Source organism: Ovis canadensis, chromosome 2 (genome assembly GCF_042477335.2).
Source record: "Ovis canadensis isolate MfBH-ARS-UI-01 breed Bighorn chromosome 2, ARS-UI_OviCan_v2, whole genome shotgun sequence".
Taxonomy (NCBI): domain Eukaryota; kingdom Metazoa; phylum Chordata; class Mammalia; order Artiodactyla; family Bovidae; genus Ovis; species Ovis canadensis.
Genome location: NC_091246.1, coordinates 52,528,287 through 52,771,029, shown reverse-complemented (window position 1 = coordinate 52,771,029; position 242,743 = coordinate 52,528,287). Strand labels below are relative to the sequence as shown.

At 40.8% G+C, this 242,743-nt stretch overlaps 1 protein-coding gene and 2 non-coding genes across 18 annotated transcripts; 1 reads left to right on the top strand and 2 right to left on the bottom strand.

The window, feature by feature from the left end:
• The first annotated feature begins 9,906 nt into the window (after positions 1 to 9,906).
• Positions 9,907 to 10,041, top strand: LOC138434871 (small nucleolar RNA SNORA70). The gene has a single exon (XR_011254934.1). It is a non-coding gene; the product is annotated as a small nucleolar RNA SNORA70 (small nucleolar RNA).
• A 41,894-nt stretch (positions 10,042 to 51,935) lies between these two features.
• On the bottom strand, positions 51,936 to 181,195 carry RNF38 (ring finger protein 38). 16 transcript variants are annotated; one of them, XM_069576167.1, is made up of 14 exons: positions 169,379 to 169,744; positions 132,796 to 134,136; positions 131,715 to 131,748; positions 128,667 to 128,737; positions 94,764 to 94,957; positions 83,451 to 83,664; positions 77,379 to 77,546; positions 75,970 to 76,140; positions 73,590 to 73,751; positions 73,168 to 73,274; positions 71,583 to 71,667; positions 67,801 to 67,922; positions 56,629 to 56,728; positions 51,936 to 55,372 (listed from the first exon to the last, which is right to left on the bottom strand). In XM_069576167.1, the coding sequence occupies exons 2-14, from the start codon at positions 132,817 to 132,819 to the stop codon at positions 55,310 to 55,312; spliced, it is 1,515 nt and encodes a 504-aa protein (XP_069432268.1). In that variant the 5' UTR covers positions 132,820 to 134,136; positions 169,379 to 169,744; the 3' UTR covers positions 51,936 to 55,309. The 16 variants fall into 16 exon arrangements, with proteins under 16 accessions (XP_069432268.1, XP_069432269.1, XP_069432262.1 ...); XM_069576168.1 differs by lacking the exon at positions 169,379 to 169,744 and having other exon boundaries at positions 132,796 to 132,884; positions 133,448 to 133,538; XM_069576161.1 differs by lacking the exons at positions 131,715 to 131,748; positions 132,796 to 134,136; positions 169,379 to 169,744 and adding exons at positions 106,702 to 106,851; positions 180,631 to 180,986.
• On the bottom strand, positions 133,286 to 133,358 carry TRNAK-CUU (transfer RNA lysine (anticodon CUU)). Its single transcript has one exon. It is a non-coding gene; the product is annotated as a tRNA-Lys (tRNA).
• Positions 181,196 to 242,743: the final 61,548 nt, after the last annotated feature.

The following is a 242,743-nucleotide window of genomic DNA, read 5'->3' as shown; positions in this document are numbered from 1 at the left end:
CTAGATCCCATGCTCCACAAGAGAAACCACCACAATAAGAAGCCCCTACTCACTGCAACTGGAGAAAAGCCTGCATAGCAACAAAGACCTAGTGCAGCCAAAAATAAATAAAATTATGCATACAAAAGATATATGAATCTGAACACACAGATTCACTGGACTCTAGATGGACTCTACTGCTGCTATAACAAGTTACACAAAACTTAGTAGCTTAAAAATATATTAACTTCCAATCTGGAGGTTAGAAGTCTGAAACGGGTTTTTGAGGGGCTAAAATAAAAGAAACAGTATAGATATCATCACAAGAAAAAAATTTATAACTATGTGTAGTGATCAGTGTTAACTAGATTTATCATGGTGATCATTTCACAAGATCCTTGTGTTTTACACCTGAACCTAATGTAAAGTTATATGTCAAATATAGCTCAATTAAAAACAAAAAAAAAAGATATCAGTAGTTTTGTCTTCCTTAGGCTGCAGGGGAGAATCTGTATCTTTGCCTTTTCCAATTTCCAAAGGCTACCTTCAGACTTCCCTGATGGGGCTCAGTGGTAAAGAATCCGCCTGCCAATGCACAAGACGTGGGTTCAATACCTGGGTTGGGAAGATCCCCTGGAGAAGGAAAAGGCAACCCTCTCCATTATTCTTGCCTGGGAAATTCCATGGACAGAGGAGCCTGGCAGGCTACAATCCATGGCGGTCGCAAAAGAGTTGAACAGAACTTAGCGACTAAACAACAACAACCTAACAGAAGGCAAAGACCTAACAGAAGCAGAAGAGATTAAGAAGAGGTGGCAAAAGTACACAGAAGAGCTGTACGAAAAGGTCTTAATGACCGGGATAACCATGATAGTGTGATCATTCATCTAGAGCCAGATATCCTGGAGTGTGAAATCAAGTAGGCCCTAGGAGGCATTAATATGAACAAAGCATTAATACGAACTGGAGGGGATGAAATTCCAGCTGAGCTATTTCAGATCCTAAAAGATGATGTTATTAAAGTGCTGCAGTCAATATGCCAGCAAATTTGGAAAACTCAGCAGTGGGCACAGGATTGGAAAAGGTCAGTTTTTATTCCAGTCCGAAATAAGGGCAATGCCAAAGAATGTTCAAACCGCTGCACAACTGCGCTTATTTCACATGCTAGCAAGGTAATGCTTAAATCCTTCAAGCTAGGCTTTGATAGTACATGAACTGAGAACTACCAGTTGTACAAGCTGGATTTAGAAAAGGCAGAGATCAAATTGCCAACATTTGTTGGATCATAGAAGAAACAAAGGAATTCCAGAAAAACATCTACTTCTGCTTCATTGACTATGCTAAAGCCCTCGACTGTGTGGATCACAACAAACTGTGGAAAATTCTTCAAGAGATGGGAATACCAGACCACCTTATCTGTCTCCTGAGAAACCTGTATGCAGATCAAGAAGCAAGTTAGAACCAGACATGGAAAAACGGACTGGTTCAAAGTTGGGAAAGGAGTACATCAGGGCTGTATATCGTCATCCTGTTTATTTAACATATGCAGAGTACATCATGAGAAATGCTGGGCTGGATGAAGCTCAAGCTGGAATTAAGATTGCTGGGAGAAATATCAATAACCTCAGATATGCAGATAGTAGTAGATAATATGCAAGCAGTACCATCCTAATGACAGAAAGCGGAAGAGGAACTGAAGGGCCTCTTGATGCTTAAAACTCAGCATTCAAAAACTAAGATCATTGTTGCATCCAGTCCTATCACGTCATGGCAAATAGATGGGGGAAAAATGGAAACAGTGACAGACCTGACTTTCTTGGGCTCCAAAATCACTGTGGATGGTGACTGCAGCCTTGAAAGTAAAAGATGCTTGCTCCTTGGCAAGAAAGATATGACAAACCTAGACAGCATATTAAAAAGCAGAGATATCACTTTGCCAAGAAAGGTCTGCATAGTCAAAGCAATTTTTTTTTTCCAGTAGTCATGTATGGATGTGAGAGTTGGACTATAAAGAAGGCTGAGCTCTGAAGAATTGATGCTTTCAAATTGGCTGGAGAAGACCCTATCCAGAACATAACAAGAGTTTTCTTTTCTTGAATAAAAATTAATATCAAAACAGTGTTAATGTTCAGTTTTTATCTGGTGGCTTATTACATGGATGTGTTTAGTTTGTAAAATTTCATATTGAAAACTTAAGGTATGTGCACTTTTTGTGTTTATATTGTAAGTACAATATGTTTCTAAAATACTTAATGCTTAAGATGATAGCTGGGGAAAATGTAACTAGAAATATAAATACTTGTAGTAATAGGAAATACAATTTTGAGAATTTGTACACTTATTAAGCCACTCGTAGATTTTGTGGTTTTTTGACCAATATTGAGAATTTTATAGTTTCATATATAGTTGAATAGTTCTGTGTTCATAGAATCATTTAACCCTAAATTATCCCTTTTTAGGATTTTCTCCTATGTTCTCTTGAGATGAAGTTGCAGCAAGAAGCTGTAGGAAGCATTTTCTCTTGGCTTTTTAAGATCACTTTTCTATGGGTAAAGATTACCGTTCTGGATTTCTGGGTCTCTGCTATAGGGGAGCATTATCTTTTCTGATAACAGTGTTTTCATTTTCTGTGGATAAATACCCAGAAGTGGAATTTCTGGATGGTATGGTAGTTCAATTTTTAATTTTTTGAGAAACCTCCTTACTGTTTTCTATAGTGGCTATGCCAGTTTATATTCTCACCAACAATACACAAAGTTTCTTTTTTCTCCAAGTCCTCACCAACAGCTGTTGTTATCTTTTTGACAAGACATGCTAACCATTTTGACAGATGTGAGGTGCTATTTTATTGTGGTTTTGATTTGAATTTCCTTGATGTTTGGTGACATTCAGCATCTTTTCACATGCCTGTTGGCCATCTGTATGTCTTCTTTGGGAAAATGTCCATTTAGGATCTCTTGCCATTTAAAAATTGTCTTTTGATGTTGAATTGTATGAGTTCATTATGTGTTTGGGGCATTAATTGCTTCTTGCATGTATCACTTGAAAATATGTTCTCCCTTTCAGTAGGCGGCCTTTTTATTTTGTTGATAGTTTCCTTCACTGTGCAAAACTTTATAGTTTGATGTAGTCGCACTTGTTTATTTTGGCTTTTGTTGCCCTTGCCTGAGGAGATACACCCAAGAAAAAAAAATTGCTAAAGCCAGTGTCGAAGAGTATAGTGCCTAGTTTCTTTCCAGAATTTATGGCTTCAGGTCTTACGTTTAAGTCTTTAATCTACCCTGAAGTGGCACTGGCCTGCTAACAGATGGGCCTGGTCTTGACACGGCTGGCAGTGGTCCGTGTGACCCCAGGGTGGGTCAGCCCATCAGTGTGTGGGGTTTGGGCCCAGGGCTCCCAGGGCTGGTGCCCACCCACTAGTGGATGAGGCCAGGTCCTGCTGCTCCTGAAGCTGGTGTTAGTCTAATGGTTAGTGAACCAGGTCCTGACACAGTTGGCTGCAGAGTCTTGGTGTTCACGGAGCTGGTGTCTACAGAGGTGGGTGAGGTCTCTTTCTAAGACTAGTGTCAACCCACAGGTGGAGCTGAGTCCTGGGATATCTGACTGAGGGGCTGAAGGCTCTTTAGTTGATGTAGACCCACTAGGTGGGTGGGGCTGGGTCCTGGGCCATCTGGTAGGTGAGGGTGTGTCCTGGCACAAGGCTGGAGCCTCAAGGAGTCCTTTCTGCTAGGGGGTAAGATCAAGACCCTGCTCATCTGGGGCACCTGGCCTGGGGCATCCCTGGACTGGTGCTGACTGGCTGGTGGGCAAATAGTTTCCAGCACTAATAAGCTACAGGGAAGACTCTAAAGTGGTGCTTGCCAGTGCCAGTGCCCTCCTGGTGGGTTGACCTCCCCGAAATGGCTGCATCTACGTCTTCAGGGTGAGTTTCAGTTGCCTCCTGCCTCTACGAGAGGCTCTCCAAGGTCAGCAAGTGGGTTTGACCCAGGCTCCTTTCCAGTGGCTGCTTCTGCCATGCATCTTGGAGCGTGTGAGATTTTGTGTGTGGCCCTTTAAGAGTGGAGTCTCAATTTCCCGTAACTCTCCGGATCTCCCTAAAGAAAGTGTCACTGGCCTTCAAAGTTAGATGTGCTAGGGCTGGTCTCCCCAGTACAGGATCCCTGGGATGGGAAGCCCAATGCAGGGCTTGGACCCCCTGATTTTGGGGGAGAACCTCCGCAACTGTAATTATCCTGCCAGCTGTGCATCACTTACCTGGGGGACAGGAGTCTTGACCAGCCGCATCTCTGGCCCCCTCCCCTTCTCACTGTGGTTCCTTCTTTGTAACTTTAGCTTTTAGAAGACCTTTTTCATTAGTCCTCAGGGTGCTCTTATGCACACTTTGTCTGTAAATAACTGCAATTTTGGTGTGCCTCTGGGAGGAGGTGAACACCAGGTCTTCCTGCTCCATCTTCTTGGCCACTCCTCAAGTCACATGTTTTGTTTGGTTTGATTTCCTTTGGCTTTAATCTGAGGGCTCTACAAACTGCAAAAAAAGTACTGATGGCTTTGTAGTGTAATAAAATCAGAGTTTTAAAAATTTAGGAAATATTTCTTGCAAACAAAGCAAGGCAGTTACCTTGATACTCTTGGCAAATCACCAAAGGTGTATGTTTGTTCCTTTTGAACCTAAGTACATTCCAGATGATGGCTAAAGCCAGGTGGTCATTTTAAAGAAAAAAATGAAGCAGACAGACCTCTCTGTTTCTTTCTTGATTCTTCAGTTTTACAGGAAGGTGTTTTTCACAAGCTTGTGGCTATTGAACTTTCTCATGTTTTCACCTAACGTTAGAAAGATGAGCTACTGGTTCTCCGGGTTCTCAGATGTTTCCAAAGCACACCCATTTTGTTATGGGTGACTCCAGCCCTTCTTAGTGAGTAACCCTATAGAATTACTCCGTAAACAGAATTTAGGATTCAGGGCACAATTAGATCGTCAAAGAATCCTTGAGAGATCATCTAATTCAGCCTTCTCATTAACAGAAGAGATCTCTCTCCAGCATCCCTGACAGACGCTCATCTGGCCACTCTGGGCACATTTATTCTAACTGGGACTTGTCTTGCTCTTTAACTTGGTGACTTAATGATAAAGTACTCTACCAACCTCTACCTCTACTCTGCCTTAATGATAAAGCCTCTCTGCATACATGTTAGTAGCCTGCTGTTCTGAACACTTTATGTTCACTCAGTACTCCTAACCATCTTAAGATGTAGACTCTATCAACTCTATTTCATAGATAGAAAGACTGAAGCATAGAAGGAAAAATTCCTTAAGGTCAAAGAGCTATTAAGTAGAAAACCCCAGCCCTTGATCCCACATACTCGACCTACATTTCCTCTCTGTACTGCAGAACCCACATACATCATGACAGAAACCTGTCTTCAGGGTGATCTTAATTGTCAATTTTTGGGTAAGTTGTTAAGAATTCACATAACTGCTATACAGCCCATATCTCTCTGAATTGCACATAATGGTCTTAGAAAATTTTAAAAGATATCTTTAAAATCAACATATATGCCTATGACATTCTCCTGATGTGCTTCAAAAAAGAAAATGAGGTCAGTTTGGCATAATTAAAAAATAAACTTATTAAAATATAACAAAGAAAGTTGCACATAACAAGCATGTGTTGAATTTTGGGTTTTCATGAAGTGAACACACTTGATAACTACCACTAAGATAAAGACAAGAAGTACCAGTATCCATGGGCTGCCTAACCAAGAGCTGCCTATCCATGACCCATGACAAAACCTGGAACCAAAGCTATGCTTAGTAATAGATACAATGGTAATTAAGGAAGCATGTTAAACTGACTCTCTGAAGCATTTAGACTGTGGAGTACAAAGAAGATTGGTCAGTCAAGGAATGAGAGCACAGATATGTTACAAGAGGTTGAACAGGGGGGCCATAGGGCAAGAATCCAGTCTCTGACTTGCCTTGGATCCTGAACAACTCTCTGACTTCAAACTGTGTATCCTTAAAATAAATCCTCTTTTTCTTAAGGTTCCCTATTCCTTGCAGTCAGAAGATACTAACACCAAACTCTGAGACTTAGTCCAGTGGAAAAGAAAATTGCTGTGTCTGCCACGTGGATTTTTGGGGGAGAGGGTAGGGGTGGGTGGGGGCTGTGTGGAAGAGAGGCAGGAATGGTGACATGAACTTGCCATTCCTGCTCTTGGCCCATATTATGAAGAAATCAACCTCAGATGGGAAAAGCTGAGTAATTAATCACCACATTATCTGGATGTTTCTGTTTAATAAATATCCTTGCCTTAGCTGTTCCCTCTACCCAACTCTGTATTTCAGCCATGACCTTTTAACTGTCAGAGTCTCTTGAGTATATAAAGAGATAAAGCACAGCTTACAAAGCAAGTATCACTGCATAAGTCAGATTGCTTACAGCCTAACCAAGTCATGTGGGTACCTCCTCACAAGAGAGAATTACTTCTGTGACACTGATGAGGCTTCCCTATATAGAGGAGAAAGCACTTCTTTTCCACTTGGGAAAGTCATGTGAGGGTTAAGTTTATACTGGCTGAAAATAATTTGGTAACAATGTGAGCGAACTGTATGGGTCAACTTCAGGTTTGTAAGAGACTATAAGACTATAGTCTATAAGACTATAAGACATGCTTACACACATCCTGATTAAAATATTTGTGACAAGAAGAGAAGCCTTTTTTGGGTTCATATTTTGGGATAATATCATCACTGTTCATATCCCCAGTTACTAATCATGTCAGCCAGTTAGCATTTTAGAGTGCCTGCCACGGTGAGCCATGCCTGTGCTAGTTTTCCCAATGATAGAAGAAAAGTACAAATAAATACAATAACCATGCGTGTGTTTTTGTGAAATATTGCCCTTCATTGGACAATTTCTTAATGTATTTTTGTGGGCTGTGAAAGTATCATATTTTGCACTGATAAATACTTTTATTTCTTATCTGTCTTGCTAGGGCAATGAGCTAACCCAGAGAGAGCTCAGTCATCCCTGACCAGCAGGATCCAGAAAGCTGAACTGGCACAGTTATTCCAGCTGAACTGGAAAAGTGTTCAAAACTAGTTCGTTTTTAACTTTGACCCTGTTATAAAAAGTTGGATTAACAAAATTACATTCTTAAATAACTGCTCATCAAAGAGTAATGTGGGAAGTATGTTCTTTTGGACTTTAAAGGATCTGCTAAGCAATAAACGTTAGGAAAAATCTCATGATTTCTCCACAACAGCTGAGGAACCAGCCCAGGTATATGTCCAGCACCTCTGGAGCTGAGGAGCAGCCCACAGTTAGTACTTGGCATCCAGCTAAGTTCCTTTGGAATGCCACTGTGGGCTTCTTCATACCTGTGTGCATGCTCAGTCATGTCCAACTGTTTGTGACCCTCATAGACTGTAGGCCGCCATGCTCCTCTGTCCATGGAATTCTCCAAGCAGGAATACTGGAGTGGGTTGCCATTTCCTCCTCCAGGGGATCTTCCTGACCCAGGGATCAGACCAATGTCTCCTGCATCTCCTACACTGGCAGGCAGATTCTTTACCACTGCGTCACCGGGAAGCCCAGACTGTGAATATTTAAGACCCACTCAAATATACATGGTGAATGACAATAAATTCTAAGCATGAAAAGAAGACCTCAACCTCTCCTCATGTTTTCCATGCTCCTACTCTGGATCTAAGTGAAACTTTCAAATAATTTTTTCCCCCTACCCTCCTTTCTGTCCTGAAATGTGGGCACTCCCTTGCAATGACACCTTTTCCCACTGGTCTTCTACACACTTGGTCTTTCAGAATGTCATTCACTCTGACTTTCCATTCTGACTATGACTTGTGTATAGGTAGTTCCTTGGATAATACTCTGGCCTGATCTTTCTTCCTAGTCCTAAGTCGATATCTTCAACTGTCTGCTAGATATTTCCTCACCTCCGACTCTACATAAAATTTAGTTTGGTTTTTTACTTCTTGACCGTCCTGCTTATTTACAGGTAACAATTGGTCACTTTCATTGAGACTCAAAACAATGGAGTCTTATTTTAACCTCCTCTGACTTTTAATATCCAAATTCTTCAAGATTTTTTCTTTTTTGCATCTACTCTTCTCATTCCTTTCATTATCATCTTAGTTCAGATCTTTATCTTATGTTCTTAATTCTGAGATGCCAGCATTTTAATAATTTTATTTACCTAAAATTGTATAATCAGTGTAGACATTTAATGTAGAGCTTTTTATTACAAAAACCTATCATTCAATAGTGTCTTAGAATAAAAAGCTATGACATCTCAGACCTAGATTACTGTGCTACCGCTCTTTCAGCCTGAATTCCCTTTCTTTTCTAATCTGTCCTGCACACTACTGTCTGATTAAAAAAGATTGCATTCACTATGTCCAGTGGTTAAGACTCTGTGCTTCCACTGCAGGGCACAGGTTCATCCATTGCCAGGGAACAAGGTGTGACCCCCCTCAAAAAAAAAAAAAACAACTTCAGTGGTACCCATTCTCTGCTAGGTAAAGTATGTAGGTATGCCTAGGGGATCAAAGTACACATTGAAGGGACCCCACAATCACACCCTGACCTCTTCCTGTCCTTATCAGTATAATTGCCCTACCCAGATTCTTCTGCCCTGAACACATTCTCTTCTGCTTCTGTTGGTGTCATTTCCCATAATTAGAAGGTTATTCCTCCTGCTACGCATGCCCTACTCGGACTGCAAGTTTTCTCTCTGTTGTAAACGTAACCCGAACACTCTATCCCCAAATACTCGTCTTCCTCCAAATTCCTGTAGGACTTGTCTTGATCCCACAGCCATCCAGGATGATCCATTTTTCTGCCACCATGTTTCACATATATTATTATTATACTAATACTAATATTATATTATTATTATACTAATTACTAATACTAATATTATATTATTATACTAATTATAATTAGTTGTACTAATTAATTAGTATATTGATCAATTAATTATACTATTATTATACTAATATATTATTAGTTATCTAGTATCTTTGAATGTCTGTATATATGTATGTTGTTGTTGTTCAGTTGCTAAGTCATGTCCAACTCTTTGCAACCCCGTGGACTGCAGCATGCCAGGCTTACTTGTCCTTCACTGTCTCCTGGAGTTTGTTCAAATTCATGTCCATTGAGTCAGTGATATATTTATGAGTGTAAAGCAAGTAATCTGATGTTTTATAATGAACCCAGGAAAAATCAGTCACATTAGTTGTCTCATTCTATGTCTTATTTCTCTCATCAAATTACAAAGTCTTTGAAGTTATCTCTATTAGATATACTTGTTTCCCTTGAATTGTGATTTATTTAAGAAATACAGTCTAATAAGTGCTGAGTTCAATATGGGATCACATCTCTTAACAAAGGTCATGGCCACCTCTATTCTTTTCTCTATGGCCGGTCCTAATCACTTATATTCAGCTCCTCCCATTCTGCCCTCCTCCAGCACCCAAGATAATGATCTTAGCAGAACAATACTATTGCTCAGGTTTAGCGTAAATCAAATATAAAGGAACATGATGAGTTAAGGTGGATGTGAGGAGGCAGAAAGTCTTGAGATGCAGCTAAGATATAGGGCAAGGCTGGGTCAGCAGGTTAGGCTGGGTCACGTAAGATGTAGGGCAGGGCTGGTTAGCATGATGTCATGCTAAGGAGGTCAGACCTTCTTTCTCATCACTGGAACTGGGAGGTTTTATTAATCAGCCAGCTATGTCACGGAGGGACCTGATCAGATTTACTTCATTAGAGTTTTGGGAGATGGATAGGGAAGAGGAGGAAGAACTAGGAGAATGTAGGCCAGTTAAGAACACTATTTCAGTACGGTAGTGGGGTGGTGGGACTGAAACGCGAGAGAATGAAGTCAAAAGAATGTGGCTATTTGCAGCCCATTGAGCCAACTGTTCTCTTTTCCCCATGGGGGCCTAGTGTGCAAGGGCTGCAAACAGCAGCCTCCTTAGTAGTGTTGGAAGCCTGTAGCCTGTACAGGTTGCCCTAAGGTACCTCGGAGACATCCCTTTCCAGTAGACATTTATGATTGGCATGCTGTCCCCAATCTAGGTTCCAGACAGGTGTGTGTAGTGCCTTTGGAAAGCCCCAGGGCAGAGTGGCCAGGGTCCACATTGGCCAAATCATAATGTCCAAGTTGCAGAACAAGGTGTACGTGATTGAGGCCCTGTGCTGTGCTTAGTCGCTCAGTCATGTCCAACTGGGAGAAGGCAATGGCAACCCACTCCAGTACTCTTGCCTGGAAAATCCCACGGACAGAAGGGCCTGGTAGGCTACAGTCCATGGGGTCGCGAAGAGCCTGACATGACTGAGTAACTTTGCTTTAACTTTTCACTTTCATGAATTGAAGAAGGAAATGGCAACCCACTCCAGTGTTCTTGCCTGGAGAATCCCAGGGACAGAGGAGCCTAGTGGGCTGCCGTCTATGGGATCACACAGAGTCGGACACGACTGACACGACTTAGCAGCAGCATGTTCAACTCTGTGACCCCATGGACTGTAGCCGTCCAGGCTCCTCTGTCCATAGGGATTCTTCAGGCAAGAATACTGGAGGGGGTTGCCATGCCCTCCTCCAGGGGATCTTCCCAATCCAGGGATCAAACCTAGGTCTTCCACCTTGTAGGTAGATTCTTTACTGTCTGATCCTCCAGGGAAGCCCAACTGAGGCCCTACACAGGGCCAAATTCAAGTTCCTGGGCTGCCAGGAGACCTGCATCTCCAAGAAGTGGGGATTTACTCAGTTTAATGCGGACAGATTTGAAAACATGCTGGCAGAAAAGCGGCTCATCTTGGATGACTGTGGGGTCAAACACATTCCTAATCGTGGCCCTCTGGACAAACAGCGGGCCTGCACTCATGAGAGCCTTGACACTGTTCCCTCCTGACTCATGCCCACCAATAAATCCTACTTTCCTGTCCAGAAAAAAGAATGTGAAGAGAAAATGGACATAACTGGATGGCAGAGATGAGACGGAGAAGACAGTGGGAAGGAGTGAATGGCACAGGTTCCCACCGTGAGCAGTGGGGTAGCTGGCAGTGCTCTTCCCCAAAGTAGAGAAGCAGGTTGGGGATGGGCTGGAGTAGGTGAGAAGACAGTGAGATCTGATTTGGATATGTTGAATTTGTGACTGAGGGTCTGAAGCAAGAGATGGGCTGGAGAGACAGACCTGTGATAGGCACAACTCACCCAATAAAATGTGTATCTGTCTTGAAATACACTGTTCACTCTTAGCCCAATGCAGCCAACTACATTTCTTGTCCTACCTGTTTCACCAGATTTTTATTATGTTCCTGGCTCCCAGTTTGTTATACTTTTACTCTTGGCCAGTTCAGAACTCTTTCTGTACTATATTATATAGAGTAGTTATATAAGTCTTAAATAGACTCTTTGACATTGTTTAATTTCATGAGGAGTAAAGTTCCGTGGAAACCGAGTTTATTGCACCTTATGTTACAATAAACCGTGGTGTTTCCTGGCCAGGTTCCCTCTTTTCCAGCTCACTTCATCCAACTGCCTAGGCACAGAATCTTCTCTGCCCTCCTTCTATTCCCTTAACCCCTTCTTGACACTACGGTCACAGCTTTATCTTTTTTTGTTGTGGTTGTTAGTTTATTTGACTGTGCCGAGTATTAGCTGCGGCACACAGGCTTTTCAGGCCTTGTTGCAGCATGCGGGATCTATATTTGTGGGATGTGGGATCTACTTCCCTGACCAGAGATTGAACCCATGCCCCCCTGCATTGGGAGCTCAGAGTTTTAGCCATTGGAACACGAGGAAAGTCCCCACTGCTTTATTCTCAAAGCTTTCTTCTTCCTGGGTTCATGATATCTCCTGATGTTCCACCTACCTCCAATTTCTCTGGCTGCTATATGTCACCAAACCCCTTCTTAAAGTTTCCTAGGCTTCCCTATTTAGCCTTCCTTTCATCTCATTTTAGTGCAAATGTGATCTCATCCACTTACGGGGCTTAAAAAACAACCATTAACATTATTTCTAAATCTGAATTTGTGGCCCAGTCTTCTCAGTCCAAATCCAAATATCCAACTCCTCTTCATTTCAGTTCAGTTGCTCAGTCGTGTCCGACTTTGCGACCCCATGAATCGCAGCACGCCAGGCCTCCCTGTCCATCACCATCTCCCGGAGTTCACTCAGACATGTCCATCGAGTCAGTGATGCCATCCAGCTATCTCATCCTCTGTCGTCCCCTTCTCTTCCTGCCCCAATCCCTCCCAGCATCAGAGTCTTTTCCAATGAGTCAATTCTTCACATGAGGTGGCCAAAGTACTGGAGTTTCAGCTTTAGCATCATTCCTTCCAAAGAAATCCCATGGTTGATCTCCTTCAGAATGGACTGGTTGGATCTCCTTGCAGTCCAAGGGACTCTCAAGAGTCTTCTCCAACACCACACTTCAAAAGCATCAATTCTTTGGCGCTCAGCCTTCTTCACAGTCCATCTCTCACATCCATACATGACCACAGGACAAACCATAGCCGTGACTAGACAGAATTTGTGGCCCAGTCTTCTCAGTCCAAATCCAAGTATCCATCTCCTTTTAGGATACCTTTTTCCGCATGTGTTCCATGGGCATTTCAATTCAGTTTGCCGCAGTGGAGTTTTCCTCTTTCCCCCACACGTGGCCTTTCTCCATTCTAATTTTCAGTGATAGTAGTCACCCTCCCAGTAACCTGGGAGCCGCTCCTGACTTCTTTTTTCTTTCTCAAACTCAGTCTGCCATGAAATCCTACCCATTTTCCAGTTTAAATGAGCATTTTCCTAGATGAGAATTCGGTGTGGTTGAAGATAATAAGGAGGGATTGAGACTAGCCCTGACAGAAGTTTTGTTGAGAAATATTGGAAAACGTGGTTGGACTATCAAGTGGGAGAGTGACTTGAAAGAGGCCACACTCCACGTGAAAGACATGGAGTATTTCACAACTGACGTGGTTGTAGAGCGACCAAACATTAAGCAGATGGATGAAATGGTCATTTCAAAGTGCATTTTAAAATAGCAGTCACTTGAAAAATAGGAGTAACTTTATAACCAGAGGCAACCATTTCTCACATTTCATTGATGACGTGAGGAAAAAAAAACCCTACAAATTTCCAACTAGAAGGTCAGAAAATCTGACCCTGAATTTAAAGGGAAGTGCTACTAAAAAATAAAAAATTCTCAGAAGATAAATTGAAATTAGGCATTAGTGATGTAACTAGTAGACTGTGTTGAAAATAATTGCAAGAATGACATAATTTGATTAAAAGGTGCTTATGAATCAATTCCTTAACTATAAATGATCTTTAAATTGAATATATATAAACATATTTTTTAATAAATCACCAAATTGAATTGTGATGATGATTTTCTGAAACATCTGCATTTCCGTATTTCTCAGTAAAAATTTGAGGTTAAATAAGCTATGTTATAATATAGCATATGATATGATATATAATATATTGATAAACATAAGTAATTTCCATTTAATTTGGCTCAGATACTAATTAAATTAAAAATAAATGTACTTCCCTCACCAGTATAGTCAGTCAATAGGTATATAGCTGGGAGAAAAAGAACTACAAATCAGGCAGCTCTATATACCATGTTTTAAAAGCTAAGGAAAAAATTAAAGTAACTGCAGTAAACACTGCACTTATAGAAAAAAAAACTACATTTATGAAGCACATGTTTCAAAAAGTAAAAGCTAACCCTCTTTATGTGATGAAAGCATCAAGAATCTTATGGAAAGATTTCATTTTCGGTTTTGTGTTTAGAATTGTTAAGAGGCTGTGAGTTTCAACACAGGAGCTTATAGACAACTAGCAACCAGAGAATTACTGCTACCAGGAGTCAGCAGTTTAAAAAAAAAAAGACATTAGAAAAAACTGCTAGGTGTGATAGATTTAAAACCAAAGCTTTTCCTCTTCCTCCTGGCCATTTTCTCCTTTTTTTCCTGATTGCATTTTCAATGATAAAAGTCTGTCAAATCGCTAAGTTACTTACATGGGGGCCTGGAAACCCCAAGGCATGGTGAGGATACACGTTAATTTCCATCCTGGAGCTCTGTACCTGGTGTTTGAATCAGTGAGCAGAGCAGCCGTTTGTTTTCTTGGTTTAACTACCACAGAGCAGTCTTAAATAGATGTCTGAATTCCAAACTAAATCTCGAGCTCCGCCTCTCTGAAAAGGAAGAAAAAAAAAATGTGACTCTCAGCTCTTCCTGTCTGCCTGGACAGTAGCTTAAAAGTAGGACAGTCAGTGTCTGAGTGTTAGTTTCCTGTTTTGGATGCACTATTCTACCTGATGATTTTATTTTCCACTAGAAAAATTATTTTCTCCTGAGTTTCTTAAAGGTAGAAACAAAAATCTACAATCAAAATCTCAGTAGTGTTCTTCATATTGGTTTCATACACAGGCAAAACATTTACTGATGTATTGTTTAGAGCAAAGAAGGAAAATAAAGAGATTAAACAAGAGGATTTAAGGTTCCTTCACAGTCACAGGCCTCAAGATACTTAAAACCCTTAATTTCCTGAGACTGAAGGAAAATCAATACTGTTGCACTTTATCTAAGCTGCATTAGGACTGAAAACTGTTGATACATTTTATAAGGGGGGAATCTTATATTTGAGGGGCTCAGGGACCCCCCCATAGCCAGATGGGTGGCAAGGGATATAGGCTGATGATTTGCTTATTTTAATTTCACTGGTATATGTTCATTTGAAATATCACCGTCCTAGCCTTATCTACCACATAACTGTACATTCTGCTTAAGGAAAGCTAAGATTAGAAGTAATCTGTTTGAGGGAATTTCCTGGTGGTCTGGGGCTTTCACTGTGGGGGCTTGGGGTTCTATCCCTGTTTGAGAAGATAAGATCCTGCAAGCTGCACAGCCAAAAAAAATAATCAGTTTTTAAGAAGAGAACACTCTATACTGCTGTTTTTAAAAACGAATGAATGGAATGGGGAGCATATAGCTGAGCATAGGCTAGCACATTTACCGAACTATCACAGGCAGGCACAAACTGAGAAGTGAAATTGACTTAAAGAATAGTAAATAAAATCTAACGATGTATGAAAAGAATAATACCAAATGACCAAATGTTTGTCTCTGGACTGTGAGGATGATCCAGCTTTAGAGGTCTTTTGATATGATCTGTTACATTAACAAAAGAGAAAAATTGCAAAAATTAGATTTTGAAAAAGTGTTTGCTACACCTGTTTCCAATTTTAAAAAACTGAAACCAAGAGAAAAGCTCTTTTTGTCATGTAGGATATCTGGAAACTTCCTTAACTCATTAAAGTACAACAACCAAAATCCAGAGCAAGCATCACATGTGACAGTGAAACCAAAAACCTCTTATGCTACTGCCACTTCCCAGTGAAGGTCCCACTTCCCAAGACATCATGTTTGGGGGGAGTTTAACGTATGAGTTTAGGGGGTACAAACGTTTAGTTCATAACAACGCCTCTCAGGATGGGGCCCCTTTACTCAGCCCATCAAGATGACTGCAGGAGTGACATAAACCTTACGACAGGGTTAGGCTGAGGGAGGCTGGAGCTGAAATTCCCCGGTATTCTCCGTCTACTGCTGGGTGGCAATCATTCTCAAGGGAGGCAGTTCCATACCCCAAAGGGATATATTACAAAATGTGTACTGGGAGACAATGAGCAACAGATGCTTTTAGTTTTACTGGACAAGAACTTTTTTGCAATGTCAGAAATTGTTCTGCATGATAAAAATTTCTTCTGCCCCAAATGATGGCTCAGCAGTTACAAATCTGCCTTCAATGCAGGAGACACAAGAGTTGCAGGTTCGACTCCTGGGTCAGGAAGAACCCCTAGAGGAGGAAATGGCAACCCACTCCAGTATTCTTGCCTGGAAAACCCACGGACAGAGGAGCCCGGTGGACTACAGTCCAAAGGGTTGCAAAGAGTCAGACATGACTGAGCACAATATCAAATGATGGGAATATTCCTACTAAGAAATTCCACTGAAATATTTACATGTAGAAAGCTTATGGAATTTATAATTACATAAAAAATAATAGAATTGTCTCCTGCAATTTCGTTGGGAAGTTCAGGAGTGTTAGGCATCATGGATTCCCCCCCCAGGCACAGAAATTCCTAGTTAATCATTACATATTAGTATTTATGGACTCTGAAGCAAACCATGGTCTGGTCTTGAAGCAGTGCTGCAACCAGAGAAACCAGCTGGACCACCAAAGAGTAATTCTAAAATAACTCAAAAATTTTCTTATATTTCCCAAATATGATGAAGGGTATACATAACCCTCAGCAGCATTTTCTGATTAATGTCCACTCTTCATTCCCATTCATCTCTTCACATCCAGTTTGCTTTTTCTCACATAAAAATTTTGTTTTAAAAAGTCCTCTCCCTTCTTTTCTAGTCTCTATCAGTAAAGCACAGCACTGAGAGCTGACCTGGGAAATAGTCTCATGGCTGGTTTTCAGGCTGCGGCTCTGGGGGCCCCATGGCTCAGCTGTGAGCAGTGTCCCTGGGAGGCCACTCAGGTGACAGCTGCCCTTCGGTTGCTCATATTTGTTAAACACACATCAGGCCAAAGATGGGCCTGGCTGGTTGAAGAGTAAATATACAACAAGTTACTTTTAGGGTGCCAACTTCCTTTGTCCCTGTACAGACACCAAAAATGACAACACAGAGACGAAAAGGGCCCATTGACTGCAATGTGGAATGTGGGACATCTTACTGCTGAAGCCTGCTCTAGGCTGCAGCAAGGAGTTTCACATTCTGAAGCCCTATTTTAAGGGGACTGGGGCAGAAGCCCCTTCCTCCTCAGAACCTGGAAGGCCTGAGAAATCATACCATGATATCCTCCCAGGGAATGTAGGGAAGTAGATGGGAGATGCCCTAGAAGTTTCCCATTCTCTCGCAGTAAGTTGTCTTTTAAACAGAAACACACACCAAACAAGGTTATATATCAATCAGTTGACAAGAATGTTGTGACCAGAGGTTTGCAGGAACCTAATCTTTTGCTTCTCTTAGATGCAATAAACAGTTTGGTATTCACTACCTTGGCGTTCACAGCAACTGTATAGACCCTGAGTACTACCAAAGAAGAGAATAATCTGTATTATGATGAACACAGAAATATATTGGGGCTTCACACACAGCTGGTCTCAGGGACCCCTCCTCCCTTACCAAGGGTCCTGAGACCACTTTGAGAACTGCTGCTCCAGTACCCAGCAGTTCAACAGGATGATGCTGGGAATAGGCCCCTTAGGATCACCACAGCTATTTTGTTCATCTTTGCATTTCTAGAATCTCGCATAGTGCCAAGCACATGAAAGTGAAAGTGAAAATGAAGCTGCTCAGTCATGTCCGACTCTTTGCGACCCCATGGACTATACAGTCCATGGCATTCTCCAGGCCAGAATACTGGAGTGGGTAACCTTTCCCTTCTCTAGGGGATCTTTCCAGCCCAGGGATCAAACCCAGGTCTCTTGCATCACAGGCGGATTCTTTATCAGCTGAGCCACAAGGGGAGCCCCAAGTACATAGAAGCACTCAATGAATATAGTAGCATTCAATGAATTGTGAATTAAATTAAAATGGGCTAGGATAAAGTATTTATGAGATGGCAAAAGAAAGCTGAGACAGACAGAATGGCCTTTTTGGAGCTGAAGTTCAGTTCAGTCTTTTTATTTGTTTGTTTTTGTGTTTTTGGCTGCACTGGGTGGCTTAGCTCTCTTAGATCAGGAATCTTAATTTAGTTCCCTGATCAGGGGTTGGACCTAGGCACTTCGCAGTGAAAGCACCATGTCCTAACTACTGGGCCGCCAGGGAATTTCCCAGTTCAGTTTTAATCTTCATGATTTATGTCTAGGGTAGATTATTTGAACTATTAAAAGTGATTCAACATGTTTTAGATTACTGAAAGTGAGAATGACTATACCAAAGATATGAAAGAGGATTTTTTTTGTTTAAGAAATTCAGATGTAGAGAAAGCATACTTGTACTCAAAGAATATGATACATTGATAAATAAATACAAATCTATACTGATGAAATATCTTGATTATTACAGTGGCTTTTGCAATGTAATTTTTTTTTAAGATATAAGATTTAAAATCAGGCCTCACCTCCTGTTTTTCTGGTGACCCTGTTAACACTTATGTAAATTTTAACTACTCTAGGTTGGGAAACATTACATCATTGTTTCTTATCTTTTCTTATACAAACATAGGTAAGCATTGTGTTGATGAAATAACACACAGCTTTGATGAAATAACAATCTGTAACTCTCTGTGTTAAATTTAGCCCCTGCCTTACTTCCGTTTGGCCTATGGCTTCTTCCATGGCAAAGATCAACAAATGACACTTCAAAGAGGGCCCACGATTAGATCCTGGTCCTGATATCCTGCACAGTGGAATCCTTGCCCCTAGAAAGTCAGAGGAGCAGGTACAAAGCAGACTGCTAGAAACGGGTGGCCACAGGCTATGTGTTCCAGGAAAGAAGGAGATGGGAAGTTACTGAGCAGACGGTAAATTTACAGAAGGCAGGGACTTTTAGGTACCTCTAGAAGTATGAAGGAGGTCTGATTCCTAGATTACACAGGACAAATGCTGCTGACCTGAGTGACGGTAATAGCAGGTGGGTCCAAGGCTGAGTAGAAGGTCCTCCTGGGTCCAATGAGATAATCAGAACCATGTCCTTGGGGTCAGGCAGTCTAGGAGGAAGCAGGCACAGGGGATTGGGGTGCTGAGCAGGCAAGAGATGCCAGCTAGCAGTGGGGAAGCAGAACTGAGCTGTTTTGGCAGAGTGGGGCCTGGGCAGGAGATGGAGAAGAGAGGCTAAGGGTCCTGTTAGGGGACCGGGGGCCTGGAGTTGAAGTACCCATAAAGAACAAGGAGTGGAGAAAGACTGCCTCTCGCCTTCCTTCTGTGTGTGCAAGTTTGAGGTTGAGGAACCACAGCACGCAAGCAAGGGAGGGGGGCACTCACCATTGCCCTGCTGAATTTGTTTTCCGAGGCGGTTGTAAGGAATCACTGCAGACTGGGTGGTTTCAAACTACATAAGTATATCCCTCAGTCTAGAGGCTGTAAGTCCAAAATCTGGGGGCTGGCAGGGTTGCACCCCCTCTGCAGGCTCCAGGGGAGTAAACTTTCTTAGTCTTGTCTTACTTCTAGGGACTGACTGGACTGTGGTTTTGTCACTCCGTCTCCTGTCTCCATGTGGCCTTTTTCCCTCCTGTGCATTTCTCCTCTGTGTGTCTCCTGTAAGGATCCTTGTCACTGGATTCAAGGCTTGCCTGATGGTCCAGGATGATCTCCTTATCTCCAAATACCTAATTCCCAAAACTCTTTTTTCAGATAGGATAATACCCACTGGTTCCAAGGATTTGACGTGGACATATCTTTTGGGGGATACGATGGGGGTAAATTTTATGTGTCAGTTTCTCTGGTCCATGGTGCCTAGATATGTGTTCAAACATTATTCAGGGATTGTCCTCCATGCTCCATGATTGGGCCTCACTCAATCAGTTGAACACCTGAATAAAACAAAGGCTGACCTCCCCAGAGTAGGAGGGACACTTCTGCCAGCAGACAGCCTTTGGACTTCATCTGCAGTATTTGCTCTTCCTGAGTCTCCAGCCTAACTGCCTTTGGACTCAACTGCAATTCTTCCCCGAGTCTCTGCCTGGCACTTCCCCCATCAGATTCTGGACTTGCCAAGCCCCAACAATCACATTTTCCAATTCCTTAAAATAAACCTCTTTCTCTCTTTATAAATCAATACATCCTATTGGCTCTGTTTCTCTGGAGAACCCTGACCAACACAGGGGACCACCGTTCAACCTGCCACATGAGTACCTACTCTAGGAAAGGAGGGGACTTGTGAAAACTTGAGACTTCCCCCTGAATGCGGGGATAAGTGTAAAGGTATCTTGCAGAGAACAAATCCACAGTATTAGTTCCTGACATGGGGCGCCATGGGTGTTCTACCCTCTCTAAGGGTCTTCCTTTCCCAGTCCTTTTATTTCTTTTCATTTTCTATCAGTTAGGGTGTTTTCTTTTCAAATCCCCCACCGTGGCTCAGCAGATGGACTCATCACTGACTTCATGGAGAGAGAGAACCTTCCAAGGAAACTCCCTCCTCCTTCCTACCCTAGGCTGAACATTTGCTGTAGACTGACTCACTCTTCTTCGTGCCTGGAAGACAGTGACAGGAGTGGGGCTGTGAAGCCAGCGGGAGCCAAGCTTGAATTCTGGCTCTGTCATTTACAGTTGACTGATCTTGGACAAGTTATTTAACTTTTCTAAGGCTGATAGTACTTCTGAAGAGGTGATATTCAGAAGGCTGGTACCAGGTGGAAGGAGATACCAGCGCAAAATGTACACGCAGCCCCTGACACTCAGTGAGTTTCCTTGCTCTCCCCAGACCCAGACAGAATGATGGCAAGGCCCTCGTGAGTGATACAGGCAGTGGTGGAGACAGTGTATGTCGTCTGATGACTGCCCGTCCGATCTGCTTGTAATTATGCTGTTTTGCTTCTCCTGAAATCAACTTTAAATCAATCCTTTTTCTAAACGTAGCCTTGTCCTAGATAATATTTGTGAAACCATAGGTTTAACTTGCTAATTATCTATAGTTTCCAGTGCACAGTAAATATACTTTGTTACTCATTCAGTGGTGCCTTTTATGATCTTAATAGGATTAACATGCTAATTATAGATCTTTTTTCTAATATGCATCAAAATGAATACATTCAAGCAGTCATTCATTCAGCAGGTATTAGAGTGTCTTTTTATTGGGTTGACCCAAAAATTCATTCAGGTTTTTCCATAACATCTAATGGAAAAACCTGAACAAACTTTTGGGTCGATCCAATGTGTATAAACAGCCTGGCAGAACTCTAAGCTCTGAGCAGCAGGCAAGGCAGTTGACCCCAGACCCCACTCGTTCCCAGGGCTGAGAGGGTCAGTGGATGACCTGCTGCACTGGTTAGGAAGCTCTGTCGTGTGTTTACCAAGGCACCTAGTCAGGGTGCACTGAAGTCCCGACTGGAGGCTTTCTTCTGCTCTGCATTTGCCCCTGTGCAATGGGAGGGGGTTAGAAAGGACAGGGGTCTATTTTAACCCTGGGTGTTTTCTAATTTCCCATCTAATTCTTCCTTATAGGTGACTGAAAGGAAAATTCATGACTCATGTCTGCTCTGTGGGTTTGGCCGTCATACGTGTGTGTGTGTGTGTGTGTGTGTGTGTGTGACTCACCCTCTTCCTTCCCCTGAGGGGCCCATATTCTTCTCACAAGGCTGCCCTGGGCTTCAGGCAAGGCCCTGTTAGACTCAACTTTGGGGGAGACTTAGCTTTGGGGAGAGCATAGAAGGTACCACCTTTAGACTCTAAGCCAAGGGCCTTAGTGGGCCTTACCTGAGCCCATCAGTCACACCTGTGGTTCCACAGGCTGCCTCCCTCCCACCTGCAGTGTGATCTGGGGACTGGGCTTTGTCAATATGTCCTTTGTAACACCTTTTCAGCCTGTCCCTTTCTCCAAGGGCTTCCTCTCTGAGTATCTGCATGTGTCTCTAGGGCAAATGGAGAAGGCAATGGCACCCCACTCCAGTACTCTTGCCTGGAAAACCCCATGGATTGAGGAGCCTGGTAGGCTGCAGTCCATGGGGTCACTAGAGTCAGACACAACTGAGCGACTTCACTTTCACTTTTCACTTTCATGCATTGGAGAAGGAAATGGCAACCCACTCCAGTGTTCTTGCCTAGAGAATCCCAGGGATGGGGGAGCCTGGCGGGCTGCCGTCTATGGGGTCGCACAGAGTCAGACATGACTGAAGCGACTTAGCAGCTAGGGCAAAAACAAACACAACCAATGCAAACCAGTTCTCCCTGTTAATGTCCCCTACATGTCAGCGGCCCTGCCTCTCCCTCCTCGTGAAAGCATATTGGGAGAATGAGGTACACATAGGGTCTCCGCCTGCCAACTGCCCACTCGTTGCTGACTTTCCCCATCTGTCTTCAGGCCCTGCCACACTCCTGAAATGGCTCTCTTAAGAGCCAGCAGTGACCTTCCCAGGAGCCTCGCTGACTCCGGTAGCCTGGGATGTGTGGACCCTCCCCAGCCACCAGCACCAGATGGCCACAAGCTGCCCCATCTCAAGGCTTCCCAACCCATCTCCTCCTGCCCGCAGGCCCAGGGCACACAGAGACCCGGGCCGTCTGGCCCTCCCGTTGCCCACACTCATATTCTCCTGCCCCTCTGTGTCCCCCTTTCTGCCCAGCATCGGCCCTCGGCCTCAGCAAGAGAGAAAGTCTGCCTTCCCCTCCCCTCTCAGAGCCCAGAACTAAAAACAGAATTGCCCAGAGCCTCATGACCAGGCCTCTGGGAAGGCTGGCGGGAACAGCTCAGAGTTTCAGAAAAGAAGTGTGAGCCTTGGGAGCAGGTGGCCCGAGGAATGAGGAGATTCACAAAGAACAGGGTGGCAGACCGGCCGCGCTGCCTCTGTTGACCGGGAGCCAACTGGGGAGCTGCCGGGGCCAAGCACAGACTTGGGTGCCTAGGTCAGGGCTGAGGAGGTGACAGTCACAGCTTATCATCATAAACTATGGAAGGGAAGGCAACCTGGGCGCCAGGTGAGAGTGAAGTCAAGCCTTCAGCTTAAGCACCCATGGAGGGAACACAGGGAGGAAGCAGGGCTCCTGAGGCACCAGACTGTGTCAGACGACCTGGGTGAGGCTCGCCCAGCAACAGTCACAGGGAGACAGAGGCCCCGGAACGTGTTCCAGGAACAGCCCGTGCGCAGGGCCTTCTCCCCGCCGCTGCTTCTGGCTCCCCCAGCCATCCACACTGCACCAGCTTGGAGGCCTTTACACACACGCTCCTTTTATCAAACAGTGGCAATACCTGCTTGAAATAGCAGCGGGTTCTGAATGCAACCAGTAGAAGGTTCTCCACTCTTCAGAAAACAGGCGTCCTGGGGAGGAACAAAGGGTGCTTTCCCAGAGCTGTGTCCCAGTGCCACTGGAACAGGAGGCCCAAATTCCTTCAAACACCTGAGCAGACGCCCTAGAATGTAATGCGGGAGTAGGAACAGGTGGCTCCCATCTACCTGATTACAGTGGCAGCTTCCAGAGGCAGAGGAGCTGTGTTAGCGTCAGGCAAAATTCCCGCCCCAGGCTTTGGTTTCTGTTAACAAATATATGCAAATAAGTTGCAGAACCCCTAACACACTAGTCTGGGCTGTATGTATGTGTATGTGTCTTTGATGGGGGACACATTCATGAGAATATAAAATAAAGCACGCAGGACGCAGGCAGAGAGAGGAGGGATAGAAAAGCTGGACGGTAGGGTGGGTGACACCTGGGGGCAGGACTCGAGAGTCAGAGGAGGACTGAAGAGACTCTTGGGGCCTGAAGTCCCAGATCTTATGCTTGAAAGTTCTCCCAAAAAGTTGTCCTGCATTTTGAGGAGATGGTGTCCAAAAACAGGAGTGTTGATAAAGTAGAAGTAAAAAGCACTGTTGATCAGGAGGCCACACGGATGAGAAGAGCCTGAGGTCTGGCAGCAGCAGGGCAGTGATATGGCTCAGCTGATTAGGTTTGTTAGGCACACCTGGACCCGTCCGTGCTTTCCTTCTGCCTGTCTCTGCTCTTAAGGGATGGCTCCAGATCAAAACTGGACTTTCCTGGTGGCTCAGCTGGTAAAGAATCCGCCTGCAATGCAGGAGACCTGGGTTCGATCCCTTGGTTGGGAAGATCTCCTGGAGAAGGGAAAGGCTACCGACTCTAGTATTCTGGCCTGGAGAATTCCATGGAGAAGTCCATGGGGTCAAAAAGAGTCAGACACAACTGAGCAACTTTCACTTCAAAACCAAAACTAATAAATTAAACCTTTTTCCCTCCAGATTTTCCTTTTTTACTTAATGATAAACTTATTTTGTATGAGATATAAGAGGCAAGTATAGAAGAATGCACCAACCCAGGTTTACAATTTTAGCATTATGCCATTTTGCATCAGATCTTGCAGTTGAGAGAGGAAATATCGCTGATGCAGTGGATCTGTGGATCCAGTCTTTCTAAGAAGCTGCTTCATCTCCATCAGCCACGTGGTCAGTGGGGTTGCCTTGCGGGAGTGGACCACACAATCCCTTTGAAAGTGATGTAGGAAGGCAGGCATTGACGTGGTCCTAAGTTCCCTCTCTCTTGCTCAGGAAGGCCAGCAGACAGCAGAGGGCGGATGTGTGGGCAGGTCTGTCGTGAGGTGAGGTCTAAAGAAACAGGATATCTAAAGAAGCTTTCAAGCCCTACTCAGGTATTTAAGAGCTCCCGCCCAAGCACCGCCACCAGTTTTTCTTGTTTAGGACGTTAGTCTTGCTGGTTGTCCTTTCACTCACCTTTATTGAATTTTATACCCTTATTTACCATGTACCCTTTTAACTGCTGTGGTTTATGAACCATCACTATAGTTTTCCACTTATGTGATTTGATCTGCAGATAGGCGCTACAATACTTAATCAAATATCTCCTGTTTATTCACCTACAAAATTAGGACAATAATACATATTTCAAAGATTTCCCAAGGGTTACGATAATATAGATAAATCACCTAATGCAGTAATTGGCAATATAATAGTAAATGTTTTTTCCTTTTTCTTTCTAAATTCTCATAAAGCATTTGTTTTAAAACTCCATTTAAAATTCTCAAAGAATTGCCAACAAGCCTCTCAGTTAGAATTTCTGGAAACAACTTTTGGCTCACTAATGGAAACTGTGGCATTTCCTTTCTTCTGATTATCCTAGATGCTGGAAAACCTGCATGAATTAACAGTGTTAAAGCATGATTTTTAATCATTTTTTTTAATGGAAAAATACAATGGTCCCATAGTAAAGATTAATTACGGGGTTAAGGTTAGGGTTATGAATGAAGGCACCAGAAAGATGTTAAGACTGTTTCAAAGGAGAATTTGAGGAAGAGGCAATGAGGAAAGATAAAATGGTTCTGCTAATACATGTAAAACTGGTTAATATCTTCATGCAATAAAATGTAATGTTTGGGGTTACCTTTTCTACAGAGGAGAAATCAGTTGTATCTTCACCAAATAAAATTCACTTGCATTGCTATAAACAAGAAACTTTTGCATTATTATAATTTTTTCTACAAATTTACTTCAACTCCTCCAGAGATAAAAAAAATAGCCTGGCCAATAAGAAATCAAATTGCATAAACCTGTAGAATCAGAAAATCACAGCGATTACAGTAGGCAGTAATAAGCATTCCACTGAAAGGAAACCTAGTAATCTCCCCTGTCCATTTCCAAATCTTGGACAGTTTTCCCCAGTGATATGTAGATCATTAGACTGCAGTCTTGGAGAAGGCAATGGTACCCCACTCCACTACTCTTGCCTGGGAAATCCCATGGACGGAGGAGCCTCGTAGGCTATAGTCCATGGGGTCGCTAAGAGTCGGACACGACTGAGCGACTTCACTTTCACTCTTCACTTCCATGCATTGGAGAAGGAAATGGCAACCCACTCCAGTGTTCTTGCCTGGAGAATCCCAGGGACAGAGGAGCCTGGTGGGCTTCCGTCTATGGGGTCGCACAGAGTTGGACACGACTGACGCGACTTAGCAGCAGCAGCAGCAGCAGACTGCAGTTTAGAAGAGAGGCTTTGGAATTTTCTCACTCTGCATCAAGGAAATCAATAGGCTCCTATTTCTAGCCAGTGCCTTCCTCCTAGCCTCTGATTACAGGGAACTCTCCTCTCCCTAGCCATGATGTGGATTAGGAAAAAGGTGCTAGGGAGCCGGATCCAACATTAACCATTTTGTTCCCATGTTTGGTATCTCAAGGGCTAGCCGTGTATGTGGCACCACGAACTTCTCCAGCTCCCCAGACTGCTCCCCTACTTTGCCCTTGCAAACCCTAAGCCCAAGCCAGAGAGAAAACTAACAGACCCTGAAATTTGCCAAATTTCACAAAATGGTTTGTTGAACAATTCCTTATGTACTGCCTTGGAACACCTGTTGTTATATTTTTTAATGTGGTACAGTTTTCTGAAGTGTTATTTCCTGTGCCTTCAATTAAGTTGTACTTCTTTGATAGCAGGAACAATTCCCCTCTACCAGCACTCAATATTAGGTGTTAAATTAACTGTTCAAACAAGTGTTTAATTAGATGTTAAGTAAGAATTAATTGAAAGGATACATAGAAAGTGTTAGAACGGAGCCCTTCCCTGCTCAGAAAAACTCTGACTTCCTAACACCTTCAGAATAATATGAAACTTATCAGAGATCTCACCCTCCCCATCCACTCTGTCCACCTACTCCTGCCAGCAACTGCTTACCCCCAATACAATTTTTTCTTTTTGCATCTCTATATTTCCCCTCTCAACCTGGAATGCTCTTTCCCTTCACCTTCAGGGCTTAACCCAAATACCACCTCTTCCACGAAGCCTTCCCCACTCCCTCTGGTTAGAAGCAGCCTCAACACTTGCCTTGTCTTCCCAACAGCTGGAGTGAGATGATGAAAGATACAGGCTATGGAGCCAGACGGTCTAAACCCATTTATTTGTTCTGTGATCTTCAGTGAGTGATGAAACCATTCTGTGCATGAATTTTCTTAGGTAAACGTAGGGAGAAGGCTACTGCTGTCCTCAAAGGTTTTGTGAAGATTAAATAAACAAATACGTGTAAAGCACTTAGAAAACGCCTGGAACATGATGAGTGCCCAGGAAGATTATTTATTATTATTCATTTTGGATCCTCTCCTAATTCTTTACTGGGGCCTCTTCCAGTTCAGTCCATCTCACAAAGCTTTTATTTACTGGTTACTCCCCTGTCTCCATGGCTGAAGTAAGCTCCTTAAGGGATGTCTGCGGAACTCTGCTGAATGAATGAACAAATTAAAGAATAAATGAATGGGTAAAGGCTGTCCTGACTTTCAGTAAATAACTCTTTCTCAAAAAGCAGACGTTTTGGTTATGGTATGTGGAACTTTTTTTTAAACCAACAGAGCTTTTGAACTTCTTTTGTAATTTCAGGCCTCTGTTTGCTCAAGTACAATGTTTGAATGGCCCTGACACATTCTGGGGCACCAGGATCTTTCCGGCATAAACTATCTTGGGCATATTTGTTTTCTGGGTGTAATTGAGAGTAGTAACTTGAAAGTCAATTTGTCTTGCCTTCTGAAATTCACATATACAGTTAATTTTTTCCTAATGCAACTCAGGTTGGAAGGAAGGAATATTACTGCTGGCAAGTTATGTGACCTTGAGCGATTCGCTTCCACAAGCTGATGTTCTAGTTCTTCAGTTTTAAAAGGGGGGTGATTTCACTGTTTTTGAGGAGTGAATAATTTGGACCACACATCTAGCCCCTTCCCCACAACTTTTTTTTTTTAACATGGAAATTGTATTTTCACCTTATTTCAAAAATTGAAGAATCTGACAATTCTGTCCCTCTATTCCCTCTAAGAAATGCTGGCTAGGGCTGAACAGAAGCTGTGAGCCAAGTGGGCCCTCTCCAGACTGCCATCATGCCCCCTCCAAACTGTTTCCATAACACCCCTTCACTTTTCTGTATCATTCTCCAATTGCTGCTGCAACGAATTACCACAAACTTAGTGGCTTAAAATAACACAAACTTTCATCTCAGGGTTCTGGAGGCTAGAAGTCCAACTGGGTCCCACTGGGTTAGAAACAAGGTATCCAGTCCCATAAATTTTAAGACTCCCACCTGAGGGACAGGTCTCCAGAACACCTAGATCTGAAAGCCAATGGGGCCAGTGTCCACAAGATTCCCAAGACTATGGCAAATGAAAACCGTATGGGTCCCGTGGCACTCAGTTTATTTAGGCACTTGATGCTAACTAAATGGTTATACTCAGGGAGGAAGAGACAAGGTGTGAGCTAACTGAAAACCAGGTTCAGATGTAAGAAATGTTACAAAGAAGCACCTTCAGAACTTGGAGAGAAGACTTAGGCATGGCTGAATTAAATAACTTAGCAAAATGAAATGCATGCAAGGCAAGAATGCAAAAATATCATAAAACTCATGTGACCATCTTCAGATAAAATGCATAGGGGGTTGGTGAGCCATCCAGCAAAAGGTCTAATGAACAGGTTTTTAAATTCTAGGCAAAGAGAACAGAAGCAGACGTGTGCCTTTGTGGTTCTGCCTTTGTTCAGCCTCAGAGCTCTGCTTGTGGGAGACAGTGCGACCTTTATTTCCCCTGTGTCCAGCCAAAGAGGCTTTCTGATTAATGCTTGCAGGACACAGAGACAATAAACACAAGCAAGTCTGGCCTTGGGAGTGGGAGGTTTGGGGTTGAATCCTTTTTTTCAGTTTTGGTAGTGACCTTGAAGGGGAAGGCACTTTTAAATCTTTGCAAAGTGACATTTGGAAGCCCCCCCCCCACAACTTGTTGGGGTGTGCCAGGCCAGAGCCCTTGAAAATATAGGCAAGGCCAAGGGAGCGTCCTGCTGCCCGAAGTACACTGGCAGCCTTGAAAATCCCACAATCGTAGGCCCAGCTCTTTGTTTAGATGAACACTTTCTAGAGCCAGAGGGAGGCAGGGACATCATTGCTTTCCTGGGGAAAAGAGCCCCAGGCCTAGTGGGAAGAACTTGATTTTGGACACTGACAAAATAATGTCTGACACTCACTACCTGTCCATGTTACAGGGGTCATCAGGTGAGTTATTATATATACAACTCCTGCCCCTTGCCAAGTAAATCTTAATCTGAAAATGTTAACCCTCAGCCCTGCATGAATAGCACCCAAGAGAGGCCAAACGAGAGGGGAGAGAGAGAGAGTGGGAGGTAAGAACACATTGGGAGCCAGGCTGTGAGACCCAGGCCAGCATAGCCAGGCAAGAAACCGCTACAGGCAAAAGCCTTGACCTGGCTACTCACAGTCAGAGACCCACAGAGAGAACTGAGAGGGTCTGTTTTTCCTTGTTGTTCAGTCCCTAAGTCATGTCTGACTCTTTGTGACCCCATGGACTGTGGCACACCAGGCCTCCCTGTCCCTCACTATCTCCCAGAGTTTGTCCAAGTTCTTGTTCATTGAGTGATGCTATCCAACCATCTCATCCTCTGCTGCTCTCTTCTCCTTCTGCCTTCAATCTTTCCCAGCATCAGGGTCTTTTCCATTGAGCTGGCTCTTCGCATCAGGTGGCCCAAGTATTGGAGTTTCAGCTTCAGCATCAGTTCTTCCAATGAATATTGATTTTCTTTTAGGATTGACTGGTTTAATCTCCTTGCTGTCCAAGGGACTCTCAAGAGTCTTCTCCAACACCACAGTTCAAAATCATCAATTCTTCTGCACTCAACCTTCTTTATGGTCTCACTCTCACATCTATACATGACTGCTAGAAAGACCATCAGTTCAGTTCAGTTCAGTCACTTTTTCGACCCCATGGACTGCAGCACGTCAGGATTCCCTATCCATCACCAACTCCCAGAGCTTTCTCAAACTCATGTCTATTGAGTCAGTGATGCCATCCAACCGTCTCATCCTCTGTCATCCCCTTCTCCTCCTGCCCTCAATCTTTCCCAGCATCAGGGTCTTTTCTAATGAGTCAGTTCTTCGCATCAGATGGCCAAAGTAATGGAGTTTCAGCTTAACTATCAGTCCTTCCAATGAATATTCAGGACTGATTTCCTTTAGGATGAAATCAGTCCATTTCCTTTAGGATGGACTCTTTGGATCTCCTTGCAGTCCAAGAGACTCTCAAGAGTCTTCTCCAACACCACAGTTCAAAAGCATCAATTCTTGGGTGCTCAGCTTTCTTTATAGTCCAACTCTCACATCTATACATGACTACTGGAAAAACCATAGCTTTAGCTAGACAGACCTTTGTCAGCAGAGTGATGTCTTTGCCTTTTAACATGCTGTAACATGCTGTCTAGGTTTGTCATTCATAGCCTTCCTTCCAAGAAGCAAACATCTTCTAATTTCATGGCTGCAGTCACCATCTGCAGCGATTCTGAAGCCCAAGAAGAGAAAATCTGTCACTGTTTCCACTTTTCCCTCTTCTATTTGCCATGAAATGATGGGACCAGATGCCATGATCTTAGTTTTTTGAATGTTAAGTTTCAAGCTAGATTTTTCCTTCTTCTCTTTCACCCTTATCAAGAGGCTCTTTAGTCTTTAGTTCCTCACTTTCTGCCATTAGAGTGGTATCATGTGCATATCTGAAGTTGTTGATATTTCTCCTGGCAATCTTGATATCAGCTTGTAACTCATTCAGCCTGGCATTTCGTATGATGTACTCTGCATATAAGTTAAATAAGCAGGGTGACAATATATAGCCTTATGGTACTCCTTTCCCTATTTGGAACCAGTCTGTAGTTCCATGTCTGGTTCCAACTGTTGCTACTTGACTCGCGTATGGGTTTCTTAGGAGACAGGTAAGATGGTCTGGTATTCCCATCTCTTTAAGAATTTTCCACACTTTGTTGTGGTCCACATAGTCAAAGGCTTTGGCTTAGTCAATTAAGCAGAAGTAGACATTTTTCTAGAATTCCCCTGCTTTCTCTATGATCCAACAAATATTGGCAATTAGATTTCTGGCTCCTCTGCGTTTTCTAAACTCAGCTTCTACATCTGGAAATTTTCAATTCAAGTACAGCTAAAAGTCTATCTCAAAGGATTTTGAGCATAACCTTACTAGGATGGGAAATGAATGCAATTGTCAAGTCCAGTCCGATTGTCCGGTCTGAACATTCTTTAGCATTGCCCTTCTTTGGGATTGGGATGAAAGCTGACCTTTTCCAGTCCTGTGGCCACTTCTGAGTTTTCCAAATTTGCTGGCATATTGAGTGCAGCACTTTAATAGCATCATCTTTTAGGGTTTGAATTGGCTAACTGGAATTCCATCACCTCCACTAGCTTTGTTTGCAGTGATGCTTCCTAAGGTCCACTTGACTTCATACTCCAGAACATCTGGCTCTAGGTGAGTGATCACATCTTTGTGGTTATCCACATCATTAAGACCTTTTTTGTACAGTTCTGTGTATTCTTGCCACCTCTTCTTAATATCTTCTGCTTCTGTTAGGTCCATACTGTTTCTGTCCTTTAGCATGCCCATCCTTTCATGAAATATTCTTTTGATATCTCCAATTTTCTTGAAGAAATCTCTACTGTTTCCTAGTCTATTGTTTTCCTCTATTTCTTTGCACTGTTTATTAAGAACCTTCTTATCTCTCCTTGCTATTCTCTGGAACTCTGCATTCAGTTGGGCATATCTTTCCCTTTCTCCCTTGTTTTTTGCTTCTCTTCTTTTCTCAGCTATTTGTAAAGCCTCCCCAGACAACTGGTTTGCCTTCTTGCATTTCTTTGCTTTGGGATGGTTTTGGTCTCTGCCTCCTGTACCATTTTATGAACCTCTGTCCATTATTCTTCAGGTACTCTGCCTACCAGATCTAATCTCTTGAATCTATTCGTTACCTCCACTGTATAATCAGTCATAAAGGACTTGATTTAGGTCATACTTGAATAGCCTAGTGGTTTTCCCTACTTTCTTCAATTTAAGCCTGAATTTTGCAATAAGGAGCTAATGATGTGAGCCACAGTCAGCTCCAGGTCTTATTTTGCTCACTGTTTAGAGCTTCTCCATCTTTGGCTGGGAAGAATATAATCAATCTGGTTTCGGTATTGACCATTAAGGAAAAAAATTACACTCTGATTTTCATTAACCTCTAACTGCAGTTTACATTTCCCTTCAGGTGAGCATGTAGGCAACAAACCACACGCTTCAGAGAACCTAGGACTTTGTCACAACTGAACACTTTCACCATCACACTCTGGTCATCACAGAGACCCTCAAATATCACTAACATCCATCACTTCTTCAAAATCTCAGCCATAATTAGACCTATTGCTAGATCTTGTCATTTAATGCATTAGTAAACTAGCATTTTTTCCATATCACAAATTTGTTTATATTTTAATAACTACATTTCTAATATGCTTGGTTCCCTGTATTGTGCTTATTCTACACTAGAATCAGCATTGTGAGACTCAGTCCATAGACTCACTGCTGCCAGAGGGGGTGAGTCAGGGCACACAGAAGGATTTAGAGCCAAGAACAGCTGCCAGAAAAGGAGAGGTTCTGAAAACACAAGATATTTGATTTGTTGAGTTCCGTATCAACATCCTTTTCAGAAAACACAAAGCCCTTTGTTGCTCATGTCTTTTGCCTCCAAAGTTGATCAAGGCCCAAATGAGAACAGGATGGAGATGTTGGGAGCAGAGTGGGTGGTAAGCCCAGGAGACACACAGAAAGGGAAGGTCACAGCTGACACTCCCCACTGCCACCCCCCAGCACGCCGCACGGCCAAATCCAAGCTTGTGAGTCAGGGCTGAGCCAGCAGAGGCTCTGAGCCTGCAGCCTTGGGCACCTCTCACCGCGCAGCAGCTCCTAACACCTGCCCTGCCTCCTGAAAACCCCCAGATCCCACCCATCTTTTCCTCAAGAAGGCTGGGATGAACTTTACAGTCTTTGTTTGATGAGACTCCTGCTGTTTGATCACTGGCTGTATGAGCCAGAGCTCAGTAGTAAACACCCACTTGAACTTTACAGTTTCCTCATTTCCTTAAGAGGCTATTCTGGCCATGTGTCAGGGACGCGACTCTGGGACCACCCTATTTTCCTGAGTCGCTCCTCAAATGGGGGCTGGAAGAGTGTGGCCACGAGGCAGCAGGGAGGGATGTGGAGCAGAGGGGAGAGGCTCTGCTGGCAGTTACTAGTCCTAGGGCTGGTGCGTACAGCTCTAGGGGTGGGGGGCGACTCTTGGGGATGCCAAGCTCTGGGCTGCAGAGCTCTTTCCTTGGGTTTATTGCACCAGGAATATTTCCCCAGTCACCCCAGCTAATGTGTGGATAAAGGAGGAGCAGGGGTGTAGGAAAATAATTGCTGTGTGACAGAGCTCTGGGCTTCTCATCTGATGAAGCTGAGGTTTACACAGGGCAGACTAAGTAAAGAGTGTTCTCTTCAGTTCCCCTAGGAATCCAGTGTTTAAAATAAAACCAAAACCCCCAAACCCTGCCGAACCCATTTACTTGTTGAAGAAAAAATAAGTGTACTTCTGGTTGAAGGAGAGGGAAGGAAGAAAAAGTTCCCTTGCTCCCACCACATACAAGACAGCCACTCATGGAATGAACATGCTGGCAGCCACAAGGAGACCTGGATCCTAGCCCCACCCTGCCTATCACCCCTTGCTTGACTCTGGGTGACTCCCTTGTCTCAGGGTTCCTTAGTTTCCCTGTCAGAAAGTTAGCCAAGGTTGAAGATAAGTGGACGAGAAAGAGGGAAGAAGGGCAAGTGGGCAGGTGGGGGGGGGTCTGGGGGGCCAGGCTCACACAGGCAGAACCGAGGGAGCCTTGAGGTCTGGGCAGGTGGCAGAGTCCCAGCCAGAGGCAGACAGGACTCTCAAAGTACTTGTGTCCTTATGGTGACTGGTCCTGAACACCTGTTCCCAGTGCTGGCTGGAAGTCCCCTCCTCGGTGTGGGCAGCCAGAGAAAAGAGTTCTCTGGGGCTAGCAGCTCTCCCGAGGCAGAGACTGGACTGACCAGCGGTCGTCCTACCAACTAGTCAGAGTCCTGCATTCAACGAGAGAGAAGAGGGATGCCAAGCTGTTCTTTCTGGTCCAAGCTTTCATTCATCCAATCATTCAATGCTGTCTCTGGATATTTTTTCTGCTTCTAAAAATAAAATGCACTTATTATAAAATAACTCAATATAATGAAAATCTGAAATCACTAGAAATAATGTTTCCTAGTACTACCCCCAAGAGCAAGCAATTTATTATTATGTGTTCATTACATGCCCTTTTTTTAATTTCAATTTCTCCTTTTAAAAAAATTTATTTTATTTTTATATTTTATTTTAGCAGCACCTCTTGGCACGCAGGATCTTAGTTCCTTGTCCGGGGATCAAACTCATGCCCTTCTGCAGTGGAAGTGTGGAGCACTAACCACTGGACTGCCAAGTAAGCCCTGATCTCCTTTTTTGGTAATATACAAACATGTTTATTTGGAACATTATAGAAGAATTTGAATTGAAACATCAGTTTCTTTCCATTCCTTGATCCTTAATTCCAGTCTCGACTACAGAGAGAGTCACTGCTGAAGTTCTGGTGTCTGTCCTTCTAGACCTCCAAACGTAGGGAGTCTGCTCCCAGGCTTGCTGTTCAGCACCATCAGTGGGAAGGCAGGTTTTCAGGTCTGCAGCCCTGCCCAGCCTCTTCAGTTCAGTTCAGTTCAGTTGCTCAGTCGTATCGACTCTGCGAACGCGTGAACCACAGCACGCCAGGCCTCCACCAACTGCCAGAGTCCGCTCAAACCCATATCCATTGTGTCACTGATGCCATCCAAACATCTCACCCTCTGTGGTCCCCTTCTCCTCCTGCCCTCAGTCTTTCCCAGCATCAAGGTCTTTTCAAATGAGTCAGCTCTCAGCCTCTTCACGCAACCCCTACACTTCCTCACACAGCTTTAGGTGAGAAGGAAGCAGGAGGTGTGAGGGGGGGGTGCGGGCAGGAGAGCCTCAGCACACCAGTAACTCTCCAGCCCTTTGTCCCTTTGTGGGGTGGCTGGGGAGAGCATTAATGCCAGCAAGGGTGGTTTTATACTACCTTGGCATATCCTGTATGTGTGGTCTGGCTCCTCTCTTGGTAAACAAGGAAATTAAGCCTCTATCATGTATTCTCAGCCTTTGGGGTCTCAGCTGAAACAAAGAAAGAATCTCATGTTAATGTCCAGCCATATATACCATCATTTATTTCACCAGTTTTCACTGGTGGGCATTGGGTTGTTGCCAGGGTATGTGTGTGTATGTGTATATATGCTTACGAGCTACTGCAGTCAGGCTTTTAATTTAGCTGCTGACTCATCTAAATGATTGTCATTTTAGCCTCCCCAGGCCATCTTGCCAGTCCTGAGACAGATCTCCCTGCCCTGTTTCTCACACTGGGAGAAGCTTAGCACTGGACATTCCCCATGTATGCCGTGGGGTTTTTGAGAGCACTTCATATATGTAAAAGTTTTGGTGGAAGAGGTGATATAACATAATTATTCAGGATTTAATACAAGAGGGATAAATCAGGAGACATCAAAAACATTCCTCCTTTGCAGTGAGCCACTTAGGACTTTGATGCCAGACCTCAGGGGATGCAGTTATCCTCCTGTGCCCCTAGAGGTGCCTCAAGGGACATCTTGAAATGTGCTGCCTCCAAGCAGGCCCCCTCTAATCCCTGCCTCCCAGTGTGCACACCTTTAAGAAGCCCTTTCCCACACCATGCCAGGGCTGCTCTGTGTAACCAATAGCATATGGCAAAAGAGATGGCATGTTACTTCTAAGATGAGGTTATGAGGTTACCAGGTCATGAACGGTTTGAACTCTTTCTTGCATCACTTGCTTTAGGGGAAGCAAGCTACCATGTTAAGCAGCCCTATGGAAAGGCCCTAAGTGAGGAACTGAGGGCTTCCATCAACCACAAAAATGAGCTTGGAGGCAGACCCTCCAGTCTCAGTCAAGTCTCCAGAGACTGCAGACCTAGCTAACAGCTCGATCATGTCTTCATTAGAGACCGGGTTCTGGTCGGAGCAGAACCAGGGAAGCCGCTCCAGGATTCCTGATCCTCAGAAACTGTGTGATATAATATTGGGTTCGCCCAAAAATTCGTTAGGTTTTCCCATAAGGAGGAGGTTTCCATATGGAAAGACCTGAACAAACTTTTTGGTCAACCCAACATATGTACACTATTTTACGCTTCTAAGTTTTGGAATAATCTGTTATGCAGGGGGGAAATAATGCCCTGCCTTATAACACAGTTTTTCTTTTTTTTTTTTTTTTATAAAACAGCTTGACTATAGGTTGTCTCTCTTGATCTCTCCTACTTTATACTTAAGTAAACATGGCAGGTGTGGGCCTCCATATCATCCAATATTTCTATGTGGTCTTAACATAAGGTCAGAAATTCAGGAGTCCTGTTGCTGACAACTGCAACCTGAAACGGTTAACTTCTGGAAGGATGACCTGATCAATAGCCCAGGCCTTTCAACTGTATCAACTCTCCAGCCTATTAATACGTGAGCACCTCTCTTCTTTCTCAGAGTTGCCTGAGGGATATCCAGTCTGAGATTTAGGAGCATGCAGATCTATTCATTATTGACATATGTTGTTGTTTTTCAGTTGCTAAGTCCTGTTTGACTCTTTTGTGACTCAATGGACTGTAGCCTTCCAGATTCCTCTGTCTATAGGATTTCCCAGGCAAGAATACTGGAGTGGGTTGCAATTTACTTCTCCAGGGGGCCTTCCTGACCCAGGGATCAAACCTGGGTCTCCTGCATTGCAGGCAGATTCTTTTACTGCTGAGCCACCAGAGATATTTGACACATGAGCAATAGCCAAATCTGTGTGATTAGAGGAATTGTCTGGGTGGAGAATTCCAGTGTTTGGGGAGAAATTTGAATAAATAATCTTTCATCTCAAATACCATTGCTGCTTCAGTTTAAACACTGACTCTGTTCATGGCATCTTTTTGAAATCACGAACCCTAGATGTCTGCGTGGTTCTTTCAGTTAGGATCCTATTTTGCCAGTTACGGAAAAGCCAAATTGAACAGGCGCTTTGCTGGCTCATATGGCCAGAAGTCAGACCAAGGTGAACTTTGGGCCCATTTCTTTCCGAATCTCCTTTGCATTCATGGGGTCAGCTTCATTCTGCGGCTAATTCCTATAGGATGACTCTGGGTAGCTAGGAGGGACACATACATCCATGTTTACATCCAGGGGACAGAGGGCATTTCTGAACCAACATTCCAAATAAGCTGGAAGTTCATCATAACTTGCGCCTCAAAGCCCTAACTGCCCAGGGAAATATATGTTCTCATTGGCTTTAACAACCCAGGGGTCACCCAGAGCCAGGACTCAAGTCCATTTCCCCCTGAGAATGTGTGGTGAGTGGGGAGGGTGGTGGGGACTTTGGGGAAGAAGAGGGAATGGTAGGAAATGACAAATATCTGCTAGACAAGCATCTAGGTCTGCCACTGTAGGAACACAGCCAGAGAAGACGCTCAGTGCTCTGGTCCTACTTTAGGGGGAGAAAGGATTGACCTTTTTATCCAATTCTGGGTTCCAACCAACCATCACCAGTATGTGTATGATCTGGAATCTTTGCTCCAGAACTTTTCGGGGCCTGTGGTGTCTTAGAGAAGGAGTCAATGGGAAATCGTCAGTCACGAGCCTGCCATGTGGGTGGTACCATCGTGAGCACTTACCCTTGAGCTACATTTTTAAATTAAGTTCCTTTCATTCTGTGAAGAATCTTATTATCCTCAGTTGAAAGATGAGGAAATGATGCCCGAAGAGGTTAAGCTAATTACCCATGGGCACAGAGCTCATTTGGCACATTCCCAGGACCATTTAGGATTCTCAGTGAGTTGGAGTGGACTTAGCAGAGTCAAACCCCTGGAAGTTTGTTGTAAAGATCCACGGGCATCTCATGGAGAGGGCTGAGACACAGGTGGGACAAGAACCAGGGGCTGAAGAGCCATCAAGAATCTTTTCTCCCATCTCTGCTCATTCTGTGTTTCTGCTTCATTCTCCTCTGCTCTGCTCTGGAAGACGCGTCCTCTGCTTCTCCAGGCCTTGAGGGAGGAGAGGCGGCCATTAAGGTACTGTCCGTTCCTTCCTCTGTGAATCCTGGAGAAGGCACACCCCCTGACACAGGGAGTGAGTGACATTATAAGAAAGGGCCGCTCCCCTGGCCTCCTTCTGGATGGATGTCCACTAAGCAAGGCCGTGGTGAGGCCAGTGGATAACCTGGAATCAGAACTTTCTCTGCAGACCAGTTCCTAGGAGCATAACTTTCGGCTAGTGAGTTGCTGAGAAAGGGGCTTGGAGCTCGCAGCTTCTGCTGGTTGCCTCTCTCTCTCTGTGGGCATTTGGTCCAAGCCGCCCCTGTGGCTGTTCATTGTGCAATTCACAAAGTGGACTGAGAGACTGTGAACAAACAGTTACTTGGGACCTCAGAGTTTCCTGCCACATTGCCTTGTGAAGAAATTCTGAGGCCTTTCCTCCAGCATGGCCTCTGGTTCCAGGTTGTATGTAGGCGGGCTCATAACACTCCAGCCCCCAGGGCACGAGCAAGGCCCTCTCTGGAGAGTCAGCCTTGCTGGACCCTGCATGGTCAAAGAGCTGATGGCCTCTGTGTTTAGTGCCCAGGACAGGGCGCACTCCTGATCACAGTCTTCAAGCGAGTGAGGCAAGTATGAAGGTGTGGCTCCCCCTGCCAAGTTAATGGTGACCTGAGCCACTTCACCCCACACACAGATCCAGGAAGGGTAGCTCATTCTGAACTAGGAGAGTCTTGGGCAGCTGGAGCAGCCTTTTCCTGACACATTTCAGTAAAGGAGTGTCAGTGTGGGGGCCCCCCAGCCAGCCCCAAACAGACTCCCTCCTGAAGTCAGCCCCGTCTTCTTAGGGGACACAATTAAATACTTCCAACTCCCAATGTCCCAGGCTTCTCCTGGGAGCTCCAGACCTGGTCATTGCGTTGCCCACTGGACATCTGCCCCCTGTGTGTGCTCCTCACCAGGAATCTACAGGACCGCATCCTTCACACACACACTCTGCTCTCCATCCTCACTTGGCCAAAATCTGCTTCTCCTGCAGGTTCTTCCCTTGGGTGACTGTTGGTTCCCACCAGCCACCCAACTGTTCAAGCCAGGAGCCAGTCTCCGTTCTTTCACCCAGGAAACATTCCTTGAACCTCTACTCTGTGCCATGTTCTGAGCTAGGTCCCAGAGGTAAAGACATGCCTCAGTGCAGGCTCCAGATACTGACAGGCCAGTGGAAACCCCACAAGAACAAGTGCTGACCACACCCTGGGGGAGGGAAATGGTTCATCAAAGGCTATTACAGAAGCAATTAGAGCATCTGATCTGACTCACAGGATAAGGAAAGATCTCCTGATGATACCTGATCTGAGTCACGAGAGGAGAGAGCAGGGGAGGAAGTACCTTCCAGGCAGAGGAGTCTGCCTGAAAAAATGTAGAGAGAAAGAACACAGTGTGTCTGGGAAACCTTTGGCAGACTGGTGCTGTTAGAGGGTAAAATACAAGGGAAAGAGATCTGGAGCTTTGAGGCTGAAATCGCAGTTAGCAGCAGACCAAATGGGGCTTTTGTTGGAGAAGGACTCATGCTGTAAGCTTGGACTTTGACCTGTAGGCAGTGATAGCTGTTTAAGGGTCTGAGACCATGGGTGGGGATGGGGGTGAAGGGAGTTAGATTGATATTTTGAATGACTCATTTTGGAGGCTGCGGAGGGGTCTGAATATGAGTGGCGTGGGGTGCAAAGCTAGAAGAGATCTTAAACAGGCTGGTGATGGAACCTGAACTAGGGGTTATTTATGGAGGAAGGGGAGGAGACAAAGGGAAATTGATGAGATGTCATGGAGGCGGAAGACAGATGGGTAAAGATGACTTCCCTGTTTCTGGCGGTGCCGTTTGGGTGGGTGGTGAGGTCAGCAGTAGAAATAAAGAGGATGCAGAAGGAGACACAAGTTTGAAGGAAACTGGATGGGATCATATTTGGATGTACTGAACTGGAGTACCTATAGGCTGTTTGGGGCAGGGGAGTTCAGGAGGAAGTGTCCAGCAGGCAGCTGGAAAAATGGTGTGTCTGGAAAACCGTAAGCAATTTTATTGCTGTTAGAGGGTAAACTACAAGGCAAGGGGGTCAAGCACTGAGGCCAGAACCAAGCCCAGGGGGCAGAAGCTCTGGGGCGAAGCTGGGATCTGAGATGTGAGCCTCTGGATCAGGAGGACTGAGCAAACAGTTGGATCAGTAGGAGGATATGGTCACTCCAGAGAAAGGGTGCAGAACGAGAAAACCAGAGGGTGAGGAACGCGTTCTAGGGAGCCCTACTAATAGAGCGGCAGGCCAAAAAAACAGAGAGCCAGGGGAGAGAGGACACTCAGAGAGAAACAGGAGGGTGGAGCCAGAAGAGGACAGTAATAGACAAGGGCACTTTAAGAACCGAGGATCCACAGTGGCGTCAGGAACCATAGCGAAGCCCAGTGAGACTGGAAACTACTCATTCGACTGGAGGTTTAGGAACCACTGCTAAGCTTGGGACTGGTAAGGGCAGCTTTGGCAGATGGTATAGCCCCGATCTCACTGACCTGTGTGGTTGTGGAAGCAGCGCAGGAGTCAAGTTCACAGAAATCACACACAGAAATCAGTCTTGATCAACATCAAGAGCACTTAACTTGAGAGCTAAACAAAGCTACATTTTAGAATACAGCTTAAAAAAGAGAAAGAAAAACTAAAACGGCTGTAAGTTAAATATTAAAAAACCGTTTAAACTTTCAGCTCTGTTTTTGCATGGAATAAACACAACACTGCTTAGGAAGAGAGGAGTCTCTGGGCTGTAGTGATCCTGTATTATTCTGGGAAACAGGTTTTTTAATATTATGCTCTCTGTTAATAGAAGCAACATTAAAGTACATTTGGATGCTTGTATGCACAGGAATGTTGACATGGCTTTTGTTTGGAACCTGCTTTTGTACAACAGTGCCCCCTGGTGTGAATATTATGCTTCAACACTTTCTCATTATTAGCATGGAGGCAATATTCTGGAAATGTTGTTGCTGCTGTCAACTTTAACTTGAAAACAAGTTTAAAGTACAGATGTTTTACCTGGGGGAAGTGCTCAACCTGGAGAGCTTAAGTTTTATGTGGTGCAACATTGGGAGTATTGATGTGGCTAGTATGGCTCATTTAAGATGATAAAAATTGGGAGTTCCCTGGCAGTCCAGGTGTTAGCTAGGCCCAGATTCAACAGCTAGGCCCAGATTCAATCTCTGGATGGGGAACTAAGATCTTGCAAGCTGCGTGGCCTAAAACACAAAAACAAAACCCAATGATAAAAATTCATAGTGGGAAGCTGCTGTATAGCACAGGGAGCTCAGCTCTCTGCTCTGTGAAGACAAAGAGCGGGGGATGGGGGGTAGGAGCAGTGGGAGGGAGGCTCCAGAGGGAGGGAATTTCTGTATATACGTATGTATATGTATATATAGCTGATTCACTTTCTTGTACAGCAGAAGCACAACATTGTAAAGCAATTATACTCCCAATAAAGAAGAATTTATTTGCCCATGTGCACTGTATAGCTGTGCTTCTCTCAAAGGGTCAGAATGAGACTTACCATTTATTTAAAAAATAAAGTTCATAAAATTATATACACAGAAAATTGAGTTAAATGTGGAAAATCAAAAATATGTTGATTTTTGGCAGAAACCAACACTATACTGTAAAGCAATTGTCCTTCAAATAAAAATAAAACTATTTGAAAAGGCAAAAGTCTAGAACAAAACATAAAAAGAAAATATCCTAAGTATAGATTACAATGAATTTATCAGATTGAACCACTGTGTAATGAAGCACATGGATTAACAAAGAGAAAATTCCTCACAGCCCAGGTGTCCCTCACACTCTGCTCCTTCTGGTTACCACCACTGCTGCCAAGAATAACGGTGAGAATGACTGCTCACATTTTATTTTAAACTTTCAATCATTGGAATAATCAGAAATATTCTTTTCTGTCTTATTCACTATATTTGTTGGGATTCAGCCATGTTGCTCTGTGTATTGGTAGTTTATTCTCTCTGCTGTCTAAAATACCATTGTAAAAATCAACCATAATTTATCAGTTCAGTAGCTGGTAAAAATTTGGGTTGTTTAGGTTTTGAGCTATTAGGAGTCTGCTATGAACACCCTTGTACATACCTTTTTGAGCATGTGTTTCTGTTGGGTAAAGACTTGGGAGAGAAATTCCTGGGTTACCGGGTATGCTTAGGTTTAGTAGATAGCTATCAGTTTTCTAACTTGGTTATCCCAATTATATTCTCATCAACAGTGTATGAGACTGTTTATTACAGTTTCAATTTCCATGCTTGTGATGGGTCTCTTAAGATTTTCTATTTCTTCCTGGTTCAGTTTTGGAAGGTTATACTTTTCTAAGAATTCATCCATTTCTTCCAAGTTGTCCATTTTATTGGCATATAGTTGCTGATAGTAGTATCTTATGATCCTTTGTATTTCTGTATCATCTGTCGCAATTTCTCCATTTTCATTTCTAATTTTGATTTGATTCTTCTCCTTTCTCTTGATGAGTCTGGCTAATGGTTTGTCTATTTTATTTATCCTCTCAAAGAACCAGCTTTTAGTTTTGTTGATTTTTGCTATAGCCTTTGTTTATTTTTCATTTATTCATGCTCTAATTTTAATGATTTCAAACCTTCTACTCACCCTGGGGTTCTTCTTCTTTTTCTAGTTGCTTTTGGTATGAAGTTAGGTTATTTATTTGATTTTTCTCTTGTTTCTTGAGGTAAGCTTGTATTGCTATGAACCTTCCCCTTGGCACTGCTCTTACTGAATCCCATAGGTTTGGGGTTGTCGTATTTTCATTTTTTTCTATGCATATTTTGATTTCCTTTTTTATTTCTTCCAGGATTTGTTGGTTATTCAAAAGTGTGTTGTTTAGCCTCCATATGTTTGTATTTTTAATAGTTTTTTTCCCATAGTTGACATCTAATCTGATCACTTTGTGATCAGAAAAGATGCTTGAAATGATTTCATTTTTAAAAAATTTACCAAGGTTAGATTTATTGCCCAGGATGTGAACCATCCTGGAGAATGTTCTGTGTGCAGTTGAGAAAAAGGTGAAATTAATTATTTTTGGGTGAAATGTCCTATAGATATCAATTAGGTCTAACTGGTCCATTGTATCCTTTAGAGCTTGTGTTTCCTTGCTAATTTTCTCTTTGGTTGATCTATCCATAGGTGTGAGTGGGGTATATTAAAGTATCCCACTATTACTGTGTTACCGTTAATTTCCAGTTTCATACTTGTTAGCATTTGCCTTATGTATTGAGGTGCTCCTATGCTGGGTGCCTATATATTTATAATTGTTATATCCTCAAATAGCCAAAGCAATCTTGAGAAAGAAGAACGGAACTGGAGGAATCAATCTGCCTGAATTCAGACTATACTATAAAGCTACAGTCATCAAGACATTATGGTACGGGCACAAAGGCAGAAATATAGATCAATGGAACAAAGTAGAAAGCCCAGAGATAAATCCACACACCTATGGACACCTTATCTTTGACAAAGGAGGCAAGAATATACAACAGCGAAAAGACAATCTCTTTAACAAGTGGTGCTGGGAAAACTGGTCAACCACCTGTAAAAGAATGAAATTAGAACATTTTCTAACACCATACACAAAAATAAACTCAAAATGGGTTAAAGATCTACATGTAAGGCCAGAAACTATAAAATTCCTAGAGGAAAACATAGGCAAAACACTCTCTGACATAAATCATACCAAGATCCTCTATGACCCACCTCCCAGAGTAATGGAAATAAAAGCAAAAATAAACAAATGGGACCTAATTAAACTTAAAAGCTTTTTCACAACGAAGGAAACTAAGCAAGGTGAAAAGACAGCCTTCAGAATGGGAGAAAATAATAGCAAATGAAACAACTGACAAAGAATTAATCTCAAAAATATACAAGCAACTCCTGAAGCTCAATTCCAGAAAAATAAATGACCCAATCAAAAAATGGGTCAAAGACCTAAACAGACATATCTCCAAAGAAGACATACAAATGGCTAACAAACATATGAAAAGATGCTCAACATCAGTCATTATCAGAGAAATGCTAATCAAAACCACAATGAGGTACCATCTCATGCTGGTCAGAATGGCTGCAATCAAAAAGTCTACAAATAATAAATGCTGGAGAGAGTGTGGAGAAAAGGGAACCCTCTTACATTGTTGGTGGGAATGCAAACTAGTACAGGCACTATGCAGAAGAGTGTGGAGATTCCTTTAAAAACTGGAAATAGAACTGCCATACGACCCAGCAATCCCACTGCTGGGCACAGACACTGAGGAAACCAGAACTGAAAGAGACACGTGTACCCCAATGTTCACTGAAGCACTGTTGACAATAGCTAGGACATGCAAACAACCTAGATGTCCACTGGCAGACGATGGATAAGAAATCTGTGGTACATATACACAATGGAGTATTACTCAGCTATTAAAAAGAATGCATTTGAATAAGTTTTAATGAGGTAGATGAAACTGGAGCCTATTATACACAGTGAAGTAAGTAAAAAAGAAAAACATCAATACAGTATATTAACACATATTTACGAAATTTAGAAAGATGGTAACATCAGCCCTATACAGAAGACAGCGAAAGAGACACAGATATAAAGAACAGACTTTTGGACTCTGGGAGAAGGCGACGGTGGGATGATTTGAGAGAATAGCACTGAAACATGTATATTACCATATGTGAGACAGATGACCAGTCTGAGTTTGATGCATAAAATAGCACACTCAAAGTCAGTGCACTGGGACAACCCAGAGGGATGGGATGGGGAGGGGGGTTCGGGATGGGGACACATGTACACCCATGGCTGATTCATGTCAATGTATGGCAAAAACCACTACAATATTGTGAAGTAATTAGCCTCCAATTAAAATCAATAAATTAAGAAAAAAACAAGTGTATGAGAATTCTGTTTGTTTCATGTCCTCACCAACACATGGTATTGTTAATCTTTTTAATGATAGACATTCTGACAGGTATTATGTTGGGTTTATTAAAAGAACAGCTTTATTGAGATGTAATTCACATACCATAGAAGTCACCAATTGAAACTGTACAATTCAATGGCTGCCAATACATCCACAGAATTTTGCATCCATCGCAATTTCAGAATACTTTTATTACTCCTAAAAGAAACCCACACTCCTTGGCGGTCACTCCCAACCCTAAGTCAGCTGTAGTCAACCACTAATCTACTTCCCTTATCTACAGATTTGCTTTTGACATTTCACATAGATGGAATCATATGATCAGTTCAGTTCAGTTGCTCAGTCGTGTCCAACTCTTTGCTGCTCCATGGACCACAGCACCCCAGGCCTGCCTATCTCCAGCTCCCGGAGTTTTACCCAAACTCATGTCCATCAAGTGGGTGATGCCATCCACCATCTCATCCTCTGTAATCCCCTTCTCCTCCTGCCTCAATCTTTCCCAGCATTAGGGTCTTTTCAAATGAGTCAGCTCTTCGCATCGGGTGGCCAAAGTATTGGAGTTTCAGCTTCAGCATCAGTTCTTCCAATGAATACTCAGGACTGATCTCCTTTAGGATGGACTAGTTGAATCTCCTTGCAGTCCGAGGGACTCTCAAGAGTCTTCTCCAACACCACAGTTCAAAAGCATCAGTTCTTCAGTGCTCAGCTCACTTTATAGTCCAACTCTCACATCCATGCATGACTCCTGGAAAAACCATAGCCTTGACTAGACGGACCTTTGTTGGCAAAGTAATGTCTCTGCTTTTTAATATGTTGTCTAAGTTGGTCATAACTTTCCTTCCAAGGAGAATGCGTCTTTTAATTTCATGGCTGCAGTCATCATCTGCAGTGATTTTGGAGCCCCCCAAAATAAAGTTAGCCTCTGTTTCCCCATCTATTTGCCAGGAAGTGATGGGACCGGATACCATGATCTTAGTTTTCTGAATGTTGAGCTTTAAGCCAACTTGTTCACTCTCCTCTCTCACTTTCATCAACAGGCTCTTAAGTTCTTCACTTTCTGCCATAAGGGTGGTGTCATCTGCATATCTGAGGTTATTAATATTTCTCCTGGAAATCTTGTTTCCAGCTTGTGCTTCATCCAGCCCAGCATTTCTCATGATGTACTCTGCATATAAGTTAAATAAGCAGGGTGACAAGATACAGACTTGACGTACTCCTTTCCAATTTGGAAGCAGTCTGTTGTTCTACATCCAGTTCTAACTGTTGCTTCCAGACCTGCATACAGGTTTCTCAGGAGGCAGGTCAGGTGGTCTGGTATTCCCATCTCTTGAAGAATTTTTCAGTTTGCAGTGATCCACACAGTCGAAGGCTTTGGCATAGTCAATAAAGCAGAGATGTTTTTCTGGAACTCTTTTGCTTTTTCAACAAGCCAGAGGATGTTGGCAATTTGATCTCTGGTTCCTCTGCCTTTTCCAAATCCAGCTTGAACATCTGGAAGTTCACAGTTCATGTACTGTTGAAGCCTGGCTTGGAGAATTTTGAGCATTACTTTACTAGCCTGTGAGATGAGCGCAATTGTGTGGTAGTTTGAGCATTCTTTGACATTGCCTTTCTTTGGGATTGGGATGAAAACTGACCTTTTCCAGGGCCATGGCCACTGCTGAGTTTTCCAAATTTGCTGGCATATTGAGTGCAGCACTTTCACAGCATCATCTTCCAGGATTTGAAATAGCTCAACTGGAATTCCATCACCTCCACTAGCTTTGTTTGTAGTGCTGCTTCCTAAGGCCAACCTGACTTCACATTCCAGGATGTCTGGCTCTAGGTGAGTGATCATATCCTCGTGATTATCTGAAGATAATCAGGTCGTGAAGATCTTTTTTGTACAGTTCTTCTGTGTATTCTTGCCACCTCAATATCTTCTGCTTCTGTTAGGTCCATACCATTTCTGTCCTTTATCAAGCCCATCTTTGCATGAAATGTTCCCTTGGTATCTCTTAATTATCTTGAAGAGATGTCTAGTCTTTCCCATTCTATTATTTTCCTCTATTTCTTTGCACTGATCACTAAGGCTTTCTTCTCTCTCCTTGTTATTCTTTGGAACTCTGCATTCAAGTGGATGTATCTTTTCTTCTCTCCTTTGCTTTTCACCTCTCTTCTTTTCACAGCTATTTGTAAGGCCTCCTCAGACAGCCATTTCACTTTTTTGCATTTCTTTTTCCTGGGGATGGTCTTGATCCCTGTCTCCTGTACAATGTCATGAACCTCCATCCATAGTTCATCAGGCACTCTATCAGATCTAGTCCCTTAAATCTATTTGTCACTTCCACTGTATAAGCATAAGGGATTTGATTTAGGTCATACCTGAATAGTCTAGTGGTCTTCCCCACTTTTTTCAATTTAAGTCTGAATTTGGCAATAAGGAATTTGTGATCTGAGCCACAGTCAACTCCCAGTCCTGTTTTTGCTGACTGTATAGAGCTTCTCCATCATTGGCTGCAATATAATCAATCTGATTTCGGTGTTGGCCATCTGGTGATGTCCATGTGTAGTCTTCTCTTGTGTTGTTGAAAGAGGGTGCTTGCTATGACAAGTGTGGTCTCTTGGCAAAACTTTATTAGCCTTTTTGCCCTGCTTCATTCTGTACCCCAAGGCCAAATTTGCCTGTTACTCGAGGTGTTTCTTGACTTCCTACTTTTGCATTCCAGTCCCCTATAATGAAAAGGACATCTTTTTTGGGTGTAAGTTCTAAAAGGTGTTGTAGGTCTTCACAGAACCATTCAACTTCAACTTCTTCAGCATTACTGATCAGGGCATAGACTTGGATTACCGTAATGTTGAATGGTTTGCCTTGGAAACAAACAGAGATCATTCTGTCGTTTTTGAGATTGCATCCAAGTACTGCATTTTGGACTCTAGCTGACTATGAAGCTACTCCATTTCTTCTAAGGGCTTCTTGCCCACAGTAGTAGATATAATGGTCATCTGAGTTAAATTCACCCATTCCAGTCCATTTTAGATCACTGCTTCCAAGTCTTGCCATCTCCTGTTTGACCACTTCCAATTTGCCTTGATTCATGGACCTAACATTCCAGGTACCTGTGCAATATTGCTTTTTACAGCATAGGACCTTGCTTTTATCACCAGTCACATCCACAACTGGGTGTTGTTTTTGCTTTGGCTCCATCCCTTCATTCTTTCTGGAGTTATTTGTCCACTGACCTCCAGTAGCATATTGGGCACCTAGCGACCTGGGGAGTTCATCTTTCAGTGTCCTTATCTTTTTGCCTTTTCATACTGTTCATGGGGTTCTCAAGGCAAGAATACTAAAGTGGTTTTCCATTCCCTTCTCCAGTGGACCACATTTTGTCAGAACTCTCCACCATGACCCGACCGTCTTGGGTGGCCCTATATACAGCATGGCTTGCTGCTGCTAAGTCGCGTCAGTCATGTCTGACTCTGTGCAACCCCATAGACGGCAGCCCACCAGGCTCCCCTGTCCCTGGGATTCTCCAGGCAAGAATACTGGAATGGGTTGCCGTTTTCTTCTCCAGTGCATCAAAGTGAAAACTGAAAGTGAAGTCGCTCAGTCATGTTCTACTCTTAGCGACCCCATGGACTGCAGCTTACCAGGCTCCTCTGTCCATGGGATTTTCCAAGTGAGAGTACTGGAGTGGGATGACGGCATGGCTTAATTTCATTGAGTCAGTCAAGGCTATGGTCCATGTGGTTAGATTGGCTAGTTTTCTGTGATTGTGGTTTTGGTCTATCTGCCTTCTGATGCCTTCTCTCAGTGCCTACCGTCGGGTTTCTCTTACCTTGGACGTGGGGTATCTCTTCATGGCTGCTCCAGCAAAGCACAGCCGCTGCTCCTTACCTTGAACGTGGGCTATCTCCTCACTGCTGCCACTCCTGACCTTGGATGTGGAGTATCTTGATATGTGGCCTTTCATCCGGCTTCTTTCACTTACCATGTTTTCAAGATTCATCAGATTTTGATTCAACAAAGGAGCCATCTTGGATCAAACCACACACCTGGGGCACAGGTTACCCGGCTTGTTCCTATTTATTACCCTTTAAACAACAATTGCTAATTTGCTCACTTACCTGATGGTACATTTCACAGTTTACTTATTTTGGTCATTTTGATAAGAAATTCTGGAATCTTGAGTTCATTCATTGAAACATCCAAACAATTTACTGAGATCGGACAAACCTGGCTTTCCTTAAAGCCACCTCCATAGCTGGCTTCTATGCAAAGGAGTGGGAACTTCCATTCAGTTGAAGACACATAAGAGATGCAAGGGAGATGTGAAGACCCATGTGTAGACAGGCAGAGACTTAAGTTCTGTGTCTACACGAGCCAAAGAACTCCACGGAGACAGAGGCATGGACGGTTCTCACCCAGCGCCTCCAATGAAAAGCAACAATGATTTTGAAATTCTGGTCCAGAAGTTGAAAGATTAAAATTGCTCTGAATCACTGAATTTGTGGTAATCTGTTGAGGCACTCAGAGGAAACAAATACACACAGTATTTGAACTCCTGATTCTGAAGGCTTCCTGGCCTACACTGCTGTGCTGTGAACATTTGTGCTGCTACACATTTGTGCTGTGAACATTCCTTAGGAAGGACCTGGATCTCTCATTTCATGGGAAACAGAAATTTACTGAACTTGAACTCAATTTCTCCATTCTGATTTGCTTCCCTGACTAAAATTTAGCAACTTGGATTAGACAGAGGATCCAAGTTTCCTTTATATATTCTGGAATTAGAGTAAACGCAATCTATGCTCTTCCTTACTGCAATTAAACCCACTCCAGTGTTCTTGCCTGGAGAATCCCAGGGACAGGGGAGCCTGGTGGGCTGCTGTCTATGGGGTCACACAGAGTCGGGCATGACTGAAGCGACTTAGCAGTAGCAGCAAGCCTGAATAGCCAGTGATCCATTTTCTCTTGGCAAGGCTGGCCTTGTTTTGGTAATGGAGTTAAGGTTATAGTCTTCTGATTTAGCTGAAGTTCAGTATGAACATATCCAAGAGTAAAAGGGGAGAAAAAGAACCAACTAAAACATGTGGATACCACATTGCTTACACTGACTGCAGAAATGTCTATATTTACTACCAAGAAGGATGGATAATTTTCCTTCTTGAGGGGATCTTCCCGGGGATCGAACCCGGGTCTCCTGCATTGTAGGCAGACACTTTACCGTCTGAGCTGCCAGGGAAGTCCAATATAAAACTTACTCTCATCTAAACCTGAAGGTGCTAGGGTAGTGGGAAGAGGGAGGATGCCTTAGCATCTCTTAAGTTTACTATTACAGAAGGGTTGTGGGAAGGGGATTCTAACACTGAAAGGGAGGTCAAGAAAGCAGCTGGTGAACATGTTGACTGTATACAATGCAGGGTGCTGTGTGCAGGCTGTAGGTCCTTTTGTTGACCAGCCACTAAACTTTCCATGTGTAGACCAAGAAACAGAGGTTTGAAGGGAACATGGGTTCCTTCATCCTGAGTTAATTCTCATCTCTCTAGTGAGGAAACATCTATACTGACCCTACAGCCCATTTCCAAACAGTAAGGTGACATTCAGTATCCCTGGCTGTCACTGTTCTTTTTTTCCCCTTCAATCTTTCTCATTCCTACAGTTCCTTCCAGTTTGGGAGGCAGAAGAACCACATGAAAAAGGTTAAGAGCACGTGCACTTTAGAGCAATTTTAGTAGGAGTCTACCCCACACACTTTGTATGGGTTCAGAGTTTGTTGCTCTCTTCAGAATGCCCAATTCTCTGATTGGCAAGTTAATTTTTAAATAGGTATGAATCTGGAAGGTGCTATAAACAAATGTTTAATTTGGGAATTTACTAACAAACAGGAAATTCTGTTCTCAAATGTTAGCCAGGGAAGCTATATATGATGTTCACAGAAACTAAGTCTGCTTTTTATGTATTTACGTATTGATATAGAAATAAATTATGTTCAACTATACAAACAGTAAAATATTTCTAATCATACTGTAGTATATTAAGGCATGCAATGAAGAAATTGAGAAGTCTAGGGATATCAAAGGTGATGCTCCATTATCATTAGCCTGAAGCACACAGAGACCTGAGATACTTGGTACTGACCTGACAGCAAACATTCGGAAGAATTTTATCATGTGGTGCAAATCTGACCTTGTGACCTACTAAAAGTTAACTGTAGCCAGTGGTGTTTAACTGGTACACTTAAGGATTAGCATTATCAAAGTGTAGTTAGAATAAGACTAAACAGACTTAAGTCTTTTGAATGGGGGGAATAAATTGGCAAAGACAAAATCCCGACAAAGAGTAGTCTAAGGACCTCAGTTTATTGTTAACAGAAAACCCGTGGAATCCAGTGGCTCTTCCAGGTAGTGACTCAGGATCCAGGGCTGCCATCACCACGGCAGAATAGAGAGCTGTGTGGCCTACCCTTATGGTCCCCTGGTCAGAACCAGCCGCATGGGACTCGCTGCCCACAGCAGCAGGTAGGGAGGTGGGAGAGAATGCACAGGTACTGACTGAGCAGCAAATGCCTCTGTAATATAAGACAGAACAAGTTTTGAGACATTCACAGTTCAAATGCAAACATTCTTTCAAGTATGCTGGAAAACTGAGGGACACAATCAGTGACCCTGATTGGTCACTTTTCTGAATGCTTCTGTCAAGGAAGTACTGCTTCCTCAAAGAGGGAGAACTGGGTTCTATCACTTAGCCTCATTCTTTTTGGCATTCTATTTCCACTTTCAGCATGTAATAATATATAAAGTAGATGGCTTTACTCTCTTCCTTTTTTGGTCAAAGGAAAGCAATTACACAAACACGTATGGAAAATGATGAGCTCCTCTTTCCATATTCTGTGGACAAGTTAGACATAACATACTATAGCTAATGTGAACCAATCTGCCCAACTATCTTTTGCATCTTATGGTTGACACAAATAGAAAGAACTCCAGGCACCCACTTAATGTAACTTTACTGTTCAATGAGCCTATACCATGTCCATGTGCCTACACTCAAGCTATCTTCTTGGCCTTTTTAAAGATATAAATATGTGCCACATGAGTTATAAAGCAAGCTGCTTTTATGTTTCTAAGTTGTTGACACAAACACAGAAACAAAACCTGAATTACTGCCTCAAAGTTAAGTTTGGCTGCTAGGAGCTCAAGAGCTCTATCTTCCTGCTGGAAGTCCCCTACATCCCTCCCTCCAAACACACATGACCCCTACCCTTCCCTAACACAGTAACACCAAACACAACCCAATGTTTTAAGTGTACATCATACATTTATTACCAACAACCCTCTCAACTCCAAAATTGGGCACAGGGATTAAAAATAAAAATTCATTGCACTACTTAGTAAAGCATTACTAGTAACTTTCATAAAAAATGTACAAACTTTGTTAAAAATTTATCAAGCCTTCAAATGATTTGGTTACAGATATTTATAATACGTACATTTAAAACTATATGTTAACTGATACAATGGAGTATGATTTGAGGAAATGACTCAGCAAATGATTCCAAAATATACCCCTGTGAGCTTTCCATAATCTGAAACAAACAGCAAAATGAGGTAACCAAATGTACCAACAGGGGGAAAATAGCTTTCTAATAAAGGCCTAAAGATATCTGTGAAAAATATTCTCATAAGTGAGTTGGTAGATCTCATTTAAAATATTATAAGAGGCCCAAATATAAGAATCTTAACAAATCACATTTCAGAGAGTGTATAAAATCTAAATAGGCTTTCACATTTTCTAGATTTTGCTTGAAAAAATTCAGGACAGAAAATCCTAATGAGATCTTGATACCTGGAGGCCTTGTTTTTTGTTTTTTTCTTTTTGGGGAAGAGGGGGTGCTAAAAACAAACAAAGGTGGTATTTCATGCAAAGGAAAACAAAAAAAACCACAGCAGAGTTAAGGTGGTAAAGCCAATATTGTTTTAGGAGGAAAGGGGAAGAAGGCAAGAAACCAACATCTGCCTGCTATCTGGTGCATCACCTAAGGAGTCAACAGCTGGGTACAAATCAACTGTTCTTTCTCTTCTGCTAGCCACACAGTTGCTAAATGTGGCTAGGTTGAGCTGGTTTGGAACACATGCATGTACGCTCCTAACACACACTAACTACTTAATAAGCAAATCTGCACACATCTCTAAGAGCCCCATGCGAAGAAAAGACATTCCCAAAGAGAAATCAGCCACAAGAGTGCAACAATTCTGGATTTTACCAAAATAGACCCTGCTGCCTCCTAAATTGCCAACGGCCTCTCAAAAATTTAATGGAAAAGGGGTAGTATGACAAGAATTCACCATCCCAGAGAGGGAAGAAAGAGCTACTTTTCCTAGTCATTAGTACAGTGTGCCTTGTTAATTAAGTATCTATATAAATTAGAAAAAGTGCTTTACTTGCATGCTTCAATAAAATGAATACTGAGTGTAGTAATGTTATGTTAGATCTGTACAGATATAAATTTTTTGCAGCTATATAAAAGAGTCTATGTATAAGATGGGCTTTTGCCATTTTAAACATGATTTTTAATTAAAAAAAATAAAGATTAAACTATACGTGATTTGTAATGTAGTTGATTATTACGCCAGTAATTTTGGTCTTTAACACACTTTATTCATTAGGAACAGGTAGGGAATACTCTAATGATTTAAAAGTAACATGTGCATTTTACCACTGTTTAGATGTATTTCTGATGCACTGACAAATACAGGGGCAAACAAAGTATGCAAAATCCTACTTGTAGGACTAGATAGAGGCAACAGTGTCTGAAAAAGGGCAAAATTGTGCTTCTGTGTGAATTGACTTTACTGAACTCTAAGCTGTGATGAGCTTATAGTCTTCAAGGGAAGGCAAGTAGCATGGCAGTAACAAGTAGTTAACACTGTCTGAGTAGAAAACGGACACAGAGCCAAATGAAAGCTGAGGTTGGCAGCAAGTCATCACAGTCCTGACTGGAGAATTGCAGCTTGTGCTACTGCAAACAGAACAAGGACATCAACTGCAGGAAAAGGCAGACAATGGTGAAGACACTAGAAGAATGAGAGGGGAATTCAAACACTGCTAGAAAAATGACTTGAAACGATCTGAATTATGCTCAAGGAACCTATTAAAAAAACAAAGAAACCCACACAGCTATGTATTCTTTTCAGAGCAACTAAATGCAGGTCAATTCCTGTTTTACAGCATTATTTTTTATACAAAAATCAAATCTTCATTTATACTGCAAGTATTCTGGACACCTGTGATATTAATTTTTTTCTCATTCAACAAAAAAGAAAAGTGATAAAACATCAAAGCACACCAGGTCTAAGGAGCTCGAGCTGTCACAGCACTTGATCCATCCTGGAAATGAGGGTTTCAATGAGAAGCACGTTTACTGAGGGGAGAACTAGACAACTTTCAGAACTGGAGTTTGGCAGAACAGAAACACAGTTTTCTTAAAACAATTTAGTTGCCTATGGGAGCTTGAACAAATAACATATCAGAAGTCAAGCTGAGTTAACAGATTTTTTTCTGGTGGAAGTAGAGGAGGTGAGACTTCATGGGACCAGTGGTATTCTTAGAAATATATTACTCAAATATCTTCAGAATAGACTACAAACCTAAACATTAAAAGAAAAAAAAAATCACAAGCACATCCGGCTAAGAAGCTTACTGAAAATGTAAAGGAAAACCAAGAGAGTATCAACATTCAAATCATTGATTGAAATGCTAATATTGCTAACTGATGATGTATGATATTGCACCTTCTTTTTGGAAACAGCAAGTTGGAGATTTAAAAATTTCTTTTTCACGACAAAAATCAAAATTTCAGGTTCATGGAGTGAGAATCTATTACACTTTTTCCTTAAGTGACCCAGTTGGGACCACCAACAAAGAGAAGGTGACAGCTGCCTGAAGCAAAGGAAGAAGGCTTTTCTCATTCCATTCACTGGGAGGGAGGGGGATGGAGTATTCAATGCTTATAGTTGATGCACCCTTAGCAATCAGTGTGCAACAGCAAACACAAGGGGAAAAACCAGTGTACAGTACTAGTGCTGTTTAAATAACACACCAGATTATACATTGCAGCATAATTAAAACTACACACACATTCTTGGTACATGCTGGTATATAGGATCTCACACACACGTTAGCTACCATGCCCTCTCACAAGTAGTTTCACACGTTCTCTCTCTCACACGCACACAGACACATTTACCATCAACAGTCATACGCTGCACTCATCTCCACTCACAGTTTCTGAAGGCTCTATATAAGGTAGATTGCTATATCATCTGGAGCTACCACTTTTTATGAAAGCACATGCTAAAAGATCACGTCCACTGTAATCTTGCAGCAACACTCGGAATGATCACACAAAAACCAGGGAATGTTAGTGCACACACAAAATTAAGCTAAAGAAAAAGTCTTTGGAGTTCCAATCACACGGTTAGTATAACAATCCCATAATTGTGAAGACTAATTGTAAGCTTTTATAGTTGATTAAGTCACACAGTGCAAAGAAAGGTCCATTGACCCTTTTGGTAAAGGGAGGGCTGGAAGCCACACAGATTAAGTTCAATGGATAGTCCGTATATACATGTGATGAGGAACACCCAAACTAAATTTGTGCTCTTAGGTTGGTCATTCTGAATCCCGATGCACTTCTGAAGCATCAGCTCGGCAGATTGGGCAAGTACGATTTGCCTAAAACAAAAAAGAGAGCACTTGTCTGAATTTTGACTTATACTGTGAAACATATTAAAAGCAACAGAGCTATTTTACTTTCCACATAGTTTTTACATTCTTTGTTCCTTTAAGAAAGTACAATTATTTAATCTCTTAAAAATACTCCACAAACCTCTAAAACAATAATAGCCTATGAATAATTCTTTATTCGGTTTAACATAGATAAGACTATCCATCACCACTTCAGACAAATATAATAACTGGCTTAAAATTAAAACTCCATCTCAACAAATGGCACTACCATTCGTTGTGCTGCTAAAATCAGAAACATAAGCAACACCTGCTCTCATGTTCTACAAAGCATTTTTTATCAAATGCTCTCATTTCTACATTATGATAGCTCTTGAGTCAAGTACTCTTCTTTTCATCCAGCTTCTACTATTTGTTCTCCATCTGGCCCAGTATGTCCTTATTTCATCAGCCTCCTCTATTACCTTCTCCAGAGTAGCCGTGATCTTTCTAAAACGTGCGTTCAGGATCCAATCCAAACTCTCGCACACTCCACAGTGACTTCGCAAAAAGCTGACTCCTGGTTTTACTTCTGAATCCCCTTCTCTTGCTACTCTCCCTCACACTCTAGCCATCAGCCACATGGAACCCATGCTTTTCCGGTCATCCTGTTCTCACGTGTCAGGGCTATGCATATATAATAAGTTCCGTTTTCTAGAAAGCTTAGATTCTTTACCTTTAGGATTCAGTTTGGACAAAACTAGGTACCGTTAATCTGCTCATATGGAAGACTGATTCTATTTTAACTCATCTGTCTTCCTCACCAACTGTCAAGTTATCTAAGCCAGTATTATCATCTCCTACTCAGAATAATCTAAAACAAACCAACCCTAAAGTTGACTTAAGATATTTTACTGTATCACATTTTCATCCTACTATTAAAAAAAATTTTTTTGGCTACATCCCACGGCATGTGTTTAGCTCTCCAACCAGGGATTGAACCTGCGCCCCCTGCATTGGAAGGCAATCTTAACCCTGGACTTCCAGTGAAGTCCCTTTATCCTAATATTAAAGTCCTTGAAATAATTTCACTCTGGCATACTATCAGAATTTGTGTCTTCGGAATTTCCCTCCCATATACACAAAGGAGAAAATGGTCAGAATTATCAAAGCTGTGTTTCAATTTAATCACCCTCCACCAAACCACAGACTATGATCAGTAGGAGAAAATTCAATGTCATTCTTTTCAGATGCCATCATTTTACCTTAAGCCATTTGTCGACACACTTGGCATGGAACTCATGGTTACAGGGTAAAACTCTAAGTAGCTGCCTTGACTCAAAATCACACATGCATACTACACACCTGAAATAAACCAGAAAGATTGTTTAACCATAAAACCAAGTAGTTTCTATTTTGTTACAACTATAGAAACCATAAAGCCATTTACTATCTCACTTATCAAAATACCATCTAAATTTTAAAACTAAAATAATCTATCAAATACCTTTAAACAAGCATGATGTTAAGACATTTAGTAAGAGTGTTTTGTTTTGCTTAGTGAGAGATCATCAAGAAAATTTCTGGTTTAACATCCAACCCAGCCGTAATACCGAAGCTACTATTATATTCAACAGTGTTGAAACAGCTTGACGTTCATATGCAAAAGAATGTAGTTGGACTCCTACCTCACACAATATATGAAATTAACTAAAAAATGAAAAACCATTAAATGTAAGAGCTAAAAACTATTCAGCTCTTAAAGAAAATACAAGTGTAGATCTTCATGACCTTGGAATAGGCAGTTCAGTTCCATTCAGTCGCTCAGTCGTGTCCAACTCTTTGTGACCCCATGGATTGCAACACACCAGGTCTCTCTGTCCATCACCAACTCCCAGAGTTTACTCAAACTCATGCCCATTGAGTCGGTGATGCCATCCAACCATCTCATCTTCTGTCGTCCCCTTCTCCTCCTGCCTTCAATCTTTCCCAGCATCAGGGTCTTTTCCAATGAGTCAGTTCTTAACATCAGCTGGCCAAAGTATTGGAGTTTCAGCTTTAGCATCAGTTCTTCCAACGAATATTCAGGACTGATTTCCTTTAGGATGGACAGGCTGAATCTCCTTGCTGTCCAAGGAACTCTCAAGAGTCTTCTCCAACACCACAGTTCAAAAGCATCAATTCTTTGGTGCTCAGCCTTCTTTATGGTCAACTTTGACATCCATACATGACTTCTGGAAAAACCATAGCTTTGACTAGACGGATCTTTGTTGGCAAAGTAATGTCTCTGCTTTTGAATAAGCTTTCTAGGTTGGTCATAACTTTTCTTCCAAGGAGCAAGCGTCTTTAACTTCATGGCTGCAGTCACCATCTGCAGTGATTTTGAAGGCCCCCAAAATAAAGTCTCTCATGGTTTCCACTGTTTCACCATCTACTTGACATGAAATGATGGGACCAGATGCCATGATCTTCGTTTTCTGAATGTTGAGCATTAAGCCAACTTTTTCACTCTCCTCTTTCATTTTCATCAAGAGGCTCTTTAATTCTTCTTCACTTTCTGCCATAAGGGTGGTGTTATCAGCGTACCTGGGGTTATTGATACTTCTGGCAATCTTGATTCCAGCTTGTGCTTCATCCAGCCCAGCGTTTCTCATGATATACTCTGCATATAAGTTAAATAAGCAGGGTGACAATATACAGCCTTGACATACTCCTTTCCTGATTTGGAAGCAGTCTGTTGTTCCATGTCCAGTTCTAACTATTCCTTCCTGACCTGCATACAGATTTCTCAGGAGGCAGCTCAGGTGGTCTGGTAGTCCCATCTCTTGAAGAATTTTACACAGTTTGTTGTGATCCACACAGTCAAAGGCTTTCGTGCAGTCAATAAAGCAGAAGTAATGGTTTTCTGGAACTCTCTTGCCTTTTCAATAATCCAACAGATGTTGGCAATTTGATCTCTGGTTCCTCTGCCTTTTCTAAATCCATCTTGAACATCTGGAAGTTCACGGTCCATGTACTGTTGAAGCCTGGCTTGGAGAATTTTGAGCATTACTTTACTAGCATGTGAGATGAGTGCAATTGTGTGGTAGTTTGAGCATTTTTTGCCATTGTCTTTCTTTGGGATTAGAATGAAAACTGACCTTTCTCTAGTCTTGTGGCCACTGCTGAGTTTTCCAAACTTGCTGACATACTGAGTGCAGCACTTTCACACCATCTTCTTTTAAGATTTGAAATAGCTCAGCTGGAATTCCATCACCTCCACTAGCTTTGTTCGTAGTGAAAGACCCACTTGACTTCACATTCCAGGATGTCTGGCTCTAGGTGAGTGATCACACCATTGTGACTATCTGGGTCGTGAAGATCGTTTTTGTACAGCTCTTCTGTGTATTCTTGCAACCTCTTCTTAATATCTTCTGCTTCTGTTAGGTCCCTACCATTTCTGTCCTTTATTGAGTCCATCTTTGCATGAAATGTTCCCTTGGTATCTCTAATTTTCTTGACAAGATCTCTAGTCTCTCCCATTCTATTGTTCAAAAGCGTAAGAAACAACAACTAAAACAGGCAGATAAATTGAACTTTATCCTTTAAAATAAAGGGGGGTACTAAAGATGCTTTATAAATCTAGAGTGAAAAGACAACCAACTCACAGAATTACATATATTTTTGAAAATCATGTGTCTTACAAGAACCTATATATATAAAATATAAGTAACTCCTACAACTCAATAAAAAAACAAATGTGAACACACATTTCTCCAAAGAAGATACATAAATGGCCAGTAAGTATAGTAAGAGCTCAACATCACTAGCCCAGCTGGAAAATGAAAACCAAAACCTTAAGAGATAACACTTCACTCCCACTAGGGCTGCTAAAATCAAGACAGACAATAAAAAGCACTGGTGAGGATGTGGAGAAAAGGAAACTTCTGTACACTGCTGGTGGGAATGTAAAACGGTGTGGCCCATTAGGAATGAAATGATACAAGCTACAATATGGTGGTCCTTGAAAACATTATGCTAAATCAAAGAAGCCAGACCCAAAAGACCCCATGTTATATTGGTTCCATTTATATGAAATGTCGAGAACAGGCCAATCTATAGAGATAAAAGTTAATTAGTGGGGGGCTGAGTCAGGGCTTTGGAGGGTTGGGGAGAAATGGAGAGTGGCTATTAATTGATAAGGTATTTCTACTAGGGATGATGAAAATGATATCAATTTGACTGTGATGATGGTTGCAAAACTTTTATTAATATACTTAAAAACCACTAGATTGTACACTTTATTTTTAATATTATTTTAATTGGAGGTTAATTACTTTACAATATTGTATTGGTTTTGCGATACATCAACATGAATCCACCACAGGTATACACCTGTTCCCCATCCTGAACCCCCCTCCCTCCTCCCTCTCCGTACCATCCCTCTGGGTCGTCCCAGTGCACCAGCCCCAAGCATCCAGTATCATGCATTGAACCTGGACTGGCAATTCATTTCATATATGATATTATACATGTTTCAATGCCATTCTCCCAAATCATCCCACCCTCTCCTTCTCCCACAGAGTCCAAAAGACTGTTCTACACATCTGTGTCTCTTGCTGTCTCGCACACAGGGTTATCATTACTATCTTTCTAAATTCCATATATATGCATTAGTATACTGTATTGGTGTTTTTCTTTCTGGCTTACTTCACTCTGTATAATAGGCTCCAGTTTCATCCACCTCATTAGAACTGATTCAAATATATTCTTTTTAATGGCTGAGTAATACTCCATTGTGTATATGTACCACAGCTTTCTTATCCATTCATCTGCTGATGGACATCTAGGTTGCTTCCATGTCCTGGCTATTATAAACAGTGCTGCAATGAACACTGAGTGCTGCAATGAACATTGGGGTACACACGTGTCTCTTTCAATTCTGGTTTCCTCAGTGTGTATGCCCAGCAGTGGGATTGCTGGGTCATAAGGCAGTTCTATTTCCAGTTTTTTAAGGAATCTCTACACTGTTCTCGATAGTGGCTGTACTAGTTTGCGTTCCCACCAACAGTGTAAGAGGGTTCCCTTTTCTCCACACCCTCTCCAGCATTTATTGCTTGTAGACTTTTGGATCGCAGCCATTCTGACTGGTGTGAAATGGTACCTCATTGTGGTTTTGATTTGCATTTCTCTGATAATGAGTGATGTTGAGGATCTTTTCGTGTGATTGTTAGCCATCTGTATGTCTTCTTTGGAGAAATGTCTAGTTCTTTGGCCCATTTTTTGATTGGGTGGTTTATTTTTCTGGAATTGAGCTGGAGGACTTGCTTGTGTATTTTTGAGATTAGCTGTTTGTCAGTTGCTTCATTTGCTATTATTTTCTCTCATTCCAAAGGCTGTCATTTCACCTTGCTTATAGTTTCCTTTGTTGTGCAGAAGCTTTTAAGTTTAATTAGGTCCCATTTGTTTATTTTTGCGTTTATTTCCAATATTCTGGGAGGTGGGTCATAGAGGATCCTGCTGTGATTTACGTCAGAGAGTGTTTTGCCTATGTTCTCCTCCAGGAGTTTTATAGTTTCTGGTCTTACATTTAGATCTTTAATCCATTTTGAGTTCATTTTTGTGTATGGTGTTAGAAAGTGTTCTAGTTTCATTTTTTAACAAGTGGTTGACTACTTTTCCCAGCACCACTTGTTAAAGAGATTGTCTTTAATCCATTGTATATTCTTGCCTCCTTTGTCAAAGATAAGGTGTCCATAGGTGTGTAGATTTGTCTCTGGGCTTTTTATTTTGTTCCATTGATCTGTATTTCTGTCTTTGTGCCAGTACCATACTGTCTTGATGACTGTGGCTTTGTAGTACAGCCTGAAGTCAGGCAGGTTGATTCCTCCAGTTCCATTCTTCTTTCTCAAGATTGCTTTGGCTATTCGAGGTTTTTTGTATTTCCATACAAATTGTGAAATTATTTGTTCTAGCTATATGAAAAATACCATTGGGAGCTTGATAGGGATTGCATTGAATCTATAGATTGCTTTGGGTAGTATACTCATTTTCACTATATTGATTCTTCCAATCCATGAACACGGTATATTTCCCCATCTATTAGTGTCCTCTTTGATTTCTTTCACCAGTGTTATAGTTTTCTATATATAGGTCTTTAGTTTCTTTAGGTAGATATATTCCTAAATATTTTATTCTTTTCATTGCAATGGTGAATGGAATTGTTTCCTTCTCATTCTATTTTCTCATTATTAGTGTATAGGAATGCAAGGGATTTCTGTGTGTTGATTTTATATCCAGCAACTTTACTATATTCATTGATTAGCTCTAGTAATTTTCTGGTGGAGTCTTTAGGGTTTTCTATGTAGAGGATCATGTCATCTGCAAACAGTGAGAGTTTTACTTCTTTTCCAATTTGGATTCCTTTTATTTTTTTTGGCTCTGATTGCTGTGGCCAAAACTTCCAGAACTATGTTGAATAGTAGTGGTGAAAGTGGGCACCCTTGTCTTGTTCCTGACTTTAGGGGAAATGCTTTCAATTTTTCACCATTGAGGATAACGTTTGGTGTGGGTTTGTCACATATAGCTTTTATTATGTTGAAGTATGTTCCTTCTATTCCTGCTTTCTGGAGAGTTTTTAATCATAAATGGATGTTGAATTTTGTCAAAGGCTTTCTCTACATCTATTGAGGTAATCATATGGATTTTATTTTTCAATTTGTTAACGTGGTGTATTACGTTGACTGATTTGTGGATATTGAAGAATCCTTGCATCCCTGGGATAAAGCCCACTTGGTCATGGTGTATGATCTTTTTAACGTGTTGTTGGATTCTGATTGCTAGAATTTTGTTAAGGATTTTTGCATCTATGTTCATCAGTGATATTGGCCTGTGGTTTTCTTTTTTTGTGGCATCTTTTTCAGGTTTTGGTATTAGGGTGATGGTGGCTTCATAGAATGAGTTTGGAAGTTTACCTTCCCCTACAATTTTCTGGAAGAGTTTGAGTAGGATAGGTGTTAGCTCTTCTCTAAATTTTTGGTAGAATTCAGCTGTGAAGCTGTCTGGACCTGGGCTTTTGTTTGCTGGAAGGTTTCTGATTACAGTTTCAATTTCTGTGCTTGTGATGGGTCTGTTAAGATTTTCTATTTCTTCCTGGTTCAGTTTTGGAAAGTTGTACTTTTCTAAGAATTTGTCCATTTCTTCCACGTTGTCCATTTTATTGGCATATAATTGCTGATAGTAGTCTCTTATGATCCTTTGTATTTCTGTGTTGTCTGTTGTGATCTCTCCATTTTCATTTCTAATTTTATTGATTTTTCTCCCTTTGTTTCTTGATGAGTCTGGCTAATGGTTTGTCAATTTTATTTATCCTTTCAAAGAACCAGCTTTTGGCTTTGTTGATTTTTGCTATGGTCTCTTTTCTTTCTTTTGCATTTATTTCTGCCCTAATTTTTAAGATTTCTTTCCTTCTACTAACCCTGGGTTCTTCATTTCTTCCTTTTCTAGTTGCTTTACGTTATTTATCTGACTTCTTTGTTTCTTGAGATATGCCTGTATTGCTATGAACTTTCCCCTTAGCATGGCTTTTATAGTATCCCACAGGTTTTTGGTTGTTTTCATTTTCATTCGTTTCTATGCATATTTTGATTTCTTTTTTGATTTCTTCTGTGATTTGTTGGTTATTCAGCAGCGTGTTGTTCAGCCTCCATATGGTGGAATTTTCAATAGTTTTTCTCCTGTAATTGAGATCTAATCTTACTGCATTGTGGTCAGAAACAATGCTTGGAATGATTTCAATTTTTTTGAATTTACCAAGGCTAGATTTATGGCCCAGGATGTGATCTATTCTGGAGAAGGTTCTGTGTGCACTTGAGAAAAGGGTGAAGTTTATTGTCTTGTGGTGAAATGTCCTATAGCTATCAATTAGGTCTAACTGGTCTATTGTATCATTTAAAGTTTGTGTTTCCTTGTTAGTTTTCTGTTTAGTTGATCTATCCGTAAGTGTGAGTGGGGTAATTAAAGTCTCCCACTATTATTGTTATTGTTAATTTCCCCTTTCATACTTGTTAGCATTTGTCTTACATATTGTGGTGCTCTTATGTTGGGTGCATATATATTTATAATTGTTATATCTTCTTGGATTGATCCTTTGAACATTATGTAGTGGCCTTGTCTTTTTTCACAGCCTTTGTTTTAAAGTCTACTTTATGATATGAGTATTGCTACTCCTACTTTCTTTTGGTCTCTATTTGCATGGAATATATTTTTCCAGCCCTTCTTTCAGTCTGTATGTGTCCCCTGTTGTGAGGTGGGTCTCTTGTAGACAACATATATAGGGGTCTTGTTTTGGTATCCATTCAGCCAGTCTTTGTCTTTTGGTTGGGGCATTCAACCCATTTACATTTAAGGTAATTATTGATAAGTATGATCCCGTTGCCATTTACTTTATTGTTTTGGGTTGGAGTTTATACACCCTTTTTGTGTTTCCTGTCTAGAGAAGATCCTTTAGCATTTGTTGGAGAGCTGGTTTGGTGGTGCTGATTTCGCTCAGCTTTTGCTTGTCTGTAAAGCTTTTGATTTCTCCTTCATATTTGAATGAAATCCCTGCTGGGTACAGTAATCTGGGCTGTAGGTTATTTTCTATCATCACTTTAAGTATGTCTTGCCATTCCCTCCTGGACTGAAGAGTTTCTATTGAAAGATCAGCTGTTATCCTTATGGGAATCCCCTTGTGTGTTATTTGTTGTTTTTCCCTTGCTGCTTTTAATATTTGTTCTTTGTGTTTGATCTTTGTTAATTTGATTAATATGTGTCTTGGGGTGTTTCACCTTGGGTTTATCCTGTTTGGGACTCTCTGGGTTTCTTGGACTTGGGTGATTATTTCCTTTCCCATTTTAGGGAAGTTTTCAACTATTATCTCCTCAAGTAATTTCTCATGGTCTTTTCTTTTTGTCTTCTTCTAGGACTCCTATGATTTGAATGTTGGGGTGTGTAACACTGTCCTGGAGGTCTCTGAGATTGTCCTCATTTAATTCGTTTTTCTTTTTCCCTCTCTGATTCATTTATTTCTACCATTCTATCTTCTACTTCACTAGTCCTATCTTCTGCCTCTGTTTTTCTACTATTTGTTGCCTCAAGACTTTTTTTGATCTCATTTATTGCATTATTCATTATATATAGACTTTTTTATTTCTTATAGGTCCTTGTTAAAACTTTCTTGCATCTTCCCAATCCTTGTCTCTAGGCTATTTATCTGTGATTCCATTTTTATTTCAAGATTTTGGATCATTTTCACTATCATTATTTGGAATTCTTTATCAGGTAGATTTCCTATCTCTTCCTCTTTGGTTTGGTGGGCATTTATTTTGTTCCTTTAACTGCTGGGTATTCCTCTTTCTCTTCATCTTGTTTATATTTCTGTGTTTGGTGTGGGCTTTCCGTATTCTGGCAGTTTGTGGAGTTATCTTTATTGTGGAGTCTCCTCGTGTACGGGTGGCTTATCAAGGTTTCTTGGTTAGGGAAGCTTGTGTCGGTGTTCTGGTGGGTGGAGCTGGATTTCTTCTCTCTGGAGTGCAATGAAGTGTCCAGTAATGAGTTATGAGATGTCAATGGTTTTGGAGTGACTTTGGGCAGCCTGTATATTGGAGCTCAGGGCTGTGTTCCTGTGTTGCTGGAGAATTTGCATGGTATGTCTTGCTCTGGAATTTGTTGGCCCTTGGGTAGTGCTTGGTTTCAGAGTTGGTATGGAGGCGTTTGATGAGCTCCTGTCAATTAATGTTCCCTGGAGTCAGGAGTTCTCTGGTGTTCTCAGGATTTGGACTTAAGCCTCCTGCTTCTGGTTTTCAGTCTTATTTTTACTTACAGAAGTAGTCTCAAGACTTCTTCTATACAGCACTGTTGATAAAACATCTCGGTTAAAGATGAAAAGTTTCTCCACAGTGAGGGACACCCAGAGAGGTTCATAGAGTTACATGGAGAAGAGAAGAGGGAGGAGGGAGTCAGAGGTGACCCAAATGAGATGAGGTGGAATCGATAGACAAGAGAGCAAGCTAGCCAGTAATCATTTCCTTATGTGCACTCCACAACTGGTCTGCTCAGAGATGTTCACGGAGTTATACAGAGAAGAGAAGAGGAAGGAAGGAGACAGAGGTGGCCAGAAGGATAAAAGGGGGGAATCAAAAGCAGAGAGCCAGATCCAGCTGGTGATCAGTTCCCTAAGTGTTCTCCACCATCTGGAACACACAGAGATTCACAGAGTTGGGTAGAGAAGAGAGGGGGTAGGGAGGAGACACAGGTGACCTGGTGGAGAAAAAGGAGAGTCCAAAGGGGGAGAGAGCAGTCAAGCCAGTAATCTCACTCCCAAGTAAAAATGGGTACTGAAGATTGGGTTCTTAAAGGTACAAAATTGATAACAAATACCAAAAAGCAAAGATTAAAAATCTAGAGTTTGGAATTTCAAAAATACAATATTAAAGAAAAGAAGAAAGAAAAAAAAGTCAAATATATATATATATATGAAGTTTACTTTAAAATACAGGGTCTTTTTTTTGCAAATAGTAGGTTATAAAAGTGAAAATTAAAGGAGTAATAGAGGACTTAAAAGTTAAAAAAAAAAAAAGATCATAAAAATAGTAAAAATATATCTAGGACTTTCTCTGGTGGTGTTGTGGGCAGTGTGGGGTCAGTTCATTTTCGGATAGTTCCTTGGTCCGGCTTATATTTATCGAGATCTATAGGCCCCTTCCTATGTAGTCAGTACTAACAACAGGGTTTTAATCTATTGCACCTGTCACTTTCAAGGCAGTTCCCTCTGTTTTAGCTTCTTCTGTTTGCTGGTCTCTTCAGTGTCTGATTTCCTCCCTGATAAAAAGGGGGAGGTGGTGGACACTTTTTTAGGCTCACTTGTTCAGTCACGCTGTGGGGAGGGAGGGATGCTGCAAACAAATAACACTGGCGGAGTGCTCGCAGTGCCTCAGCCACACTGGGCCTGCCCCCGCTCACGGTGCATGTGCCCTCCCTGCCCACACTGCTCAGGCTCTAGGTTGCTCTGCCGGGAACTGTCCAAGGCTGGCCCTGGGCTGCATGTACCTCCCAGGTCTAAGCCAGTCAGGTTCAGGCACTCGGGCAGTCCTCAAAGGCGCAGACTTGCCTGCGTTTTGTGCCCTTCCCAGGTCCGAGCAGCTCAGGTGATGAGGTGTTTGGCAAGCACGGCCAATGCGACTTACCACCTCCCCCGTCCCTGCCACTCAGTTTGCTGGGTGTACAACTGGCACACCTTCTCAGGCGGATGTTGACTGTCCAGGACCCCAAGATATCTTAGTTAGCAAAGAAGCCTGCTTGCAGTTTGGTAGATAATGTCTCTGTGGGGCTGCGATTGCCCCCCTTCCGGCTCTGGCTGCCTGCCACCGGAGGGGGATGGTCTGCAGCTGGCTAGTTCTGTTCAGTCCTTTGTTTTGTGCGCAGGCCTGGCGGTGTCTTAGGGCTTTTCACATGGTAGCTATCTCACAGTCTGGTTTGCTAGCCCAAGTTAGTTCACTCAGATTGCCCTCGGGGCATTCAGGCCAGATCCTTACTCTAAGCAATGCAGCCCGTGCCTCCCTGCCCAGCCCCCACTTGCTAGTGGCAGGTGCAGGCATCTGCACTGCTTCTCTGCTGGGGGAGTTACCACTGGGCTCGTAATCTGTGGGCTTTAATTATTTATTTATTTTTCCTCCCTGTTATGTTGCCCTCTGTACTTCCAAGGCTTGCCACACTCAGCAGTGAGAGTGTTTCCTGGTTTTTGGAACTTGTCTCTTTGTAAGACTCCCTTCCCGGGACAGAGCTCTGTCCCTACCTCTTTTGTCTCTTTTTTTGTCTTTTATATTTTTTCCTACCTCCTTTCGAAGACAATGGGCTGCTTTTCTGGGTGCCTGATGTCCTCTGCCGGCATTCAGAAGTTGTTTTGTGGAATTTACTCAGCGTTTAAATGTTCTTTTGATGAATTTGTGGGGGAGAAAGTGGTCTCCCCGTCCTATTCCTCTGCCATCTTAGGACCACCCCCTGGATTGTACACTTTACATGCGAACTGTATCTCAGTAGTTGCTATTAAGAAAGATGCTATAATAAGCAGAATCTTTAGGTAAATCCCTCAAATTTTACAGGTATGAGACTTTTCGATCTAATATAAAACATTCTAGAGTTAAAAACCGTAAGATTTGTAGGCAACATAAAAATCCAGAATAGCACTGTCTAGAACATTCTCAGGTGACAGAAACGCCATATACCTATATCTTCTGATATAGCATCACTGGCTAGCACAACTAAAAATTTTAACAGCTATCTTATTGGACAGCACAAGCTTAGACTATGAAAACAGTCATAACTTACCTTCATCAAGTTATCTTTGACTTTCAAGCTTTTATTTCATGAAGGTGGAAAAGGAAATTTAATACAGAAAGATGTCAGAAAAATGTACTTACAAAGTCTGTTCTGACTGGTGGTTGTTAGGATTGAACCGGTAAGAAGGAAGTTGTTCAATATCTGCTTTAGTCAGTCCTCGAGGCTTGGCCTCTCCCAGTCGCTCTGCTAGGTTTAACAGGGCCTACAAAGGAAAAGAAAGACATATCTGCATATCCTCCTTTGAATTTTATATTCCAACATATATATTTCTAAAACTAGCTTTATTATGGATAAAATTGTAAATATATACTGAAGTAGAAAAATAGTATAAAGAAATTAATTCCATATGCCCATTACCCAGGCTCAACAGTTCATGGCTAATTTTATTTCATTTTTCACTGTCCACTCCTACACCCACATTATTTTAAAGAAACCTAAAACATCGTATTTCACCGGTAAAATAGTTCTGCTTTTATGTTTAAGGCAGTCCGTGAACCTCAGTATTTTGGACACTTGAGGCTTGGGTACAGTTCTGTTGTAGGGGGTTGTCCTATGCACTGTAGGATGTTCAGCAGTAACACTCGTCTTTACAATATCTGCAGTGGCTCAGCACTGAAGAATCTGCCTGTAATGCAGGAGCCGCGGATTCAATCCCTGGATCTGGAAGATCCCCTGGAGGAGGGAATGGCAATCCACTCCAGTAGAATCGCATGGACTGAGGAGCCTGGCAAGGAGGATTGCCAAGAGTCAGACATGACTGAAGCAACTTAGCCCATGTGTGATGGTCTATACAAAATTATCTCCAGACTTTGCTAAATACCTTTTAAGGGATAAAACTGTCCCCAGTTTGAGAACCACCAGCACTTTAAAAACTAAATGACTATTTAAAATATAACAACAGTAACAGCATTACACTCTCCAAACTAGTAATTCCTTAATGTTAAATATCTTTGATTGTTTCAATTATTTTCAATACTCTTTGAAATAGTTTATTCAAATTAGGATCCAAATAAACCCATGTTACCAACGCCTGATGTCTCAAGTATCTATTTTTACTCTTATATTTGTTACAGAAACCAGGTCAATGGCCTGCAGAAGTTCCCAGTCTGAATTTTGCTGACTGAACCTCCCCACACCAATTCCTGTGGTTTAATACATTCCTTGTCCCCTCTACTTCCTAAAATTTGGAAGGTTTTACTATTTCCATCATACAGCTCAGCATGTCTTGTTTTTATGTTAGCACTGATGAACACTGCCTAGGATCCATTAATTAAAAATTGTAATATTCTATTACTCTTTATTAGATAAAATGCTTCTTATATTAATCAACTGCCTCATATCAAACTATACTTAGTTGCATAATTTATATGAAATAGGAAGGATAAGACCAACGAATTTATTTTCTATTGTTTTTTTTTTTTTGAAGTATCACTCATGAACTCATGGATTTTAACTCAGGTGCTAAGTTTCAACACATTGTAGCTATTATGTTTATTGATTTTACCCTAGTCCCTCCATTTTCCTGGTTTTCCATAGTTCTAACTGTTCGTTTGCTTTCTATAATCAGGCAGCCATGTACAGGTTGCTTGCCCCACCCCCTCTTTTAAGGCTACCACTGGTTAAGAGAATAGGTAACAAAGAAACATTGATGGACAATGAGAGGAGTAAGTTGAACTTTCTGTAGACTCAATAATCAGTGCTGTAGTAACTGCTGCTACTTCTGGTACAGCTTTGTTTGGAGAAATGGGTCACCTAAAAGACCCTGTCCCCATTCCCCATGCATGCCCCTCAGTGTCTCTAAATGCTAAATAGATGGTAACTTGTTAAATTTTATCGATGCTGACTACAATTAGCTATAAAATTTATGATATAGGTGATATATCTTTTATACCTCTATTTTATATTCTACAGGACACTTAGGTCAACTAATACAATTTATGACTACTATGTTAAGGCCTTATTGGATGGAGAGTAAAATTATATTGAGCCCTTAACAAATCTACATGATCAGAAGGCAAGACAACTGAAGGCAGGACATAATAATTAGGCATAGTTGTATAACACCTATGAGGGCAAGAAGGAGAGAGACTCATACAGACCTGGGGATAGACCAGAAATGCCTATCACAGAGGCAGCGTTAGCTGGGTCTTGAAAGACAGCCATGTGCAAGAAGTGGGCAGAGTTCTTAAGAAGAATCAAGGGGAGTAAAGGCACTGAAGCAAGGATACACAGGAGAGACTCAAAAAATGATGAGTACTCTGGAACAGGGAGTGCTGGAGGCATGCACACTATGCAATAAAACCACAAACAGCAAATACGTTCTTGACTGGATTAAAGTACGACTTTGCAGAAGATTAAACATAGTCAACCCCAAATATAATTCAGAAAGAGACTCTAACGCCAAACACAAAATATTTTTCTTTTACTGGGATGGTATCACAGTTTTTACCACTGATATGTATATGATCTGTTTAACAAGAGAGCTGTCTTGCTTTCAGCAATATGACTTATGATAATTTTAGTACAGAATGCCTAAAGGATCACCAACTCCTTTTCTTACTACTCTGTTCAAAACTAGCATAAACAGTGTAGAAACATAAAATTATTATAGCCCATTTCTCAAGAAATCTGAGACTGGAATCCGAAGGACACTGAAGTGTGACTGTACATGCAGAAAGTAACGTAATAGCATTTTAAAAACGACAAAAGAATATAGCATTTGGCCTGATTTCTTCCACATGCATTAAAAAGGGGGAGGGATGCTGTGAGATTGTGTGTGTCTTTCCTCTCTGTACCCAGATTCCATTTACCTAAAAACAAATAACAAAAAACCTGTTTCAATATTTATATTGTATAGAGATTGAGTGAGGCTGGGCTAAGCAGTAGCCAGCCAGCAGTACCCAGACAAAGTCACACTCACATTCAACATTTCCAGATCCAAACATGTCTTCCAACCCTTTAACTGACCACTGTACTCCAAACCTCAAATAATGTAACAATGTCAACATCATCTACATTAAGTGGTATTGTCTATTTTCCCTGGCATCTTGGAGTCAGCCCTCTTCATGAGCTATTGCAGTCCTTTTGCAGAGCATCTTCTCTGCAACCCTCCCACTCACAACCCTGACAGTACCATAAACCATTCAATGATCAAATCCTGTTGATTCTAGTGTTAAAATGTTTTTCAAAGTGTATTCTCTTCTACTTCAAGTTTTCATAGTTCAGAACTTGCATGGTTTTATAATTTACTATCTGGTAAAAATTGGTTACCCCGCCACCAACTCTGAACCACTTCATCTATTTCTTCATGCTACTAATTCTGACTCTTTAAGACAGCAATCTGATCGATAAACACCAAAATATTTAGTGGCTCCTTCCTCTCATAATATTCAAAATTATGTTCATTCTGTACCAGGGAAAGCACAGGGCACTCAAATACAACCAGCTGAGTTTTTCAATCAAATCTCCAGTTTCTCCTCTCACTTTAGCCAGATATTATGTTCTTCCTCAAGAATATCCAGCATTTCCCTGCCTCAATCTTAGGCATGAAAAAGCTTTCCCATCCCTCAGGAACTGACTGTTCACACTTCTGTGGCCGCAAAATGTTTTCAGAACATCCAATCATAATTCATCATTTTCTCATTTACATTCTCTCACAGAAATTGTATGTAATTCTAATAGAGAACACCAGTCTATCTTGTTATCATAACTGTGTGGTACATGTTGAAATAATTTTTGACATATTTGTATCTTGAAATATACAATGGATTTACCTAGTGTTTAATTAGATGAATGAGTTGAGTAGTACAGTATTTTTATGCATACAAAGTTCCCCAAATCAACTCACAGTTCATCTACTAACCTCATAATTTTCTACTTCTCCATCTTCCACATCCAATTCAAAGCTGAAAGTTGGGCCCACTGCAGGTGGCACTGGAAGCATTGATCTGCAGTGAAAATAACCAACACAAGGATTGATACATTAATGAATTATATCAATGAATAGGATGAGAAGAACATGGCCAGTGCTACAGAGATAAAGAATGGTCAGTGTTGATCAGTGACAACCCTTTAAAGAAACTGATTTTACCAGCAATAAACAATTAAAAACTGACATTAAAAGAATATCATTTGCAACAGCATAAAAAAAAACATGAAATATTACAGATGAATTTAACAAAACATGTGCAAGACCTGTAAAATAAAAATTGTAAAAATACTGCTAGGACAAATTTGAGAAGGTAATAGAGAGAGAAATATACCATATAAGTAGGTCAGAAGATTCAATATTGTTAAAGATGTCAATTCCCTTTCAAAACTCATCTATAGATTTCATGTAATCCCTACCAAATTCCAGCTTTTTTCAAGTAGAAACTGGTTTTAAAATTTATATAGACATGCAAAAGACTTTAAATAAAATCAGTTTAAGAACAAAATTGGGAGATTTATAGTATCTGTTTTTAAGATAATAAAGATACAATTTTCAAAATACTATGATATAGGCATATAGCCCTCTGGTATAAAAACAACATTCCCTAGCCTTTTTAGAAGTACTTACAGACATGGGTCTAGATTCTAACCATTAGGATCTCAGCAGGAGTCATACATGCAACTTCTAGGAATTATCCTTGAGAGGAAGCGGGTAGGCAGAGAGATTCGGTTTCATTTTTGCTAGCTAGAATGTGGATGTGATGGCCAGAGCCTGAGAAGTCATCTTATATCATGCAGCTGCTGCTGCTGCTAAGTCGCTTCAGTCGTGTCCGACTCTGTGCGACCCCAAAGACTGCAGCCCACCAGCCTCCCCCATCCCTGGGATTCTTCAGGCAAGAACATTGGAGTGGGTTGCCACTTCCTTCTCCAATGCATGGAAGTGAAAAGTGAAAGTGAAGTCGCTCAGTCATGTCCAACTCTTAGCGACCCCATGGACTCCAGCCCACCAGGCTCTTCTGTCCATGGGATTTTCCAGGCAAGGAAGCCATAAAATTTTGAGGATGGCAGACCCATTCCTGAGCTATGGAGCTAACAGACCATGTCTGAATCACCTAATTCTAGACTTCACTTCACGAGAAAGATAAAAAGAACTATGATGTTTCACCTATGGGTGTGTCTGTTACAAATCTAATCCTAGCAGAGTATTTCTAAGGCACAGATATAACTTCTCTCTCTCACTTCCCTTGAGAGAAGTGGCAGCATTAAGTGCTAGATAACCATGGAAAGCGGCAAGTGATGCCTCCTGTGAAAGAGGCAAACCATTTAAGCTTCTCTACCTGACTTCTGGTGCACCCCTGCCCCCACTTCTCCCCTGACCTTGCTCAATGGACCCCCACCCCAACCTCTTAACATCAAATAAAAACAAGTATCTAAGACACATAAAACTGTTCATAAAGGGAAGAGTATCTCAAGGGTGTCAAAACTCAGAACTCATTAAAAAATAAGACAGAACTTACAACACATATGGTAGTAAGCTGGGATGGTAGGGGGGTGGTGGTATGGGCTGCTGGGATCTGTATCTACTGCGTCCTGTGAGCCTCCGAGGCATAAATGGAGGATAAGGCTGTAGAGAAAGAATGTTAAGACAATTTAAGATCATTCCATATCCACAACTTTTTCAGGTGCTGAATAAAGGCTCTTCTTTTTTAAAAACCTAGGTTATTGTTCAAGGGTATTTAGTATTTCTTAAATGTTAACAAAGGTGCAGCAACTAGTTTAAAACAAGAATACTCTTAGGTGTGCTTCTAAACACAATTTTCCAACTGACTGCAAGAATACATTTAAAATTTGAAACATGTAGAGTTATACTGAAGCAGAACTCAAAACAAGTTAGTTACCAAAGCAAGCAATAACTTAATAACAATGAATGAAAACTTACTACTCCATACGAAACCTCCTGATGCAAAGGATCATGTGTTAGGAACTGCAAAGGAGCTGATGGAGGTAATGTCGGGGGATGGGCAGATGGAGGGTAAGTAAAACCTCCCACAGGAAGATGTTCTCCTAAGAGTTCCACTTCATTTTCTATCCTTTGCAGAGGCTGGGGGGGGGGGAAAGCAAACAAATATACTTCCAGTGTTTAGACAGACAGACTGTGCTTTATAATAAAAATTTAAAAAACCCAAAGGTATCTTTTGGGTCATGCATTTCCTGATGTTCACATCAATCTAAATTCATACATGTGGACATATAGCCTACAGTAAAATCTTACTGCCTTTAACTGAATTTCAATAAGAAAATCTCTCAAAACATGTTATTACACATTTCCACTATTCACTAAAGGATACATTTCTTTCACTATTTGAACTTTCCCTTAAAAATGATATAAGGAAAGACAAAAAGTCATGTAGTAAACCAGTTACATAAAAGTTGAAGTTACTTAAGTCAAAGCACACTGAACTACATCAATTTCAGACACGACCTTTAACAGATGAAATCAAAGATGGTGTGCACTGTAAATGGGAACTAGGGCTAAATAGTTTAGAACACAGCAGGAAGTTATTTTATAGTAGAAACCTTATGGGCTTTGGCACTAGACAAACTCTTGGTGCTGTAAATAATGAGCCCTGTGGCTCTTATAGAAATTACATAACTGAACCTTACTTAATCTGTCATCTGTAGAACTGACATGTTCACAGCCTACTTCCAAAGTGTGATTTGAACACCAAGACAATGTTCAGAAAGCACACAGTGCTTTGCAAAGCACATAGCCTATGTTGCCCCCTCCCTTCAATCTTAAAAAAAAAAAAAAAAAGCTTGAGATAAAATTCACCCTGCTAAGGGGTACAATTCAGTGGATTTTAGTATCTTCACAAGAGTTGTACAATCATCACCACTATCTAATTTCCCTCAGTCCTTCCCAAGTTCTAGACAACTGCTAATGTACTTTATATTTCTATACATTTGCTTATTTTGGACATCTCATATATATGGAATCACGCAGGATGTGGCCCTTGTATCTGGCTTCTTTCACTTAGCATGGTTTCAAGGTTCATTCATCTTGTAGTTTGTATATTAGTACTTTGTTCTTTTTGGAGTTGGATGGTCATCTACTGGATACATATACCATGCCTTGTTTATCTACTCATCAGTTAATGGACACTGGAATGTTTCTACTTATGGCTATTAGGAATAATGCTGCTATGAACATCTGTGTACACATTTTGGGGCTGATGTTTTCAATCTGATCTCTTGGGAACATGTATTCTTAAATGTTAGTCTAACTTCTTCCCACAGTTAAGAGAATAGCAACACATTATTCAAATACAAGTAACTGCTAACAGTTACTTTGGAAGCTTATGTATGCTTGTATGATGGCTAAATTTAGTTTTAACCTTGAATTCCCAGGTACTGGAAGCTTCCTAAGGAACATCCTGGCATGAATCCTGTCCTGCTTCTAATAAAAGATTTTCTTGTGGGAGTAGTTTCAACTTTTCAGATTAGCCAAACTTCTGTCATAATTGGCTCCTAGTTTTCAGGAAAGCAGCCAAGTAAGCTCGTATCTCACCTCTTCTTGAGACTAAGCATGGTGTATAAATCCTAAGTAAAGCATGGTCAGGCTCTGTTAGGGTAAACCATCAAGCTCCATTCACAAGGCCATTTCCACTCAAAGCATTTCCATATGTTCTCTCCCTTATTCTCCTTTAATCATGGTTCAGATGTTCAACTTGGCCTGTCTAGAATACAATGGGGTCTTCTTCCTGTGTGTTTCCTCCAACTGATCCCTCCAGGCCCTGGAAATATTATGCTTCTCAGCTATATTCCAGCTCCAGTACAGAGTGAACTATGCTAACAGTATCTCACCTACTTTTCATCAGAACACAGCATAAAGCCAGACTTTGGAAAAAAACAATTGAGGTTCAAAGGATTACTTACTTGCTTAAATTAATATAAATATTATTCTAACAAGTATAAACATTTTTATAATATTTTCATTTTCCCATTTTAGAAACGTATGAAAGGAAAAACTAGAACTCTGTTTTTTCCAGATTCAATTTCCAAAGGATTGCAGATACAAAAGAATAAATTTGATTAGACAAGTTTCATATAAAATAACGAGAAAAACTTAATAAACCAAGTAACTGTAGGTACAATTACTGCTTATATATATCTCTATGTGTGGGGATTCTTAGTTCTTTTAAGAACCAGGAAAGTGTCATAGTTACAATTTTTAAATGATAACTTAAACATCTATTAAATTAATCTGTCTTTTATATCTAAACATTCTGTAAAAGTTAAAAGACAAAAAAGATACGTACCGATCGTGACTGCTGTGTTTGGAAAGGGACAAACTGGCTTGGAGGTGGCAAATGAGGAGGATGATGAGGAGAAAGATGGGGAGGATGTAAAATAAACGGATCACTGGAAATAAGGGGTGGAAATGCAGCATACGGTACTGGCAAGTGCTGAACAGAACATGCTTGAAGCATCTGTAAAAGAAATCATTATTTTTTGTTGAGAGTATCAGAATATAGTAATTTAAAAAAATACTATACAATCAGATTGAAATGTTACTGCCACAGTCCTCCCAGAATCATAAAAATGTCTTAATAACCTATAGTAACAATGAGATACTTGTGCATGTTTGCATTTATTAGTAAAATAAATGGTAACTAGTAATTATTCTGGATTTTACGTAGCTCTTACAAATCAGTCAAAACACTTATCTTTTACTTAAGCTTTTGTAATACCTAAGAAAATAAAGGGAAAGTGCCAGAGAAGGAATCTCTTCCCACTTGGCTTAAAATGTAGCAGACATTACTACTTTCCAAGAAGCTGTCCTTTTCAATCTTGTAGATTTTTTTATTTCTAAGAGCGCAATTCACAACTAAATGCTTTATGATCTCTCAATATTTTAGTTTGCTAATTTAGCACACTGGTTCTATAATCTATTAATGAGAAACCATGCATGGGTAAATTAATCTATTAAATTGGTGTATTTGTATGTGTTTGTTTTAATCCCAAATTCAGACAAGATTATTAGGATTATATTAAGATTTAGCAAAGTGCTTTACTTTGAAGACTTTATTGACCTTAATAAGTCATTTAAATACTTTGGTTTTCAGCAACCTATTTTTCAAATAAGAGGGCTGAACTAGGGGCTGGTAAAGGATAAAGTATAAGCTTATAAGAGGCAAATAATTGAGTGTGAACTCTTGTTTTCTCATGCTAATTGCTTCTATGATATTAAGCACACCATTTTCAATTTCATCATTTAGAAAATGAGGGTACTATTTTCATCACAGGCTTCCTATAGTATGGAATAAGTAAGTCTAAGCAACTCAAAGTGCCTATTAAAAACCCAGCAAGTGCTGAGACTATTAATGTTGATCACCAAATTCTCTGAGACTTTATTACTAATCAGTTCAATATCCTAAGTTAAAACCTGAAGGACAATCTTTATTAAGGTTTAATTATAAACAGTGCAGACATGTGAAGGAACATGTTTGACCTTCAAAGAAATGTTAAAATATGTGTAATTTAATCAATGTAAAAACATATCAAGTTTTAAAGCTAATTCTACTGAACTGTTACTGTACAGGTGCAACTGAGATTTCTGTTGCAATAAAATTGCATTTTTTTACTTGAAAGTGAAAAGCTCCAAGTTTCTTGCGTTTTGTTGATATAACATATTTAGCCACTCTATAGAAGCACTGCACAGACTTACTGGAGGAGGCACACTACAGACAGGGAGGTGCTGTCCACTGAAAACCACAGAGCATCCTGGGACCTGTTGTGTACTGCAAGCAGGGATGTGCTGGCCTGTGCAGAGGGGAATCCCATGTGGTGCCACTGTTGTTACTGTGTAAGAAACAGGGACGGTGCCCTGATGGAGCTATTAGAAGAGAGAAACAGAACAGAAAGACTTGAGTGTGAGTTTGGATAAACTTTTAACAGTTTGGATAAAACATCAATTATTAAAAATTAAAATCTGGGCATTTATTGATTCTACTCTTAACTGCACAGATTGTTCACAATGTACTTCTGCAACAGTTTCAACCAAAATATTCTTGTTACTGTAGAGAAAAACTGTTTAAAGAGCAGTATATGATATCCACTGAACTGGGCCTGACTCTTTGCTCAAAAAAACTTGAAAAGTCCAGGAGATAATGAACTGCTATATTAACTCTTCAAGCCTGCTCTACAGAGCAGAAAACTTTTCTAAGGAGGAAATCTGGAAAAAAGAAACATGTCTGCTAATAACCTGATCACATTCAACAGGAGGGAAAAAAACCATTTGTTTAATTGCAACTAGTGAAATGTTAAGTAGCATTTTAAAAAAATTAAATAATTCCCTTCTCCCCTGGTCAGTTTTATTCCCATCCTATCTGGAAGCAAACAACATTTAAAAATATGTCCTCCTGTATCATTCTCCATGAGCATATAAACATAAGCATGAACTACTGTCATGCTTGTTTTTGTTCTTAACAGAAATGAGATATTACCTTGCAACTTACTTTTTCCAATTAATATTGTAGATATATCTTTAAAGAAATTAAGGCCAATTCATTCTTTTTGACACTAACAAGATATTTCAAATACAGTCATCACTTTAACACAATCCTATCATTCATAAAGGACTTTAAGTTGTATTCACCTTTTACCAATACCAAAAACAACCATAAAAAACATCACTGAACATATATCCTTACACATTAGTTTCATTTATTTCACAGGGATTACTGGGTAAAGGGGTAAATATATTTTAAACTTTAGCAAAAGTCTGGATGGATTAAATCACAATCCCAATGGTAGTAACAAGACTCTCAGCACCTCCACTCAAGGCAGATGTACAATATTTGCATAATAAGCATGCTTGCTTGTTATACAAACACTACAATGGGGGAAGGGGGAAAAACCAGTATCTACCGGGTTTACTTTAAATTTTTATTTCTCAGATTAGAGAGGTTGAACACCTTTTAATATGCTTATTATCATCTAGATTTCCTTTTATGTAAATAATCTATATCCTTTGTTCACTGCCCACTTTCTACAAGGCTGTCCATTCACATTAACTTATAGTTTGGCTCTTTACTTAGGGATACATGTAATATTTTCTCAGTCTATGATCTCTCTTTTGATAAATCTTTTATTTAATGGTAAATCAACATTCCCCTTTCCTCTAAACTGAACTACCTCTTTCTTTCTATTCAGTAACTTCCCAAACATACCTAGATCTATTTTGCGCCAAATTTGTGTTGTCTCAATTACAGTCTCTTACTAGAAAAGTCAGTATTTAGTAAGACAAGTTCTTCTCATTATCATACTTTCTTCTCATTTTATTTTTGGGCCATTTTTATACATTTATTCTTATGTAAATAACCTCAAATAATTTTATTCAGTTTCAAAATCCACTGGAATCCTAATTTATATTAACTGTATTAAATGTTATTTTACAAAGAACAATTTTATATTCAGGCTTTTTGTTAGAATATCATGTCACTACATGATCACTACTATAGTACTATACCTCCAAGAAATTAGGTTTCTTCATAAATAATACCACTTACTAAATTTATTACTCAAAATTCTTTTGTAAGTTTGGAGGCTTTGTTATACTGCTGATAGGTTACCTATTTCCATACCAAATTGGTTAATTATTCTGGCAAAAATGCCTTCATACAGCTTTATAATTAATCCTAATAACTGGAAGAGCTACTCTGCCCAACTTGCTTTACTTCAGAATTATATACCAAAAGTTCTCTTAATTGGCTTAAAACACACTGTTGGGTCCCACACCTGATAAGTCTAGTGTATAGTTTGAGAATCTGCATTTTTAATAAATGTCCAGGTGCTGCTGCTGCTGATCAGCAAATTCAAGACATACTTTGAGAACCACCTGGCCTCAGTGACCCAAGACCAAAGTGTCAGTTGGCCAGCTATTTCACTGAGAGCCAGAGAAGTAAGTATTTTAAGTTTGTGGGCCATCCTGGTCCCCACACAAAGCACCCACAAATGACAGATGAGCAAACAAGCATAGCTGTATTCCAACAGAACTCTACAAAAAACAGCCAGCAGTAGTTTGCTTTTTCCTGCTCTAGATAATCCTTGGTCCTTTAAAGTGCTGTAGAAATAGCAGAATCAGTTTCTCAGGTTACACCAAAAGCTTACTGGAAATTTACTTGGAATATACTAATTCTATGTATGTGAGTTCTGAAAGCAGACAGTTTTTACAAGTTTGGATCTTTCAAGCCAAATATCTATTTAGACAGTTTTGTAATCAAAAAGGACTCGAACATCTTTTGTTAAGACTCTTAACTTCCTTCATGTTATTCTGATTTCAGTTGTACTTTCTTATTTGCATATTTGATATGGAGAATTTCAAACATGCTCAATGTATGTACAGTATAATGTACTATACATATATATGTACTATGCATATAGTATAATGAACCCCTGTATCTATCACATAGTCTCCAAAACCACAAGACCATATATCCTATCAACTCCTCCCTTTCTATACTTTATTGAATTCTATGAACCTATCGCTTCACAAATACTTCAGTACTTATTTCTAAAAGACAACACTTAAAATAACCACCACAGCCAATATCAACATATCTTAACGAAAAGTTCCTAAAAAAAAAATGAAGTCAGTGTTCAAAACTTCAATTGTATAATCAAAGTTATACATGACTTAACTTTTCTTTACTTTTTCTCAATCAGTATCCAAGAATGGTTTACATATTACAAACAAAGAGAATGTCTCTTTAAATTTATAGTTGCCACTTTCATCTCTTCTCCTTACCCTCAGTGCCCCAGCTTATATGTTGAAAAAACTGAGTTGTTTAGTATAAGTATATATATATGTTTTAATTATGCTGACTAGTATAAAGAAATACAACTGATTTGCTGTATTGTTGCTTTAATAATTTGGGATTTTCTACCTGTATGATTATCTCATCTGCAATTACTTATGACGCTATTTGCTCTTTTCTTATTCTTACCCTATATCGTCAGTCCTGGCCTGTTGTTGTTTAGTCAGGTCTGACTCTTTCACAACCCCATGGACTGTAGCCTGCCAGGCTCCTCTGTCCATGGGATTTCCCAGGCAAGAATACTGGAATGGGCTGCCATTCCCTTTCTCTAGGGTATCTTCCCCACCCAGGGATCAAATCTGCATCTCCTGCATTGCAGGCGGATTTTTACCACTGAGCCACCTAGGAAGCCCCCAGTCCTGGCTTAGATTCCAGGATACTGAATAGAGGCAGTGATAGTCATCACCCTGGCTTAGTCCAGGTACCAGCAAGAAAGCACTCTTAAGTTTTACCGTTACTTATGTTGCTTGAAATGTTACGTGAACTCACTGTGGATCTATTTCTATTGGTTTTCATTTATAGTCTTTCTTTCCTCATGTATTTGGTTAACTTTGTTTAATGTTTACTGTCCTTGAAAATTTAGTTGAGGAAATTCTTTGAAAACTAGAAGGAAGATTTCATCCTCCAAAGAGAACATGCATGTCTTCTAGGCACCTGCAGTCCCAAATACTTTGACTAACTTCACAGTTGATGTGAATTTGACTGCAAATTACATCTGGTGCCAGTTACTCTTATTGTGCTGAAGCTGAAGCTCCAACACTTTGGCCACCTGATATGAAGACCCGACTCACTGGAAAAGACCCTGATGCTGGGAAAGACTGAAGGCAGGAGAAGGGAGTAACAGAGGATGAGATGGTTGGATGGCATCATTAACTCAATGGACATGAAACTGAGGAAACTCTGGGAGATGGTGGTTGTCCTTAATCAGTGGGAATGCTCTCAATAATCCTGACTGACAGCTCTAGAAAATAAAGTTCCCTTTTTCCATTTTAAGATCTTTTATTGGATATGATGGCAAAATTTTATATCTTTGCATCTATTAACAAAATAAAGCATTTTCCCTTTATATTGAAGATTTCCTAATGTTGAATTTATCCTGCACCATCAGGATAGACTACTTTACTATAACACTAGCTATCATTTATTATTTCAACATCCGCATCTATACTTAAAGAGGGAAAGTAGTTGAAAAGTTTCATTTCCTGTACTGTCTATGAGGTTTTATTATTAAGGAGCTTCACATAATATACTTGGAAAATTTATACCTATGGCTATGATTTAGGACAGTTTAAACTGGAACTTTCAGTTCTTTATAGAAATAAGAATTCAGATGTAGTCTATAAACAGGTTTTTAATTATGCCTTCAATTTCTTCCACAGCTGTTGGTCTGTTCAGGTTTTCTGTATCTTGCATTCTTCCAGTATTTACATATGCAATTGTTTCAATACGCAGACTCAGGGGCTTCCCCGGTGGCTCAGCATTCCGTGTCTTAGTTTGCATCAAGCTTTGTGGTATACGTTATACAGATGAAGGCTCAGACAGTAAACAATCCACCTGCAATGCTGGAAACAGGTTTGATCCCTGGGTTGGAAGATCCTTTGGAGGATGGCATGGCAACCCACTCCGGCATTCTTGCCAGGAAAATTCCATGGACAGAAAAGCCTGGTGGGCTACAGTTCAAAGGGTCACAAAGAGTTGGACATGACTGACACAACTGAGCATGACTGACTCAAGCAATATGACACAAATGAGATACCACCTCTTCTGAAGACTTCACCTTTTCTTTCTTTGATTCCACCTCTACCTACCTTCTCTTTCCCTACACTTTACTAACCAACCCCGCAACCCTCGTGTATCTTTCTCCATATTTTTCTCTATGTTCAGTGTCCTATGTATACAAATATTTAATTGTTATGTTTTACAAAACTGAACGTAACACTTAATTCAATTTTGCTTTTCTTGCTCAGCAATAGTGTGTAGGTATTCCTGGCATAATTCTAAGTAATTCTTTCTAATAGTTATAGTCCATGGCATGAAGGTATCATAATTTATCCTATTATTCTAATGATAAGCAATCACTTCATTCTTTGTTTCTATGGATTTGCCTAATTTAGACATTTCATATAAAAGAAATTATACAAACTGGGGCTTTCTGTGACCGGTTTCTTTTACACAGTATGTGCAAGATCGTATTTTCTTTCAATTGTCACTATATGGTAGTTTCATTGTTTATTATCTTCCAGTGCTGTAATTTTTTTTAAAAAAAGAAAAACTGAATGCTAGTCTGAGTTTCTTTCCATTGTAATTTCTGCTGTCTATAAACTTGGAAGATTTTTTTTTTCCCTAACCCTTAAAATCCAGGAACTTTATAAGAATATGTCTAGATTTGTATCTCTGACCTCAGAAAATCATACAATTTTGGTCAATTTTTGGTCTGGCAAACCCTCTTCTCAGCTAGTTCCTCAGTTCCTGGCGGGAACAAAGGGAAAGAAAGCTCCGTACTTGTCATCTCAGTGGAGACCTAGGAAAACTTGTAAGCAAAGCTGCACCCAACTGTCTTGCCTACTGGATTACTCTAGAAGAAACTGGAAGGAAGCAGAAAACAGGAGTATATCCTCAAACCACTAGCTGACCGACTGACATTGCTATTAAATTCTCTATCAGTCATTTCAAATCAATTATTACAATGAATCATTCTGAGCTTTTATAACCCTGATCTTAATTTTTTTTAAGTTCAACATTAAGGAAGCTGTGTAGTAAATTTTAATCTTCAATGAAGAATGATGAACTTATCCAAAATAGATTCATTTTAGGTAAAACTATTTCCTTTCAGGTAAAAGTAATCTACAACAAAAAATAACCAACCTAAATAAACTGCTACCAACTTTGAGCATCTGTATCTGGATATTCTGTTACTATACCTGATCATGTATGTCAACCATTACTGCATTCTGCTGGGGTGGATGAGCAGCAGGGTGTAACAGACGGGGAGATACATTCGGAGGGTGGAAGGCTCGAGGTTCTTCTATTGCTTGCTGCTGTGCATAAGGGAGATGGTGATAATTTTCATCTTGACTAATGGAATTAAGTCGAGACTGACGATCCCTTCTTCCTCTCTGACGCCTGACAGGAGGACTGTAATATAGTAAAAATGTCAAAGAGGTTGTTATAATGTTTACTGCTGTGATCCATCAGGATTCTGCACTGTCTCTCTTTGTAATCCATTAGCAGTATAGTATTAAAGAATTGCTGTGTTTCATCACCAGCTCTAAACACAAAATAGAATGCATGCTTTTTTAAAAAAATAACAGAAGAAAACAAAATTAATAATCAGCTCTGAGAGTTATTTAGAAATCAATAGCCAATCACTGTCATTTTGGGGGTGGGGGTTTAATTATATAATTGCCCTTTTTATAGACAAATATCAGTAAGTTCTTATGATTTAACCTACTATTTTTAACCTACTATTTGTCCCTTTTATTTTATAAACATTATAAAACAAATTTTAATCTGCATATATCTTGGCAGTAATCCCAATTATGCCTAATGGGCATTTTATATTTGTCTACTGGCTAAGGCATATAGAAAAGACAGTTCCCACATGCCCAAAATGACAATTTAAAAAAATGAGTAATAACTAAAAAACATTTAATCTATTTACAATTGCAAATAACTGAGTAACAATAAATACTGAGAATGAAAATGACTGTGAGATAGTGTCAGCATAAATACTCTAGTGATATACAGAATTTTTAGGTAGAATTTGGCTACAGTGTCAGACTTTATTTTTGGGGGCTCAAAAATCACTGTAGATGGTGACTGCAGCCATGAAATTAAAAGACACTTACTCCTTGGAAGGAAAGTTATGACCAACCTAGATAGCATATTGAAAAGCAGAGACATTACTTTGCCAACAAAGGTCCGTCTAGTCAAGGCTATGGTTTTTCCAGTGGTCATGGACTGTGAAGAAAGCTGAGCACCGAAGAATGATGCTTTTGAACCATGGTGTTGGAGAAGACTCTTGAGAGTCCCTTGGACTGCAAGGAGATCCAACTGGTCCATCCTAAAGGAGATCAGTCCTGGGTGTTCATTGGAAGGACTGATGCTGAAGCTGAAACTCCAATACTTTGGCCACCTCATTCGAAGAGCTGACTCACTGGAAAAGACCCTGATGCTGGGAGGGATTGGGGACAGGAGGAGAAGGGGATGACAGAGGATGAGATGGCTGGATGGCATCACCGACTCGATGGACATGAGTTTGAGTGAACTCTGGGAGTTGGTGATGGACAGGGAGGCCTGGTGTGCTGTGCTCCATGGGGTCGCAAAGAGTCGGACACAACTGAGTGACTGAATTGAACTGGCTACTGAAAGTAATCACTTTCACTCTCTATGCACTTGTCATCTACATAGTTAAACACAAGTAACAGTTGTTACCATAAGTAGACTTCTATTTTCCACATCCCTTAATTCCACAATTCAGCTCCACTGCTTTTTATAAGGGCTCAGCATGGGTAGCAATTTGAAACAACAGCAGGCCTCAATAAAAATGTACTCCACGTCAGGCACAAGAGGCAAAGCAGCCCCCCTCTAGACACAGCTGCACACAGCCATCCCAGCAGTCTTTACTGAGGACAGGTCACCTTTCCCTTAATTGTTGCACTCTGCACCTCTAAATCTGTTTCTTCTCTCAACTGCCCAATCTTAAAAAGAACAAGGGACACTCTTTTGTAGTATCAATTTCTCCAGTGCTCTTAATACTAACCCTCAAGGTTCCTGCTCCATTCATTGCTTCCTCTATCTTTATGTTCAGCATAACCTTTTTGCATTTCTGCTTCAAAACCGACAAACTATATTTCATTGATTTTCAGGTGCCATCTACCTTAGAATTTACTTTAATGTTTTATTTTGAGATACTTTTCATATAGTCTTTGCATAACCCTTACCCAGCTTTCCCTCATGTTACTATCTTCCATTAGAAAAAAAAATTATCAAAATTAAGAAATGAACCTTGGTATCATACTATTAAACAACAGAATGTATTCAGATTTCACCCAAGTTTTCTAACAATGTTCCCTTACTGTTTCAGAATCCGATACAGGATCCCATTACTGCAGAGTGGTCATGCTTCTTTAGTCTTCTCCAATCCACGCAGCTCAATCTTCCACGACCTTGATACCTCTGAAGACACACTTACTCTGCAGAATGCCCTTTAACCCAGGCTTGTCTGATGTTTTCTCATGACTTGCATGGCTTACATATTACTGGAAAGGATATCACAGGGTGGACAGGCCCTTTTCAGTGCACTGTACAAAGGGCCCCATGACACTGATATGCATCACACATGCTTACGTATGTATTACCAATCACTTGGCTAAACAGGTTTCTGCCAAGACACTATTTTCTTACGGTCCATGGAGTTGGTTGCCAGGAGAAATATCAACAACCTTAGATATGCAGATGATACCACTCTAATAGCAACAAGTGAAAAGGAACTGAAAAGGTAAAAGAGGAGAGTAAAATGGCTGGCTTGAAACTCAACAATAAAAAAACTAAGATCATGGCATCCAGTCCCATCACTTCATGGCAAACAAACAGAAGGGGAAAATGGAAGCAGTGATAGATTTTATTTTCTTGGGGAGATACTCTGATTCATGCAAATATTCTGCTTTTGCTAAAAGTTTGCATATAACTTTAAATTGCATGAATGGATCTTCAGCAATCACTCTATTATGATATTCTAATGGTGATTTTCTACTCCCTTCATTTCTTCCATATATATCAACTGCAATTCTATAAAGAAGAGTTGCTCCTTCTCTCTCACTTAGTTATTTATGAGTAGGGGCTAATGGACATTTATTTTATTCTTTAGGTGATAATCCACAGTCATTTTATTTTGTTGTTCAAATTATTTTAACTCTGTTCAATGGGAGCATTTGGGCTCCTGTGACCTTCTACTATTGTCTTTATGCTTTTGAGCACTTCCTTAATATATGGACCACAATATGCTCTAGGCTTATCTAGTATTTTCCCTACACCGACTCTGGAATTAACCAGTTCTCCAAAAGAGACTCCAAAGAGTCTTGGTTCCTTTAACTGTAGAATGGTATTTAAAAGCTAAGTGTGCTGACTGCTAGACTGTTTCTAGCCTAAGAGAAAAGAACAAGAAAATTTATCTACGTATATGCACATATCTGTATCTGTACAACTATTTTAAAGGACCGTTTAATGTATCACTAAAAAAAGGGAGAGAGCTGCCAATTAGACTATGCTACAGGCTTCCCTGATGGCTCAGGTGGTAAAGAATTTCCCTGCAATGTGGGAGACGGGTTCAATCCTTGAGTCAAGAAGATTCCCTGGAGAAGGGAATGGCAACCCATTCCAGTATTCTTGCCTGGAGAATTCCATGGACAGAGGAGCCTGGCAGGCCACTGTCCATGGGCTTGAAAAGAGTCGGACACGACTGAGCAACTAACGCTTCACTTCATATCATCAATGTAGATATTATGATGTGAAAAAATGTGCACTTTAAAATCAAAATACAAAATACATGCCCAGATGTCTCCCGAAAAACACTCATCCTGTTCAAAAACTTTAAGGGCCCCTTTTATTATTATTTGATTCCATTGTTGCTTCTTGCTCTTACTTCTCTACTCAAACATAATTTCAGAAACTCAAAACTCACACAAATTAAGACCCAAGTCCTCGTGCTGAAATGTAAATTCCTTGACAATTTTGGTCCCTATCTTTCCTGAATTTCCTCTAATTAAATGTTATATATATGACTTTGTGGTAGAACATTTAGTAACCATAATTATTTAAAAATCTAGAAATAAGAAACAGTGATAACAGATGGACTAATATTTCTCAGTTGACTTTTGTATCAGTGATAGATACTACTTTGTCACTTTGTTTCAGACATATCATTCGTAAACAGCACAAGGCTATTCCCTCCTGGCTCACTTACATACCTTGCTGGATTGAGTTTTCTAGACTATATGCTGTTTATCTGTTTCATTGTGTAAAAGCTATATATGCCAGTTTTATTCTTCCAGTGACTACACTTATATTTTTAAACACATACTTACATTTTAAAAAAAAATCTGGATTGCACATTTTTACTTCTCTCTGCTCTGTCCCCATTTTATGTTCAGATTTTTAAAAAAAAAATTTTATCTTTTTTTAAAGAGACTTTTATTCAGACTTAGCAATGTCTTTTTTCCTTCCCTAACCAAATCATATTAAATCATCCTTTCTGCATTTATTCTTCTACTTCCTAGATAGAATACAGTTTTTAATAATTCTTTCAAAAAGGTTTTCTGTTTTAATCAGAAGTATAGTTGCCATACAATATTATATAAGTTAGAAATATACAACATAGTGTCTCACAATTTTAAAAGGCTATACTCTCTTTACAATCATTAAAAAATATTGGCTATGTTGCCCGTGTTGTACAATATATTCTTGTAGCTTATTTTATACTTAATAGTTTGCACCTCTTAATCCCCTATTCCTGTATTGGTCCTCACCTTTTTTCCCTCTCCCTACTGGTTAACCATTAGCTTGTTTTATCTGTGAATCTGTTTTCTGCTATATTCACTAGTTTGTTGTACTTTCTAGATTTCACATAAGTGATAACATACAGTATTTGTCTTTCTCTTGACTTATTTCACTTAGCATGATGCCAAGTCCATCCATTCTGCTTGCAAATGGCAGAACTTCAGCCTTTATATGGGTGAGCAGTATTCTACTGCTGCTGCTGCTAAGTCACTTCAGTCGTGTCCGACTCTCTGCGACCCCACAGACGGCAGCCCACCAGGCTCCTCCATCCCTGGGATTCTCCAGGCAAGAACACTGGAGTGGGTTGCCATTTCCTTCTCCAACGCATGAAAAGTGAAAAGCGAAAGTGAAGTCGCTCGGTCGTGTCTGACTCTTCACGACCCCATGGACTGCAGCCCACCAGGCTCCTCTGTCCATGGGATTTTCCAGGCAAGAGTATTGGAGTGGGTTGCCATTGCCTTCTCCTACGTATTCTTTATCCATCATCTGTTGTTACACACTTAGGCTGTTTCTATACCTTGGCAATTGTAAACAGTGCTACTATGAACATCAAGGTGCATATCTTTCTGAATTAGTTTGTTTTCTTTTTTAAAAATATGTACCCAGGAGTGGAACTGCTGGATCATATGGTAGTTTTATTTTTAGTTTCGTTGAGAAACATCTATACTATTTTCCACAATGGGTACACGAATTTACATTCCCAACCACAGTGTGCAAGGGTTCTCTTTTTTCCATAGCCTCGCTTACATTTGCTTTTTATGTTCTTTTTGATAATAGCTGTTCTAACAGGGGTGAGATGCTATCTCACAGTGGTTTTAATTTGCATTAACCTGATGATTAGTGATACTGAGTATCTTTCCAGGTGCCTGTGGCCCATCACATTTCCTCTCTGGAAATACGTCTATTCAGGTCTTCTGCCTATTTTTAAAATCAAATTGTTTTTCTGTTATGAGCTGTTTATATATGTATGACAGTTAACTCCTTTTCAGTTCTATTATTTGCATATACCTTTTCCCATTCAGTATGCTGTCTTTTCATTTTGCTGATGATTTCCTCTGCTGTGCAAAAGCTTTTAAGTTAGATTAAGTCTCAATTGCTTATTTTTGATTTTATTTTCTTTGCTTTAGGAACCAGGTCCAAAAAAGTACTGTTGCAATTTATGTCAAAGAGTTTGCCATGTTTTCCTCTAGGAGTTTTTATAGTTATCTGGTCTTACATTTAAGTCTTTAATCCATATTAAGTTTATTTCTTTATATGGTGTTTGGGAATGTTCTAATTTCATTTTTTCCCATGTACCTGTCCAACATTTTTAACATCACCGAAGAGGCTTTTTTCTCCACTATATATTCTTGTCTCCTTGGTCATAGATTGACCATAGTAGGCGGGTTTATTTCTGGGTTTTCTATCCTGTTCCAGTTATCTATGTTTCTCTTTTTATGCCAGTACCATGTTTTTTTTTGATGCTTATAGCTTTGCAATATAATCTGAAAGTTAGGGAGTAACTGATTCTTCCAGCTCTGTTGTTTCTTCTCAAGATTTTTTTGGCTATTTGGGTATTTTGTGTTTCCATAGAAATTTTAAAATTATTTGTTCTAGTTCTGTGAAAAATGTCATTGGTATTTTGACAGAGATTGCACTGAATCTGTAGACTGCCTTGCGCAGTACAGTCCTTTTAACAATATTAATACTTCCAATCCAAGAACATGGTATATCTTTCTATCTGTTTTTGTCACCTACTATTTTTTCCATCAGTGTCTTAAGAGTTTTCCAAGTACAAGATTTTCTACCTCCTTAGGCAGGTTCTTTCTTAGATATTTTATTGTTTTTGATGCAATGGTAAGTTAGATTATTTCCTTAATTTCTCTTCCTGATAGTTTGTTGCTCATGTGTAGAAATGCAACCAACTTCAGTATATTAATTCTGTATCCTGCAAGTTTACTGAATTCATTGATGAGGTCTAATAACCAGTTTCCTGGTGGCTTCTTTAGGATTTTCTATGTATAGTATTATATCACCTGCAAACAGTGATGGTTTTATTTCTTCCTTTCCAATTTAGATTCTTTTTATTTCTTTTTTCCATCTAACTGCTTTGGATAGGATGTCCAAAACCATACTAAATAAAAGTGGCAAGAGTGGACATTTTTGTCTTATGCCTGATCTTGGAGGAAAGGCTTTCAGCTTTTCATTGTTGAGTATGACATTAGCTGTGGATTTGTCATACACGACCTTTATCACATTGAGGTATGTTCCCTCTATGCCTACCTTCTGAAAAGTTTTAAAATCATAAATGGTGTCAAATTTTATCAAAAGCTGTCTCTCTATATCTACTGAGGTGATTAGATGGTTTTTATTCTTCCATTTGCTAATGTGGTATATCACAGACTAAATTGCAAATTTTGAAAAATCCTTGCAACGCTGGGATAAATCCTTCTTGATCAAGGTGTTATGATTCAGGGAAGATCTCTTATTGCTCAACTTTCTCTCTGAATGTTTCTGCACATTCTTGAATTTCACCAAGATCTTGCTCAACACCCATTCTTTAATTCTTGAAAATGATTTTTATACTATTTCTGTAAAAACTGTTCCCTTCTATTGTTTCCATCTGGAAATATGATTAGATGTATTTAGAACTGATGACTGTCAATATATTTAAGTTTCTTTCCCATTTTTCCATTTTTCCCTTTTCACATTACATTCTGGGAAAGCTCTTTACTTGATCTTCCAGGGACCAAGATGCTTTTTCTGCCTGTTCATTAATTTTACCAACTAAGATTTCCAGTTGATTTTTAGGGATACAATCTCTTGTACTTCTCTCATGTTACACTTCAATTCAGTTCAGTCACTCAGTCGTGTCCGACTCTTTGCGACCCCATGAATCGCAGCACACCAGGCCTCCCTATCCATCACCAACTCCCGGAGTTCACTCAAACTCATGTCCATTGAGTCGGTGATGCCATCCAGCCATCTCGTCCTCTGTCGTCCCCTTCTCCTACTGCCCCCAATCCCTCCCAGCATCAGGGTCTTTTCCAATGAGTCAACTCTTCGCATGAGGTGGCCAAAGAACTGGAGTTTCAGCTTCAGAATCATTCCTTCCAAAGAACACCCAGGGCTGATCTCCCTTAGAATGGACTGGTTGGATCTCCTTGCAGTCCAAGGGACTCGCAGGAATCTTCTCCAACAACACAGTTCAAAAGCATCAATTCTTCAGTGCTCAGCTTTCTTCACAGTCCAACTCTCACATCCATACATGACCACTGGAAAAACCATAGCCTTGACTAGATGGACCTTTGTTGGCCAAGTAATGTCTCTGCTTTTCAATATGCTATCTAGGTTGGTCATAACTTTTCTTCCAAGGAGTAAGCATCTTTTAATTTCATGGCTGCAGTCACCATCTGCAGTGATTTTGGAGCCCCCCAAAATAAAAGTCTGACACTGTTTCCACTTGTTTCTTAACTGTTTTAGTTATTTTATTAACTGTTACTTCAAGTTCTTTCTTTGAGTTTCAGAGACATTCTTTCACTTTGTTGGCTTTCTTCAAATGTTTGCTAACTTCCCAGTGTGCTCATCTTTGTATCTGAAATTGTATCAGATTGTTGCTGAATACTGCATCTGCTTATAAACCCTACTTTTGGCAGAAAAACTGACAGTTAAACTAATAGCTAGCCTATAAGTACTAAGGAGAAGGAAAGGGCAACCCACTCCAGTATTCTTGCCTGGAGAATCTTATGGACGGAGGAGCCTGGTGGCCTGCTGTCCACAGGGTTGCACAGAGTCGAACACGATTGAAGCAACTTAGCAGGCATGCATGTATTGGAGAAGGAAATGGCAACCCACTCCAGTACTCTTGCCTGGAGAATCCCATGGATGGAGGAGCCTGGTGGGCTGCCAGCTGTGGGGTCGCACAGAGTAAGACACGACTGAAGCGACTTAGCAGCAGCAGCATAAGTATAGTACTAAAGTGAGAAGGAAGTAACAAATAACACACAATGCTGGGCATAACGAATTTGTAGCTTGTTTTCTAGGTAAGTGCTCCCTATTTCTCCTTCGTGTTCGACGAACATGGAGATTGATGCTTCTTTTCAACCTGAAAACTAGCTTCTGCCATCCAGCAACAGATACTGTCATGCCCTTTCTGGTCCAGAACACATTTGATGACCTACGATTGTACTCCTAGGCTTTTATCTTAATGAAATGCTTGCACATGCACACTAGGAGTTGTGTACACAAAGGGTCCTAAAAGAACTCTCTTCATTACCCAAACTGGGCGTAACTATTACCCAACAGTAGGTGGGTACATAAATTACGGCACATTAATTCAATGGAAGATTATATCACAATAAGTGAACTACTGCTCCCCACATTAAAAAAGACTGCTTAGTAAACAAAGAATACACTTACAAAACAAAACACAAAACTGTGTTTTTAGAATGTATTTACAGTGTTTTAGAATGTATTAAAAACATGTACCAAGGGAGTTACAACAAATCACAGGAAAGGGTTTATCTTCCAGGAAGGAGGGATTTTGATGTTCTAGTTTAACCTAAGTGTAGGGCACACTTGTGCGTTATCCTTTTTAAATGTATACTTGTTTTACAAGTTCTCCTGAATGTATGGCACATTTCACCATAAAAGAGTAGGAAATATTACAGCAGGTACTCAGACGTTATTTCCTCATGTTATTTAATTTAACAGCTATGAAATATTTTACCTGGTTGGCATAACATTATTTTACTTAAACATTCCCATTTAATTGGATAATAATGCACCAGAAATGTGAAAGTTTAATGGTCTCAACAGAATATACCTCAGGAACAGGTTTATCCTGTCTGATCTGGAACAACGAATGATGGGTTTTTAAGATCTCTTCAGTATTAAGTTACCTGTCTGCTGGTCACTCAGTTGTGTCCGACTCGTTCAACCCCATTGACTATAGCCCGTCAGACTCCTCTGTCCATGGAATTCTCCAAGCAAGAATACTGAAATGGGTAGCTATTCCCTACTCTAGGGGATCTTCACAATTCAGGGATCAAACCCGGGTCTCCCACATTACAGGAAGATTCTTTACCATCTGAGCCAAAATTAAGTGCCCTAAGGCTGCCCTAACAACATATCACAGACTGGCTTAAACAACAGAAATTTATTTTCTCAAGTTCTAGAGACTTAATGTCCAAGATCAAAGTGCCAGCATGCTTTCTGGTGAAAGCTCTCTCCCTGGAGTTTTGTAAGGACACTAATCCTCTTGGATCAAGGACCTGTCCTGATGATTTCAATTAGCCTTAATTACTTCCTTAGAGGCCCCATCTCCAAATTCATCCACACTGTGGGTTAAGGCGTCAGCCTATGGATATTCAGGAAACATATTCAGTCCATAACACCTTACTACTTTGAGATCATCAGTACTTCTTAGATTATCAACATCCTGGAAATATAAACAGCTGTCTCACTTCAAGGATGCTCTCTTTCCTTGGAAGAGGAAAGGTATGACCTCAGGCCACTACTTAACAGGAAGCAGCTCAGGAAACATATTCCCTGGAGAAGAAAAAGCAAGAGCCAAGTCCCACAGAGAAGAGAGGACTGAAAGTTGTACTAAACTGCAGTCACGCCTCATATCACAGGGTCCGCAATTTAAAAAGAAATTTAATGAAGCTACAGCTGCCTTAGAGAATACAAAAGGAGTATCTGTGGAGAGAGGTTATTCATTTGTAAGAATGGAATGGATAATAATGGAGTGAAGAAGAGACTGCTCATTCCTAAGACTTCCATATTTCCACTGTTGTTGCTGTTCAGTTCCGACTTTTTGTAACCCCATGGACTGCAGCACAACAGGCTTCCCTATCCTTCAACATCTCCTGGAATTTGCTCAAACGGCTGTTCATTGAGTCAGTGATGCCATCTAACCATCTCATTCTCTGTTGTCCCCTTCTCCTCCTGCCTTCAATCTTTCCCAGCATCAGTGTCTTTTCCAATGAGCTGGCTCTTTGCATCAGGTGGTCAAAGTATTAGAGATTCAGCATCAGTCCTTCCAATGAATATTCAGGACTCTTCTCCTTTAGAATTGACTGATTTGATCCCTTGCTGTCCAAGGGCCTCTCCTTAGTATTCTCCAGCACCACAATTCAAAAGCATCAATTCTTCGGTGCTCAGCCTTCTTTATGGTCCAACTCTCACATCCATACATGACTACTGGAAAAACAATAGCTTTGACTATACAGACTTGTTGGCAAAATAATGTCTCTGCTTTTTAATACACTGTCTAGGTTTGTCATAGCTTTTCTTGCAAGGAGTAAGCATCTTTTAATTTCATGGCTGCAGTCATCATCTACAGGGATTTTGGAGTACTGCTGTAAATTATAAAATGTATTTTTTGGTAATATGGATTGAAGGTCAGCACACAAAATGTCTTAAACCTTGAGGTAGTTGAATTCATATATAATGGTATGGATTGATTTTAAGTAAATCACTTTAGCCTCTTATTATACAATTTCTACATCTGTTAATCCCAAGCTAAATGAATTCTCATGATGTAATGTAATGTACTTGTAATGTTGTTTGTGTGCGAGTGTACAGAGACAAAAGTGTTGATATATTTATAAAATGCCTACAGAAAAAATGCTCGCTGATGTTTAAAAATATTCTACCAATGACCAAAAATTTAGTAAGTAATATGACCAACTCACCTTCTTCTGTTGCGTGCAGGTGTGTTGCATCGTTCCCCTGAGAAGTGATGTTGGCTTGGTCGAACTGAAGGGGGCTGCCTATTTGATGTCATCTCCCATGGTCGCATTGGTGGTGAGGGAGCTGGTGACGCTGATGTATAATCGAAGACTGAATGAGAGAGGCGCTGTCTCTTGGGACTTGGACTATCTTCACTCTGCCAATGCAACAAAATCAATCAACAGAATAAGAGTTTTAAAGGATTTTTGCATTACTATTTACATGCATAGATGTTTAAGTACGTTTACCTCCAAGTGTAAAGGAGGGAAAAGATACACTATTAACTTGAATTAAATATCTTTTTAAAAGATGTGAGGGGTGGGGTAGGAAAGAAAGATCAAATGAAAACGTAATTCTTTATTTAAATTCATCATAAAACCAATCAGGTAAGAACAAACATACACGATAGGGTAATCAGCAATTTGTATTGTACTTGACTGAGCATCCCAGGTGGCTCAGTGGTAAAGAAGCCACCTGCCAATGCAGGAGATGCAGGTTTGTTTCCTGGGTTGAGAAGATCCCCTGGGTCTAGAAGATCCCCTGGAGAAGGAGATGGCAACTCACCCCAGTATTCTTACCTGGGAAATCCCATGGACAGAGGAACCTGGTGAGCTACAATCCATGGGGTTGCAAAAGAGTTGGACAGAACTTAGTAACCAAAAACAACAAATGGTACCTGACCACCTCTTTGAAACTCCAATTTTAACTGAAATTCTACTATGCCTTCCCATCAGTTACTTGTTACTCTTTTAGACATTAGTTTGCAGCTGAGAGATCCATTTAAGAGAAGGTATAATTTAAGTAGGCCTGTGATTTGATTCTAAATCACACTTGTCTACCTCCTTATTCCCACTGTTTAAGGTGATTACATTTATTCTTTAAAGCAATTATGTGGACAAAGTAAGATTTACTTAAAACATTAAAAAACAGTCAATCGATTTATTTCATCAGTTCTTAACTAAAATATTGTAAAAGGGTATCTTAGGGAAAGACATTTCAGGTAGATCATGGGAGAGGTGGATAATTCAAAACTTATACCTGTCAATGTTGAAACATAGTCTCAAGCTTTCTTGCTTACTATCTACAGAATTGGTATGGATAACTTAACTGAATTATTAACTCTCCAGGATTCCTCACATAACTCAATCTTCCGATTGAGTCTCACCAAAACTGTCAAAATTGCAAGTTAACAAAGTCTGATGAGGGCCATGTGTTTTCTAATAAGAGCCTCTCCTGTCTCCAGTCTACTCATGCAAATTCTATTTGGGTATCACAGCACTTTGGGGCAGGGAACTGTGCCGTGAGGATGTGGGATCTTAGTTCCCTGACCAGGGATCAAAACCACACCTCCTGCATTGGAGGTGAAGGGGTTTAACCACTGGCTCACCAGGGAAGTCCCTAGAGCACTTCTGATTGGCACCTGCTGCTAGACAAAAATCATGTTAATATTAGCTAAAGAATACCTGAGGCTACATACTACAACATTAGATTTTAAGATATAAAGCATATAAAACAATTAATTAAACTGATAGGAATGAAGCAAACTGCTTTGGATCATTCTAAATTATTTAGCTGACATATTCACAAAATCATGCCATTTGCAACCTATATAATTCAAATTTGTCATTATAACAAAAATAGGAAGTAGTTTTCAGAACCATATACAAGTTTCTTGTAATTTTCCTCACCACACTAACCTTATTTCTTCCTATACTTAAGTGAAAGTCGCTCAGTCATGTCCAACTCTTTGTGACCCCATGGACTATATATGGAATTCTCCAGGCCAGAATACTGGGTGGGTAGCCTTTCCCTTCTCCAGAGGATCTTCCCAACTCAGGGATAGAACTCAGGTCTCCCGCATTGCAGGCAAACTCTACCAGCTAAGACACAAGGGAGCCCAAGGATACTGGAGTGGGTAGCCTATCCCTTCTCCAGAGGATCTTCCCAACCCAGGAATTGAACCGGGGTCTCCTGCGTTGCAGGTGGATTCTTTACCAACTGAGCTTTCAGGGAAACCCTATCCTTAATGATGCTATTAAAAGTATACCTGTTTTAACCCCTGATTTTAATAAGCTATGTTTTGATAATCCTAAAAATCGAAAAATAACCGTTGAAATTTAGATATTCTGATTAAAACAAAATGACAAAACAACTAAGACTTCACAAACTCAAACATGAACTGCACATGTTAGAAGTAAGTGATAGCCAAATTTCATAAAACAGACTTCATTGACTTTTTAAGGTACAAAATACTAGTGATGTATCATCACTGGCTTTCAATATGTATAAAAGGTGAAAGTGTCAGTAGCTCAGTTGTGTTCAACTCTTTGCAACCCCATGGACTGTAGCCCCCGGGCTCCTCTATCCATGGAATTCTCCAGGCAAGAATACTGGAGTAGGTTGCTATTCCCTTCACCAGGGGATCTTCCCAACCCAGGGATTGAATCTGGGTCTTCTGCATTGCAGGCAGATTCTTTACTATCTGATCCCTCATATGTATAACCTGTACCTCAAAGCTTAACGCAAACTAAGACATGGAACTCTGAATTCTAAAAATCCATTGCCCAAATGGAGGAGAATGTTGTTGTTCAGTTGTGTTTGACTCTTTGTGACCCTGTGGACTGTTGCATGTCCCAGAACTCGCTCAAACTCGTGTCCATTGAGTCGGTGATGCCATCCAACATCTCGTCCTCTGTTATCCCCTTCTGCTCCTGCCTTCAATCTTTCCCAGCATCAGGGTTTTTCTAATGAGTTGGCTCTTTGCATCAGGTGGCCAAAGTACTGGAATTTCAGCTTCAGCCATCCGTCCTTCCAATGAATATTCAGGATTTCTTTTAGGATTGACTGGTTTGATCTCCTTGTTCTCCAAGGGACTCCCAAGAGTCTTCTCCAACCACAGTTCAGTTGCTCAGTCGTGTCTAACTCTTTGCAACCCCATGGACTGCAGCAAACCAGGCCTCCCTGCCCATCACCAACTCCTGGAGTTTACCCAAACTCATGTCCATTGCGTCAATGATGCCATCCAACCATCTCATTCTCTGTCATTCCCTTCTCCTCCGGCCTTCAATCTTTCCCAGCATCAGGGTCTTTTCAAATGAGGCAGTTCTTCCCATCAGGTGGCCAAAGTATTGGAGTTTCAGCTTCAACATCAGTCCTTCCAAGGAACACCCAGGACTGATCTCCTTTAGGATGGACTGGTTGGATCTCCTTGCAGTCCAAGGGACTCCCAAGAGTCTTCTTCAACACTACAGTTCAAAAGCATCAATTCTTCGGGGCTCAGCTTTCTTCACAGTCCAACTCTCACATCCACACATGACTACTGGAAAAACCATAGCTTTGACTAGACGGACCTCTGTTGGCAAAGTAATGTCTCTGCTTTTAAATATGCTGTCTAATTAGCATATTAGCAGTTGAGGTTAGTCATAGCTTTGCTTCCAAGGAGCAAAACGTCTTTTAATTTCATGGCTGCAGTCACCATCTATGGTGATTTTGGAGCCCACGTACAACAAAGTCTCTCACTGTTTTCATTGTTTCCCTATGTATTTACCATGAAGTGATGGGACTGAATGCCATGATCGTAGTTTTTTGAATACTGAGTTTTAAGCCAGCTTTTTCACTCTCCTCTTTCACCTCCATCAAGAGGCTCTTTAATTCTTCTTTGCTTTCTGCCCTAAGGGTGATGTCATCTGCATATCTCAGGTTATTGATACTGAGAAGAATGCTACAGATTCACAAAAATAACCTTAAAAAACTTGGGCTATCATATTTTCAGTGATGTTCAAGTTGTGTGTTAGCATATTCTTATTTTACAACAAAGCTATTACTTTTAAGAATGGAGATGACTGAGAAAATCTCCCATCCCTTCTCTTTCTGTTGTAAAAGGTTCTCAGTGTATAAGAGATAAAGACTAGGAAATAACATGGAAGTGAGCTCATTCACTATGGTAATAAGCCTTACTTTTTCAGTCAAAGTAACAGCAAACCACAAATTGATATTTAGGGACAGGGAATTATTAAAGAGTTTATTACATGCAATGTTGTTTCATATTCCTTATCAATTTGAGTACTCTTTGAAACTCTAACTCAGTATTTAGCATCTAATAAAATGCATAGAGGATTACATCTATCTAACCCCAAATCTCTATAACCAAACATTCTTATCAGAAGTGAAAAAAAACCATAAGAAAGTATTGCATGGTTTCAAAAATAACAAATCAGAAATTGTTAAAATGCTCAATGCCATGGGGGGAAAAATACACACAAACACACGTGCATATGTACATATATAAACACACATAAAATATATTTATATATCTCAATCAGGAAGCTTTGGAAGATAATGGAAACCTTCCACAACGCAGAACCAGGTTCCAAGTTTCAGATTTAAAATGGTGATTGAAAGGTGCCTCTGACTTCAGCAACTACTAGTGAGCCCTGAGGACTTCCTTCTCAAGGGAACAAGGGGGCAGCTAGAATCAAGAGGTAACATCTCCAGAAACCTGGTCCTCTATCCACCTGGGCCTTAATTAGGACCACCATTCATCTCAGACTCACAAGTAAGTAAGTACAGCATGATTTATGAGTTTCCAACCCTCTTTTAAACTTCCAGACTTTCTCTACTTGCTTTACATTTTTGACAAAAGACTAAATTTCTCATTCCACATGTGGTGCTAGTGGTAAAGAACCCACCTGCCAATGCTTGAGACTCAAGAGACGCGGGTTAGATCCCTGGGTAGGGAAGATCCCTGGGAGGAGGGCATGGCAGCCCATTCCAGTATTCTTGCCTAGAGAATCCGATGGACAGATGAGACTGGTGGACTACTGTCCACGGGGGTCACAAAAAGTCAGACAAGACTGAAGCGACTTAGCATGCAAGCATGCAGAAAAAACACTCACTGAATTCTATTAATTAAAAATAAAAGACATGACGATAGCCATCATTTAAAAATCTATAAACAACAAATGCTCAAGAGGTTGTGGAGAAAGGGGAACCCTCTTGCACCGTTGGTGGGAATGGAAGTTGATACAGCCACTATGGAGCATACAGTACGGAGGTTCCTTAGAAGACTGAGACACGTGAAAGCAATTAGAAAACTGAAACACTCACGCTACATAAAGCAACTAGTGAAGAATAAACCCAAAGACAATCCCCTTTCTGTAAACAATAAGCAGGGGGAACGCTGGAGATGAATAACTTGACATTTGAACCACACAATATGATTTACAAAATCATCCCTACACATTCTCACTTAACTCTCCACAAACCGAAGTCCTGACTTAAACCATATGCAAATTTATGTAAAATGTGTTTCTATTAGTGAAGATGTACCAAAGACAAGTCAGTGAAATACTGCCTTCGAACTACACAAGGTATACACAGTCCTGTCTTGCATGATTCACACAGGACTTTAATTTTCTTAGTACAGCTTTGATAGTTCTCAGCTCAAAATGTTTCAGAACAAAATCCAACTTCATAACCACTCTAAACCATTCCATCCTCCTGGAATGTTATTTTACTTAAAGATATGGGGGAGAGGGAGGCTTTTACTGTTCTGTTTTCAAAAGTTACTGCAGCAGACATTAAAACAAAAAAAATCAGAGGACTTTGCTTCTGATATGGCCCAAGTTTGTTTGTTTTTTTTTTTCCCCATAAAAGGCCAAAGAACAGAATGACTGTGAGTGCAATGAGTGCTTACAAAGGTACTCTAGTGGTATAACTAATGTGGTCCCCACCATAATGAAGAGGATAAAATACTGTGTGAAAATATTAAATTACTGTATCATTGGCCATAACTACTAGGCCAGCAGCGGCTTCCTGAGTTTAGGGAGGCCTGTTGTGGCTAACTTCTGAATAATTATTAACAACCTAAGTCCTAGATTTTTCTTAATTTTTAATTACACAAAACACCACTGGTTCACAAACTGATTTATCTTGATGCTGTAAATGTACTGTGTTCAAATGCTGTATTTACTTCCATAGAAGCTATAAACAAGGATAAATAAAATAATCTGAAGCATAAATATGAAACCAACAAAAACAGAAAAGCTATTAAGAACAACCTGAAATCAAGGGATCTCTCTGAATTATCCACATGGAGTTGTGCAGACAACTGAAGCTCAAATTAGAAATGTTAATTCAGGAGTTTTTGGTATAACAGATAGATGGTATGTCAAAGAAGTTGCAGGCAGTGACAAACTGCTCAAAATATCAATGATTTATATAGTGAAAAAGAGGTCCAATGCTAAACCCTAAGAAGCTCCAACATTTTATGTTGAGTAGCTGATGAAAGGAGCACGGAGTGTGAAGGTAAAAGCCAGCAGAATGGAGTTTCAAGGAGTCAACTATTAGGTTGATGCAAAAGGAACTGCATCAACCTATTAGTTGATGCAATAGTAACTGCAATGCTGCACTTTTCTGTTTAATACTGAGACACATTCTTAAATAAATGTGGTTATGTTATATATCATTTTAAGGCATATTTCTAAATTTTTTGCTAATAACTTGTAACTTGCTGTTTATATTTATTTCAGACTAGGGAAATGATGTTAGACAAAAAGCAAATTGGAGTGATTTTCTTATTCAAGTTCAAAATGGGTCGTAAAGTAGCAGAGACAATGCACAACATCAACACATTTGGCCCAGGAACTGCTAACGAACACACAGTGCAGTGGTGGTTCTTGTTCTGCAAAGAAGATGAGAGCCTTGACGATAACGAGCACAATGGAAGTTGCAAGTTGACAACGACCAATTCAGAGGATCACTGAAGCTGATTCTCTTACAGCTACATGAAGTGAAGTGAAGTCGCTCAGTCGTGTCCGACTCTGTGACCTGTGGACTGTAGCCTGCCAGGCTCCTCTGTCCATGGGATTTTCCAGGCAAGAACACTGGAGTGGGTTGCCATTTCCTTCTCCAGTGGATCTTCCCAACCCAGGGATCGAACCTGGGTCTCCTGCATTGTAGGCAGATGCTTTTACAGTCTGAGCCACCAGGGAAGTCGAGAAGTTGCCAAAGAACTCAACATCAACCATTCTACAGTTGTTTGGCATTTGAAGCAAACTGAAAAGGTGAAAAACCTTGGTAAGTGGGTGGTGATGCCTCATGAGCTGATTGAAAAATCAAAAATATTGTTTGAAAGAGTCGTCTTCTCTTATTCTACACCACCACAACAAATCATTTTTCATCATATTGTGATGTGTGACAGAAAGCGGGTTTTATACAACCAGCTCAGTGGTTGGACCAAGAAGCTCCAAAGCACTTCCCAAAGCCAAACTTGCACCAAAAAAGGTCATGGTCAATGTTTGGTGGTCTGCTGCCATCTGATCCATGACAGCTTTCTGAATCCTGGTGAAACTGTTACATTTGAGAAGTATGCTCAGCAAATCAATGAGATGCACTGAAAACTGCAATGCCCACAGCCAACACTCGTCAACAGAACAGGCCCAACTCTTCTCCACAACAACATCTGATCGCACATCTTACAAGCGACACTTCAAAAGTTGAATGAATTGGGACTACGAAGCTTTGCCTCATCCACCATATTCACCTGACTTCTCGTCAACTGACTGCCACGTCCTTTAAGCATCTCAACATCTTTTTGCAGGGAAAATGCTTCCACAACCAGGAGGAGGCAGAAAATGCTTTCCAAGAGTCAGTCGAATCCCAAGGCACAGATCTTCATGCTATGGGAATAAACAAACTTATTTCTCGTTGGCAAAAATCTGTTGATTGTAATGATTCCTATTTTCATCAATAAAGATGTGTTTGAGCCTAGTTACAATGATTTAAAATTCACGGTCCAAAACCTCAATTACTTTTTCACCAACCTAATTAAGAGGTCATATAGAATGAGGGTTGAAAAATAGCCACTGTATTTAAACAACATGGAACTATTTCTTTACAATATGATTTAGTATCATTATGTCATATTTCCCTTTATGACAATTTTGGGAAATGTTCCTGTGCTTCCTTTGTTAATTTTCCTTATGAATTTAAGGATAATTGTAAAGTTCTAAAATAAAAATTTTATTTTTTGGCTGAAATTTTTATTATGTCAATGAACTTGTTGATAGACATTTTTACAATAATTAGTCTTCTCTTTCAGAAACAATGTATTTATTTGTATAAATCAACAAACTTCAATCACCTAACTTCAGTAAATATACAGATTAAAGTTGTTATCTAGCTGTATTAAGATGCACACCTGAGAAAAGGGAAACTCTTACAGTATTGGTGGGACTCTAAGTTGGTACAGCCACTATTGAAAACACTATTGAGTTTCCTCAGAAAACTAAAATTACCATACAATCCAGCAATTCCACTCTGAGGCATATAGGCCTATATCCAGCAAAATTCTTAAGATGATACATTCACCCCTATGTTCATAGGAACACTACAGACAATAGCCAAGACATGGAAACAACTTAAATGTCCACTGACAGACGAATGAATCAGGAAGATGTGATTTATATATATATAATATATAAATAAAATGGAATACTACTCAGATTAATAATAATAATGCAATTTGCAGTAACACGGGTGCAACTAGAGATTACCATAATAAGTAAAGTCAGAGAAAGACAAATACCATATGATACCACTTATATGTGGAATCTAAAGTACGACACAAACAAACCTATCTACAAAACAGAAATAGACCCACAGGCCCAGAGAACAGACTTGTGGTTGCCAAGGGGGAGAGGGCTGGAGGATGAAATGGGAGGCTGGGGTGAGCTGGTGTAAGTTTTTATATACAGAATGGATAAACAAGCTCCTACCGTATAGCACAGATAACTATATTCACTATCCTATGATAAACCATAATGGAAAAGGATATTAAAAATAACATATATACGTTAAATACACACACACATATACACACACATTCCTGAAATCAAGGGCTGTGCCACATCTGAAATTCACGTTCTCCACAATGCACCTGACTTTTTAATAAAAGCATACGATCTTCGCTCACAATCACTGAATTGGTTGGTAGTACAGTAACTGCTCGTTTTACTTTTGTTGGATTGTAACTGCTTTACTATGTTAATTTCTGCTGTACAATGAAGTGCATCAACTATATGTATACATATATCCCCTCCTTCTTGAACCTCCTCCCATCCCCCTCCATCCCACCTCACAAAGCACAGAGTCGAGCTCCCTGTGTTATATGAAACTGCTAATTTTAAAACTGTAGGGGGTTGAATGGCAAACATGTGACAGAATTTCAGGGGGGTGGGGGTGGGCACTGAAACTAGCATATCTTGATTGTATTGGTTCCACATCTGTATGCTTTTGTCAAAACTCACAGAGCTGTACCCAAAAAAGGTGAATTCCACTATAATTATGCCTTAATTTTAATTTAAAAAACGACAAGAAACACTTTGATGCTAATTTTAAATATAGGCTCACTTTTATAGAGATGTAAATGTGCTTCTTAAACCATTTTGGTAAAAAAAAAAAATTCAAAGCAAGAAAAACAAAACCATCATTTTTATAGAAATGTTCAAAAATACTGGTTAATAGGTGATTTCTTAAGCTGGATGGTAGATTTTTGAAAATTATACATACATCTTCATACTTTACAACACGCATATGTGAAATATTTCATAATTAAAAAAATTTAAAAGCATGTAATATTTGAAATATTTTGACTAGAAAAATAAGCAAAAAAAGAGCAGAGTGAAAAAGTAATAAACAAGAATAGTGATACAAACTCGGTTAAGTAGTGAAGATAAAAGGACCAAAAAAGAGATCAAAAATAGGATGAGCTTTTTGTTCAAAGACTGATGGTTACAAACAAGGATCCAGGAGAGTGTCAACACTTGCCTTCACCTCTGTGACCATCCTACTTACTCGTTACACATCCAATTCCACGCTTGAAGCACAAAAAGCCAATCACTTCTTTAACTCCTAGAGAAGGCTATAGGAGAAATGATGTCCTTACAAAAGAGAATAGTTTCAGCTAAAATATGAAGGGGGTATTTTAGGGGGGAAAATGGAAAAGGTAAGGTGATTCTGTTTGGAATGGATGGAGTAAAAAGGGAAAGTAAAAGTAGAAAGAGCTGGGAGGGAAAACAGCTTGGAGCAAAGCCGCGAGAAAACAATTCGTTAGTTAAGGCAGTGGCTCTCAGGACAGGATACGGCTGCACAGGCTCTCCTTTTCATATGGCAACTAGGTTTTATAATGATGAGAACCATAACTGCAACTAGGAAACCACACTCTATTTTGGTGTCAGAATTAGTTGAAAGTACCTGACAATATCTCAAAGGGGATGTGAGAAGGATTTACTTTGCTTCACGTGGAACAGTGGTAGTAGGGGTAATAAGTGGACAAAGAAAATCTCCAGTCTCTCATGGGAGCAAAGTACACTGAGGGCCTGATTTTTAAGTTAGAGCAAAGTAAGGTTTAAGTTAAATTAGGACTATAAATAAAAAAATAATACCTTTCACTTTTCTGCTAACACTCAAGTAGAACTGGCTAAACTTTTGGTTTTATTTTCAAAATACGGTTTTAATCTACTGCATTTGGCAGCTATTCTTTGAGTTTAGTTAATGTTACCTTAATGCGTAAAGACTCAGAGGAAGTACAGAAAGTGTCAAATAACTGTTTACTGGAGGCAGTAGTGAAGGTATGAAGTCAATTTCATTAGTTACTACTAAAGATCAAGTTCTTGCAGCTAATGCCGTATTCAAAACAGCAGTCACTATGTCATGCAATTCAATAAACGACGTCTTTTAACACACAGTGAACTGTGTTGACAGAAATACCCATGAGGTGGTATGATAGAGAAAGAAATAACTGAAGTTGGATTTGTCTCTATTCTGTTAGTAACTAGATATATAAATCGGGCATCTCAGTGAGATTCTCTGAGGCTATTTCTTCATCTAGAAAACCATCCAGATGAACTTTATTATGATGGCTAAAAACAAAAGGAGACCACACACGCGAAGCAGAGAACCTGCCACACAGTATCAACAAGGACTAGCAGCCTGAAGAGCCCTGGGTCACCTATATCCCCGCCCGCATCTGCATCAGCTTCCAAATCCTACCCCTCCAATGTGTCACAAGCACTTCTCTTCCAGAAGCAGTCTCAAGTCCCAGCCCACCACTCCCACCTGAACAGAAAGTAAGCCGGCACCATCCAGAAGTCCTAGCTCTCATCAGCAACTCTCACTACCTCAGCATGTACAATTACATGTCTTGGCCCACAACCCTAGTATCCAGAAGCAATTCTGTAACTTAAGTCTCCTTTCTGGTAATGATGACTTCCGTTACTGAATCTCGGGGAGTAATGGATTTTAAACACAGTAGTCAATGATTTCTGTGAGCACATCCTACTAATCTTGTTAATAACCTAATGATAGTTTAAATCCATTTATACCTTAATTTGTTTTCATTTCATATGTAATGAAATTTTTAACACATTTACCCACAGATATCAAAAGTCATAGAAGGCAAGTTACCATATTTTCTCTTTGAAATATGCATTATCTATCAAAGTCTGTAATGTGCATTACTATCAAAGCAGTGATGGCTTTAAAAAATATCTTACATGCTTCTATTTTTCTTTCTCTATACAATTGCACATATTCTGTAATGTCTTCTACTTTCCTACAGAACTTGACCTATTAGGACACATGATTGAGACCAAAAGATTAAAAAACAAGAATATTAAGTGGTCAAATAGTAACAGCAGCTCAAGAGAAGACAAACATTCTTCAGAAAAGCTGGCTGATAGTTAAAGATGTCCTCTAAGAAGAATACTTATTCCCACAAACAACAGAAAATAAGAAGTAGGAAGATACCAAGAATGTTGGTTCAAGCCTTCCTAGAGACAACCTAGTTATGTATCTTGTGACTTTCAGCCCTATGAAGGCAAAGGGTAAATATATAAGAACCTGGAAGAAAGCTTTGAAGTGAGCATCCTCTTGAACGGTAGTGTTCTGATCACTTGGGAGGAGAGGGAACAGGCTCTGAAGTCTCACCCTTTCACAAATCACCTTGTTAGGATGGCCAGGTAGAGGTGCTGAATTGGCCCCGGGAGATATCTGGGAAAAAGAGGGAGAAGAAAAGGATAGTTCATGGCTAGCTGCACCAATGTGGAGAATCATGCCTATGAAGGACAGTCTGGATTTTCTAGGTATTTGATGATTTTGTTAGCAGAGCAAAAGAAATAAAAAATTAATCTTAAACATCAAAACAAACAAAAGGAAGACAAAGACTGCCTCTGGCAATGGATCTCTCATAAAAACTTTCTTTAAAGGCCAAACAGCACTGCTCAAGAATGCCAAGTCCTTCCTATGTTTCCCACGTAGTACCTATCGATATCTTTCTTGCTGGCATTAATTTTGAAATCTTAAATGACAGATAAGATTTCATGTCAAGAAAACCAGAAGTAAAAATCACTTAAGTACAGAAAGATTAGTGTCTAACCTGGCTATGATTAATTTTTCATTCTCTTTTTTAGTTAACCTTCCAAATTATCAGGCAAGGGGAGAGAGATTTTAGAACATCTATGGCCAAATTTCTATAGCGATCACAGGTATAAAAAACAAGATTTATATTGTGGAGACCTCAGCTTTATTCAACACAAACCTAGGAACCTACTTAATGAATAAAGGACAAGATCATAAGCCTCAAAGTAAATGCCTGCATGTTTTAAATGCTTGACTAGACTGTGAGTTAATGCCCTAAACTCATATGTAAATATACTTGACCTGTACCATTTTTGATCAGACATGAGTATCACAATTCCACTGTGCTGTGGAGTGAACTGCCTTTTGGGATTAAGGTTTGTGGACCTGCTTGCTCCTAAAGACCATGTGCTTTAAGGCTGTCTTGTTTTTTCGTTTCATTGCTACAATCATTCCCTTACATGTAAGTGTCTATCCAGTAACAGGCACTAAACAAAAACACAGTCATGATTTTCTACCTTCAAGAAGTATATGCAATAAAAAGAAAAACAAATCACCATACAGTATGAAAAAGTACCTTTCTGTGGTAATGGTCCATTTTAGTGCAATGGAGAGGTAATTGTAAGAAACTGTGTTGCCAAGAAAACTACGAAATGATCAGCGTAACTGGTCAGTAAGGAAGTAGCCAGAGAGGAAGGAATAGACAGATCATAAAGTGGCAGGCTAATTATATGAATAATGCTGCTATAATAAACTTTGTCAGCCCCTTTAGAAATTTTTCTTTCGCTTGCTATGAGCCTGATCAACAGATAGCTAGGCCTGTTGTTAAGAAAATAACTACTTCCAAAGACCTTCCGAGGACTGAAGGCAGTAATTTTAGAATTTATTAGCACTGCTCCACAAAATGCTTTGGACATGAACTAAAGCTCACCTCTGTACTATAAACATGCATGTGTTAATGTCCTTTACCAATGTGATGAAGCAGGAATGACTGAATCAAGGAATATTTACTGACTGCCTCCTATAAGCAAAGAATTATGTTAGAAAAGAAAACAAGGATCCCACCCGCAAGGAGCTTATTTTTGTTTAAAAAAAGAGGTAGGAGCCATGGGTTTATCTGAGGGCAGGAGTAAGAAAATATTTCACAGGAACAAGTATTTTTCACATTCCTGACTTCATTCAATCTAAGGAGTGCTTTTACCACTTTAAAGAAATTCTCTCTCAAAATGGCCTGTTCCTTTATGCAGGCTTCATGTTCTTTCTACAAGTTTATAATCTGCACAATAAGTACATCTGAAGAGTGTTTTAATAAGGTGACATACCATCAACTATCACTTAAGCAGTCTTACAAACTTAAAAAGTGTGAGCAGCACGCTTACAAACTGCTAGTACAAAAGCTGGCTGGGAAAACAAATTTCAGTTAATACATAAAAGAACTGGCAAACCCTGGTCCTTGCAGACATAAGGGGAGAGGGGAAAGGGGAGAGAAAAGGAGAGAGAAGGGAAGAGGGAATTCTAAGATGGCCTCCAAGATTGCCACCTCCAGGGTGTACCTCCAACCCTGCATGGTATGTGGGGAGGACTGTAAACACAGTGAATTTCATTCCCCTGATTGGGTTCAGTTACATGATCTAAATTATACAAACCCCTTCACGTAAGTGAAAGGATTTTCAGATATAATTAAGATTCCTGTGAATTTTAAGTTAATCAAAGGGGAGGTTATCTTGGGTAGGCCTGAGTTAATCAGAGAAAGCTCTCAAAAGAGAAGTTGAGCACTTCCTAAAGAGATTCTCCTGCCAACCCTACAGACGAAGTTGCTATGTGCTGAGAAGGCATGTGAATGGTAGACAGCTGAGGGCAGCTACAAGCTAAAAGTGGTCATCAGTTGATAGCTAGCTAAGATCAAGATTCCCTCAAAGAAAACAGGGGGGCCTCAGTCCTATAATCACAAGAACCACATTATAACAACAACAATGAGCTTGGAAGAGGACATTAAGTCCCTAATAAAATCAGAGCCCAGCCAAATAAGACCTTGACAGAGGCTCTAGAGCTAACCCATACCAGGACTCTGATCCACAGAAACTGTACGGCAACAAGATTTGCTTTACACTACTAAACTTGTGGCAATCTGTTACACACAACAGAAAACCAGCACAACAAACATGTACATAACAGAATAAAAACTGGGTACCATACTCAAGCAAAGTTTCTTCTCCAGAATTCTGGAGAAAAATTCTGTATTAATTTGATTATGAAAGACATAAATTAAAACTTAAAAAAAAAAAAAAACAACCTAAGCAATACAGCAGTTTTTAAAACCTCAATTCGGTAATAGTAAACTTCACACCAGGAGTCAAACTGGGCTTTCTGATCTTTATATGGTACAAGTTAGGGTTAACCAACTTGCTTGCTTAAAGTGAAACATAAATACCAGAGCCATAATCTGGTTCTAAGACTCAGACTCAACCCACTAAACCACCTTCTAATTGCAGAATTTTTAAAGTAACATTCTTCTTTGTAATCTATCTAGTTGGATTAGTAACTAGCAACTATTCCACAATGCCTATTTACTTAAAGCTATTTTAAGTACTTAAAAATTAATGTTTCCTTGGAAATTGTTTCTGACTTCTACTACTTCCCTAACTCCCTCAGTTAAAATTAGTCAGGTTATACAGTATCTGAAAATCAACACAGTTCTATTTTCCCCTAACATACCAACTGCCGAGCACTACAAAGACATGGTAACTTCAGCCTTCTCTCAGGATGCAACCGTATTTTAGAAGTCCTGCCATGAAACATCCCTGAGATGGGATTGAGCCTGTAACTCCACACACTTTGCATTTTTAATGTTACATATAACAATATGATTAGTTCATCCAGCATAACTGTTTCCTGTTTTATAAGACTGAAATTACAAAAAACACTTCAACCTTTTAAGCAACAACACATTACTATTTTAAGGCCATCTTCTATTTAATGTGGCCTTTCCCCAGCCTGGTAGCCATACTACCAACAACTTAACCTCAGTGTTAACAGAGTGTACTATTATTATCATCACTGTGGTAAATTACAGTAGTTATTGTGTTAAAAAATAACACAGGACTTAGGTCCACATAGTCCCAGAATCAGCTTCCTCCAAAATCACTTAAAAAAAAAAAAAAGCTACCATGGATGTTTATGTTGGTTGATTACTGTGCTAGAAGCTTACTATGTATGACTCCTTTAAAACTAACAAAATCTCGTATGGTATTTTTTTTTTTAAATTGGAAGATAACTGCTGTACAATATTGTGTTGGCTTCTGCCCATACAACAATGTGAATCAGCCACAGGCAAAAATCACTTCTGATGACAGCTTCCTTCTTCATTCATTTACATTTTTCTCATAAAAGTAGAGATTATACAAGTGTATGATGACCTCTAGGCCAGTATTAAATAATGTGTACTTTCCACAAAATAAATTGCTCAAAAGGCCAAACCTTCTTCTCCAAAATGGTCAGTACTCTCCAGAAAAAAAACAAACAAACACACAACTGTTCACTGTTACAAGTTGCATACCGACTGCTCAAAGGCAGTAAAATCATAGGCTAGCAGGAAAAAGGAAAGAACAAAAGATGATGAGTTAGGTGCTTGGTTGTTGGCTCCAACAAGTCCCTTACTCCTTTTGGTCAAAGTCTGGGTACCTAGAAAATGAAGAGGTCAAATCCAAATTATATAAAAATCCAAATATTTTCACTGCTTCCACGATGGCAAATGCTACTCTCCTGGAAAGTAATCAAGGAGATTTTATTTAACAGTTCAAATCACTGTTCTTTCATCTGATAAATTCTCAGGTTATATTCCAAAATACGAGAAAAGTTATATGCATAAGTATGTTGATCACATCAAAGCAACAATTTCAAAGGGAACTAGAAGTAATCTAAACATTTAACAAGTAAGTATTTGTTAAGTCAGTTTATGGTATGTGTTATTATGCAGTTGTTAAACCATTTAAGAACTGGTACTACTTACCCGAGAAGGATCATTACTTTCCAGCACTGGGATACTTTCAAAAAAAAAAAAAATTATTATTCCCATTCTTGAGTCAGGGCAACAACAAATTGGATCCATGTCTTTAGGGGAGCAGAGCAAAATCAGGGTTGGTGAAAATAGCTGAAAGGCTCCACCCTTCTTTCTCACCCCTTAGTCACACAAATTAATGGGGAGGGGTGAAGAAGGTGCAACCAAAGAAGTCTCTAACCACTCCATGTACTGAACTGGTGAACATAAACGTTAGGAAAAATAAGAGTTATACATTCTACTATTAAGTTTTTCTTTCATTCACTTTCACAATCCAGGATTTACCAGCACAAGGATTATTCTCCCCTTAAGCAAGTGTTTCTAAACCATTTTACTTAAGCTGGTAACCTCAAAGTTGTTGTCGCTTTGTAAAGTGTTCTAAACCATCTCTTCAAGATTTATTTCTAAGAATTATATGGATTTGGAAAATACCTAAACCAGGAACAGTCCAAATCAGTAAAAACTTACACACATAAACATTCAAAAAGATGAAGTACGACTGAGCTCTTCATAAGTCTTACTAAATAAAAATAATAATTCAAATATTTATTGCATATCTATCATATGCTAGATACTAAGAAAACAAAAGAAATATTTCTCGCCCTCAAAGAGATTCAGTCTACTAAGGGGTAAATTCAGCAGAAATAAACGAGGGTAACAGGGTCCCCTAACTTAGAGGGGAGAAGGAAAAGTGTTCAGATCCTTTAAAAAGGAACATGAAATGACATTAGAGCAGGGGGAAAGACAAGGCTGTGTATATGGCCCCTCTTTGTCTACTTGCTCCAATTTCTTACTTGTTTATTATTATAGAGTTCAAGCATTTGCCTGATTTCCAGATAGACAATGTGATGTTAAGAATTTCACATTTGTTGAACAAATGAACTAGACTACAACTACAGAGTTCAAACGTGTGTTTACAATCTATATACTCTGTCCAGAGAATAAAGTAAGCAAGCTATGATTTAAGCAAGACAACATGAAAACGGATGTCTGATATATGCGGTTAGTAGAAAAACAACTAGAAAACTAGTAAGCAGACCTAGACACTGCACAACAATCACAGGCCTAATTAAGAGCTGCCTTACCAGCAAAATGAATTACAAAATGGTGCTGGCTTAAACAAAACTGGGGCAGCATAGCGAGAAAGAGATGGGATAGACTGAAGTAGAAGGCAAAGATCAATCATCTTCCCATGCTGATCGATTATTTCAGAGACTTTTATCTGAGGATTTCTCACTCATTTTTCTCACTCTCAGCCTTGCAGGGAAAAGTAAAAAATGAGCACAAATAAAAACAGGCCAGTGATGTAACTAAGCCTCATCCAAAGCAGTTGGCAGAGACACAATAGGCCTACACTCCACATTATGATGCTAACATATTCAAGTATATCTAACTGTGTCACCCTCTGTCCATCCACTCCTCAAAAATCAGGTTACTTTAGTATAGAAAATCCTCAGTATTTATTCAAATTAATAACTTCCAACTTACTTTAACTATAAAAATAGGATGAGTATATGAAATTCAACAAGTATAGGAACACACTACCTTTCAGAGTCACAGAAGGTATCAGAAGTGGAGGGACAACAGAGATAATTTAAATCCAACTCCTATTTTACAGATAAGAACCTGAGGCCCACACAGCTCATTTCCGGCAAAATTTATTCAACTACAGCTTCTAAAGGCCACCAAGTCTTTTAGAAACAAGCCTTAAAGAAAATTATAGATATCAACTTAAAATTAGACCCCTATAATTAACAGATTCAAGGCTCAACAGATCTTCAAAAAGTCAAATATATTACACGAATACTTTTATGAGCGAGCAAGAGCTGGATACAATTTCTACTTAAAAATTCATTTAATCTTTTTATTACAAGCACATGCCTGCTGCAATGCAAATAATCTGATCCCTATATTTGGTCTTGTATTGTTACTTATGTAGGAAGCCCAAAATTTCTTCCTAATGGAAGACAGAAACAATTTTAATTTGATCCCAACTGTCTCTAGATGCTCATTGTTTTGATTTCTTAAAAACTGAGGGAATGGATTAAAAAAAAAAACTTTAAGCCCAGTTACCAAGGCTGGGAGCTATTTACAGGAATTCTGCGGTAATTGTGTTAACAGTACCTGCAATCAAGGCCAAACAGGATCCAAAAAGTCTTGCAATTTTAGGTAATAAACCATTGTGAATGAGTTGCATACACTTAAACCTTCCTGTGTTAAGTGCGCCTCGTAAGAAATCAGAAAAGGCAATTAAAGATTACATTTTGTTTCTATTTACAGTGCAAAATTAACACACCCAACTTAATACATCATTTTTGCAGCACAAATAAACAGCACGGTCTTACAAGTCCTACACACGCAAATGAAAACTTTATTCCCTTTATCCCTCAATAATTTGAAAAACTCTCGGCTCAAAACCAACCTCTTTCATTCTTCAGCCCTGAAAGGAAGAACTTCCATCCCCTAGAACAAAACGCACCCTGTTCAGAAACCCGCGGCTGCAGAAGGACGCGAGAGAGGACCCTTCGGACCGGGTTCTGCGTTCTCCTGAGTGACATCATTTCACCTGCGCCTGGGCAAACAGGGAGGGAGCAAAAGAGCCAGGCCATCACCAGTCGGCGGTGGGCTGGCGCTCCCCCGGGCTGTGCCCGCACCTCCTCGTCGCTGCCCGGGGAACAAAGAGCGCCGGGCGGCCCGGCCGCGCCCCGCTGAACATCAAGCAACCACATCCCTAGCGCGGCCCCGCAGGCTCCTAACCGCCCGAGGCTCGGTCAGTCCCGCCCTCGCGCGGGAATCAGCGGCTGCGGCAGCCAGTACCTGCGAGGGGAGGCTCCGCCCTGCGGGGCTACTCCCGCGGCTCCTCGCTGGGCCGCCGCCTCCTATTGTGACCGCTCGCCCAGCCAGCGGCCAGCTCGCCAGATCTTCCGTTCCCGGGCCTTCTCAACCCCGGAACCCGAACTCCGACCCAGGCGCTATCACGGCGCTTCCTTCCTCCCGGCACCATCACACGGGCCGCGCCACAAAACTACGGCTGCACTCCCAGAGCTGACAGAGTCGGCTAACGCCTCGGGGGCTCCATCCTCTCCGCCCCCGCGCCCTAACCGCCCGGGCCGCCGCACGGCCCCGCACCGCTGCACGAGGGGCCCCGCCCCGCCACGCCCCGCCCCGGTGCTCGAAGACAGGACTCGCCGCGCGCCGGCGCACTACGCTCCGCTGCGCGCGCAGGCGACGCCCCCCGGCGCCAGGCCGCAAGATGCGCGAGCACGCGGCCCTCCCACTCTCGGCTCTGGGTCGCCCACCTGCCCACTCCGACCCCTCGCAGGAACGAACCTAGCGAGCCCAGGGTGCAAGACCTCCAGACGCTCCGCCCCTCTCCCCCTCCGCTGGTCTCTGCGCGCGGATACCCTTTTGTTTCCACCCGCGGGGAGGGGGCGGGGCGGGCTGCGCGCGTCCCGGCGCGCGACTCGGACTAGTTCCGGCAACAGAGCCGTCGCGCAGCGCCCCTGCGCAGCCCCGCCCCGTCCCCCCCCCCGCCCCCCGCCCCGCGCACAGAAAGGCCGCCGCTACGCGGGGCAGCTGGCGGGCCGAGCCTCCCAAATAGTACACAATTTCTCCCAGAATGTTGTTGCAAGTGCGTGCCTAGCGCCTCCAAAACTTAGCCATCAAATTGTACCTGACTTCATTCAGATTCCAAATACAGTATATGTATCCATGTGGCCTAAATGTTAGGAATTTTTATTGATGTAGAGACAGGTGATTTGTCCTGGTGTCTTTGTCCAATGTATCTCTGGAGAGCCAGAGTCAACCTTAATTTGTCCTACTGTAAGGCTCAATTAAACCTGACATTTATATTGTGCTGAGAACAGGAAATGAGACAGGTACGGAGACAGAAGCTGGCATGGTGCCTGTCCTGATAATCCCACATTCATGATCTAAAAGAGGATGTAAGATCTTCCATAAAGCGCAGTAAATACAAGGACAAAATAGTTTAAGTGATATCGAAGGAAAGAGGGAGGTCAAGGGGACATCACCAAAGAAGTGGGTTTCAAGTAGATAGGAATTATATGTCTTCAAGGATAGATAGGGACCATATTTCAGGCCAATCATCAAAAAAAACCAGGTTCTAGTTCTTTTGGCATTACTCAAACCAGTCTACCCTGGGTCAAAGCTGCTTCCGGTAGAAAATTAGGGAACCAGACTAAAATGATGTTCCAGGATCCTCTGAACCTCTATGTATGAATAACACAAAATGGCAATTATTTGAATACATTTGTCTCCCGTGTCAGACTCAGCAATCAGACTGTTCTGACTATAACCCTAAAGTCCAAACCTACAGCATGAAACACAGCAGCAGGTACTTAGCAACTGCTGAACTCAAAGTTCCAGTAATCATATCATAGGCTTTTACAACTCCTAACAAAGAAAAGCTGCTGCTGCTGCTGCTGCTGCCGCTAAGTCGCTTCAGTCGTGTCCGACTCTGTGCGACCCCATAGACGGCAGCCCACCAGGCTCCCCTGTCCCTGGGATTCTCCAGGCAAGAACACTGGAGTGGGTTGCCATTTCCTTCTCCAATGCATGAAAGTGAAAAGCGAAAGTGAAGTCGCTCAGTCGTGTCCGACTCTTGGCGACCCCATGAACTGCAGCCTACCAGGCTCCTCTGTCCATGGGATTTTCCAAGCAAGAGTACTGGAGTGGGGTGCCATTGCCTTCTCCAGAGAAAAGCTAGAATGAGATAATAGGCCCCCATGAACACATCCCCTCCCCCAGCCCCACACCCCTATTATGTAGCCCTGTTATCTAGCCACTCTTCCCCCTCAAAGCCCTCTCTGCCAGTCTTCCAAAGCAAGGCAATTTGGAAGGCTTTACATCAAAACTTTTAAGGTCCCCGCCTCTCATTTCATAGTACAGACGCATAAATCCCAACCACACCTTTAGGTGCATCCAATGTAATCCACTTCTAACCTCTGTCTCCTGCTGTGGATTCACCTGGCATTACAGATCTTCCAACAGAATCTGTCATACAAGCTTCCTTACATAATACAGACTACCCTGAAACAGCTTTTCTTGTTTAACTGTATACAGGTATGTAATGAGAGGGGGAAGTACAGGAAAAAAAAGAAAGAAAAAAGGAGGAGGGGGGGGACAAGGAGGGAAATTACCATCCGGAAGTTGCCCAATTGTAAGAGTCAGGTTCCTTAAGTGTTGAATCTCAGTGGCAAAAACCTATTACAGTCCTTCAGGGTTCCTAATCCTTAAATGTATATGCATTTCCCCTGGGCTTCAGCCAATCCTTTGTCAGGCAAACTCTTGAAAACCCTTCTTAAATGGTTGAGATCTTACTTAACCCGTGTATGAGGACTTGATCTAGGAAGTCTGTCCACTAGTAAACAATGCTCCCACATCTCAAGGTCAAATAGTTTGAAATTTGTACTGCAATTTTTTTTTCTAACTGATTTTCTAAACCAGAAAACACCCAATGAATGGGTTAAGGTGTAAGGTGGGCAACCGACCACCTAGCGTGGTAGGGAGTAAATTATACTGGAGCAGTTGCTCTTCCCTGGTCCACCTAAAATTTTACTTGGAGTCTGTACAAAAAGGTAGGGAACCTTGTTGGAGAGGTGTCCAGTGGATTTTTCTGCAATGATAGAAATGTTCAACATCTGCAGCAGCATCCAAAAGGTAGCCATTATCTACATATACATGGCCACTGAATGAGGACTTGAAATGGGGCTAGTGCAACTAATGAATTAACCAGGATTGCATAAACAGCCACATGTGGCTAGGGAACAGTATAGCACTTGCAGGAAAAGTAGTTGCTTGTAGTAAGCGCTTTTTGAGAATTCTGACTCCAAGACTGCCCTTTAAAATTGGTTTTTTAAAAAATTGGTTTTTATGACAGAAGTGAAAACCATAAATGACTACTAAAAAGTTCCTCCTGGGTTATCTAGGTCATTTAAGTCCCCTCAACTTCTAAAATAAAAATATACCAATATATGTTGCTTACCAAAGAGGAAAATATTGCAGTTACTTCAAATGCGTGTGGTCATTGGTCTACCCTGGTGTCCTAACATTCTAATACATGGAAATAACTGCTGAGAATTTTTTATTGGGCTTTCCCTTGTGGCTCAGCTGGTAAAGAATCCACCTGCCATGCAGATATCGCTCTGGGTTAGGAAGATCCCCTGGAGAAGAGAAAGGGTACCCACTCTAGTATTCTGGCCTGGAGAATTCCATGGACTGTATAGTCCATGGGGTCACAAAGAGTAGGACACGACTGAGCGACTTTCACATTGATCTCGAGATGAATTAGATGAATTAGATGGTATTGATATCTTTATATTATTAAATCTTCAAACTGCAAGTAAGATGCATCATTTATTTACCTGAGTTGTTAATTTTTTCAATAATGCTTCACAGATTTCTGGAAAGATCTTGCACATTTGTTCTTGGGTTTATTCTAAGTTTTATACATAATTATTAATTCTAATAGTTTTCTTAATTTTTTTTGCCTTTCCTACACATATAATCCCATTGGCACAAGATAACCATTCAATTTCTATCTTTTCAACGTGTTTTCCTCTTATCTTGTCTTACTGCACTGGCTAGGACTCCCGGTACAATGCTGAATAGATACAGTGAGAACATGCATTTTTGTCTTATTCCAAAACTAGAAAGCTTCCAACATTTCACCTTTAGGTATGATGTTGGCAGTAGGTTTTTGGTAGATCCCTTTAGCAAATCAAGGGAGGTTTATTTTATTTTAAATTTGTTAAAAGTTTACCCTAAAATGGATATTTAATTTTATCAAAATTTTCTGTATCTGTTAGATAATCACAGAATTTCTGTTGCTGGGTGAATTACATTGCTTTTTGGAGGTTAAACCGATTTTACATTCCTATGAAACCATCACCATATTGTGCTACTCTTTTTATACACTGTTGGATTTGCTTTGCTAATATTTTGCTTGCAATCTTTACATCTGTGTTCTTAAGTGAGATTAGCTGTTACTTTTCATCTTTGTAACATCCTTATCAAGTCTTGTCACAGATATTATGCTAGCCTCAGAAAATGAATCCTGGAGTATTCTTTTTCTGTTCTCTACAAGAGTTTCTATAAGATTGGTGATGTGCCTTCTTTAAATGTTTGGTAGAATTTGCTCGTTAGCCAACTGAACTTGGAAATCATATTTCTTTAGTAATTATGAATTTCTCATCAGATTTTCTGCCTTTTCCTTAAATCTTTTGTTGTTTGTTTTCTGGCCACCCTGCAGCATTCAGGATCTTAGTTCTTCAACCACGGATCCAATCCATGATTCCTGCATTGGAAGTGCGGAATCTTAACCACTGGATGACCAGGAAGTCCCTTTTCCTTATTCCAACAAAAGAAAACCAGTATAATCTTAGAATACATATAAGGAAGATCCCATTCTGAAACTCATAGGTAACAAGAGAAACAAACAGATAAATTTGGATTACTTCAAAATAAAAACATCAGTGCAACAGAGTGAAAAGGAAACCTATAGAATAGGAGAAAATATTTTCAAGTCATATCTGATAAGAGGTTAATATCCAGAATATATAAAGAACTATAGGTGGCGCTAGTGGTGAAGAACCTGCTGCCAATGCAGGAGACGTAACAGAGGTAGGTTTGATCCCTGGGTTGGGAAGATGCCCTGGAGGAGGGCATGGCAACCCACTCCAGAGTTCTCGCCTGGAGAATCCCATGGACAGAGCAGCCTGGCAGGCTACAGTCCGCAGGGTTGCAGAGCTGGACACAACTGAAGCGATTTAGCACACAAGCACACATACATAAAGAACTACAACCAAGCAAAAACCAAAACCTGATAATAAAATTGACGAAGGATTGAAATAGGTGTTTTTCCAAAGAAGTTCAAATGTCCAATAAGCACATGAAAATATGTTCAACATCACTAGTCAGGAGGAAAATGCAAATCAAAATGAGATACTACCTCACACTCATTAGGAGGCTACTATTAAACAAAAAACAAAAACAGAAAAATGTTGACAAGGATGTGGACAAACTGGGATCCTTGTACACTCTTGGTGGGAATGTAAAATGGTGCAGTCACTTCAGGAAATGGAATAGCGGTTCGCCAAAACATTAAAAATAGCGGGAAAAAAGATCCAGCAATTCCACTTCTAGGCACATACCCCAAAGAGTTGAAAACAGAGTCTAAAAGAGGTATCTGTACACCTAGGGTCCTAGCAGCATTATTCACAATAGCCAAAACATGGAAGTAACCCAAGTGGCCATCCATGGATGAATTTTTAAAATGTGCTATACACATACAGCGGAATATTATTCAGCCCTTAAAAGGAAGGAAGTTCTGAAGCATGCTACAACATGGATGAATGTTGACAACATTATGCTACGTCAGTCACAAAAAGACAACTATTATATCACTTCACTTATATTAGGGACATACAGCACTCAAATTAAGAGACAAAGTCAAAGAGTGATTGCCAGAGCTTAGGAGGAGAAGAGTAAGTTATTGTGTAATGAATATAGCTTTCATTTTGCAATGTAAAAGAGTTCTAGGGATTGGCTGCACAATGTGAATGTACTTAACACTGCTGAGCTGTACACCTAAATGAATGGTTAAGAAGGTAAATTTTGTGTTGCAGATTTTACAATAATTTTTAAAAATTCTTATCACAGCAGCAAAAGGGATACTGTAAAAGAATATATAATGTCACTCCTTTGCTTAAAACCTTCCAAAGGCTTCCCATATAGGCAAAATAAAATCTACACTTCTTTCCCTGGCTCACCAAGATCCACTAGTTTCATCTGTACCCATCCCTTCAACCTCATCTCAACCACTTCTACCCTCATGCGCCTTGCTGGAGCACATCAGCTCTCCTTCTGTTTGTTTCTATCAGGACTTTTACACTAGCTGTTTCCATTCCCTAGAATGTTCTATGGCCCAGATTTTCTTGATTTGTTCTTTCCCATCTGTCAGATCTTAGCCTAAGTGTCACCTTCTTAAAGGCCTTCCCTAATACCTAACTCAGAGAAGGTAGTGGCAACCCACTGCAGTACTCTTGCCTGGAAAACCCCATGGACGGCAGAGCCTGGTGGGCTGCAGTCCATGGGGTCGCTAGGAGTTGGACACAACTGAGCGACTTCACTTTCACGCATTGGAGAAGGAATGGCAACCCACTCCAGTGATCTTGCCTGAAGAATCCCAGGGACGGGGGAGCCTGGTGGGCTGCTGTCTCTAGAGTCGCACAGAGAAGGACACGACTGAAGCGACTTAGCAGCAGCAGCAGCAATACCTAACTAGAATAGCCAACTGCTCAACTAATTGCACAGTACTTTACAGTATCTGATTATTTACTTGTTTAAATATACGGTTCATTTTCTGCTCCTTCCACAAAGAGTGCCCTACGAAGAAGGACCTTCTTTGTCAGTCTTTTCACCATGGTACTCTGTTGACGCAGGTATGCCTGGCATACAGTAGGCACTTATAAATGTTTGCTAAATGAATAAACAGAGTTCTCCCAAGAGAATGCACTGGTCATAGCAAACATCCTCTTCCAACAACACACGAGAAGACTCTGCACATGGACATCACTAGATGGTCAACACCGAAATCAGACTGATTACATATCCTTTGCAGCCAAAGATGGAGAAGCTCTATACAGTCAGCAAACACAAGACTAGGAGCTGACTGTGGCTCAGATCATAAACTCCTTATTGCCAAATTCAGACTTAAATTGAAGAAAGTGGGGAAGATCACTAGACCATTCAGGTATGACCTAAATCAAATCCTTATGCTTATACAGTGGAAGTGACAAATAGATTTAAGGGGCTAGATCTGATAGAGCGCCTGATGAACTATGGACGTAGGTTCATGACATTGTACAGGAGACAGGGAACAAGACCATCCCCAAGAAAAAGAAATGCAAAAAGGCAAAATGGCTGTCTGAGGAGGCCTTACATATAGCTGTGAAAAGGAGAGAGGCAAAAGCCACAGGAGAAAAGGAAAGATATACCCATTTAAATGCAGAGTTCCAAAGAATAGCAGGGAGAGATAAGAAAGCCTTCCTCAGCAATCAATGCAAAGAAATTGAGGAAAACAATAGAATGGGAAAGACTACAGATCTCTTCAAGAAAATTAGAGATACCAAGGGAACATTTCATGCAAAGATGGGCTCAATAAAGGACAGAAATGGTATGGACCTAACAAGCAGAAGATATTAAGAAGAGGTGGCAAGAATACATGGAAGAACTGTACAAAAAAGATCTTCACCACCGAGATAATCACGAAGGTGTGATCACTCACACTCACCTAGAGCTGGACATCCTGGAATGTGAAGTCAAGTGGGCCTTAGGAAGCATAACTACAAACAAAGCTAGTGGAGGTGATGGAATTCCAATTGAGCTGTTTCAAATCCTGAAAGATGATGCTGTCAAAGTGCTGCACTCAATATGCCAGCAAATTTGGAAAACTCAGCAGTGGCCATAGGGCTGGAAAAGGCCAGTTTTCATTCCAATCCCAAAGAAAGGCAATGCCAAAGAATGCTCACACTACCACACAATTGCACTCATCTCACAGGCTAGTAAAGTAATGCTCAAAATTCTCCAAGCCAGGCTTCAGCAATACGTGAACTTCCAGATGTTCAAGCTGGTTTTAGAAAAGGCAGAGAAACCAGAGATCAAATTGACAACATCCGCTGAATCATCGAAAAAGCAAGAAAGTTCCAAAAAACATCTATTTCTGCTTTATTCACTATGCCAAAGCCTTTGACTGTGTGGGTCACAATAAACTGTGGAAAATTTGAAAGAGATGGGAATACCAGACCACCTAACCTGCCTCTTGAGAAACCTGTATGCAGGTCAGGAAGGAACAGTTAGAACTGGACATGGAACAACAGACTGGTTCCAAATAGGAAAAGGAGTACATCAAGGCTGTACATTGTCACCCTGCTTATTTAACTTCTATGCAGAATACATCATGAGAAACGCTGGGCTGGAAGAAGCACAAGCTGGAATCAAGACTGCCAGGAGAAATATCAATAACCTCAGATATGCAGATGACACCACCTTATGGCACAAAGTGAAGAAGAACTAAAGAGCCTCTTGATGAAAGTGAAAGAGGAGAGTGAGAAAGTTGGCTTAAAGCTCAACATTCAGAAAACTAAGATCATGACATCTGGTCCCATCAATTCCTGGCAAAAAGATGGGGAAACAGTGTCAGAGTTTATTTTGGGGGGCTCCAAAATCACTGCAGATGGTGATTGTAGCCATGAAATTAAAAGACACATTCTTCTTAGAAGGAAAGTTATGACCAACCTAGACAGCATATTAAAAAGCAGAGACATTACTTTGCCAACTAAGGTCTGTCTAGTCAAAGCTATGGTTTTTCCAGTAGTCATGTATGGGTGTGAGAGCTGGACTATAAAGAAAGCTGAGCACCAAAGAACTGATGCTTTTGAACTGTGGTGTTGGAGAAGACTCTTGAGAGTCCCTTGGACTCCAAGGAGATTCAACCAGTCCATCCTAAAGGAGATCAGTCCTGGATGTTCATTGGAGGGACTGATGTTGAAGCTGAAACTCCAATACTTTGGCCACCTGATGTGGAGAGCTGCCTCATTTGAAAAGACCTGATGCTGGGAAAGATTGAGAGCAGGAGGAGAAGGGGACGACAGAGGATGAGATAGTTGGATGGCACCACCGACTCAATGGACATGGGTTTCGGTGGACTCCGGGAGTTGGTGATGGACAGGGAGGCCTGGCGTGCTGCGGTTCATGGGGTCGCAAAGAGTCGGACACGACTGAGCAACTGAACTAAACTGAATAAATGCACAATTTTTAAAAAATGACCTAAAGCTCCACAGTTATAGACAAGTTAAATAAATTACCATGTATCCTTACAGTGCAACATTATGCAGCCAATTGATATTTCATGTGTATATAATGTGCAGATTATACTTTTCAAGAGGACCATAAGTTCTCCCATCCTTCATTCTCTCATTATGTAGACATTCTTCCCCAGTGGTGGGATCAATTCTCCCTCCTTTTAAATTTGGGCAGGTCTGTGACTATGGTAGAAGTGAAGCTTTATGACTTCTGAAGTTAGGCATAAAGGGCCATACAGCACCTGCCTCGTTCTCTTGGTCACTCTTAGAATCAAGCTGCCATACTGTGAGGAAGCCCATGATACCTACAGGTGCTCATGCTGAGGACCCCAGCTGAAGTCCCACCTAACAATCAGCATCAACCATCAGACATGTGAGTGAAGACACTGAGATGACCCCAGCCTTAGCCACCATCTGACAGCAAATGCATGAGAAATTCCATGCAAGAGCCACCTAGCTGAACACAGAAAGCCCAAGAGCCATGAAAGAAACTAAGAGATATGCTTTGCACCACTAAGTTTTAGGATAATTAATTATACAACCATAGATAATCAGTGTAGTTTAGTTTTAACTGTGCAAAGAATGCAAAGAAACATTTAAAGGAAAAAAAAAAGCATGTTAAGAGCGTTATCTACTGAAAGATGGTGTATCTATCTACTTATAACAATGTATTTCTATTTCCCTAATAAACACGTGTAACTAAATAATATGGGGCACAGGGAGATTTGGTTTTGTTTTTCTCTCTTTTGTTTTAAAGCACAAGGGGCAAGAACAATAAAAAGACTTTTAACTGACATTTTTTAACTGACCAGAAGACATTTAAGAATGGCCAATAAACATATAAAAAGATGCTCAGCATAGTTAGTCACTAGAGAAATGAAAATTAAAACCACAATGAGATGCTACTTCACACTCACTAGAGTGGCTGTAGTTTAAAAGACAATCAAGAAAAAGGAGTATTGGCAAGTATGTGGAGAAACTGAAACCTTCAGGCATTTGTTGGAGTGCAAAATGGTTCAGCCACTTTGGAAGAGTTTGACCGCTCCTCAAAATGATAAAATCATGTAAAAACAAAAACATACTTACAGGCAAATGTTCATAAAAGTGTTATTCATAATAACCAAAACACAGAAACAAATATCCACTAACTAGGGAACTGACAGACAAAATGTGCTAGCTCCACGCAATGGAATATTACTTACCCATAAAAAGGAACGGAGTGCTGATTCATGCTGCAACATAGACAAACCATGAAATCATCACGCTAAGTGAAAGAAGCCAGACACAAAAGGCCACATTTTTTGGTAATTCTATTTATATGAAATGTGCAGAACAGGCAAATCCACAGAGACAGAAAGATTAGTGGTTGCCAGGAGCTGAGGGGAAGGAATAATGGGGAATGACTGCTAAAGGGTATGGGTTTCTTGGGGGGTAGTGATGCTAAGCGTTCTAAAATTAGATGGTGGAGACAGAGGAACAACTCTTTGAATATCCTAAAAAACCGTTTGCAAGGATGAAAAACACTCTATATAACTTTAAAAACCCTGTTAATACTAAAATTCCAATCGCTACGAACTTCTGGGGAGAGGGATTGAACATAGTGCCGCGTATTTTTTTTAATCACGTATCTAAAGAAAACTGAATATTTAAAAGATAAAAGGAAGTATGCAGTCATGAAAGAGAACAGCACATCTCCCACCTTTCTGAAAGCGGTGTGTGTAGGATGACTGTACACAAATCGGATTGGTGCCTTCTTCCGTGACCAAAGGACTGAAGGCCAGCACAAGGAAGTTTTGTCCAGAAGGGACTTCTGCTCTGACCAGCCATTTACATACATGCAGTTTTGAAAGAACTCTCCCATTTCCTTCTCTCAAATGGCCAGCTTTCCCAGACATACTGCCAGGCCACGCAGGAAAAGTGTACCATTGAGGCTACAAATGAATTCCTCTCACCTGAAGTCTCCTCTTATCAGACTACTCAATGTTTTACCTCATCCTCAGGACAGACCTATCCCCCCATGCCAGGCTTGTTCTCACCGTGAAGATGACTACTTAATCCCACGTATCTCAGGTACATTAGCTGAGTTAGGTCAATTTCAATACCTAAGTGAGACACACATATGCTATCACAATCACATACTTCCCCTATTCTTTATACTTCTTTTTAAAGAACTCTGTCGTCACCATCACATCTGACCAGTGCAATAGAGCAGCCCACAGTGTGAGGGGGTTTCTGAGTGTGAAGCAGGGCTATCAGGTTAGAGAGGCCTGGAGAAACAAACAGTCATGAATCCTGTCGGATGTCAAAAGAGCTGGACAAGAACAAGCCGACAGGCCCAAACTGCCTGCCAACTGACTTGGTTCACTGTGGTTCTCCAGGGCCTTCACTAGAAGATACGTTTTTCTCTGAGCCTGTCAGAGTTGAGAATGTAAAACGACGTTAGGAACAGATTTCTTCAGTTGGTCAAATACAGACACTGGAATTAAGGAGCTTGGGTCTGAATCCCTGTTTACTACTTACTAACTGGGTGATCTTGGGCAAATTACTTAATCTGTCTCACATTCCTCACCTACAAATGGGAATAAAACAATCCCTATTTCAAAGGGTGTTTGGAAGGCAATCTTCTCCAAATACTTCTATATCCCTTACCTGATTTATTATTATTCATAACACAAATGAACTAACAGTACCTTTAATTATGTTCTGGCATCTCCCTAACCATTTATAGAGAAAGCAAGCTCCTTAAGAGCACGGACTCCTGTCTGTTTTGTTCACTGTACTTGTCTCCAATGCCTAAAACAGTAGGTACTCAAATATATAATTGATGTTTGCTACTTGGAAGTTATGGGATATGACATTACAAATGAATATAAAAATATTCCTAGAGGGCTTTGTGTGAATTGTTATGCCCAATATAAACTGAACATGAAAGTCTGTAACTCACAGTATTCAACAGTAAACCTCAGAGCTGCAGTCAGCTCCTTCCAGCTCTGTCAAGCTGAGGTACAGCAGCAGAGAAACTTAAGTTGGAAAACAAGCTCAATCATGGAATTTGAGGGCTTGCCACTTGCAAGGCTATAGAAGGGACGTACAACAAATGGCCCTTTTACTCCTTGGTTTCACCTCCATCACACACGCATTAGTTAAAATTCAGACAACTTTTAAAAACATCAACTTTTGTTTCCAAATCTGAGAAATGAACCATGCCTGAAAGTTAAGTGAGGATAGTAAGCATCAATGTGTTTTGAAAATGTGTTCAGAAATAACCAATTATTTTACATGGCTTATATCAAGGATAGAAGAACTGGTCTAGCCCCAGCACTCCAGGGTGACTCCCTGGAATGGGAGTCTTTTCTCTGCTGGGATTACAGCTTCCAAGTTTATTTTAAAAACAGGGTTGAATTAGCTGTGCTCTATAATCCTGTCAATTTTCAGAGAGAGAGAGAGAGAAAAGAATACATAATCCAGGTGGCATGTATCAGGGAGCACATTTCATTGCTGCTTTGCAAAACCAATATCCATTTATTATAGAAAGAAAGAAGTCAGAAGCTGCTACAAACATAATGATCTGATTCTTATCCTATCTACCACTCTCCTTCCCAGAATGATGTCTAACGATCCTATTCAAAGCTGCAATCTGTACCATCCAATTCTTGGTGGTCCTCATCCCACTTATTCTGCTGTACATTTTCTGCAACCCACTGTGCTTACTGTAACATACTGTACAACATATTAAGTTTAATTGCCTGTCCCCCTTCCAGTCAGACTGCACATTCATGAAAAAACAGCAATCTTTATTTGTTTTATATCCTGATGTATTCCCTAAGTGCCTAGAAACATAGCTGCCAATCAACAAATATTATTTGCTGACTGACTCAGTTGAATAAATTATAAATATATTCAAGAGACCCTGATCCATTCTCCCCATTTCCCTCTGGGAGACAATCATAAATATATGCATGGTAGACAGGAGAGAGAGGAGAGCAGAGCAGTTTCTGACAGTTCTTTGATAGGCTGGTCAAGTGACAAAATCCCTCAAATTTCTCTTCCCTTTCCCCATGTATTTCAGGAGAGACCCCATCCTAAAAGCACAAAATCAGTCATACAAAGGTTCAGAAATTAGGAAGAAAATCATTTTAAAGTAGACAACATGTGGCAGAGGTGGACAGAAATCTCATCTCTAGACTCTAAACCTGGCTTCTCCACTGCAAGTGAACCATGGATACAGGCATATCATACTGAGTAGGGGAAAGAAAATGTAAACCCCACACATCTTTACAATTATGTAACACAATGGCTCATAGTATTACTGACCTAAAGTGACTTTGCCTTTTGTCTCTATCATTGGTCTTATTTTCAGACGCTTATTTCTAAAATCTGTGATATACTACATTTTAGGGAGCTAACTATATAGTCTGGAAGTCTCTTTCAGAGGCTTGCTTCTGAAAGAAGTTAAAAGTTAACCCCATGCCTCTGGATTACTATCATAATAAGAGAGAATCTGGAATACTAAAAGTATACCACTCTCTCCATAAACAGACCAAAATCTGACTGAGCAAAGCTCATAGAGAGATCAACACACAGAACAAAGGCCATTTGGAAAATCACAATGTTCAACCAACTTCTTGATCAAGCTCCAACAGGATGAGGGAGGAGGATCTTGATTAAAACAGCAGAGAAAAACATCACTTGGATTGGTCTGCCTGGGGAAACTACCAAGGGAGCGATACATTCCTGTACACAAGACACAGGAAATGGGAGGGAAACCACTGGAAACTGATGATGGAAAAGACTGAATTTAAGCCCTTCCAATATCAGCAGCCAGAGGTTCCAGACACCAAGCCCACGTTAGTATCCACGTCAAGGCCTGGGCCATCACGGGTGCTCGTGAGTACTGAAAAGCCCCCAAAGATCAGTTTCTTTAGAGATAAAAGAACAGAAGCAAAATACCAAAAGACTGGACCTGATTTAAAAATAAACAAAACAAGCCTAAAGCAGGTTTTTTTGGCATGAATCAGACAGGTTCCATTCTCAATCCTCAACATTTAAATTGGGCTTTGGAAACGGAGTGAAAAAAAAAAAAAAGTAAGTATAAGAAGAAGCCATAATATAGTCAACTACAAAACAGACCAAACTGGAATGTGGAAGATATTTCAAATTGGAAACACACACAAATTGCTGAGATAGTTATCAGTTTTGGAAACACCTGTTCGGATATTAAGATAATCCATCCAGGCTGTTCAGGAAAAGAGGAAGTGCAGTGACAGAGACAGGAATGGGGGTAAGGAAATGGAAGGGTTATCAGGAGTCCAGCCCACCTCCTGGAATTACCTGCAAGTTTTCTGGAGCAGTCTAACAACGCAGCAACAAACCAGAAAGGCCCTCTGTATCTCAACACTGTGCCCCCCAAGTCACACTCTCCTGCCTCTACATCCCGAGTTATGCAAGTGAATTCAGTGATACAGGGCAGCATGCATTTTCAACATTGTAGACATCAACACGGACCTCACCTTGTCACTGTCATCATGACAAATGTGGTCGTGATGGATGGACTGGCACTGAAAAGAAGCACCAACACTACCTACAAGAGAAAGGGAGGAAAAGTTAAGATGCAATAATTCCTTACATTTAACGTGCTTTACCAATTACATGTGCTTTTATATCCATCATCCCATCTAATTCTCAACAATACTCGGAAACAGGCAGGATAGGGATTGTTATTCGCGCAGTTTGAGCAAAACAAAACATAGACAGGCTGACTTGCACAAAGGAGCAGTCAGTGAAACAGCAGGTCTGAAATCAGAACCCCATTATTCAAACCCTTAATTCACCACTTTCCACTACACTGAGTGGTTAATTTTCTGAGTAAGGCCATCTAAATAAGCAAAACAGCCTTCAATAAGGCAAACTTCTGTTTAGAAAAAAGAATACTGATTTTTAGACTACATATACTTGCTTTAAGGAAAAAAACTGACACTATAAATTCTCAGCATACAAGTAACACAGTCTAATACACAATCACACAATTATAAGCAGGTTTTTATTACTTTAAAAAATATACATTTTTAATATACCCAACCATTTGTTAACTTGAAGAACTATCTCCTAGTAACTGCTCTGTGACAACAGTGACATTTCTAACCAATAGGAAAACAGATGACCACGCAATAAATGACTGGAACAACTGACGAGCCATCTGGAAAAAGTTTTAATTTCTACCTCACCATACAGAAAATGATGACTCAAGATCTATACAAAACCAATTTTAAAAGAAAATGCCAATTTAAAAAATAATCTTGGAGGAAGAAAAGATGATACTGTACAAAACAAGAAGGCATAAGTGAAAAAATCAGCAAGCATGACTATGGACCAAAATGAGCAAAACCCCTTCTCCTAATATGTAAGAATTTAACCTTGGGTTAATGCTTGTGAACCTGATTAAGATAGCACGCCACCTATGTTATCTGGCAACAGTGTTTATGACAGAAACTACCAAATTAGTAAATGGCATCTGGACTGGAAGCACACGGAATGTAGGAAGCCATGTTCTTGAACTTCTGAATGTGGCGATATGTAATTAATTAGGCACGTATGTCCCTGGCAAAAGACCCTGGAAACCATGCCCACGGAGTTCCCTGCACCACCCCACGTGGATCTTATCCCTTGGAGCCTCAGCTGTGAGAAGAGTACTTCAGAAAGAATGAACTGCTGCATGGACTCCCACTGTCTGACAGTTTATCTAACAGACGAGTTACAGTTTCTGTCCTATATCCTTCTGAATAGTGTTGCCAAGTGAGAACTATGGTGGCTTTAGCAGTCTGAATGTGCAAGTGTTTAGCTGAACCTAAGAAGATACCCCACTGTCATTCCTGTGGACGTTACACTGATAGGTACCATATTTTATAAAACTGACAATGTCATCATTTCAGATGTCCTAGTATTCCACATCCTTGAGAAAGAATGCTACCAACTAAACTCTGACACATTTTCTTAATACTAAAAATTTTTATTTTGCACTTACTGAAATAACTCTTTAGACTTTAAAGACAGACTTTTATCATATATTAGCCTTATATATTCATAAAAGAAAATGAGAATATAATTGGCAATAACAGAGAAAATTATTAAAAGTTATAAAGGATAAAAAGTCTTAAGGGAATTCCCTCGTGGCACAGTGGTTAGGACTCAGCACTTTCAGTGCCAGGGGCCCAGGCTCAATCCCTGGCCAAGGATCTAAGATCCCACAAGCGCAGTATGGCCAAAAAAGTCCTTACTAGATAAATGTAACATAATTTCTTCAAATGTACAGATTCAATAATCCCAGTGACATTCCTAACTTCCTAATATAAACCACTGTCTCCCATTTTATATGATACTGATTATAAAATACAAACAGGATTAAAATAAGAAAACAAATTAACCTCAAACACAGGAATAAAAATGCTGAACATAGTTAAGCGTATATATTAGAGCACACTGACTGCATATGATATAGTAAGTGTGTCACATGATCTGCTAGTCTGTCTTAAGAAAAGCCTGATTCCTTAATTAATTCAACAAAATCTATCAACAAAGTATTAGCATAAGAATCAATCTTAGAAAGTTTGATCACATCAAAAGATGCTGAAAAAGCATTTGCAAATATTTATTATCAATTTCTATTTTTCAGAAATAAACTTATTGGGGGTATGAGGGAGTCTCAAGAGGGAGGGGATACATATAGAGAGAGTTATGACTGATTTGCATTGTTGTACAGCAGACACCAACACAACATTGTAAAGAAATTATCCTCCAATTAAAAAAAAAAAAGAAAGAAACATTAATAAGCTTAACAAGTTTTTGCCACTGGATGACAATTCTGGGAAGGATAAGGTGGGAGAAGGTCCAGTTGCCAAAAAGGTTCAATTACGGATAAGAATAATATAAACCATAGAGTTCCCACGGGTACTAATAATAACAGTTAACATATTTAATAGTCAACAACCATGATTTGGAAGAAAGAATATATATACACAACAATATCTCCAAATACTAAAATCTCCTGGGAGAATACAGAATGACAAATTTAGTCACAACAAACTATTCTGTCAAAGATTTGGTAGATGTATCTCCAGAAATTGGTAAAAATTATACTTTCTGTCTCCTATTAGTCTAATACCATGCAATACTAAAATTAGACTGGTGAAAAGAATCCTAAGAACTGATGAAATATAAGCATACATTAGATACCTTTCAATTAGGTACCAAAACAGACACTTGTCTTATCGTTATGCAAAACCCTTGTATTTAAGGTATGATGTTATGTGTGTTTCTGCTGGACATAGTCTAAGAAGAACGAAACTGTGCTGGAAATAGTTCACATAATACCATCTAACAACTGTGGGGGAGACCACCATTTGGGACCATCGTCAAAAAGTTGGACTCCATGAACCTGGAAAAATGAAGGTTAAGATACCTAATTTAGCAACTTAAAAACCTCCTCCAAAAGAGAGCATTAAAAGTAAATGAACAGACATCCACATACCAAAGGGAAAAAAAAAAAGAACCTAGACACTGACCATATTTTTCACAGTCACAGTCTGGAGCACAGACCTAAATGTAAAACACAAAAGTGTAAGACTTCTAGAAGGTTAACAGCTGACCCTACTCTCTTTCGTGAAACCCTTTCTTCACTTGGCCTCAGGAAAGCTTCCTACATCACTGACTGTGTCCCCTTTGCTCAATTCTCATCTCCCCAATTTATAAAGGTTGGAATGTCCCAAGGGTAAGTCCTCAGACTTCTCTTTTCTATCTATATTCACTCCTTTAGTGATCCCAACTAGTCCCATGGCTGATGACACCAAAATTTTAACTTCCAAGCTCTCCCCCCTCCCACCCCAAGGAAACCCAGACTTCTATACCCTGCTACCTATTTGATATCACTTAGATATCTAAGCATCATCTCAAACATAACATGTCTAAAACTGAGCTCTTGATCTTGTCCTCTAAGCCTACCTCCAGTTTTAGGACATGGCACAACTATTCACCAGCATCTCTGGTCAAAACCACTGGCATCTCCCTCAACTTCTCTCTTTAATTCACATCCCACATTTGATGATCTGGCAAATCCTGTTGGTCCCATTTCAAAAATATGCCTGAACTATAACTACTCAGCATCATTCACCGCTGCTACCTAAGCTAACACCTGGACGAATGTGATAGTGTCCTGACTAGTCTCCTTAGTTCTGCCTTTCCCCATGAACTTTTCCTACCCCCTCCCAAGTCTGTTCTCCATGTTGTAGCATGAATGACGCTTTTCGAGGTTCAGATGGATCATGTCACTCCTCCTCTGAAACCCTTGGTTACTTCTCCCACTCAAAATAAAATCCAAAGTCCTTACTCCTTCATCTACAAGGTCTCATATGACCTGGGTATCCTAGATCTTTCTGATCATATCTCCTACTGCTTTTTCTTTCCTAAAAGGGAGCTAAAAACACAATAAATACACACTTGTAGCAAATTATCATGCTAGTATGTTATATACTTGAAACACTGTCAATCATCACCACTATATACTTTAAACATTGTCAAACAAGACCATTAACAGTTCTTTATACGCAGCAATATTGTCTCCTAATGCCAGGCCCATCTAGAACTCACATCTCCTTCGCTGTCATGTAGCATGGTTTTCCAAATGTCATCTTCTCTCAAGGATAGTTGGAATGTAACTGAAACTCTTCAGCACATTGCTTTGAAGAGAAAAATGTTGTATTAAGTTTGCGAAACAAACATATAATCTTCTTAAATAAACATCAGCAGAAAAAACATTGAGATACATGCAGATTCCTTGAAATCTGAGTATAAAAAAGAAGAGGCATTAAACCACAAAACTGAACTGCAGAGGCCTGGGCAAAATGTGCGCAGCTCTTTAAAAATGGTTAGGGATCTTTAAGCTGTCATGAGAATGCTGCATTCTGAACAGTTCAAATCATTCCTCAATGCACTGTAATGGTAGTGTGTTAATCTAGCAGTATGAAGTGGGCTTCTCTTAAGCATTGCCTAGACTCAATAGCTAGCAGTTGTCACCTCATAAACAAAGATTTCTGTGCTTTTGTTTGTTTGCCACACTACACAGCTTGCAGGATCTTGGTTCCCTGACCAGGGATTGAACCTGGGCCCTTGGCAGTAAGAGCGCAGAATCCTAACCACTAGATCACCAAGGAATTTCCAAAGATTTAGGTGTTTAAAAGTGAAGGTTTTGAGCTACAAAAGTGGACAATGGCAAGAGCAACAGAACCAACCAAAGTACCACCTGCTTTCTGAGTCCTGTTCTACAGGATCAAAAGCAGCAGCTCCCACTGGCCAAAGTATCAGTTTAAGTACTGAAAAAAAAAAAAAAAAAACCACAAAAATAAGAAAAGACTGTAACTAACCCAAACACTTCATATTCATGAAAATCTAGGAGTTCCTTAATAGTACCTTTTTAAAAAGCATGCATTTATCCTACCTTTTGGACTAAATGAACAGCCCTAGTTCTATATTATAGAAGAGTGCTGACACATAAAGAAGGAATTTCAAAATTAGAAAACATCACTTTGCACAAAACAGTAGTTGATTCCAGCAAGGATCACCAAGAGCTAAAATCGTTAGGTGAATGGCTGATGGGAGTTTGTAAACTGCCAAAGAAACACTATCTGTCATTGCAGGGAGAACCTAAGGACACCATAAAGAGATAAAATCCCATCACCTTAATCCAATCACCCATCTTAGCATCATTGACAGTGGGCCAACCAGATGTGACTTCTGATGTGATACACTGTGAAATTCAGACATCACCTCTGCTTGGTAATCAAGCAAAAAATACTTTCCTTGGCTCCATCAAACTATTGGATGTGATTGCCAGTTTACAGGAAACACAGGGGATAGACATCACAGGAAGCAATCAGCTCATCCAAAAGTTGGTTCTGCAGGAGTTCTCAGTAAGTCAGTGTTATTATTATTCTAAAAGGAAAAAGAAAAGATAGGAACTGTGCTAGATTAAAAGAAATTAAAGGAAATAATCAGATACAATGTGCATACCAAACTGCATATTAGTTTAAATAAACCAGTTAAAAAGGTATTTGGGAGATAATTGGAAAAATCTGAATAAGGTAAAATTAGATGAGATGAAAATTTACTGAAATAAAAATGTTTAAAAGAAGCAGAGTAAAGAATATGAATAGTATGATTTCATGGCGGTTAAACAAATACATGGATACACAGATATATGAAGGAAACATTCAGAAGAATACACACTATGATATAACAATGATAGTCCTTGGGTGACAGGAGGAAATTTTTTCTTATCTTTGTTCATCCATATATTCTGATTTTCCATGATATCTGTTAAAAAGGGGGGCCTAGCTTCAAGTATCCCTAGGAATACTAGACCAAATAGAACAAACAAATTCAAGAAAAAAAGACTCAAAAAAAAAAAAAAGATGGAATTCTCTGGCGGTCAGTGGTTAGGACTCTGCACTTCCACTTCAGGAGACACAGGTTGGATCTCTGGTTGGGGAGCTAAGCTCCCACAAGACATACAGTGGAGCCATGCAATACAGGGGGCTCCAACAGCACCCCCATGACTACAAGCAGGATTCTTGAGTTGAACTATCCTTTACCTTCACTCTCCTTTGAGACCCTGTCTACAAAATGATCTTGGTGGCAATTGTTGCATCTCTGCTAAGATGCAACTGTTAGTCTACGTGCAGGCAGGGATATTTTTACTCCACTCATTTTGTTATTAAGTTCTAGCCCAAATCCATAATGACTTGTGACAAAAATACCTTGGAGAAAGCCGCTGAGACCAACCTATGAGTGCCTGCCTGCCGCATTCATGAAACTCCTCAAAGGTGATGTCTCTCTAACATACCAAGAACTAGGAGTACAGACATAGAATCACTGACCTGGCCTGGCCTGAGGCTAACAATGGGCAGGTAAGGACTGAACCTCATGTTTCAGTGATCTAACCAGGGCTTTTATTACACCAATTAAATACACAAAGGCTTCCCTGGTGGCTCAGCTGGTAAAGAATCCCCCCGCAATGCGGGAGACCTGGGTTCAACCTCTGGGTTGGGAAGGTCCCTTAGAGAAGGGAAAGGCTACCCACTCCAGTATTCTGACCTGGAGAACTCCGTAGACTATACAGTCCATGGGGTCACAAAAGGTCGGACACGACTGAGTAACTTTCACTTAAGTACACAAGGTTATGATCGAGGCTTGGAACAGTTATTTCCCATACATCCCAAGGATGTCAAGTGATTAACTTGGGTCAGAAGTGGGCTATGATGGAAGTCATGTCCTGACAGAATCTCCTTGATAATCCAAAGACAGGATAGCAAGGCAGAATTCATTCTTTGATTGTGGCAGATGGATTTGTAAGTTCTCACAAGGAGGCAGTGAAATTTAGATAAAAGATGCTAGGTCTTACACAGCTTCTAGATTCTTTAGGACACCGGTACAGGTCCTTCACATAGTTGGTATTCTATACAACTTAATTATTCTGAAATTTGGTCCTGTTTTCTGAGGTATTAACAACCCTTCCAAATCAGTCTTCTGAAAACTTAATTAGCCTACCAACCACCACAATTCAAATAATTGGCATAGATACTAAAAAGCATTTAAACTCAATTAAAAACAAAACAAAACAAAACAAAACCCTAAGCTACGTCTTGTTCACTCTATACTGAGAGAGACAGGTAGACTTTATAAAAGCCAGCCCCAGCACTTTGCCAATAGCCTGGAGACTGCTACACTCTAGAACATGACCTTGCTGGGTTTTAGTCATATCACTTGCAGTAGCCTTCACAACTGGTACTGGGAAACCAGAGTCTACAGCACAGCTGCAGAGAAAAGTGTCACTGTGACTTACTGTCAATGTAATTACTGTCTAAAAGATCCTCTCAGCACTTGAGTCTGATTTTTTGGGTCTGCTCCCATATACTGCTTTTTTTAGGGCTCTTCTCCTTTTACTCTGGCAAAAGAGTAAAAGTGACTGATTTTATAGTAGGACAGGAAAACATATTGAGCCATATCCAATCCTTGGCCTGGAGACTGCTACACTCTAGAACATGATCTTGCTGGGTTTTAGTCATATCACTTGCAGTAGCCTTCACAACTGGTACTGGGAGACCAGAGTCTACAGCACAGCTGCAAAGAAAAGTGTCACAAAGGTTCCAGGTTTTAACAACCAACTAATAACTTCCAAAAGATATCCGCTCCAAAGATTTAGTATCACCCAGTTGTTAAAATCCAACTTTACTTACTCATCTATCCTTAATGTTTCAAGTTTTCTCCAAATGAACTTGCAGAACAGACTGCACTATTTTTAGAAAACTTATTTAAAACTTACTAGACAGGGCTTCTCTGGTGACTCAGTGGTAAAGAACTCACTTGCCAATGCAGGAGATATGGGCTCAATCCCTGATCCAGGAGATCCCACACGCCGCAGAGCAGCTAAGCCCTGCACCGCGACTATCAAGCCTGTGCTCCGGCACCCAGGGGCCGCAGCTAGTGAAGCCTGCGCGCCCTAGAACCCGTGCTCCACAGCAAGAGAAGCCGCTGCAATGCGAAGCCCATGCACGGACACCAGAGAACAGCCCTCACTCTCGGAACTAGAGAGTGAGCCTGAGCAGCAACGAAGACTCAGCACAGTCAAACAGAAATAAGAAAATAAAAAGAACAAAGGACCACCGAAACAGAGAAAAAAAGCTTATTAGACAAACTCTACTAACTAATACACTCTAAGACATTACTAATATAAACTGTGTGCTTGCTAAGTCGCTTCAGTCATGTCTGATTCCTTGTGACCCTATGGACTGTAGCCCACCAGGCTCCTCTGTCCATGGGACTCTCCAGGTAAGAAAACTGGAGTGGGTTGCCATGCCTTCCTCCAGGGAATCTTCCCTACCTAGGGATGGAACCCACATCTCTTACGTCTCCTGCATTGGCAGGCAGGTTCTTTATCACTCGTGTCATCTGGGAAGCCCAGGTAATGTAAGGTAATTTTAATGTAAGGTAAATTTTGATAAATAACATGTGAGGAAAAAGCCAGTTTTACTTTGTAAGTGACTCAGTTGCTTAATTACTTTTACAATAAGATCTTAATGATACTTCTAGCTACCAAGAGCAGAAAACTCAATTTCAGAGTTCCAAGATATTTTGTTTTAAACAATTTTGTTGAGATATAATTCACATACTATGCAATTAATCTATTTAAAGTATAAAGTTTAAAAGTTGGGGGTTTTTTTGGCTGTACCACATGACATGCAGGATCTTTTTTTAAAAAATACTTATTTGATTGTGTCAGATTTTAGTTGCAGCATGCAGGCTCTTTTGTTGTAGTGCATGGATTCTCTAGCTGTGGCTCGAGGGTTCATTTGCTCCACTGCATGTGGGATCTTAGTTCTCTGACCAGGGTTCGAACCCACTTACCCTGCATTTCAAGGCAACGTCTTAACCACTGAACCATCAGGGAAGTCCCAGCAGGCAGGATCTTAGTTTCCAACCAGGGACTGAACCCCAGGCCCCTGCAGTGCAAGTCCCAAAGGTTGTTGTTGTTGTTGTTGTTGTTGTTGTTTTAAGTATATTCACAAAGTTGTGCAACCATCATCACAATCAATTCTGGAACATTTTCATTACTCTAAAAAGAAACCTAAGGCCATTACACCTCATTTTTCCCTTCCATGAACCCCGGACAATCACCAGTCTAGCTTGTGTATGGGCCTATCCTCGATACTTCATATAAAAGAACTCATAAAATGTGGCTTTTGTACAATAACTGACTTCTTTCACTTAGCTTAATGTTCGTTTGCAAGGTTCACCCATGTTATAACATGTATCAATTCATTTCCTTTTTATGAAAAAATAATACTCCAGTGTGTGGATAACCATTCATCAACTGCTGGACATCTGGGTTGTTTCCACTTCGGTACTATTGTCGATAGTGCTGTTATGCCATTTTCATTTTTGCATTGATGTTTGCTTTACTTCTCTTGAGTGGAACTGTTGGGTCACAGGGACCTCTTCTCAGCCTTTTAAGGAACTGTTTTCCAAAGTGGCTAACATCATTACACATTTCTATTTCTTTCTTGAATAGAATGAACTTTGGGGTCAGACCTAGATACAGTTTAGTCATCTACTGAATACGTGATCTAAGGCAAGTCATTCAACATATTACATGCCTTCCTCAGCTCTAAAGTGGGAATAGTTATATCTACTTACATCTACTTCAGAGTTGTTCTGAGGATCATTATTAAGGTTAAATATATGAAAATCCTCACAGCACAGTGCCTGGCACATAGGAATTCAAGAAACGGTGCTATGAATAACACTTCTATTCAAACCAAGGCTGCTGATGTGCCTGTGAAACACTGCCTAATTCCTTAATTTTTCACTAGAACTCTTCGATTGCACTGATCATACTGTCATTTTTTGGTTACATGTCTCTCCAATCAGACCATAAGATCCTTCATTTATCTTTTCATATTCTAGCATGGAGCACAATTCCTGGCTCATGGCAGGCACTAAGTAAACGCAGAAACAAAGTTAGGTAGAAATGAAATAAAAGAGTGAAAGTCAGGGTGGTAGGAATAGACGGGGAGAGAAAGGAAAGGAAGCCTTCCTGAATCATCATCCTTTCTCCCACACAAGCTGCTCAGGCCTCATAATACGTTTTGTATATAACAGTTAAATGCATAGAAATTCGATTTCCCTTCTGGATTATATTTTCTTTGGAGCCAAGAGACTGAGCCTTATTCATCTTTATAACCTCTGCAGAACCTAATGCCAAGTTTTGGTCATAGAAAGCGCTACTAAAAAAGTTTACTGAATACAAAGACTGCACAATTGATTAGCTCTGATTTTATGCCTAACAAAGGATCCATCAAGTGAGGGAAGGAGTATGCTTCAACTGAATAGATGCAACAAGACACAAGCTGAGGGAAGTACCCTTACTTCTAGCCCTCAAGGCTATAATTCTTGAATAATCCATTTTAAAGCGAGCCCTGAGCATCTGCTGAGTACCTACTCTGTAGCAGACACCCATGTATAAGACACAGCAAAAAGCAAGCAAAAAACTCCCTTGCTCTATGGAGTTTACAGCTCAGCAGACAGCATTTGCCTTCTCTCCTGAAGGTTCTAATCTCATTCATACTCCAGAAGTTTCATTTCTGCAATTGCTTTATTCATTCAATAAATATTTATCAAACCCCACTGTGTCAGATCTATCCTAGGCACTAGGGACATGGTATATATAAGTAAAGGTCTCTCTCTGCCTTTCACTTATCTTATATTTTAACAAATAAAGACGCATTTCCCAGTCAATTCTGTGAAATGTCATCTTGTAAATGTAAGCTTAGTCATGTATTAAGTTTAAAAAATAAAAAAGAATGAAGTGGTTTATGATGAAAACAAAACTCTACTATCAACCCCACCCCAGTCTCTAGTCTCCCCTCCCAGAGGCAAGCATGATCAAATCTTTTAGGCATTCCCTCCAGTACTGACCTCAATTTTCCTACATAATATGCATATATGACTATTGCTTGGGTATCAAATTTTATGTTATTTATCGGGCTTCCTTGTCAGACACGACTGAGTGACTGAACTGAACGGGTGGCTCAGACCGTAAAGAACACGCCTGCAGTGTAGGAGACCTGGGTTCAATCACTGGGTCAGGAAGATGCCCTGTAGAAGGAAATGGCAATCCACTCCAGTATTCTTGTCTGCACAATTCCATGGACAGGGGAGCCAAGAGGGCTACAGTCCATGGGGTCATAAAGAGCTGGACACAACTGAGCGACTAACACTTTCACTATTTAATTTCAGTCACAGTACTATCAGACAACTAAACTCTTCCATTCCTCCTGTTCCACTTCCTATCTCATCCAGTCCTCCAACACAATTATGTCACATTTTGTGTTTGGATCAAAATGATAAGTCATAGAAATTTCAGAAATAAGTAAGCTCTCCCAAGGAGAGTAGAGTTTTCTAGGCAACAAATATAACCTCATTTCTTGCTAGGTTTCTGTGTTTTCTTATATACTGGGGCTTCCAGGTTTTTAGTTCTTAAAAAATATCACCTGTTTCAGAAATAGACTCACAGACACAGAGAACAGACCTGCCAAGGTGGAAAGGGGTAGGAAAGGGATGGGCTAGGAGTCTGGGGTTAGTAGATGCGAAGTTTAATATAGAGAATGGACAAACAACAAGGGCCTACGGTTAAACACAGAGAACTATATCCAATCTCCCGGGACAAACCATAATGGAAAAGAATATACAAAAGAATGTATATATGTGTATAAGCTACACAGTAGAAATTAGCCCAACACTGTAAATCAACTAAAATTTAAACAACTTCTCTGAATTGCCTTTAAAAAAAAAGACCTGTTTCAAATCACAAAACAACTCATTTAAATATTAAGCTTCCCATATAATGCTCTCAGCTCTTAATGCTAAAGACAGCCTTCTGTGTGTATATTCATAATTGTGTAATAACGTTTTGTAGGTGAATCTTCCACTAAAATTAGGCTTTTCTTGCTCCCGACTGGTAGCTGGGTGTTCTGTTTTGTTTTTATGAGGAAGGTACCAAAATGTTAAGAGTGAGTAGAAAAGTAAAAACCTGTGTTAAGTTCACTGTAAAGTATCTGGGGATGCACCAAACGATCTCCATGGGAAAGCTGACATTAAACTGGTAATCCAAATGAAAAGAATGCTCAATTCAATTTGGAAAGAGTTAAACCACTCGGTTCCTTTTCTAAAAGATGACTGCCCATTATTAAAATAGTAATGATAGATAAAAAATCATTTTAGATTCATTTACATCCATTTTTTTCTTCTATAATGTTTGGGAAATATTCTAATTTACAGAAGCACAATCAATAGCAGGAAAAGACACAGTAAGATTAGCTCTAAAGAATGGGAACATAAGAATAAATATAAAAATGAATAGCCATCCATCTTTCAGCCTTACCATGGCAACCTGGGTCACTAATCTTTGAAGTTTGTTTCCTGACTTGCTAGTTCTGAGAGAAAGCAGTTTCTACCACCAGAGGAGCAAAAAGTCAGGCTCTTCCTCTTCCCTTTTTGCTGCCCCTACACAGATGAACATTGAAGAAGCAAATAGGATAGGAGTGGCTACTTAAAAGGCCACTCAGGCTGCAGTGGCACATGGCCAGCCCTTCCCTCCCTCTCCTGGCATTTCAGCTGAGTAAGGCAAGAAGAATGAGAGAATTCACCTGTCAACCTTACTACCCAAGATGCCATTTCTCACCCAGTAGCAGATGGTCATATATGTTACTGAGACCAAATATAAATGCCAGTACATAAAACCAACTCAAAGGAAAATCCACCTAAACTTGGGTCAGTTACTGTTGCTATCTCTCCTAAAATTATTCACACATCCTTGGTTGTAAAATGTTTATCCTCCATCTGGGTAACTAAACTTTTCCACTCAAATTCAAAGCTTTCTAAGGGCAACAACCTAAAAAACAGTGTCCACTTATCATCTGACGAGTGATAAGCCAATTAATGCCACTGTCAGACTGAGCTTGGTGCTGGAAGGAGGGTAAAAGCATCAAAAACATGGGTCCTAGCTTCAGTCAACTTTCAACCCACGAAGGGAAAACAAAGCCTAAAATAGCTTGTCAAGATGGTTAACTTCAGACCTTGAGTGCAAAGGCAATCCAGTGAGTGTTGTTTTTTTTTTAAAACAGATCTTCAAAGTAGTCCATAATTCTCAATTAGATTCACTGCTCTAAACCAAGTATTCAAGATTCCTCTCTCCATACTTCATCCCAATCCACTTACAAGCAGGAAGAGTTTCAAGACAGTCAATACAGAACAGTACAGTACAAAGCTTTCATTCAGCTAGGGCAAAGGCCTGGAGATAGGAAAGCACACTCATTCTCGGATACATTTACTTCCACAAAGTCAAAGAGGTAGGGAGGTGGGGGAACTGTCAACGCCATTCCTAACTGGAAGGAAAAAAGTTCTTTCTATTCAACTGGCTAGGTGTGAGGCCTGACATCTTCCCCTGCTTGGGGAGAGATGCCCTCTCTTGCTCTCTTAGTATGATAATTATTAGAACAACAGTCATTAGCAATGTTGAGCATCTCCAGGGAAGGGCAAAGAGATACCCAAGGTAAAAAGCTTCATAATGCAGAAATCAGAAGCTCAAGAATTATTATCAGGTGCATGTGTCTTTTAGAATTTTTAAATTATAGTTTTGTCTGGATATATGCTCAGGAGTGGAACTGCTGGATCACATGGTAATTCTATTTTTAGTTTTCTGAGGAGCCTCCATACTGTCTTCCTGAGTGGCTGCACCAACTTACATTCCCACTAACAGGAGGGGGAACTGTCGGGTCCCCTTTTCTCCACACCCTCTCCAACATTTGTTATTTATAGACTTAATGATGGCCATTCTGACTGGTGTAAGGGGGCACCTTATTCTGGCCATATAGTTGTTTTTTATTTATTACTGAAGGATAATCGCTTCACAGAATTTTGCTGTTTCTGTCAAACCTCAACATGAATCAGCCATAGGTATAGTAAAGACCCTGATGCTGGGAGAGATTGATGGCAGGAGGAGAAGGGGGCGACAGAGGATGAGATGGCTGGATGGCATCATCAACTCATGATGGACATGAGTTTGAACAAACTCCGGGAGATAGTGAAGGACACAGAAGCAAGGCGTGCTACAGTCCATGGGGTCGCAAAGAGTCGGACACGACTGAGCGACTGAACAATAATTAGCGATGCTGAGCATCTTTTCATGTGCCTATCGGCCATGCGTATTTCCTGTTTGGAGAAATGTCTACTTACGTGTTCTGCTCATCCCTTCATTCATAGCAGCACTATTCACAATAGCCAAGACATGGAAACAACTTAAATGTCCATCAACAGATGAATGGATAAAGAAGATATGGTACATATATACAATGAAATACTACTCAGCCATAATAAAAGAACAAAATAACGCCATTTGCAGCAACATGGATGCAACTACAGTTTATCATACTAAGTGAAATAAGTCAGAAAGAGAAAGACAAATACCATGTGATATCACTCACATGTGGACTCTAAGCTGAGACACAAACGAACCTGTCTATGAAACAGGAATGGAATCACAGACATAGAGAAAAGACTAGCAGTTGCCAAGGGGGAGGGACTTGGGGAAGGGATGGAGTGGGAGGTTGAGGTTAGCAGATGTGAGCTTTTATATCCAGAAAGAATCAACAATATTAAGTCCTACTGTATAGCACAGAGAACTATATTCAATATTCTATCATAAACCATAAGGGAAGAGAATTTCAAAAAAGAATGTATATATAACTGAATCCTTTTGCTGTAGAGTAGTAATTAACACAGCATTGTAAATTAACTATACTTGAATTGAAAAAAAAATTATCACTACACATTTCTCTCAGTTGTGAATACTGCTACACAGTATACTGTTATTCTCTAACCCACAAAGTGAAAGAAACAGATATAATGAGTCACAAGGGCCACTTCATATTGCCATATTTCAAATCAATGCAGAACAGAGCTATGCATGAAAAGCAACAGAGAGGAAAACTACAAATAAACAAAAAATGAATTTTAAATTAGAACACAAAAATTATATTTAAGCTAAGTCTAACATCAGCACTGTTGGAAAAACATTTTTTTTACTTGTTAATATAGTCTTAGAAATGAAAAGTAGAAAAGAAGCAAGGTTTTGTGATGGGACAGGCTTGGGTTTTAACCCCTGTTCTTCCATTCATGGACCATGAGACCTTGGCCAAGTGAGCTTTAATTTTTTTCCTTATCTGGAAAGGGGTGTAACACCTATGATATAGGTTATTGCAAAGTTTACATGACGTATATAGAAAACTTCGCATTGTCTGGCACTAAAAAGTTAATAAGTGGTTATTGTTAAAACATATCAAAGAAAACCTCCAAAAACTGGCATAGCCTGTAACTGGGAAAATCTTACCAGCATTCATCAATATGAAAGTGGTTAAATAAATCATTGCTATTCCTTCCTATGATCTACTTATTATGCAGACCTCATGAAAGTTACTGACATAGAAAGACCACAAATATACATAAAGTGAAAAAAAGCAAGGTGCAAAACAATAAACACATACAAAAAGGCAGAATATATACAAACTGTTAACAGTAGTTATTCATGAAAAGGATAATGGGACTGGAGGTATTTACATATTTTATATTGTCTGCATCTTCAAGCACTACTTGCATAATTGAAAACCAATAATAAAAGAAAAAAGTATTACCTGTATAATCAAAATAAAAATTACTCACACAAAGCACCCCAGATACTGATTTAACCTTTCTACCCTATCTTCCTAAAGTAGCTCATGGTCTGACAGTCCTGAAAATCCCACAGACAGACTTATTTTTGGTTTCATCTGCCAGCGAATCTAACACAGCCAAGGCAAAGCTGGGCATGGCCCCTATAACCACAACAGTGGCTAGGAAGTAGGGGAATGAAGTGCTGGAGTGGGCAGAGGAGAAAGCAGCAGAAGAAATAATGAAAAACAGAAAGCTCAGCGGAAAAGGAGCACCCTTCTCTATTTCATACTGTACTGTTGAGGTTACAAAACGGTCTTTGCCCACATTGGTAGGCACCTATTGTGACCTCAGCCATTTATTTATGCCATGCACCCAACCACTCCATGAATGTCAGCTGCTAAGTAAGGATGTAATTTATGTAATTTCATTTAGCAGGCTTTTTACCTGTTCAGGGTTACTCTGCCAAATCTTTCTTAATACTGAATTACATTACCTTGGACAGATTCCAAAACTATTTTTCTCATCTCATTTTATTTTGCCAGAGACTACAAACAGTCCAACACACATTAATAAAAACATCCCTCAGTTAAAAAAAAAAAAAAGGTACACCTCCTTCAAAAAGGCTTGCTTTGGGAAGTTAATTCTAACACTAAAAGATGACACCAAGTCCATCTAAATCAACTTGTAAAGCAGCCTTCTGTTCAAAGAAATCACAGCTACTTAAGGAATGACTATCTTCAAAAAAGATTATTCCCTAGTATATTAAATCATTTGTGCTTCCAAAATGATTTACAGTGAACATTACGTGTTACCACTGAATGTTAGCCGGCTCTTAGATACTAATGATAATATATTCTTTTATGTATTATATTATATTGAAACATCAATTCAAAAAATTCTTTCCTAATGTGTCACTTTAACATTATCATTCCCCTACACAGGATCCATCAATTGCTTTCTGCTACTTAAAAGATTTAAAAGTCAAATTTCTCAATCAGGCATTCCAAGTCCTATACAATCTGTCCTGGCCAATCATCACTACCAACATCTTTTGAAGCCTTTTGCTCAAGCCAGCTATCAACTTCCTGTTCTTTGAACTCACCTTTATCTCCCTGCATTTTCTCAAGTCAACACACTTCCAAAATCCTACCAGAGGGCTTCCCTAGTAGCTCAGTAGTAAAGAATCTGCCTGCCAATACAGGAGACACGGGTTTGATCCCTGACCCAGGAAGATCCCACATGCTGTGGGACAACTAAGCCGTGCACCGCAACTACCGAGCCTGTGCTCTAGAGCCCAGGAACCGCAACTCCGGAAGGACCTGTGCTCCAGAGCCCATCCTCCACAACAAGAGAAGCACCTAACGAGAAGCCTGCACACCACAACTAGAGAGCAGCCCTCGCTCACCGCAACTAGAGAAGAGCCCACACAGCCACAAGTACATAAATAAAACGATAAAACAACAACAAAATCCCACCTGAATTCTGTTCTCTCTCAATACTCAACTCAAACCTCAAGAAAGCTAGAATCATGTTCCCTAAGAACATTTTAGCAATTGTTACCACAGTGGTTTAAGGGATCATTAAATAAAATCCCTTCCTCCCAGCTACCTATCCTACCCACTTCTGGAATAATTAAGAAATAAAGACAGAAAAGCCAAACAGATGGAGATCAAACTGTCGGTTTTATTACACGTAAAGCCCATGTTTTAAAATGCAACTTAAAGGCATAGCAACAATGTCTTCCTAAAACTTCACTACTGAATTGAACTAATTTACTGGCTCCATCACAGTCATAGAAAACCACAGGTTTCCCCACAGGGAGGTCTGCTTATTGAAAAGTCAGAGGAACAGGCTACCAGTGGCTGGCTGTTCAGCAAAGGGGAGAGGAGAGAGAATGAGAGGTAGGCCCTGACTAGTTCCTTGCCCATATTCTCTAATGAGATCAGCTACTCCTCCCCAGAAAAAGACCCACCAAGGGAATTACATGGGGTGAAATACCTCTGCACAGAAACACGAGTCCAGGCTGAAAGAGACTTCAACCCTTCAAAAAACTGCTTACATAACTTTATCAGCAATTTATCAAACAAAGACCTATGCCACTTCTTGTGTAGATGCCTTAAAATGTTATTTTTATGTAAGACTTTTACTGTTTTTACATACTATGTATATTATCTCCAAGTAGATTTTAAGCTCCTAGAGGGCAGCATGTTAAACGGATTGTCCACAGCCACAGAGGCAGTAAGATTCAGCGTGAGGAGAGCAACACTATGAACCAGATGACAAAATCCCTCATGAACTGAGGGGAGTGGGATGAGAGGAACGTCGGTGCCAGGAGTCTCAGTGGATGATCACAAAGAGGAGTAAAGGACAGTGTGGCATAACCCTCAAAGACAGGTTGCCACACGAAGGTGTTAGAGCAAAGGTATGAAAGTCGCAACAGTAAGAAAAATGACAATGCTACTATATACATACATTAAAAAAGTCAAAGCAAAGCGACTCAATCTTTGTATCATTTTTATGCACAATAAAGCATCCACCCAGTTGTTGGGACATAGAACTCTTGAATGGCAATTAGGAATCACTACAAGCAGATAAGGACTTCCCTGGTGGCTCAGAGGTTAAAGTGTCTGCCTGGAATGCGGGAGACCTGAGTTCGATCCCTGGGTTGGGAAGATCCCCTGGAGAAGGAAATGGCAACCCACTCCAGTACTCTTGCCTGGAGAATCCCATGGAGGGAGGAGCCTGGTAGGCTACAGTCCATGGGGTCGCAAAGAGTCAGACACGACTGAGCGACTTTACTTACTTGCTTACAAGCAGATAAAAGGTTTCAATTAATATATAGAACTGGAAAATTATTTCAAGCTATCAAACCTTATAGACCTGAAAACAACAAAAATAACGTGATTATAACGCAAAGCAGGCACAAACTGAACTGAAAAACCATTCCTTAAGATGGCAAACAGACTCGTCCACCTGGCTTTTGCGGCCGATGAGGCAGAGGTGCTCAGGGACAGCACATGGAGAGAAGACAACAGATTTCAGATGCTGCGGAACGTGAGCTGCAAATGCAAATGTACAGAGACTAGGCAATGAACAAATGAGTGCCGTGCACTGCATGGAGCCACAGCCCCTGAAGCAGACACACGCCCCTCCCAGTGACCTCACGAACACTGCCACAAGGGACTGGCCACCCAGAGCAGCCAGCTCATTTCCCTGAAAAAAGCTACATTCAGATTCTTAATATAGAATATTACCCTTTTATTATTGGCAACTACTATAAACATTTTCAAAACACTTTAAGGACTAAATAAAACATGTCAGCAAACCAGATCTGAACCACAGATTGCCAGTTTGCCATTGCTGATTTGAGGCATGAACAAAGAAAAAGCCACCAAAGCACCTAAAAGGAAAGACTGAATGATCAGGACAGAACAGGTCACTGAAGCAAAGGCAGAAGGATTTCAATAGTGACAAAGAGGAATTCCAACTAAAAATCAAGGCTGAAAAGTATCTAAAGAATTCAATTCACTAGAAAGTTACTGACGAAATAAAGGCCTGGAAGAGACAATAAACTGGCAGCTAGCTACTTTGCAGCAAAATACTTCAGTAAAATGTCATTTTTGAGAACTCACAGAATGGATAGTTCAAAAAATCTTGCCGTATCCCTTAGGCCTCAGCAGATTCTGCACAGACCACAAAGGCTCAAATCTCCTAAAGTACACTGGCTGACTCAGCATACACGGGGCCTCACCAGGGTTCAGCACCTGACACAAGGGTGGACCATCTCACTCCTCCTCACCGCGGGGCAGCATGTTCTGATGATGCTCCCCCCCTTGAATGACAGAGACCCACAAACAATGTGACTTAGGGACACTCAAAGACAACCTAACAACAAGAATCTTCAATAGAAGCAAAGAACAACAACGATAAATTCCAGGTGGGAAGAAATTAATTGTGAGATGCTCTCTGAGAAAATCTGAAAGTGGCAGAGAAATTGAACATGGTCAGCGAAAAAGACAATGGTCATATTAAGACAAGTTGATTTCATGGCCATGTCTCCAACTTCGAGAGAATATGATTTCATGTAATTTTTGCTTTCTAATAACTGTTAACTTGTTAGTTGTATAACTAAATGAACTTAATCATCATTTGTTCCATTTTCTTTCATATTAATGGTTTTTATAAATCGAGAAATCTTTGTCAGCCACGTATACAATTTGAGATTGGATAACTGGCTGCCATATGTATCAAAGCAATGGAGGCTATAACACTGGTATAGAGACACTTACAAATAAATTATGGAGTTGGGATGAGACAAAGTGTAAGCGAACAGTTCACGCTAAGGCAGGAAGTCAAACCACAGACCAGAAAATACCTGGGGAGGGTGAGAGACAGAACCAGGTGAATGAGTCTCCTAAAGCACGGAAGCACACGGCTGTCTGAAAGCCAAGCTGCTGCTGCTGCTGCTGCTGCTGCTAAGTCACTTCAGTCGTGTCCAACTGTGTGCGACCCCACAGACGGCAGCCCACCAGGCTCCTCCATCCTTGGGATTCTCCAGGCAAGAACTCTGGAGTGGGTTGCCACTTCCTTCTCCAGTGCATAAAAGTAAAAAGTGAAAGTGAAGTCGCTCAGTCGTGTCCAACTCTTCGTGACCCCATGGACCGCAGCCTACCAGGCTCCTCCATCCACGGGATTTTCCAGGCAAGAGTACTGGAGTGGGTTGCCATTGCCTTCTCCGGAAAGCAAAGCTACAGCTCCTTAATCCAGGTTTCCAACTCAATACTTCTGAGCATCAGCTGCACTCGAGGACTGCCACAAAACAGCAAAACCAACACCAGCAGTGAACATGTTCCTCTACAGAAACAACTCACAGCTCTAACATGTCTCCTGAAGTGACAGCCTAGGAAAAGATGTATTGAAATCCTCCCTTTCAACTCTCATCTGGGCTCGAAACGCATCACCTTGAAGCAGCACACGAGAGCCAATCCTACACAACCATCATTTACGACTTGCTTTGTCTAGTCCTACACTCATTCTGCCTCTCATCTAGCCCTTGTTTTTCTTCTTCCCCTCTCCACAAAGTTTTGGCTCTTGCATAGGAAAGTCTACGATGCACTAAAAACTCACACGCTGTTCTGTGTGGCCCACATGCACAACTGGACCTCACTCAGGTCGGGGAGTTTCTCAGTAAGCCAGCCCTGCAGAGCCCTAATAACGCTAACAGCCTCCAGGCAGGACCTCTGGCCCTTCGAGCACAGGCTCTGGCAATGTTATGCTGATTTTTATCACATGAAGTGTTATTTTCTTTTCCTGGAGTTTGAGGGCAAGGAGTTAATATAAAGGGCTCATAAACACAGTGAGATTTTCCCAGCAATTTCTCAAGAGTTGAGAACAATGTAAGTCCAATATAACAGTTTATATGAAATGCTTTTTTTTCTTATGCTTCTTGTTAAGAAAATTTGGAACAAGGACATGGTTTGGAAACGACTGTATTTCTTTGCATTAAAATAAAAATGCAATCTAAAAATGATTAAGTTTAAATACATGGACATTAAACAGATTAAGCTCTTGTGACCATGTCTGGTTAAAAATTTTGACTCTAGAGTCTCATCATGGTGCCTGAACAGCATGATCTAGATACCCTTGTGCTGCACAGACCCCCGCATAACATGTCAAAACACATCACAACATTTGCTTCTCCTTCTAGACCAAGAACTGCTTAAGAACAGAAGCCAGGACTTAATGTTCTGCTACACTAAGTCCAACACAGTGCTGGGCACATAATAAATATTAAAGAAACACTTCTGAATGGAAAGACATGATACTCAATCTGAATTCAGAAGACAAATTCTGCTATCTCTGTGCTCAGTCATTCAGTCGTAGCTGACTCTTTGCGACCCCATGGACTGTAGCCCAACAGGCTCCTCTGTCCATGAAATTTTCCAGGCCAAGAATACTGGAGTGGGTTGCCATTTCCTTCTCCAGGGGATCTTCCTGACCCAGGGATTGAACCCAAGTCTCCTGTGTTTCCTGCATTGGCAGGCGGATTCTTTACCACTGTGCCACCTGGGACACCAAGGAGAGATGTAAATCTCCCCCCCTTTGGCTAAATTAGTAATAACTACTAAGTAAGTTATTATTGTGATCAGTTGCTCAGTCATGTCTGACTCTTTATTACCCCACAGACTGTAGACCGCCAGGCTACTACTCTGTCCTTGGAATTCTCCAGGCAAGAATACTGGAAGTGGGTAACCATTCCCTTCTCCAGTGGATCTTCCCAACCCAGGGATCAAACCCAAGTGTTCTGCACTTCAGGCAGATTCTTTACCATCTGAGCCACAGGCAATCATTATTAAGTAGTAATAACTACTAATAATTAGCCCTAGATGTGTGGGCATTTGGTAATGTGATGTAAGGTTGAGTAACCAATGACCTGTTGAAATAGATAACCAAGGAAAGGAATATGCCCCTAGAGAAGCAAAGAAAATACAAGTACTTTACAGACTCTGAAGTTTTGAGCCCTCTTAGCATGCTTGAGATTTAAAACTATTGTATAAGGAACAGAAATGTCAACCCAGAAAGGAAATGGTCTTGCCAACTACCTTTTTTACTTTCTGTTTTCTTTCAAACCCAGTAACCTTAGGACCTCCACCAAGAAGAAGCCCAAGATTTCAACATTCAAAAAATTTAATAACTGTATTGAGCCCTTAACAAAAATTTATTCATGTTAACTTCAAAACTGGGTTTGTTTTCGCTATGTGCATAATTACTGTCATGAGCATCCTAAAGTAGCTGCTTCTACCCTGTGAATTCTTTTTAACTAAAAGCATGGAAGAGAGTGATTCTTCACTGCAATACTGAAGCCCACATTCAGCTTAACAGCTCTGGATTGCACTGCTGAAAGGAGCCTTTAAAGCTCATCAAATCTAGGAAATTCCCTGGTGGTCTAGTGGCTAAGAATCTGTGCTTCCACTGCAAGGATCATGGGTTTACTTCCTGGCTGGGGAACTAAGATCCTGCAAGCCGCGCGATGTGACAAGTAAAAAAAAAATCCTCCTCTACCAGTTCCACTGAGCATCACTTGGCTTGAGGCATACAGAGAGCTAACGCCAGAGCAAGGGCAGAACAGGTCTTAAAGCCAACTAAGGTCAGTGATTCACTACCCCAAACCTCTCTGCAGCTCCTAAATGTGTGTTTATTGCGATAAACTGTATCAAAGTATTATGCAAATGCTAACTGCAATGATCAAATATAGTAAAACCTCTCCAAGCAGACTTCTCAGAAAAACTGCATCTTCTAGTTGACCTAGTTTTCTGGTTACCAAAAAATTGGCTTCAATAACCAAACCTCTCAATTATCAGGAAAAAGAACACAAGAAAAGGGAAAAAGCAGAATGAACACTATCTTGCTCTTGACGTGCTATAAAGTAGTGATGGTAAACCACAAAGAGCCCAGCCCTACCACTGACTGACTAGCTGTGAGGCAGTGTTCCAGCCAATCTCTCTGGAATTTATTTACACATGTTTAAAAAAGAGCATCTAGAATACTAAACATGTTTTCTTATCATCTGCAATGTTCTCCAGAAAGCACCTACATCCATACCTTCCTCCCATAAAAATTTTTAGTGTATGATTATCTCAGGTTGAACTAGACCTAAACAGTAAACCGCTTAAAACACCCAATACCTGATCTCTACAAATACTTTTAACTCTAATGAATAATGGTTTGGGTTCATAAAGGAACTATTCAGAGATCTGCCATGGTTTAAAACATTTTGGGCCATATAATGGGGTGGGAGTGGGGGAAGTTGTTCAACTAGATGGAAGAAGCTTTCCAGACCCCTCACTATATCCAAGGAGTTCGACTTTTGTGTGTTACTTATCATGGTTTTGCTATTCAAATTCTGGAAGCTCACTAGGTCTTTCTCCTCAAAAAGAAGACAGCATAACAAACACATACTAGTTCTTTTCACAAGAACCATACTACTGGATCCCTTTATGTATTTATATGCTAGCAAATACAGTCATGAGGTTATCTCCCCCTTTTTTGTTTTTTCTGTATTCTAGTGAAATATACATGATATAAAATTTACCATTTTAACCATTTTTTAGTGTAGAATTCAGTGGGAGAAGTTATATTCATAGTGTTGTGCAACCATCACCACTATCTACTTCCAAAACTTTTTCACTACCACAAACAGAAATCCTATAACCATTAAGCAATAGTTCCTCGTTCTCCTATCCTTTGTTTTTTATAATTATAACCTCAAAAGCCTTAATAACTTTCAAACTATGGTATGCTGCCACCAGGTGGCAAGAGAGAATCATGGCTGCTCAAGATGGGGAACGGTTTCAAAATAATCCAAGTCAGGTACAGGGGGAGTAAGCGGAAGTGTAGATGAAATAAAACTGTCAGTCTGGTAGCTGTTGAAACCAGGTGATGGTTATACAGGGATTCGTTACACTAGTCTCTCTAAATCTATACACGTTTGAAACTTACTATAATAAATATAAAAAGTGTGCCTATAATATTACAAATATAGAGATTTCACACCTTTTTTAACCCTTGAAAACAAAATATATCTGTTACATATATTTTTATACATATATATTTCCCAGGTATTCTTAAAACCTGGGAAAATATTTTATACCTAAGTATTGATTATGCATTAATATTAAATCTTATAATTAGACAGATTTCCAAGGTTACATCTTTATACTAGTTAACAAAAACTTTGTGTTATAACCAACGAAGCCTCTTTGCTACAAATATGAAAAATCAAACGTATTAGTATTCAACTTCCACATATATGCAGAAATAAATTTATGAGAAACTGCAAGTGCAAAACTGGACTTTAATCTCAATTAAGAAGATTTTGTTTCTTTAATAATAAGCACAAATTAAAAAGAGGCTCTTAATCATCTCCAGAGGAACGAAGCTAGGAGGCAAACAAGTCAATTTAAACTTGCACTCATTTTCCTTAATTCTTGCTTTCTTTCCAAAATTGCCAGTTGATCAGATCACAGAAAAGTCAACCCAGGAATTTTTAATTTTCTAACATCAGTATAGAGTAGAAGCTACACCTGGGTAAATTTTCTTGATATTCGGCTGAGTTAAAACAATTTTTTTCAACCATATTTACTGATATTATTTCAAAATATAATATGCATTCTTCTGCTTTGCAAAACATTAAAACTAATTTAAAAGTTGTCAGGATACACAAGCATCACTAACATCAATTTTCAACTTCTGATGTCTGCTGCTGTAGAATCAAAGGAGAATTAGACATTTCCCTTCCTGAATGCCAGGCTCTTGGGTTTTCTCTTCAATGACCTATCCTAAGCTCTGACTTGCAAGGGAAACTGCCTTCCCTTCTGAGCTGAGGGTTTCTCTTGGCCTCTTCCAGCAATTCAGCTCCCCGCCTACTGAACTCAGTCAATCTAACAAATGCCCATTGCTTCTGCTCCTGGCTAGCTCAAATGCCCCATACCTCCATGGGTCCTGAACAGCTATATCCACATTGTGCCAGGTATGAAGACCAACAGACTGGGCTGTTTTGACCACTGTGTTGATCTATTTAATGATGGATGTATTTTAGTATTATAAGGTAAGGGAATCTTAGCAATAAGAGTTCAATCTTCCTGTTTTACAGATGAGTAAAGCCCAGGAAGATGGAGTGACCCAGCAAGGTCGCAGGATTATTTAGAGGCATAAAGACAGTAATAGTCAGAACTGCTGATTTCTAGTCCAAGTGCTTTCTGCGCTACTTATATGAATATTCACATTCTCCAAGATTATCATATGATAAGGCACAAGCTGACAAAACCATTAAGAGGGACAAATTTTACCCAAATTCTTTAAATTCAGAGACACTAGTCCTTCTAGGAATAAGACGACAAAATCCTAAAACCTGACTTCTGCTGGGGGAACTTGTATTAAGATAAGACTAGCTTGATTACAGGTATTTGCTTTCTCCCAGAACATGGAGGGGCTGTATAAACCAAACAGGAAGCTCCCCAGTGGTCTAGTGGTTAGGATTTGGCATTTTCACTGTCATGGCCCAAAAATAAAACCTCTTTGTCAAACATCGGGAATGGAATACTGTCCTCATTTGGTATTTTGAATACTTAGTATTATGAGAATAAATCTATTATCATCATTTTATTAAGTTGTGATCACAAACCCTCTTAAGAGTTTCCCAAGAATAAAGAATTACTTTATATTTAACATCTTGGCTGTATATGAGAGAGGGAGGGAAGGAGAAAGCGAAGAGTATATGCGTGTGTATTAGAGAGTACGTATACATACTCCATCACATACAGATCACATAAAACATTAACTCTAAATACTCTATGCTGCTTACACAGAAATCCTTTCCTTCCATGACCACTAAACAAAAATTGTTCACTTCAGAGGTTTGTGAATTTTTGAAATTTTTATTTTCATATTCATCTTCCACTACCATGTAAAATGCTAAGAATGAGTTTTAACTGATTTCACAGTTCTTTCAAAAGAAAACAGAATTATTCAGTCAGGAAATCTGTAAACACAGGATTCTCCAGTGATTGGTAAAGCCAGCACAAGTACTCTTTTATACCTATGTGTTTTTAGGCTACTGCTATCCAACACTTCAGAGGAAAAATTTTTTATCTTCATGCAAAAAAATATTTTTTAACTTACAAGGAAGAGAAATTCCATTCATTCACTGAAATCATGTCTCTTAATACATGAAAACTATATTCAAGGCCAAAACCAATGCTTTCAATTAAAGATCACACATGTAATTAAAAAACCATTTTTCTTGTGGTTTCTTAAGATCATGATCAACTGCCTACAAAATGACATTGAAAATTAAAAATTGTAATATGAATAAATACATTAGAAATATCAATTATCCTATGTAAAGACACAGCATAACTGTTTGATATAAGCACACACCATTAATTATCTGTACACCTTCTCCACAACTCCATACAGGTGTCTGACAAACATAGAAGGTACTGCTGCTGCTACTGCTGCTAAGTCGCTTCAGTCGTATCCGACTCTGTGTGACCCCAGAGACGGCAGCCCACCAGGCTCCCCCGTCCCTGGGATTCTCCAGGCAAGAACACTGGAGTGGGTTGCCATTTCCTTCTCCAATGCAGGAAAGTGAAAAGTGAAAGTGAAGTCGCTCAGTAGAGTCCGACTCTTAGCGACCCCATGGACTGCAGCCTACCAGGCTCCTCTGTCCATGGGATTTTCCAGGCAAGAGTACTGGAGTGGGGTGCCACTGCCTTCTCCATAGAAGGTACTGGAGAGTATTAAACATAGGTTGTTCTTAGCGATTAGCAGAGAGGAAGGAGTGGGATGAAGGGTGAAAGGGACAAAGGGTATCAACTGTATGATGATGGATGGAAACTAAATTTTTGGTGGTATGCCATAGTATATATATTAGTAGAAATATAATGCTATACACATGAAACTTACATGACATTACAAACCAAAATAAATAAGACATGACACCTCTAAATAAATGAGGGAAGAAAGGAAGAATAGGTTGTATTAGCTGTAAACCTCATAGTTTACTTTTCCAGCATAAGTGACCAGAAGTAGGAAGAAACTAACTCAAAGCTTAAGGAACCAAACAGAAAATTCAGGAATAAAAAGAACTTTCTTCCATCTCTACTGGTTTAGTCAAATTATCAAGTACACACACATACTGGAGTAAAATTAAATAGAGTAGCAACAAAGTATGGGGGTCCAAGTGCCTGCCCCACACTACTCACTACGACAAGAACTGGGTTGATTCAGATGGTGAAGTAAATTAAAATGCAGTGGTGTGCGTGCGTGTGTGTGTGTTACTTGCTTAGTCGTGTCCGACTCTTTGCAACCCCATAGACTGTAGCCCACCAGGCCCCTCCGTCCATGGGATTCTCCAGGCAAGAACGCTGGAGTGGGTTGCCATTTCCTTCTCCAAAATGAACTACAGAAAGAAAGTGAAGTCGCTCAGTTGTGTCCGACTCGTTGCAACCCTACGGACTGTACCCTACCTACCAGGCTCCTCCATCCATGGAATTTTCCAGGCAAAAGTACTGGAGTTGGTTGCCATTTCCTTCTCCAAAATGCAGTGGTAAGAAATAGGTTTTTCCTAGGCCCAGAACACTTAATGGACTGGGAGAAGAACTAACTTAATCAGTGACATGAACACATATAAAGAAACAAAAGGCTACCTGAAGGTGGCAATCAGCAATGAGAAACAGATTCTAAAACCACTCTTGTCATGTCCAGCCCTGCCCAGGAGACAGACAGAGAGGAGAGGACATGGATAAATATTCCGGATACCAGAGGCATTTACTGATAAGAGGAAGATTTTCCATCAAGCCTCCTATCACTTAGATGAAATTCTCACAAAAGGAGCTACCTGTTTTTGCTCTACTTCCATTCTGTGCATATCCTATACAGAGAATATGTGCCAATAAGTGCTACCAAGTGCCAAGCACTACATAAGCGCTGGGTACATCATGATGGTGAAAACAGGAGAGAGTAACTCTTATGCTGCTTGCAGCCTAGTAGGGAAGACAATTTCTAAAGGGGTTGGGGGGAAGGATAAGGCGACCTGATACCCTTCATTCCTTCCATTGTTCCCAATGCCAAACTGGTGATCAGAAGGAAGTACTCTGGGATATACCAAAGTTCAATCAGGAGAGATAGCCAAATAAGAGGAAGGTCTTGGTCTGTCCTATAAATGTTCATTTGTGAAGAACATGATGATCAAAACCACCTTATTGGATGGACCCAGGAACAAGACAACCAAGGCTTGAACACCAGCTGTCAAAGATCTCCCCACTCTTGGGGATTGGGGGGGACGTCATAGAAAGGAAGATCAGAGAATGGGCTTCTGGGAACTCACCTAGGACAAAGTGAAAAATTATTTGCAGCTTCTTCTGAATGCAACTACAAACCCACCTCTTCCACCAGACTTAGAGGGACAAGTATCTGGGCCACATATGTAAACCCATGAATGAGTAATTGTAAATTGTGGTTAAGTGCTATAGAAGAAAAAACAGTGTAATGAGAGAGCAGAGAAGTAGAACCTCCTTTGAACAGGATAGCCAAGGAAGGCCTCAGAGGAAAGCTGAGTGCTAACGGATGAGGAGGAACCAAGCAAAGGGCAGAATGAGAAGTCTATGCAGAGAAAACAGCTTGTGAGAGGGAAAGGAAAAACTGGACAAGTTCAAGTGCAACAGGAAGCCAATGAATTGTTTTAAGTAACCGTGCGGCCTATTCTTTTAAAAGCTCTCTGGCTGCTGTGCAGAGAAAATGGGAGGAAAGCCAGAGAAGTGTGAGGACCAAATGAAAGGAAAAAGGCGAGATGGACTCTATGGAGAGAAATGGAAAGCTACAAGAAACACTTTGGAGGTGAGTTGAAAAGGACTCGGTGAAGGATGGGGGGCAGGGGGTGCGGCGGGGGGAAACAAAGGTGCCTGAAATGACTCTTAGGTTCCCAGGTTAAGCAATTGGATGTCATTATCTAAGAGGGAAAATGGGGAGTCAGGGGAAGATCAGTTTCTCTTCAGTTCTGGCTGGATAATACGTTTAGATTTTGACATGTAAAATATGAGTTCCTTGTAAAATATAAATTTGGAAATTCTCAGCATATAAATGATATATAAAATCTTTGGGAACAAATTATATCATCAAGAGAGAACAGAAGAGATGAGGGTACAAAACCAAACCTTAAGCAACTCAAACCTGCAGCGACTGAGGGGAAGGGGCTAACAAAAATTACACACAAAAGTGAGAGGAAAACCATGGTTATCCAAGAAGTCAAGAGATAATGATTCAGGAAAGAGGGAGAATTCTATGGAGAATTCTGATAAGACACACAGTGAGATGTGACCTGAATGTCCATTGGTTTATCAACTCACTATCACTGATCTTGGCAAGAGCAGTTTCAAAAAGTAGGAAAAATAGTTACATAGACAAGGGCTGACTTCCTAGCTGCAACCAAGAAGCAGGCAAACCGCCTCACCTCCTGCTCAACCAAAACAGCCTTTTAACTGCTTTTCCTCCTTCAATCCTTAACCTCCCTACACTCCTCAGCACAGCAGCCAGAAACACAGCTAAAAAGAAGGTCACATCATTCATCATTCCTCTGCTCAGTGATCTCATCTCACTCAGAACAAAAGCCAAAAAGAAAGTCTTTATAATGGCCTAGAAGACCACCATCCCACTTCCTGTCACCCTTCTTCTCTAGCCGCTCAGAATTCCCTTCTGCCCCTTGACAGCAAGCACTCCTCTGGCCTTCTTTGGCCAATGGACTCAAACAGCACTCAATCCTTTCCTTCTTTGCTCATCTTTCCTTACCCTCCTCCATTTATCTTCTTAGAACTTACCATTTCTATGACATATTATGTGTTTATTAATGTCTGTCTCACATCGTCAGAATGCAAGCTTCATCTTAAGAGCAGAAGTTTTAACTGTTTCTGTTCACTACTGTATACCCAGTAAGTAGGCCTGGTACACAGTAGAAACTCATATTTATCTGTTGCATTGTAGCTCAGTCAGTAATCAGTCAGAATCTGCCTGCAATGCAGGAAACCTGGGTTCGATTCTTGGGTTGAGAAGATCCCCTGGAGAAGGAAATGACAAGCCACTGCAGTATTCTTGCCTGGAGAATCCCATGGACAAAGGAGCCTGACAGGCCACAGTCTATGAGGTTGCAAGCAGTCGGACACAACTTAGCGAATAAACCATCACCACCAAGCTGTTAAAAAGGCCCTTTCACTTTACAAATTAATAAACTTGTGCTTTCAGTTTGGATATAAGCCTTTTGTTACTTGGACAGTGTAAGTCTGATCACCTGGAGACATGCCAAAAAAAGCCTAGTTTCTGAGCCCATAAAATTGAATACTAGTCCCTATGCCTTGGAAAACTCACTGTAATATCATCCTGTGGGCCATCCCTTATAGACTCTTCAAGGAGTATTTCCATTTAGATTTGAATATGAACTGTTCTCAATATGAACTTCTGGCTAAGGCAAAATACACTGGATATAAACTATATGTAATAACTCAGAAAAGGAGCCATAGAGGCAAGAGTGGTACTGATGAATCACACAAATATGGAGATACATACATATTATATTTGAACAAAGGCAAGTAGGTATGATGCTCTGGGATTAGTTGATTCTTCCAAATAATGGAACCATGCTCTCTAGTCTGTCCATCTGGTTTCTCTATTCATCTCGCTGATAATGAAGAAACAGACTATATCATTTTTCTCTGCAAACCTCCTATCTTAGGCTGTTCTCCCTGGAAGGGTAACTGACTAAAAATATTACCTTGAAACTCCTGATGAATTAAGAACAAACAAAAAGCTCCGAGTTACAACAAGGAAATGAAAACCTTAAAGCAGAGACATTTCTTTGCCAACAAAGGTCTGTCTAGTCAAGGTTATGGTTTTTCCAGTAGTCATATATGGATGTGAGAATTGGAGTGCTTCAGCTGAGTGCTGAAGAATTGATGCTTCTGAAGTGTGGTGTTGGAGAAAACTCTTGAGAGTCCCTTGGACAGCAAGGAGATCCAATCAGTCCATCCTAAAGGAGATCAGTCCTGAATATTCATTGGAAGGACTGATGCTGAAGCTGAAACTCCAATACTCTGGCCATCTGATGGGAAGAGCTGACTCATTTGAAAAGACCGTGATGCTGGGAAAGATTGAAGGAGGGAGGAAAAGGGGACGACAGAGGATAAGATGGTTGGATGGCATCACCGACTCAATGGGCATGAGTTTGGGTAAACTTCAGGAGTTGGTGATGGACAGAGAGGCCTGGCGTGCTCCAGTCCATGGGGGTCACAAGGAGTCGGACACGACTGAGCGACTGAACTGAACTGAACCATACCTTTAAAATGTCTGAATCAGTCATTAAGATCATCACTGCTTCACAGATCACATTCCTGTCATGGCAAAGGGGCTTGTGTAACTCACTGAAGCTATATGCCACGCCATGCAGGGCCACCCAAGATGGACAGGTCTCAGTGGAGAATTCCGACAAAACGTGACCCACCGAAGGAGCGAACCACTCCAGTCTTCTTGTCCTGAGAACACCGTGAAAACCATGACAAGGCAGAAAGATATGACAGTGGAAGATGAGCCACCCCCAGATCAGAAGGTGTCCAGTATGTTACTGGGGATGAGCAGAAGGCAGTTACTAACAGCTCTAGAAAGAAGGAAGCAGCTAGGCCAAAGTGGAAACGGTGTTCAGCTGTGGATGTGTCTGGTGATAAAAGTAAAGTTCGATGCTGTGAAGAACAATATCACATAGGAACCTGGAATGTTAGGCCCATGAATGAAGGTAAATTAGATGTGGTCAAGTAGGAGATGGCTAGAGTGAACATCGACATCTTCGGAATCAGACGAAAATGGACCGGAATGGGGCAAATTTAATTCACATGACCCCTTATATCTACTACTTGGGCAAGAATCCCTTAGAAGAAATGGAATAGCCCTTACAGTCAACAAAAGAGTTCAAAGTGCAGTACTTGGACGCATTCTCAAAAATAACTGAATTATCTGGTTTCCAAGGCAAACCATTCAACATCACAGTAATCCAAGTCTATGCCCCAATCACTGATGCCAAAGAAGCTTAAGTTGAACGGTTCTTTGAAGACCTACAAGACCTTCTAGAACTAACACCAAAAAAAGATGTCCCTTCCATCACAAGGGATTGGAATGCAAAATAGGAATTCAAGAGATACCTTGAACAGGCAAGTAACAGGCAAGTTTGGCCCTGGAGTACAAAATGAAGCAGAGCAAAGGTTAACAAAGTTTTGCCAAGAGAACACACTGGTCATAGCAAACATCCTTTTCCATCAACACAAGAAACAACTCTACACACAGACATCACCAAATGTCTGTGTGTCAATACCAAAATCAGACTGATTATATTCTTTGCAGCCGAAGATGGAGAAGCTCTATACAGTCAGCAAAAACAAGACCTGGAGCTGACTATGGCTCAGATCATCAGCTCCTTATTGCAAAATTCAGGCTTAAATCAAAGAAAGTAGAGAAAACCACTAGGCCATTCAGGTATAACCTAAATCAAATCCCTTATAATTGTACAGTGGAGATGACAAATAAATTCAAGGGATTAGAACTGGTAGACAGAGTGCCTGAAGAACTATGGACAGAGGTCTGTAATATTCTACAGGAGGCAGGGACCAAAACCATCACAAAGCAAAAGAAATGCAAGAAGGCAAAGCGGTCGCCTGAGGAGGCTTCATACATAGCTGATGAAAGAAGAGAGCAAAAAGCAAGGGAGAAAGAGAAAGATATATCCAACTGAATGCAGAGTTCCACAGAATAGCAAGGAGAGGTAAGGGCCTTCTTCAATGAACAATGCAAAGAAGTAGAGGAAAACAATAGAATGGGAAGGACTAGTGATATCTTCAAGAAAATTGGAGATATCAAGGGAACATTTCATGCCAGGATGGGCACAATAAAGGACAGGAAGAGCAAGGACCTAACAGAATCAGAAGAGATTAAAAAGGGATGGCAAGAATACACAGAAGAACTACACACACACACAAAATCTTAATGACCCAGATAACCATGATAGTGTGGTCACTCACCTAGAGCTTGACATCCTGGAGTCTGAAGTCAAGTGGGCATTAGGAAGCATTACCACAAACAAGACGAGTGGAAGTGGTGGAATTCCAGCTGAGCTATTTCAAATACTAAAAGATGATGCAGTTAAAGTGCTGCACTTCATATGTCAGCAAATTTGGAAAACTTAGCAGTGGCCACAGGTCTGGAAAAGTTCAGTTTTTATTCTAGTCCCAAAGAAGGGCAGTGCCAAACTATGTTCAAACTACCCACAACTATACTCATTTCACATGCTAATAAGGTTATGCTCAAAATCCTTCAAGCTAGGCTTCAGCAGTATGCGAATCAATAACTTCCAGATGTACAAGCTGGGTTTTAGAAAAGGCAGAGGAACCAGAGGTCAAACTGCCCACATTCGTTGGATCTTAGAGAAATAAAGGGAATTACAGAAAAACACCTGCTTCATCGACTACACCAAGCCCTTGTCTGTATGGATCACAGCAAACTGAAAAATTCTTAAAGAGATGGGAATACCAGACCATCCTACCTGTCTCCTGAGAAACCTGTATGCGGGTCAAGAAGCAACAGTCACAACCTTGCAAGGAAAAATAGACTAGCTCAAAATTGGGAAAGGAGTACGACAAGGCTGTATATTGCAACCCTGTTTAATTAACTTATATGCAGAGTACATCACGTGAAATGCCAGGCTGGATGAATCACAAGGTGGAATCAAGACTCCCAGGAGAAATACCAACAACCTCAGATATGCAGATGATACCACTCTAATGGCAGAAAAGTGAAGAACTAAAGAGCCTCTTGATGAAAGTGAAAAAGGAGAGTGAAAAAAGCTGGCTTAAAACTCAACATTCAAAAAACTAAGATCATAGAATCTGGTCCCATCACTTCATGGCAAATAGATGGGGAAAAAAATGGAAGCAGTGATGGATTTTATTTTCTTGGGCTCCAAAATCCCTGTGGACTGTGGCTACAGCCACGAAATTACAAGATGCTTGTTTCTTGGAAGGAAAGCTATGACAAACCTAGACAGCATATTAAAAAGCAAAGACATCAGTTTGCCAATAAGATAGTATAGTCAAAGCTATGGTTCTTCCAGTAGCCATGTACGGATGTGAGAGTTGGACCATAAAGAAAACTAAGTGCTGAAGAATTGATGCCTTTGAACTGTGGTGCTGGAGAAGACTCTTGAGAGTCCTTTGAACTGCAAGGAGATCAAACCACTCAATCCTAAAGGAAATCAGTCCTGAATACTCATTGGAAGGACTGATGCTGAAGCTCCAATACTTCGGCCACCTGATACGAAGAACTGACTCATTGGAAAAGACCCTGATGCTGGGAAAGACTGAAGGCAGGAGGAGAAGGGGACAACAGAGGATGAGATGGTTGGATGGCATCACCAACTCGATGGACATGAGTTTGAACAAACTCCAGGAGATGGTGAAGGACAGGGAAGCCTGGCGTGCTATAGTCCATGGAATCACAAAGACTTGGACACAAATTAAGAGACTGAACAACAACAAAGGTCATCAATTCATGTAATCCTATACATAATCTATGAAAACATGGATCCTGGAAACTACAGTATTCATCCATCAATTGATTTACAGTTACTGTATAGCTAAGAAAGGAAAGCAACAGGAAAACAATGTAAAATTCTATTCTAAATCTGGCTATATAATTACACTGAAACATTTAAAAAATCATTCTCAAAAGAAAATATGCAATATATACAAACAAATAAAACTATGGATTATAAAGAAACAGTAAAGAGAGTAGAGAAATAAAGATGTACTGAAATGCTTATATAAAAAGTATGAGGACACTAAAGATACTACTAAGCTCTGCCTCTGACAATTAGAAAAAGTTTCAAAGCTTTTTCTAAAATCTACATGGATCAATAATGCATGAAAAGATGCTCAATATTATTAATCACTAGGGAAATGCAAATCAAAACCACAATGAACTACCAATGCTCCCCCAGTAGGATGATTATAATAAAAAAGACGTAACAGATTCTGATGAGAATATGAAGTCAGGACTCTCATACGTTGCTAGTAAAATGAAATGGTACAACCACCTTGGAAAATAGTTTGCAGTTCCTCAAAATGTTAAACATAGTTACAGTCTGACCCAGTAATTTCACTCCTGGGGTGTGTGTGTGTGTGTGTGTGTGTGTGTCTGTGAGTCTGTGTACCTAAAAGAAATATAAACCAACGTAAACACAAAAAATCTAGTATGCAAATATTCACAGCAGCATTACTCATAACAGTCCAGAAATGAATGCAACCCAAATGTCCATTAATTGACAAATGGATGAATAACATGCAGTACATACATACAGTGAATATTATTTGGTCATGAAAAGGAATGAAGCTTTGATATATGTTACAATATGGATGAACCTGAAAACACTATGCTAAATGAAAGCAGCCAGTCATAAAAGACTATATATTGTATGATTCCACTATAAAAGGTCCAGAATAGGCAAATCTATAGAAAAAGAAGATAGCTGTTTCCTAGGCTTGAGGTGGGAGAAAATGAAGAGTGACTGCCAATGGGTACATGGTTTCTTTTCAGGGAATGAGAAGATTCTAGAATCAGACAATGGTGATGGCTGCACAATTATGAATATACCAAAATATCAGAAGCCATTGAATTGTATAATTAGTATGGGTGAATTGCATGATATATGAGTTATATTTCAACAAGCCTGTTAAATTGTATGAACAATGAGATAGGGAGCCCAATGGAAGGTGCCTGGGGGTCCCTGTAATAACATTATTTCATGACCTGACTATTGGTTACACAAGTGTATTCACACTGTGATGACTCACTAAGTGGTAAACTTACAAAATGTGCATGTTTTATGCATATTATCACATGTCAAATAAAGCTTTTCTCAAAGAACAACTAGACCTATAAATACTGACTTGGAAAGAGATCCAAGATATAAAGCAGAAACAAGTTTCAGAACAATATATATATAGGATGGCCCCATTTTAAAATACATTTACACACATACATATATATGTATGTGCACAGTAAACACACACACACCGATTATATACAACAAGCCATTCTCATTAATCCCTGAATAATTCAAATAAAGGGACTTTATTTTCTCTTAATACATATTTCTGTAACATTTGAATTTTTTGCAATCTGCATTTTTATAATTAGAAGACAATACATGTATCGTGGCAGTTTAGTCTCTAAGTTGTATCCGACTCCAAGACCCCATAGATTATAGCCTGCCAGGTTCCTCTATCCATGGGATTTTCCAGGCTAAAATACTGAAGTGGTTGCTATTTCCTTCTCCAGCGGATCCTCCCCACCCTGGGATTGGACCCAGGTCTCCTGCACTACAGGAAGATTCTTTACTGATTCAGCCACCAAGGAAGCCCATACATTTAAAGAAATATTTTAAGGTATACAAAAAGAATTTAATAAAGAACAGAAATTCCTCAATCAGTATACAAAAATATAGAATAGATCCAAGACTAAAAGTTAATCATTTTTTTAAAAAATAACAGCAACCATCATTTGATTGCTTAGTACATAGTTGGCACATACATGGGCCCATTTTCATTATACCTATATTACACCTATTTTACAGATGAGGAAATACGTCAGGAGATTTTAATCCAATCAAAACAGAACAAAATACAGCTCACAAAATCACTTACAGAGAAAATTCTAAAAAAACAACAATGAATTCATTCATACTTTTTCAAAGCTTGAAAAGAATTTTTTCTTAAAAAATTTTTTATCAAAATTGACTACCTCCCCACCACACACACAATAAAACAAAAACCGAAAACTGAATGGAATAAGCTTAAAAAACAAGATGAAAATGGTTACTGCCCCTCCTCCTAAAAGGCTGGTTGTCCATGCTTCCAAACTCCTGATATCAAGGATGATACAAGGAAGGAAATTTACAAACCTTTTCTTCCTTGAATATAAACCAAAGCCTTAAATATGAACAAGTCAATCAAGTACTATGAGATCCATTTCAGAAATTTACAGATAATTCCATACTAAAAATGGATTATAGAAAAATTGAAAGTAAAATAAAAATAAAAATGGATTAATGTTAATTCAGTGCATAAATAAATAAAAAGAAGACATAACCTCTAAAGGTAGACAACAGGTTTGGCAAGCATTAGACAAACTTATAATAAATAAAAATACTACTTCTTTAACTTGCTAGGTTTCAGACCCATAGTCAACCCCACAATGAACAGTGAAACACATCTGAGGCAGCCTCATTAGACAACAATCAAGTACATGACATTTTCTGGATGTTACAGTCTAGCCAGTTGAAATGACAAAGAAAAATAACAGAGGGAAGTATTGAAGAGGAGTCTAAATTAGCAAGTTTGCCAATAACAGAGTTGTCCAATTGGAATGCCCAAGAAAAACCTATGAAAAATTATTAAAATGGCTAAAAGAGCTCAAGAAATTGGCAGGTTTTTAAATAAATACACAAAATTAACAGCTTTCCCTAACATCAGCAAACCTCAAAAAATATGATGAAAAACACCCCACTGTCAAAAGCAGGAAGAATATAAAATACTATGGAAATGACATGCGAATTAAACTACAAAACTCCACTAATGGCATTTGACAAACTTATAATAAAAATACTTTTTTTTAATTATTGGAAACTTCTTTTCCAACCCCTCCCACAAAAAAGGGTGGGTCAGCATCACCAAGGTGGTGACCAGATAATATACTATCAACATTTGCAGGCAGCATCCCTGAAGCAGGTTTCAAGAAGCATGCCCCTCAGGCACTCAAAAGAAATCCAGCAATTTTCCACGAAGGAGATGAGAACCCCAAATGCGTGCACGGACACTAGGCTCAACAAAGCTGTTTAGGCCAAAGGGAAAAAGAACGTCCCATACCTGACCCATGTGCAGTTGTCCAGAAAACATAATGAAGATTCACCAAACAAGTCTACATGTCAGTACCTATGTGCCTGTTACCACTTTCAAAAATCTACAATGTGGATGAGAACTAACTGCTGGTAGTTCAGTAAAGCCACAGAACCATCAAAAAAAAATTGGGGGTGGAAAATCATATTAATGGATGAAAAGGCACAACAGTGTAATGAGATCAATTATTTCCAACTTAATAAACTTAATGCTTTTCCAATTTGTACACCAGTGGAAACTTTGTAGTAACTCTGACAAAAACATTTAAAAAATATACCTGGATGAGGGAAAAGCATGTAATGAAAGGCAAAGGTCTTTTTCCAAAATAAGAATACTACAAGGAGTTGCCCGACAAAGCCAATACCCATATAAAACCACAATAAGTAAAACATGCAATATTGGTGCCAGAATACTGACAGATCAACAGAAGAGAGTGAGAAACAGATTTAAAGTATTAAGGAAAATTCAGTATACAATTTAAAAAGTCATGTTAAATATATAAGGACCTGATTACATTGCGGTACATCCATTATCAAGCACAATGGAGTACTGCACAGTTATTAAAAATGAGGTAGATTACACTGATGTAGAAAGATAATCACACTATATATAGTATGATGTTAAAAAAAAAAAAACCCACCAATGTAAAGAACAGGGAGTATAATATGATCCCTTGTGTTTTATTTACTCATTTGTTTGAGAGCCACGCTGTGTATAGCAAATATCTGGAAAGAAACACACATCAAAATCGCACTGATACTACCTCTGGGATTATAGTAAGGAGAGGAATAACAGGGGAGAGTCTATCAGTTATTACCCTAACAGTGCAGAGATGGCAAACTCAAATTAGGATAATCTGAAGGGGGTCTGTTTATAAAAGGAATAATTATGAAGTTGGGAGGTTAGGCCTATAGATAGCACAGGGGAGGAACAGGAACCTGCTAGCAATAGAACAATTATTGCTCCAGCCCCCAAAAAAGACAGGACACAGTACCAGAACCCAGGTAATACAAGACCAACTATTCTGAGAGGAGAGAGAATAAACCTTCTGACCTCATTCTTCTCCTCCTTTTCAATCTCCTCTTAAGGCTGAACCCAACCAGAAACCAGAAGATCTGGGAACTCTCTGTGGCAAAGAGCCATGGGGAAATGGGTGAAGGACAGGCCTGAAGAAGTAAATGCAAGGTATCTGGCCCAGATTTATTTTACCTTTCTGTAAAATTAACTACATAAATAGAAGTACAATATCATCATTAAAAAATGAAAACCTTACACAGAAAGTTAAAATCCCACCCTCCATTAATCCTGGATCCTTCTCCGAAAGTAATCATCTTTATTCTCATCATTTTGATGGGGTCTGTCACTGACTTTTTTCTAGACAGAGAGACACATAGTCACCACAACAAAACATGTAGAATTGTTTTATGAAGCGTTATTTGCTTAACATGAAGAGTATTAATTACTCTATTACTTTCTGCAACCTTTTTTCCATCACCATTTTCAGTTCAGTATAAAATAATACTCAAGAAACCAAGAGGAACAGTTTGAGTCTCCTCAGGGTTATTTATACTCATCCTCAATGGCTCTCAAAATAACCACAAACCCCCTCCAACAGCTGCATTAGCATCACCTAGGAATTTGTTTGAAACACCCTCCCTAGTTTCTGATTCCAGCGAATCAGGAAGTGGGGTCCAGTAATCTTCCTTTTAACCAGCCTTCCATATGACTGCTACGCAGGCTAAAGTTTGAGTTCCACTACTCCATCACCTGTGCCCTTGCTAGGAATTGCTTTTTAACTAGATCCCAGCATGATGCATAAGTAAATTAAAGTGTCCTGGGTCATAAACCTAACCCTCATCCATATTACCTGCACCTATCTGCACACAAGGTATCTAACAGTGGTTTCTGGGGATGAGAAGCAGGGAGGCCAGCAGAAAGAGCAGTGGTTTTTAACCTCTGTGAATTTAAATCTACCACTCCTGTGGGAAAAACATCAGCACAGCATGCTCTAGTTAGGTAGAGCATGTTAGCAGTGTCATCTCTGGTGCGTGATGGATAACACATAACTACCATTAAACCACCCTGGAAATGTATTGCTCTTAAGAGTCAATATTATATTGTTAAGTTCTCGTTTTTCTTTTAAAATAAGTGAATGTTAATGTTAATAACATTGTTAACAACATATTAATAATGTCAATAAGTTAATGTTAACCCCAGGCATAATAAAATTATATGACTAGCTAACCTTTGCTTGTATCACTAATACTATACAGTGGGAATCCATCCTTTCAAAACAAGCACAGGGTGGAGGGATATACCTTTTCTGCTGTAACAAGGATAACGTCATCAACATTTACAAATTTATCTACCTTCCATTCCATGCTGCAGCCTCCACCTCCACAGAGCTTGTAGGGAGGGAAAATGTCCCCAGAATTCCACCTTTAATTTCCTGCTGCCACCCTCAAAGGTTCAGAAAGTTTCTTGCAAAACCTGCACCCTAAAGCCCCTATTTCACTCAGCTTCTTCTTTGCTCTTCTCTCATTTTCCTCCACTGAGTCTCAGGTCTGTCCTGAGTCACAGGCAAACATGTTGACTCTCTCAGGAAATCTGCCAAAGTAACTACATATACATTTGTGCTTGAGAATCATTCTGTCTCACTGTTTATGGCAGCCAAACTCGGGCTAACACAACGATCTGCTTTTTTTAAGGCACTTCCAGTTTCACTTCTAGTTCCTACCAGGCTTAAGCCCCACCCCAATGTAACACAGTCCCCACCTCGTCAGACCTAGGAAGTCACACGGTCAATTCTGTGGGGCTGAAACCCAATTTGACTGGCCTCTCCCATCTTAAAGAAATCTCAGAATCAAAATTTCTAAAGCCCCTTTTCAACTTGATAATTCTTCTTCCATAGAAAGGAAGTTTCTTGAATTGAATTTGGGCCTTGGGTTTTTAATTACACAGGATCAGGAAAAATTATATAACTATTCTATCAAACAATTCTATTTTGAAAGGAAACATGCTTACATCTCAAAAGTGCTATAAAAAGATTTTGGTATGGTAAAACTAGTTTGATTTCTACCCCCACCTCACACAGATGTTTGTTGATACCATTTATGTCAACTGAGAGAGAATTCTTTTTTTTTTTAAGACTGTTCTACCAAAAGCTAGACTCAAAGTATATACAATATTCTAGAGTCAAATTCGTACTTTAGTTTTAATTTCACAGATATTAATAACCTCATGCATTCTACACAGATTCACTTTAAGAAGGCATATCTTTTGACTTGTTGCCTTTGTTAGTTTTGGGTTTATTTGTTGTTGTTGCTGTTAAGCACACAATGGTAGCTTTTATTTAAAGTTAAAACTTAAAAATATCATGGAATAGTAATCTCTGTTTTCAACAATATATGCAGTTTTTAAAAGAAACATTGGATGATCAGATCACAAGATATCATGACTCATACTCCTCATATATGGCAAAGACAGTCAACAATGTCTTTCATTAGAACCCCAAACATACTGTAACTATGTTCTGATATGTTCTGATGCTAAGTTTCTGAAAGAAATGCAAACCAGAAAGTGGGTGGAAATTCCTCAATTATCTGGATTTAATTAGCTTTTATTCTGCCTTAAAATGGCAACCCACTCCAGTATTCTTGCCTGGAGAATTCCATGGCCAGAGGAGCCTGGTGGGCTACAGTCCATGGGGTCACAAAGAGTCAGTCAGACATGACTAAGTGACTTTCAACAATAGAAACACTATCTTACTCCTATGAATTTTCATATTGCTTAGTAATTTGAAAGGAGCATTCATTTTCCTTTCCAGGTATCCATAAATGAAGTAGAAGAAAAAGACTGAGTTGGCAGTGCTCACCTCAAAAACATGACATGAGAAAAAAAAAAAGACATGTTCCAAATGTCTGTAACTATCCTACCTGGTTGTGACCTCAGAATCCCACCTTCCCACAGAACATTTTCTAAATGGATGGCTCACCAGTGCCTATTAAGCCCACAGTACAGATGAAATAATATTAGAAATGCTGTAACTGCTTGAAAAAATTTAATCTCAGATTCCAAGTGTAGGCCACCTAAAGAATATTTTTAACAAGCAAACCAACTAAGTTAAGTAGTTCATTTGGGAACCACTATCTTACATTAGTGGAGAAGGAAATGGCAACCCACACCAGTGTTCTTGCCTGGAGAATCCCAAGGACAGTGGAGCCTGGTGGGCTGCCGTCTATGGGGTCACACAGAGTCAGACACGACTGAAGCGACTGAGCAGCAGCAGCATCTTACATTAGGGCTTCCCTCATAGCTCAGTAGGTAAAGAATCTACTGCAATGCAGGAGACCAGGGTTCTATTCCTGGGTCAGGAAGATCCAGTGGAGAAGGAAATGGCAAATCACTCCAGTATTCTTGCCTGGAGAATCCCATGGACAGAGAAGCCTGGCAGGCTACAGTCCCCGGGGTTGCAAGAGCTGGACAGGACTTAACCACACCGTACCATCCTACATTATCTTCCCCATATAATCTACTCTGTCAGACAGCATCAACACAGCACCAGGCTCTCCAGCTGACACCTGAAATATTCATATTCTATACCACTGAATGGTTTAGAATGGTTTAGCTTGTGACAAATCAAAGTTTATTATGGAAATTAAGAAGGTTAAAAAGAAGTCTAACATCCATTCTTGTACTAATTTCAGAGAGGGAAATCCCACAAAAAGGTGGGATTCTGAGTAGGGCCAAACTTCTCCATGAAAAGTTTTGTATCTGCTTAAGTGACCAAACAAGCACCAAGTTAAAGCCAGTGTTCAGAATCACAGAACACGGGAGATTTTCTAAGAAGCAATTTAAACATGCCTGATCTGAAGTGAACCCACTCCAATGTACATACTCCTACTCCATGTTACGTGGGAAAGTAATAAATGACTGAAAAGGAAATTAATTATAATAAATAATCCCAACACAAAAATTTAGAACTTAAAAAAGGGGGGAGGGGCATATTTCTCAGGAGGAGCAAAGGTAAAACGGGACTGCAAATTCCCTTTAGTGGCCAAGACAGTAATCACCTTTGCTTATATCAATCTTGTTTCTTCATCTGCACAATTAGGATAATAAAAACATCAATCTTAGAGGACTGTAGTGAAAATTAAATGAATTAATCCAGGTAAACCACTTAGAACAGAGCCTTGCACATAATAAGCACCCAGTAAATGACCACTAGATATTAAAAAACTAGTATGATTTGGAAAACCTGGAGGAAGACAGGCATTCCAAGCTGAAGCAACAAAGGAATAGAGGTGAAAAAGTGACACACAAATATATGGACAACAGGGTATTAAACTTCCCTGTAGAATATCCATGAAGAACAGCAGCAACTGGAATAATGAAGACCCAATTATGCTGGCCTCAAATGCAAAACCAAAAAATATTTCTTTTTCTTATAAGGCCATCACTTAAGTTTGTGATTTGATTAGATCTGTGCTTTAGCAATATTAATTATCAAGATTATATCATATCACTATTATTTATGCAATTTTGATGTTCCCTGCTCTCTTATTAGGGGTTAGCAGATCAAAAAAATTTGTTTGGTCAGCTAACACACAGTCAGAGTCTACTGCTAAACTGTGGCATATCTGAATCAAATCTGAAATTCTCACTGTGCCTGGTATATAGTAGGCATTCAATAAATGTTTTATCATTACTTTTACTGGCCACCAGAGAGCAGTGAAGTAAACCATCAGAGGCTATTTGCATATATACTGTAAGAAATATGTATTATCAATGAAGCAAATGAAGTAACTGATTAACAGTGGTAAACTATAAGTCACTGCTGAGCAATTTATGTACCTAAAACTGGTGGTGGGTGGAAGAAATCAACCTTACATTTCATTAAAAGTAGATAAAATGGAACCCTGTATATTTTCAAATCTCACAAAATTTAGCTGTTAAATAGGTACAGTGTTTTTAAGGATTATTTGGGCAATATCTTTGTATGGACTACCCAGTATTCTTAAGTGATAATAAATTTAAGGCAGATTTCCTCAAGATGTCTGTACTCCCATGTTCATCACAGCATTATTCACAATAGCTAAGATAAGGACCCCAAGTGTCTGATGAATGAATGAATGGATGAAGAAGTTGGGTAAATGGATGCAATGGAATATTATTCAGCCATAAGAAAGAAGGAAATCCTTCCATTTGCAAAAACATAGATATAACTGGAAGAAATAATGTAAAGTGAAATAAGCCAAACAGAGAAAGACAAATACCATAAGATTTCACTTATATGCAGAATTAAAAATATTTGTTTTTATTTTTTGTTGTTGTTGTTGTTTTTAAATTTAAAAAGTCAAACTGATAGAAACAAAGAGTAGAATGGTGGTTACCAGGGCCTTAGGAGTGGAGGAAATGAGATGCTGGCTGAAGGGCACAAGCCTTTAGTTATTAAGATAGGTAAGCTCTGAGGCTCTAATGTACGGTATGGTGACTACAGTTAATAGTACTTTGCCTGAAATTTGCTAAGAGAATAGATCTTAAGCATTCTCACCAAAAAAAAAAAGGTACCTATGTGAGGTAATGAATGTGTTAATTAACCTGATCATTGTAATCATTTCACCGTGTAGACAAATACCAAACCATCATGTTGCACAGTTTAAATACGCACAATTTTATTTGTCAATAAAAATGGGGAAGGAGAAGAGAAAGAGAGGGAGGGAGGGAGGAGGAGAAAGAAAGAAGTATAAGAAACTAGTTAAAGTAATACACTAATAGCTAACATAGTAAACAGGGTTCTCCAGAAGACTTATTGCCAACAGAGCTCAGAAGCGTACCATGACAGGATGGTTGATGTAAGAGGTTACTAAGCACATTTTGTTGTTTAGTTGCTAAGGTGTGTCAGACTCTTTGGTGACCCCATGGACTGTAGCCCACCAGGCCCTCTGTCTGTGAAATTTCCAAGGCAAGAATACTGGAGTGGGTTGCCATCTCCTCCTCCAGGGGATCTTCCCAACCCAGAGATCAGACCCACATCTCCTGCACTGGCAGGCAATTCTTTACCACTAAGCCACAAAGGAAGACCTACTAAGCACATATCCCTATATTAATTGATTTTTTTTTTTTTCTGGTGGTGGTAGCGGAAAATCAGCTTCCCAAAACGTCAGTCAGTGCTAACTTTTAGAAACTTAAAAACAAACAGATTAGCAAGAGTCCCCCTGGATAGTAAGTAAGTTATCTGTTTGGCTTTCCTGGGCAATCAATCATTCTGGCAACACAAACATAAAGCAAAGTAGGCCTGGATTTCTACATACCTTCTTCTAAAGTACTTTTCAGTTGCAATTTTAGACTAGGAGGAAAAAAGTTCTGGCTGTCTTGTGCTTTTTAAAGCTTCAAGTATCTTGCAAGTATTAGAATTTAAAACCCTGAAAAGTATTCACTTAAACACATTCCCATCAGCATTACCAACAACGCTCCATTATCCATCATTTTGGTACTGTCTCCAGATGATTTTAACCCCCTCCTGACTTCTCCCTACCAACAAGTACTTGGATACCATCTTTACCCTGCATGCCCCCATTACTTGGTTGTGCTTAGGGAATTATAGCTACAGTGATCCTTCCTTTAAAACATCCTCCAAGCACAAAGCCTTTTTGTATGATTAGGGGTGAAGGGGGGCACCTTCCAGGCTCCACAACAAAGGGTCGGTGGTGGCAACATAAGCAGCAAGGAAAGAAGAGGAGCTGGGGCCATTCTGGTGGCCCTCGGGTCTGGTTCAATATTGTTTGAGGGGTTTTACTCATGGGTGTCCAGCCCAAAGGTTCTGCAAAGCCTCTGTACCCCTCCCATGAGGAGAGTAAAGGACCGGGCCTATCCTGACAGACAGAGAGATCACCACCAAGCCCAGGAGGAAGCATGAAAAGCAGGAGAAAAGAAAGCTGTGGCTGAAATATCCTCCTTTGTGCTGTTCTCAGTACTTCAGGTAATGAAGTCTCTGACAGTGATTCTCAGTACTTCAGGTAATGAAGTCTCTGACAGTGACACCACCATCCCATGAATCACTGGCAACCACCCAACAAATGCTCATTCAAACATGTATTCAGGCATCAACAGAAATCTACACAGGAAGACAAATCTATTAAAATGAAAAAAAAAAAAAAAGGTAGCCCAAAAGCCAAACAAAAATATTTTTGTTAATTATGAGTCCTATCTCCTAATTGCAAAAGTGATTATGAAATGATGCCCACCCTACTACTTCAGTCTAAGTCTTCAAAACCACTCACTTTCCAGCTCTGTAACAATAAAACAGACTTTAACTGAAGATCAGTGAGCACCATCTGCAAACATTGAAATCAAAGGTGCTGAGGCAGAACAGATACTGACAGGTAACTTTCGACTCAAGGAACATCCCAGAAGCACTACAAAATATTCTATTACTTGACTGCTTGCAGCTCTCTCTTCCATGTATGTACTTCTTCCTCTTTATCATTGCTTCCCTTCTATCAACAGGGTCAAATGGTCATATCAAAACTTACACACTCTCCCTCATTTCTATGCATATTTTATCACAAAAGCTGACAATGCAGTGATAGCTTTCCATATCATGACTGGAAGGAGCTGCTGTTAAAGGCTAACACAATAATCCCACCATTCTCCTCCATCTGCCCAACATCACTCTGGTTAACTGCCAAAGCAGTCCCTAGAATAGCACTAATATCCATTTAAAATAAAAACAGGAAAAAAAAAAAAACAAACCTGAAACTGCTTCGGGTAAGAATTGTTTATTCTCCTTGTATGGACAGAAGACTACTTTTGTTAAACATTTTCAGTTTTATTTGCATACATTTTTTAAAAAATTTCTTTAAGACAGCAGCAAAAGCACAATGGTACCCTCTATCCATTAGCCTCGATCACGTTTAAAAATAATAATAAAAACAGCAACAGAAACCATTTCAAATTGTACCTCTCGAGCCCGCAGAACAGCACTCTTCCATGACAACTGCTCTGAAAAACACACTGCCATTATTTGCAGAAGCAGTAGGAAGTCCAGTCTTGTCCTTGGTTCAGCACTCCCCCTTCCTCTCTCTCCAAGAAAAAATGAAACAGCAGGAAATGTAAACAACCACTTAATGGAAAATACAAATGGGTAAATATTTTCCAAACTGGCTAAAAAGCCTCAGGTCCTAAGAAATTCAGGAATGCTAGTGTAGAGAGAAATAGGAAGAGAAAAAAATAGCATTGAATTTCCCCTCAAAATGAGCACTATATGAATGCAAGAGCAAACGTGGCACACAGCTACTTTCTCTCCTTCGCTTACCAGATGCTTCTGTCTTTTCAATGATTTCTTTCTCATTGTCTTTCCACAAATAATGGTATTTTTCAAACTGTTTATTCTGTACACATTTCTCTACACCCATAACAAATTTTACAATTTTGAGCTGACCTCTTTGGTTCAACTGAGCTTGGTAATGAAGAGGCAGGGGTAAGTCCCTTCCCATGAGAAGTTCACAAGAAGAAAACTCTTGCAGAGAGCCAGGACCAACAGTGACCAGCCCTATCCGCAGAGCCTGTGATGAGTATAGACAGGTAACAGCTTGAACAACAGTTCCAAAGCCACAGGGCCATGCTAGTTCAGAGAGCACCTTTATGAAGATTAGAAAAGGGTGTCCAACTAAGGGGACAGTTCCACACATGTGCATCTTGGTAAGAGGAGCACAAAATGGGTTTGTACTCCCACTTGAGAAACAAAACAAGTGTCCTGGGCTGAGCGTAAGTTATACAACCCTATATCAGCAGCCCTACAAAAGCGTACCTGGGGCAAAACTGCACCTCTAAAATAGGTTTCCAGAAAGAACCTCACCAATGGCAAACAGGCATTTCACATATTCCATCACCAGAAATCCTCACACGTTAATATAAATTTATTCATAAACATACTAGGACTAGAGGAAAAGGGTCTAGAAAGAAGGAAAAGTAGCAAATTTGGGAGAAAGGAAACTCTTCTGTCCAGAGCAATAATGAGTTGTTCCTAAAGCCCCTAATCTTTGACTACAGGTTCAAATAACTGAACTTCAAATGAATGTGCTAAGTTAAAACACTCAATCACTATTATCTACAGAGAAAGACAAGATCACATACATTTACCTCTGGGGGCATACTTTCTCCAATTTGCTAGTTTTCCTTCTCAGTCAGACACTATTTTGCCTCTGCACTAACTATAAAACTATATATAGTGATACGTGTGGTTAAAGTTTGTAAAACCCAATAAAGAGCCCTAGTAGGTGGTGGGCCTCTTGGATACCTGCATGAAAGTAAGAGGAATAGACAACCCAGATTATGAAGGGTTTAATATCCAATGGCTTCCAACCCTATCATTCTTTTATGCCCTGCGAAAGAGCTAAATATCTCATGAGTCCAAATTAGTCCCAGTCATGCAGGAGCAGCAACAGAAGGCAGTCCAGGGGATAGACTGGGCAAAGCTGAGAAAGACCACAGCCCAGAGTCAGAAGAAACCTAAGGCAGTGGTCTCAAACTCCAGTGTGCATCAGAATCTACAAGGGAACATGTTCAGAATCAGATTTCTGGGTCCCTCCCTACATCTGATGGATGAAAGTGTCCTGGCACACTCATATTCTGACAAAGCTCAAACTGCTGACCTAGGTCTACCCAGAAAGTTTAGAAAGACTGGGAAATCCTCCACGTGCCTTATCAGCTGTTCCAAAATAAAAGTCATCCATCACAAATCTAAGCTTTGCAGGTCAAAAAGGGGTGAGAAAAAGATCACCAGCCAGCATGCCTAACCGGCTGCGCAGGGCTAGAGCCTGCAGCCAGACTTTCATTATTATGGCACAAAACCCCTGTGCTATGTAAACAAGAAATTGTTTTGCATGTGAGAAATATTTCAAACATCTGAAAAAAATTTAAAATAATATAATGAATATCCCTGTACCCTACATTGAAGATAAGCAAATCTTAATCTGCAATTGTCTGATTCAGATTTAATAACAATACTAGATATAATTAAAGCCCTCTGTGTGTCCCTCTGTGTGTCCCTCTGTGTACTCCTGACCAATTCCATTCCTTATCCACTCTTATGAAATAACCACTTCTCTGAATTTGGTGTTGCTACCATGAATGTTTTTATACTATTACTACATATGTACACACATACAGGGAGCTTCCCAGGTGGCTCAGTGATAAAGAATCCGCTTGCCAATGCAAAAGACACCGGTTCAATTCTTGGGTTGGGAAGATCTCCTGGAGGAGGATGAGGCAACTCACTCCAGTATTCCTCCCATGGACAGAGCAGCCTGGCAGGCTGCAGTCCATGGGGTCGCAGAGTTGGACACGACTGAGCGCACACAGACACAGAAAATATTACTGTGCATGTTTTCAGATTTTATGCAAGTGGAAACATTTCTCTAATAACTCTTCTGTTACTTGCTCGCCCACTCCATATTATGTTAAGATTCAACCATTTTAATGCATGCGGCTACAGTTTATTTTTCACAGTGCTATAATACTCAATTGTGTGGGACTATCTAACAATTTATGTATTTCCCTGTTGGTGGACATTTAAGCAGCAATGAACATTCTTGTTCTTATTTTCTTGGACAAGTGTGCAAAGATTTCTTAAAGTATATACCCAGAAATGGGCATTTTTGGTAAATAGGTTTGACTGCCCTCCTTCAACCAGACATCATGTTACTCTCCATGATGGCTGTATCTATTTACATTCCCACTAGCAGTATATAGATGATTTCCTCATAACCTAATATTTTATTATCACAGCATTTAATTTTTGCCAATCTGATAAGTGTGAAATGGCATCTCAATGATGTTTCAATTTGCATTTCCCTGATTTTAAGTTTTTGACAAGTAAATTTTCATGCTTTTATGTGTATCTGTCAAATAGGTTTTTCTCAGTTTTCTAAAAAAATGTAACCATCTTATCTGAATCAGGGGAGCTGTTCCCAAAGAACCTTGCCGACAGCCACTACAACTGGAAAACTGAGGTGCAGGAGGGCAACAAGAAAACAGCTGACTTAAACAAGGAATCATCCTGGACAAAGGGCCCTAATTAATGCATTTGCTAATTAGCCTTTCCCTTCCCTCTTTTGTCAAGCCTTACTTCCAAGACAATCCTATGGGCCTGCCTTAGAAGCTGACAGAGAATGGGGGTGGGGAGCAGAACAGCTAAAACATTTATGTAAAAGTACTTACAACAGTCTTTACTCAAAAGAAAACGAAGTGATTGCCGACCAATACCTATTACTCAACCCTGTAAGACACCATCCTCCTCTAGGACTCCTTTCAAGCTCTATACCTTTGGCTCCCTCTCTGAAACAGTCCAATCTTTTTCTCGACACTAGACACTGTCTCCCTCCCTTCAGCAACCCTTTCATCTCCCTTCCCCCACAATGACAAAATACCCTCTCCGTTCCCCCTATTCCACAGCTTCCATTTTCTCGCTCCACGGGACCCTCCTCTATCTTTGTCACCTCTAGAACCCCAAGTTCCTTTCCAAGATGTATCTACAATAAAAACAACCTACTCGAAAGAAAAACGGGAATCCCAAGGGGTACACGGCCCAGTTCCATACCAGGCAGGCGGGTGTACCTAGTCCCGATCCTCTCACTTCCTTCCCCCTTTTCATGCCCAGGACAGCTGTTCTTTCTCTGAGGGTTACCCAAGTGTGACAAGTCCAGACCACCAGGGAAAACCTCACTTGGTTTTTCTGTAGCAGAAACGCCTTCACGAGGGTCATATATACACTTGTTTGGGGCATGAACGAAACTCGGGCCGTTTCGTGGAAAAGACACCTTACCAGCGTCTCCACAAAAGCAAGCAGGCCTCCCTCCTATTAATTCCAGCTGGATTGGTTTAATCCGTGCAGTGGTGGGGAAGGTGGCCTGGCAGAGACCAAATGGTCCCCGCGATCAGAAGTTTCCGAAGCTCTGACCCACTCACTCAAGAAAGCCCTCTTCCCCCAGAGCACAACCTCACAGGAGTCTCTCCTTCTGCGGATCCCCAAATCGAAATCCCAGCACACCACCAAGCCCCCAAATCCGCCGCCGCTCCGCGGTCCCAGCCCGCAACAGATGCTTCCTCCTAAACTAGCCCCAAAGCGCCGGGTGGGCGTGCCTGGGGACGGACCTAGCGCCCCCTCCTCCGCGATCAACCTCAGTTCTTCGGGGCTGGGGGCTCTTCCTCCTTCCAGCGCCCCCTACTCGGGGCCCGGGCCAGCCCAGAGGGGCCCTGGGTCCCAGCCAGGCTACGACTCTCGCCGGCTATGTGACCTTGGGCAAGTCACTTCCCCCACTAAGCCTCAGTTTCCTCCTCCGCCCAGCGGAGAGCTGGAGAGGTCCTGCCCTGCCCACTCTTCGGGGGGCGGGGGGGGAGGAAGGGGGCGGTTAGCAACTGGGTGGGAAAACGCTTTGTGAGCCGCTCGGCACAGCGAGGACGCAGGACTCCCAGGGGCTCCGGGGCCGGACAAACCTGACCCGGACAACGCTCCACCCCCTCCGTGGGGCCGGGCTGCTGGACCGCACGCCTCTGCCCACCCCCATCCCGGGGATCAACCCACGCCCCTCCCCGCCTGGCCCGCTCCTGGACCCCGTACCTGCTCCCGGCGCTCGGCCGCAGGCGCCGCCACCCTGGGCGCCCGGCCGGAGAGGCCCGTGGCCCGGAGGGCTGAGGCGGCCGGCGGCAGGGGGCTCGAGCCGGGGCGGTGGGGCGCGCAGGCGGCGTGGGGGCCCGAGCTCGGCGGGGCCCGGCCTGGGAGACGACGACTGAGGCTGGAAGTGCGCGGCGGCCGCGGCTGCTGAGGCGGCTGCGGCGGCGACCGCGGCGGCGGCGCTTCCGCTCATGGCGGGGCCGCGGGCAGCGGCTCCGGCTGCGACTCGACTCCGGCGCGGCAGGCACTGGCTGGGCCCCGGCCGGCAGCGGCAGTGGCGGTGGCGGCGACAGAGGCGGCTCCCGGAGGGGGAGGAGGAGGAGCCGGGAAGCGGCAGCGGCGGCGGAGGGGGCGGGGACGCGGAGGGGGGCGGGGACGCAGCGCCGCAGCCGCCAATGGGCGGCGGGCTTCTCCGCAGACCGAGGCTCTGGGGCTGGGCGGGCGGCGCCGTGGGGCATCCTCTGCAGCTGCCGCTCGCTGAGGCGGGGAGGCTGAGGGCCGCCTGCCGGGAGAGCCCAGCTTCGGGGGCTGCTCCGCCCCCGGTCCGCCTCCGGGGCGCGGCCGCGGGCCTCCGGGGCCAGGCCTCTAGAGACCCAGGCCCGGGTGCACCTGGGCTCCGTCGCGGCTGCCTCTGGCGCCGGCGTTGGCTCCTGCGAGTTTGCCCGGGGTTTGGCCCGGGTAGCTGCTGCCCGCCAGCGCGCCCGCCCGCAGGCTCCCATTCCATGGGTTGTGCCGCCTTGGCCTCCTTCCTCCACCTCTTCCCACACTAGAGCACAGCCTCCTCTCCTCTCTCTCTGTTGGGTGTTTTCTCAAAGTTTTTCGTTTTCAGACACTTAGGACAGAAACTCTCCCTTCTCTTCTTCGGCTGTGTATCTCAGTGATGAATCAATCTCTGCGGACCCAGAGAGGGTAGCAGACGCAGAAACGAAACGGATAGAGGTGTGCTGCCTTCTTTGAATCTAGAGACCCATCTTGAATTATGAACAGAAGCCAAAAATCTGGCTCAGCCCTGGCCCCTCGCCCCTTTTCTGACTTTCTCTTCCTCTTTCCTACTTTAAACGCCCTTGTTGTTAAAAGACTTGCAGGAAGCCATCCAACTCGGCTGGGCCTAGTCTCAAAAGGAGAGGCTGTGCGGTGCAGAAAGGCTTTTGAGTTGTGCTGAGAGCTTTTTTTTTATTAGAGAAGAATTCCGCAGATTCATGCCCCCTTGCTCCCTCCTCTTCTTGGATGTGATGTTAGTTACTGAACCCATTTTCCTTTCATGTTTCTCTGACTTTCCTATCAAAGCCATAGAGGAGCAAAATAATCTCAGTCATGTACTAGGAGTGCCTCTAAGTACAGCCATGCGGGTGAGGGTGCAGCTAAACTGCTGAATAGATCATTTCTGTGTTGTCCTCAGCCTTTCTTCACATGCAGCCACCAACTGGGGACTGAGCAGGGAGAGAGAGAGCTGCAAGTTGACAAGGCACAGTGCTACAGTGGCGGCTGGCTGGGTGAGAGAAGTGCAGATGAATCTTTGGCAACAGACATTTCGAATTCCACCCTAACACTTAATGAAGTGTGTGATCTTTTCATTTATACAATCATGACAAATGCTAGACTCTAAAGACGTAAGGATAAAGATACAGTCCAGGCCTTCAAAGAGTTTACAGTCTCCTTGGAGGTTGATGAGACACATTCTTAGAAGTAAAGTATGTAAGGATGAGTAGGAATTTACCAGGTGGAGCAGATTGGAGGAAAGTGGACTGGGAAGATGTTAAAGTTACAATTAGCTCAAGGACTTAGTATTATCTGAATCCCATCCTTAACTTTCTGGTCATCCAGGAGGCAGGTATAACGTATTACTAGCTGGGTTTGGTCCCAATGTCTACTGTAGAATGCCCGTAAGCTATAGCATTCTTATCTCTGTCTCTTTTTTTTTAATAGTTTTTTAAAAATGTGTATTTATTTGGCTGCATTGGGTCTTAGTTATTGCATGAGGGATCTTTGAATCTTTCATCATGCCACATGGACTCTCTAGTTGTGAAGTGGGGACTCAGTCATTGTGGCACCTGGGCTTAGTTGTTCCAAGGCACGTGGGATCTTAGTTACCCAGTCGGGGAACTGATTCTTAGCCAGTGGACCTCCAGGGAAGTTTCTCTTATCACCTTTGATAGATCTCACAGCCTTGCATGAAATCAGGCCTATTTCCACTCCAAAGCCCAAGCTCCAGTTGCAACTCTTACAACTTCAGCTGGTCAAATGTTTTGTACACTATCCCTAGAAGAAAAAAGGCAGGAAAGCAGTTTAACCCAGTAATCAAAGGCGCCCATTGAGGCTTCATTGCAGGCCAAGAAGAAACAAGGGAGAAGGCCAGGCTAGGCCCTGGGCCTCCTCATCTTGCCAGTTAAGGGATGCAAAAGAAAATGGATGACATCCATATGTTCTGTGACCTTTATCTCTGAAAATTTCTGTCCTCCAGCAATGATCGGGAAAGGAGATGAGTATGATGTATTCAGGAAACCACAAGTTTTATAGGGCTGGAACACAGCCTGGTAGAGAGTTGAGAGAGATCAGACAAGAGAATTAACAGGAGGCCAGAAGACCATAAAAAATCTTGAATGCATCTGAACTTAACCCAAGTAACTAAAGAGACGGCAAAGCGTCTGTCTACAATGCGGGAGACACAGGTTCGATCCCTGGGTTGGGAAGATCCTCTAGAAGAGGAAATGGCAATCCACTCCAGTACTATTGCCTGGAAAATCCCATGGACAGAGGAGCCTGGTAGGCTACAGTCCATGGACTTGCAAAGAGTTAGACATGACTGAGCAACTTCATTTAATAATCAGGCTTCCCTGGTGGCTCAGACGGTAAAGTGTCTGCCCGCAATGCAGGAGACCTGGGTTCGATTCCTGGGTCGGGAAGATCCCCTGGAGAAGGAAATGGCAATCCACTCCAGTACTCTCGCCTGGGAAATCCCATGGGCGAAGGAGCCTGGTAGGCTACGGTCCATGGGGTCACTAAGAGTCCAAAGCGACTGAGCGACTTCACTTTCACTTTTCACTTTCCTGCATTGGAGAAGGAAATGGCAACCCACTCCAGTGTTCTTGCCTGGAGAAACCCAGAGATGGGGGAGCCTGGTGGGCTGCCTTCTATGGGGTCGCACAGAGTCGGAAACGACTGAAGCGACTCAGCAACAGCAACAGCAAAGGTGGTAAATTCATCAAGACATAGATAGCTGTTGAAAAAGGTGAAAGAGAATCAAAGATGACAGAGATTTTTGGCTTGGGCAACTGGGTGAGAGTGGTGCCATTCCTGAGGGTGGGGAGTCCTGGATGGGGAACAGAGAACTATAAACTTGGTTAAATCAGTTTATTTTTCTAACCCTCACTCTCCTATTCATATAAGGCAGAAGGGCTGAGGAAATTTATCTAGACTCACTACTATACTATTACTAAAGTCCTTCTAAGATTGGTACCCAGAAACTTACAAAGAGAGGCAAGATAGCAGAATTGCACTTTTCACTTTTTATTTCCATTTTGTTTTATTATGGTAAAATATATATATATATGTATATATATATATATATATGTAACTTTCAGTTCAGTTCAGTTGCTCAGTCGTGTCCGACTCTTTGTGACCCCATGAATTGCAGAACGCCAGGCCATCCTGTCCATCAGCAACTCCCGGAGTTCACTCAGACTCACGTCCATCGAGTTGGTGATGCCATCCAGCCATCTCATCCTCGGTCGTCCCCTTCTCCTCCTGCCCCCAATCCCTCCCAGCATCAGAGTCTTTTCCAATGAGTCAACTCTTCTCACGAGGTGGCCAAACTATCAGAGTTTCAGCTTTAGCATCATTCCTTCCAAAGAAATCCCAGGGCTGATCTCCTTCAGAATGGACTGGTTGGATCTCCTTGCAGTCCAGGGGACTCTCAAGAGTCTTCTCCAACACCACAGTTCAAAAGCATCAATTCTTCGGCGCTCAGCCTTCTTCACAGTCCAACTCTCACATCCATACATGACCGCAGGAAAAACCATAGCCTTGACTAGACAGGACCTTAGTTGGCAAAGTAATGTCTGCTTTTGAATATGCTATCTAGGTTGGTCATAACTTTTCTTCCAAGGAGTAAGCGTCTTTTAATTTCATGGTTGCAGTCACCATCTGCAATGATTTTGGAGCCCAAAAAAATAAAGTCTGACACTGTTTCCACTGTTTCCCCATCTGTTTCCCATGAAGTGATGGGACTGGATGCCATGATCTTCGTTTTCTGAATGTTGAGCTTTAAGCCAACTTCTTCACTCTCCTCTTTCACTTTCATCAAGAGGCTTTTTAGCTCCTCTTCACTTTCTGCCATAAGGGTGGTGTCATCTGCATATCTGAGGTTATTGATATTTCTCCCGGCAATCTTGATTCCAGCTTGTGTTTCTTCCAATCCAGCGTTTCTCATGATGTACTCTGCATATAAGTTAAATAAGCAGGGTGACAATGTACAGCCTTGACGTACTCCTTTTTCTATTTGGAACCAGTCTGTTGTTCCATGTTCAGTTCTAACTGCTGCTTCCTGACCTGCATACAGATTTCTCAAGAGGCAGGTTAGGTGGTCTGGTATTCCCATCTCTTTCAGAACTTTCCACAGTTTATTGTGATCCACACAGTCAAAGGCTTTGGCATAGTCAATAAAGCAGAAGTAGATGTTTTTCTGGAACTCTCTTGCTTTTTCCATGATCCAGCGGATGTTAGCAATTTGATCTCTGGTTCCTCTGCCTTTTCTGAAACCAGCTTGAACATCAGGGAGTTCACGGTTCACGTATTGCTGAAGCCTGGCTTGGAGAATTTTGAGCGTGACTTTACTAGCATGTTTATCGTTTTAATAATTTTCAGGTGTACAATTCAGTGGCATTAGCTACTATTAATATCTTAGTTTGAGCTGCCATTACAAAATACCACAGGCTCAGGGCTTCCATGGTGATCCAGTGGTTAAGAATCCACCTTGGAATACGAGGGACACCAGTTCAATTCCTGGCCCAGGATCCCACATGCCTTAGAGCAACTAAGTCCATGAGCCAAAAGTACTGGAGTCCTTGTGCCTAGAGCTCATGCTCTGCAACAAGAGAAGCCACCACAATGAGAAGTCCAAGCACCACAACGAAGAGCAGCCCTACTCTCCGCCACTGGAGAAAGCCCAAATGCAGCAACGAAGATCCATCATGGCCAAGAACTAACTAAATAAATCCTCTTTAAAAATCCTTTAAAAAATACCAGGCGGGTGGTTCAAACAATAGAAACTTATCTTCTCACAATTCTGGAGGCTAAACATCCAAGATCAGCATGCCGTCATGGTCAGTTTCTGGCGAGAGCTCCCTTCGTAGCTTGTAGATGGCTGACTTCCCACTGTGTCCTTACATGGTGGGGAGAGAAAGAGAGTAAACTCCCTGCTGTCCCTTCTTGTTGTTGTTATTGGTCAGTCACTCAGTCATGTCCAGCTCTTTGCAACCCCATGGACTGTAGCCTGCCAGGTCCTTCTGTCCATGGGATTTCCCAGGCAAGAACACTGGAGTAGGTTGCCATTTCCTCCTCCAGGGGATCTTCCCAACCTAGGGATTGAACCTGCACCTCCTGCACTGGCAGGCGGATTCTTTTATTATCATTATTTTAATTGAAGGATAATTGCTTTACAGAATTTTGTTGTTTTCTGTCAAACATCAAGATGAATCAGCCAAAGGTGTACATATGTCCCCTCCCTCTTGAACCTCCCTCCCATCTCCCTCCCCATCCCACCCCTCTAGGTTGATACAAAGCCCCTGTTTGAGTTCCCTGAGTCACAAAGCAAATTCCCATTGGCTATCTCCTTTACATATGGTAATATAAGTTTCCATGTTACTGTCTCCATACATCTCAGCCTCTCCTCCGCGCCGCCCGCCCCCACCCCCCGCCTGACCCTATGTCCATGAGTCTGTTCTCTGTATCTGTTTCTCCACTGCTGACAGGCAGATTCTTTACCGCTGAGCCACCAGGGAAGCCCCTGTATCCCTTTTTATAAGGACATTAATCTCATCTTGAGGGTCCTACCCTCAAGACCTCAAAACCTAAAATCTCCCCAAGGCCCCGTTTACAAATGCTATCTCATTGCAAGGTTAGGACTTCAATATACGAATAGGGGAATGCATAATTCAGTTCATAGCAACTACATTCACAATATTTTTCAAACATCACCACTATCCATTTCCAGAACTTTCCCATCATCCCAAGCAGGATCTCTGCATCTATTAAAGCGTAACTCTCCAATTCTCCCTTCCCCCAGTCCCTGGTACCTCTATTCTACTTTCTGTCTCTATGAATTTACCTATTCTAAATACCTCATACAATATTTGTCCTTTGGGGTCTGGCTTATTCCACTTAGTGTAATGTTTCACAGTTCAATCCTGCTATAGGATGTATCAGAATTTCATTTCTTTTTAAAGCTGAATAATACTATATTGTATGTATACTTCATGTTTTCTTTATGCATTCATCCATCAGTGGATATTTATGTTGCTTTCACCTTTGGCTATTGTGAATAATATTGCTATGAACATTGATGTACAAGTGTTTGCTGAGTCCCTACTTTCCATTCTGTTGAATTCCACGTTAGAGTGGAATTGCTGCGTCATATGGTAATTCTATATTTAACTCTTTGAGGAACCACCAAACTGTTTTCTACAGTGGCTACACCATTTTACATTCCCATCAGCAATGCGCAAAGTTTCCAATTTCTCTACATCCTCATTGACACTTGTTATTTTCCGTTTTATCTTTCTTATATTAGCCTAGCCATCCTAATGGATGTGAAGCGGTATCTCATTGTGGTTTTGATTTGAATTTTCCATTTCACTTTCAAGGCCAGCATGTCTATTACTTGTATTTGTTTTCCAACTTGGTTTGCAAAAGTTTGGGGTGGGGATATCAACAGAGGAGGGAGATGGTAAGAAAATAATGAAAGAGTTATTTCCTGGAAATGATGGACTTCTATTAGTACGTAAAACAAAGAGAAGAGCAAGACAGACAGTCTTGGCTACAATGCAGGATAACATTCTGCAGCTTTAGCAGCTGAAGGATTCCAGATGAGTGACAGTGACAGTCATAACCATATCCAGCAAAGGCAGTGGAAATAGCAACACCAAGTGGAAAAGGCTTGAGCATGAGATGATGAATTTAAATATGAATACCACATGACTATACTTGTTCACAGACACAAGACAAACACCTGTGAAACACCTCTGAGGTTGCCCTGAAGCACCTGGGGATGTGTATTGCAAGGTATGGGCGAGAGCAAAAGAATACATGTAGAGTATTTTTCTCACTGTTTTAACATGAATATGTGTTAGTTTCTATTTTCTTAGGCTAGTTTTCTAAAAGTAGAATTGTTAGGTCAATGTTTTTAAAATTTCACTTTCCAGAATGATTGTAGTGGCAATTTGTTTATATAGTCTTTTATTTATTTTTACTTAAATGGAGGGGGTTGACTCAATCCTATTCTTCACTTGCAAAGCCTCTCACATTGCTTTATTTATTATTCTCTTTTTTCCATATTTTCCAATCTCATCCCCCTTTCTCACCATAGGAAATCATTCCAGTCTGTTTAGTGTACCTCCTTTTGTCTGAAGATGTCTATTTGTAATGTGTATCATTGTTTTAGACACATATGTTTTTTCCTTATATAAGTAATAGTATAATTTTTTCCTTTTTTTTCTTCCTTGCAGTAATATGTTTTTATGATCTAGTCCACTGCTTATCATTACTGCATTATACTCCATCCACCACATTTTGCCCAGAATTTCAGTTATGGACATGCAAATTATCTCCCAACTCCCCACAACCAAAAACAATACTGCTGTGAATATCTTCAGATTTTCCTTCCATGTGGGCTCAGTCATGTCTGACTGTTTGTGACCCCATGGACTGTAGTCCACAAGGCTCCTCTGTCCATGGGATTCTCCAGGCAAGAATAATGGACTGGGTTGCCATTTCCTCCTCCAGGGGATCTTCCCGACCCAGGATTTGAACCCACGTCTCCTGTGTCCACTGCACTGGCAGACGGATTCTTTACCGCTGAGCCACCTGATACTTATATGAATACCTTTATATGCCATTATTGGGACCTGTGAGAATTTGGGAGGTGTTATGTAGTCAGTAGCAGAATTTAATATTTTATAGTTTTTTCCTCCTTTATATACCTTTGATTTTCATTTTTTGATTATTGATAAGGATAAATGGTGCGCGTGTGTGTGTATTTTTTAACCACTGTGTACTTCCAGGAGTTTTCTTACCACATCCTTAGCCCTATCCTCCATTGCTTCTTTGAAGGCTAATTTACTTTGTAATTGATTGTAACACATTGAATGAATGTGATACATGAGTCCACACATGAATTCATAATGATACTCAAAGAGAGAAAGGAGGAAAAAAATCCATTTGCCACCAATGGAAATACTATAACACCAACTCCTTTGTCAGGAAATTGATAATTAAAGAGAAAGAATGAAGCGTTTAATCTGCCATTTTTGGAAGAAATTAGGCTCAGTCCCAACTGATGAGGGAAAACTCTTTTTTATAGAACAATGTCAACTAATAAATGTAGGACTGATAAAATTAGAAAATCACCATTTTGCAATCTCCAATAAGATAATTGATTCAGGCAAGGATCATCAGTGAATGTGAAACTATTAGAAAAAGGAAAAAAGAAAAAAGACCAATCTACCTTTGTATCAGTTTCCTTCCACTCACTTGCCCTAGAACAGTTCCAATTTGCCTGCTGCTCCCACCATTCTGTTGAAACTGAAATGCTTGAAAGACAACGGTGACTTCTCAATTGCTAACCACAATGGTCTTTTCTGATCCTCCATGATCTCTTTATGGTATTTGACATTGGAAGCCACCTTTTTCTTGTAACTCTCTCCTTTCATCCACAAAAGCCTGGTTATCTGTTGCTATATAACAAACCCACTTTGTATTAAATGGTTTAAAATAGTAAGTTATTATTTCTCATGGTTCTGTGGGTGGACTGGGTTCAGTTGGGTGTTTCTCCCTCGGGATCTCTTTTAAGGTTGCAGTCAGATTCTAGCTAGGGCTAGAGTCATCTGAAAGTTCAATTAGGATAGATATCCAAGATGGCTTCCTTACTCATCTGGTCCCTAATCTGAGATGGCTGAAACAGCTGGGGGTTAGCAGGGTGTCTCTCTTTCTCTCAGTGTGGCTAGCCTGGGCTTCCTAATAGCTAGTTGGTCTCAGGATAGATCCGCTTCTTACATAGCACCTGGCTCCCCCTAGAGTTAATATTCCAAGTGTCCCAGGTCAAAACTGCAAGGCTTCTTATGAGACAATTAATGGTTTCTTTCTCATCCAGTATGTATCATCCATTATGTCCAGCACTGGGCTCTTCAGAGGGAAAAGAACTAAAGACCCTTCCAAAGTGGAGTGTAAAACTCATCCTTATTTTTATTGTTTCGTTTTTAACTATGTGTGTATCCATATCTAACTCCAAAGCAATTTTGAAATACTCACTTTATATCAAGTCTTTCCAAAGCATTTTATAAATTAGTTTTCATACAACCAGGAAGTCTTTTCTTTAGCATTGTGCTTCTGCAGTTACTTAATAGTTAATTAAATAACATAATTTCAGTAATAAATATAGCTAACATAAACAGTTTGGGGAACAAAGTACCAGAACAGTCTATTGGCTCTGAGTGTTCAATATACAAGGACACAAATCAGTGTATTTTACGTAGGGAATGAGAAACATTGGTCAGGCTGGTCAATCAGTTAAAAGGGTTCCCAATTTATCTTTTATTGAACTTTTTGAATTGGAAGTAACAGACACCACATTTAAGAAACATGCAGAATTTATTGGCTTGAGTTGGGGGCTCAAATGGTGTCACCAGCTCCCAATATTTCTCCATCTCTCATGGTGCTTGGCACCATGTTCAGTTCAGTCAGTTCAGTCACACAGTCATGTCTGACTGTTTGCTACCCCATGGACTGCAGCACACCAGGCTTCCCTGTCCATCACCAACTTCTGGAGCTTGCTCAAACTCATGTCCTTCGAGTTGGTGATGCCGTCCAACCATCGCATCCTCTGTCGAGAGCCACCGGTTGGCTTCATGCAAGATTCCATGTGGGGGCAAGATGGTAATGCCGGCTCCTAGTACAGAAGAGAAATCATGTGTTCCTCTCAGCAATCCCACCAACACTCACTACTCGTCACTGGCTAAGATTGGGTATGTGCCCACCCCTGAACCAATTTGTGGCCAGGGCAATGTATTAACGTGATTGCTTAGGTTCCCTAGAAACCCAACCTAACCCCATGGAATAAGAAAAATTGCCTTCAAATGTTCCAGCATGCAACTATAGAAGTCCATCCTTGCAGGAATGATTGAAGGAAGGACGATGTGTTGCTTGAGGGCAAGTAAAACTTCTTGTTCCTCCCTGTATTCCCTCCCCAACTAACCAGCACCTTGCCTGTTCTTCTGAATACAGCAGTCATTACTTATGGTGAACTAAAAATGGCATTCATCTTTTTCTTCATTTACTGTGCATCTTAAGGCAATTTACAGAAGACTTGCCCTTGGTGTGCAAAGTGCCAGTCCCCATTTGCCTGAATGTTGTTATCTTTTGATCTCTCATGCTGTCAAAAGGTCTCAAGCATAGGTTTGAATGGAGTTTGGATTGAAAGACCCACAGAACTGAGCTCCTTATAGAATGCTCTGAGTAAAGTCTTTCCTCTCCAGCTCAGGTCTTGCCTGTTGCTTTATAATACTGGTGAGGCAGTTTTAATTTTACCTTCTGGGTTTATACTAGAGCCACTTTTAAGGACTCTCCTTGGGTCTTTCCGGTAGTCCTCTTCTCTCCCTTCCCCCTTCCCTTGGTCCCTCCCTTCCCTGCAGCCACAGCTGCCTGGCTCCAGGGCACTCAGACGGCACTGTTGCCTAGGCAACGCAGGAGGGGGCTTCAATCTCCTGTCTCCCCAGAGGGGCTGGGCTGGCCCTGAGCCAGAAAGAAGCAGGGGGCAGGGGACCCAACTGGCCCTGCACAGAGTGTGTTGGGAAGTAAACAGACCATTGGTGTGCTGCTACCAGAAGAGATGGGGAATGTCATGGGTGTGATTGTGTTATACAAGCAAACCGCCGAGGATGCTATGGCTGACTGAGAGAACAGGAATGCGATAGGAAAAAAGAAGGCCTCACACATCTTGGCCTGATGCAGTATCAGGGGGTAAAAAGGCTGAGGCTTGCAATAGCTTACTGGAGCTGTGGTAAAAAGTATTACAAACCATTTCTGTATTACAAACAGAAAAGTATTGTCTCACTGTTCTGGAGGCTAGAAGTCCCAAATCAAGGTATTAGATGGACCACTCTCCCTGCAAAACCTGTAAGGGCACCCTTCCTTGCATTTTCCTAGTTCCTGATGTATGAGTGCATGCTAAGTTGCTTCACTTCTTTGCAACCCTACAGACTGTAACCTGCCAGGCTCCTCTCACCATGAGATTCTCCAGGCAAGAGTACTGGAGTGGGTTGCCATGCCTTCCTCCAGGGAATTTTCCCAACATAGGTATCGAACCTGAATCTCTTGTGTCTCCTACATTGGCAGGGAGTTTCTTTACATCTAACGCCACCTTTCCTGCCAATCTTTGGCATTCCTTGGCTTGCAACTCAATAACTCCAACCTCTGCCTTCGTGGTCACATGGCATTCTCCGACTGTCTCTTCATGTGGTCATCTTCTTACAAGGACATCAGTTATATTGGGCTAGGAGTCCACCCTACTTTTCTATGACTTCATCGCAATGAATTACATCTGCAACAATGCTATTCCCAAAGTCACATTCTGGGGTTTGGGGGGTTACGACTTCAACATACATTTTCTTAGGGGACACAATTCAACCTCTCGTGACTTCCCCAGACAGGTGTAAACGATGGGCTTAGAAGTTCCTGTCTTATAAAACAAAGACCTAGAGGAAGGAAGAGGTGGAACACCAAGCTGAGGAACTTGGCTTTTATTTAGCAGAGAGGAATCATGAAGGGTTTCAGAGCAAGTAGCAGTGTAACCACCTGTGTGACTACCTATGAGACTTGAGATTTTGAGTCCTTAGTTGCTTTTTATTTTTTAGTACCAGTGGAATGAGCCCCTTCTTTCTTCAGTGCATAGTCATATTCGCTGTCTAAGTCTCAACCTAATTATGTAGTTGAAGCATGGATAAGCCTCCAAAGTGAATAGCACACAGTTTGAGACGTGCGCTTTTGGTCTTCTTCCCTGGTGGCTCAGCTTGCAGTGCAGGAGATTGGGGTTCGATCTCTGGGTTGGGAAGATCCCCTGGAGAAGGGTACGGCTACCCACTCCAGTATTCTGGCCTGAAGAATTCCATGGGCTATGCAGTCCATGGGGTTACAAAGAGTGGGACACGACTGAGTGACTTTCACTTGGCACAATAAGAGTGCCATTTGCCAACCATGTCAGCCTCGATTGCCTGATAGTCAAATAAAGATAATAAGAGGATCTATCTCACAATATATATCATGCGTGCATGCTAAGTTGCTTCATTCATGTCTGACTCTATTCAACCCTATGGACTGTAGCCCGCTAAGATCCTCTGTCCATGGGATTTTCCAGGCAAGAGTACTGGAGTGGGTTGCATGCCCTGCTACAAGAGATTTCCTGGCCCAGGGATCAAATCTGAGTCTTCTGTGTCTCTTGCATTGTAGGTGGATTCTTTCGGCAGTGAGCCACCTGCAAAGCCCAATATATATATTTACATATATTTGTAATTGTATCTTAGAAGAATGTCTGGCAAAGTAAGAACTCAATAAATGTTCACAATTATGCAAACATGGACAGTTCATTTGGTGAAGAAAGGCAGGAAAACAATTTTTAGTAGTGCTGGGTGTAGACTTTAGACCCTGGAACTACCATTCCTTCTCTCTTCCAGGAGTAACAGTCTCCCAGTGTTCTTGCCTGGAGAATCCCAGGGACGGGGGAGCCTGGTGGGCTGCCGTCTACAGGGTCGCACAGAGTTAGACACGACTGAAGTGACTTAGCAGCAGCAGCAGCAGCAGCAGCATGTCTACACAGCACCTTTCAGGTTTCAAAGCAGTCTGCATTCATCCTCTCCCTGTGTGATCTTTGTGACAGTCTTGTGAGACAGTCAGGGCTCCATTGTTGTCCCCATTTTGCAGATGAGAAACTGAGACTAAGATGGAATAAATCAGCTGCTTTTAACTTTTTCTCTTCTGGGACATTTTGAGAGATGATGCTTTCAGGTGCACACACTTCCCACTGTAATTCTTGCCATATCTTTATCCCTTTCTCGCCTATTATAAAGTATTTTATGTCACACAGCCTTAAAAGAAGGGTAATGAGAACTATATGCAATTCATGTGGAACTATATCTTTGATACCTTATTGATGAAAAAATCAGATTGTAAATTTACTACTTACTATAATATTCTATGTATGTTTACGCATGTATCAAGTTATCAGTGAGTCCATATAGGAGAGTTCGCAGTGGTTAACTCTGTAATTGAGGAGTAAAAAAGTGGGCAGAGTGAATGGAGGGAGCATTCACTTTTACTTTATATAATTTTTAAATGATTCTGTATTATTTTTATAATGAAAACCTAATTTCATTTTGAAAATATTCAGTATGCAAAGCAATGTTATTATATGCATACCTTGAAACTGCTCTAATTTTCTTCAAGGAAATCATTCATGAATATGCATAGGCTATCTCTGGAAGGGTATTTTAAAAACTGATGACAGTAGTTGCCTCTCAAAAGGAGGAATGAGGGACCAGTGTTTGGACTCAGGGATGAGAGGAAAATGGACTTTTCACTGTATACTCTTCTATAAAATTAAATTTGTTTTTTAACCAAATACATGTATTATGAATTCAAATGAATTAAGAGAAAATTACTAAAAGCTTCAGTGATTTATAATTATCAATGAATAATTTGTAACTCACCTCAGGACCAATTACCACACACCAGTGCTTCCTCCTGGGTTAGATACTGAGCAGAGTGTTAAGATCCAAACTCAGGGCTCCTGATACCAAGTCTGTGACTGTTTATATACCAGGAAGAAAATGGGACAACAGAGGATGAGATGGTTGGATGACATCACCGACTCAATGGACATGAGTTTGAGCAGTCTCCACGAGTTAGTGATGGACGGGGAAGCCTGATGTGCTACAGTCCACGGGTTGCAAAGAATCAGACACGACTGAGCGACTAAACTGAACTGGTTGCTTTAAGGGCTGCACCCTGCCATTCCTCAAACCCCTAAGGCCCAACTCCCAGGCTCCAGAAACCATGGCAGTAACATCACAATTATCATGGCAGAAGAGTCAGGACTGTGAAGTTAACTCTCCAACTAGTCTTTACCAATCACACTTCCATATTGTTTCTTTTTTTCACGATGAGAGATAACTCACGTGGGATAAAATGTGCACATATTAAATGTTCATCTCAGTGAATTTTTAAATATGGTTCAACTGTGTACCATCCCAGTTCAAAATAAACACCATACCACCTTTCTAGAAGGCGCCTCCTGCTCATCCCACCCCCTAAATGTAACCCCTATTCTGGCTCCTAGCCACCATAGATTAATTTTGTCTGTTTTTGAACTTCACACAAATGAACTCATAAAATTTCTGCTCTTTAGTGTCTAGCTTCTTTTGCTTAACACTGTTTTGTGAGACCTATCCACATGGTAGGTAGCAGCTGTTTGTTCATTCCAGGAATGAAAGTGCTGAACCACAGGGTATACACACACCTAACTTTATATATACTGACGAACAGCTGTTGGGTGTTGTACAGTTTATACTCTTACCAGTAATATGAGAATTTTTAGGTGTTCCACATCCTCCCCAACACTTGATATCATCAGTTCTTTTAATATAAGCTATTTTGATGTGGGTCACTGACTCTATCTTGATCTCGCCTCACCCTCCCAGCCTCAGTTCTCTGGTTCCCTTTCTGCTCAGTCACCTGGTCTAACCACCCCTCAGTGGACTTTTCTGACTCCTGATCAATGCGTCCAGGCCTTCTTTCCTGGAAGAGAGCCCTCTCCTGCTATAAGCCCCGCTGTGGGTTGAATCATAGTGGTTACCACAAACAAATCTGATCTCTGCCACAGGCTGAGACCTAATGCTGGTACAGTCTGAGCCCTAATGTTGATCACGGACAGGTCTCTTCCCTAATCACAGACTATACTCATAGCCCAGCACAGACTGAGCCTCATCTCAGCTATGCAGTGAATCCTGATACCAATCACAGTCTGAGCCATGACCCCAGTAGCAGACCAACCTCTAAGGTCAGATGTGGCCTGAGCCCTGAACCTACTCAGACTAACCTGACCCAAACTCAGACTGATAAATAAAAATAGATCAAGCACAGCATTAGAACTTACAGTTGACATTTGAACAACACAGGTTTGAGCTGCACAGATCTTGCTGCTGCTGCTGCTGCTAAGTCACTTCAGTCGTGTCTGACTCTATGCGACCCCATAGACTGCAGCCCACCAGGCTCCTCCGTCCCTGGGATTCTCCAGGCAAGAACACTGGAGTGGGTTGCTGTGTCCTTCTCCACTGCATGAAAATGAAGAGTAAAAGTGAAGTCCCTCAGTCGTGTCCAACTCTTAGAGACCCCATGGACTGAGCCTATCAGGGTCCTCCACCCATGGGATTTTCCAGGCAAGAGTACTGGAGTGGGTCGCCATTGCCTTCTCCGCACAGATCTTATGACATATTTTTTCTCAAATACTGTAGGATCCACTGTTTGTTGAATGCATGGTTAGTTGCATCAGATTCACTGTTTGTTGAATGAGTGGTTAGTTGAATCAGTTATGAAGTAATTGGGAGTATGAAGGAGCCCCTGGTATGAAGGAACCCCAGGTAAGGAGCACTGACTATAAGTTATAGAGGGATTTTCAGTTGTGTGGTGGGTGGGCACTCCTAACTCCTGTGTTGCTCCCAGGTCAACTGTATTAGAGAAAGTGAAATTATAAGAAAAAAATGCATTGTGAAATGGGTTACAACCTCTATGGTCTCTTCTTGGTTCACCTCAAATTTTAACTGTAACTAAATTTTGCTAAGCTAGGGAAAAAGACTACAACCAACCTCACCCTGATGTGTTGTGACGAACAGGCTAGAAGCGGGGGAGTGTGGCTCAAGGAAGTCTAAAGCTGAGCTAGCCCTGCAGATGGTGGTGGAAAGACCGGCAACCTTCTTCCTGTCCTCACAAGATGGCAGGTTTATTTTAAGGCTGTTTTTAACAGCTTAAAAAAAACGGATTCAAAGAACACTGGGGGAAGCCTCTGATTTTTGGGCTTCTGCCATGGTAGCGTTTTTTTTTTTTTTTTTTTTAAACAATGGTATTTGACTCCTAGTGAGATTTGTTCCTTCATTGCATTCTGATCATATTGCTTTTCATATTCCCCTCCCTGCAGTGGTTGTTGGAAAGGAAAAAGGAACCAGAACTTTCAAGAATGAATGCTTAGAGGTTCTGTTTGCTGTTTGTCTGCTAAGAACAACAAGCGAAGAACATAAGCAGCAAGCTAAGAACATAATTTTCACCTCTCATGCCCTTGAGAAAAATTTTGATTTCACCCTTAACACTAGGCGAAGTACCCTTAATGGACTGTGTTCTGTAAAGGATGCGTGCTAAGTCTGCAAAGTGGACTTTCACAGATGTTTTTTCTCTTGGTTTGTGATTTATGATTTTTTACACATAAACTGGATAAGGAGCCTTGTGGTACTACAGACAGGCACTGGGCTGGGAGTCAGGAAACCTAAGCGGTTCTGCCACCATTTATGATGCGGTGCAAATCCCTTGCTCTCCCTAAGCTTCCTCTCGCCATCGATAATAATAAAGTTTAAATGTAGCTGTTTGTAATATCTTTTCTATACTTCACCGATTTAATCCTTATGGCAATCTTATAGAGATGAGAAATATTATTATTCTCATTTTACAAATGAGGTAGCAAGGGTTTAACAGAAAGTAAGACTTGCCCAATATAACACAGAAGTCAAGTAGTTTTATTATTTAGTCAGGCAGTTTGTTGTTATTTATCATTAATTTACTCATTGACAAACATCTATTAAGCACCTTTATATGCCAGATACTGTTTTAAACTCAAGGAAAGAGGACATTTTCAGACCTAATCTGAACTTGCTGGGTTTTCTATAAGGGTTAATATGTTAGCTAAAGTGGGGTATGAATAGAGAATTTACTTTCTCCTTCTCTTAGGACCAATTTGGGCTAACTTTATAGCTCTATCCCCCTGGAAATGTAATAAAGGTGAAATGTAAGCTATAGTATTAGGCAGCATTGATTATGGTAAAAATAACCCCTGGTTGGTAAAATGCATCTGGGCCAGGATATATAAGTACCTGATGTGAAGCCAAGGCTTTGGGCCTCCCTAAGCACAGTGACTCTTGTAGCTAGGTTCATCTCCCACAGAGAACCTGAAAGCTATGCCTGTGGGACACAAGATATTGATTCCTATTTGGGACAGGGTGTTTCTTTCTTTCTTTTTTTTAAAATAGATTATCTATTTATTTATTATTTTTGACTGCACTGGGTCTTTTTGCTGCGCCTAGGCTTTCTCTGGTTGCGGCAAGCAGGGGCTACTCTTCACTTGTGTGTGGGTTTCTCGTTGCAGTGGCTCATCTTGTTGCCAAGCACGGGCTCTTGGGCACGTGGGCATCAGAAGTTGTGTCATGTGAGCTCAGCAGTTACATCTCTCGGGCTCTAGAGCACAGGCTCAGTAGTTGTGACGCATAGGCTTAGCTGCCCATGGAATGTGGAATCTTCCCAGAGCAGGGATTGAACCTGTGTCCCCTGCAATGGCAGGCAGACTCTTAACCACTGGATTACCAGGACAGTCGAGGGGCAAGGGCATTTCTAAGCTAAAGTTGTCACAACATTCACTGATGTGATTTTTGTCTCCTTTGGCCCAGGGGGCTGAATTACTGGATAACTGCAGGAACTCCTGATAAAGAGAAGTACCAGGTGCTGTCTTGTCCGCATGCTGTTTCTGATCCAGGCCCATTGTAAATTAATCTGATGCCAAGTGAGTGTAGCTGAGTGAAGCTAAATTTCTAGTCGAGCCCAAAGAGCATCTGATGATGGGACATTTCAGGAACAAAACCAGGTTGTGGAGATAGGAGTCCAATCTTGTTTTTTTCCTGACTCTAGAGCCGTGGTTCTCGATCTTGACCACATTCTAGACTCAGAAAAAAATTATTTTATTTTATTCATTTATTTTTGGCTGTGCTGGATCTTTGTTGTTGCGTGGGCTTTTTTCTAGTTGTGGTGAGTGGGAGCTTCTCTCTAGTGTGGGCTTCTCATTGTGATGGTGTCTCTTGTTGCAGAGCATGGGCTCTAGGCAAGCAGACTTTAGTAATTGTGGCACGTGGGCTCAGAAGTTGTGGCTCCTGGGCTCTAGAGCACAGGCTCAGCAGTTGTAGCACACAGGCTTAGTTGCTCTGCAGCATGTGGGATCTTCCCGGATCAGGGATCAAACCCATGTCTCCCGAATTGACAGGTGGATTCTTTACTACTGAGCCACCAGGGAAGCCTTAGATTCAAATTGAAATCTTTGAATCATTTGCCACAGTGGACACAGCAATGGAAAAGAGCAAAACACTGTTACACATGACACAGATGAATCTCTCTGACATCATGGTGAAGCAGAAAAGCACCTACAGGCTAATTCCACTGATCTGAAGTTCAAAAGCTAGCAAAACTACCCAGAATAGTGCCAATTGTTGAGGAGTGGGTATTGATTAGAAGGAAGTACAAAGGAGCCTATTTGTGCTCATGCTCAGTTGTGTCCAATTCTTTGCGTCCCTATGGTCTGTAGCCTGCTAGTCTCCTCTGTCTGTGGGACTTCCCAGCAAGAATACTGGAATGGGTTTCCATTTCCTCTTTGAGGGGTATTCCGCACCCAGGGATCAAACCTTCATCTCCTATGTCTCCTGCATTGCAGGTGGATTCTTTACTGCTGAGCCACCAGGGAAGCCCACAGAGGAAACTTCTAGGGAGCAATAAATATTCTATGTCTTGATCTGTGGTAGTTACATGAGTGAGTGTATATATTCATAAAATATGTGAAGCAAAGTTAACCCAGAAATTCAGAAGCAGAACGATAAACTGGACTCAAAGCTGGGTGGGATGTTTAATGGGAGATCAGGCAAATTTGAGGCCTTGGGTTAGAGGCTGTATCTTCTATAAAAGCCCCCACTGATTCTGCAGGGTAGAGAATGCAAGCCCCATGGTACAGTGTGTGAATAGTATTTTGATCAGAGAGACCCAAGACTTTGAAGAGAGGAGAAATAGGGGTACATGACCTGGATGTCCAACTCCCAAGGAAACAGGGAAGCAGCGTCTGGGGCTGGAACCAAAAGGCAAACCTCCACCGTGCCAGGCACTGTTTGTAGAAGACACAGGGAGATAATAGCTTATGAATATCAAGTAACAGCTTTTACTCTTGATGGTGTTTCACTTTTCACGTGTCTCTCTTTTCCCCCCATCTATTTTGTAAGAGTTTTAATTGCAAGGAAATTTAATAGCATAATTTATAAGGCCTCATGTCAGTCAATTTGGAGCCCAGACAGTACCTGAAATTAAGTCTTGCCCATGGTTGTAATGGATTCATTCATTCCTGGCTTCAGGCTGGGACAAAACTGCCATAAAAACAAACTGAGGGACTTGCGTAGTGGTCCAGTTGTTAAGACTCTGAGGTCCCAATGCAGGGACCCAGGTTCAATCCCTGATTAGGCCACAACTAAAGATCCCTCATGCTGCAACAGAGAAACCATGTACCACATGCAAGGAAGACTTAGAGCAGCCAAAAACAAACAAAAATTCAAACAAAACAAAAAAGGTAAAGAATTGCTAAAAATTATGTTAAAAAAAAATTAAAAGGGAGAATCCAGGAGTCATGTCTTATGAGAAATGGTCCTGGCAAAGTAAAGATATGGGGGAAGAGGACAGGACATGAGAAGTGTCTCCAGATTTCTAAATGCTTGTCATGAAAGGAAAAGGTCAACCTGCTCAGGATGACTCAGAGAGGAACCAGGACGAGTGAGTGGAAATTCTGAGAAATAGAGTGCAGTGAGGAGAACCTTCCATGAAGAACTAGAGGCCTCACAATTTTCCTCAAATGAAATTTATTCATGCACATTTTCATTTACTGTGCTAGGCTCTGGGATACAGGGAACATGACCCCCAAGGTCCCTTATGGAGTTTACTAAATGTGTCAGAGACTGAAGATTGCCTATCTCATATTTCCTCTCCTCTTCTCCCTTACTGACAAAATTCTAATTTTGTTATGGACTTTAATATGTCCACCAAAAATATTACATTGTCCAATCTCTCTTGTGGCTAGGGATGACCAGTGAGATGTGAATGGAAGTTGCAGGTGAACTTCTAGGATATCACCTTAAAAGAGGCTAACTTAGATAACAGGGCAATAACATTATCACCCTCTTCTTTTTTTTCTGCCTAGAAAATGGCTGAAGTTTGAACTGCCATCTTGGGTCCTGAGTTCGCCTTCAGAACTGAATCCACTAAGGACGTGGAAGAGAAAGACATAAAGATCTTGGGTTCCTAATGACTGTGAAGTCTCCATATCAGCTCTGTATTGACTGTTGACTTCTCTTACAAACTTCTACCTTGCTTTTAAGCTATTTATTTAGGTTTTCTGTTGTATGCAGCCAGTTCTATTGCTACACTAAGAAAAACTTTTTTAAAAACCAAAATTGTATAAAAGGACAACTGAGATTCATTTTAGTTCCAACAGCTGTATATTATGACTTTTATTCTCTGAGGTTCCAATATGGTGTCACCTTTCTATATGAAACTTTTCCAAATTCTTTAAGAAGGTTAAATCTCTCCCTCGTTGGTTCTCCTGCAGCACTTTCTTTACTCTGCTAAGATAACACTTACCTAATTGAGTCTTATAACAGGCCCCTGACACACACCGTTATGATTCCTGCTCGTTATTAAGTGTATACGCAGAGTATGAGGAGAATGTTTAAATGGGGAGGGCATTTGTGTTGCTGTCCAAGGTCCTGAACCTTCAAGCGCACTAGAACACGGTTGTTTTTTCCAGTCTCTGAGACACCAATTCTATCTGACCAACTCACTAAACAATTCTGATGAAGCAAGAGAGAAGCAACAGCAAGAAAAAAACAGGGCAAAAAGAGAAAGAAAGAAATGGACAGAGAACAGAGGTTGCTCAGAACATTGCTAATGAAAGAAAGCCAGAGAGCAAACAAAAACAGAAAAAAAATTTTTTCCTTTTGACAATTTCAAATAATGTCATCAGAGTTTACAAATATTGTTAGGAAGAGTTATAAATATGTGTTCTAAGTGATGCAAAGTTGTGCAAGTATTGATATGAACAACTATATTTATGCAGACAGAGAAGCAAAACTTCACCTAGGTGGAGATGGCAGGAGGAATGATCTTTACTGTATTTACACCATGTGCTCATGCTTCTTCTTTTCAACCTTGATAAGTACTTTGTGATTTTTAAAGATAGTGCCACACAGGAAGTTGGACCATGACTTACGTTTTACAGTTCCTATGATCGATTAATATTTTTTTTCATGGTCTACCATATTTTTCTTGGTTATTAGCAATGTTATCTCTCACCCAGACTTGAAGAATGGGATATTCTGCCCAGATTCCCTCCTCCTTGCAACTCATCCCAGTTACTTACCCTCTGTTTGGCTTGGCTAGCCAACTGAGTCCCTCTTATACAATATTTTTACAGTGCTCTTGATTTAAATTCATCCTAGGTGTTTAAAAATGCATTATCTCAGTTAATCCTTTCAACAGCCCATAATATCAGAATAATTATTCTCAATACAATTAAATTCATGTCATGGATCTTTGAGGCTGTTTGTGAATTGAATAGCTGAAACAAAGAATAGTAAATCACAAGTGTCAAGGGACTGTTCTAATTTACCTGTCTCCCAAAATAGCCTATGAAACCTTTAAAGTCGTGAACAATTTCTTATTCATCATCATATTTTCAACAATATCTAGCATGGTTTCTGACACATAGTAGGGGTTCAAAAATATTTCTGTAATAGATGAAAGAATTAGCAGAAATATATAAGCATTAGCATTGCATTTAAATCATTTATATAGGGTGCATTTATGAATAATAGGTCAAAGGTACATTAGGGAAAAGAAAGATACATAAGGGAAATCTCAAAATAGTCTTAACTATGGTGAAGTATTAGAAAAACATCCTACATGATATTTCCACTGTATGAAACAATGCATCATTGAAAATTAAGACAGGAAACAGGAATAGTGAAAAAATTCCCTTCACATGTAGGTGTCACTCCCATATTGAACCAAAATGATTTAGAGAAATAAATCTGAGAAATAAAAGGGTATTCTGAGACTACCTTTTCTCAGAATATTCTGAGTAAGGGTAGTTCCCTTATTCTGAGAAATTAAATGGTAAGCCCTTCAGTCCCATCTCCTTGCTTTCCCTCGAATTTCTCCCCTCTCTCCTTTCCTTTCTGTTCCCATATTCAAACATTCACTGAGATCCTACCACATTAATGTACTGTGAGGATTCCAACCCTTGCCTTCAAAGAGTTTACTCTCTAGTCTAGAGGGGGGAAAGTTCACAAATAGCAACCATAGTGATAATATCTGATTCTGAACAATAATGTCAAATCCACAGTTTTGCCTGGAGCTGTCCTCTTGCCCAACATGAACCCTATCTTGGAAGATTTACCTGATCTTACCTCCAGAGCAAAGGACAAAGAAAATTATTTTCCTCAGTATGTATTAATAAGTACTCATTTGTATCTGAATGGATTACAATAATAGCAAGGCTTTCCTTTGGGATTAAAAGCCACAGAATGATATCCAAAAAAGGATCATAGTGACTAAAAGAGGATTTTATAGCTCTTCCAATTCAACCACCTTATTTTTTAGATCTGGAAGCTGGAGTCCGGAGAGGTGGGAGGATTGCCTGCAGTCACACAGCAAATCAGTGGCAGTGCACAGCTGGAGCACAGGTTTACAGGCTCCCACCAAATACCCACTTTATTTTCCACTATTTTTAAAGTTCCCATCATTTCATGGGAAATAGATGGGGAAACAGTGGAAACAGTGTCAGACTTTATTTTGGGGGGCTCCAAAATCACTGCAGATGGTGACTGCAGCCATGAAATTAAAAGACACTTACTCCTTAGAAGAGAAGTTATGACCAACCTAGATAGCATATTAAAAAGCAGAGACATTACTTTGCCAACAAAGGTCCGTCTAGTCAAGGCTATGGTTTTTCCAGTGGTCATGTATGGATGTGAGAGTTGGACTGTGAAGAAAGCTGAGTGCCAAAGAATTGAACTTTTGGATTGCTTTTGAACTGTGGTGTTGGAGAAGACTCTTGAGAGTCCTTTGGACTGCAAGGAGATCCAACCAGTCCATCCTAAAGGAGACCAGTCCTGGGTGTCAATTGGAAGGACTGATACTGAGGCTGAAACTCCAATACTTTGGCCACCTCATGCGAAGAACTGACTCATTGGAAAAGACCCTGATGCTGGGAGGGATTGGGGGCAGGAGGAGAAGGGGATGACAGAGGATGAGATGGCTGGATGGCATCACCGACTCGATGCTCTTAACTCCGGGAGTTGGTGATGGACAGGGAGGCCTGGTGTGCTGCGATTCACGGGGTCGCAGAGTCGGACACGACTGAGCGACTGAACTGAACTGAACTGAACTGAAGGTTTACTCAGGGTTAATGTGTACAGCCACAGGCTGTGCCCTGAACAGCTCTGACATGACCATGATGTAAATGGCCACAGCCCTGGTTTCACCAATGTGCTCCTGAGATTATTTGAAGTAGTTCAATACAAATATTTAAAGATACTAATAGTTATGCCTTTATTTTAATGTTTAGGAAACATAAAAGGCACTTTGAGTTTATGGATAGGGATATTATATAGTAATCTAAAGCTTCTTTTAAAATTTAAGTTGAGGAATTTCCCAGGGGTTCCAGTGGCTAAAACTCTGGCTCCCAAAGCAGGGGGCTCAGGTTTGATCCCTGGTCAGGGGCCTAGACCCCATATGCCACAACTAAGAATTCTCATGCCACAACGAAGATTGAAGATCTCTCATGCTGCAACTAAGAACTGGCACATCCAAATAAATAAAATAAATAAATATAAACAAATAAATATTAACAAAAAATTTAAGTTTAAAGGTGAATGAATTATTTTTTAAAAGATGTTCAACTGGTATAAGAATGTGATAAAAATCATGAAAGAAGTATACAAATTACTAAAGTTTAGGAAATATTGTGTTTATTATACCATGCTACATCCCTCCAAGATAAAATAAAGTACTTTTACAAATCTACCTCCTCAGTATTGAGTTTTTGATGTGAAAGTGATGATGGAATGTTTGGACATAGGTACCTTTAGTAGAAACAGGTTAAAAGCAGTTAGGAGAAGATATTCTATTCAAGAAAGTTAGAGGGCAACTAGAAAGGAGAGTTAAGTCTGAGTTTTGGTGTGTTATGGAAACGATTATATTTTCAAATGTAATGGATTAGCAAAGGGTTAGGTAGAAATCTTGTGACTTATTTCTCATAACTAAATATGAATATTTACCAGAGGAGATAGGTTCAAATCCTACTTCTGTGACTTCCGAGCTTGTTCCCCTTGCTAAGCCCCTTTTAGTTTATTTCTTTAAAAAAAGGGCTGTGTTGTGAGGAAGAACCATGAGAATATAAAAATGCCTTGAAAGGGAGATTGAGAGAAAGACTGAAAGAGACAGGAAGAAAAAGTAAATGATGAAAGAGAGGAAGCCAGGTTGGATGGACTGTCAGAAGAATGGGAGCTGGTGAAATTATCTCAGACTTTATGTGCTGAAATAGTCATTCTTGTCACAAGCTGCTAAATTTTTTTCTTATGAAAACATTTCTAAGGTGGCAGATGAATATATTTTTAAATTTTTTTCTTGAAACATAACACTCCAACAGGATGTGTTAGAGAAATGCCAAGAAAAGAAGACAGAAGGAGGTAAAGTCCTTGGATGAGAGGAAGATAAAATGATTTATGCATGGACCTATGGAGGCTTTAGAATTCTTACCTCCTCCTCAAGCCTTCCTGACCTCCTAGGCAGAACTATTTCCTCTTGGACTCCCCCTAGACTTGCACACTTTCTACTAGGGTTGGTACAATGGTTTAGGAGGTTCTCTGTTTGTCTGTCATTCCCATTAGATAATACAGGCGTGGCTTATTTTATTGGACTTCACTTTATTGTGCACTGCAGACACTGAAGTTTTCTTTCTTTTTTTTTTTTTTTACAAATTGAAGGCTTGTGGCAACTGTACATTGAGGAAATCTATTGGGGCCATTTTTCCAACAGCTCAGTTAGTATCTATTTTGGTAATTCTTGTAATACTTCAAAAATTTTCATTATTACTATACTCATTATGCCAGCTTGTGATCAGTGATCTTTGATGTTACTGATGTAAATTTTCAGGGATTCTGCGAACTGGATCCGTATTTAAGCCGCTTAAGTACTGGGACTACATCTTATTCACCTTCTGCATTCTAAGTTACTCTAAGCCACTCTTCTGTATTCTAAGTTACACTTCCATGGTGGCTCAGAGGTAAAGAATCCACCTGTCAATGCAAGAGGTACTAGATCGGTCCCCGGGTTGTGAAGATCCCCTGGAAAAGGAAATGGCAAACCACTCCAGTATTCTTGACTGGGAAGTCCCATGGATATGGATGCTGGCGGGCTATAGTCCATGCAGCTGCAAAGAGTCTGGACACAACTTAGTGACTCAGCAACAGCAACAACCCATAGAATCTGGCACATGTGTATTGCTTGACTAATGTTTGTTGAATGAATAAGCCTGGGTCAAGGGACTTGACACCTTGTGTGTTGAAAGACAAATGGCAGCCCAGAGGATATTTAACCTGGAGAAGAGATAACTCAGGGGATATACTCATTATTTTCCAATATTTGTAGCACTAACTCGGGGAAGTGTATTTGAAATAGGCTGTGTGGTCCTGATGGCACAGCTAGGACTAAGAAAGCAACCTCGACTCATTATAAGGAATTCTAGCCATTAGAACTGGCCAAAGATGCCATGGCTTATCTCACTGGAGCAAAGGCTCATTTCTACAGACTAGATACCTCTTTTCAATGTTTTAGATACTGGATTAGATATTCTCTGTAGTCTACCTGTCTTCTACTCTCTTTTTTTTCTTTTTTTTTTGCTTGTTAGCTTTCTTGCTGATTTAAAAACATCTTCCCACTGGGCACTTCTATCTAGCCTTAGAAATATAGACCGTAGGGTTGGAAGGAAACTCATAATTCATTTGACCTAATCCTTTCTTTGTACCATTCCACATATGAGAAAACCAAGACCAAGTCAAATGACTAGATTATGGTGGAAGATAGCCTTAGAACCCAATTCTGTTGGGTTTTCTTCATTGGTTACCAAAATATGGTGCCACTGTGTCTGAGCAGTAGGACTCTTTTCTCTTTCTTTGTAGTTCGTCAGTGGGTTGTTGTTGTTGTTGTTCAGTTGCTCAGTTGTGTCTGACTCTGTGACTCCATGGGCTGCAGCACGGTAGGTACTTATTTCCCATTCTCCCACTTCAGAATAAAAATTGGAAAATTATGTAATTAATACACGCTTAACCTGAAATAAGACAAAGACAAATGCTATATGATATCACTTAAATATGGAATTTAAAAAAATAACAGCAAACTAGTGAATATAACAAAAAAGAAGCAGATTCACAGACATGGAGAGCAAACTAGTTGTTAGGGTGGGGAGGGATGCGTGCTAAGTCGGTTTAGATGTGTCCAACTCTTTGCGACCCTATGGACCATATCCTGCCAGGCTCCTCTGTCCATGGGATTCTCCAGGCAAGAATACTGGAGTGTGTTGCCCTCCTGCAGGGGATCTTCCCGACCCAGGGATGGAACTGAATCCGTTGCATTTCCTGTATTGGGTTCTTTACTACTAGGGCCACCTGGGAAGCCCATGGAGATGGGTAGAAAGGGGCAATATAGGGGTAAGAGAGTGGGAGGTACAAAGTGCTGGATGTAAAATAGGCTCAAGGATGTAAGGTACAACACAGGGAATATAGCCAATATTTTGTATTAGTTGTAAATAGAAAGCAAGTTTGCAAAGTTGTAAAAAAGAAAAAGAAAAAAGAAAAAATACAGCCATCATAATGAAAATATCATCATTCTTTTCATAAACTATTATTGCATAGAGGTTAAGTGGACATGGGATTGAAACTTGAGGGTCAGAGAGACCTGAGTTCTATTGATACTTACTCCACATTTCTAGTAGTGTGACACTGGGTAAGTTAATTATCCCTCTAACCCCCAATTTCCTTATTTGTAATATGAGAATAACTATACCGCCTCCCCAGGGGAGTGGTAATACTTAAGTAAAATAGCAATATAGAACTCTGAGCACAGAATCATAGTAAGTCTGGAAGATCCCCTGGAGGAGGGCGTGGCAACTCACTGTAGTATTCTTGCCTGGAGAACCATGTGGAGAGAGGAGCCTGGTGAGCTATAGTCCATAGGGTTACCAAGAGTCGGACAAAACTGAAGTGGCTGAGCCTGAGCACACACATATACTTAAACACAGTCCTTGTCTTTTTCTTTCCAGTCTCTTACCAGACATAAAAAGAGATACTTGAATGAAACTTCCCAACATTCCAGCCTCTTCCCTTTCTATTGGTGATAATCTGGTTCAATCCTAGCATCTGTCTCTGTGAAAGCTGTCCCTGCACTTCACTATGACGTTCATAGCCGCTTTATGAGCTTGTTCTTTCATCTATAAATGAAAGCAGAAGAGAATATCTTAATTTCACAATATTAAAAAAAATAAAGGATTTTTGAAAATTGGACTGGACTGCTATCTAAGGTTCCTCCTTACTCTGACATCATTTGAGCCTGAGACTCTACACCTCCCTCTCTTTCTCCCACCCCCACTCTTTTTCTCCATTCTTACTCTCTTCTCTAACCTGAGGACACAGAACTCAGCTAGAGTGCACCATGCAGGCGGAAGGATTAAGAAATGGATTTCGCCTCTGGACTACCAATAGGATCTAGTCCCAGAAATCACTGTAGTTGGAAGTGGAGAGAAGCCTAGAACAGATCTGATTGTCTCCCCTAGCTGGAGAAGGAAGTGGCAAACCGCTCCAGTATTCTTGCCTAGAAAATCCCATGGACAGAGGATCCTGACAGGCTACAGTCCATGGGATCGCAAGAGTCAGTTAATTTAAACCTTATTCTCCCTTTGTTGATAATGATGGTATGTAGCATTTGATTTAGGAGAAGGCAATGGCAACCCACTCCAGTACTCTTGCCTGGAAAATCCCATGGACGGAGGAGCCTGGTAGGCTGCAGTCCATGAGGTCTCGAAGAGTGGGACACACGACTGAGAGACTTCACTTTCCCTTTTCACTTTCATGCATTGGAGAAGGAAATGGCAACCCACTCCAGTATTCTTGCCTGGAAAACGCCAGGGACGGCAGAGCCTGGTGGGCTGCCGTCTATGGGGTCGCACAGAGTCGGACACGACTGAAGTGACTTAGCAGCAGCTGGAATACAGCCTATCTTTTAAATTTGAGTGCTTGCTTCATGATTTCACTATATTATTCTTATCTAGAATCACAGTTCCTTTAGGGAAAACCAGGGTTCAGTTATAAAAGTACAGACTTAAAGTACACAAACTGGGTAATAAAGAAACCAAGTTTCTATGGAAACTTTGCATAAACCCTGTCCTCATTCTGGCCTCCATTTTTTCTCAAGAACCAAGTGGCTTAAACTTTTCTTATCAATGACACTAATTTTATTTTGTTCTTTGGCCTATTTTAATAGGGGACATAAGGTAGTTACCATAAAGATTTATATTTACATGTTTCAAAGAACACAACATTTAAAAATCAGGAATATACAAAAGGCATTTCTAGCTTCTCTGGGAAAAATTACACAAAGTCCAGTAACAATGAGACCACATTTTCTCAGGATAAAATTGACTAAGACTAAGCAGAAGTTCCCTCCTAGGGGCATGAAATCTCCATCTCATCAGTCTCTGTTCCTCCTTTTAGATCACTTGACTCCCATGGTCAATATCAATTCTGATCCCCATAGACATGTGAGTTTATGACTCCAGGAATAGAGTATAAGGGCAATTCTCTATATATGAATCAATAATCATATGAAATTATTTGCAGTCAATTAGAAAAAAATGTAAATGCAGTGAATGAGTGATTCTCTGTGATCATTCTGCGGATCATTCTACAGAATGTCTAGACCTGGCATTTTCTAGGCATTCAATAAAGAGTAGTTGCAATTAGTAGTAATAATATCAAAAGTGTTATGAGACATCCCTGGTGGTTCAGAGGTTAGGACTTGGTGCTTACAGTGCTGGGACCTGGATCCAATCCCTTGTCAAGGAACTAAGATCCTGCAAGCAGTGTGGTGTCACCAAAAAAAGAAAAAAAAAAGTATTACTACTTAAATGTATCTTATTGCTTTGAGGATGAAATTAGGTTAGTGATGCATTAAAGAAATGCATCTTCTGAAAAGCATTGAAAAGTAGTATAAATCTTTGCGAAATATCCTTGAAAACAGAGAGGAATTATATCACAAAACATACAGCTATTTTCTGAAAATCCTTCTTACAAAGGTCTGCTCCTACAGTTCCACTGTTTCGGGTGACAGTTCATTTGACAGTCTCCATCTCTTCACATCCTCAACCTCTACTGATTTCCCTCCTCCTCCTTCCCTGCTCCCATTCTTTTTCCTGAAAAGCAGTCCAGTCTCCTCTCAGCTTCTGTTACTCTCCTGGTGAGAGGGTAAAGAGAGGAGGCAGAAGCATTTGTAAATACTGACATTCAATATTCTCTTCTTTCATCCTCATCTCAATTATTAATGTTGATCAGATGGTTCCTGAGAAACTGCAGAAATCATTCATTCTTTGTCAAATATCCCAGAAAAGAGTTCTTAAGATTTAGACAGAGGTGGGTTGTTAAGACACATGATAGAAGCCTGTATAAAGTGCATCACAAGCATAGAGAAGGGGGCATAAGTGATGTCAACTGGCGAAATCCAGACAATGCCCTCCTCCCTCCCACAACACTGCTCCCCCAACACATCACTCCCCGACATTCATAATGAACTCAGCGAAAAGGATCGGGAATTTCAGGCTCAGAACATCATCCCAAGCTGGCTTCCAAGAGGAGGAAAGGGCTCTAATGAACTATAGCTGAATTCTGCCGTCCAGAAACTTCTTCAATCCTTTCCCTTCCATTTCACAAGTCTTGCACCCCTCTCCCTTCACACTTGGTTTGTTGGGATTTCTTTGCAAATAGGCTGAAAGTGTTCTCAGCAAGAAAGAAACTACTTTTTACTTTATCTCTGCCTAGGAGTCTTCGGTGAGTGCAGGCTTGGGCCGAGTCTCAGGAGACAAGAGTCTTTTGAGAAGGACATTGGAGAGTCTTGTAACAATTCTGTTTGAAATACAAGGATTATTTCCTTTCCATGTGAATTTGGGCTCATCCCTCTCTTTCTCTAATTCTCAGTTTTCTCTTCAACAAAATGAAACTACAGTCCTATCTCTGAATCCCTCAGAAAACGGTTGGAAGAGTAAGATATGAAGTGAGGTGTTAATAGGGTAGTTATTATCTCCTTGCTCTAATCCTGCTTTGCCACGCACAGTTACCCAAAGTGACATTTCTTCTTGCAGTGACACTTGAAGACTCCTCCCCTCTGTCCATTATTTGGGGCGGAGGTTGGTGGAGGTGGGGTGGGGGGGGGCGGTGTTGGCAGTCTGTCCAAGTGAAAGTAGTCTGTCCCTTGGATGTTGCTATTATGAGACCTAGGTCTGGTTTTTCAGAAAGACCCTTAGATGAAGTCTCTGCTTTTTGACTTAAGAACCCTGGGAATCTCCCTCACACTTTCACTCCAACATTCATTCATTTGGGTAGAAGGCAGTCATCATTCATCCAACGCACTCTCTTTGAGCCTTTCATCTGTCTGCTGTGTTGGGACAGAGTTTAATGACCAAGTTCAAGGCTCAGGATTCTAGAAGCTCACAGCCAGTCAGAGAGGCAGCTGAGTAACCAGACAGCCTGCAATGCATGAGATAAGGTCAATGGTATTAGATTTTTTGTGAAATGGCAGTCAAGATGTTGGTCTGGAGGCTGGAGGATCCACTTCCAAAATGGACTCATACAGCTAGCTGCTCAGAAGGCTTTAGCTTCTCACCATGTAGACCTCTTTATAGCGCTGCTTGAGTGTCCTCACAGCATGGTAGCTGGCTTTCTCTGGAGAGAGTGATCCAAGAAAGAGCAGGGCAGAAGTCACACTATCTTTTATGACTTCATCTTGGAAGTCACTCTCCATCACTAGCATAACATCCTATGGATTACACAGGTTGCTATTCTTTGTAGAAGGGAGTGAAGGCCGGGAGAGGAGAATCACTGGGGACCATCTTGGAGGCTAATTACCACTATGCCCCTTGGAAAAACCTTTGGATATCTAAATTTGTGTGTTCTCTCAGCATTGGTACACTGCCTCTATTCTGCTCCTCATCAAACCTGATGGCCATCACCATTTTTACACATATATAAAAATCCAGTTAGGGCTGGGACTTCCCAGGTGGTCCAGTGGTTAAGAATCTGCCTTCCAATGAAGGGGACATGGGTTCTATCTCTGGCTGGGCAACTAAGATCCCACATGCCATGGGGCAACTCAGCCTATGAGCCACAACTGCAGACTCTCTGGAGTCTGCATGCCACTACTGGGGAGAAGCCTGGGTCCGGCAGCAAAGAGCCCCGTGCCACAGCCAAGACCTGATGGAGCCAAATAAATAGAATGTTTTTAAAAATTCATTTAGACATTGTCATAGAGGAAATGGAAATGAAGGGCTTACCTGGTGCCTCAGATGGCAAAGAATCTGCCTGTAACGCAGAAGGATCTTCTGTAATCCAGGAGTTTGATTCCTGGATTAGGAAATGGAGACAGATGCTAACACATAAAATGCAATTTTAATCTGTCTCTGAAACTCCATCTGACATTCCACCACCTTCTACAAGCACAGAGCAGTCTTAACATATCCTTTCCTAATCTTCCAGGAATTCTGAGTATAATTATTGACATCTTCTTACAGAGGTGTTTATAAGGTGGGAGTCCAGAAGAGTTTTGAGCTCTGTATGAGCGTGAGAATAAAGCACCACAGGGATTGTTGAGGAAGGAACCTCCTCATCCCAGGTTTCATGCATTCTCATGGAAGGAACACCTTAAATGGAGAAGTAGTGGCTTATGAGTGGTGTCTGATGAATCTAGAGGAAGGAACAGCACATACGGGGCTTTTTCTTTGGGACAAGCCGACAGGGAGCTGCCAGATATTCTGAACTGTTTCTTTATACCTCATGTATTACAGGAAGTCAATGATTGCTGGGAGATGAATGAGGAGAGGGCCAGGGGACATGTTAGAAAAGAGTATAGAATGCTTTCAGAGGTGATGGATATGTTCATTGCCTTGATTTTGTTGATAGTTTCATAGGTGTACAGGAATGTCAGACTGTACACTCTAAATATGTACAGTTTATTATATCTCAATAAAGCTGGGGAAAAACTAAATAGTAAATGCAGGGGGAATTGTGAAAAAGCGTTTTCTATAATAACATGATTATATTGTAAAAAAACCAGTGAGAGTCACCTATAAAATTTATGTATGCACAGATAGCAAATGGAAAAAAATTATTAACCAGTTTGAAAATCTTCAAGATAAAGAGCATCAGTGGATTTTTTAAAAACTCATTTGTTAAAATTATTATAATGCTACATCTTGCAAGTAGCTTGCAGGAAAAAATTGATTAACGTAAAGGAAAATGGAAATTTACTAGCTAAAGTTTAAGGGACTTCCCTGGTGGCTCAGATGATAAAGCGTCTGCCTGCAATGTGGGAGACTTGGGTTCGATCCCCTGGGTTGGGAAGATCCGCTGGAGAAGGAAATGGCAACCCACTCCAGTAATCTTGCCTGGAAAATTCCATGGACAGAGAAGCCTTGTAGGCTATAGTCCATGGGGATGGACAGAGAAGCCTTGTAGGCTACAGTCCATGGGGTTGCAAAGAGTCGGACACGACTGAGCAACTTCACTTCACTTCAAAGTTTAAGAAAAAGCAATAGGAGTGTATAGTTAAAAGAGGAAATCAGGTTTTGATATACATAACAGAGTCTTGGATCTACATATCACTGTGAGGCATCTTTTTCAGCTAGGACAGCTTCAAAACAAACATTTAAAAAAGCTGACATGAGCATAGATCTTCAAATGTCTATATCATAAATTATTTTTAAAACACTAAAATACATTCAATCATAAGATATTCACTAAAATATTATCATTGGTAAAAAAATACTTTTTTATATACCTAATAGATAAAATAAGGTAAAACTCATTTTTAAAATAATGTTTGGAATAGTACTTTTAATAGATAAAGTTTTTTAAAAATGTCTGACTAATTCCATGGCCAGATATTAACAAAGTCATTTGACCTCAAACATAAGCTATATTCTCCAACCTAGACTTTATTAATAATAAAAATGACATTTTAATCTCAATCAGCCAGTCCCTCTGTCTACATCTCAAATAGTTCTGAACTGTGCAGGGAAAAGGGGAGAGTCATTTATTGACTTCCCAATAGTAGTGACATTTTGCTTGATTTTTGAAGACTGAATAGAAAATTGCCAAGTAAAGATGTGGGAGAGGGCATTACAGGTATTAATAGAGGAAGAAGCATAATCAAAGTTATGGAAGTATTAAAGAACCTGGTGCATCAGGGAAGTGCATGGCAGGAAATTTAGGGTGTATGTTGAAAAGTGCCAGGAAATGAGGCTGTTGAGCCATCGTATTGGGTCTAGATCAATGCTAAACATCTGTGTCTTGAAAGCAGGCCATCATCATATTCTACACTGACTGACTGCTGCCTAGAGCAGTGTCTGCTCAGGGGAAGGAATAAAGATTGTTTTCTCCTATGTTTAACGAATTTGAGTATTTCCATAAGAGGTGGTGGGAAACGTTCCCTGTGGATGACGTGCTGTGTGCTGTGCTAAGTCGTTTCAGTTGTGTCCTACTCTGTGACCGTATGGACTACAGCCCAGCCAGGCTCCTCTGTCCATGGGATTCTCTAGGCAAGAATACTGGAGTGGGTAGCCATTCCCTTCTCCAGGAGATCTTCCTGAACCAGGGATCAATCAAACCTGTGTCTCCTGATTTCCTGCATTAGCAAATGGTTCTTTACCACTTAGCGCCACCTGGCCTGTGGATGATGGGTGAGTTCAATTCTTCAGCCTTTCCTTTTCTGCTGTGAGCTAGCCCATATAATTTTTTTCTTAAGTTAGCCAGAACTGATTTCTGTTGTTGGCAATCAAAAAATCCTGCCTGGTTCAGCTCCCTCAACATTTCTTCCATGAAGTATATCAAGGATGTCCAAAGTGCTTTCAATAGTGGGCCATAGGTTCAGAAATCCTTGGGCATGTGCCAGTGGCATTTGAATTAATCAACATAGAGGATAAACAGGGTCCATATGTGTGCTAGATGAAAGTTAAGTGTGTGTTTAAGTCAAGTGTGTGCAACATATGAATGAGCAGAAACATTAAACATAACCTTTAGGAAAAGACAACAGGCAAGTGCAAACAAAAAAGAAAGCAGAATATGCATAATTCATATTACAAAATAAATTCAAGGAAAGCAAAATCTATTTAGATATTTACCAAAAGGAGAGCACTACTACATAGCAAAGCTTATGGGAATGGGCCAAATCTCTACTTACAGGAAGATTAACAATCTTAAATTTCCTTATTATAGAAATGAGAAGGAGATAGCTGAACTGAGCAATCAAGTTAAGAAACTCAACGAAGAGAAGGGAATAGACAGAATAAGAAAGGTGTTTGACTGCAGTCAGGTCCATGGTAAGGGGCAGGAAAAGGAAGAAGGGCCTCTCAAATGCATAAAATCATATGACCAGAAGGGTTCAAGGCAACCAAAAGAGCTCAGTGTCACAGAAGCAAGTGAAACATAGTTTTAGTGAAGAAGCAATGAGTTACAAGAAGGAGAGAAACCAACAGCATCAAACACAAAAAAGAGATCCAATAATAAAATTACTTAAACTTCTACAGAATTTGGCAATTACCAGTAAGAGTTTGTGAGAGTTTCATCTAGCTTCTCACAGAAATAAAAGACTTGAGGGATTTAAAAAGACATGGAGTTAGTGGTCATTTTTCACACTAGCCATCCAGCATTTTATTAGTCTTCTTACAGTAAGTGGACTCCAATTTTGTTACAGATGACACAGCCCTTCTTATTGGAGCCCTGTGATTCAGATGAAGGTGACATGTCTGGGACTGATGTGGGTTGGATAACCTAACATCATTCCCGTCCCTCTTCTCCCTTACCTACCCCCTACCCTATACTCACTTTCCTGATTACTTTTACAGCAAGCAGTGGCAATGTGACGTGAGACACAAAGGAGTCATAATGTCTAGTCAGACATGATGACTAGAGCTGGGGCATCTATCTTTTGAGAAAACAGAAAGATCAAGAGAGTCACAGCTCTACCAGCCCTGAAATATTACCCACTGGATGGACACCAGTAGCTGTATGACTCTAAGCTTTTTATTTTTAATCTTTGGGTCATGCCGCATAGCTTACAGGATTTTAGTTCCCCAATCAAGTCTCTAACCCATACCCCCCTGCACTGGCAGTACAGAGTCTTAGCCCCTGGAGCACCAGGGAAGTCGTGACTCTAGGCTTTTTATGACGTGAGAAATATAAACTCCTGATGTCTGAGAAGTATAACCTCACTTTTCAGTGGGTGGTGTATCAGTCACATTGGAAGAGGAAAGTGTGCAATGAGATAAATAGATGGATGCAGCCATCTTTGGAAAAAAAAACACTCTGCTGCAGACTCTATCAGTTTCGTGTTGCAAAACCCCCAAGATTAACTGGCTTAAACAAAGAAGAAATGTATTGACTCACGTATGTGAAAACTCCAGGGGTAGGGATGATTTAATCTCTGTAGAAGACTTATGACTTTGGGTGATGCTAGCCTTTCCCCTAGCTCCAGAGGTGGATGTGTGACTCAAGTCTGAGCTGGTTCATACAGAACATTTCCTTGACAACAGTAAATTGTTCAGGGATGGGCACAAGCCAAGTCCTCAGGACAATTAGAGCCAAAGAAACACAATTTCCTGGGTATTTGTGTGAAATATTTAAAAAGCAGACTTTTCTTTTCCTGAAGTAGGTGAGCAAGAGAGGATATGTAGATGGAGGATATGTGGCAGCATCTTGTCATTATGAGGAGAGATTCTGAGACAAAAGCTAGTACAGAAGATGCTGAGCCCAGAGATGAAGAAAGAGAAACCAGGTTCAGATGACAGCTTAAGATTTAGTCAAGCCTTATCTGGAGTCAGGCCCACCCCTGGGGTTTTCACATATGTGACTCAATAAATTTCTACATTGCTTAAGCCAGTTAGTCTTGGATTTTCTACAACACAAAAGCTAAAGAGTGTAGCAGATTGTTTTTCTCAAAGATGGCTGCATCAGTGTATTTATATCCTACTGTACATTCTCTACATGCAATGTGACTGTGTCTGTGTTCCCATCCCCTGAGTCTGGGTGGGGCTTGTAACTGCCCTAACCAGTGGAGTTTGGCATGGTGATGCTATGTGAAATCCTATAGTAAAGTATAAAAAGGAAAAGATTCCCCCTCTCTTTCTCTGTTTGCCTCTGCAACTCACCCAACTATATCGTAAGAGAACCTAAGCCACTTGGAGAGGCCATGTGTAGATATTCTTGCCAACAATCCCAGCTAAATTCTCAGCTGACAGTCAGATTGAATCACTAGACATGAGTGAATGCGCCTTCAACTGATTCCAGCCTCTAGTCTTCAAGTCTTCTAGCTGCAACTCGAGACATCAAAGGGCAGAGACAAGCCACTCTGGTGGTGCCCTGTCTGATATCCTGACCCACAAAAAAACATGAAAGATAATAAATGATGATCATAGTTTTAATGAAACTGAATTTGGGGTAATTTGTTCTATTGTGCGAGATAAACTATTACAGAGTCCTAATTAACAGGGTTAGCATTCTATAAGAGTGGTTTAAGAATAGTGGAAAGAGAAATAAGATTGCAGAGTGTGCGGAATGAATTGGAGATGAGGAAAATGGAGTTAGAGTATAAGCTTCTCGGGAAAATTTCCATGAAAGCATCTCCCTGGTACTAAGAAAGGATTAAACAAGTCTGAATCCAAAGTAAACAAAAGGCTTCATGCTTTTGCTCAACATCAGAAGACTAAAATTATGAGTTTGATAGAATCCAGGAGGAGGAACTTTAGCTAATAAGTTTCATGAATTCCTCTGAATTCAAAAAGGCATTAAGAAGAAATGAAAGGTGAATCAGTGAAACCTTCAAGAAGAAGGCACTTATTTGAGAAGCTCTCTGCTCAAAATCTCCAGCAGACTCCATCACCCATGGTTAAGATCAAGTTCTTCAGTCTGGCATTCAACGGCTATTTCTGTTTCCCAGCCTCTCCTTTGCACACCCCAACCTCCAGCAGAACTGCAGAATGGCACTACTTGATATTCTGATTGCCCCTTCACTATGCCACCTCTGGGCTCTTGCCCTTATGCGGAGGAAGACTTGGGACCCCAGCCTTGCCCAGAGTGTTGTTCGGAGCCTGTGCCCATCCTCACCTCAGCTGAGGTCTAGAAAGCCTCCTGAAGAGAGGAATCAATGATATGTGGTCTTAGGGACTCCAGCCTTCTTCTTACATGATTTTTCACTTGAGGTACAATGCATATACAATACAATGCATGTATCTCAAGCGTATAGTTCTATGAGTTTTGACAATTGTATTCACATGGTAACCACCAGTCCAATGAAGCTTTAGAATTTTTCTCTCTCTCCAAAAATTTCCCTCATTTTCCTGCTCCTTTCCAGTCAATCTTGCGCACCTCCCATCTCCCAGAAAACAACTGCTTTGGTTTCTATTACAATAGATTAGTTTTTCCTCTCTTTGAACCTCATACGAATAGAATCACACAGTACATATTCTGTGTCATGCTTCTTTCACTCAACATAATGTTTCTGAGTTTCACCTGTGTTTTTGCTTGCATTAATTTTTCATTCTTTCTTATTGCTGTGTAGTATTCCATTGTACAAATATAGCACAATTTGTTTATCCATTTCCCTGTTGGGGGATATCAGAGTTGCTTGCAGTTTTGGACTATCATGAATAAAATTACTATGAACATTCTTGAATATTTCTAGTGAATATTTGTTTTGATTTCTTAGGAGTGGAATTGCTAGGTTATGGGATAAGTGAGGGTTTAACTTTACAAGGAACTGCTAAGCAGTTTATCTAAGTAGTTGTACCATTTTATGCTCTCATCACCATTGTACGAGAGTTCCAGTTGCTCTATCCTTGCCAATAATTAGCAATATTAGTCTTTTGGTATTGTCAGTAGTTGTGAAAGTATATCTCATTTTGGCTTTAAAATGTATTTCCCTGATGACTAAACTAAAAATGTTGGGAAACTTCTTATGTACTTATTCATATACCCTCTTTTGTGAAGTGTCTGTTCAAGTCTTCTGCTATTTTTTAAATTGATTTGTACATGCAGAATTCTTTGTTGCCAAGGTTACACGTAATCCAGAAGCCCGCCTGAAGTTCACCGGGAGCTGGCACACAGGTTCAAGGCCAGAAAGGCAAGTGTTTATAATCAAAGAATCTGAGTCTACTTAGGAGTTAGACTACACAGGATCATGTAAGCACTGCAAATTGTGTCTTTTGATATTTTACATGACACAGTACACCTGGTAAAAGAGAAGAAATTCTCAATATTATGCTACAGTAATGGTTCCCAACATTGGATACAAATTCTCCAAAATTCTGATGAGTCTTCATCCCAAGATTCTGGTTCAATGATGGTGGTGTAATTTGGAGCTGTAAACTTTTTCCAGGTGACTAAAATGCAGCCAAGGTTGAGAATCGCTTCTCTAAGAGGAATGACATTCATTCACTATGGGACATCTTATATGTCACTTTGCTAAACCATCAAGCTCATTTAAACAGTCTATTAGGTGTCTTTTTCACATAGGTAAGTTATTCAGAGAAGCTGGAGATGTCTATTCATTTATCAATGTCAAGTATCAAACTGCAGATCATGGTCAGTTACTTTTCTTTCCTCGCTTCGTAATTCTCTCAAAAATGTATCTCATCTATAATAATCATGCTTGGAATAAAGTGAGGATTTAGCCCTCAGTTCTAGATACATTCTCCACCCAACAGTTAAAGTGAAATGAAAGAGTCAGCTTTATTTCCTGTCCTAAGCTGGTGAACGAGGGGGAAGCCTGGCGTGCTGCAGTCTATGGGGTCGCAAACAGTTGGATACGACTGAGCAACTGGACGACAATAAAGCTCAAGTGGACGCACCCTGTTACTGAGTCCAAGCTCACTCTGCTCATCGCACAACAGGCCAATGAATCCAAGAGATGAAGTGTTGAGGCAAGGAATGTGGCTTTATTCGGAAAACTGGCTGACCAAGAAGATAGCAGACTAATGTCTCAGAGGAACTTACCATCTTGTCAGGGTCTGGATGCCAGGTTCTTTTATACAGTCAGAGAGATAAAAGCAATGAAGAACTAAAGTCAAAAGGTAGAATAGAGAGGGAGGGGCAGTGGGGAAGTAAAGTGAAAGGGTCTTCAGTCTTCCAAAGTTTCTCTGGGAATGGCCAGGCTTTGGAAGGGGGGTGTTAATCTCTTCTTTCTGTTGTAGATGTTCACAGGTGAGCAGGGTCTGATTATCTCTCTATGAGCAGAACAAAGACACTTTACAGTCAGGCAGAGGGGCAGGGTCCTCTAAAGCAGGCTATTATATATGATTATAACAACAAAAACAATGAAAAGCAAGCCAAAGAAACAATTTTGGACATGAAGTCAGAACTGGCTTCTTCTCTGCAACAATCCCATGTATTTGTAACTTACTATCAAGTTCAAGTTCCATCCCTAAAAAAGCCAGATTTCAAATTTGGGAAATGTTGTGCAGAAGTTACGATCCAAGGTTAGTGGTCAGCAAATTATGGCCAGTAGGCCAAGTTCTTCTCATGGCCTAAATCCAATCCAATGCCTGTTTTTGTAAAGTCTGTGAGCTAAGAATGATTTTTACAACTTTAAATTATAAAAAAAACTCAAAATGAGACTACTAAGGAGACATGACTTTGATTTCTGATCCAGAAAGATCCTACATGCTGCAGAGCAACTAAGCCTGGGCACCACAACTACTGAGCCTGTGCTCCAGACCCCAGGAGCTGCAACTACTGAGCCCACGTGGTGCAGCAACTACCGAAGCTCGCGTACCCTGGAGCCCGTGCTCCGCAACAAGAGAGGCCAGTGCAGTGAAAAACCTGGGTAGTAGAACTAGAGTGTAGCCCCTGGTCTCGCAACTAGAGAAAAGCCTGTGCAGCAACGAAGACCCAGCGCAGCCAAAAATAAATAAAATTATCTTTAAAAAGAATTAATCATGCTCCATAGAGTTTTTTGAAATGTAAAATCACAACTGTTCATCTATGTAGTCTTAATGGCTGCTTTTGCCCTCCAATAACAGAATTGAGTAATTACAACAGAAACTGTGTAGCCCACAGAGCCTAAATATTTATTATCTGGCCTTTTACAGAAGAAATCTACTGATTCTTGGTCTAGATAAAGATTCTCTGGATGAGAGAGGAGGACAGCTGGAGAAGTGAGAAAAGTGTAGACTTTTTGGATCTTTCACAAAGAGTGACCCGAGTCTCCCCACCTCCCCGCTAGACCAAACCCAGGGAGGTAAGGACTAAAGAGTAGCAAATAACAGAACTTTCAGTTTGGGTAATCTGAATGCAGAGGGTTGACCCCATTACAGGTTAGAGCCCCAGAAAGGGGTAAAACTAGAGAATAAGTCACTGCATAGTAAGTCCAGGCCCCTGGTTCTCAAAGCCTTATCTTCATATGTATAGCATCAACATCCCCTGGAAGCTTGTTCGAACTGTAAATTCTTCAGCCTTACTCTAGACCCACTGACTCAGAAGCCCTATTGGTGGTGCTAAAGCACCAAAAAATTTAAGAAGCTAGGTAGGCAGGGCTTCAGCCAGCAGTTCAGTGTACCTGTGACTCTGCATGGCCTTGAGATGCTGACTGATCCCCATGGATCTGAGAGGGGCACAGAGGCAGCTGAAAGAGAGTTGAATTCAAAGTCACATGATTGGGATCAAAGGAAGATGTGACAGCAAACATGGGACAAGGACTGAAGCTCAGCTGGGGAGAAACACATCTCAGTGATGGCAACATTTAGAAAAGAAAAGATGCAGGATTCCCAGGTGACAGAGTGGCTTTTGCCAAACAACAGAAAAAAACAGAACTTATGTCCAGAAAAAATAAATTCCTTCTCTTCTCTAAGCCTAACTGAGGTATAACTGACAAATTAAAATTATATATATTTAAGGTATATAATGTGATAATTTGATTTATGTATTCATTGTAAAACAATTACCACAATTAAGCTAATTAACCCATTCATCACCTCACATAGTTACCTTTTTTTGTTCTGGTAAGAACACTAAAGAGCTCCTCAACAAATTTCAAATATACAATATAGTAATATAGTGCGTGTGTGCATGCTAAGTTGCTTCAGTGTTGTCCAACTTTTTGCAACCCTGTGAACTGTAGCCCAACAGGATTCTCCAGGCAAGAATAGTGGAGTTGGTTGCCAAGCCCTCCTCATAGTATTACAGTATTATTAGCTATAGTCACCATGCTGTAGAGTAGACTGCCATAACTTACTCATCTTACTCATCAGTTATGAAAGTTAGTACCCTTTGACCAATAACTCCCCATTTTCTCTACCCCTAACCCCTGACAGCAGCCATTCAACTCTCTGCTTCTCTGAGTTGAACTTTTTAGATTTCAGTAGAAATGAGGTCATATAGTACTTGTCTTTCTGTGTCTGGCTCTTTTCACTAGGCATATGTCTTCCCAGGTTCATCCATGTTGTCACAAATGGCAGGATTTCTTTCTTTTTATGGATGAATAATACTTCCTTTTATAGAGCGGGCTTGAACCATGCATATGTTAAGGACACCAACCCTCTTGCTGTTGAGAACATGCATATAGCTTTACAGTCAGCCCTCCTTGTGAGTCCATTCGGATTCAAACCACCACATATCAGGTAGTACTGTGATTGCTGTTGCTTAGTCGCTCAGTTCTGTCCAACTCTTTAGCAACCCTTCTTTAGTGACCCCATTGACCAGAGCCCACCAGGCTCCTCTGTCCTTGGAATTTCCCAGGCAAGAATAATAGAGTATGTTGCCATTTCCTTCCCAACCCAGGGATTGAACCCACCTCTCCTGCATTGGCAGATGGATTCTTTACCACTGAGCCACCAGGAAACTGTGGAACATATTTATTAAAAAAAATAATCTAAGTTTAAGGGTTAACTTATATGTATAACTAAACATATATGTATATATCTCACATTTTCTTTATTCATTTGTCTGTTGACCTGTTTTTTTTAGAAATCACAAGAGAAAAAGAATAAGAAAAATCCTAAATATTAAAATTGGTCCCATATCTTGCGTATTGTGAATAATGCTACAATGAACATAGGACTGTAGATATCACTTTTAGATCCTGATTTCAATTTTTTGACTATATATCCAGAAGTGGGATTACTGGATCATATGGTAATTCTATTTTTAATTAATTATTTTTTTGGCCATCCTACACAGCTTGAAGGATCTTAGTTCCCCGTTATTGACTGAACCTGGGCCCCTGCAGTGAAAGTGCCGAGTCTCAACGACTGGACCCCCAGAGAACTCTCAATTTTTAATGCTTTAAAGAACTTCCTAATGACTGTGCTAATTTACATTCCCGCTAACAGTATACAAGTTTTCTCTTTCCTCCACACCCTCACTTCACTTTCAGTTCAGTCACTCAGTCGTGTCTGACTCTTTGCGACCCCATGGACTGCAGCATGCCAGGCCTCCCTGTTGCCATCCTAACAGGTGTGAGGTGGTATCTCACTGAGGTTTTGACTTGCATTTCCCTGATGATTAGTGACATTGAGTACCTTTTCATTGACCTATTAGCCCTTTGTATGTCTTCTTTGGAATAAAGTTTCATTTCTTGAAACGTAAATTTGAGAACTGAGGTTTCTTCTTGCCATCTCCTTAATAAATGTTGTTTGGTTGTTTAGGGGAAATGTGGGGATATGAGGACAACTCTGGGAGAAAGTTCAAGATCCTATGCAGTTGGCTGGTAGTGAACTGTTTTGGAACTCGGATCCCAGACTCTGAATTGAAAACCAAGACCTTGCTATTTGTAGCACCTACACTGCAAGAAGGGAGGGAAGAAGGGAATGCTTACCAGTGAGAGGTTAGGACTATGAAGTTTTAATTCCCTAACCCACCAAAATAGAGACTTCTCTTTTATCCAGCAGTAAAACCTCAGATTCTCCTCCAAAAACACCTTGTGATTGCAGTATCGAACTGCAGGAGGACCCTTGTGACATAAGCAGGGCAGATGAGGCATTACGACTCTCCGTGGTGGACATATAGCCAAAAGTCAGCCCATTTCAAAAATCGTCATAAGTTAGCCAATTTCAAAAAGACTATTTGATTACAAACGCTATAGATAATTGGTCCTATTTCTAATAAAAAATCACAAGAGAAAAATATTAGGAAAGATCTATATATTAAAAGAGATTTAAGAAACTTGCCACCAATTACAAAGTATAGATCTTTATACTTTGAATCCTGATTTGAAAAAATTGGTAAAAATAAGACAATTGAGGGAATACTCTGAATATTTGATTATATTAAGTAAGTTTTATAAACTTTTTTACATGTGAGAATAGCATTGTGGTTATGGTTGAAAAATAATTCTCATTTTTAGAGACATCTAAAATATTTATATGAAAAGATACAATATCCGGGCAAGGGTACTAGGCAGGTATACAAATGAAACCAGACTGACCACAAGCTGGTAAATGTTGTAGCTTGTTGATGAGTGTATGGGTTCATTATACTATTCTGGTCCATTGTTGCATATATTTCAAATTTTCCAATATAAATAGTCTAGCTTTGTTTTTTTAAAAGCATTTTTGAAAGAGTAGCAATAACATTAGCTTGAAAGAAGTCACAGTCATTTGCCCAAAAAAAAAAATTTAGAATTTCTATAAACGCATTACAGTATTTGTGCAGGTGAGTAAAACATTAGAGATATTTTTGACACTTGAGTTTTGCCAGCCTTTTATTTTCCAACGTTTCACTAGGGAAGGGCTGCTTTCCCCATCATTTTCTCCCCTCTTGGGATAGATCAATCCACGAATTCATATCTGTGTATTTACTGGGCTGTGGGTGTGCCTTTCTAGGGATAACTGCTGTTCGCTATCACTGTATGATGGAGAAGGTGAGTGAGGGGGAAGGAAGACCTTCCACGTAGGCAGCAGCAAACTACCATCACAAGTAAGGTAAAGACTGCAAGGAATCCTATAGGCAGGATTCTCTCTGAGGTCTCTCAGTTCACACAGCTAGTCCTTGGGTTATTTATCTACATATCCTCCAGGAACACTTCACAGTGGCTATTTCTTAGTTAGTTATGGATGTCGCTTCTCTTTCCAGGTGAAAGATACCGCAGAGCAGAGAAAACTGAGGAATTCCCTTTCTGGTTATCATAGTCCTGGATGGTACAGTGATTTGGAGAGGACTCGGGAGTACTTAGTTTTCAGAGCTTTTTGATGTGGCTGTGGCTTCTCAGCTCTCAGTACTTTTGATGTGGCGGTGGCTTGTCTCCAGTCTCCAAGCAGGCTTGCAAAGAGATGCGCCTATCCACATGGGTGGTCTGGTACAAAGTACAGTCATGGGAGTGGCCAAAAGAATTTCATAAGGCGGAACAAATTGCCTTAGCAGGTTTTTTTCAAGAATTCCAGTTGTGTACCTGGTTTCCCACTCTGGAATGAATCTGTTGATACAGAGTCCAATCTTGACCTGGAAGCCTCCCAATATATTATATGCCTCCCAATAATATATATATATATATTATATTATCACATATATATTGTATGTTGGAAAATTTTTACCCATACCTTTTTTATTAAAGTAATAGTACTTGCTTTTCAGCAGGGGAGGCCTCGAGCCATTGAGAATAGCTATTTCTTGATACTTACACTCCAAAACACAATGATTAAAACAATAATATATTATTCTGAGGTCTGAGATCACAGTCCACCAGAGGATTAGCAATGACACTCTCCCACTCCTTTCCTCACCTTTACACTTTTAAATCTTCCCATCCCCATCTTGCTTTGTCCAGACTCTTTTCTATCCTCAGCTGCTTTGAGCAGGTGACTCTCAGAGACTCAGTTTTATTTATCTACAAAACGGACACATTAATCCCTACCCATTTCATAGTGACGGTCCATGAGGATGAGGACATGCTCTGAATATCGCCAAGGGCTGGGCGAGGTGGCGTCGAGGAAGTGGAAGACACTATAGGGACCTGCTCAAGGCCTCCTCGAGGTGGCGAGTGAACAGGTCTCCACCTCCCGTCCCTGGGTTCTGGCCAGGAACTGTGAGTGAGTCAGTATCAGTGCGTGAGGGGATGAGTGAGTGTGAGTGCCGACCTCCCTCCAAGGGACTCTTGGAGGGGAAGAAAAACCCCCTCTGCTTCCAATTGTAAGACTTCCAGTTTATTACATTAAAAAGTGAAAAAAAAAATTATTCTCATGAGTCTATGGGTCGGGAATTAAGCCCAGGCTTGGCTGGGTGGTGCTTCTGTTCTGCATGACAATAGTTGGCAGTTGGGCAGCTGAAGCAGCTTCAGTGTTCCTCCACACAGTCTTTCTCCAGGTTTCCTTGGGCTTCCTGTGAGAAAAGGTTTCTTCACAGGATGGTGGTCTCAGGTGAATCTCATTCTTACATGGTGGCTGGCTTATAAGAGGGCATCAAGCCAGTTCTATTAAAGTATTGGCCCAGTGATACACTTCTGCCATATTCTTTTGGCCGAAGCAAGTCTGAAGGCCAGCCTAGATTCAAGGGACGAGGAAGCAGAATTTATTTCTTGATAGAGGAATGGCATGCATGGACAGGGAGGAAAGGAATGAATGAAAGCCATGTTCAGAGAGAATCTACCAGTCACTCCTCTGATCACAACAATTCATATCTTTCCCACACGTAAAACAGACTCACACCCTCCCCGCAGTCTCATTCCATGAAGGCCTCGGTTTGAAGTCTAGGAGCTTATCCTTTAAATCAGGTCTAGCTGTGAGATGTGAAACACGGAGTGGTGAGGTGGGGATAAGAGGGATAAGATAACCACATTAGACCCCATCCTTCATAGTGCCAGGGATCAGTACATAGCAGTTGCTGGTTCCCATCAATCCTGAAATCCAGCCAGGACACACATCTCCAGATCCCCCAGAACACACTCTCTCTCATTCTCTCTCTATATACATACAGATAGAGAGATACAGTGGAGAAGGCAATGGCACCCCACTCCAGTACTCTTGTCTGGAAAATCCCATGGACGGAGGAGCCTGGTAGGCTGCAGTCCATGGGGTCGCGATGAGGCGGACATGACTGAGCGACTTCACTTTCACTTTTCACTTCCATGCATTGGAGAAGGAAATGGCAACCCACTCCAGTGTTCTTGCCTGGAGAATCCCAGGGACAGGGGAGCCTGGTGGGCTTTCATCTATGGGGTCGCACAGAGTCGGACACGACTGAAGTGACTTATCAGCAGAGAGATACAGAAAGAAAAAAAATACATATGTATGGAAAGAGAGTGATTTATTTTGAGGAATTGGCTCATGCAATTATGATGGCTGAGAAGGCACATAATCTGCAGTCTGCAAACTGGAGACCCAGGAAAGCCAGAGGTGTAATTCAGTCAGAGTCCCAAAGCCTGAGAAGTGGGCTGATGGTGTAAATCCTAGTCCAGGGGTAGAAGATGAGATGAGACATCTCAGCAGTTCAAGCAGTGAGGCTTGAAAAAAAGGGCAAATTTGTTTTCCCACGGCCTTTGTTCTGTCTAGGCTTTCAGTGGATTGGATGATGCCCACCCAAATCAGGGGAGTTTGAGGGGAGGTATAATCTGCTTTGAGTCCACCAATTCAAATGCTAACTCATCCAGACACATCCAGGAATAACATTTAATCTGGGCACCCTGTGGCTCATCAAGTTGACACATAAAATTAGCCATCCCACATGGTATGGATGTACCACAGTTTATTTAACCATTCATCTGTTGAAAGACACTTGGGTAGTTTCTAATTTAGGGCTATTGTGAATAAAGCTGCTATGAACATTTGAACATTCGTGGACATGATTTTGTGTGAAAATAAATAATCGTTTCTCTGAGATAAATGCCTAAGAGTGAAATTTCTGGGTCACATGTTAAGTCTATTTTTTATTTTAAAAGACACTGTCCAACTATTTTTCAGAGCAGCTGCAACATTTTACATTCTCACCAGCAATGTATGAGTGAGTGATCCATTTTCTCTGTATCCTCACCATCACTTATTTTAAATTTTAGCCATTTTAATATTTTGGCAGTCAAAATTTCTCCACAAATTTCTGAGATGTTTCTTAGGTAGCACTGGTTCGAATGAGAATAGCTAGGTCACTGGTTCTCAAACTAGACTGCCCACTGGGATTGCCTGGGGAACTTATGCTTGAGTCCTTCCCTCAGAGACTAATTCCATTGGGAATTTTTAAAGTTCCCCAAGGGATTTCAACACACAGAGAAATTCATGAAACATTGATGTTATTCTCATAACTCAGTCATTTTAATCCTAAAGTTTCAAGATCCTGTGAATGAGATAAATTTAAGGATTGAGGTAATTGTTTCTTGAATAAAGAAAGATTGAAAAGCCAGAGCTGCATTATATTCCCAGCAGAGTGTCAGTAGAAAGCAAAGGGGGGAGTAAAAATAACTGTGGCCCAACAAGCCCTATTATAAGAGAAAACTTCAAAAACAGACATATAAAAGACCAAAACCCAAATCAAATTATATAAAAACAAACTACAAAAGCCCCGGAAACATTTCAATTCCTAGAATTATGGTGTAGTGGTAGAAAGAGAAAGGTTTTGGAGTTAGAAGTCCTGGTTTTTCCCACTTAGAACCTGTGAGATCTTGGATGAGTCACTTAATATCTCTGAATTTTATTTTACTCACAGCTGAAATCTGTAGCAAAAAGGTTACTTTAGAGGTTTTTTGCACAGGTTAAATATACTGATATGTGCTGTATTTTTAACCATAACACACTGAAATTGTGACATATTTATTTTTTATAAGAAAATTAGAAATATGAGCAGCATCTGGCTCGCCCCAACCAATATTTAATGAGCATCTTTGATGTAATACTTGCTATACAGTATACATTTTCTTATCATTTCTTAGTTTTTACATTTTTACCTGGAAATCTCAAACATACACAAAGTAGAAAGAAGAATGTAACTTGATGCTTCTTAAGCATTAAGTGTCCCTATGATTCACCTGGGGAGCTTGTTAAACTGCAATTCTGACTCAGTGGTCTGGAGTGGGGCCTGAGACTCTGCATTTTACAAAGCTTCCCTGTAACTGACATGTTGCTGACTGCAACTACCGCATGTTTGCACTGCCCTAACAAAACACCATAGACTGGGTGGCGTAAACAACAGACATTTAGTTTTGGAGGCTAGTCTGTCAGATAAGGGCACCAGCATTGTCAGGCTATGGTGAAAGCCCTCTTCCTGGCTTGCAGACAGCTGTCTTCTTTGTGTACCCTCACTAGAGGGAGATCTGGTATTTCTTCCTGTTCTTGTAAGAGCACTAATACCATCATAGGAGCTCCATCCTCATGATGCCCTAATACTTCTTAATTATTATATCATAAAGCTTAGGGCTTCAACATAAGAATATTAGGGAGACACAGATATACAATCCATTACACAAGGATATAATGAACCCCCAGGTACACTGCTTAACTTCAACAGCAATTAACTCATGGCCAATTTTGTTTTCACCTTCTCATCCATCTCTTCTTCCCCTTGCCCTCTACAGATTATTCTGAAGTATATACAGACATTCTATCATTACACCTATATTTCATTATGTATCTCTAAAAAGAGAGAGAGATTAAAACACTCCCTTCAAAAAAAATATAACTACCAAATCAACACTCTCCCTCCCAAAAAAATTAACAGTGATTACTTAATATCACCCAAAATCCAGTCAGCATTCATATCTGCCTTAGTGCTTCTTTATTGTGACATGTTAAGTTTGTCTCTTCAGCCTATTTTAATTGGCAGATTCCTCTTCCAGTCTTGCTCTTTCCTCACTTTTTTTCCCTTTAAGGAAACCAGGGTGTTTGTCCCATAGAGATTTCCATACTCTGGTTTTGCTGCTCTGCATCCTCGTGAGGTTGATTGACATGGCTCTTTCTTTCCTGTATTTTCTGTGAATTGGTAGTTGGATCTAGAGCCTGATTGGGACTCAGGTTTGCTTTTTTGGCAAGGCTGCTTCAGAGGTGGCGCTGTGCACTTCATCAGGAGATCCACAAAGACTGGCTGTCCTGTTCCAAACCTTTTAAAAGGAGTCGGCGCTTCAAATAATGCAACCACGGTTGGGGCATGCTGCCACCAGGTGGTAGCAGCACACATAGCCACAGAACAAGAGACACCTTTAGGCAGCGATCCCTGAGGCAGGGCCCGACTTCCTCCTTTTGAACCTACATTAAATCACTGTGATTTTAAAACATGACACTAATGCTTTATCTTTGTAGGATGTTTATAGCATGTCATAATAGCTACACTTCATTGAACCCAAGAACCTTACATCTCCGATCTCATTTACTTTTCACAATGGCCAGGAAAGTCCATCACTGTGTCAGTAGCAAAACAGAGGTGAGGCTGGGATTTGATGTCTACACTGTTCTCTTTAACACTTCTGTGCTTTGCTACAGTCTCTTTTGGTTTGTGCTGGAGTCACCTGTACTTGCTGTCCTCTCCCCCAACTTACAGCTCTGCTAATTCTTTTCCAGCTCCCCTCCCACCCTCTCCTCCATTCTCTCTCTGCCCATCCCTGCCCCAGGAAGCTGGTTTCTGTGGATTTTGTCACCAGGCTGGCTTCCAGTGGCTTCCAGTTGAATTCACCCCAACTTATTCTTCGTGCTTCTCCCCCACCTCACAGTTTCCAAGGGCTGCTGCCCTCAGCTACAGCTTCTGCGCCAGGTGGCCCCTCTTCCACGGCTCTTCACCCACCTTCAGTTAATACAGTCTTCTTCTCCTGCTCCTTAGGCTTCCGCTTCTCACTATTCTATTTGCTGGGAGTCCCAGCCTCCCCTTTAATACGCTTACTCCACCTGCCTCAGTGAAGAGCATCTTCATTACAACCCCCCAGCTGGCGGGCCTGTGCTTCCTGCTGGGACTCTATCATGCTCATTGACACCCTCACCTTTCGTTTTCTTCTCAGTTCACTTCAGTGAGGCAAGCTCCCTAGAGCTTCTCTGAAAGGTTACCATCATTTCCACCTTCCCTAGTGAATGGTTAACTCTCCATTCCCATCTTATTTTTATCTCCTAGCAGCTTTTGATGCTTTCCTTGAAGTACTTCCTCCCCAGGCTTCCCAGTCACCATATGCTTGTCCTCGTACCTTCTCAGCCACTTCTTGTCTTTCTGACCACATCGTGGTGGCATGTCCTGGTGTGCAATCCACAAGCCTCTTCTCCATCCCCACAGTCTTCCTACTCATCTCATCTAGCCCTAGAGCTTAAATACCACCTCTGCACAATGACTCCAGCCTGTGTGTAGTCTCAACCTATCTTCCGAGCTCCAGAATCACGTATCTAGCTGCCTACTTGTCGTTCCAAAATTAACAAGCCTCAGATAGAATTCTTGATTCCAGACCTCCTCCCACCCCGCCCCTATATATAACCATCTCAGTTGATGGTATCACGATTCACCCAGTTGCTCAGCTCAAAAACCTTGGAGTTATCCTTGATTCTTCTTGTTTCCTCATTCTTCAAAAAGTTTCCTCTTTCAAAATATAGAAAGTGAAAGTGAAGTCACTCAGTCGTGTCCGACTCTTTGCAATCCCATGGACTATAGCCTACCAGGCTCCTCCGTCCATGGGATTTTCCAGGAATACTGGAGTGGGTTGCCGTTTCCTTCTCCAGGAGATCTTCCCGATTCAGGGAGACCCGAACCCGGGTCTCCCGCATTGTAGACAGATACTTTATTGTCTGAGCCACTAGGGAAGTCCTTCAAAATATAGCCAGCATCCCCAAATCAGAAGGCAGCTGTGCAGGTGATCAACTGGAAGGGGTAAGAGTTTAAGAGTAAGACCAAGCAAGAAAGACCACTACTGCTGTCCAAGTGGATGATAGTGGCTTGGATCTGAGCGACAGTAATGGATGGTGAAAAGCTTTTGGGATGCTGGATATATTAAAAATATATCCAGTTGATTGCCTGCACAGCTGCCTTCTGATTTTTAAAAAATGTAAATCAGGTCATATCACTCCCCAAGCATGACTTTACATCACACTTGCAGTGAAGTCTGAAGTACTTCACTGGGCTTCAGGGCCTTATGCAATCTGGTGGCCCCACCTCACCACCTAACTGCCAGCCTCTCTGCTCTTGTTGACTCCAGCCGCACGGGCCTTTGAACGTGCTGAGCCTGGTCCTGCTCGGAGCCTGTCTCTGTTGTTCCCTGTGTGGAATGTTCTTTCCCATCTTCACATGGCTCTCTCTATTTCTTCCCCTTCTCATCTCCACTCTCTTGTCATCTCCTCAGAGGGGACTTTCCGGATGGCCTTATCAAAAGCAGCAGCTCTCTGTTTCGCTAAACACATCTGTCTCTTTTATTTTTTAGATTCCACATGTGATACCACACAGTGTTTCTCTGACTTATTTAACTAAGGATAATATTTTCTAGGTCTATCCACACTGCTGCAAATGGCAACATTTCATTATTACTTTACAGCTAATATTCCATTGTATATGTATATAGCACATCTTATTTTTTCAGCCACATTGTGAGGCGTGTAGGATCTTAGTTCCCTGACCAGGGATCACAGCTGCACCCCTAGTACTGGAAGCTTGGAATCTTAACCACTAGACCACCAGGTAAGTCCCCACCATATCTTCTTTATCCATTTGTCTGTTGATGGACGCTTGGGTGGCTTCCATTCCTTGGCTATAGCAAACAGTGCTGCAATATATAGCAAAACAGAAACAGGTTCAAGATACAGAAAGTAAACCAGTGACTACCAGTGAAGAGCAGGAAGGAGGGAGGGGCAAGATAGGGATGTGAGATGAAGAGACACAAACTACTATAAAACAGATGAGCAGCAAGGATATACTGTATAGCACAGGGAATTAGAGCCGCCATCTTATAGTGACTTTTAATGGAGTATAATCTGTGAAAATACTAAATCACTATGTTGAACACCTGAAACTAACATTGTAAATCAAGTGTATCTCAATAAAAATAAAAGAGCATCATCTCTCTTTGCATCACTTTCTATTCCCTCTCCCTACTTAGTCTTCTTAGTCAGCGAATGTCACAATCTGAAATGAAATCACTTATTTATGTGTTCTCTGCAGTATTTGCTGAGTGTGTTAATGAGTGAGCAGTTACACTTTCACGTCTGTCTCTGTACACAGCAAGCACTCGGCACATGCCTGGCCCACTGCAGAGTCTTAGAGTCCAGGCCCTGATTTGGAAGGCTCCAGACCTGGTGCAGCCCCTTCTGGACTTGGGGGTTGATGGTGTGTGAGCTCACTAGGATCCCCTGAGGGCTCTGCATGGCCTTCTCAAAGGCAGGGTGAGTATCATGACTACGGGACTGGAGGTTTAAAAAGACTGTCAATGAGCCTTCTTGGTACAGCCATGTCAATTTCTTAGTCACAGCCCTTCTCTCTGTCCTTCGGTTCAGATCTACATACATCCCAGAGGAGGCAGAGTGAAGGAAGCTCTGCTGTGCTGAACTCATGACAAGGAGGGCCCACAATAACTGAGGACTGAGTGCACAAGAGAGGCCAAGAAGACAGGCCAAAGTGCCTCAGCTGCAGCCCATCTGGTCCCAGTGTACTGGTCGGAATCTTTCTGCCCTCGGACCTGCTGCCTCGCCTGAACCTGGAAATATTCCTCAGAATGAACAGGTTGGGCTTTCCACACTATAGCCCAGTTTCAGGGATTCTGGGAATCTTGGCTGGCATGAATAGTTTCTGAATGGAGAGTTAAAGCTCTTTTGAGAAGGCTGCTCTGTGGGCTCTGGTTACTGAAGATGACCCTCCAGGTGATCTGTTCTTCTGATGGCCACGATCGCAGGCACACACAGTACTGCAGCTGAACTAGAGTTGGGAGGCAATGCAAGATCACGCTTTCCTTGGTAGGTGTGGATGTTCACTCATTTACATGTCATTTAAAATGCATTGAGGTTTTTAAAAAAATTATTTAAAAAATTGAAGTACAGTTGTTTTACAATGTTGAGTTAATTTCTATTGTACAGCAAAGTGACTTCAGGTATACACACATATATATTCTTCTTATATTCGCTTCCATTATGATTTATGTATTGAATTGTTACGAGCTAACACTGCAGATGATGACTGCAGCCATGAAATTAAAAGATTCTTTCTTCTTTTAGGAGAAAAGCTATGGCCAACTTAGACAGCATATTAAAAAGCAGAGACATTACTTTACCAATAAAGGTCCATCTGGTCAAAGCTATGGTTTTTCCAGTAGTTGTGTGTGGATGTGAGACTTGGATTAAAAAGAAAGCTGAGCGCTGAAGAATTGATGCTTTTGAACTGTGGTGTTGGAGAAGACTCTTGAGAGTTCCTTGGACAGCAAGGAGATCCAACCAGTCCATTCTAAAGGAGATCAGTCCTGAATATTCATTGGAAGGACTGATACTGAAGCTGATACTCCAATTCTTTGGCTACTGGATGCGAAGAACCGACTCATTTGAAAAGACCCTGATGCTGGGAAAGATTGGAGGCGGGAGGAGAAGGGGGTGACAGAGGATGAGATGGTTGGATGGTATCACCGACATGATGGACATGAGTTTGAGTAAGCTCTGGGAGTTGGTGATAGACAAGGAAGCTTAGTGTGCTGCAGTCCATGGGGTCGCAAAGAGTCGGACACGACAGCAGCTGAACTGAACATTTTTGTGATGTTCAACAATATTCCTTTCTCCATGTGGTTTACTATTCTCCCCTTAACTCATCCCCCCAACACCCTCCTTCATTCAAAGTGCTGCCCCTTTTTGTTGTTTATGTCCCTAGGGAAGGAATGTGATAGATATGAAAGAAAAATCAAAGGAGTCTCTTGCTTTTGTGTCCAAAAATGTGTGCCTTTCCATAAAGAAGACTTCAAGAATTGATTAAAACCTCTGCAGGAGACAGCAGGGCTTTGCAAACCCCTCCCTCAAACAGAGAAGAGGTTTCCCTAAGGCTGGAAGGAAGAAAAGACAAAGGGGAAGTCCTGATGACTCAGATCTTGGTGGCATTCCAAGAGACAAGACCTGCCTTCTGGACAGAGCCCCAAGAGGCAAAGCTGAAGTCTGGGAGGAGGGAGCAGCCTGATTTCCATACTGTTAGATGGCACAGAGGGGAAAAGAGCTTCTGGGGTGAAGGTCCTGGCTCTCAGGAAGGAGAGCAGTAGTGACAGTCACTGGCATGGGCTGTCACTATGATGACCAGGGCTGTCATGGTGACCAAAGGTCAGATGCTCACCTCCATCATCTTGATGGGATGGGGAGAAACTGAAGGGTGGATTCTAAAAGACTATGTTTCTGCTACTTTGGCAGAATGGAGATTTAAATTCAAAATTAAGCTAAGTTCTCTTTCACACACACATGCACTATTTAAAAAAGAAAGTTTACTAAGCTTCTACCGTGTATCAAGATGGATAAGCCACACAGACATGGATCCTGGTCTCTAGAGTTAGTCTCTCTGGGGGAGCACCATTCAACCGGCTGACCTTGAGTGTTGCTGCTAAGTGCACTACTGGAGATGTGTGCATAAGGCTGTATGATCACGGAGGCAGAGTGTGCATTCTCCTGGGAACTACAACTCTGGCTCCACAGACTCAGAAGACCCCAGTTTTGGGGTACTGAGCAGTCACCAAACTCCCAGAAGACTACTAGAGAAAGCCAGAGCTTGCAGATTCCTTCACAGGACAGTAGGTATGTGAGGACTGACCACTCTCAGCTGCCAGAAAACTGCTCAGAGAGTGCAGGTTTTGAGAGAGGCAAGGGGACAGGAGGCTGCTGTGGGGTGGTCCCTTCCGGCTCTGAAAGGGCTCAGAATTCTCCCTGCTGCCCTGCTCATTCTCTCCTCCGGTGACAAGTCTTCCAACCACAGGGACTGGATACACAGTCTTTATTTCTTAAAAGTTGGTCTTCTTTCCTTGATGCTACACTCAGGTCCCTTTCCTTCTCCACTTTTAAAAGAAAATTGATGTGTTATTTACAATATTATATAGTTTTAGGTATGCAGTGTAGTGATTCAAAATTTTTATAGATCCCACTCCATTTAAAGTTATTAGAAAATATTACCTATATTCCATGTTGCTACACAATATACCCTTGTAGCCTATTTTATAGATCAGTTTGTATCTCTTAATCCCCTACCCCTATCTTCCATCTCCTCACTGGTAACCACTAGTTTGCTCTTTTTATCTGAGTTTTATCTTTTTAATTGAGTTTGCTTCTTTTTTATTGTATTCACTGATTTTATTTTTTAGATTCCATATACAAGTGACATCATACAGTATTTGCCCTTCTCTGTCTGACATTTCACTGAGTATAATACTCTCTAGGTCCATTATGTTGTTACAAACGGCAACTTTTCATTCTTTTTTATGGCTCAGTAATATTCTACCATATATATACATATATATATCACATCTTTATCCATTCGTCTGTTGATAGACATCTAGGTTACTTCCATATACTGGCTATTGTAAATAATGCTGCTATGAACATTGGGGTTCATGCACCTTTTTGAAGTAATGTTTTAATTTTCTTTGGATATTTACCCAGGAGTGGAAATGCTAGATCATATGTAGTTTTACTTTCAGTTTTTTGAGGAGTCTCCAAACTGTTTTCCACAATGGCTGTACAAGTTACACTCCCACCAACAGTGTACAAGGGTTTCCTTTTTTCTGCATCCTCACCAACACTTGCTATTTGTGTGTGTGTGTGTGTGTGTTCTTTGATGATAGCCATTCTCACAGGTGTGAGGTGATATCTCATTGTGGTTTTGATTTTCATTTCTCTGATGATTACCAATGTTGAACATTTTTTCACGTACTTATGGACCATCTGTATGTCTTCTTTGAAAAAACATCTATTCAAGTGTTCTGCCTATGTTTTTAATCAGGTTGTTTTTTTTGATACTGAGTTGTATGAGTAATTTATATATGTTGGATCTTAACCCCTTATTGATCATATAATTTACAAATATTTTCCCCCATTCGATAAGCTGTTTTTTTGTTTTGTTGATAGATTCTTTTTTTTTTTTTTGCTGTGCAAAGATTTTAATCCTAATTAGGTCTCATTCATTTATTTTTACTTTTGTTTCTCCTCTCCCACTTTTGTCACTGATAACTTATGTTTCCTGGATTAGAGTTTCTCTGATCATTGTGACCGTCTTAGTTGGCTGGTTTCTGTTCTCCTGGTAAAGATTTGAGGAAACCATCTTTATTTTGTTGGCAACACACACAGTTTAACACCTTGAGTGGACAAGATTTCTAAATTTTGGTGATTTTCATAAATTCTATTAATTCCAATCAGAGCAACAGTTCCTGCCCAGGTTCCCAGGTTCTGGGAGTGCAGACCATTCAGAGAGGATAATCTAGCTCTGAAACCACTGTCCACATACAGGGATTTTTCTGTTATTTCATACAGAAGATTATTCATAAACATTAAAAATTATTTTTAAAAAATATGTACTAAGTTGCTTCAGTCACGACCCTATGGACTGTAGACCACCAGGCTCCTCTGTACATGGGATTCTCTGCTGGAGTGGGTCACCATGCCCTCCTCTAAGGGATCTTCCTGACCTAGGGGCTGAGCCATGTCTCTTATGTCTCCTGCCTTGGCATGCAGGTTGTTTACCATTAGCACCGCCTGGGAAGCCCCTGTAATTTTTAAAAATAAAATTATTTAAAAAATAATTCTCTGTATATTTGGCTGTGCTGGGTCTTTGCTGCTTCTCTGGCTTTTCTCTAGCTGAGGTCATTGGTGGGGGGGAGGGGTTACTCTCCAGCTGCAGGGCACAGACTTCTCACTGCAGTGGCTTCTCTTGTTGCAGAGCACGGGCTGTAGGTGCACAGGCTTCAGTAGTTGTGGTGCACGGGCTTAGCTGTTCTGTGGCATGTGGGATCTGCCTGGACCAAGGATCAAACCTGTATCTCCTACACTGGTAGGCAGATTCTTTACCACTGAGCCACCAGGGAGCTAATAGCCCCAAACTGTGATCATCCCAGATGTCCTTCAACAGGTGAATGGTTAACTAGATTGTGGCACATCCAATCATGGAATGCTACCTGGAAGTAAAAAGGAATGTACCATTGAAACATGTGACAGCTTGGATGAATTTGTTTTGCAAAATGTTACCACTGGGGCAATGTTTGCGACATAATAAGAAATACATATTTGGTGTCTGCCTTCCTCACTTCCTCTTTTCCTGGCACACAGCTCTTAAAAGCCTTGTAATCTCTGAAGTGGTAAGTGTATTTTTGTATGTTAATGAGATGACTTGTGGGTGGAGGCACCTAAAAAGCTCTTAAGGATAGGGGACTGGTTTCCACTTGGAAAATCAACCGCATGATTAGAGGGTTGGAAGTTTGAGACCCACTCTCCTAACATCCAGGGAGGGGACGAGAAGCTGGAGGTTGGGCTAATCATTAGTGGTCAATAATTTAATCAATCATGTCTACATAGAAAAGCCTCTATCAAAAGCCCTAGCTGAAGCATTCACAGAAGCTGCTGAACACATCAAGGTGCCAGGAGGCTGATGGTCCTAGAGGGGGCATGGAAGCTCCGTGCCTCTTCCCACACATCTTGCTCCATGTATGTCTTCTGTTCAGCTGTTCCTGAGTTGTATCCTTTAATAATAAGTCAGTAATGTAGTAGATAAACTATTTTTCTGAGTTCTGCTAGCTGCTTTATCAGATTATCCAACTCAAGAAAGGGGTCATGGGAACCCCTCCTTTACAACTGTTTGGTCAGAAATACAGGAGGCCTCAACTCTGGACTGGCATCTGAAGTGGGACCAGTTTTATGGGACTAAGCTCTTATGCTAATTCTAATTTCACGTAGAGAGTGTCAGAATGGAATTGAATTGTAGATACTCAATAGGTGTCAAAAGTGTTCAGAAGAAGTAGCAGTCTAAAAAAAAGAGGGATTTTTTTCCAATTTAGAGAGAAATGGAGCAAAGCATACAAGAAGAACTCTGCATTATTTCTTACTACTGCATATGAATCTACAATTATCTCAATAAAGATTTCAATTAAAATACATGCAATATAGTAAGCCTCAATATAGTAGTATGGAAAGAAAAACTAAGTCTGTTTTCTGGAGAGAACATTAACACTATAATGTATATCCTTCCAGACATTTTCCTATACTTACACATGTCTCTAAACACAAATGGCTCTGTACAATTTGTTTAAGTAAGCAGCTTGTTTTGTTTACTTAAAAAACAGACATCATTTCTTGGCATTTAGGGTTGCCAGATAGAGCAAATAAAAATACAAAATGCTCAATTAAATTTGAATTCTGGATAAATAATGGATTTTTTAAAGTGTAAATATGTCTCCAGTATGTTGCAATTTTATCTAATGACCCTAATGGCAACGCTTCTGCTGCTGCTGCTAAGTTGCAACAGTCATGTCAGACTCTGTGCGACCCCATGGATGGCAGCCCACCAGGCTCCCCTGGGATTCTCCAGGCAAGAAAACTGGAGTGGGCTGCAATATACCTACCTAATTCTTTTGAAAAACTGGTTATGTAGTATCCCATTAATACTTAGCCTTTGCCTATTGATGAAGGTGCTCTTTAGGTCAGAGAGTTCATTATCATTCTCAGTAATTCATAAAGTCTCTTGTATTTGTATGGTACCTGAAATTGTTCAAACTTCTCTCAAATTTCATTCAGCAAAAATTAACTGAGAATTATAGCCGAAAAATCCTGGGCTTTGGATTCCTGACTCATTCTTATCAGATATCTAAACTTCTTGAACCTTAGTGTCCTCATTTGTAAAATGGGAATAAGAATACCTATCCTGCAGGATTGGAAATAATGTATATACAACCTATAGTACACTGTCTAGCAGAGAATGGAATTCAAGAGCTAAAAACATTGTAGGGAGTTCCTTGGTAGTCCAGTCCAGTGGTTAAGAATTCACCTGCTAATGCAGGGGACACAAGTTCGATCCCTGGTCCAGGAAGATCCCACATGCCACAAAGCAACTAAGCCCATGCGCCATAGCTACTGAAGCCTGTGCCGTAGAGCTCGGGTTCTACAGGAGAAGCCACTCCGTTGAGAAGCTGGAGCACCACAAAGAAGAGTAACTCCCACTTGCCACAACTAGAGAAAGCCTGTGTGCAGCAATGGAGACCCAATGCAGCCAAATCAATCAATAAATATATACATTAAATCTTTTTTAATATTAAAAGAAAGTGATAAAACATTTTTAATTACAGTAATTTTAAGACCCTGTGGTAAGTGCTAAGGGATACACAGAATTAAGAAACATATTCCTGGGATTTTCCTGGTGGTCCAGTGGCTAAGACCCTGTGCTGCCAATGCAGAGGGGGCCCAGGTTTGATCCTTGGTCAGGAAACCAGATCCTATATGCTGCAACTAAGAGTTTGCATGCTGTGACTAAAGATCCTGCATGGGAAAAAAAAAAGGGGCCTGCATGCTGCCGATGAAGGTTGAAGATCTGGAGTGCTGCCACTAGGACCTGGTGCAGCCGAATAAATAAATATACAATAAGAAAAAAAAGAAACATTGTTGACATTTTGGGGTTACTTTTAATTTTGAAATAATGTCAAAGTTACTAGAGAGTTGCAAGAATAGAACAAAGCAAGGAATTCCCATACACCCTTTCCCCAGATTCACTAAGTCTACCTTTTGTCCTATCACCACTATCATCTTCCCACCATGCTTTCCTATGAACAAAGACATTCTCATACACACCTACAATTTATCAAAATTAGGAAATTTAACAAACTCCCGAAGTAGTTTTCACATTCAAATTCCTGAATTTTTAATAGGTTTTTTGGAGCTACCTCCTCTTCCAGCAGAATGATGGCCCCAAACTGAGTTTTGTGTGGTTTCCCATTTTCTCTTGGATTGGATATAAGAATCAAGGCATGATTTGTAGCCTGAGGTGTGCTAACCTCAACCGCTTCAGGAGAGAAACAGCACTGTAATGAATGGATCTTTGCTTCCCGTCCCCACTGATGACTCAGCCACAAATGGTGCTGACATTCAAGCATTCATTCCACCACCAGGGAAGCACAGCTCTTGCCGTGCCTTACAGATACTCTTATGTGGGCAGAGTGGTTGCCTGGGCTTTCTCTGAAATGCACAACTGCTCATCTCTCTTTCCTGGTTAGCACCCCTCCCTACTCAAGCATAGCACACAAGGCTGGCCCTTCACCAAGAGTTCCCTGATTCCTGGCTCTTCCTCTCCTGCCACACCCATTTCCTGTACTCCATCCAACATAACTTTCTCCCAGGAGACTTCTGTTTTCTTGCCTCTGTGCTTCTGCACACAGAATTCCCCATCTGGGGAATGCTCTTCCCTCGTCAAAATTGTCTATTTTTTTCCCCAAGGCCTAACTCCAGTACAAAATATTTCAGTCCCTTGGTTAGAAATAATTGCTCCCCATTTTGAGTTTGAACCAGCACGAATGAGTGCACTTGTATTAATAGTGTTTCTGTCTGGTCCTTTGTTAGAGTTGGTTGCTCTATGGATCTGGCGATTCTGTGTTTGAGCTTCCTTGTGCAGAAGCCATCTCTCTTTTCTTCTTTCCTCAGGCATTGCCCTGTACAGGGTGACGCATAGGGTAGACTCTGGTGACTGATTATAGAATGAACACCGTGAATTACCCTATGTGGGAGGGACAGACACTTGGTTATAGAGATGATGCATATAAATGCATATTAATCATTCAAAAAATTGTAGAGGGTTTTATTATTGCTGCTAATGGTGTTATTATTGGTAGAGATGTTATACTCCAAACAGCCTGACCCACCCATTTAGTGGCTCAAGAAACAGGGAGCAGAAAATCATATCCAATCTCCTTACTGTCCACTTGAGGAAACAGGTTGACAGAGGGGCAGGCACTTCTTTCAGGCCAGGTCCCACAGCTCAGGCCCTGCCTCCCTGCACTGAACCCTTTCCTCTTGCAGCATAATTACTCTCCTTAATTCAGCAACACTCAAATGCTTTTGAATATGCACACTCAACATGATTTTGAAAAACTTTTAAGTAGATATCTAATTTCTCACACCATACTTTTAATTATAACCTCCTTTACTTATATAGAATTTTAAGTTAAAAATGGTTATTTCCCTTAGTACTCGTAACCATATGACGCAGGCTAGACTATATTAACCCCATTTTACAGGTAAGAATGGGAACATTCTCATATTTAGTATAAGATCCAGGATATAAACCCTGGACTTCCACACTCGCAACTGCCTTTTCCCTATGACTTTTCGATACATCATTTTTAAAGTAATCTGATTTCACAATGCTTCACAGTATAAGAGTAACATCTATAACATGTAATCCTGGCAGGTTAACTCTTGGGGCAACCAACATAATTACCTCATAATCGGACACATTTTAAAGCACTGTTATTACCTCCAACTCAATCTCACAGCGATGTGTGTAACAGGGAAGAACATTTTGTA

Coding starts and splice junctions, on each gene's coding strand:
- RNF38 (XM_069576161.1), bottom strand. CDS start 180,877: ATGAGCGGAAGCGCCGCCGCCGCGGTCGCCGCCGCAGCCGCCTCAGCA. Junction 83,665..94,763: donor CCTGCACGCAACAGAAGAAG/GTGAGTTGGTCA, acceptor ACTATATTACAG/TCCTCCTGTCAGGCGTCAGA. Junction 73,752..75,969: donor AAACACAGCAGTCACGATCG/GTACGTATCTTT, acceptor CCCCCCCCCCAG/CCTCTGCAAAGGATAGAAAA.